The sequence below is a fragment of the Phoca vitulina genome, unplaced genomic scaffold, assembly GCF_004348235.1.
Source record: "Phoca vitulina isolate PV1807 unplaced genomic scaffold, GSC_HSeal_1.0 scaffold22, whole genome shotgun sequence".
NCBI lineage: Eukaryota > Metazoa > Chordata > Mammalia > Carnivora > Phocidae > Phoca > Phoca vitulina.
In genome coordinates, this window is record NW_022589725.1 from 31,135,275 (window position 1) to 31,423,632 (window position 288,358).

The following is a 288,358-nucleotide window of genomic DNA, read 5'->3' on the forward strand; positions in this document are numbered from 1 at the left end:
GCGTGCTCAAGCACAAGTGGGGGGGAGGGGCAGAAGGAAAGGGAGAAGCAGACTCTCCGCTGAGCAGAGAGCTCAACACAGTGCTTGATCCTGGGAACCTGAGATCATAACCTGAGCTGAAGGGAGATGCTTAACCTACTGAGCCACCCAGGCGCCCCTGATGTTTGTTATTTTAATGTTGTTGTTGTTTTCTTAGAGTTTTCTCTGACAACCTGTTTTAAATTGTAGCCTCCCCACCACCCTCTTTCTGTTCTTGGGCTAATTTTTCTCCATGGCAGGTATCATCAACCTTGCTACATATTTTCCTTGCCTGGTTTATTGCCTCTGTCTCAGCATTAGAATGGGAGTTCCATGAGAGCACAGCATTTTGTCTGTTTGGTTTACTCTAGCCCCACTGCCTACAATAGTGCTTGAAACATAGTAGCTACTCAGTAGATAGGTTCTTGTTTTGTTTTAGAGAGACAGAATGCGCCCATGCGCACATGGGCCTGGAGCAGAGGGAGAGAGAATCTTAAGCAGGCTCCAAGTCCAGGGAGGAGGAGCTGGGTACGGGGCTCAGTCTCATGACGCTGAGATCATGACCTGAGCCCCTGAGCCGAGATCAAGAGTTGGACGCTTAACGGACTGAGCCACCCAGGTGCCCCCCAGTAGAGAGTTTCAGGTGAATAATCTCCAAATCCATCTCTACAGTAAAAAGAGAGGTTTTCCTGAGGGAGGACGGAGCCAAATGAGCTCCAAGTTTTAAAACAGATTGAGCCTGTGGCGCCATCCATGGGGCAATGTCCACAAGATGAAGGAAGTTTTCAAGAGGGTGAATGAAAAGAGGAAAAGGGGGAAGGAACGGGAGGAAAGGAGCAGAAGACATACACCTTCAACAGTTACTGCAGGAGCTTTGTATATAAAATGGAATCTTTCTGGGGCAGAAGGGACAGAAGAGCGAAGGATACGGAGCTAGGTCTGCCTCATTCCACCTCTTTGTTTTACCAATGTATTCAACCTCTTAGGAATTCCTGACAGTCCTACCTTCAAAATAAATAAGGATCCAGCTACTTCTCTCTACGTGCACTGCCATGACCCTGCTCTGTGCAACCTCCCTCTCCAGCAGGATCATGTCAGTAGCTCCTAACTTGTTTTAACTTTGCCTGCACAGCCGGCTCTCCCTATGGCATCAGACTAATCTTTCAGCAATAAAGATCAGATCGAGCCACCCCCTGCTCAGACTCTCAGGAGCTTCCACCTACCACCTCAGAGCCTTTGACCTTAATGCTCATCCCAGGTATGTACTCCTACCTCGCCTCGTCCAGGTCCCTGCTCAAATCCTATCTTATTAACCAGGCCTACTCTGACCACCCCACACATTCAGTTCTACCCTCTGCACCAGACACCGGCACTCCTCAGCCTGCTTATTTTCCTTTTCCTTTTTTTCCCTACTGCTGACCTCTTCTAACACTCTAGGGAACTGACTTAGTGATGTTCACAGCTTACCCTGTCTCCAGCTCATGCTTCCCAGAATGTCGGCTCCAACAGGGCAGGGAGATCTGTTTTGTTCCCCAGGGCATCCCAAGCAGTAGAGCAGTGCTCGGCGCATTATCAGATGCTCAGTTAAGTATTGAATTGGTGACTTGGAACATTAAGATAAGTACAGTGGATTATGACTTCCTGGGGACTGAGCTGATTATGAAAGAGAAATCTTGGGGATTTTACAAGGCAGGAATCACAAGAACCAATGCCAATGCGATTCTCCTCTCTGGTGACTGGTCTAAGGCAGAACCAGAATAAAAATAAGGACTTTGTTCCCTTTTTCTGCTTCTGTCCCAAACAGGTGTCTGAGGCTCCTTCTGCGTCTCTGGCTACTTTGGTAACTCTCACACCGTTAGCAATTTCTCCCCAGAGGTGTTCTCCTTGGCAGGGGAGTGGGAAAACACAGCAGCTCACCAGGGACCGGCCTGGCTCCGAAGAAAAGACTGCAGCTCCCAGCTCCCCGCCGGTCCGATGTAGTTGTGGAATGTTGGTGAGGTCTGGAGCTGACGGCCAGGAAAGAATTCCTGAGATGTCTCTGGTGCAAAAAGATGATTTTATTAAAGTACCGGGACAGGATTGGTGCTCAGAAAGAGCCGCTGCACAGGGGTTGTGAGGAGGGGCTGATTATATACTTGGGAGTGGAGGGAGGTGAGGACAAAGGGAGGTGGCCAAAAGGACTTTCATATGCTAAAGAAGACTCCCAGGATGCTGGAGGCCTGGCTATTGTCAAGCTAAAGTCGTTTCTCCTGCTAGTAAGGTGCTAACATTAAGGTGGTTGGGAGCTTCCTGGAGGAATGTTATACTCTGCCTATCTCAGGTCCTTGTTGGTGGGCTGCAGGTCATTAAGAAATTTAATTTTACTTTCCCTTCTGTCTGTTTTCCACATCACTATGGAGGGGAGGGTGATGTTAGGGCTCCAGGAAGTTGAGTTATGGGTCTCTGAAAGTTAGGCTACCGATAAGAATGCTTTTTCCTTGTCTATCACTAAGACACTGGTGCACTGATGGAGACTCAAGTCCTGCAGGACTGTGATCTTTATCAGTTAACCATTTGTTTTTCCCTTTTCTTAGTTATAGGGCAGCCAAGAATGCCTGGGGACTGTCACAAGTATCCCACCTGGGGAGGGGGGGAAATGTTTGCAGGATGTCAGCTTGTGCTTTATCCTCAGCTTGCCTTCTGCTCCCTCATCACCTAGGCCTTAAAAGGGTGGCTCAGAACTGAGCTAAACCACATCCTGCCTCCCAGCTGCTCTGGCTCCCTGGGGTCCGGGTGGGGCTGGGCAGCTCTGCACACTCAGAAACCGACCCCGGCCGCCCGCTTCCCAGCGGGGATGCAGCAAAACATCCCCCAGCGGGAGCCCGGCAATCGCCGGGCCCTGGAGCGCCTCGGAGCCCGGAACAAAGGGCAGAAGCCCACCCAGGCCTCCCCCACAGAGGCTTCCCAGCCCCCTCGGCTGATCCCGGGGTCTGCTGCCAGGCGGCGGGGCTGGCCCGGGGGAGAGGTGCGCGCGCGGTTGCCCGGCTCAGCAGTGAGTGCAAAGAAAGGAGATAGAGAAGAATCTCCAAGAACAAAACTCGGGTCCTCCCCGGGGAGCGCAGAAGAGCCGGGCGGCGGCGCCAAGGCGCGTCAGGAGCTGCTCCAGCCAAGTTTGCTCCGGGTTAGATCAACTTTCTCGGTCCCCGGCTTCGCCTGGTTGCAGCCAGGGTTCCCGGTCACCCACAGGCGCCTCGGCTGCACGTCCCGAGAGGCGGAGGGGGGAGCGCACGAGGGCAGGGGGCGGTGGGACCCCGGGTCGCGCAGGCGCCTTCCTCACCCCCTCGCCTCACCCCCGCCCCGCCCCCTCCCCTCCCCGGGCGTCGGAGGGTGGCTGAAGAAGGGGGATGGCCAGCGCCGGAGCCGAGGGAGGGCCGGAGGCAGACACAAAGCCCGTCCCTCCCCTCCCCTCCCCCTCCCCGCCCCTCGCCAGCTCCTCTTCCTCCTCCTCCCGCTCCGCCCCGGCGGGGAAACCCAGCCCCGCGCTAGTCCGCGGGGCCACCGCTCGCCCCCGCCTCCAAGACCTGCGGGGAGGGCCTGCGCGAGGTAAGGGGCGGCGGCCGCGGAGACCCCACCCCTGGTGTTGGCACCCAGCACCCGGGGAGGCTCCGGGGCGCGGGCGGGGGCTGCGCGGGGTTCGAGGCGCGGGGTGCTGCTGCTCGCACTGTCTTCCCCTTCGGAGGGGACCTGGAGGGAGAGAGCGAGCGAGTGTCTTCGGGGGGCTGTGGGAAAGGGTGGGGGGGCGCCGGGGAGTGCGACGCCTGGACAGGACCAGGGTGCCCTGGGGCGACGGCGGGGCGATCGCTGGTCACGGCCGGGTCATGGAGTATCCTCAGCCGACCTCTGCGGGGGTGGAGTGAGGAGCAGCCGGAGGGTGCGGGCGCGGTGGCTCCAGGTGCCGGGTGTGTGCGTGCACGCGGGAGGAGGGGGAGGGACCTTTGTCGAGTTCTACCTGCGGGGGCCGCCTATGGGGTGTCAAGTGCGCCTCGTGCCTGGGAGCGCGGGCCGGGCCGAGGATCTCACAGCCCGGGTGCCCAGCTCCGCCCGGGTCCGTGCGCCCAGTCAGTGCACCGGGCAGACGCCCGGGTCCGAGGCTTCCTCCTACCCCCCCCCCGCCCCGCCCCGGCAGGGTCCATGAGTCCGACCTGGGGGCGCTGGGCTGTCGCGGGGATTGATGGCTACACAGCAGGAGGAGGAGGAGCCCGGGGTTCCTGCCGGGAAGGGACGGGGCCACTTGCCCATCCTCAGGCCTCCCCGCCCCCTTCTGGGCTCGGCCTCCACCCTTGGCCTCGGCTTCCACCAGCAAGGCGTCCGCCCACCCGTCACTGGGCCCCCTCCACGGTCGGGGGACAGCAGAATTTGCAGAATTCTGCTTTAAAGCCTGTGATTTGTTGCCAAGAAATACAGGGCAAGACCCGGTCCCTTGGGCCCTAAAAGGCGCCTTTCTTCGCAGAGATCTCGAACCCTTTGGGTTTTCCTAATTCAGCAGAGAAGGCTGCACACAAACCGGGCATACAGTGGAATCGTACTTTCTTGCAGGCCTGATGGTTTCCGGAACATTGGGGTTTCTTAGGAACGTGCTGTCATCAATAAGGAAACCTCAGAGCACTCTTCCAGCAACAGGACTTTGTCAATATTGAGCAAAAATAAACACTTGGCAGTACTCGGCAATTAACATGGTATTTTAAGGCAGTATTTTAAAAAATAAAATTTAATGTAAAAAATCCACATGAACAAAATACCAAATTTTAAATAAAGACAGCTTTTGTTATGCCCCTGCATTATTGTGCAATGGAGACAAGTGGTTTCCAATCACCCTGTTTGTCTGGTCCCCACCAGGGGGTTAATGAAGGTTGACAATGGCCTGCCGCAGATTAGGCAATGCTGGCTTTATATATAGTCTTTATTATTATTATTTTTTTGACTGTACAGCTTTTTATTAACTTTTTACGTAGTTCAAGTATGGGATAGTATTTTGATAGGTGTGCAGACATGTATGCATTTTCCTTTTGGCCTCAGGTTCCAGTATGTTTCTAGAACACCCTTCAATTCCCTGTGCTGGGGTACTGGACTAGCTCCATAGAGGGCGTCAGGGATCAGGGATTGGGTGGGGCCTGGAACAGTAAGGAGTCCTTGCATTTGGGACTGGAGAAGGCAGCTGGTGGTTGACAGGAATTGCGGGGTTTAGGGACTGCTCTCAGCAGTTGGAGGCTGAGGGCATGAGAGTAGAGCAACCTGCTACCAGGACCTCCTTTGGTGGCATTCTGCAGACAGGTTAGCTAAGTAGAGAAGGAGACCTAAAATAAACCACACTTGAACCCCTCACAGGGGCAGCAGGGAGGAGCTTGACTCCCTCTAGGGCTCTGGTATGTGCTTGTTTGCTAGAGAGAGCTTCCCAGCAGCCCTTCTATCCCCACATAAGGCCTCTCCTCCCCTTCTCTGAAGTCAAGGGCCACTACCCACTTCAAAGAGGAGTTCATTTCTCCAGAATCAACCTCTTTACTGGGCTGGGTCCTCTTCCTTTGCTTAGAGGAGACAGATAGCTTATTTCTCTTCTGTGTGAGGGCATGCAGCACTGGGAGGTCAGCCTTAATGGGGCCCATTCTTCACATACTCCCCACGTTATGTCATCTGGGTATTATGTCCCACTCCCCGTGTACATCCAGCCCTCGGAATGATCCTTCAAGATTCTGATGGTTTCCGCTGGGAAGGTTTCCTGACGTCCCCCCTCCTTTCCCTGATAAGACACCCCCTCAGCGCCACCACAATTCCTTGGGTAGCACTCAGGAGCGGTATGCAGGAGACCCCACTTGCCCACTGTCAACAAGGTCAAAAGCCAGATCCTAGCTCCTCCTCCCTGCCTCCAACACCAAGGAGCGGGTGTTGAAAATAATGAACAAAAGTATCCCTTGGTAAATGCACAGCAAGAAGTCCATCCTTAGCACATTGATCATATTTTTATAGCACGTTGCGAAATGCTTTTACAGATAGCACCTCAGTTGTTTTTCACCATAGTACTATTAATTCCATTTGTTAGGTGAGAAAACAGAGGCCTGGAGAGGTCAAAGCACCGAAGCTGGGACCAGGGCTCCAGGCCCAGTAGGGCATCTCGCTGAACCACAGCTGACTTGCTAGAGGTGGTTGTGCTCAGAGGTACACCCCAGGCAGTGTCTGTCGAGAGCAGAATTTAATCAAGTTGTGTTTAGGGTACAACTTTACTAAAGAATTACGATAGATAGATAGATAGACAGACAGACAGACAGACAGGCACCTGGGTGGCTCAGTCGGTTAAGTGTATGACTTTTGATTTCAGCTCAGGTCATGATCTCAGGGTCTTGAGATTAAGCCCCTACTGGGGCTCTGCACTGGGCGTGGAGCCTGCTTAAGATTCTCTCTCTCCCTCTCCCCCTCCCTGCTCGTGTGCTCTCACTCGTTCTCTTAAAAAAAAAAAAAAAAAAAAGATTCCTAAAGAGTTACAGTGATAGAATGCTAGAACACATTAGGAAAATGCTAATGTTAAGCAGGGTTTCCTCTGCAGGACTTTTTAGTGCCTGGGTCTGGGGACGAGGGACTAGACCTGGGACTCTTAAGGATGACACCATAATATCGACTGTTTGCCAATTTCATTTGGCCACAGAACATTCTTTCTCATGAAACATGTTTAGGATCCAGTGTTCCAAGGAGTCCACTTTGGAAAATGTTTAGTTGACCCCAAATGCTTTTTTAGTTCACCTTCTGACATCTAGGCAGTTTCCAGGGAGCCTTGGTGCTTCGGATAGCAAAACATCTATATTCTGGACATTAAAAAGGCTCAGTAATCATACCCCCCCCCCCCAGCCCCACCCCTTGTGAGGTATTAGTTTGCAGCTGCTGTGCGCCTGATTGACAGGAGTCCGTTCTCCAGGGTTTGGTCAGATCTGAGGGAGCCGAAGGAGTCAAATAAACAATGCAAACAGGCTCTGGGGAGCGTGTCTTCATGCTGCTTAGAAGCCGGCAGATGTCAACCAGCTTTGCCTGAGCGAGCGTGCCTCCAACGCGGCTTGTGTGTGGAATGGCAGCATAGGGATCTGGAGCCGAGACACATCTTGCTTGATCACCTCCACGGAGTGGGAAGGTGCAGCCAGGGTTTTCAGTTGTCTCACTTCCTCTCTCCCTGGGACCTGGCAGTGTGGCTTCTGTAGGATGTCTACATTTACTCATGAAAAGGTAGCTGCTGATGGGAGCCACCAGCTCGCAAGCACCCATTGTTTGGAATCTGGTGTTTTTAAGAAAGAGTTTGCCAGCAACCAGCAATTCCGCACTTGTCACGAGGGGTAACCCTGGATGTTCAGCCTTGTTTGCACTAAAGGGAGGAGGTGAACAGGGGAAGCCAGGGTTCATATTTCAGGGTTTCAGGGGAGAGTGGCGGGCTAGCAGGGCTCGCTGAGGAACCTCGGGAAAGGTGACACCATCATCAGAGGGGGCGCGGCTGCAAGCAGATATTCAAGGGTCTCCAGTGCTGATTGAACTTATCTCAAGATTTGTTTCACAGATGTTTCCAAAGCATGGAAAGGAAGTAGTCTCTGGGATCTGTACTGATCTGTATTGATTAGGGTGGTATCACAGAAGTCAAGGAAAGGTGTGTTTTGAGAAAAATGGACCTATCAGGGGTGTGTGTGTGTGTGTGTGTGTGTTTGTGTGCATGCCCTCCTGCATTTGGGACCAAGGAAGAAAGTGGGAGGGAAATAGTGAGTGTGTTGTTTTTTGTTTTTTAAATATTGTGAGTTTAAAAGTGTTGTGGAGGAAGAATTTACTCTGCCCTTCAAGATCCCTCTAGCAGGACTAAGAATCAAATAGATGGGGTTCTTGTGAGCCAGATTAACAGGAGAAAATAAAATTTAATTACATATGTACAGGGAATCCACACAGACATGAGATTCCCAAGACAGGCAACATGAGGCTAAGGAGAGGGATAGGAGGGTCTGAGGTTGCCCTATTATGCAGGTAAGTTTCTTAGGTACAGAGGCATCTCTGGTACCTGCAGGCAGTTTTCCCAAATCCGCTGGGTTTTGATTGCTTTGACGTCAAAATAATCTTCATGCCTGGTGGCCCTCCCTTGGCCCCTACAAAAGTCCTGTATGTTACCCAGGTAGAAATTTTCAATAAGCAGCTGGACAAACAGAGTCATTGGGGCATGGTGGGGACTGAAACATGGGAGCTGATGAATTTACCCACAGAGAGACCACAGGCCCAGCAGAAAGGGGTCAAAGCAGAACCTGGAAGCCCACATCCAGGAGCAGGGATGGAGTTTGTGAAGTCAGGGATGGGGATGAAGAGGAAGAACCTGCACCAGAGAGCCAGACAATCCAGAGTTTTTAAGCTGCGAGTTTGTGGCCAGCATCTGTTGTGATTGATCGGGGCCCAGTCTATCCCATGTCGTTAAGTATTTTTAATATCATCCCTGAGAAGTGTGGAGTGGCAGCTGAGACTGCGAATAGAACCACACAAGTTAATGCAGCTGCTAGCAAACCAACTCAAAAGCATTATTATTTTGAATGAATGCCTGATTAAATGACATTGCTTTTTGTGGTAGAAACAGTTTTTGAACTTGTTAATGGTTTGGCAAAAGCCTAAACAGAGTCATTTTGTTTTTTTAATTTTGTGAAAATCAGAAAATAAAGTTGGATATGGCAAGGGGGTTGTGTGGATAAGGCTATAGATACTCCATCCTGTGGGACATGTCTTATTCTGATAAAGAATCTTTGGTGGCAAGGACCCCCCTCTGAGTAACTTTAAATTCTCCCAAAAGTTGTAGGAAAGGTTATAAAGCTACACTGATTTGTATTTTGAAACCATCTATAAGAGTGTTTCAGATGATGTTGCTGTGCTTCATTAGTGTCCAAATGAGAAATAAATTCAGGAGGTATTTTAATTACTGCTGTGAGCTTATTTCTCATTTTTATTTGATCATGACATGTGGTCAAATGATAGTAAATGGAGATATTAACCTATAAGCCCTCACTCCCCTGAAATTCTCAAAAGTGGAGTATTTCATAAATCAAACTTGGTGGAAACATTTTTATTTTAGCATTTTTAATGAATTAACTATTTTAATTGAGTAGGTTAACACAATAAATGACATAAATGGACACTTTGGTTTTCACATATACGATATCGTGTTCTAGGTCAGAAATACAAAGTACCAAAATCCAATTAGCTAGTTTAAATAGGAGGTGAAATGAACTTTATTTGCTTTATAAGACATTTTTTTTTTTAAATTGATGAAATCACCAGAATTTTTAACCCCCTTGCATTTAACTCCAGTTTGATTACAAGAATACTTAAAAATGAATGGAGGCAGGTGTTTCTCCTGTGTGGTAAGCAAAGGACACCTTCATGGGTGGGATTGCCCATGAACCTTTGAGTCCCTGGAAGTGAGCCAAGATGTCCCACCGCCCCGCTGGGTGAAACCAGCTGCTGTGTCTTGGAAGACCAGCCTAGGTTTTGCCACTTCAACATGTGGTGCGAGGGTGACGTGGCATCTAAACAACACCCCTCATCCCACTATCCGGACTTTTCTCGTCTAACTACGGAGTGTTCGTGACTTTTTGTCCTACAAAAAGCTTCAGCATTTTGTAGAGTCAAATGCTTGGACTTTTCCTTTGGGTTCCTTTAACGGCTCTCGTGCCCAGAAATCCTTTCTGCATCCTCAAACAACTCACTGTTTATATTTCCTTCTAACTTCAGTGGTCTCCATTTTACAGATTTCTATAATCCTTTGGCATGTGGTTTATGAAGTAAGAATCAAGTGAACTCTTTTTCCCCCCAATAGTTTACCGAGCATCATTTGGTGACTAGATTCACCTCTCCTCGGCTCTGTAATCTGTGCCGTTTGGCAGGCAAGTCCTACTGCACCTTTATCTTTCTTTCTCTTTTTTCCAAATTCTCTTGGCAATGTCCACCATTAATTCTTCCAGGCAAACTGTATTCCATGGGGTTTGTCTGGAATTATACTAAGCCTGCACACTGATTTGGGAAGACGTGATCGTTTTTGCTCCTCTTCTAGTAAATGGCCAACTGAACGCAACCTGTAGACATTGAGTGTGTATATTCAGGCCACGCTGGCTTCTGGTTTCGGTGCTGCTGGCAGGTGTGGGGTCCTGGCTGACTTCCCGGACTCCATGGTTCCCTTGGGATCTGAGATCTGACCAGTGCAGGTGTCCCTCTGTAATTCCTGCCTCCCAGGCCCTCCCGCCTGTCAGGGATGCTTAGTGATGCTAGCGAGGAGGGGACAGTGTAGTCAGTGCCTGACTCAGGAGACAGACTTGTGCCAAATTTGACCCTGAAAACTGCTAATTAAAGTGCTTTGTTATTTTCCTTTGTGATTGTTTTTGCCCTGGCAGTTTAGGGGTCTGAATGAGAACAAAGACAGATGCTCTGTCTTTTTAAAGAAGGTGTTTTCTTTTTTTATCAAGTCTTTATTAAACAAACACAAGGGTGGTGGGGGGTGTATTTCAGAGGCTCCTCTGGATCAGCACCCTGAAGGAAGAGATTCCACTCCTGTTTTGTGGCTTCTGAGCAATGGAGCAGAAGGTGGGAGGAAGAAAGGGAGGGAGGGAGGAACCAATGAGATGAGCAGACAGGAAGGGCCCCACAAAGTTGATGAAGGTGCTTTCCTCAAAGCTTCTCACCCCTCACTAGAATGAGGTCTGATATATGAAGTTGCAGTCAGACCTGACAGCTCTTTGTCCCTCCCCCAGGGTGGGAGCCCTCCCCTGGCCATCTGTCCTTGGGGCCCCCCACCCACTCTCTCTGTATTCTGGGATTCCCGTCCTGACAGAGACTTAACACGTACTTGGTATTACACACAGTCTTTCTCTGGGCACATCTCATACCCCTTATGCCTAATATTTTCGACTAATGTCTTTCCCTAAACAGTGTACACGGTGACCTTGGGCTGTAAGGTATTGTAAATGATACAGGTAACCTATATTGTAATGTTGGTTTGGTCGATCCCTTTTTCTTAAACTGAATTTTCACTGAATTTCCTACCAGGGTTGGAGTCATATCAAAGAGCAGGGGCCAGGACAGGGCACAGTGACCTCTTTCTATTCAAGCATGCTGCGGTGGCATACAGAAGGGGCACTTTATCCTGTCCTGGGTGTCAGAAAAGGATTCACAGTGGAAGGGATTAGCTCTGACAGATGGGTTATTTGGTGATGGCTAGTAACCAGTGGGTTTCATGTAGAAGAGTGCCACGTGCAAAGAATGAGAATCAAGAGGAGGGAGGTGCATTTGGAGAAAGAACTCTCCTGATCATTATGGCTCCACTTAGAATGTGAGGTTCCTGCTTGGGCTCTGGGGAGTGTGGAGAGAGGGAAGGTGTGGTCTTGACCCTCTCACGGCTTCAGTCCAGGGAGGGAGGTGAGAGGGGGTGTGGTACCTGTGGAGGACAGTTTAGGACAGTCTCATGTCCTAAAGAATCAGACTGGGGACACGGGGAGAGTCGGGGAGGGAAACCTATCATCCGCACAGTCTTGTCACAAAGCCATGCTCAGGCTCTGCGGGGAATTGCGCCCTATTTTTGATTTAAGGAGAATCTCAGCTTTCTTTGTCTCACAGGAAATAAGGGGACGGGAAAGTTCTGGAGACTATGTAGGGCCCACCAGAGTGGCTAGATCAGAGGCCAGCTGCCTGGAGTAGTTCTACCCCTGTATCAGTCAGTCTTTGGCCAAGGGCTGCCCCTTGCACTTCAGCTCTCTCTGCATGAAGGCAGAGCAGGTCCCATCAGCCTGAAGCCATCCTCCCACAGAAATGGGTGCTAGCCTAGGGAGGGAAAATGGTAGAGGGGTCTGAGGGCACATGGGCAGACCACTAGCAGCATCTGTCCCTATGTGGGATGCTTGTTCTCAACCTCCCAGCCAGGGGAGGGCAGACAGTTGGGAAGAATTAGCCCCCCTTCATTTCTTGTGATGGTATGAAGAGCAAGAGTTCCTTATTAACCCTCTGCCATGAGGCTTATGCCTCCATGGCCCATGAGTGGGCACACTGGCCCACCAGAAACCATCTTCGATGCTTCCCAGCTGTGTTTATTTCCCACAGTTTTACTGCAGATGTTTATGTCCTCAGATCATATTAGAAATACTCAGTGTAATCACAGGATGCCTATAACTATGTAAATGTCCTTCTTGGACATAGTTAGCTTATTGTATCTACAATCATTGGCTCCTGGTTCCTTGAAGACTGGGGAAGTGTAGGATGGAGGACATCGAGAACCGTAGGTCTAGGAAACCAGAGAACATTTAGATCTGAAGGAGAATTTCTTAATCATGTCAGGAAATGGCACCCAACACCCTCACTGTCCAGGCCAGTCGTTTGTCAAATTCTTGCTCCATAAATACATGTAATCATCAGAGAGCATATGCACCTCCTGCCTCCATCCTTTCTGCCCCATGGCCACCATCATCCTCTCCTCCCATTTCTGGTGGGTGCAGGGCATAAGACAATGGGATATGTGATTTGTTTCAAACTAGCCAATCACAGACAGCCTCAGAGAAGAAGCACACTGTTACCAGGGAGTTGCAATCTAACATGCAGATCCTCCCGTGATGTCCCACCAGTAGGAGAACTCCATGCATCTGCTCTTCTGAACGTGCAGCACCTGGAATAATGGTTGAGACAGAGAAGTCAGAATAACATGGCAGGACCCTGTGGAATCTGTTGAGATTTTAAGCATCATGGTTCAGGATCTCAAGAGATACATCATGATAAGGTATAATTTGGATGATTGATATAAGGTAGAAATCAATCCCTTTTAGTTTTTTCTAAGGCATTTTTCATTTAGTGTAAGAATCAAGAAACCAGGGTGCCTGGGTGGCCCAGTCAGTTAAGTGTCTGCCTTTGGCTCAGGTCATGATCCCAGGATGCTGGGATCAAGTCCTGCATCGGGCTCCCTGCTCCCTCTTCCTCTGCCCCTCTCCTCTGCTCTTGCTCTCTCTCACTCTCAAAATAAGTAAATAAAATCTTAAAAAAAAGAATCAAGAAACCATTAAAATCATAATTGCAAGAGGAAAAAGTGATCAGCTGTAAGGATGAAAGAAAATGAATAGCACAAAAGTGCAACATTTTAGCTACTATTTTACCATGAATCCATGTAAACTTGTGAGTCTTAGCTGGTCTTTAATATGGAGGAATTCTTTACACATCCCATGAAAGACAGTATATAACAAAGGTGTGAAAGGCTTAAAGCCTTCGGGGAAAGCCGTACTCAGTTGTTCCAGAGGGGAAAAGAGCCTGGTATAAGAACCAAGACTTCATAGTTCTCAAGGATTAATATTGCTTTTATAAAATAAACATCATTTTAGAAATAGTGATAAAAATCGATAAACATAGCAAAATAGTTGTTGAAGGCTGATTGAACTGAAGGTACCTTACAACAGTATGATTTAGTATTACTTACATAACAAAACTGCCTTTGAGGGAAATTTTCTTTTGGTGAATGCTGGGAAGACTGACCAAAATACGATACCATTTGACTTCAAAATTTTTATACACCATACGAAAAGCCTACCACAGAAGCAAGGAGAGTGCCTTCTGACCAATAAAACATTTTCTGATAAAACATTCAACAGAACATCTCTGCAAATGAACGTTGGTGAGGGAGCACAGTTTGCCTTGCCCTTAGTCTTGAGGAGGAATTAGGAAATCTTGTTTCTCTTGCAGAGTTGCTTTGGTTCAGCCACAAACAGGCTCTACAATCCATTTACCCTGCAACCTGGTCACTGTCCCTTATCTGCATCTGCCTCCTTCCTAGCGTGGATTCCATGGTCTGGGATTAGACCTTTGCATATACCTTCTTTGTCTTGCCTGCTCTCTCAGGAGACTCCCCTGCCTGAACCTAACCTTGGTGGAGATACACCTTCCCTAGTCAGTGCCTGTACCAGGCAGGTGGATGTGGATGTGGATGTTCCATTTTTCTTAACCCATCCACTCTCCTGCTCAGATCAGTCTTTGACAAACTTTTTTTTTTTTTTAAATCACATCCATATATATATATATATATATAGGAGTGATACAAAGTTTGGGGAACTAACACTTACTATATTTCCCTTTCCCTCTGATCCTGTCGGTTTCATTTACTTAAAATGTTCCAGTGGCAACCTTCTAAATCGATTTCACAACTCACTAATAGGCTTTCAAAAAAAAATGCCTTCGATTATTATTTCACTTGGATTCCTCCCTTCTCAGACTTCCCAAACCCTCCTCGCTCTCAGTTGATGACCTTACTTCTTATTTCACGGAGAAACTAGAATGAATCCGAAGAACTTCCATCAATCCCCACTTAAAACTACCACCAGACCTGCACCTCTGTCCACATGTGCTGCCCCAGGTCTGCCCCAAAGCATAAAGCATTCGTACTCCTCTAGGGGGTCCACCCCTCGGCTGGTTCGGCAGATTCCGACTTTGCTTGCATACTCAAGGACATTATTCCAGCAGTTGTCCCCTGTCTGTCCTGGATCATCAAGTCTTCCCCCACCACCACCCCCCTTGGGTCATTTCCATCCAGGGCACAATCATCCTGCAGTATTGCCCATCTTTAGAGAACCTACCTTGACCCCACATCCGCTGCCAGCTCCTGCCTTCTCGACTTGGCTTTACAACAGAGCCTTCCATTCTTTCCTATATTCAGTCCCGTGAAGGTGTTGCCTGCTGTACTGATCTTGTCAAGGTCCCCATGACCTCCATGTTGGCAAATCCGGTGGTCAGTGTTTGGTCCCCATCTCTTTCAATTTTCCAGCAGCATCTGAACACAGTACCTGTCCTTCCTTCTTACAAATACTTAGCTGTGGAGACTACACTTTCTCTTGCTTCTCCTACTTCACTGGGGGCTTCTCAGCCTCCTTTGCTAGCTTCTTCTCATTTCCTTGATCCCTAAACATCAGAGTGCCTTGGGGCTTGGTCCCTGGGTCTCTTCTCCTTCCCACTGATATCTGTGCTAGGTGAACTCCTCCAGCCCTGCTGCTTTAAATACCTTGTGTGTGTGGATGGTCTCCAGATGAGGTCCCTCCCCTGAACACAGCCTCTGTAGCATATCCAGTGGTTTTCGTGGTATGTCCACGTAGTCTCATGGGAATCACAGACTGAACGTGTCCCAAACAACCTCCATGTCCTGCTCCTCATCATTTCCCCATCTCAGCAAATGGCTCTATTCCAGGTTTTCAGGCTCAGCACCTTGGGCTCCCTAACCCCCCACCGATACCCCACATGCAGTCCGTCAGCAGTGTTGTCAGCTCTGCCTTCCAAATAGATCCCTTTCTGACTGCTTCTCACCATCCCACTGCTGCCACCTCGAAGCCCGCATCATCTCCCACCTGGAATCTTCCAGTATCCACCTCACTGATCTTGCTTTGTTCTTGCCTCCCAGCCATGTTTTTGTGAACATGTTCACGGCCATCTTTTAAAAACGTAAGTCAGAGCCTTTCATATCCCTCCAGTTTCCATCTCATTCAGAGTAAAATCCACAAGGTCCTCTGCCACCTGCCAGGCCCCTGTCCACTCCTTACCATTCCTGTCCGCTTACCTTGGGCTCTCCTTACCATGCCTGTCCGCTGCTCACTGGTCTAGCCACACCAGCCTCCTTGCCCAAGTCCGGAGGCCTGCGCCCCCCTGTGCCTCCACACTGGCTCTTCCTTGGCTTGGGATTTATCTTTCCACATACCCATGTGACCCGCCCTTCACTTCCTTCTGGTCTCTTCCGAACGTCCCGAGAGAAGGTGGCCCTGAGCACCTCATATAAAATAGTAAACCTTCATCCCACCCTCATGACCCACTCCATCCCTATGCCCTGCCTTATTTTTCATCAAGCATTTATTTTCGCATGATATAGATTAGGAAAGTCAAGGTTTTGGCTGTTTTGTTCCATGTTGCCTCCTCAGCACCTAGAATAGCGCCAGCATAGAAATACTTGTTAATAAATATGTGATGAATGCCACATTGAAGGCAGAAAGGTGCCTGAGGCCTTTGGCTAAAGAGGCCAAAATATCCCTTTGGGCTAAAAAGAAGAGTGTGCCTTGTTCTGAGGAAGCCTTCATCAGTTCCAGCAGGACATATTTCATGCTCAGTTCCACAGTGCAAGGCCTCGTGGGTCACACAGAAGAATCAGGAGGGAGATGGGCTACGAAAGTCCTTCTTCTTTATCCTTTTCCCCAAACCCCAAGAAAAATTTCTGCAAGGGAGAATTTTTTAAAATTACAGGTCGTATTCCAATTAAGTTTGAGATAAAAAATTTAGAAATTTAAATGTAACCCGCCTCTGAGGATGGCACTGGGGGACAGTAATGCGCTGAAGCTAGCAAAGGGGCCAGACTCCTGAGAGTCGCTTAACTTCTGAGGAGAAATTGCTCCTGCAAATGCTGGTTATAGACCGGTTTTCAACCCATGTGCCTGGCTGGTGGAGCTAAGCGGGACCAGTTATGTACGACTTGTGGGCTCAATGCAAATGAAAATGGAGCGCCTTGTCTAAAAATTATGAAAAATTCCAAGGTGGTATCAGCAGAGCATTAAACTAAGAATGGAGCCCTTCTGGGAACATGGGTCACACATCCCAAAGCCAGTCCTGGAGCCCTGCAGAGCATGAGATGTAAACTTCCACTGACAGGAGCTCCGAGGTCCCCATTAATAATTATATCAGCTGAAGGTACGGAGTGCCCAGCATGTGGCCGACCCTGTGCCCAGCTCACACATGCTGACCTCATTTCAGAATCTTAACCAGCCTGTGAGGTGATCACCTCATGTATCATCCCCTTGGTATCCATGAAGTAGTTTTAATTTCCCTCTTTTTTCATATTGTAGAAACTGAGGCACAGAGAGGTTAGGTAACTTGTCTGTGATCACAAAGCACAAAATGGAAGAACCACAATTCAAAACAGGTCTGTCAGATACCAGGACCTAAGTTCTTAGCAACTACCCTGTAATATCTTTACAGATACCTCCATGCAGAAAGAGGAAGCTGTATTAGTTTCCTAAGGCTGCCCTAACAAAGTACCACAAACTGAGTGGCTTAGAACAACAGAAATCACTTGCCTCCTAGTTCTGGAGGCCAGAAGTCTGAAAGCCAGGTGTCAGCCAGCAGGACCACGCTCCCTCTGAAGGAGCAGGGAAGAAACTGTTCCTTCCTTGCCTCTCCCAGCTTCTGGTAGCCTCAGGCATTCCTGGGCCTGCAGACCTGGGGCCTCTGGCCGGCATCCTCACAGGGCCTTCTCCCCTGTGTCTTCAGGTCGCCTTCCCTCCCTGCAGAGTTGCCTGTCCAGTGTCCCCTTTTTATAAGCATACCAGTCATTGGACGAGGGACCGTCCCTCACGACTTCATCTTGACTAAATCGGCATAGACCCTATTTCCAGATATGGGCACATTCTGTGTACTGGGGATTAGGACTCCCATAGATCTTTTCAGTGGGTTGGAGCGGGGGCACACAATGAACCCATCACAGGGGGTAAAGTAGAGACTGATCACATATCCGGGAATGGTGACCAACGCAGCCGATCAGAAGAGACATTCTCAGTAGTAAGTCATTAACTACATGGTCAAAGTGCCTGACAGGAATCACCTCTCTCCTGCCCTGTTCCACCAGGGCAGGGAGCCCTCAGCACCCTCTCAGGAGTGGGTTAATGCCAAGCATGGTCGCTGATGGCTTAAAGAAGTGGGCAAGCAGAGTGGGTGGTTCTTGACCATTGATTTGGAGATGAGCTGTCCATTCCACCTCCGCAGCTGGTTTCAGTCATCTCCTGATTGGCACTGTTGGGTGCCGGGGCCTCCTGAGAGGCGGGTGCTAGATGAGCTACAGCTTCGCCTCCTGCTGGTTTAGGGTGTGCTAGAGGCCAGGTGAGTCTGGGAGATGAGTAACAGAACCTCAAAGTTTCCAATAATACGTTAAAAAATAACATCATTGAGTGTGTAAAAATAAAATAATAGAATGATTTTCTGTAGGCATTTTCAATTCCTTCATGTGCCCCAAAGGCAGAAGACAAGGGGAAATCATAGCTTTTCCTGAATAAATATTCCTCTCCCATCCTCTGTAGTCTCTGGCTCTTGATCTTTTCCCCACTTTTTCTCTACTTGCAAAAATATTGCTTTTATCACTTGCTACTCTAAGAAAAATACAGTGTGCCCAGTTCACATTCCTATCTGACTTCCTTTGGAAATCTAAGTCGGGGTTGGTTGAGTGCTTTGTGTTGCACTCTGGCCCTGTCCTCTCAAGCAATCCCCAGGCTCCCTCTCCTGCTTCAGTGAACTGTGCTTGGTGGCTGGGGTCAGGAAGGGAGAAGTGACACTCGAGTCGGGTTAGATGCACTATGTGAGCTGAGTTCAGGAACTTGAGCTTTGCCTTGACCAGATCTCTGGGAGAAAAAAGAGGGGAACCTGCAAAGGCCTCCAAATCCTGCCTGTGTATGAGAGTAGTTATTCCACAGACAGAACCCCAGGGTTAGAACAAAAGAACCCCCAAGGTCATAGAGACTGGTGCTGGTCAGCGGAAAGCAAGGACATGACCATGAGTTTTATATAAAACTAAATTGATGCCTTTTAAATTATATGTACATAATATGTTATGAATTATATAATATTATAGAATATATTTTACTATTTTATTTTTGCACACTCCATGACGTTATTTTTTTATTTTAATTCAATTAGCCAACATATAGTACACCATTAATTTTTGATGTAGTGTTCAGTGATTCATTAGTTGCATATAACACCCAGTGCTCATCACATCACACGCCCTCCTTAATGCCCATTCCCCAGTCATCCCATCCCCGCCCCCCCCTGTAACCCTCAGTTTGTTTCCCAGAGTCAAGAGTCTCTCATGGTTTGTCTCCCTCTCTGATTTCTTCCCATTCAGTTTTCCCTCCCTTACCCTATTGTCCTCTGCACTGTTCCTTATGTTCCACATATGAGTGAAACCATGTAATTGTCTTTCTCTGCTTGACTTATTTCACTGAGCATAATACCCTCCAGTTCCATACACGTCGGTGTAAATGGTAGGTATTCATCTTTTCTGATGCCTGAGTAATATTCCATTGTATATATGAACCACATCTTCTTTATCCATTCATCTATTGGTGGACATCTGGGCTCTTTCCATAGTTTGGCTGTTGTGGACATTGCTGCTATAAACCTTGGGGTGCAGGTGCCCCTTCGGATCACTACATTTGTATCTTTCGGGTAAATACCCAGTAGTGCGATTGCTGGGTTGTAGGGTAGCTCTGTTTTCAACTTTTTGAGGAATCTTCATACTGTTTTCCAGAGTGGCTGCACCAGCTTGCATTCCCACCAACAGTGTAAGAGGGTTCCCCTTTCTCCACAACCTCACCAACATTTGTTGTTTCCTGTCTTGTTAATTTTAGCCATTCTGACAGATGTGAGGTGGTATCTCATTGTGGTTTTGATTTGTATTTCCCTGATGACAAGTGAGGTGGAGCATTTTTTCATGTGTCAGTTGGCCATTTGTATGTCTTCTTTGGAGATAAATCTGTTCATGTCTTCTGTCCATTTCTTGACTGGATTTTTTATTTTTTGGGTGTTGAGTTTGATAATTTCTTTATGGATTTTGGATACTAGCCCTTTATCTGATAAGACATTTGCAAATATCTTCTCCCACTCTATAGGTTGCATTTTAGTTTTGTTGACTGTTTCCTTTGCAGAAGCTTTTTATCCTGATGAAGTCCCAATAGTTCATTTTTTCTTTTGTTTCCCTTGCCTTTAGGGATGTGTCTTGCAAGAAGTTGCTGCAGCTGAGGTCCATGATGTCATTTTTAACAGTGACGTGATCACAGTCACTGTATTATTAGGAACCTTGAGGTTCTGTTACTCATCTCTCAGAGTCATCCGGCCTCTAGCACACCCTAAACCAGCAGGAGGCGAAGCTGTAGCTCATCTAGCACCCGCCTCTCAGGAGGCCCCGGCACCCAACAGTGCCAATCAGGAGATGACTGAAACCAGCTGCGGAGGTGGAATGGACAGCTCATCTCCAAATCAATGGTCAAGAACCACCCACTCTGCTTGCCCACTTCTTTAAGCCATCAGCGACCATGCTTGGCATTAACCCACTCCTGAGAGGGTGCTGAGGGCTCCCTGCCCTGGTGGAACAGGGCAGGAGAGAGGTGATTCCTGTCAGGCACTTTGACCATGTAGTTAATGACTTACTACTGAGAATGTCTCTTCTGATCGGCTGCGTTGGTCACCATTCCCGGATATGTGATCAGTCTCTACTTTACCCCCTGTGATGGGTTCATTGTGTGCCCCCACTCCAACCCACTGAAAAGATCTATGGGAGTCCTAATCCCCAGTACACAGAATGTGCCCATATCTGGAAATAGGGTCTATGCCGATTTAGTCAAGATGAGGTCATGAGGGGGTCCCTCATCTGGTGACTGGTGTGCTTATAAAAAGGACAGGTGACTCTGCAGGGAGAGAAGGTGACCTGAAGCTGTCCTCTCAAGCAATCCCCAGGCTCCCTTTCCTGCTTCAGTGAAGTGTGCTTGGTAGCTGGAGTCAGGAAGGGAGAGGTCCTATGCGGATGCTGGCAGAGATGGCAGGGACCAGAGGCCCCAGGTCTGCAGGCCCAGGAATGCCTGAGGCTACCAGAAGCTGGGAGAGGCAAGGAAGGAACAGTTTCTTCCCTGCTCCTTCAGAGGGAGCGTGGTCCTGCTGGCTCACACCTGGCTTTCAGACTTCTGGCCTCCAGAACTAGGAGGCAAGTGATTTCTGTTGTTCTAAGCTATTCAGTTTGTGGTACTTTGTTAGGCAAGTCAGCAGTCTAAGGACTATTTGTATCAGGTGACCCACCATTGTTTAGGTGGGTGTGGGGCTCTGCATGCAGGATCCCATCCTCCAAGTGTGGTCCAAGCCTCTGGCTCTGCTCCTGCCCTGGCTGTTGAGAAATGCCTGGATCTGGTTTTACAGTGCGCCTCTGGAATAAGAATGCTAATGCTAACAAGTATTTCTGTGATGCTTATAGTTTATTAAAGACTTTACCAGGCATTCGCAAGCCTCATTCCTTTCTGTGCCCTGAGGTTTACCAGTAATTTCTTTGCAGTTACTTGGTAACATAGGAAAAAGGGTGTGGGAAGGAGGTAGGAGTATGAAGGGGAAGGTCAGGAAGGGAATATCCCCTTCCCCCCCATCTTTTATTTGTAAGGCCCTATTGCTGGTGGACTGCCAAATTCTCATCTTTCTAAAAAATTATTTAAATTCAATTTAGTTAACATATATGTATTATTAGTTTTGGGGGTAGGATTTAGTGATTCATCAGTTGCATATAACTCCCAGTGCTCATCACATCACGTGCCCCGCTTAATGCCCATCATTCAGCTACCTCATCCCTCCACACACCTTCCTTCCAGCAACCTTCAGTTTGTTTCCTAAAGTTAAGAGTCTCTTACGGTTTACCTCCCTCTCTGTTTTCATCTTATTTCATTTTTCCTTCCCTTACCCTATGTTCATATGTTTTGTTTCTTAAATTCCACATATGAGTGAAATTATATGGTATTTGTCTTTCTCTGACTGACTTATTTTGCTCAGTGTAATACCCTCTACTTCCATCCATGTTATTGCGAATGGCAAGATTTCATTCTGTTTGATGGCTGAGTAATATTCCATTTTACACACACACACACACACACACACACACACGCACATTACATCTTCTTTATCTATTCATCTGTCGATGGACATCTGGGCTTTTTCCATAGTTTGGCTATTGTGGATATGGCTGCTATAAACATTGGGGTGCAGGTGCCCCTTCAGATCACTATGTTTGTATCCTTTGGATAAATACCTAGTAGTACAATTGCTGGGTCATAGGGTAGCTCTTATTTTTAACTTCTTGAGGAACCTCCGTACTGTTTTCCAGAGTAGCCGCACCAGTTTGCATTCCCCATCAACAGTGTAAGAGGGTTCCCCTTTCTTCGCATCCTTGCCAACATGTGTTGTTTCCTGAGTTGTTAATTTTAGCGATTCTAACTGGTGTGAGGTGGTATCTCATTGTGGTTTTGCTTTGTATTTCCCTGATGCTGAGTGATGTTGAGTATTTTTTCATGTTCTGTTGGCCATTTGTATGTCTTCTTTGGAGATATATCTGTTCATGTCTTCTGTCCATTTCTTGACTGGATTTTTTATTTTTTGAATATTGAGTTTGATAAGTTCTTTATAGATTTTGGGTACTAGCTCTTTATCTGATAAGACATTTGCAAGTATCTTCTCCCATTCCATAAGTTGCCTTTTAGTTTTGTTGACTGTTTCCTTTGCTATGCAAGAGTTTTTTATCCTGATGAAGTCCCAATAGTTCATTTTTTCTTTTGTTTTCCTTGCCCCTGGAGATGTGTCTAGCAAGAAGTTGCTGCGGCCAAGGTCAAAGAAGTTGCTGCCTGTGTTCTCCTCTAGGATTTTGATGGATTCCTGTCTCATATTTAGGTCTTTCATCCATTTTGAGTTTATTTTTGTGTATGATGTGAGAGAGTGGTCCATTCTGCATGTGGCTGTCCAATTTTCCTAGCACCATTTGTTGAAGAGGCTTTTTTCCATTGGATATTCTTTTCCTGCTTTGTTGAAGATGAGTTGACCGTAGAGTTGAGGGTCCCTTTCTGGAGACCTCTGGGTTCTCTCTTCTGTTCCATTGATCTGTGTGTCTGTTTTTGTGAATACCATACTGTCTTGATGATTACAGCTTTGTAATTCAGCTTGAAGTCCAGAACTGTGATGCCTCCAGCTTTGGTTTTCTTTTTCAACATTACTTTGGCTATTCGGGGTCTTTTGTGGTTCCATACAAATTTTAGGATTGTTTGTTCCAGCTCTGTGAAAAATGCTGATGGTATTTTGATAAGGATTGCATTGAATATGTAGATTGCTTTGGGTAGCATAGACATTTTAACAATATTTGTTCTTCCAGTCCATGAGCATGAATGTTTTACATTCCTTTTTTTTTTTTTTAAAGGTTCTGTTAATTTACTTGAGACAGAGAGAGGTGGGGGAGGCCCAAGTTGCGGGGGAGGGGTAGAGAGAGAGGAAGAAGAAGACTCCCCGCTGAGCAGGGAGATGGATGCAGGGCTCAATCCCAGGACCCTAAGATCATGACCTGAGCTGAAGGCAGATGCTTAATGGACTGAGCCATGTTTTTTCATATCTTTCTGTCTTCCTAAATTTCTTTCATAAGTGTTCTATAGTTTTCAGAGTACAGATCCTTTACCTCTTTGGTTAGGGTTATTCCTAGGTATCTTATGGTTTTTGGTGCAGTTGTAAATGGGACTAATTCCTTGATTTCTGTTTCTTCTGCTTCATTGTTAGTGTATAGAAATGCAAATGACTTCTGTGCATTGATTTTATATCCTGCAACTTTGCTGAATTCCTTTATCAATTCTAGCAATTTGGGAGTTTTCTCCATAGAGTATCATGTCATCTGCCAAGAGTGAAAATTTGACATCTCTTTGCCAATTTGGATGCCTTTTATTTCTTTTTGTTGTGTGATTGCTGAGACTAGGACTTCCAGTACTATGTTGAAGAACAGTGGTGAGAGTGAACATCCTTGTCATGTTCCTGACCTTAAGGGAAAAGCTCTCAGTTTTTCCCCAATGAGGATGATATTCACTGTGTGTCTTTCGTATATGGCTTTTATGATGTTGAGGCATGTTCCCTCTATCCCTACGAAAGTTTTTTTTTTTTTTATCAAGAAAGGATGCTGTATTTTGTCAAATGCTTTTTCTGCGTCTATTGAGAGGATCATATGGTTCTCATCCTTTCGTTTATTAATGTAGAGCATCACATTGATTGATTTGTGGATGTTGAACCACCCCTGCAGCCCAGGAATAAATCCCACTCAGTCGTGGTGAATAATCCTTTTAATCTACTGTTGGGTCCTATTAGCTAGTATCTTGGTGAGAATTTTTGCATCCATATTCATCAGGCATATTGGTCTGTAATTCTCCTCTGTGGTGGGGTCTTTGTCTGGTTTTGGGATTAAGGTAATGTTGGCCTCATAGAATGCATTTGGAAGTTTTCCTTCCATTTCTATTTTTTTTGAACAGTTTCAGAAGAACAGGTATTAATTCTTCTTTAAATGTTTGGTAGAATTCCCCTGGGAAGCCACCTGGCCCTGGAGTCTTGTTTGTTGGGAGATTTTTGATTACTGATTCAATTTCTTTGCTGGTTATGGGTCTGTTCAGGTTTTCCATTTCTTCCTGTTTCAATTTTGGTAGTTTGTTTCTAGGAATTTATCCATTTCTTCCAGACTGCCTAATTTGTTGGCATATAATTGCTCATAATATTCTCTTAGAAGTGTTCATATTTCTTTGGTGTTGGTTGTGATCTCTACTCTTTCATTCATGATTTTATTTATTTGGGTCCTTTTTCTTTTCCTTTTGGTAAGTCTGGCTCAGGGTTTATCAATCTTATTAATTCTTTCAAAGAACCAGTTCCTAGTTTCATTGATCTGTTCTACTGTTGTTTTGTTTTATTTTGTATGTTATTGATTTCTGCTCTAATCTTTATGATTTCCCTTCTTTTGCTGGACTCAGGCTTTATTTGCTGTTCTTTTTCCAGCTCCTTTAAGTGTAAGGTTAGGTTGTATATTTGAGACTTTTCTTGCTTCTTGACAGCCTGTATTGCTATATACTTCCCTCTTAGGACCACCTTTGCTGCATCCCAAAGGTTTTGAACTGTCGTGTTTTCATTTTCATTTGCTTCCATATATTTTTTTAATTCTTCTTTAATTTCCTGTTTGACCCATTCATTCTTTAGTAGGATGCTCTTTAACCTCCATGTATTTGTGGTCCTTCCAAATTTCTTTTTGTGGTTGACTTCAAGTTTCATAACATTGTGGTCTGAAAGTATGCATGGTATGATCTCAATCTTTTGGTACTGGTTGAGAGCTGATTTGTAACCCAGTATGTGATCTATCCTGGAGAATGTTCCATGTGCACTAGAAAAGAATGTGTATTCTGCTGCTTTAGGATGAAATGCTCTGAATATATCTGTTAAGTCCATCTGATCCAGTGTGTCATTCAAAGCCCTTGTTTCCTTGTTGATCTTCTGCTTAGATGATCTGTCCATTGCTGTGAGGGGGGTGTTAAAGTCCCCTAAAGTATTATTATCAATGAGTTTCTTTAATTTTGTTATTAATTGGTTTATATATGTGGCTACTCCTACATTAGGGGCATAAATATTTACAGTTGTTAGATCTTCTTGTTGGATAGACCCATTTATTATGATACAGTGTCCTTCATCTCTTAGTATAGTTTTTGGTTTAAAATCTAGTTTTTCTGATATAAGGATGGCTACTCCAGTTTTCTTCTGATGTCCATTAGAATGAGAAATGGTTCTCCACCCCTTCACTTTCAATCTGGAGGTTTCTTTCAGTCTAAAACGATTCTCTTATAAGCAGCATATTGATGGGTCTTGTTTTTTTATCCAATCTGTGTCTTTTGATTGGAGTATTTAGTCCCCTTACATTCAGAGTAATTATTGAAAGATATGAATTTAGTTCCATGGTATTACCTGTAAAGTCACTGTTCCTGTAGATTGTCTTTGTTCGTTTCTGATCTTTGTTACTTTTGGGGACATTCTCTGCTCAAAGTATCCCCTTTAATATTTCTTGCAGGGCTGGTTTAGTGTTCACAAATTCCTTTAGTTTTTGCTTGTCCTGGAATCTCTTGATCTCCCCTTCTATTCTGAATGACAGCCTTGCTGGATAAAGTGTTCTTGGCTGCATATTTTTCCCACTTAGCTCATTGAATATACCATGCAGTCCTTTCTGGCCTGCCAGGTCTCTGTGTACAGGTCTGCTGCCAGCCTTGTGTGTCTACCCTTGTAGGTTAATGACCTCTTGTCCCAAGCAGCTTTCAGGATTTTCTTTTTATCTTTGCAGTTTGCAAGCTTTGCTGTAATACGTTGAGGTGTTGATCTATTTTTGTTAATTTTGAGGTGGGTTCTCTGTGCCTGCTAAACTTGAATGCCTGTTTTTTTCCCCAGATTAGGGAAGTTCTCAGCTATAATTTGTTCAAATAAACCCCTGCCCCTTTCTCCCTTTCTCCTGCTCCTTATCTTCGGGGACTCCTATCATACAGATATTATTTTGCTTTATGGAATCACTCAGTTCTACTTTTGTGATCTAATAGGTTTCTTTCTCTCTTCTTTTCAGCTTCCTTATTTTCCATCATTTTATCTTCTATATCACTGATTTGCTCTTCTGATTTGTTCATCCTCGTTTTTATGTCCTTCACTTGGGACTGCATCTCGGTAACAGCATTTTTAATTTTGGTCTGACTATATTTTAGTTCTTTTATTTCTACAGTAAGGGATTCTCTAGTGTCTTATATGCTTTTTTCTAGCCCACCTAGTATCTTTATAATCGTTGTTTTACATTCTAGTTCAGACATCTTACTTATATCCATTTTGAGTAAATCCCTGGCAGTGAGTACTACCTCCTGTTCTTTCTTTTGGGGTTAATTTCTCCATCTTGTTATTTTGTCCAGAAAAGAAAAGAAGAAAGAAAGAGAAAACAACAACAAAAAAAGAAAAAAAGCCAACAACAACAAAGAAACACTAGATCATGGGTATGTTTTCATCTGCTTGTTAAAAGAAATTAGATCCCAAAATAAGAAAGAAAGAAAAACATAAATGTGTGTGTGTATGTGTATTTGAAAATAAAATAAAACACAATGAAAGTAAACAAAAAATAAAATATATATAAAGTATATATAAAAATTAAATAAGAATAAAAAAGAATTGAAAAAATAAGAAAATAACTGAGAAAATAATACTAAAAGTCTAAGGAATAAAAATACAAAGAATGCTATATACTGTTTTCCCCAAGAGCTGAAGCTTTGTGGCCCTCTATGATCAGCAAACTTGTTGTGGTGAGCGAGTTGTTTATGCTGGTCTTCTGGGCAAGGGGCCTGTTGCACTGATTCTCAGGTGGACTTGCCCTAGTGGAAGTGCACCTCCAGTGAGCAGAGAGGCAGGACTTTGTGTAAGTGGCTCCAGATTGCACTAGGTGGTGCTGTTTTGCTCCCTGACTGCTTTCAGCACAGATAGGCAAGATGAATATGGCAGTGCCCCACTCTCTAGCCCTGAAGCTGAAAGTTCACATCTCCCCCTCTTTAGTGCGCCCTTAGAGAAGAGCAATTAATCCCTCTTGTCTGTCCAGTTTCCTTCAGAATTCTGTGTTCACCTGGCTTGTGACTGAGTGTTTTTATCTCAGGCACGGGACTATTTTGAGTCTCTAAACTTTACGGACTCCTGTGGTGTGGACTGTGCTGCTCCACCCTGGGGATGGAGGGGGTTTTCGCTGTGGTTCTAGCACTTGCTGGGCCCCTATCCAGAGTGTGGTCACCCGACCGTGCATGGGTTCACAGTTTATGGCAACACTGAGCAGAAACCTGGCTCCTAGACCACTGTTCTCAGCCAGCTTCCCTACTGTTGTGCTTGGGAACTCTGCACTCAGGCCCCCCTCCCCTGTTCTTCTTGTGAGCCCCCAGGGATCCTGAGACCATGCTGTCCCACCTGGGATTCTGCCCCACTTCGCCTCCTGAGTACCTTTAAGCCAGGGATGCCCCCCACTGTAGGGGACTTGTAAAAATTCTGATTTTGCACACCACTGCTTATAATACTTTGTGGTAGTCTCCTTAAGCAGGCTTCACCCTCCACCATATCCTCAGATATATAGCTCTGGATTCAAGTCTCCACAACTACCTTACAAATGATGGTCACTTTTCTACTGGTAGACTTGCAGCATTTGTTTTCTCAGATCTCCGATTGATTTCTCAGGTATTCAGAATGATTTGGTAACTATGTAGCTATAATCCAGGGACCAGAGAAACTTAGGGTTCCCTATTCCTCCACCATCTTAACTGATCCCCCCCAAATTCTCATCTTTTATTAGCAAATAATTTCAAGTAAAAGTTGGGTTATAGTTTTCCTCTTTATTATTGCAATGTGTGGTTTGAACTCACAACCCTGAGATCAAGACCTGACCTGAGATCAAGAGTTGGATGCTTAACCGACAGAGCCACCCAGACACCCCTCTTTTTTATTATTTTTAATAGTAGTAAAATATAACCATTTTACCATCTTAACCATTTCTAAGTGTATGTTTCAGTGACATTAAGAGCATTCATACTGCTTTTCAACCATCATCACCACAGAACTCTCTTCACCTTCTGAAACTGAAACCCTGTACTCCTTAAACACTAGCTCCCCACCTTCTCTCCCCAGCTCCTGGCAACCACCAACCTACTTTCTGTCTCTGTGTATTAGACTATTTTATGTCCCTCACCTAAGTGGAATCATAAGAGTCTTTGTCTTGTTGTGACTGGCTTATTTCACTTAGCATAATGTCCTCAAGATTCAACCATGTTGTAGCGTGTGTTAAAATACCCTCCCTTTTTAAGGATGAATAATATTCCATTGTGTATATGTATACATACCACATTTTATTGATCCATTCATCTGTCCATGGGCACTTGCTTTCACCTGTTGGCTGATGAGTGTTCAGATATCTCTTTGAGACCTTGTTTTCATTCTTTGGAGAGTATACCTGGAATTGGAATTACTGGATCATAATGGTGATTCTGCTTTTAATCTGGGGAATTGCTCTGCTGTTTTCCACAGCAGCTTGCATCATTTTACATTTCCACCAACAGTTCACAAGGGGTCCAGTTTCTAAACATCCTCACTAACACTCGTTATTTTGGTCTTTTGATAGGAGTCATCCTAATGCATGTGACGTGGTGTCTCATTGTGGTTTTGATTTGCATTTCCTTAAAGATTAATGATGCTGAGCCTCTTTTCATCTCTGTGTTAGCTATTTGTATATTTTGTTTGGAGAAATATTTATTCAAGTTCTTTGTCCATTTTTTAATCCAGTCATTTGTTTTTGTTACTGAGTTGTAGGAGTTCTCTGTATATTTTGGATATTAATCCCTTATCCATTATATGATTTGCAAATATTTTCTCCCGTTCTCTGGGTTGCCTTTTCACTCTATGGTTTGTGTTCTTTGAGACACAGATGTTCTTAATTTTGATGTAGTCCAATTATTTTTTTTTTCTTTTGTTGCCTGTGCTTTTGGTGTTATATCCAAGAACTCATTGCCACATCCAATTTGTATTTTCTTCGAAGAGTTTTATGATTTTAGCTCTTATACTTAGGTCTTTAATCCTTTCTGAGTTAATTTTTGTATGTGGCATAAGCTAAGGACCAACCCTTTCTTTTGCATGCGGATATCCAGTTTTCCTAACACCATTTGTTGAAAAGACTGTCCTTTGCTCATTGAATAGTCCTGGCACTCTTGTTGAAAATCATTTTACCATTTATGCATGGGTTTATTTGTGGGCTTTTTATTCTATTTGTCAGTGTATATGTCTGTCCTTATGCCAGTACCACACTGTTTTGGTTACTGTAGTTTTAGAGTAAGTTTTGAAATCCAGGAAGTCCTAAGGGTTTTATAAATTGTTGATTGGATCTGACCCCACATAGCCTAGAGATTCCAGGAAATGACTATTTAAAACCAAACCCTCAAGTAAACTGGAGCAGTCTTCACTCACAGCAGAAACATTCTGCGATATTTTTTCTAACTTTGTGTTAGTTTCCAGCTGAGAACTGACCCTCCTTTCCATAAGGGGGATTTCCTGTTCATGTAAAATCTTTCCTTTCTTTGGTGCAGTTTTCATTCCACATGAATTCACATGGAGCAGAGCCTTACTTTGTGGCTTCCTTGGGCTTTTACTTTGCCTTTTTTTTTTTTTAAGTAAAATTTTACTCTTTTAGAAACAAATAAAAACATAATTGGATGTCGGGAGGCTTGAGACCTTTGATTACAATCAACACATGCTACAATTCAGTCCTACAAGGTGTGATTTTCCTCCAAATCTAATGAAATTCTTAGAAAGGCAAATAATGCTACAGAAGCTGTATTTACAATAGAAAAAAAAGTCATGTCTCTGTTTGGGATCTACCTGAATATATTTTCATTTATTGGGAAAGAAAAATAAAGTCTCCTGATATAGAAGCAATCAACTTTAGAAATGCAAAGGGTATTGCCCCTGGGCATTTACAAATCTACAAATTGTCTACACCAATGTGCTTCCCTGCCAGATGTTATAAAAAACGGGCATCATTCAGTGACCAAACAAGATGGTGAATTAAAGTTGCATGAGCATTTGTGTAGACAAAGACCTTTCCATTAACAGAAATACCCTAAAACTCATTGAATCCTACCACCTAACTTTACAGAAGGGGAAACTGAGTCCTAGAATATTAAATTATGGGTCCAAGCTCTTGTAACCAGCACACTTAATATTTTGGGGCTGCTCGCTATGTGCTGGCACTGTGCTGTGTGGGTCCTTTATTTAACTGTTGCTGAGATGAATAATAGTTACGTTTGATTTTAATCTCAAATCATTAGTTGCCTTTTTATTTTCTTTCTGAGGAGAAAACAGTCTGATCTAGAAGGGAAAGACATTTCGTATTTTTATTTATTTTTCTGAGATATGTGATGTTGTAAATTATACTTGTACTTTTATAACTGAGTTGTTGTTAGGCATTTGGATTATTTTAGTTTGTTGCCCCCAGTGTATTAGCTGCTCTATTTTCAAACTGATGACTTTCTAATTTTTTCAAATTAAACAAGTAAAAATTTAAGTTAAAAAAAAAAAAAACCTACCATCATTTATGCTCTTTTGCCCTTGATGTCACAGAGGATGACGTTAGATGAATAAAACCTGGCCATAAACCACTCTGAGTAGAAGAATGATCCAGAAGAGTTGGATTCTGAATGTGAGGAAGCTTTAAAGACCTCAAGCAATTAATTTGGCTTATCGGTTTCTTTCTATGTGTTTTTGTTGGTATGTTTCTTTCTTTGTCCAAGAGTGACGTGATTTTTTTTAAATGTCTAATTAAGTTGAATAGAGCTCTTCTGATGAGAATAAAATAAAAGTGCTGTGGTGAAAACTGTAATTCCCACTACACTGGGAGCTTTACTTTGTTCCATTTGGGGCCCCCACATAGTTTGTGAACATGAGCTCCGTGTTATAGGTAGGTAAACAAAGGCTCTGAGAAGGTAAGTGAACTTGTCCCAGGTCACAGAGTTAGTGAGTGGTGCCAGGCCAGGATTTGCAAGCAGGAGTAGCAGCTGGTAAAGCCCAGCACGGACTTTCCATGACATGTCCCCAACATGGCCCGAAGCCACATCCCTGATGCTTAGCTCCCTGCAGATGCTCGGCAGGGAGAACCTGAGCCCCAGGAAATACGCAGGCCCAGCAGCCGGTGCTTGGGCCACACCAAGCAGTGGAATATGTGTGCTGTGCACATTTGGAGGAAAGACATCTATTCGGAGAGCTGGGACCTCAGAGGACCCCTGGGGGTGCAAGGGAAACTGAGGCCCAGGGAAGCCACAGGCATTGCCAGCTAGCGTCTGGGATTGTGTCCCAGGCCTCCGGACTTTTCTATGACTCCAGGGCTTTCCCTTCTTCTTCTTCACAGCCGAAGACCAGCAGTGGAGAATTCGGATCTCGGATTAAGGGAAATTACAAAGTCAGAAGGTAGAAACAGCCAAAAGAAAATTATAAGTAACTTAAGAGAGAAAATCAGGCCACACAGCTGATCCAGTGAGGGTGCTAATGGCAATATTTTGGAGGACCCATTCACTTGGATTACCACAAAGCTGTAAAAGGAGATCTGGTGATATTCTTTGCATTTCTGGGTCCAAAGAAGCAGTGTCATGCCCAGGAGGGCCCTGCAGTGAGGATCGGAGAGGGTTTGATTTCTGGCTTAATTCTCACTGAAATCCAGCCGGTCCTCCTTAGCAAATGGCCGCTCCTATGTGTCAGGCACTCAAAGCCCAGATAGAAATAACAATAACAATGACAATAATAATAGAAGTAACAGTAGTTAATCTTAACTGAGTGTTACCACACACACGGAGTGTTACTGGGCACGCAGCTAAGGGCTCTTCTTATATTGTGAAGGGTTGGGATAGATTTGAAGAAAGAAAACAGCAAGATCAGATGTTAATTAAGGAGCAGTGTTCAAGGAAGCTTCCAGGTTGTCTTTTCAGACTTGTTTTTAAGCACAGCTTGGCCCACAGTTCACGGGTCAGTAGGGCTGAACCTCACACTGGTATAATTAACTTGCTCAGGATCCCAGGATTAAAAGACAGGGAAGCCAGGATTTGCATAAGAAATGTAATTCCCCGTTCCAGGACCCGTGTTGCCTGCTAGGATGAAAACTGTTCATTGTGGCTGCCCTTGTCAAACTCTAGCCCAACAGGGAGGCTCAGAGAAGGGTCCTCAGACCCAAACATTAGGAATATGCGTATTTTCACATACCCAAACACTAAGAGATTTTCTAAAATAAATTCTGTGCCGGTGAGACAACCCAGCTCTCAAAAGTATAACAGCTGGGGGAGCCTGGGAGGCTCAGTCGGTTCAGCTTGGGATTCTCGGTTTCGGCTCAGGTCACGATCTCAGGGTCCTGAGATCGAGCCCTGGGTCAGGCTCTGTGCTCAGTGGAGAGTCTGCTTGTCCCTCTCTCCCTTTCCCTCTGCCCTTCCCCCTGCTCATGCTCTCTCTCTCTCAAATAAATAAATCTTTTTTTTTTTTTTAAGATTTTATTTATTTATTTGACAGAGAGAGCAGGAGGGCACAGGTATGGGCAGCAGCAAGGGCAGAGGGAGAGGGAGAAGCAGGCCCCCTGCTGAGCAGGGAGCCCAATGTGGGACTCAATCCCAGGACCTGGGGATAATGACCTGAGCTGAAGGCAGACCCTTAACCATCTGAGCTACCCAGGCGCCCAGCAAAGAAAGAAAGAAATCTTAAAAAAAAAAAAAAAAAAAAGTATCCCAGCCAATGCTGACAGTACTCAAGTTATGCAACTGATCTGGTTTTTTATTGGAATCGGCATATTTTGTGCCTCTAGGGAAGGAATACACCAAATCTGAAGTCTGCGGAAGCAGAGCAAAACCAGCTCAATCCCAGGAGTGGGAATTGTGTTTGTCCTAAGGAGGCAATGTTATGGCTTCTGCGCTGGTAATACTATCATTACTGGATAATGCCTTTTATTCCTGATTATGAAGGTCACACCCACTCATGTATCGTTTCAACAAGTTAGAAAATATGAAGCCCCGAAGCTCACGAGTTGGATTCTCTGGCCTGAGTATCATGTGATTGAAACCATGAACCGTTAATGGGGGCGGTGTTTCTCGAGAAATGTCATCCACCAGGCTGGCGGCTAGATCACTGGAAAGCTGCATATGCCTAGCATTCTGTTAAAAGGAAAGCATTAAAATAGCACGGCCTAGGGCTGTGGGCGGAGAGTGCTTCCCATCAGGGCCATGAATTTGTGGTTTTGGAGAAGAAGTGCCTCTATGAGAAAACACTCACAAGGGGAGCTGGTGCTTCATCCTCTGCTGGGATGTCACATGCCCGGCCGTACTCTGAATTCTGCACGCACTCTCGCTTACAGAACAGCTGACCCAGTGTGAATGAGGGCTGTCACCGTGAGGCCACCATGAATCAGTGTGCTGGTAGGTGAGGTGCGCAGTGCTCCAGGAGATGGTGCTGAAACCAAAGGCCAGGGGGAGAGGCGGTAGGGTGTGGTGACGTAAGTCCATGTTCTAGAGCTGTGGTACCTCCACTTCCTAGCTGTGGTTGTCTAGGCAAATTAATGAACCTCTCTGAGTCTTAGTTTCTTCGTATGTGAAGTGGGGATAAGAACGGCCCCTGCCACGAAGGAGAGTATCCAAAGACTTATGCATGTGTAATACCTCACTTGGATGGACATGGTCTCATGATCGGCCCATGCAGTAAGGTTGATACTAGAGGTCCTGAATGGGGAGGCAGGGCCTTTGTTCAGTTGACTTCACGTCTCCTCCTGCTAGAGAGATGGAAGATGGCTGCAGCTTGGTCAGATGTTTGCATTTGTTAGGAGAGACTAGCCAATAAACCTCCCTCTTTCAGGAGCTTAACCCAAAAGTGAATGTCTAGCCAGTGTGTGGGGGGGTGGCTCTTCTCCAGGTGACGACTCAGGGAACCAGCCTGGTCCCACCTTGTAGAATGTCATCTGGAAGACACAATTTCCGGGGTCATAGCAGAAAGAGAGAGGGGGCTGGAGATGGCGTAGGATGGGTTTTAAATATCATAGCTAGCTGGACAGAACCCAGTCACATAGGCCCTCCCCAAATGCAAGAACCTCAGGAATAAAAGGCACATGGGGAGCCCCTCTACCACAGGAGCTCCCCTGTTGTAAGTAGTGATCTAGAACTTACTTACTGTATTATTGCCAAGAGAGACAACACTGATCATGATTCTGATTAGGTGACTTTCTGGAGTTTGGGGAAAAGGGTGTCCTGACTTTGGGGATCTGTTTAAAGAGCAGCCATGCTGTAGCGCCCTGGACATCTTACCTCCGTCCGCATACCATTCACCATGTTTTAGGAGAGGCAGGGGACTACAGAGGAAGAGGATGTGCTGTTCTCCTTTTTCCCCAGGAAAAGTATTTCCAGGTACTCCCCGGTAGCTAATCTTCCTTAACCCTGTGCTTGCGCTTACGATGCTACTTAGGGCTAAAACACCCTCACCGCAGGTTATTGATGACTCAGCTCATCAAAGAAAGGTCACATTTCACCTATTAGGTTGGTTTCTAAGGTAGGGTGATAGACATTTTAAATAAAGCCCTGTAAAAACAAAAACAACAACAACAAAAACCTGTTTAATTCTTTGAGGTTTTAATGCCTAAATGGTTAGCCATTCTTTATCTTTATTCTGTGACCAGAACCCACAGGCCCACGTAAGACAAAGTAGATATCTACAGGAGGATTATTCGTAAAATATCCTGTGGATTGATCACACTAGACTGGCTTGTCTTTCTCACTAAACATCTTGAGGTAAGGGTCCAGATGGCGCTTGCCTGTTCCTTCCTCACCGTGGGCCCGGCACCTAATCCAATGCCAGGCACGAAATGTATATTTTAAAATGGTGATTATTGTAAAATAACGAAGCTTAAAAATAGCTGTTGATTTGATTCACTGATCTCTCCAAGAATTCAAAAAAGCAGTGATCCTGCTTATAAATATTCATCTTTTTCTCCTGCATTCTAACTGCTTTCCTGGTTTGTATTAGGCATGAGCTTTGCATGGCTTCTTCTAAAACATGACCCCAGTTGGCTGTCCTTGTCTTAATCATTAAAGTAGGCCCCGGCTGGTGCGTGGGTGTATTTATTTCATGGCCACTCAATGAGTATTTCGTAGGCTGGGATGGCAGCTCCCAGCTATACCAGGAGGGGAACCTAAGTGCCAGCTAGCTTTGTGACAGAGTGAGGGAATGATTAGGTTTTAAGTCATTTCCACTTCTCCCCATATGACTACTCCTTCAGTGTGCGACCTCACCAAGAATTCACAGCAAAGAGGCTACTGGTGGTCAGTGTTTAGTTTTCTAGAACCCCCATGGTGGCAGTGGATGGGAATTCTATAGAATTCAGCTCATCCTGCCTTACTTCTCTATCCCATCATAAAACAAGTATCTCCATTATATTAGGAGTGGGAGTTAAACCTTCCATGTTTCACAGGGTTTACATGAATGTGGTTTTCTCAAACCGGATTCCTCCTTGTTCATTCATTTCACAAATATTTACAGAGAAGTTACTATGTACACAGGCCTTGGCCATGGAATGCGGAGGGACCACCTCACCACTGTCCCTTTAAATCCTCAGTCATGGCCACACTAGCGGCCCTGGGGACAGAGAGTATTCCAGGCTGTGTCCTACACACTCCCATTAAGACCTTCTTATGTGCATCCCTGGACCCTTACAGCTAGACTCCTCTCCTTCTCACGCTGTTTGGATCAGTGACCCAGTGTGGGGCTGTCTTCCTGGCTCTGAACTGTCTATATGGAGACTCTGAGAGGCTGGAGAAGAGGAGCCAAGTTAGGGGGCCCTCTCAGTCTGGGTCCCCCCAGAAGCCTGAGCATTTGAATGTAAGTAGTTTATTTGGAGGGTGGCCCTGGGAAGCATGGGTAGGGGAGTAGGGAGGTGAGCTGAGAGGGAGGCAGCTGATCCAGGGTGCATTATCAATCAAATCAGTCCTGTGGATAAGAGCTTACCTTTGCCAGAGCATGAACTCTGACTCAGTTATCCTGCCCATTAGGTGGGGGGCAAAGGGGCCGGATGTTCCTAGCTCCCAGGAGTCATGGATGAGGGCTGCTGGGGGGTGGGGGGATTAATTCCCAGCACTTGAGGCTTGCTGTGCTCCTGGTCCAGGCAGTGTCTACTGTCTACCATGGGGGCGTGGAGTGAAAAACCGTACGTATCTGAGTAAATATGGTACCTGGAACCAGGAGGGCTCTGCTGGAGCCCAGTGAATTACCCGCATTTCAAACTTGAAAATCTCAGGGCAACTTGAAACACAGGTAAGGCTTCTCCAGTGACTTCTACTACCTACAATTTCATTCTGGGTGGCAGATGCTGTCAAAGGCTTGACCCTTTGCTGATATAGTTGGGGCAGGTTTGGCTGTTTTGGTGATGGCTGATGATATATAAGAATAAGAGTTTAAGAGTTAGCTTTGGGTGTGCGTTAGGGAGTCAGAGAGTATTTTAAGCAATTGGTTTTGTGTGCGTGAATGCTTGTTAGTTATTACAGAGTTCCTTGTTTAAAAAGTTATATATACTGCTGTGCTGAGACATTCCTGCATTGTGAAGAGTAAATAGGTCTGGGTAAAATGGATATATATTTAATGCAGTAAATGGCATTACTATTTAAACATACAGAACTCCAAGTTGTAGTAGAATAATGGTGATTGCCTAGATCCAAATTTTTGTATACCCTCTCCCCAAAATCCCTCAAATCAACAAACAGAGCAAATAAAAACATCTTTTACACATGCCCTCAGTATTACTAGGAGACATCATTTTACAAACTTCAAGTTACCTGTATGGAGGGAGATAAACACCCAGGTCCAGCCGGGCGGCTCTGGAGCCCACCCCTGTCAGGAGCACTGGATAGACAGTGGAGAACAAGTGGAGAAAAGGACAGAAATTGAGGAGCCTGGGGTGATGCAGCCCAGCCGACATCACCCCTAGAAAGTCAAGTCCCATCCCTAGTGGAAATGCTTGAATGCCGGTGGGATCCGCAGTGATAGCCCTGGGAATGATGAGGCTTCAAGACAGAAGGGGGAACCTTGGAAGGGCACTTACCGCTTTGAGACTGAGCGTTGTGGAGAGAGAAAAACGAAAGGGATAAAATTAAGAGCCACCCAGAGATAAATAGGAATCACAAAATCAGAAGAGACCCTCTCCCAAAAGCAGCGCCGTTCACGAAGGAAACTGCACTTCACCAAGTCAACAGCAGAGGGCGTGTTTGAACCAACAAACTTAGGTAGCCACCCCAAGCCCTGTTTCCGGTCTGCATGAACTCCTTGCTGGTCCAGGAAGGAAAATATTGTCGGAGGAGCAGAAAACAGCAGACAACATGCAAGCAAAGCTGCAGTCAGAAGGAAACAGTTTGAGAATCAAAACATTTCAGAGGATGAATGTTCTTACCGCCTCTAAATGCGCGCGCGCGCACACACACACAGACACACACACACACAGACACACACACACACACACACCCACCAAAGTAGAAAAAAAAGGTACAGTGTTCCAGCATTAATTATCCTGAGTTAAGCATTTTCACATATATATTCATATATATATATGTATGTGTGTGTGTGTATGTGTATATATATATGTAGGTATATATATACGCATATATACCTACATATTTATATATATTTATATGTGTATATATGTTTATATATATTTATGAGTGTGTGTGTATATATATATAAACTCTGAACCAAAAATTTTAAAAAATCAGCACTAAAATGGACAAAACCCTGGAAGATGTGAAATGAGAGTTGACTGAACTTGAGAGAGGAGATGAAGAATTTGTTTGCAGATGCTAATTGGACAGCAATTGACCAATAACCTGGCACCTTTTGTGAGTTGCCCTTGTCCATCCATGGTTCTTTCTTTCCTGAGCTCCAGGCCAAAACACGTATTTCTTGCCTGTAACTGTACTTTCTTCCAATGGGAAACATTTTGTCAGGCCAATCTTGTTGATAGTTTGAACTTTCCAAATTCTCCATTAAATACAACTCTCGGAAATACCCAAATATTTTCCTACAGCAATTCAAGTGGTACTTGCTATGTAGATGAAACTTTTGAAGGACAGCGTCATCTGTCTTGATAAAATGTCAGATTTTCAGAGATAACAGACTTTTCAGAGATGTTTCCAAGTTGCGATGAATGACCACAGTAAATTATGCCATATTTTACAGTTCACAAAGTAATTTGAATATACTATGTTTATCTTTAAAGTTGCCTGTTTAAACAGATGTGATGGTTTCTTCCCCTCCTCTGTATAACCGGAAACAGATTAGAAATGCTTTCTCTTGGTTTACATATCTGAAAAATGAGAATGGCATGGGTTCCCTCATACATGATATTTGCAGTACATGGCTAACACTAGACTGCAGGACAGATTGAATTTTTCCAAAGGTGGTTACATCATTGCCCAACCCACATGTTCTCTTAGCCAGCTCCCCATCAAGAGGGAAGTCTAATCCCTTCCCCATATATCTGGATACATTTGTGTCTCACTTGTAACAATAGAATGTGGCAGGAATAATACTGCATTACTTCTGAGGATAATTTGGAAGAGATAAAGCAGTTTCCACTTTGCTTGCTGGAGCCCTGAGCTGCCATATAAGTAATTATACCTGTCCAAGGCCACCATGCTGTGAGGAAGCCCAAACTAGCTCCTGGGAAGAGACCACATGGTCTGAAACTTTAGGAAGTTGGTTGACTCTGTGCCTCCCCCCAACCCACCACTGCCCTTTGTTCCAGCTCCAAGTAACATCTGGCTGCAACCACATTCAGAACTCTCAGCCAGAACTGCCCAGCCAAGCCCTTCCTGAATTCCAGACCCTCAGAAACCATAAAGATAATAAAATGATTGTTGTTTTAAGTCACTAAGTCTTGTGGTGATTTATTATGATGTAAGAGATAACTATTATGAATGAAGCCTCGAGGACTAAGGACTCTTTCTATGCCTAGACTCTTTGCAGTGGTTTTGTTTTGGATAATTTTTAAAGAGACAGTTGATAGACCAGAATACTTCTCTTTGGAGAAGAATTATGCACCTCTCTAAATTTTGCATATAAACTAACCTTTCCACTGGGAAACAGTTGAGTTATTTTCAGGTAATTACCTTTTGTAGTTGCAGAGCTTTACCCATTGCTTTTGACAAAAGTAAGTGATAGGACAGAATGCTGGAGAGAACTGTTTACTTTGTTCTGGAATGGGATAAAACTTTAAGAATGCAGGAATTGAGAACATGACTACCATTTTCAAGGGTTTCTGATGAAGCCCAAATTCAGTAGCTTTCCTGTTGGCTACATGGTGAGCAAACATGTCCAATGGTCTAAGCCATAATAAAGAGAAGTGACCTCAAACAGAGGGCTGGGGCAAGAAGATTTGATTCCTAATGGCATAGTGGCAGTGTTATGGAATCAGAGTGCTTGGTTTGGATGCTGGCTCCCTTGCATAATGATGGTGTGGCCATGGATAAGTAAGCCCATTTCACTGTGGCCCTGTTACCTTATCTGTTGTTACAAAGGTTGTCACAAGGATTGAGTGAAATAATACTTGGGAATGGCTTAATACAATGTCAAGCATATAGTGAGTATTCAGTGCTCTCAGGATTTTAAACTCCAGATCCAGAGACCTAGATCTAGGGAAAGGGAGAATAAAACACAGGAACTGAGAACCATCCAGAGATTAAAGTTTGACTCAGATACGTGGTTAGTGGTGACCACAGTACTGCCCCATGCAGTAGATGGGACAGTTCTAGACCTGCTTGATCTGTCCAAGGTGATGGTCTTTCCCAAATAGAAGGGTGCTGTTCTTCAGTCAACAAAAGCACTATACTCCCTTCCTGAAATGTCCAAATAAGTTATCAAGTTCCTTTGTAGAATTTAACATTTAAATTTAAAATACTGAAAGCAAACTAGGATTAAAAGGCAACCACCTTGGGGTGCCTGGGTGGCACAGTCAGTTGAGCATCTGACTCTTGGTTTTGGCTCTGGTGGTGATCTCAGGATCATGGGATTGAGTCCTGTATGGGGCTCTGTGATCTGAGTCTGCTAAGGTTTCTTTCTCCTTCTCCCTCTGCCCCCCGCCCCCCACTCTCTTGCTCTCTCTCAAATAAATAAATAAATCTTAAAAAAAAAATAAAAGTTAGCCGCCTTAACTGTCTATTTTACTGGAGCACTAAGGCAAGGAAAAAGAAATGAAAGTTATTAAAATTAGAAAAGAATAATTAAAAGTGTCATTCAGAGATTAATATACTAGCAACAATTAGGAAAGTTTAAAAAAATACGGTTTACCACATAAAAAGTACCATAAAAAATATCTAGGAAAAAAATTTAACTGCAGATGTGCAAGAATGCCACACCAAAAAGTACAAAACATTGGGAGAAATTAATTAAGAGCTTTAAAAATAGAAGCATATACCATGTTCATGGATTGGAATACTTAATATTTTAAAGATGTCAGTTCTCCTGAGATGACATATAGATTCTTTGAAATTTCAATTAGTGTCCCAGTAGGGGTTTTTCCTGTATAAGTTGACAAGTTGATTACAAAATTTAAATGGAAATGAAAAGTAATTACAGTATACAAGGAAATATTTAAGAATAACAACAAATCTGGAGGTTTCATTTTACCAGTTTTAAGACTTGCTCTAAAACTAAATAACTGAAATTGTGGCATTGAAACAGAGATAGAAGGATCAATGGAACAGAGAGTCCAGAGACAAACCTACAGATATGCAGTCACTTGACTTAAAAGAAAGACTACCCTACAATTAAGCGAGGGAGAGGAGAGTCTTTTCCAAGTTGATGTGAGATCACTTGTAGATTTGTAAGGAAAAAAATTAAACTTGATCCCTATGTCATACACAAAAATTATTTCAAGATGGATCATAGACTTAACACTAAAACTATCAACATTCTAGAAGAAAACATAAGAGAGTATCTTTATGACCTTTGAGAAGGCAAAGCTTTTTAAAAACAGAACCTATAATAAAAGAAAAAGATAGATAAATTTGACTTCATTAAAATTAATTTTGTTCATCTAAAATGTCCTTAAAAGAGTGAAAAAAGCAAGCCACAAACTTTGAAAAGATATTTGCAATACATGCAAGGACTCAAATCCAGAAGTATGTGTATGTGTATCAGACAACCCACTTTAAGAATGGACAAGAGACTTGAGCAGACACTTTATAAAGGAGGGTATCAGAATATCTACTAAATATATGAAAAAATAATGTTTAGCCAGAGATGGTCTCATCTCAACCAAATGCTGTTCTCAAATAAAATAAAATAAAATAGAAATTAAAATAACACACCTACCAAGATGGCTGATATTAAAATGACTGACAACATACGAAGTGTTAATGAAGATGTATAGAATTTTAACTCTCTTACATTGTGGGGGAGAAGATATATTGGTACAAGATTTTTGAAACAATGTTTGGCTATAGTGACTAAAGCTGAATATATATCTACCCTATGACACAGATTATACTGTGAAGGTTACCAACAGCAATGAGTGCTTATGTCCACATGTATTTATTTATGATAGCCAAAACTGGAAACTTCCATTATCTACATAATGATGGGAAGGAATGAACTACTGACACATAACAACATGCAGACAGAATATTGACTTAAAGAAATCACAAGAGTACATATTGCATGGTTCCATTTATATAAAGTTCAAAAACAGGCTAGTCTAATCTATGCCAAAAGTCAGAAAAGTGGTTATCCTTTGGGAGTACTGAATACGGAAGGCTTGGGAGAACCTTCTGGAATGGTGTGAAAAATCATCAAGCTGTACCCTTAACAATTGTGCACTTTACTGTATGAAAGCCAAATATATCTCAATAATATATTTCCCCTTCCTTGTCTTTCGTTATGTGACAGTCTTTGAGTTTTCTTCCTATTCTTTTATGACATTTCTGTCTCCACTAGCTTCTTTTCTCTCATTTTGTACAAAATTCTTTCCACAGTTCCATTATTTTCTTTTGCTACAATCTGTTTCTTGGGCATCTTCCCTGTGGCCTCACCTGTCTGTTTTCTGTAGGGGACCCTTATCCATATGTATTTTGCTCCAATCTGCCTCCTCCCATGGGGTCATAGAACTGACAGGGACTTTAACTATTACCGAGCTCACCACCATATGCTTTGGTCTCCTCGATGGCATCCCCTGGGGTTGTTGTCCAGTGTATGCTTCAGTTTCCTTGATGATGAGGTAATCACCCCTATGCCAAAGTGCTGTCCAGGGAGTCCTTACCTTGACTTGGAATGTGCCTTGCCCTAGTATCTGTCCTTTGGTTCCTAGGTCTACCTCTTACCTGTTACTGGTCAAGTCTGAATCCTCTTTGACAAGATGGAAGGAGCCTTCCCTGCTTTTCCTTTTCGTCAAGTCAAGCATTCAAAGCTCCTTCAAGCTTTTTCCCAAACTACAGTCACACATTTCATTTCTCTCCCCTTCTGAACAGACCCCAATTTTATCATCAAAGTGTGGCACCCAGAATTAAATAGAAGACTTCAAGGTGATCTGACTTCTATAGACCATTGTCCCCTTTGTTGTAGTTGTTCTTTTCTGGATATATAGTTGGGCATTTGTCCGTGTTAGTGCTCCCACTGCCTGGATTTGGATTTCTCAATCTGGATCTCCCTCAGAACATCAGACTCACCTTATCCAAAAATGAAACAATAAGACACCTACTCACAGCAGTGATTCCTCTATCTTATTAAGACCAGCAGGTCAAGTTGCTTGATTCCCACACAGGCAATTTGACCCTTAGCTCTACTAATCATAGGGCACCTGTTATACAACTTCCTTACATTCTCTATTTGCATATGTGGGTTGGGGGAGGGGACCGTTTATCCTGATGCAGATTATGCACTTATTCCTGTTCATTATTCAACTCGTATTGGACTTCTCCACTTAGACTCACCTTATCTAAAAATATAATCATCATCCACCTGCCCACACCAGCCCCTTCTGACTTCCTTATACTCTGGGTGTCTGTAATGGATGCTTCCTCCTTGCATCTGCCATAAGAGCTCTTGTATCTGGCACCTCCTTTCCAAATTCAAGTTTATAGTTCCCTAGCTCGGCTCTTCATTATCTGCCCTAAATTGTCCTTCCACCTCCAGCATCCACCCCTAGACAGAGATTTCAGTGGCTCCCATAGGTTTACCTTATACAATGGAAGCCCTCCCCTGAGTCCAGGCCTTTGCCTGACCTACCTTTCCCTCCGAACCGTCAGTTCCCCCAGGGTTGGCCCAGATTCTCATGCCTTTGACTTGGCACATCTGCTTTTAGCCAGGTGGTTCTGTCTAAACTAAATGCCTTTCCTCGTGCTCCCCCACTTGAACCTGCACCTGTCTTGGCCTCCCCTTCAGATGCCTACATCTAAAACAGGACCCCGTTTGTGTCCCTACAGTGTCCATCTTAGACCTGGAACAAAATCCAGCGAATGTGTGTTAAATTGAATAAATATATGAATTACTTGCCCCTTTCATTAATCGGCAGAATAGAGATAGAAATAGTTGAAAATTACCATGGATAAATACGCTTTCCTAGAAATACTAGTCATTTCTGAAGCCAAGAGGTTTCCAAAATAGTGAACATATTTATGAGAATATTCAAAATAATCTTGTGGATATTACTTAATGTAATCAAATGTATTTGAATAAAAGTCAAAGAATCTAATTTGGAGGTCCAGTGCTAAGGTTTAGATTGTTGAAGTTCAGCAAAATTCTTAGCTTGTCCTTTGAAAGAAGACATTCCAGAGAAAAAAAAATGATCAACCTGGAGAGGAAGTATGCCTTGCACTTGGATGTAAGTACACAGAAGTGAGGAAAATTTCATATAGTCACGGCAACCTGGCTTCTGGGGAAAAAAATCGAGATCATTGGTTAAGGAAAATTAGCCAGGATGTCCATTTTGAAGTGATCTGAATTAATCTAAATTTTCTCCATTACCCAGAAGTCTTTGGGAAGGGAATAAAATTATATCAGATTGAATCCTGGTTTTTCATAGGTACTATAATTTCTATTACCAAAAAATATTTCTCCAAATGTTGATATTCCTGGAACTGTCACCAGGAGATGTTTTATTGGGAAATGTTACTGTTCTCATGCAAGCGTCAGCATTTGGAATGACTGATCAGTACAATTGGGGTCTTTAGTCTGCTTTTCTTGTGCTCTTTTCAGACAACAAATTGGTAAGGGAAGAAGTTTTCTAAACTTACTGGAAATGTGATGTTTTGGAATTACCCATGATTACTATCTTAATTCCTTCCCTCCCTCCCCTATCAGTTTTTCTCAGGCACTATTCTATGGTTGGGGAAGTCGGGGTCAGGATCCCTTTAGGGACAAGGCCAGAGCAGAGGACAGGGTCAACTTGACAGTATGAGCTGAAAGAGAGAGAAACTACTCTTTGTAGGTAGAGGAACTGCCTTGGGAAGATCTTCAGAGGTTTCCTCCACCAGAGGGAAAACTGGACTTCCAGGTGCTCTCTTTTGCTTTGCTTTTAGATTCCACCTGGTCAATAATGGCCATCCGCATCAATTTACCCAATTCTTATTTCAACAACAAGATTTACATTTGTAAAAGGCATGGGAGGAGTATATAATATGTTTAAATATATAATATGCTATATATTAATCAAATACTGACTGAGGTCTCAAAGTATTATTTTCCATGAAGATTTAAATGAGCAGATTCATCTTGGTCTTCAGAGAGAATCATGTGGATCACACAGAATCATAATAGTGATAATACAATGCAGTGATCCTTGCAGTGAAAAAGGTATATAAATTAAGATGCATTAACTAAGTGCAGTGAGGGTTCCAGGGAGTGAGGGATACATGTGTTCAGGAACTCAGAGCAGACATGGGGTGTGATGGCAAGGACCAGCAGATGGGACAGTGGTGATTGATGAAGCAAAGATGAATCTGGGCTTTCCACTGACCAGCTGCTCGTGCAGCCCGTGAGCACCTCTTCCAGGTATAAAATGAGAATCGAATGCTGCCCACTTCATAAAGCTGCTGTGATGTGGCTTAAGGGAGTCGCATGAAATGTACTTAACACAGTACCTTGCCTGTAATCAATTCTTAATAAACACCAGCAGTTGCCTGCTATAGTTTGAGATGGAGCTTAAAGGATGGGCAGGTTTGTAGCAAGAGTTGGCAGTAGAGGGTAAGGTGTTTTACGCTGAGCAGCCACCGTGTGTGTGTGTGTGTGTGTGTGTGTGTGTGTGTGTGTGTGTGTGTGACGTGCACCAGACAAGGGATAGGGGATATCCATGTGGTGTTAGTGACCAGTAAGGTTTTGAGGGCTATTGCATAAGGAAATGCTGCCCAATAGAAATAAAAAGTGATGGGGCGCCTGGATGGCTCAGTCGGTTAAGCATCTGCCTTCAGCTCAGGTCACGATCTCAGGGCCCTGGGATCGATCCCCGCGTCGTGCTCCCTGCTCAGTGGGGAGTCTGCTTCTCCTTTTCCCTCTGCCCCTTCTCTCCACTCATGCTCTGTCTCTCCCTCTCTCTCTCAAATAAATAAATAAAATCTTTTTAAAAAGAAATATAATGTGAACCACATATGTCATTTTAAATTTTCTAGTGGTTAATGTTTTTTTAAAATAGGTAAAATTAAATATTTATTTATTTAATTTTATTTATTTATTTAACAGAGAACGAGAGAGAGAGAGAGAGAGCGCACAAGCAGGGGAGCAGGAGAGGGAGAAGCAGGCTCCCCGCTAAGCAGGGAGCCCGATGCAAGGCTTGATTCTGAGACCCTGGGATCATGACCTGAGCCAAAGGCAGACACTTAACGAACAGAGCCACCCATGTGCCCAAAATTAATTTTAATGATATATTTTCTTTAATCCAGTATATCAGTTTCAACATGTGAGCAATGTAAAAAATTTTTTTTTTTTTAAAGATTTTATTTATTTATTTGACAGAGAGACACAGCGAGAGAGGGAACACAAGCAGGGGGAGTGGGAGAGGGAGAAGCAGGCTTCCCGCGGAGCAGGGAGCCCGATGCGGGGCTCGATCCCAGGACCCTGGGATCCTGACCTGAGCCGAAGGCAGACGCTTAACGACTGAGCCACCCAGGCGCCCCAGCAATGTAAACATTTTTTAATGAAGTGTTGTACATTTTTTTTTACTAAGTCTTCAAAACCTGGTGTGTGTTTTCTACTTACAACACATCTGAATTCAGACGCGCCACATTATAGGGGATCAACAACCATGCGGGCTAGTCACTGCGTTGGACAGCCCAGCCATACGGAGTCTCACTCTGATAATAATAGCACCATTTTCTTTGCGCTCTTTCTCTCCATCGTCCTCCCTAAAGAGATAGATGGCAGTGCCTTTCTCTGATACAGTTAATTTAAGGAAATGGAAAAGAGGGAGAAAACATGCTCTGGGTCACCGTCTTTCACAGCTGGTCTAATCCTGAGATGGTCAGCCATAAAAGCTCTTCGGTTAAAGATTTTTGGGAGACGTTAGAACATAAATTAACCCTTCCAGATTATAGTCACATAGAGGCTCTAGAAATCTTGCAACAAAAAAACTACCCCTGTTTTACTTTGTGTAACTCCACATTTCCCAGTTCATTAGGATTATAAAAAAAATGTTTTCTTTTAACACATACTAACTTTGGTAGCATTGTTTGGCAGCCTGTTTTCTTCAATCTGTTTTACCTTGAGGGTTTCAGTTTTTAAATATTTCATAAGGGCTTTAGAGCTTCTGTTGAGTATTAGGTGTGTGCAGTCACACCTAATAGATGCTTGATCAGTATTTGCTGATCAATGAATACTTGTGATCAAGACACTCCCCCATAAATTTAGCTTTTTTCCATAGAGAAATGAAATTAAAACAAGATAATTTAAAGTTGTGAAGGTGAGAAACACTTTAGTATTCCCTAGAGAAAGTCTGATTTGCTAGGCAACCAGTGTAAGTTTGAAATGAATTTGCATTTCTCTTAGGAACACGACCATGTTAAAGTTCAATGACCAAGTGAGAACAGACGCCCTTTGCTGAGGAAATACCTCTGTGCGCACTCGGTGAGACCAGCACAGCAACCCTTCCAACTCCTTCACTCCGACTGATTGGAAGCCTCCATCAGTCAGCTGCTCTTTTTAATGATCAGTTATATTTTTCTTATATAAAGATGATCTTTATGTGGCTGGTGTTTTACATTTCTGTATGGAAGATTTTATAACATATGTCATATATATCCACCGTTAGCTCAGTTTAATATCTATACTTAAGATTTGTTTGGGTTTGCTGAGATCTTGTATTTTTCTAAGTCAAAACCCCTTTGGAAGTTGGCTAATAGCATTTTGCCTGGCAGGTTTTTTCCCTCAGGAGCTCAGAACGCTTTGTCTTAAGCACTCAAGGATGCTACTGCAGCAACATTAGTGAAAATTGAATATTGGTGGCAACATTTAATTCTCTTTATTTTGCCTGTGTATTGAGAGCACCAGATACCTGAAACTATGGTCTGATGTTACAAGCATGGTAACTAAGATACTGCAATGACAGCAAATGCCCTTCTCCCGATAGCCGGATGTGCTTATTAGCCTACCTAGTGCATTATTTTGTTAAATCAAAATTGGAAATGTATGCCAGGATGCTAGAATTCAGTCAACAGTATTAATGCAAATACCTACTTCAGGCTCCATACTGTGTGATGCACAATGGTGTATGAGCAAAGGAAAAATTAAGACCAGCACCCCTGAACTACACACATTGAAACAACGTCATTGAGTTCGAAGAGTGGTAAGCTTGGGGGTCCACAATGCAGTTGTTTAAAGATTTTTCAAAAAATGAATACACAGGCATATGTGTGTACGAGAGGGAATGTACATATGAGTTTGACCTTTCCTGTTTTGTCACATGAAAGATGTGGATTATACAGATTTTCAAAATGGGCATCTGTAAATATGGACTTATTTTCAGGGCTTCACACATGGTTTTTGGGAATTTTTGAAATATATGTTTATTCTGAGGATAGTGTTTACTAATTAACTATTCTGGGTCATCTAAGGCAGTGTTTTTCAAACTGTGGGTCATGACCCCCTAAGAGATTGTGAAATAGGAAGTTGGGCACATCCAGCCTTGTTTTATTTTTTTAAAAGATTTATTTATTTATTTGAGAGAGAGAGAGAGAGAGAGAGAGTGAGAGTGGGGGAGGGGCAGAGGGAGAAAATCTCAAGCAGACTCCCCGCTGAGTGGGGAGTCCCTTGTGGGGGTTGGATCCCATGCCGCATGAGATCATGACCTGAGCTGAAACCAAGAGTCAGATGCATAACCAAATGTACCACCCAGGCGCCCCCAGCCTTGTTTTAAATAAAAGTGAATGGAACAGAAAACATCCGGATGTAAGAGCTAAGTACTGTTTTATAAAATGTTTGTTTCTGGGGCACCTGAGTGGTGCCTACTTCGACCTACTCTTGGTTTCGGCTCGTGTCGGGCTCCATGCTTAGCGTGGAATCTGCTTGAGATTCTCTCTCTCCTCCCTGTGCCCCTCCCACTTGTGCTCTCTCTCTCTCTCAAATAAATAAAATATTTTTTAAAATATTTGTTTCTGCTTTGAATGTATGTTTATGGTGTGGGTCATGATGTGAAATGTATTTATTACTGTGGACAGAAGTCAAAAGAGTTTGAAAGTCATTAACTGCTAGATCACTGGTTCTTCACCTTCACTGCACACTGGAATCACCCAGTGGGCTTTGAAAAATAGGGCTGCATGGGTCCAGGCCCCAGGGATTCTGCTGTTTTTGCTTTGGGGTGTGACCTAAAACTTCTTAGATATGTAGGTAGGAAGAAGAGCCCTTGAAGAGCTGAGCCTTCGAGACAAGCTCTGCTAGGTAATTTCATTGCCTGCCTCTGGATTCTCATTTATTTAATTTGCCTTGAGACCAAGTTGTCCTACAAATTGGAATTGTGGCAGGGTCTAGGGAAGGAGCAGAGTGGGCTTAGGAGATAGATAATGGCTGCCCCAAATGAAGGACAAATGCAGTCTTGTGGGGTAAAAAATAAAAGCTTCACAGTAGTTCAGATAGAGAAATGTGGAGGGAGAATGTAGAGTGAAAAAGAGACAGGGATAATTAGAATTGTGTGAGCATCCCACCTGCCATTCCACTCTGCGAGTGAATGGCCCAGAGTCAGCGTGACATGGGACCCCCAGAGCTTGCTGTTGCTCTAGGTGGTCGTTTATGGGTGCCTCTCACTACTGCAAGCCACTCCACACACCAAACTGCATTTGAGGGTAATTCCTTTTCTTTTTTCTTTTATTTTTTTATAATTTTATTTTTAAAAATTTTAATTCCAATATAGTTAACATACAGTATTATATTAGTTTCAGGTATACAGTATAGTGATTCAACAGTACTGTTTACTACTAACCTACTTTGTTGAGGGTTTTTATCATGAATGGATGTTGTCCTCTGTCAAAGCTTTTTCTGCATCTTTTGAAATCATCACGGGGCTTTTATCCTTTCTCTTATTGATGTAATGTATCACATTGATTGATTTCTGAATACTGAACCATCTTTGCAACTGGGGATAAATCCCACTTGATTGTGGTGAATGATTTCTTAATTTAGTGTTGGATTTGGTTTGCTAGTATTTTATGAGAATTTTTGCATCCATGTTCATCAGGGATATTGGCCTGTAGTTCTCTTTTTTCAGTGGAGTCTTTATCTGGTTTTGGTTTCAGGGTAATGCTGGCCTCATAGAATGAATTTGGACATTTTCCTTCCTTTTCTATTTTTTGGAATTGTTTGAGAAGAATCAGTATTAATTCTTCGTTATGTGTTTGGTAACATTCCCCTGTGAAGCTATCTATCTGGTCCTGGACTGTCCTTTGTTGGGAGTTTCTTGATGACTGATTCAATGTCATTGCTAGTAATCATTCTGTTCACATTTTCTATTTCTTCCTGATTCACTTTTGGGAGGCTATGTGTTTCTAGGAATTTATCCATTTCTTCCAGGTTTCCAATTTGTTGGCATATACTTTTTCATAAAATTCTCTTATAATCCTTTGCATTTCTGTGGTGTTGGTTGTTCTTTCTCCTTTTTCATTTCTAATTTTATTTATTTAAGTGCTTCCTCTCTCTCTCTCTCCCCCTCCCTTCCTCTTCTCTCCTTCTTTCTCATCCTACCCCCCCCCCCTTTTTATGACTGTAGATAAAAGTTCATCAATTTTGTTGATCTTTTCAAAGAACCAGCTTCTGGTTTCATTGATCTGTTTTATTGTTTTTATAGTTTCCCTGTTTCATGTATCTCTGCTCTAATCTTTATTATGTCCTTCCTTCCACTGGTTTTGGTTTTGTTTGTTCTTCTTTTTCAAACTCTTTTAGGTGTAAGGCTCACTTGTTTATTTGAGATTTTTCTTGCTTCTTAAGGTAAGCCTGTATTATGAACTTCCCGTTTAGAACAGCTTTTGCTGCATCCCAAAGATTTTGGACTGTTTTGTTTTCATTTTCATTTGTCTCCATGTATTTTTAAATTTCATCTTTGATTTTTTTGGTTGCCCCATTCATTGTTTAGTAGCATATTATTATTATTATTTTTTAAGATTTTATTTATTTATTTGACAGAGACACAGCAAGAGAGGGAACACAAGCAGGAGGGAGTGGGAGAGGGAGAAGCAGGCTTCCCGCTGAGCAGGGAGCCCGATGCGGGGCTCGATCCCAGGACCCTGGGATCATGACCTGAGCCGAAGGCAGACATTTAACGACTGAGCCACCCAGGTACCCCTAGTAGCATATTATTTAACCTCCATGTATTTATGCTCTTTCCAGATTTTTTCTTGTGGTTGATTTCTAGTTTCATATTTTTGTGGTCAGAAAAAATGCATGGTATGACTAATCTTTTTGAATTTGTTGAGACTTATTTTATGGCCTAATACGTGATCTATTCTGGAGAACGTTCCTTGTGCACTTGAAAAGAATGTGTATTCTGCTGTTCTAGGATTGAATGTTCTGAATACATTTGTTAAATCCATCTGGTCCCATATGTCATTCAAAGCCACAGTTTGTTGATTTTCTGTTTGGATGATCTATCCATTGATGTGAGTCTGGTACTAACGTTCCCTACTATTATTGCATCACTATTAATTACTTCATTTACGTTTGTTATTAACTGTTTTATATATTTGAGTGCATCCATGTTCGGTGTATAAATATTTACAATTATTTTTTCTTCTTGTTGGATTGTTCCTTTTATGATTATACATTTTCCGTCTTTGTCTCTTGTTACAGTCTTTGTTTTAAAATTTTAAGGGAAATTCTTGGTTTATTCTCTTATGGTAGTCCTTCCCTCACAGAAGATGAAACTGCTATATTCATGTTACAAGGAGTGACTGAGTTTTAGCAAAACATCATCATCTAATACATTAAATTAATCTTGTTACTTCTAATTCTATTGGTTTACATTCTTGTTCTTATATGGCTTCCTTTGCTCAGTGTGACTGTGTGGCTCACTGTGAATATAGTGGGCCAGTAAATTAACTCCCAACTTCTTGTATATCTGTTAGCAAAGATTAGAAGACATTGTGAAATGATGTGAATGGGCCTTAAAGCTTACTTGACTATTTATCAGTAACCTTATCTATGTGTGAAATAGGAGTCAGAGGAAAACCTGTATTAGAAAGGAAAGTGGGGGGGTGCCTGGGTGGCTCAGTTGGTTGAGCCTCTGACTCTTGGTTTCAGCTCAGGTCATGATCTCAGGGTCCTGGGATTGAACCCCGGGTCAGGCTTTGCACTCCGCAGGGAGTCTGCCTGGGGTTTCTCTCCTCCCTCTGCCCTTCCCCTTACTTGAGCACTCACGCGTGCTCTCTCTCTAAAATAAATGAATATATCTTAAAAAAAAAAATAAGGAAAGTGGGATTTAAATTGTTACCTAAAAAAGGTGAGGATGATAATGATGGTGACCACGGATATTGGTGATGGTGGCAGTGAACATTTATTGAGCTATTCACTAAGTAACTTGCAATGGGCCAGTGTTTTCCATGGATTACTTTACCTGATCCCTAGAACACCCCTTTGAGGTAGGTGCTATTACAGCACCCCATTTTACACAGAAGGAACCCAAGTTAAGTGATTTGCCTGAGAGATGCAGCTGGGATTCAAGATCAAATGTGTTGCCCCCAGGCCTGAGAACTGAATCTTCTCTGGAGTGAGGAGAGGGCCAGGGAGGCTGTTCCAGGCCAGAGGCCGAACTTGATTCCAGAGAATGAAGGGACGCATGTGACATGACATGCTGGAGAGGGAGTCAGTCCAGTTACACAGCCTGATGGAAGAGCTGAAACTATGAAATATTACCAAAGAGTAACAAAAATAATATGAGAGAATCTTCTTATACTGATGTAGGGAGTTGATAGGACATCTTGAGCATGGAATAAGCAAGGTGGAGGATGACACACAATGAACATTTATTTGGAAAAGAAACACATGTGTGTATGTGGGAGAGAGAAAGAGAGAGATATTAAATCTTTGAATGCACAGAAGTGATCTGGAAAGATATAATCCCAAATTATAACAGTGTCCTCCTCTGCCAAGGATGTGGGCTCCAGGTGTTAGTGGTGATGGTCAAAAGAACTTGAGCTTTGATCTAATATTTGTGTTTTGTTTCTGTTTGTTTGCAAGCAATTTGACTGCATTTGTGTGCTTAGGTAATTTTGCAAAGGTTAGGGCTTTGATACAAAAAAATGAAATAGGGGGATAATTCAGAATTTCACATTCAGGTTGGTCCCATCTCCAAAGTCCTAGACTGGAAGATTGCACAACTCTTTAAATTTGTAGAAGCTGATATGATGCAAGGGCATAATGGAAAACAATTTGACACTTCATTGATAGAGAAGACAGCTTGGTTGCTAATTAGCTCCATTTTTTTTTTTTTAAAGTGAAAGAATATTTGGGAGTTTTAGAAATCTGAGCATTGGCATAGGGATTTAGAGAACGTTCCGGTAAAGAAAGCCCGTCTTTAATTACCTGGCCCAGAGGTGGGAATGAGGGCCAGACAAGGAAGGGAAGGCCATTGGCTGCACTCCTAGCTATCACTGCATCCTTCCAGAGCCCAGTGAGGCAAGCCCTCTTGTGGTTGTGCATGGTATTTTTAAAATGTTTCCAAAACCCTAAACGGCTAATTCTGTGTGTTGTAGATGGAGACAAGAGATCTGGACTTCTGAACTTCTACTGGAAAAGATAAAATGTGCAAGCCCTTCGGGATGCTGGGGAGGCTGGGGCTGAACTGAAGAGGGAGACAGGGACATGCCGGCGTGAAGGGTATGTAACATTGACATTATAAAACCCAGTGTGTGGCAACCCGGGGACGTTCCTCGATTTCTAGGTTCAGCTGTGCGTCAGAGAGATTGTGCGCTCTAGCTCGGTTATATTGGTGTGAGTGTGACTTCTCTGACAGGGGGCAGCTGTGTACCTGTTTCCAGGTGTCTGAGGGATTCAGTGTAGGATGTATTGGTCGCGGGGCCACACCAACACCAAGGTGGTTGAGGAGAACATAAACTATAGCTCCTGTTGATGGAGCACGGACTACGTGCCAGGTGAGGCTCTAAGCAGTTTAATGGATTAATTCGTTTAACTCCAACAACACCACCGTGAAGCAGGCACGGCTGTTGTCCCCGTTGTAGAAATGGGACCACCAGGGAGCACAAAGAAGCTGGTTGCTCACCAAGAGGGGTTGTGATGGTGGGACCCCATCCCAACATAAAAGCCTTACTATGTCTGCTCTCTCCCTCTCTTGTACATTTCTTCCCGTCCCCGCTTTTCTCTTTCTCTTTTTTTGTAGCATCATAGGTCTCCATATAACAGGGAATTAGCATCAAAGGGATGTCAGTAGACATCACTGGCAGATCTGATCTTCTAAGAATGGCCACAACACTATTGCTTGGAACCTTGCCATGCTCCCTCAGGCAGGGAAGGCTACTTTCCCTCTCCTGGAGTCTGGGTAGAATTCAGTGACAGAGAGAAGGTGGCGGAGGGACACAGAGTGGCTTCAATGCCAGATCATCAAAGACGACATGGCTTGTACCTGGCTATCTTCTTCTCTAGGCACACTTGTCTTTGAGACCAGCCACCATTGGCCCAGTCCCCATAGAAAGGCCACATGTAGGGGTTGCAGCCACCAGCCCCACCTAAGGCCACACTGACATGTGAGCGAGACTTTGGGTGGCTCCAGCCCCCAGCATTGGAGCTGCCCCCGCTGATGCCGAGCAGAGAAGAGACAAACTGTCCCTGATGAACTGTTCCTGCTCAGCCTTGCCCCCACAGCAGATTCGTGAGCAACACTAACATTGTCATCGTTTCGAGGTTTCTCATTCATACTCACTGCAACACCATTTAAGGTAGAAGGCATTACACTCATTTACAAGTAAGGAAATAGGGGCCCATTGAGATGATGTGACTCACCCAGGCCACACGATGAGGTGGGATTTGAGTCCAGGTCTAGTCTACCCAAGCTTATGAGATCCACCACTGCCCAGCTGTCCACTCCTTCTGGATCAAGAGCTGGGGCCTTTGCTGCCACTTAGACACTGCTGCTCTCAGAGAAAGCCAATCCATTTGGCAAAAGAGGACAAGACAGTAAAACAGAAGAACTAGCTTTACACAGTCTGCTGTGACTCTCTTTCCTTAATTTGAACCCCAGGTAAATGTTGCCAGTCCTGGCTCAGACATACAGTTCCCTCAGGAAGCCAGCTACCTTCCCTCCATGAGCTTAGACTCGATGGGATCTGCTCATGTCCTGCGAGATACTTTTCCGTATCATGTGAAGTAACAGTCATTCGTGTGACCAGATACTTCTGTCACCAACATGGCTATTTCTTGTTTGACTTCAGGCTCCCTGAGGCCAGGGATGGTCCTGTCTCTGGTCTCCTCACCTCATGTCTTCTCGCACAGATTCTGACTCCCAGTGGACAGTGAATAAAGGCATGAGAAATAAATAACCACAGAGCATCAACTAAGAATTTTCTCAACAATGATGACAGTAGAGCGAGGAAGTGCAAAATTCCAGATATAAATACCGACGTCTTATCTTGCGGCTGACGATCTGTCTTTTGAGGTCAGAGGTTTCTTTTTCACTTCCTTTGTCTTTCCTGTAAGATAAAACATCTTTGTGTTTGACTTCTATAAAAAAACGACTTCAATGAAATGCAGCGGTCAATTAACAATGGCAGGAACTGGCAGCGCTCTGACACACTCTATTTCACTGCATTGTTATCCAAGTGAAAACCATTTTCAGATGTGCGACATGGGAGATTTGATTTTGGTGCGAATGCTGAAATAGGACATGTAGCTTCTGCATTCGTTATGGGTAGCCTTTACTCATAGGAATGGGGGCCCTTGTGTCTTTGATCTTGTATTTAGCTATGAGCGCGTCATTGGTGGCTGCTCGAGAACTGTGGATAACTCCTATCTCTACCTTGTCCAGAATGTCCGCTTTTTTACCCTACGCTTCGCCGGTGTAGGGCTCCAGTTATAAAGGAGGCGGCAGCAGGACCAGAATCTGAGGATTGTTTTTCTTTGTTGTTGTTATTATGAGGGATGAATAAATGCATGCAAAGTGTGAGGCAAGCTTAAGTCTTTAATCATATTTTTTTATGGCCCAATCCATCAGTTAGCTTTTGCTGCCTTAAAAAAACCACCCCCAGAACATAGTAGCTTAAAATAATAGCCATTTATTTAGTTTAGGATTCTGCAGGTTAAATGGTTTGGGCTGGGCTCCGCTGGTCTGGCTGGCTCAGCTGGGCTGACACATGCATCTTCAGTCAGCTACCAGGTTGGCGATGACAGCCTCGCCTGGGAGGGCTCACCTCTGTTCTGCGTGTCTCTCATCCCCCCGCAGGTTGGGGCTCCAAGAGAGTGAGCACACATGGCTTCTTGAGGCTAGGGCTTGAAATGACACAGGGTCACATCTGCCAGATTCTATTGGCCAGTCCAGACTCAAGAGAAAAGAAATCAACCCCAGCCCTTGATGGGAGGAACTGCAAAGCTGCCTTGCAAAAGCAGGCATGTAGGAAGAGTGGAGAACTGTGGTCATCTTTGCAACCCACAACACCACATGAAATGCCAATATTGTACCGAGGGAATTAACAACATTACGATAGAGAATGAAAGGAGACCACGTGCATGGCTGATAACTTACGAGAAAAATGGCCCTGGGCTGAGAAGAGAGGACAGCAGGAAGAAGCTCAGATGGATACAGGATAGAAGAGCCACCAGCCATTTTCCCCTTTCCCCTCCCGCCTAACTCTGTGGAAGGGAGGGGTGCGGCAGAGCACAGGGGTCGTAGTTGGTAGGAAAGACTCTTTGCTTTTGCTGTTCTCTTTCCTCCCATTGTCAGTGGAGTGGGGGGAGGGAGTAGCAGGTGATGAAAGTGTGGCTCTCTCATGTCTCACTTGAGGGAGCCAGCAGAGAGGGAGGGGAAGGGTCAAATGGTCTGTCTTCCAAATGGCTTTGTTCCCATGGGATCTCAGGAAGGCTTCAGCTACGAACACTTGGCCTCGTGAAACTACCACCACGTTCACGGTCACATTTCATCATCACAACAGCCCTGTAAGGGTGGGATCATTATTATCCTCACTTTACAGATGGGGAAACTGAGTGCTAAGAGGTCAAGTAACTTGCCCTTGCGATCGCAGTTGGGCGTTGGCAAAGATGGGGTTCAAAGCCCAGCTGTGTGATGGCCTCCGTGGTGCACTTGGCTGAACCCCGCCATGCCGGTGTGGCCTGTGGGTTTGACAGAAATGGCGGCCCTCATACAGGTGTGATCAGAGCACTGGGGGTTCACTCCCTCCCCTTTCCCTGGCCTCCATTTGGATCCTGGCCTGAGGAGCATGCTATGGAAGGGTAGCGCTGGTGGGATGTCATCACCAGCGGAGAATCTGGCAAGCAGCAAGGAAGCAGCTACCTTTGGGAAGACCCCCAGCTTCCCCTGGGTAAGCAGGGATGGGTCATTTTCAGTCCCAACTGGGTGATCCATCTCCTCCTCCTGGCTGAGTCCTGAGGCCCCAGAGGCTGGGTTTGAGTGCCCTATTTCACAGTACCCAGAGTGTGCTCTGGTAGGGTCTAGAGCAAGCCTAGGCCTCTGCTCACCAGACCAAAATCCTCAGGCCACTACTGGGCCCATCTGACACAGCTCTGCTGGAAATACCTCCCGTGCCTTAATTAACCACGCACACGGAGGAGCACAGCCTGACTGGTGTCTTTCGCTGGACGCCTCTCCGATGTTCTCTGGTTCTCAGGCTTCTCCTTTTTCCATGCAACAGAATCTCACTAATTAAATATAGCGGAGAATGCTTGTTTTTCCTGTTGCTCTCCTTGCTCACTGTTTAGTTAAAGGCTAGTGCTGCCATCCACTGGCTGAGAGCTTTAAAGTGATTTCATGAAGAATTTCTCTCTTTTCCTGTCATTCTTCTCTTTCCCTCTGTATTTTCCTCAGTTCTACTGGTTCTTTCCAACATGCAGATGCAGCTTCGAAGCCTGATAGTAATAAGGATAAGTGAGTCTTGTTGGAAATAGTAGCATTGCTTTAAGGCTTGCGATGAGTCAGGTCCTGTTCTAGGTATGTCACCCATTCTTTCCTCACATGGCCCTGAGAGGTAGTGAGGCCCTGTCTTTGTCCCCATTTTACAGATGAGAAAGTGGAGAGCACTGAAGTCATCTGTGTGTCATGGTGTCTGGCACATTCGAGGGCTCGATGAGTGTTAGCTTTTATTTGTAAAAATGGGCCGTATCTTAGCTTGGGTCAAGAATTTGTGTGCAGGGGCGCCTGGGTGGCTCAGTTGGTTAAGCGACTGCTTTCGGCTCAGGTCATGATCTCAGGGTCCTGGGATCGAGCCCCACATCGGGCTCCCTGCTCGGCGGGTAGCCTGCTTCTCTCTTTCCCACTCCCCCTGCTTGTGTTCCCTCTCTCGCTGTCTCTCTCTCTGTCAAATAAATAAATAAAATCTTTAAAAAAAAATAGAATTTGTGTGCAGTGACACGTGGACACACAGTGAAGGAGGGGGTGGGGCTGGGAAGGGGGGAGGCCATCAGGATGTGACCATGAGCAGGTGACAGTAGGTAGCTGGGGCTCAATCCCACTGTAGATCTGTGACAGATGGTGTAGGATACATCTTGGAATTATCCCACCAAGGGACGCGGAAGCTGGGGTATTCTTGGAGAAATCATGGGGATCTTTTTAAAGCAGTTGCAGACTTCCTCATTGTAATCCTGTCTGTTGCCACCCATTTGTCCAGGGAAAGAAGCAGGGAAAAGCTCTTGTGCATTATTCCCCTTGGCTTCCTGAACTTCCCCTTTGTTCTCTGCCTCTGCTGTCACTGCACAGCATACCACCCCCAAGCTCAGTGGAAAATTAACAATGAGCATTTATTTAGCTCATGCAACTAAAGGTTGGCTGCTGTTTGGCTGATCTGGGTTGAGCTCAGCTGGGTGGCTCTGCTTCCGGCATACGTCCAGCTAGCCTTGGCTTCTCTTGGCTGAGATATGGGCTCGGGCCAGCTCCATCTGACTGCATTCTGAGTCAGGCTTCTGGGCAGTTGCTACCCAAAGAAGGCTCTTCTCATGACCATGACAGAGGCACAGGGGTGCAAGTGGAAACCCAAGGGGCCTCTTAACGGAGACTTCTGTATTATCTTATTGAGTAAAGGAAGTGACATGGCCAAACCCAAGTTAAGAGGCAGAGAGGTACATTCTGCCTTCACTGGGGAAGTTTCTACTGCTGGCCTTGGCTTAGAATCAATAAGGCACTCTTTGCCGGCTGCTAAACTGTGCAAATACAATGTGAAATTTAAAAGTTTTACCACTGCCAGTCTTTGTTATCACTTTGGGCAAAATCCCAAATCTTTAACGATATTCTAATTTGTTATTAATGGGAGATGGTTATTAAAAGCTGCGCACCCTCGGGTTCCAGAAACCTCTTTGCTATCTCAGACCTCAGCTGGGGATTGTTGCCTTATCTCATACCGTGACTGCTCATCATGGACTCACAAGGTGTCTGGAGTTGTTGAGCTCTTCCATCCCAGTTACAACTGGTTACCACCTAGGCAGCTGCCTCAAATGGTGCGACTTGGCATCTGCCCCTACCCGTTGCTCAAGCTCAGAGTGAAATAAGAGCAGCAAGTGGAATGAATTGTCAGTTATATTGATGTGTGTATTTTCCTACATTTTGGGAGAAGGCTGGAATCCTGTAAAAAATCTCATTTCTCTGCTTTTCTCAGTACCTTGGCTCTCTTATCTGGCATGATGACAATTTGGCTGGAAGGAGAAGAGGCAGAGCTTTTATGTTGGTTGGAATTTGCAGCCATAAATTTACAGGACTTTTTTTCCAAGTTAGCATGGAAAAGACTTGCCGTTTTATGCTTTTTGTGAGTTATAAGTCGTAAAGCATATGCTCAGGGTGGCTTGACTGTTGTGTTGTTGGCCCTATAAAGAAGGTCTGTGGAAAAAACCTAAGCCTTGAACAATTAAACGTCTTTGCAAACACTCGTAAGTTATTTATACTGTGTCCACATACTGGCCAAGCAAGCAAGCAAGTGAACACAGACCTTGATGCTAACGTCTTAACCATGGCACCTTACTTTGTCCCATTGGAGCATTCTAATTAACGCATTAATGAAATCATATGTCCCATTAATACTAAATCGAAATGCCTGTGAGCTTAGTGGTTCACTTCTGTCTTTATAAATGCACAAGGGTGGAGCAGAAAGTACCAGATGTGTGAGCCAATAACCAAGTGTCACTTCTTGGTGGGAAGGATAGTGGGGGGAGTGGGTAAATGAGACAGGGAAAGGAAAGCAGTTGTGTTAATGGGCAGATTACCACCATGGGCAAGCGGGGCTCTGTCCTTCGGGGGAGCTCTGGGAGATGATTCGACCTCAATTCAGAGTTGCTTCACCAAGGAGCGCCGTCGCTGGGGTATTTTATCCACTGATTCCCATCCATCGTTGGTGAGGACCATTTCAAGGAGCAGTAACTCTCTGGTCTTCTGGTCCACCCATGGGTGAGTCAAGTATGCTGCTGTCAGAGTCTTCAGAAAGAGTACCACTGGTACTTGCTGTGGAAACTCTAGACTTGTTAAGAGGATGGTAAGTGCTTGAGGGGACCTGGTGAGGCACCATTAGCATCTGCTACGGGGCATGCCAGAGATTTTCGGGAATGGAAGGAGAGAATTTGTCTTTTGAAATGGAGCACAGCAGAAGCTAAATACCTCGAAGGACTTTGGACTGAATGGGGAAAGGTGAGTATTCCTTTGCTTGGCTATTTAATTTATTTACATCTTGGCACAGCCATACAATGAAACATTATATGACCATGAACAAAAGAGGGAGAGCTAATGAGCTGATATGAGACTCTATTCAAGAGCACAGTGCAGAACAATATGTAGAATATGCTGGATTTTTTTTTTATGCAGGCACTTTTATTGGTTTATAATTTACATATCCTAAAATTCACCCATTTTAAGGATACAAGTATGAGTGTTTGGGTAAATATATAGTTTTCTAGAAATTTCATATAAATGGAATCATACAGTAGGTAGACTTTTGCATCTGACTTTCACTCAGCATGGTGTTATTAAAATTATTCACATCATAGCGTATGTCAACAGTTTGTTCCCTTTTTGCTGTGCAGTAGTATTTCATTGTATGGATATGTCACTTTTTGTTTATCTGTCCTACAGTTGATAGAAATTTGGTTTGTTTTTAGTTTTATTATTCCAAATAATGCTGCTTAGGAACATCCACACGTAGTCTTTATGTGGACATATATTTTAATTTCTCTTGGGTAGGTACTTAACCAGCGAAATTTCTGGGGCATATGGTAAGTATATGTTTAGTTTTTTAAGGAACGCCACACTGTTTTCAAAGAGACTATACCATTTTATTACATTCCCACCAACACTGAATGAAAGGTCCGGTTTCTTCATATCCTCACCAACAACTGGTAACATCAGTCTTTCTGACATTAATCATTCTGATAGAAGCCTAGTGGCATCTTATCTCCGTTTTAGCATTTCCTAATGACTAATGATGTCCAGCATCTTTTCATGTGCTTATATGCTACTCACAAATCTTGGGGGAAATGTCTCTTCAAATCTTTTCTCATTTTTGTTTCTTTTCTTTTTTTTTTTTTTTTAAAAATTTTTTCTTTTTTTTATTTGACAGAGAGAGAGAGAGCGAGAGAGGGAACACAAGCAGGGGGAGTGGGAGAGGGAGAAGCAGGCCTCCCGCGGAGCAGGGAGCCCGATGTGGGGCTCCATCCCAGGACCCTGGGATCATGACCTGAGCCAAAGGCAGACGCTTAACGACTGAGCCACCCAGGCGCCCCTGTTTCTTTTCTTATTGATTAAAAAGGGCTTGGACTATTGTAATTTTTTTCTGTAAGGTCAACATTTTTTCCAAATAGAAAGTTTAAAAAAGAAAAATCCTAGCCCCCATCAGTGTCCCCACGCCCCGTCAGAATGGTACGCTCAGGAATTGTTTCGTGGTGTTTCATCCTCAGTAAAAGAATTAAGAGGAAGGGAGAGATCAGATTTTCAATCTTCTGCCAGAAAGAGTCATTGTCTGGTAAAGACACAATGAATCGTTATTAAATCAAGACATACTTCCTTGACAACTTTTTTTTCTGTAAATGGGAAATTGGTGACTTAAAAATGTCCGGATGTTAGATAAAGGAAAAACATGAAAAGGCTTATTATTATCTTTCTTTCTTCAGTCCCTACAGAAGTTACCCAGCTTCCTCAGCCTTTCCCCCCCACGTTTGGGTAAGAGGCACTTGCTATGTGCCTGCCTGCGGGTGTAGGGCGGGACCCTGGCAGCGGAGGGGTTAGCAGAGTCGGTCCGCGCATGGGCACGGGCACTTGCGTGTTCCCCAGCGGCGCTCCCCTCACACCCGCTCCACACCGACCTTGATTAAGCACAAGCACGTGCGTCTGTGGAGTTGCCTCTCTTTCACTTCCCACCAAACCCGTTACTTCTACAATTTCTCCCATAATGAAAGTGAACCAGATATATGCCCGTAAATTTATTGAGTCCAAACAGAAATTAATGGGCCAGTGACCTAATAGCAGATGGAGTAAAGAACAATGCGATGGAACAGAAAAATGTTCCAGTCCACCTGCCATCTCCTTGACTTTCAGCAGGTTGGCTTGTACTTACTGGCTTTTAATTTTTCAAACAGTTAATGTGTACTGACTGTTCATTCTTTCATTCATCCATTGTATCTTTAGGAAATCCTACTATGCATCAGACACTTTGTGAGGCTGGGATCAGCCTGACAAAGTGCTTCCCCAGGAGCCTCCCACCCTAGTGGGAGAATTACACAATACATAATAAGCAAGTCAATACACACAACATGTCAGGTTATAATCAACATTACAAAATGAAATGAAATACAATAAGGAGGTAGGAGACAGATAGGTTTATAAAAATTCTGGAAGGGTGTACTACAAAGGATTAATAGAGCTAATCATTTAAATTTATTTATTTTAGAATTTATTTTCGAATTTTCCTATAACAAACTCAGATTGCTTTTGTAATAAAAAGGTTATTCTAAATTTACAGAAAAACATTAGATTTGAATGTCTGCATGGTTAATCAGATCACTTGTATCCTCGTTTTATGACCAAAAAATGTTGAAAAAAGTCAACTGGAAAATAACACATAGCCTTTATTATCTGGGGGTGTGGTTTCTGCATGTTAGGAATTTTGATATTTGGAAATACAAGATAAATAAATTACAGAAAACCAGATGTGTTTATAAAATGCCTTCCAGATGGGTAATTGGAAATGATGAATGATCCCTTCAAGTCTTGGTAAATGGTAAATTGTGCCAAGTAGGTCAAAATAGAAAATGGTAACATTAATGAAAGATGCGGGGACCAAAACAGCTGAGCTCAAAATGCTGTTTCTGACATTGTTTTATTTTGTTTTTACTGGCAAATGGGAGTGTAAAAGTGTGTCTAGGAGTTCAGACAACACAATATAAAGTGGAGATGTCAGTCACTTAGTTACCTTGGCCCAAGAAAACTCCCAAAGTTGGCAAATTCAGACAACGATAAAGCATTTGAAGGCTTGACCCAGGCTGTTTGCTGGAGGCCCAGCTCCCTGGAACACATGCCTATGGGTATAGGATGTGGGGGTGATCACATTGCTGGCTCCTCCTTCCTTCCTTTCCGCTCTTCCCAAACCTCAGGGCTCCACAGGCCCAACTCTGCCTTTTGACTGATTGGTGCCACTTCTCAAAGGGGTGACATTTTATTTCATAACATCACCACTTAGATCATAGCAACCGCTCGAGATAATGAAGCGGGAGAATGAGGTTCTTGTCTCATGCAGTCGAAAAATGAATCTCGCCGACAAAGGAAGAGTGAGTAAAGCGATAGAGTTTTATTAAGCAAGGATACAGAAAAAGCTCTCAGGAGTGAGAAGGGTCCCAACAGGGTTGCCACTGAGGGCTTTTAGCATTAGTCATTTATAGAAAGCTAACCAGGGAACTTAAATCTTTTTGACTTCTGTACTGGTGACACCATTGATTAAGGATGAGTGATAACATCTTTAATGGCTTACTTCTTTTTAGGGTCTGGTTATTTTTTGTCGGTCACAGGTGACTGTCATAAAAAAAGACACCTCCCCACCCCCCCGGACACCTAGGGCAGGGTGGTCTGGTGTGTTCCCTTATCTCTGGTTTCTGTACACCTCTGCAGTTTTGGGATTTTTGTGAGCCTGATCACATAGCCCCCTGTCACTCTCCCTACCTAGCCCCTCCTGTCCCTTACTCAATAATAGTGTGGTCACACAACTCCCCATCCAGACACCCACCCAAAACCTTCCTGCCCCACACTGTCAAGTCATTCAGTTTCTGGTCCATGCCGATTTCAAAATCCATTTGGCCATCTCTGGTGCTGGAATAAACTAAATCTTATCCAAATACGAACTTCATTTTATATTTTGTAACCTTGGTCACGTTTTCTTGTAACTAACCAATTCACATTCATATTTATCTAGTTAAGCACCGGCAAAGAAACTCAAAATTTGTGCCCACATGGCTTGTACTTTAAGTCTAAGCTCTATGGCTCTACTCATTGCTTCCAGTAATTTCCATTATTTCAAAGTGATTGATCCCAATATATATAGGCTTGTTTTTTTGTTAGTTGTTGTTGTTTGTTTATTTTTTGCTTGCTTATTGATTAGATTCTTGGGGAGCCCAACTTCCATTCCCTTATTTTGCATTCCTAGGCAACTCATTACTGAAAAGTTAAATAATGCTGCTGCAGAGAATGTTATAGTAATGAGGCAGGAATTTTTTTTTTTAATTTTTTTTATTGTTATGTTAATCCCCATACATTACATCATTAGTTTTAGATATAGTGTTCCATGATTCATTGTTTGTGCATAACACCCAGTGCTCCATGCAGAACATGCCCTCCTCAATACCCATCACCAGGCTAACCCATCCTCCCAACCCCCTCCCCTCTAGAACCCTCAGTTTGTTTTTCAGAGTCCATCGTCTCTCATGGTTCTTCTCCCCCTCCGATTTCCCCCCCTTCATTCTTCCCCTCCTGCTACATTCTTCTTCTTCTTTTATTCTTTCTTAACATATATTGCATTATTTGTTTCAGAGGTACAGATCTGAGATTCAACGGTCTTGCACAATTCACAGCGCTTACCAGAACACATACCCTCCCCAGTGTCCATCACCCAGTCACCCCATCCCTCCCACCCCACCCCCCACTCCAGCAACCCTCAGTTTGTTTCCTGAGATTAAGAATTCCTCATATCAGTGAGGTCATATGATACATGTCTTTCTCTGTTTGACTTATTTCACTCAGCATAATACCCTCCAGTTCCATCCACGTCGTTGCAAATGGCAAGATCTTATTCCTTTTGATGGCTGCATAATATTCCATTGTATATATATACCACATCTTCTTTATCCATTCATCTGTTGATGGACATCTTGGCTCTTTCCATAGTTTGGCTATTGTGGACATTGCTGCTATAAACATCGGGGTGCACGTACCCTTTCGGGTCCCTACTTTTGTATCTTTGGGGTAAATACCCAGTAGTGCAATTGCTGGATCATATGGTAGCTCTATTTTCAACTTTTTGAGGAACCTCCATACTGTTTTCCAGAGTGGCTGCACCAGCTTGCATTCCCACCAACAGTGTAGGAGGGTTCCCCTTTCTCCACATCCCCGCCAACATCTGTCATTTCCTGACTTGTTAATTTTAGCCATTCTGACTGGTGTGAGGTGGTATCTCATTGAGGTTTTGATTTGGATTTCCCTGATGTGAGGCAGGAATTTTATCTACGAAGATAAAGTGTACTTTAAGCAAAAGCTAACATTTTAAAGTTTGATAGTATTTAACAAAAATTAAAGCAGGTGTCTAAAGGACTGTTTGAGATTGAATGAAAAATAATATATTGGCTCCTTTTTTCTTACAACAAATATCAAGTCCACTAAAAATAATTCATTTCTTCAATAAAATACTTTGATTAAAAATGTAGATTTATTAGGCTTTGTTTTGAAAATCTGCCCTCTTTTTCCTTCTTTGGACTTTGAAAAAGCAGAAGTTACGCTGACATACTCAGTGTAGTATTTGCTGATGTTTGAGTGTGTGTGTGTGTGTGGTTTTAATTTTTAGTTGTTTTTTTTCTCCCTCAACCTTTTCTTTTAGTTAATGTGAATCATATTATATTTTTCACTCCTGAGCACTGTGATTCATTGCCATCTATTTCCTCTGGAGCTCACTACCCCACAGAGTCCTCTGGGAAATTGATTAGTCACCCCCGAGCAAGGCACCTTACGTGCCTGTGGTCAGCATCTGCTCCAACAACTGTGTCTTTTGGAGGAAGATGAAAGTTGCTGTAGCATCTTCCTTTGGGGAAGTAATAGGGCATCAATTTGGGAGTTTGTATGGCTTGTTGCACTCCTGGATTCATCTTCACAATTTAACATACAGACAAGTTGGATATCACAAAAGACAAATGTGTCATTTGGTTAAGAAGCTTTTCAGGCAATACTTCCGGCCTCAGGAAACACATATAAGAGTTGGTCACGGCCCCTTGCCTGTGGCATGTGCATAGAGTATTTGTGGATAGGTTGAGTCTTAATATATGAATGCAGTTTTGGAAAAGTTGGAATAGATTCGTTTATCTCAAACATATTTTTATCTAACCTACTTGGGTCTAACTTCAGAAAGTTTTAAGCCAAAGGATTTTTCTTCATAGGCCAGGCTTATGAAGACATTCCTAAGTTCATACCTTAATCATATCAATTAGTTTTTTTTAAAAGATTTTATTTATTTGAGAGAGCAAAAGTGAGAGAGATCACAGAGGGAGAGGGAGAAGCAGAGTCGCCCCTGAGCAGGGAGCCTGATGCAGGGCTCGATCCCAGGAGCCTGAGATCATAGGCAGATGCTCAACCGACTGAGCCACCCAGGTGCCCCAATCATATCAGTAATTGTCTTTTTTTTTTTTTTAAGACTTTATTTATTTATTTGACAGAGAGAGAGCAAGCACAAGCAGGGGGAGCAGCAGGGGCAGAGGGAGAGGGAGAAGCAGGCTTCCCACTGAGCAGGGAGCCCGATGCGGGGCTCGATCCCAGGACCCTGGGATCATGACCTGAGCCGAAGGCAGACGCTTAACGACTGAGCCACCCAGGCGCCCCTCAGTTATTGTCTTGAGGTTTCAGCTTGCATTTAGCATTGCCGATTGACGGTTTGTGACTGCCTATCCGCAGCATACAGTTGTGATCTTACCTCCATTTGATACCACCTGCCCTAAGAGCACTAGGACTGCTATCTCTGCAATCAGAAGAATTCTTTAATTTTGTTAGCGTAAAGCCTCTTCAAGTTTACAGAACCAGAGCAGTCGAAGAGCAGGGACAAATGGTTAAGCAGGTAGATAGGCTAAACAAGGTGTCAGAAAGTCCATTTCTGGGCTGAGCCCTGGGTGGCATTGGGAAAGTACTTTTGCCTCGCTAGGCCTTAGGCTTCTTATGAGTCTGTTAGCATGGAGAATTGGAGGTGGGAATGCAACAGAAAACAGGGCACCCACATAAGGCTTAGACATGGGTGACCTGTTATCAGAACTGGGTCACACAAACAAAAGTCCTGACCATATATTAGATGAACACAGAGAAGTAGAACGCTTTAATCTTTGCTGTAAAAAGTATAGCCAGTTCTATCTCACTGAGACAGCGGAGCTCTTGTCTGGATATTCCACTCTTGCCTGTCCTGTTGATTGTCTGGAAGCTCTGGGGAAATAGAGAACATAGTCACCTTCCAACTTGGAATTCAAATGTGAGAGTTGGCCCGCTGTCAAGACAGTCCCGGAGAGCTGCGTTCCACCCCAGCTCTGACACTGGCCACCAGCGAGACCTTGGGTAGGTCATTTAGCCTCTGAGCCTCACTTTCTTTACTGACAGAATTTGACCGGGGCCAATTCTACCTGAAGGCTTGGGGTGCTGTGTGGAAAAGGGTCCTGAGGTACCCCATTGGGATATATCACCACTACTGATGATCAGCGTCTGTGATGTCAGGGAGAGAGAAAATCTGCTGTCTGTCATCCACGCACTCAGTGAGCCTTCGGCCTCCTCCTCGTGCTAACCGCACTCTGAGATGTTGCGACTTACCACAGGTCTGGACGCCATATTTGTTGCTCACTAGCTAGCCTGAACATTGCCCAGAAACCTTATAGGCACAGAAACTCAGGCAACCACAAGGGGCGGCCTGGGCCTTAGGTTGTTTCTCCTAATTGGATTCAGAGCTTGGTTTCCTGTGTAAACCACAGTGCCAGGATGTTGCTCCACCCTGGGAGCTAGTGCCTGGTGGGAAACTGGAATATTCCCTGATGTTTTGGAATTTGTAGGCCAAGGAAAATACACTCCTTTTTTCCAAAGGTACCTTTGATGAGCTTAGAACTAGAAAGAAAGTGAATGGTCTCAAGTGGTGATTCCCATGGATGATGGGTCTGTAGCTGGGGGTACTGGGTGCCTGACTGGTCCCCTCCACCAACAACCAGCCAATCCCGGGCAACTCTGAAAAACTGATTTTCATAAAGCTTTTTTGTTTCAGTTTCCATTCCCACTGCAGTGTTCTGTTTTAATGATCTTGTCACTTCTGGCTCTTAGAATAAGGAAGAGTTTGTTTCCATGTGAGTCAAATAATGTCTGTTCTCTCCATCCTTTTCTTTATTTCATATTTTAGATATTTCATAGAACTTAGGTTAGGGGACGAATTGGACATGGCGTGAGCTGGTCCCAGAACGTTGCTGCAGGCGGTACTGATAGCGCTCATCTAGAGGAGCCCTCTGGCTTCTACCTCAGATCTCATCCATGTCATTCACTGGCCATGCTGCAGACCCCCAACAGCTCTGTGAATCCACTGCCTGACTGTGTGTCTGAGCTCCAGACTCCTATCTCTAACTCTTTCTTGGTCATCTCTGCTTTGGGGACCCACTCTGCAAACTCAGATGGTCCAAAGTCGAGCTCTTTTTTTTTTAAAGATTTTATTTATTTGTCAGAGAGATAGAGAGAGGGGGAGAGAGCAAGCACAAGTAGGGGGAGCGGCAGGCAGAGAGAGAAGCAGGCTACCTGCTGAGCAAGGAGCCTGATGTGGGACTCGATCCCAGGATCATGTACTGAGCCAAAGGCAGACGCTTAACTCACTGAGCCACCCAGGTGTCCCCAAAGTCGAGCTCTCTTGTTTCTCTCACCACAGCTGCTAGTTTTCTAGAGGCCATATGTTGGTGAATTGTACCACCTCCACTTGTTTTCTACAGCTGAAACCAGAATGTGATCTTGGACACTTTTTCCTCTTCCTACCACCTACATGTATCAAATCCTGTACCCCCGGAATAGATTTCACATATGTATATACCTCACCCTTTATATTTATCTTACATATATACTGCCCCCCCCCCCCCCCCCATTGGCCCTCCACATTGTCACTCTCCTATTCAGAAGTATTCAGTGGTGCCTTGTCATCACCCATAGGGGCAAACCTAAATGTGTTTGCATGGCCTACAAGACGATCTGTTCTGTCCAACCTCAATTCCCCTTCCACTGAATACTTGGGGCTCTTAGCAATAGTGAGCAACACTGGATTTATGGTTTCTCCAAAGCACATCACCCCTCACTTTGTATGGCATTTCTTGTGCTTTACTCTGTGCCTGGAACCCCTTCCACTGCCTACTTATCCTTCCAGGCTCAACTCAAGAGGTTGCCTTCCTTGTAAAGCTCTTCTGGGCTCCCTCAGAGGAACTTAACACTTCTTCTGTTCCTGTTGCACGGGTCATGAATCTCAATTTTAGCAATGGTCTTGTGAGTGTCTCGGTGCAGAGGGCAGCATTTTAATACACATGTTTTCTCATATTGACTGCCTGCTATATCATAGGTGCCCAGTCATGCTGCTTAAATAGAATGGTTGAATAACTTGTGGGCCAAGATACACCCATCCTCAGTGCCTAGACTGGGAAAGCAAGACCTGGAAAGGTGAAAAGCAGCATTAGAGCTGGCTCATTCCTCTCTCACATTTTTGGAGGATGTTTTCATACTACACAGGAACATGGTCTCCAGGACCTTCAGGCCTACAAAGTCCATTCCAGTCTCTGTTCCATCCTTTAAGGTAGACCCAAGTGTATTTTATTTCTAGGTGGCACAGAGGTCTGAGCTTCCTGGGAGCTTTGCAGATGAGAAATGCTGCAGGGCAGGTATGAGACAGGTTGACCAGTTCTCCAAGACTGAGGAGGAGGCCAAGAACTGCCTGGATCTGATCAGTGGAGGTGGCAGCACTCTTTTTTTCTTCCTGTGTTTTCTCAGAGCTTATAGGTGAATGTCCTATGATGAATCCAAAGAATGGAAAGAATTTTCAAGGGCTGGGTCAGTGGAATAAATGGAAGAGCCCATATTTGTATGAAGTAAGGAGCTCTGAAAGCCTAGAATAGATTCTAAGCTGATATCCTGATTTTATCTTCAAAATTCTCTTGCTCAGGGCCTGTCCTTACTCCTATTCTGATCCTCATGAAGTACCAGTATTCTGTTAGGTGTTAGAATTATATTAACTTACTGTGATGAGCAGCAGGTGTTGTATGGAAGTGCTGAATCACTATATTGTACACCCGAAACTAATATCACACTGGATGTTAAGTAACAGGAATTTAAATAAAAACTTAAAAAAATAGTTATATTAACTTAGAGCACTAGTAAAGGCTCAGCTAATGATCCTTATTCTCACAGATTTACACTAATGAGACACACACACACACACACCATTATCAGTCCCAAATGCTGAAGCACTGTATACATTTATTTGGATGAACATAATGAATTTTTAATTATGTATGGTCACTCTTTATTGCTCATGCTAATATATGCATTATTATAGTTACATAATTTTGACAATAATTTAATAATTTAATTCAATTTAATAATTAAAAAGTGCTTCGCATGCATTTAATATATTATTTCTTCATAATGTACTCTGTAAAAGGAGGTGGCTGTTTTCCTAAACACTTATCTTGGCCTAGCAACTTAGTAAACCAAACTTTTAAAAAATCTTTTAAATAATTTTTAGTGACTTATTAGAATCATTACACTAGCTAGCACAGATTAAGGACTTACTATATTCCAGGCATTATGCTAAGAAGTATTTTTCCATAGATTATTGCATTGCATACCCATTTTACACTTGGGGAAACTAAGGCATAGAGGGACCAACTGCTCAAAGTCTCCCTCTTAGTGAATCCCTGAGATGGACCCCTCCCTGTTTGACTGTCCAATACAGTTACAGAGCCATAGCAAGGAGATGTTGCCAGGGGATTTCTTACCTTAAAATCAAAGTTAACTGATAATGAACATGGTAAGGAAGCAGAGGGTAGTTAAAATATTTATGCTCTGAAATCTGAAGATTGAGTTCAGTTCTCTTTCACCCTTTAGTAGCTGTTTGACCTTCTCTGAGCAAAAGTGAGTGAATAGTAATAAAACTTGCTTTGTTCCTTCTACAGCCACCCGAAGACTGGTGTAAGCATCAGGGGAGTTACTAACTGTATAAAAGTGCTTTGAAAGCCGGATCTTAGTTAGGTCCTACTTTGGGAGCCTGAACTAGGCCTCCCTCCAGATGACACTTTCCTTCTCGTGTAAGAGTCCTGGGGCAGAGAAGGAAGCTTCAGGTCTGTTTCTTACCACCACTTATCAAAGTTGGTGGGTGGTATGTCTACCCTTGGTTGAACATGAGATGATTTTAAACAGATCAAAAATAAATCTTTTTTGAGCTTAGGGATTCATTTTAAGATTATTTAAAATATATTACCTAGCACATCAAATTGTGATATCACCATGATTATTGCTTAGGATGAGTCAAATTTATTTGTCTTTAAATGAAATTAATTAAAAAAGTAAATAAATAATAGAACAGTATTCCATGGATGTGGCAAAAATCAATGCAGGCAGACATAGAGTTGTGGTATATCTAGTTACACTCAAGTGTCCTTCAAGGCCCTCTGGTGCCCAGAGCCCTTCCAGGGGCCTGCAGGCATTTTGAATTAGTAATTTTGAATTCTTTCTTAAAAAGGGGGCTTCCAAAATAGAATAAACCTCAGGCTCCCTGACACCTGGATCTACCCCTGTGAGTTGGACTTTGTAACAGTTATAGGAGCTTCTTAGAATCTCAGGAAGATAGTTTTTTATCTTTTAGGTTTTGGTTTCTTCTTCGTCGTCTTCTTCTTTTTTTTTTTTTTTGCAAGTTCTGGCTGTCAGAGACACAATAGGAGCCAAGAAGAAAAACGGTCTTTAGCAGTTTTTAAAAAATGAACTCAAGACAAAAGGTATAAAAGCTCAGGTCTCATCAATCATTTCCAGATAGAAAGGAACACTCAAAGGTCAGCCTCTTAAACCACTGGTTGGAAGCTATACACCAGGATCACCAGGCTGGTACACCCCTCTCCAGGCTGCTGTGGGTGTTGAAGTCTAATGGCATCACAGCAGCCCCCTTCTCCAGAGACCTGCTCTTGGCTGAGGGGAACCTCCTCACCCAGGAGGATATGCCCAGCAGGGCAGCCCAAGTCATTGACTGGCCAATACAAGGATGTAAAAGGCAGGTCCTATGCCTCAAGTGGGATAAGTGTGGTTCAATTCATGCCACACAGCTTCCAGTGGGGTCGGGCTAGTGCTAGACTTTACCTGTGAATACAGACTTGCTTGATCCTTTGTTTCCCCTATTCTGTTTTCCTCCCTCCCTGCCAAGACACCACCAATAAGCCATGTGCATCTGAATCCCCGTTTCAGGTGCTGCTTCTGGGGAATCCGACCTGAGCTGCCCTGGAAAGCAGAGAGCCCCTGTTTGCTGGGGAGAGCCATGCATAGGCTGTTCAAGCATTTGGAGGGGCTGTTGAGGAAGCCTTCTCTGCTTTCCAGGGCATCCATCCCATTTATAGGCAAACTCTGATCCTAGGTCTTCCTTAGGCTGAGCCCAGCAGGTTGAGCCTAGTTTTCGGAAGACAGCTCTCCTGCCCCACTCTACTCCCCTTCCCATTCTTCTCTTTATTCTGAACTTTCCCAGGCCATTCAGCTAATCCTACTGTGGCCAGGTTTCTGTTCTTTTCTCACTTCCTGTCTTCTCTCCTCACCTCAGTCTGGCATGGCAGAGTACCACTGTTGGTGCCCACCCAAACTGAGCCCTATGAATTGAGCTGTCATGTTTACACTGAGAGCTGAGGACTCAGAGCAGGACTTACCTCAATGGAGATACTGCTTTCAATGAGCCCACATAGGATAGGCATCAGAGATTCAGTCAGTGCCGCCATGACATGGTGCTAACATTCAACTTTGATCCAGAGTCTCTTCCTTCCACATGTGTACTTGATAGACTCCACCTTCCCCCAGGATGTGCTGCAGCCATGTGTTTTGTCCCTACTCACAGGATTTCACATTTCTTTCTGCTAAATTTCATTTTGTGAGCTTATTATCTCAGCCACTTGAATTGTATTTTGTGTACCAATCCTGTCATCTGGTCCCATTTTTCTGAAGCATGTTACAAATGCCACTAGGGGTAGCCCAGATGTTTAGGTGGTACCCAGATGAGCATTTTCTACACTTTTATTTCATTGTTTCTTTTAATTCCTATGAAGTTAATTTGTACTATAAGATACACTTAACACATCAAATACATAGCTTCTTTTTTAGATAAATTTAAGTTTAAAAAGAGTCTATTTAAAGAGGGTCCTTCAGCCCATCTGGTACACGGTAATGGGAACTGCGAGGGCAGTACCTGAATGACCAGTGTTCAGGAAACACTGACTTAGAAGATCTGACATTTCTCTGTCCTATAACCCATTTGTCAGCTTAACCTTCACTCAGCCCTTATCCTAGTTCAACTTATTAATAAACATCCTGAACAGGACAGGCCTGGAAAGAAACTAGGGACCTGCTCCCGTGTGGCTGCAATCCATCAAGTAGGGCTCTCTATGTGTGGGCATTTAACTATTGTACTGTCATCCTCTTAGGCACAATTTTCCATCTTGCTCAAAATGTGTCATTATTTGTTGGCTCCTTTCATGAAATTCAGCTCCATGGGTAACAGGTTCTTAGTAATTTCCTAGTCTAATAGCCCTGCCAAAAACAAAGCAAGTATGCCCCAGCTTGACACAGCTTGCCTTTGGACACCCAAGCTGACCCCTGAGGATGAGCACTTTTTGCCAAACCATTTTGCCAATAATCCCAACCATAGTCATGAGTAAGATGGCCCTCCAGCCCACAGCTGCATAGCTGGAAGAGTCCACTGCCTTCTCTGTTTTTGAAACCGGAGGTCCACATTATCCACCAGCCTTGACCCAGCACCTCTTCAATTGCCTATGAATGCTTGAAGGTAACCACAAATCATCTCCCGTGCATTTTATTTTTAACTGTAGCCAGGCATGTGATCCCACCAGATTGGGAAATGGAAATGTCTATGGAATATCCAGATACTTGAGGATTCGGTCCTGCACATTAATGCTGCCTTCCTCTTCCGAGTCTTAAGCCTTACCTCTTTCTTTTTTTTTCTTTTAAATTTTTTTTTAGATTTTTTTATTTATTTGAGAGAGAGAGACAGAGATAGAGAGAGAGCACAAGTGGGGAGGAGAGGGAGAAGCAGGCTCCCCACCGACCGGGGAGCCTGATGCAGGCCTCGATCCCACGACCCTGGGATCATGACCTGAGCCGAAGGCAGACGCTTAACCGACTGAGCCGCCCAGGTGCCCAAGTCTTGCCTCTTTCTTTATTTGTTCATGTTACAGGCATTAAATACTCCAGTGGGCAAAGAATTGAGTCGGTTTGCTTCTCTTTTATTCTGCTGCCATTCAACCTTATCTTGTTCCAAACCTTTTAAAAGTTCCTTTATGGTTTTATTTAGCTTTGTTTTGTTTGCAAGACACTCCTTGCTGACATTATTCATATAGCTCTGCCTCAGTGGGTGGGATTCAGCTATGCCTCTGGAGCCTGTACCCATATTTTGTCCTTTCTGGCTGTGAATTCATTGCAGAGCTGTCTGTGCAAACACATCAGCTTGTTGTGATTCTTTTCCCTCTAGCTATGTACTTACTTGTGTTCAGGGTGTCAGAACCCCATTGCCACAAACTTCCCACCCTACTTGATGAGAAGGAAGACATTTTTTTATAAACTCCAACTCACCTTTAAACTTTTTGAAATCTCTGCTCATAACTACAGAATTCTCGGCCAGGCTAGGTTTCTCATTCTGAGCTGAGTTGAATGTAAGGATGATGTGAGAATTCTCTCTTGGTGCCCATGACTGCCACTTCTCCCATCAGTTCCTCCTTGTGATTGGAAGGAAGACGAGAATAGCACCCCCTCCCACCGCTTGCTCAACCTTCTGAGGGTTGAGTCTGCCAGCAAGTTAGGTCAGGGGTGTGTCATCTGCAGTTATCACAATGATACTATGAGAATGTGGGTGCAAAATTGAATTTCCCATCAGGTTGGTCTTCGGTCTTTCTTCCTGATTTCTGTAACAGGAACGAATCACTCATTTCCTGCGTTTGACAGGGGCTGTGGTGTCCTGCCATTACAATAGCACTGTTTTTCATTCATCTTCATTATTTTCCAACTTGAAAACTCATGCATGGATGCATAGATTCGTTCTTGACTTACAGAGACAGCTTACTGACTCTCCAAAACAAATGAACAAAATCCATTACTTATGAACAAAACATGACAAAGTATGTCCTACCTTTGTCGTATTCTGATTAAGAGTCCCATTCCTTATGGTCTCACTGACTCCTGTGAGGTTCTGTTGAGCTGATCATTTTCTCCTTTCCCCCTAGATCTGGTCTTGCTTCTCCCTGACTCTGCCCTGTGTTGCACCTGGACTGGCCCAGCTATGTTTTCTCTGGCTCCCTTTGTGAACTGGCTTCCTGCTAGGTTTGGCCAATGCAAAACCCTGATGGATATTGTGGGTGGAAGGAAGGGAAAAGCCAGGGCAATTCACCAAACTTGGTGTCTTAGTGACTCAGATTTGTGCCTCAGCAAAATGACAGGTTACCTGGGGTTATCACTGGAGAGTTAGGCCCATGAAATGACCAGTCACAGGATGAGAAGAAGCATTGGTGAGAGGTTCGTGGAGGTTATAATTGATCTTGGTCTTAAAGAGTACATGGATATTTTCCTGGCAGTCATGACTGACATGCTCAGAAGAGGAAGAGTAGATGAACGGTTATGGAGAAAACGGGGATTCATCAGGTAGGACTGTAGAACAGAAGGCATCAGTCATGAGAGATGAAACAGAAGAAAATATGTTGGGTCCGATGTATGAAGGACCTTTGGGAATAACCTTGCTAAGGAATTTGCACTTTCTCCAATAGGCAAGTTCACTGTAACCCTAGAGTTCTAGAATGGGGAGGAGGAAGAAGACCAAGCTATATTAGAACAACTCCATTTATAATCTACTTCATGTACCAGGCTCCTGCAGAATATTGTATTTGATGAAAGTATGTTGTGGCTTGGAAAGTTCCAAGTGCACTGTTGTGGGTGATAGGAATATGGTCAGGGTGTTCTGATGCATACAACTGAATCGCCTGTAGTTGGCTTGTGTAGGAAGGGATATTGAGGAACAGAGGTCTCAGAATCATAAAAGGGGGTCAAGAAGTGGGCTTTAGGCTGAGCTTTACCAGTGACTCACAGAGCAACACAACAGAGTCACCTACCAAGCGTCAGTGAGCTGGTGAATCAGGAGATCCCTCCCCAGCTGCTCTCAGAGCCACACTCGCTCTGCCATCGCCAGTGACCCCGCCTCTCTCCCTGCATCACTCAGTTCCCAGCAAAGCTTTGCATGAGCCCTTCTACTTGGCGGAACCTAAATCACATGATTGTGTCCCAGCAGCAAAGAGGCCAGGAAATGAGGGTTTTGTTTTATTTTCACGTTCTTTCTTAGAAAAAGACCTATCCTGGGGCGCCTGGGTGGCTCAGTCGGTAAGCGTCTGCCTTCGGCTCGGGTCATGATCTCAGGTTCCTGGGATTGAACCCCGTGTCCCACTGCCTGCTCAATGTGGAGTCTGCTTCTCCCTCTGCCCCTCACCCTGCTCGTGCTCGCTCTCTCTCGCTCACTCTCTCTCTCAAATAAATACATAAAATCTTTTAAAAAAAGAAGAGACTTATCCTATAAGACATTATCAAAGTGTGGAGAGTATGGTCAAGAGATTTGGGGCATACACAAATGACAGGTGTCCACTTTAGGAAGGCACTAATTTTTTTTATTTTTAATTAAAAAAATTGTTCTTAAGATTTCTTTATTAGAGAGAGAGAGAGAGAGAACACAAGCAGGGGAAGGGGTAGAGGGAGAGAAACTCAAGCAGACTCCCTGCTGAGTGGGGAGCCCAGTGCGGGGCTTGATCCCACAACCCTGAGATCGTAACCTGAGCCAAAACCAAGAGTTGGCTGCTTAACTGACTGAGCCCCATGCACTAATTTTTTTTAAAGGGAAGGCATATAAGATGATGTCTGTTCAGGCTGCTTTAATAAAATGCCACAGTTATTATAAATAACAGAAATTCATTTCTCACAGTTCTGGAGGCTGGAAGTCTGAGATCCGGTGCCAGCATGGTTGGGTAAGGCCCTCTTCTAGGTATCAGACTTCTGCTGTATCCTCACATCGGGGGAAGCATGAGGGAGCTCTGTGAGGCCTCTTTTATAAGGATGTACTCATGAGGGCTCCGCTCATGATCTAATCACCTCCCACCTAATATCATCACCTTGGGCATTAGGTTTTCAATATATGAATTTGGAGGGACACAACTATTCAGACTATAAGAGATGAAATTTTCATTTAAAAATATCATTTTGATGAATCACTCAGTTTTTCAGCCAAGGCCAATCCTGATGACTGTCTGAGTCTGAGACCACTGATGTCTTTAGCTAGCCTCACATCTTATTTTAACAGGTTCTCTGAACCCAAGATAGCTGTTCATCAACTTTTATGCCAGGTCACAAATAATTTTTTCCTTCTATGGCATAATCCTGGAATCCTTTCTTGGTCCCTCTCTCTCATGTGTCATTCTTGCCCAGTTTGGAGAGGACCACCTGCTACCTGAGATACAGAGCCTCCTCCTGTGTGTACTTGAGGAATACCCTCAGAATGTAACAACCAACCATAAATCCCAGCCCTTTGCAATGTTGTTTCCTGCCGGCTGTAACATACAAGCCAACGTTTATCACAGCATCCTCAGGCCACTAATTCAGTCTCCAGGACCCTAAACGTGATTTGGACAGTATTTCCTGTTGCTGTGGAATAAAGCATGTGCAATTGCCATATGATGTGTCTCTAAAATGAGTGCAGTGTCGTCAGTGTTGTGGACACAGTGATGTGCCACCTTCCCCTTCAGGGAAGGACTTGCTCCCCAGCTGCTGGGAGTGCCGACCACGGGCAGCCTTCAATGTCGGGGGTGCTTCAGCTGCAGAGAGCTGCCTAGTCCAATGTCACGGTCATTCCCAGGGGGACCCACATCCAATGACTGATGGCTGTAGGGGTACAAAAGCCCAGCCATCTCAGCCCAACTCAGGACAACTCTGACCGGGACTCCAGCTCCCTGTGGGGCTGGCTGAACCTGTCCCCCAACTCCATTTCTCCCTCTGCCTCTCCTGCTTCATCCACCTGGATGCCACAGGCCTTGGTCCCATGGACGCTCCTTAATAAATCTGCACACTAACTTCTGGCTCAGAGTCTGCTTCCTGGGGACCCTAACCTACAATAATTAGCATATGCAGGAAGCACATAGACAGATGTCCCAGCGTGGCATGGACCAATCAAATGCTCCATCCGCCAAGGGCATTAAATTCCCCTGAAATGTGCAGCTGCCAACTACTCTCAATCAGATAACATCCTGGTGCTCAGAAGTGGTTTCACTCATTTAAAAACTCAGTGTAAATTTTACATCAAAAGAAAGAAAAACCTTCAAAAAATGTTTTGAACTCTAGTTAATGATCCACATGATGAAATATTTAGGAACAGGCACAGGTGTCTGTAGTTTTCTCTGAAATGCACCAGAAATCAGATGGATTGACAGAGAGATAGACAAATGGATAAAATATGTGATAAAACATGCATTGTAAAATGTTAACAGTAGAATCTAGGTGGTGTGTAAATGTTCACTGAAAAAAAAAACCTTTCTATTTTGCTGTGTTTGAAGTTTTTATTATAAAGTATTGGAAAAACAACTAGGTATGGTGTTCCTAGGAAGGGCAGACTGGGAACTTTATATGAATTTATTTCCAAGATAAGGTTAAGCCCATCTAGTACTGACGATCCAATCAGTGTAATTTCCTTGATAATTGGATCCGTCATTTATTCAGCAAACATTTACTGAGTGTGTTCTATGAGCATGTATATGCAGATGTTCCAGGAAGGAAAAAGGAATATAAGAGCTTTATTCTGCAGTTTTGTTATAGTAGATAAAACAAATATGTATAAAACGTTAAGTAATAATAGTTCGTATCACATCACCCTTGACATAGACTTTTAAAATGTATTTATTGGTTCTACTACAGAGATAATGTTTCAGGCAATTAATAATAATAACAATAATAATAGCGGCCACTTAGTGCTCACCTCATGCCTGGCCATGTTCCAAGGGCTTCACATGTTTTGATACATTTCATCCTTAACACTTGTGGGGCCATGAGAATGTGCCTCACAGGCTTCCAACTAACAGGGGCGTGATTGACCAAAGAGCCAACTGCTGCACTTGGTAATCCATTGCCCTGCAGGGATATTAAGGCCGGTCCATTCCTGAGAGACACAGAACTCCTCTGACAGCCGTCGCTGCCTCCATGATTCTAGCAGCCTTCTCCGACTACACGGTGGTCAAGGATGCTCCTCCACCCTTCCCCATGGCTCTCCCAGCCTCCCCAGGCTCCCTTCCCATCTCTTCCACAGGCATTTCCCCTAATAAAATCTTCACACAATTGATCCTGTCTTGGTGTCTACATCTCAGAGGACCTGGACTAACATGATATTGTCCTATGAGCACTACTATTATCATTTCCATTTTGCAGGTGCAGAAACTGAGACACAGGGAAGTAACTTGCACAGGGTCACACAGCTGAGCTGGAATTCTGACCTGTGTCTCTGATAACCTATTTCTAAGAAGGTGATACTCTAGGGTAGGTCTTGAATGTTCTGAGTTGGACAGGCAGTATCTAGGGTTTATAATTAATAATAATAATAATAATAATAATATTGACAAGTGCGGGCATGGTGCATTGCATACCTCAACCAATTTAATCCACACACCAACCCACCTTGTGAGTAGGGATTCTCTCCACCCACATCACATACCTGCTAAAAGGCAGAACTGGGTCCTCCCCACTGTGATTCTGCCTCAGGGTCTTGCTCTCCACCTGAGGTGCAAGGAAGAGATATTGGAACTGGAAGATATTGGTCACCGTCATGGCTGCCCTGCTGTTATTACTACCATTAATTGCTTGTCATATGCAGATATTTCCCTTAAAGCTTCATTTGTCCCCATTTTACAGATGTGGAAACTGAGCCTCAGAGAGGTTAAGTAATGCTGAACATAAAGCCCACGTGCAGACACACACACAAGCACGCACGCAAACACATGTGCACAAACGATAAATTACAGAGCTGGGGTTTTAAGCAACTGGGGCTTCTGAATGAGTCCAAAGCCTTTACATGCAATAGCAGCAAAAAAGGAAATACTTGAGAATGAATTTAACTCAAAAACCATGAGGAACTGTTCAAAGAAAATTAAAATGCCTCAGGGGAAAATAAAAGCACTGAGAAATCAACAAATTTTAGCATTATCTCTTTCCTAACCTTGGCTGATTTCATAAGTGAGAAACAGCTTTTCATTGTCAGTTCAGTTTGCATCTTTATTACTGGAAAATTTCAACAGTTTCAAATTAACCACATATCTTTTCTACCCTGTGGCTTTTTTGTGGGCTTTTTTTTTTCTGTTCATAACTTGTGCAGATTTTACCTTTGGGTTGTTAGAATTTTTTATTGATTTATCTGAATTAATTATAAGTTAATTATATTATTTTTTGTCAAATTCCTAGCAACTATTAAACCATCCTTTTACTTTGCCTTTCAATTGTGTTTATGATGTGTGTTGATGTATATACTTAATTTTTTAATGTAATTAGGTTTATCAGTCTTTTCCTTTTAAATTCTTTTTCTCCCTCTGGAAGGGAGTGTATGCTGACAATGATCTTCCCTATTCAGAGATGAGAGAGATAAATGCCTGTATTTTCATCTGTTTTTATTATTTATATATTTAATTCTATAATATCTGAAATGTATATCGAGGGGTGGGGAGAAAAAGAAAGACGTTATTCAGCAGGCTGAAGCAGTAACTTTACAAAAAAAATCAAGGTTTTGTTCTGTTTTGCTTTGCCAAAAAACTTTCAGAGATGTTAGAGAAAGACCATTATCATGTGGTTTCACTCATATGTGGAACATAAGGAATAGCATGGAGGACTTTAGGAGAAGGAAGGGAAAACTGAAGGGTGGGAAATTAGAGGGGGAGATGAACCATGAGAGACTATGGACTCCGGGAAACAAACTGAGGGTTTCAGAGGGGAGGGGGGTGGGGGGATGGGTGAGCCTGGTGATGGGTATTAAGGAGGGCACATATTGCAATGAGCACCGGGTGTTATAAGCAAATAATGAATCATGGAACACTACATCAAAAACTAATGAAGTACTGTATGGTGACTAACATAACATAATAAAATAAAGAAAGAAAGAAAAAGAAAAAGAAAAGAAAAAATCACATCTCTCCCATTGAGAGGCTATTTTGTTCTTTTAATATGAAGTAACTTTTGCTCGTTACCTTCTAAGTTACTTTTAAAGTAACATTCTGCATTGTCAGTCTAACATTAGTTTATCACCCTACATGCAGCTGCATTTGCTGTGTGTCTTGAAGAATAGGGGGATGCCCTGGTGGAGTAGATACTGTGGGTACTTAACTAATTTACTCAATCCAGGGTAAGTAATTTCCTCAATCAAGTGACTTTAATAAGGCCATTACTTTTTTTTTTAACTTCCAAAAAAATTGAGATATGATCCACATGGCATAAAATTCGCCCTTTCAAAGCATACAATTTAGTGGTTTTCGGTATATACACAAAGTTTGGCAATCATGACCACTATCTAATTACAGAACATTTCCATCACCCCAGAAAGAAACCCCATAACCGTTAGCAGTCACTCCCCATTCCCCTTTTCTCCCAACCACTGGCAACCATTAATCTACTATCTTTCCCTGTGGATTTACCTATTCTGGACATTTTATATAAATGGAATCATAATATATGGCTTTTTGTATCTGTCTTCTTCTGCTTAGCATAATTTCTGAAGTTTCATCTATGTTGTAGCATATATTAGTACTTCATTCTTCTCTATAGCTAAATAATATTTCATTGTATGGATATACAGTAGTCCCCCCTTATCTATGCTTGATATGTTCCAAGACCCCCAGTGGATTCCTGAAACTGTAGATAGTACTGAACTCTATATATACTATGTACTGAGCTCTATACATACATGATAAAATTTAATTTAAAAAATTAATTTATAAGCTAGACACAGTAAGAGATTAATGACAATAACCAATAATAAAATAAAACAATTATAGAAATATACTGTAATAAAAGTTATGTGAATGTGGTCTCTCTTAAAACATCTTATGGTACTATACTCACTCTTCTTCTTGTGATTATGTGAGATGATAAAAAGCATGCATGATGAGCTGAATGAGGTGAATGACGTAGGCATTATGATGTAGCTTTAGGCTGCTATTGACCCGGCAATAAATCACAAGGAGGATCATCTGCTTCCGGACCATGGTAGACTTCAGGTAATTGACACTGCAGGAAGTTAACCAAGGATAAGGGAGGGGGGTGGCTACTGTACCACATTTTGTTTATCTGCTCATCAACTGATGGACATTCAGATGTCCATTCAGCCTTTTTTTGGCTATTATGAATTATGTTGGTATCAACATTCACGTACAAGGTTCTGTGTGGATATTTGTTTTCACTTCTCTTGGGTATATACCCAGGAGTGGAATTGATGGATCATAGGGGAACTTTAGGTTTAATTTTTTGAGGAATTGCCAAACTGTTTAGCATTTACATCATTTTACAATCCCACCAGCAATGTGTGAGGGTTCTAATTTCTCCAGACCCTCAGCAACACTTATCATCCCTCATTTTGATTGTGGCCATCCTGATGGGTGTGAAGTGATATCTCATTTTGGTATTGATTTGCATTTCCCTAATGACTAGTGATATTGAACATCTTTTCATGTGCTTGTTAACTATTTGTGTATCTTCTTTGGAGAAATGTCTCTTCAGATTCTTTCCCCATTTTTAAATTGGGTTATTTGTCTTTATATTGTTGGTAGACTTGTGAGAATTTTTAAATAAATTCTGGATACATGTCTGTTATTGGATATGTAATTTGTATCATAGCCTTGTAGTAATTTTTGAAGTCAGGAAGTTTCTAATTCAGAGTTGAGTCCTCCAATTTTATTCTTTTTTCAAGATTGTTGTGGCTATTCTGCATCCCTTGCATTTTGGTAATTTCTACAAAAAGTGTTTTGAAAAGGATTGTGTTGAATATGTAGATCAATTTAGAGAGTGTGAGCCATCTTATTATCCAGCTTGTGAACATGGACTGTCTTTCTTTTTGTTTCCATCTTCCTTAATTTCCTTCAAGGATGTTTTGTAGTTTTCACTGTATAAGTCTTACACTTCTTTTGTGCAGTTTATTCCTAAGTATTTTATTCTTTCTGATACTATTGTAAATGGATTTATTTTCTTCATTTCACTTAATTGCTAGTGCACAGAAATACAATTAATATCTGTGTATTGATCCTCTATCCTGCAACCTTGCTAAACTTCTTTTTGGTTCTGATTTGTTTTTGTAGATTCCTTAGGATTTTTTGTATACAAGATGATGTCATCTGTGAATAGAGATAGTTTTACTTCTTCCTTTCCAGTCTACATGTTTTTTGTTTCTTTTCATTGCCCAGTTGTCCTGGCTAGAACCTCTACTACAATGTTGAGTAGAAGTTACAAGAGCAGACATCCTTGTCTTGTTCACTTTACATCGTTATCTTTTTTTCTTTTTTGGGGTAAGAACATTTAAGTTCTGTTCTCTTAGAAAATTTCAGTTATACAATACAGTGTTATCAACTATAGTCATCATGTTATACATTAGATCCTCAGACCTTATTCATCTTACAGCTTCAAGTTTATATTCTCTTACCAACTTTTCCCTAATTTCCCCAACCCCCAGCCCTTGGCAACCACTTTTGTACTCTCTGTTTCTATGAGTTTGACTTTTTTTTTTTTAAGGTATTACATATAAGTGATACGTAGTATTTGTCTGTCTCATTCATTTCTCTTAGTGTAATGCCCTCAAGGTCCATCCATGTTGTTGCAAACAGTAGGATTTCCTGTTGTCCATGACTGAGTAATATTCCATTGCATAAATATAGCACATCTTCTTTATCCATTCATCCACTGATGGAACTTAGGTTGTTTCCCTACCTTGGCTATTGTGAATAATTCTGCAATGAACATGGGAGTACAGATATCTCTTTAATATTCTGTTTTCATTTCCTTTGGATATATACCCAGAAGTTGGATTGCTGAATAATGTGGTAGTTCTGTTTTTTACTTTTTTATTTTTTGAGGAACATCTATAGTGTTTTCCATAGTGACTGCACTAATTTACATTCCCATTAACAGTGCACAAGGGTTCCCTTTTCTCCACATCCTTGTCAACATTTGTACTTTGATTGATTTTTGTATGTTGAACTAACCTTGCATTCTGGAGTTGAACCCCCCTTGGTCATGGTGTTTAAACTTTTATATATGTTGCTGGATTTGTTTTGCTATTATTTTGTTGAGGATTTTTACAGTGATATTCATAAAGGATATTGGTTTGTAGTTTTCTTGTGATAACTTTGTCTGGTATTGCTATCTTTTAATGTAGCCTCATAGAGTGAATTAGTGTTTCTCCTCTTTTTTGGAAGAGTTTGTGAAAGATTGGTCTTAATTCTTCTTTAAACATTTGCTAGGATTCATCAGTGGTCATCAAGTCCTTAGGCTTTTCATTGTGGGAAGTTGTTTTTTTTTTAATTACTAATTCAATCTCTTTATTTGTTATAGGTCTATTCAGATTTTCTATTTCTTCTTGAGTCAGTTCAGTAGTTTGTATCTTCCTAGGAGTTTGTCCTTCCATCTAGGTTATCTGACTTGTTGGTATACTGTTGTTCGTAGTATTCTCTTGTAATTCTTTTTATTTCTGTAAAGTAAATGGTGATGTCTCCTCTTTCATTCATGATGTTAATAATTTGACACTTTTGTTTTTCTAGTTCAGTCTAACTAAAGATTTGTCAATTTTATCTTTTTAAAGAAACAACTTTTGTTTTTGTTGATTTTTCTCTATTTTTCTATTCTCTAGTTCATTTATTTACATTCTGATCTTTCTTTACTTCCTTCCACTTGTTTTGGATTTTGTTCGGTATTTAAAAGAAATTCTCAAAGTGAAAGGTTAGGTTTTGGATTTGAAATCTTCTATCCTTTTTTTTTTTTTTAAAGATTTTATTTACTTATTTGAGATAGAGAGCATGCACACAAGTGGGGGAAGGGGCAGAGGGAGAGGGAGAAGCAGGCTCCCCACTGAGCAGGGAGTCCAACACTGGGCTGGATCCCAGGACCCTGGAGATTACAATGACTATATTAACCTGTAATAGTCTAGTTTGGATTAATATCAATTTAGTTTTCATAATATATAAAAACTGCTTCACCTTTGTGCTAATGTTGTCATACATATTACATCTTTATATGCTATAAGCCCATCAACACAGTTTTACAATTACTGTTTTATGCATTGTCTTTTAAATCAGATAGGAGAAAAAAACTATTTCAAACAAAAACTATATTTGTACGGTCCTTTATATTCTATGTAGTTACCTTTACTGGTGCTCTTTAGTTCTTCATGTGAATTCAAATTACTGTCTACTGTCCTTTCATTTCAGCCTGAAGGACTTCCCTTAGTATTTTTTTGTAGGGCAGTTCTGGTAGCAATGAATTCTCTCAGTTTTTGTCTATCCAAAAGTATTTTAAATTCTCCTTAATTCTTGGAGGACAGTTTTACTGGGTATAGAATTCTTGGATGGCAGGGCTTTTCTTTTGGAACTTTGGATGTGTTATCCCACTCCCTACTGACCTGCATGGCTCCTGATGAGATCATATCTTCAGGTCAGCAGACAATATAGGAGGTAGCAGAGCTGGCAACTTTCTCATTTCAGTTTCCATTTCTTCACCTTTCACAGAGAAGGGCTATGTTCCTTAGTAGCTACAAGAGTCTGGGGCTGCTCTCAAACTTTAGAGGCCTGGAGGAGCCTCGAGTCCTGGAAGAGTTCACAAGTCTACTGGGGGGAAAAATATAAAAGAGAGAGAGAGAGAATTATACATTAAGGATCCTGCAAAGAGAGATAAATTAATATAAAGGGTAATGTCTACTTTTTAAGTGTATTTAAGAAAGTAAAAAGGGAGGAGAAAGAAAGAAAGAAAGAAAGAAAGAAAGAAAGAAAGAAAGAAAGAAAGAAAGAAAGAAAGAAAGAAAGAAAGAAAGAAAGAAAAGAAAGAAAGAAAAAGAAAGAAAGAAAGAAAAAGAAAGAAAGAAAGAGGAAAAAGAGAAGGAAAGAAAGAAAGAGAAGGGAAGGAAAATAAAAGTTGGGCACCAAAGAATACATACCATATGGTTGCATTTATATGAAGTTCAAACAGGCAAAACTAAAAGAGGCTAGAAGTCAGGATAGTGGGTCTCTTTGGTGGTGTTATCTGGGATAGGACAAGATAGAGGCTTCTGGAAGGCAGGTGGTTTTTTAATCTTGGTGTGCAGGTGTAGACTTGTATACAAATTTATAGAGCTGTCCACTTAAGACCTGTGCATATGTGTCACATCAATCCCCCAAATTAAGGGAAAGAACAGTTCTGGAAAGATAATATTCCAAACTATAAATAGTGAGGGGGTAGGAAAAGTAGAATTATGGGTGGAAACAGGTTGGGTAATGTCACTGTCTATCTGTTTGGAAAAAAAAATTTTTTTGCAATGATTGTGTATTAGATCAAAAGGATTTCTGCTTTGGAAAAATATTGTATGAATAAATAATTGCTGGGGGAGGGAATGCATCTAATGATCAATTTAGTGCTGGGAGAAGATGAAGATGGAGTAGGAGGTCTTTGGGGCATGGATGTTGCGAAAGGCAGGGGAATTTCACTGCACTTTGGGGAGGATGTGGTTGTAGGCACTCCCTTCCCCACTGGGCATCATCCTGGGGCCTGGAGCTGGCTGTTTCCATTCAAGTCTCTTTCCCCTATGGCTAGGAGAAATCACACCCCCAAACATAAAAAAATGTAAACTGATGGCCTGGATAAGTCCATTGCAGACAGGTTTGACAGTTTTCTGGCCTCGGAGATTGGATAACCCAGCAGGTCTTGGCATACCCATATTCCGGCGTTTGTGTTTCCAGTGTGGGATGTGGCTCTGGGTTCAGGGCTGATGCTGGAGGTGCCACCCACACCTACCCCACAAACTGGATCCTTGAGGATCTCACGCAAGCCTTCTCCTCTAGTCCCTGTAACTCCAACCAGTGACCTGATAACACAAGCTGGTCAGCTTTGTATTCTTGTGAAACCTCCACCATCATTTTTGATCTGGACATGAGTGGACCATCCTGTTTATTAAGAGCAGGATTTCAGCAGGAACTGTTGGATGAGATTGTTTTCCCAATGGGATGGGCCCAGTTCTGATTGTGTGCATGTGCCTATACTCATCACCTCACAGATGCACCTGACATTTGTTCTTTTATGCCCTTGTCTGCTTTAACCTATGTCTCACCACCACGAGATTTTCATTGGTGGAACAAGATAACAGGTGAGCAAAGCTGCTGGGCACAGAGTCCCTCTGGTTGGTATATAACTGCCTAAATACTTATGAAGGAAATATAATAAAGGCAAAGATGGGGAGGGACCTCCTTTCTCCTGACCATGACAGTAACTGGCCCTATCCATGCTTTAAAGCTTGCCTACAGCTTTCATGAGCTAGATCCCTTCTACTGTCCCAACCCCATTTTGAAATAGGAACTATTGCCTAGGTGTTACAGATGAAGAAATGGAAACTCAGGAAGGTTCAATCACCTGCCCAAAGTCACAAAATCAGTTCAGCGATGGAGCAGGACATGTCTCCTGGCTCCTGGCCTAATGCTCTTCCTCTGGTCGACCTGCTCTGGAGTCTCCTGTGCTATAAGGAATTGTTGGACTAGAGGAGGCCCTGTTCTGTCTTCTCCTTCCAGTCAGCTGCTGGAGGGTCTAAATCAACCCTCACCCCTGGCTTCTCTTCTAGGCCTTTCTTCCTGTGCCTCAGTACCCCCATCCCTCCCACTTCTGCCAGTATGAGGGGGTTAGCAGGGCCCTCCCCTTTGCCACTCATCCTCTGAATGAATCATGTATTGTTACAATGAACACGTATTATTTCTTAACCAAGGGAACAAAAACACGCCACAAGCTAATATTTCAAGACCGTCAGTGTCAACCTCAAATTTCACAAACAAAGGCTCTGAAACTCAGACAACATGCCTGGTCCAAGGTCACATGGTATGTCACCGGTGGAACTGGCTGAGTCTAGATCTCAGGGCTTTTGTTCCCATGGCTCTTCTTTTGGTGCCATGCCTAGGCAAGAGAGTAGTCAGGCTTATCAGTGCTTACCTGGGCAGGAGTTTGGAATTGGCGATTTCTCTGTCCCTCATAAGGTGCCTGAGTTTCCCCTATGTGACAGGGAGCTGGCAATACCTGGGGGGAGACAAACTGAAACCAAGAGCTACTCCCATTTTCTTATGTTTTTAATGTACAAACACATCATCATTCCCTTTCCATAAAGAGCCCTCCCCCACAGTTTCCAGGAATGCTTTTATTTTATTTATTTATTTATTTATTTATTTATTTTTAAAGATTTTATTTATTTATTTGATGGAGAGAGAGAGAGAGAGAACACAAGCAGCAGGAGCAGCAGGCAGAGGGAGAAGCAGACTCCCCACTGAGCAGGGAGCCCGACGCGGGCTCGATCCCAGGACCCTGGGATCATGACCTGAGCTGAAGGCAGATGCTTAACTGACTGAGCCACCCAGGTGTCCCTCCAGGAATGTTTTTAAATTGTTGACACAGCCCACTCATAGGTTCCTTTCGAGGCTAAGTTACCATGCCCCTTAGGCCAACCCAAAAATACTTATGAAAATTAAGGAGATGTTTTTACCTATCCAATCACACCCTGAATAGCTGGGAGAGCATCTCCATCCAAGATGGCCAGAGAGTGGTCAAGTCTCAGATCCATACAGTTGCCTTGGGGCCCAACAGAGCCTCTTCCCTGCAGGTTCCTCAAGGTCCCATTGGGGCCCCCTCACTGTGCTTGGGCTCGTCCAAAGCAATCCATCAACGCATGTCTTTTTTTTTTTCTTCTAGGGACTCACAGATTTAAAATCTTAAAATGTGGTGAAGGAATTTTTTTTGTTGTTGAGAATTGACACATAAGTCAGATTCTAGAGAGTTCCCACCATCTCCAACATGGGACTTTCCTCCCACTTTCTTCTCTGGCTCCTCACATTCCTTATGAGGTCTGTTTTCCACGGGCATTTGGTCATATGGGCCGTTATTCAAGCTTTCATACCTACCAGGCAAGGACTTTTTCAAAAGGACATCATTAGGTTTTTTGGCATTGCCACCTTGAACATGAGTTGGCTTTTGTTCTTTCAGTTCTGTTGATGTGAATTGACTCTGTACCTTCACCTGGAGTTGGGGGTCGCAGATGCAGCCCCATAGGCTTTGCTGACGTATGGAATAAAAATGAAATGATGATTTGAACCATAAAGGTAGAGTTTCTTTTTCTCTACTAGGAAGTGTTCATATTTATTTTAGAAGATGATTGAGGTGTCTTCATTATGAAGGAGCTTATCATGTGATGAAGGTGACCTTTTCAAAGATCAGAACATTTGGGAGCCTCCCGCAGTGGAGAATCAGGGGGAGACTCTGCACCTCATGAGGAAGGCAGGGTTCTTAGAATGATAGACACACATGGAGCTTAGCTGGTGTTTGTCAGGACCTCCTCTGTCTCTCCTCCGAGGCAGGGTCCTGTCAGGGGTGTTCATCGATTCAGTAATAAGTCCCCGTAATGTTAAGTGCTGGTGATGGAGAAGGGAACCAGGGAGAAGCAGGATCGGATGGCACAGTGTTACAGGAAGCTTTCTGAAGGGAGGCAGAGCTGGAGAATGCTCTTGACTGAGTGAGGTTCAGAAAAGCAGAAAGGAGTTTCGGGGGGAGTGGAACACAGCATAGTCCAGGGCTACGGAGGCACCTGGAGAATTTTTGTGAGGAGAGTGAGCCCAGTCTGTATAATTCTGGAAGGTCTGCCAAGGTACCCTAGGCAATTTTAATGATTGCTTCAGAAACTCTGCAACCTGGAAAAGGAATAAAAGTGTGTCACTCGGCCAGTTGTGTTCAGACCAGGCAGGGCTGCCTGTGAATAGACGGAGGGAGTGTCCCCGCCGAGCATCTCACACACACCCCCTTCAGCCAAGGCAGCTTTGCCTGTATCTGGTGAACTTCTACCCGGAATTTCACTTGAAAAAAGAGATATGCTACAAATAAAAATGTTGGAATTCACCAAGCTATCATCATACTTTAAATACAGGGAAACTGAGGCTCAGAGGAGGGAGGCAACTCCTTTCTATTTTTTTTTTTTAAAGATTTTATTTATTTGAGAGAGAGAGTGTGAGAGAGAGAAAGATCACAAGCAGGAGAAAGGGGTAGAGGGAGAAGCAGACTCTCCGCTGAGCAGGGAGCCGGATATGGGGCTTGATCCCAGGTCCCTGGGATCATGACCTGAGCCGAAGGCAGATGCTTAACTGACTGAGCCACCCAAGCACCCCAACTCCTTTCTAGGTTACACAACTAGTCAGACACAGCTTCTAGATCAACAGAGCTTCTACATTGTATAGCTAGTCAAAGATAGCTCCTCTTACCTCTGATCCAGTAATCTCATACAACCACACCCCACCAGCATGTTCAAAAAATAAAATGGCAAGCAACATTAAAGAAGAGAATCACTTCCTTTGAGTTTGTTTTGAGAAGAACGAGTCTTGTCAGAAGTGGAAAATTATTCTGACAAAATCACTTTCAGTCTTCAAAATGTTTTCAAATAAAAGGTGTTGACTTTCTAAAAAATACATTTTTTAGTTCTGTATAACATGGCAATGAAATGTCATGGCTCGTTTGTAACTTTGCATACAACAGGATTCAGGTAAATTAACAAGATTCAGGGTACAAATAGTTTAGATGGGGATGCTGAAAGAATAAACTTAGTTTCCTGTTTGTCAGTCATATTTAAATCCTCAAGTATGTCAAACTCCAATGCCACAATACTTTAAGAGAGAATAACTCCAGAAATGATGTCGATGGAGTATTTTTCCAGTTTGGCTGGTAAGACTGGAAACAGTTTGTAATTGCAATCCTGTGCTCTTGGGAGCTACCCATTAAACACTTCATCGTCTCAGATATTTAAAGGATAAAAAACATCTCTTGCCTCTGAATCTGGGGTCAACGATTCTGCCAAGATAGAAGCTAAAGGATCAAAGCCCCTCAAGATTGAACTGAAACCACTAGAATATAATCTGAAACATAATTGTTCTTATTTCTGCTAAGTTTTTTTCTTTTCTTTTTTTTAAAGACTTTATTTATTTGAGAGAGAGAATGAGAGAGAGAGACAGAGAGTGCTTGAGAGGGGGGAGGGTCAGAGGGAGAAGCAGACTCCCTGCCGAGCAGGGAGCCTGATGTGGGACTTGATCCCAGGACTCCAGGATCATGACCTGAGCCGAAGGCAGTCGCTTAACCAACTGAGCCACCCAGGCGCCCCTGCTAAGTTTTTTTTTCTATTATCAGTAGCTTGCAACTGTTACTCTCAATATTAGCCTGTCAGAATTCCAAAGTTATCTTGGTGTCTCAAAGTTATGTCTACTGCAGGGGGCACAGGGGGCACAGGCTCAGAAACCAGGTAGGCATGGAAAAGGATACACAAACAGTGTGTGATAACTGGGGACCCCCGTTCCTTCTGGGGGGGAGGGGACATCTTTTGTTCCATCCAGCTGACTGATTGTCACATGGGAATGTAGGACCAGTGTTGCCAGCCCTTGTAGTTTTTCAAAAGAGGCCAAAAAATCGTATTTGTTAAGTGTCATGTCTTCATTTTTCAACATTGGCAATGATTCAGTTTTTCTTCTGTGTCTTTGTTTTTGTATCACTGGGCAGCCCAGAATTAGCATTCAGCCCTGCAGCCAACCAACCTTCTTTTATTGCTAAATAGAATAATGACTTTGCTGAATTGCGGAAGGTCTTCTTAAGGGATGCTCATCAAGTCCTCTTTTTTTCTTTCCTTCTTCATCTCAAGCATTGTTTGCAGTTTGTGTTAGCTCCTGTGTTAGCATCATTTCCCCCGCAAACAAAAGTCCAAAGGGTCCTGAGGCTCCTCACCAACTCCTTCTGCTCTTTCTCCTGAAGCTGTGAGTTTAGGCAGTTAGTTCTTCTGTGCTTTGTCCTAGAGATAAGTGACAAGCACAAGTTGCATGATTTCTGAATGCAGTTTTTCATTTCACATGTTAAGGAATCAGGGAAGCTTATGCCGAAAAATGCCCGTGCATTTGAAGGGGGCGAGCCCGGCTGACAGTGGGATCAGCGAAGGGGTAGAGGTGCTGGAGCTCCAGCTTCGGGGAGCGGGAGGGTATTCTAGACCTGTGCTGTCCCACACAGTAGCCCCTGGCCATATGCGGGCCTGTTGAGCACTTGGAATGTGGCTTGCACGAATTGAGATGTGTTGTAAGTATAAAATACCGGATTGGGAAACAGTATGAAAAAAAGAGAACATATCTCATTCTTTATATTGATTACATATTAAAATGATAGTATTTTAGATTCATTAGGTAAATAAAATATTAAAATTAATTTTACCTGTTTATTTTTATGTTTTAATCTGGCTACTAGAAAATGATTATATTCTACTGGGTAGTGGTACCATAGAACAAGGGTCTGCAAACCTTTTCTGCAAAGGTCCAAGTAGTAAATATTTTAGGTTGCTCAGGCCATAAGGTCTTTGTTGTAACTGCTCACTGCTAGTCTCGTGCCAAAGTAGCCATAGACAATATGTAAATGAATAGGTGTGGTTGTGTTGTAATAAATCTTAATTTACAAAAACTGGCGGAGGCAGATTTGCTGACTGCTGCTTGGTGAGAAGAGAAAGACCTGTGGGCAGGAGGAGACGGGGCCGCTTCTGACGGTCTGATGGCATGCTGTTTGTTGCTCTGGGTGCTGGTTAAGTGGGTCTGCTAGCTTTTCGAAAGTTCATCAGGCTGTTTATGTGTCATTTCTGTATTTTTCCATATATACATTATACTTCAATAAAAAGCTGACTTAAGAGCCAGGAATGTGTATCTGCTCTTGTCAATCAGTGACAATCTTCTTTCCACTTTAGGAGTGACACCACTTTTTCCCATGCTCCACTGGTAGTCAACCACTTAGTTGCCCCACACAATCTGGCTTCCCCCCAAGTATCTGTAACTCCTGTCTTACTGTACATTCGTTCTGTATAACGGTCACTACCTTTGGGAGAATTGTACAGGGACAAAAGTCAAGCCCCTGGCCCTGTGGGGAGATGTAAGGGGACAGAATTCCCTGGATTGCAAAAGCTGAAGCTAGCTGTATTGGGGCTGCATATGCTTAAGCCACCAGATTTTGCCACTTAAAAAAAAAAAAAAATTCTGGTTCCCTATGAGCTCATCCTGTCTGCAGAATGAATAAACGGGTTTAATATTTTGTCATTTAAATATAGACAGTCAGCAAAACATGACTTTCCCTTCTGGACCTCGATGCTGACCAATGATCAAGGCACTTGGGTCGGCATGCCTGCTCAGACCTCAGGAGAACAGCGGGAAGACCGGGGCTGGGGCCTGGGCACGAGAACTCGACACACACCCGGGTTCAGTAGTGAGAGAACGTCTTTCTACCCCCAGCTCGTTGCTCCTGCACTGCCTCGAGGTTGCAGAGAGAGGGCTTCCAGAAGTGGAAACATTTTTAAATAAATCTTTTAACTTATCGCCTGTGGATACAGCTGCGTTGACACAAAGCCACGTTTGAGGCATGATGTCTCGGAAGCCTGGCACCACGGAGTGTTTTTCTCCTGGGACCCAGAATGGCTGGCTTTTAAGAGTGGTCCTGTGTTCAGTTTTATCAATGTGGTGCTTGAACTGGGCCTTCAGCTGACCTCCAAAAGGAAATAGTTTTAAAAGGAAGAATTTTAAGTCTGCCAAGAGTCAGATAATGGCACAGCAGAGAAAAAAGCAAGGGTTTTGTGTGTTTTTTATTAAAATACAAGTCTCTTAATGCCTTGAAACAGCAGCCTCTAGAAAATGCGCAGCTTAATATATCAGGCTAGAAATTACAGCTTTAAAGATCAAAATTTTTCCTCTTTGTTGATTTATTGGAAAGAAACAAGTTCTCTCCTCCTGAACCTCCTCCTACCTTTATTTTTGGTTTTATACAAGTGACTGTTCTCCTTAAAGTAAATTTCAGAGCACTCTGAAAAAGTCCCTGCTGTGTTCATAGCCTCGTGCCTGAAGAGCTTTTAGCCTGGACGCCCTGCAAAAATGTGCCTTGAGCACAAAGGCCATTAACATTTGGCTAATTCTGTATGATCAGCTTCTTTCCCACCTGCACATCCTTCTTTTTTCCCAAAGCGTAATCTATTTTTTTTAAAAGATTTTATTTATTTGAGAGAGAGAGAGAGAGCACTAGAGAGAGAGAGAGAGTAAGCACGAGTGGGGGGCAGAGGGAGAGGGAGGAGCAGACTCCCTGCTGAGCAGGGAGCCTGATGCAGGACTCGACCCCAGGACCCTGGGATCATGACCTGAGGCAAAGGCAGACGCTTAACCGACTGAGCCACCCAGGGGCCCCCCAAAGGGTAATCTAGTGAGGACCCTGGAAGATGAGGGGGTGGGTTTGTTCACTGTGTCAGCACATCAGGCATGGCTCAGTGGAGGCTGTCGTTTCTCCTCAGGGTGATCGTTCCTAAGGAGAAATACTGTGTATCTGCCTCATTGGTGTGGACTCTGGCTGGATGCTAGACAGGGGACAAAAGCCAACATTGCAAATCGCTTCAGGAACACGTGATGTAGAGTTCTCACAAACCAGTTGGCCATGATGGTCACCTTACTTTCTGTTTGTAGCAGCCCCATGAATAAGTGGAGCTGCAAGGAACAGCTGAGGCCTGGGGACCCTGAATTCAGGGTCACGTATCACCCAACACGTGCCTCTGGTGCGGTATGTCTGGTTCCAGGAAGGTCTCCGAGGGTGCACACCGGGGTTCGAAATGGCTGGCGGAAGGGGGTCTGCCTGCACTGCAGTCTGACCCTGCGCTCCAGGCCTGCTGGGAACCAGGACAGTGAGAGTTGAGAGTGAAGCAAGGAGGGCAAAGCAAAAGCCCGGAGCAGATGAGATGAAAGTGAGGAAGGGAGCCAGATGGTGTGGGGCTGATACTGGGCCACACAGGGTCCAGCCCCAGAGGGAGGAAGGATTTGCAGTTTCAGTAGTTCTAGACACAGGCGAAGTTGGAGCCAAGTAGAGAGGGAGAGGATTGGGGCAAGTTTCCAGCCCCTGGGGAGGCCTGCTCAGGTGCCAGAGACCCAGAGGGACAATGAACCCCAGGCTCCCGAGAGTTCCGGGGTGGGGTGACTGCGTGTAGTTAGTTGGTGGACACTGGCAGCTGCCATGTGAATGGCTGGGACGGGGGTTAGTGAGCTATCATCTCAATAATGCTGCTTAACAAAGGACCCCTGGACTCGGAGGCGAACAACCACAAGGATTTCTTTCTTGCTCTCATGTCTGCAGGTGGGCTGGAGCTCAGCTGATCTGGGCTGGGCTCAGAGGGGCTTGTCTTCAAGCCATGCTTTGGGTCAGGTCCTCTCCATTTGTCTCTCATCCTCCTGGACTTTCTGGGATGTGTTCTTATAGCCGTGGCAGAGGCACTGGAATGCAAACCCAACTACATGCCTGCTCTCAAAGCCGGGGCTCACATTACTTATTCTGTTGGCCAAGGCAGGTTACACCACCAAGCCCAACATCAAGGGGTCACAGAAATAGACTCTGCCTCTGCTGAAGGGAACTGCAGTCATGTGACAAAGGGTGTGGGTAGAGAGAGGGGTAAAGAATTAGAGGTGGGTTACATGATCAAATCGATTTTTTTTCCTGCTTGTTTACTTTTTTTTTTTAAAGATTTTATTTTTAAGTCATCTCTCCACCCAGCATGGGGCTTGAACTCATGACCCTGAGATCAAGAGTCGCACACTCCATCAACTGAGCCAACCAGGCACCCCCAGCACATGTAGGTTTTGATCATTGCTCAGGATGAATCCCATGAACTAAACTCACGCAGCTTGTAATTAAGTCAGAATGCCAATTTATTGATTTGTGATGAGAAACCTAAATATGTTGCGGACTAGGTAACTCCTGTCGTCCACTCAGTGTATTCTTTTCTTGTAGGAGAGCTACTTAGAGCATCAAATCATCACTTCAGTTTTGCTTATAAACATGGGGACAGAGCAAGGGGCATTGGTTGGGGAGCTTAATGGCTGGAGTTATCCAGGTCTGGTCTCCAGTGGAGACCTCCATCTCCACTACAGGAAAATTCTGCCAAAGGGGTACTTGGGCAGGTCACCCCCCTTTAGGTGGAGATGGTGCCAACTTACTTTTTTGCACTACTTTTTCTAACCTCTTCTCTGACCATTAATAACCTACATTCTTTCTTAGGTACAATGTAACTGACTCAACCATAGCTTTAGAGATGATAATAAAATTATTCCTCAGTGACTATCAGCTGATAACCATATTGAGAATTAACACATTTGCCAAGACTCCCCAGCCACTCAAGTACTGCTTAGGACAAGGTGCTTTACGTATTCATTAATAACTCTGGTTTTGGTTGAGATTTTCCTGATCAAATTGCAGTGGATATCTTAGAATCTTTATTGGCCACGAGGTCATGAGATGGTTCTCATTTCCTGTGCGTGTACAAACTTGTTTGTTATTCTTGAGTGCTTCATTGGATAGTGGTAGCCTCAACATTTCAGTCAACAAAGCATTGAAGGACCACTTGAAGAAATAAGAGTCTAGGTTGTTGTCTGAAAATCTCCCATTGACCCCTCTGCAAGATCAAGAAAATACCAGCATTAGATTTGCACATTTGATGTCAGAAACCAGGGAGAAAATCCGAGACAGTAACAGAGTACTCCTAAGAGATTGTGCACAAAAACGCTCTTGAAAGATTAGGCTCTGGATATGAAGGAGTTTTAGGGTTATATTAATCAACCTATTTGCTTATATTTTCCTTTTAATGTATACAGAAAATGATATATGATAGCACTGTGTGTCTAAATAAAGCTTCTAGCTTTTAAAGGCTCTTTCAATAAGATTAAAATAAATTTGAAATGATCAGAAAGCATCGTGTCATGGTTTAATTGGCAATGTTTGTCCTACTAGATGGTATGTAAAATAATGGTGGTCTTAACTATCAATGGTGATTTGGATGCTGTCAAATTTGGTATTTTTCCACTGGAGCATTCTATTGGCCGGTCATCAAAAATGGAACTAGAACCATGAATGGAGTAACTCCAGACCTGCAGGATGGCTAATAATGAAGAAATAGGAAGAAAAAAAACAGTCTTTGGCTTTTTAAAGCCTTCATGTTTACTGGAGTATTTTAGCACTATCTGTCCTCATTTTTTAAAAAAATTATTGTATTGGGGTATAATTTTCACACAGTAAAAATAAAATCTTAGATGTACAGCTCAGTAAACTTACAGAGGTCTGTAGCATACCACCACTGTTGCTATCACTCAGATCAAAGTGTAGAGCATCTGCATCACCCCAGGTAGTTTGTCAATAACACTCCCAAATGCGATGGCCATTATTCAGATATTTGTCATCATGGATTCATTTTAGCTAATCTATGGCATAAAATACATACACTTTTGTGCCTGGCCCCTCTTGCTCAACATGTTTTTGAGATGCACCCATGTTATGATATATATCAATAATTTGTTCCTTTTAATTCCTGGGTATTTATCCATTATAAAAATGTACCACAATTTATTTATCCATTTTCTATTAATGGATATTTAAGTTGTTACTAGTTTGAGCTACTATGGAGTGAAGTTGCCATGAATATTCCTGTACATATGTCTTTTTGTAGACACACGCACTCATTTATCCTGAAGTAGCATTCCTTGTGACAGGGTAGGCATAGGTATCAGTAGACATTCCAGTTTTCCAAAGTAGTTAGACCAAATTTTACTCCAACTGGCAGTGTGTGAGAGTTCCAGTTGCCCCACATCCTTGCCAAAACTTGATGTGGCAGTCTTTTAAATTTTATCTGTTCAGCTGGTGACATGGGTGCATCTCATTATAGTTTTGGTTGAGATTTTCCTGATGAATAAAAATATTGAACACCTTTTTTTTTTTTTTTGCTTTAGACTTGTATATTCTCTTTAGTGAAGGGCCCGTTCATGTCTTTTGCTCCTTTTAAAAATTTCTTTTCTTTTCCTTATTGGTTTGCAAGTTTTTAAAAAAAATACCTTCTGACCATAAGTTGTTTGTTAGATGTACGTACTTACACTATCTTTTCCCATCCTGTGGCTTGTCCATTCACTTTTTAATGATGTGTTTTGTTGAACAATGTTTCTAATTTTAATGAAATCTAATTTATCTTTTTTGCATTATATATCCTTTTAAAATGTTGTTGTTGTTGTTGTTGTTGTCGTCGTCAAGATAGTTCTTGCTTTTTATGTCCTGGTTAAGAAATCTTTGCCTTACTTCCCTGGTCTGATAACCCGTTTCCCATGCCAGTTCAGTTGCATGCCAAAGTTAATGTATTTTCTTGAGAATAGAAATTAGGTCAGGCTAAATCTGGGTGAAACAGGAAATGCCAGAGGTTAAGTTAGGAAGGTGAAATCAGCAGATGTGCAGAATAGATTGAAGCAGAAAGAGGCCCAACACAGTTAGGTTTTTGGTCCAAGGAAAGATGAATTCTAGAGGCTTTGTGGTTGGGAAAGCAGATAATTAACTGTGTTGCTGTCCAGCCCACATTGTATCTCTTCAAGTATTTTGAGAGTCTTCTCAGACTCCTTCATAAAATTAAACTCTTCAGTGTTCACAGCTTCTGATTTATTGCCTAGAAACATTAAAAAGTTGACCAATTTTATGTTTTAGGGACATGATGTTAATGTCTAGCAGCCATCATTTTTCTTCTAAGTGCTCAAAACCCATTATCTTAATAATCCTTTCTTGACCATATTCAGGAAATAAAACCTCCACTTAGAATAACATTTATCCATCCCAAATCCTCTCACTCTTCCCCCATTTTTTATAAGTTTTCCTAAAAAAGATTCATGTCAATAATTCCATGATCTCATCTATTTTCCTATGGTCCTGGGTAAATGTTTGGGTTTGCTTGTCATAATGAGACCCTGGCAGGTCCTGGACAGAACTGCCCAGGCAGAGGGGACGAGTGCCAGGTGGGAGTCGGCAGGAAACACAGGACATGGTAGGGAGAAGATGGGGCAGCTGTGAAGTCTGTGGGGGACAGAAACCCATGTCTCAAAGTAGGGTTGAGATCAGGTAGCAGCAGGTGAGTTGAGATCCCACCGCTCAGGAGATGAGCTCTGGAGGCCATAGTTCTGTGAGGCTTTCCTGGGAAGGGAGAATAGCTGTGCAGTGAGAACGTATCTCCCTGCCAGCCTATTCCAAGAGTTTTATCATTAGAATGTTGGGTCACCAGAAATGGAGCTGAGTTTCCTAAGTACCTAGTAATTGGCAGGAACAAGATGGGAGTAGCCACTTAACATCTAAGAAGGTGAACTGGATGGGGCTGCAGAGATGTCCTTGGCTGTCCACCCTCAAGACAGGGTAGATGAGCATGGTGTAGTAGAAAGAGAGGACTGGTGGGAGTCAAACATACCTGGTTCTAATACTGGCTCTACTACCTATTAATTGTAGGACACGAGGCAGGATGATACTTCCATCCTAAGACTGACAAGAGGACCAAATAGGGTAGTATGTATAAAATGCTAATTTTCCCATTTTCCTCCTACTTCTTCCCTATGCTCTACCCAATGGATAGCTGTCAGTCCTTATCTTTCTTGCCCACTCTGCAGCACTGGCTCACATGAACAGTCATAATATTTTGAAATAAAACCTTCCCTTGGCTCCCAGATAGAACCCCCTAGTCCATGATGACAGCCACCATGTTGTATAAATCACTCTAAGGCTTGTGTTTGATGCTGTTTGCCAGAGTTTCTCTATGAAATCTGTAGCAGTATAAATCTGCTAGGGCTGTCATAACAAGATACCACAGACTTAGGTGGTTTAAACAACAGAATTCATCTTCTCACATTTCTAGAGGCTGGAAGTCCAAGTTCAAGGTGCTGGCAGGATTGGATTCTTCTGAAGCGTCTCTCCTGAGTTTGCAGATGGCTGTTCTCTTGCTGCCTCCTTTTTTTTTTTTTAAGATTTCATTTATTTATTTGATAGAGAGAGACACAGCGAGAGAGGGAACACAAGCAGGGGGAATGGGAGAGGAAGAAGCTGGCTTCCTGCTGAGCAGGGAGCCCAATGCGGGGCTTGATCCCAGGACCCTGGGATCATGACCTGAGCCGAAGGCAGATGCTTCACGACTGAGCCACCTAGGTGCCCCTCCTCTTGCTGCCTCTTCACATGGTCTTTCCTCTATGTGAGTGCATCCCTGGTGTCTCCCTATATGCCCTAATCTCCTCTTCTTATAAGGTCAGATGCCTTAGGGACCAGCCTAACAGCCTCATTTTAACTCATTTACCTCTTTAAAGGCCCTGTCTCCAAATACAGTCACATTCTGAGGTATGGGCTTTGGGGCTTCAATATACAAATTTTGAGGGACAAAATTCAGTCCATAGCTCATGTGTGTGCTGACAAAACCCACACTTGTTTCTCCAGCATGTACCCCCCCACCTTAAAAGCCAGATCCATTGATGTACCTGCCTCTAGATCTTTCCTCCTAGATGTCCTCCTGTCAACTCAAACCCAACAATTCCAAAATCCAATGCATTATCTTTTCCCTAAATCTTTCCCTTTCTTGCTAACTTATGGATTCATATAGGAGGAGCACTATCTCATATGAGTCTTACCAATTTGTTGAATCTATCTGAATAGGAAAAATCAAGAAGAGCAGCATGGATGTGCAAGGAGAGGGGTAGTATAAAATGTAGCATAGTTTAAGCATGTAGCCTCTGGGGTCCTCACTTATCTCTACCATTTATTCCCTGTTGACTTGGAGAACATTATTTCACATTTTTATGCCCCATTTTAGGCTGATTAGTATGCCAACCTCTCCTGGTTGTTGTGAGCATTAGATGAGTCTGTGTACCCAGTCTGGTACCTTGGATCTTATCTCTCCTGTTCATACCAGCCTGACTTCTGGCCCCTGGCATTTGCATCTCTGCCAAAAGAGAGCAGGAGCAGCTCTCAACCAATGACTGATGAGTGTTGGTGTATAAATACCCCAGCTCCCTCACCCTTTCAGATGGGATCACTCTAAGGCTTGTGTTTGATGCTGTTTGCCAGTTTCTCTATGAAATTAAACTCCAGTGAAATTGGCATAAAAAGCATCCTCTCCTTCTGTGTCTCACTCCCCATTCACCTACCAGTATTTCCTGGGATTATCTGCCCTAGGAATTGCTTGCTCTGGAATCCCTGTCTCAGGGTTTGCTTCTGGGGGAACCCAAACTACGACAGTATGCTCTGGTCTGAATGTGTCCCCTCAAAAATTGTATGTATTGTATTGAAATCCTGATGCCCAAGGTGATGGTATTAGGAGGTGGGGCCTTTGGGAATTGCTGCGGTCATGAGAGTGGAGCCCTCATAAATGAGATTAGTGATCTTATAAAAGAGACTCTGCAGTGCTTGCTTCGGCAGCACATATACTAAAAGAGACTCTGCAGAGCTCCCTAACCCCTTCTTCTATGTGAGGATACAACAAGAAGTCTGCAACCAGGAGAGGGCCCTCACCCAACCATGCTGGCAGCCTGATCTAGCACTTCCAGCCTCCAGAACTGTGAGCAATAAACTTCTATTGTTTGTAATAGCTTGGCTCAGTGCCTAGCATCTAGCAAGTGCTCAGAACCATTGTTTCTGCCATTATCTAGTTGTTGTTCATCAGTAGGAAGCAAAGATGCCCCTGGGTGGGAAAGCAATCTTCTCCATGCTGCAGAGAGAAGCCCTGTGTGGCCATCATGAGGCTGTGAGAGCCCAGTTAATAATGGTCAGTTTATAACCCGTGTGTGTTCTTAGTGGGGGCTCTAATAGCCCCAAAGAGCCAAATGTTGTTGGGGGTGGGGAACAACAACAAATCTTGGTCTTTCTATGTATAAATCACAGATACCTATGACATATAAACAAATATACAGTATATTTGTAATATTAAAATTGAATGGGAGGATCATTAGGAGAAAAATATCAAAAAAAGCTCCCCAGAGAGGAGCAATGACAACAAGGACAAGGGCCCTGCTGGTTTATAATAGGCAAAAAAGTTACTATTGACATTCCCCTGGCTTTCGACCATCCTGGGTGGCACTGTTGTTTAGTTTGCAGGGTTCATGTCCTCTTTTCTGGAGTGGGGAGTTGACAGTTGAACTTGCATAAAGTTGCTTAGTTAGGTTTGCCCAGGGAGGCACCAGGCTTTTGGCAAAACATCCATCTGTGGTTAAGATTGTCCTGGTTCTTATTACAACCAGACTTGGTTACATTTTAAGAACCAGGAGACTTGGCTCTGAGGAATAAGACAACTGGTTCATCCAACATGGTGTGCTTTGAATCTTTCCTTCTGACTTCTCCAAAGCTTCTCCTCTTGGCTGACAGCACTGAATTTGGCAAGAAGAAAAAAGGACTGAATTCCTTAGTTCCAGCCCACATTTCTTTTGCCAAAGTATGATTATTAAAAAGTTTTAAAAATAAAGCTCTCCTACAGACATATAATGAGCCTGGCTTAAGGATTTATTTCACTCATTAGGAAGGCATCAGCAGGATGGTCAGGCTAGTTCAAAGTAGGATATAGAAGATGAATATGTATATATGATTCAGTTCAAAGTAAGACGGCTGAAATATGCTCATCTAACTTAGGTACAGAACTAATTACCATTGTACAGGGCAATCAAACCATAATCTTTGGAGTTGTTCTTTACTGGACAAATGTAATTTGTGAATTATATTTGCATGATTATATCTGGATGTTTTGGGCAGTTTTTCTTCTTAAATTATCATCCAGACTCACCTTGACATTTTCTTACCAGTCTCTATGGCCTACAAAACTTTAACAAGCTTTAGTTCTTCTATTTTCCTTTTCAGTATCTGAAAGGCCACCTGAAAAATTTGAATTAACTTGTCCCTTTTACATCAAAGGCACCTGGGAGCCAAGTGCATTCAATGGTTTCCTGTGTTTACAACACCTTTATATGCCTAGGCATCTGCCTATTTCCATGGTGTAAATACTCCACCCATGGGGAATTTCCATCTACCAATGTGATGTCATTGAAGGCAGAGTTGAGAAGAAATGTATACAATCACTTTTGTGGGCCAGCATTTTCAAGTTCCAGCACATCAATGAGTGTGTGTTCTGACATACATTTCATTGATTGTGGTCATGGTATTCAAATTACTTTCCAACAATGTAGAATTATGGTCACTCAGTAAGTATTTCTGAAGAGCCTGAAAGATCAGCTCATCCGATGGTCCTGAAACTATAATCTCTGGAACCCTAATAATATTCCTTGGGGATGCTTCACAGGTTACACAAACTTTAATTCAAATTTATATTTTTAAAAATACAATGGAAGAATACACATATATACACATGTAGCAAACATATAAAGAAATATGTGGGACTGGTGAACACCAAGGGTAGAATTTTTGTAACTTCCTGAGATAGAAAAGAGGATATGATGGTGAGGAATTCACAGGGGTTGTGAGTACAGAGGTGTGCGATACTATCTTTAAACTTTGTTGTATATCTTTTTAAAAAGATTTACTTATTTTATTTTTTTTTAATTTTTTTATTGTTATGTTAATCCCCATACATTACATCATTAGTTTTAGATATAGTGTTCCATGATTCATTGTTTGTGCATAACACCCAGTGCTCCATGCAGAACGTGCCCTCCCCAGTACCCATCACCAGGCTAACCCATCCTCCCACCTCCCTCCCCTCTAGAACCCTCAGTTTGTTTTTCAGAGTCCATCGTCTCTCATGGTTCTCCTCCCCCTCCGATTTCCCCCCCTTCATTCTTCCCCTCCTGCTACATTCTTCTTCTTCTTTTTTTCTTTCTTAACGTATATTGCATTATTTGTTTCAAAGGTACAGATCTGAGATTTAACAGTCTTGCACAGTTCACAGCGCTTACCAGAGCACATACCCTCCCCAGTGTCCATCACCCAGTCACCCCATCCCTCCCACCCCACCCCCCACTCCAGCAACCCTCAGTTTGTTTCCTGAGATTAAGAATTCCTCATATCAGTGAGGTCATATGATACATGTCTTTCTCTTTTTGGCTTATTTCGCTCAGCATAATACCCTCCAGTTCCATCCACGTCGTTGCAAATGGCAAGATCTCATTCCTTTTGATGGCTGCATAATATTCCATTGTATATATATACCATATCTTCTTTTTTTTTTTTTTTTTTTTTAAAGATTTTATTTATTTATTTGAGAGAGAGAGAATGAGAGAGAGCGAGCACATGAGAGGGGGGAGGGTCAGAGGGAGAAGCAGACTCCCTGCCGAGCAGGGAGCCCGATGTGGGACTCGATCCAGGGACTCCAGGATCATGACCTGAGCCGAAGGCAGTCGCTTAACCAACTGAGCCACCCAGGCGCCCTACCATATCTTCTTTATCCATTCATCTGTTGATGGACATCTTGGCTCTTTCCACAGTTTGGCTATTGTGGACATTGCTGCTATAAACATCGGGGTGCACATACCCTTTCGGGTCCCTACTTTTGTATCTTTGGGGTAAATACCCAGGAGTGCAATTGCTGGATCATATGGTAGCTCTATTTTCAACTTTTTGAGGAACCTCCATACTGTTTTCCAGAGTGGCTGCACCAGCTTGCATTCCCACCAACAGTGTAGGAGGGTTCCCCTTTCTCCGCATCCCCGCCAACATCTGTCCTTTCCTGACTTGTTAATTTTAGCCATTCTGACTGGTGTGAGGTGGTATCTCATTGAGGTTTTGATTTGGATTTCCCTGATGCCGAGCGATATTGAACACTTTTTCATGTGTCTGTTGGCCATTTGTCTGTCTTCTTTGGAAAAATGTCTGTTCATGTCTTCTGCCCATTTCTTGATTGGATTCTTTGTTCTTTTGGTGTTGAGTTTGATAAGTTCTTTATAGAGTTTGGATACTAGCCCTTTATCTGATATGTCATTGGCAAATATCTTCTCCCATTCTGTCAGTTGTCTTTTGGTTTTGTTGACTGTTTCCTTTGCTTTGCAAAAGCTTTTTATCTTGATGAAGTCCCAATAGTTCATTTTTGCCCCTGCTTCCCTTGCCTTTGGCGATGTTTCTAGGAAGAAGTTGCTGCAGCTGAGGTCGAAGAGGTTGCTGCCTGTGTTCTCCTTTAGGATTTGGATGGACTCCTGTCTCACATTGAGGTCTTTCAACCATTTGGAGTCTATTTTTGTGTGTGGTGTAAGGAAATGGTCCAGTTTCATTCTTCTGCATGTGGCTGTCCAATTTTCCCAACACCATTTGTTGAAGAGACTGTCTTTTTTTCATTGGACATTCTTTCCTGCTTTGTCAAAGATGAGTTGACCATAGAGTTGAGGGTCCATTTCTGGGCTCTCTATTCTGTTCCATTGATCTATGTGCCTGTTTTTGTGCCAGTACCATACTGTCTTGATGATGACGGCTTTGTAGTAGAGCTGGAAGTCCGGAATTGTGATGCCGCCAGCTTTGCTTTTCTTTTTCAACATTCCTCTGGCTATACGGGGTCTTTTCTGGTTCCATACAAATTTTAGGATTATTTGTTCCATTTCTTTGAAAAAAGTGGATGGTATTTTGATAGTGATTGCATTGAATGTGTAGATTGCTCTAGGTAGCATTGACATCTTCACAATATTTGTTCTTCCAATCCATGAGCATGGAACGTTTTTCCATTTCTTTGTGTCTTCCTCAATTTCTTTCATGAGTATTTTATAGTTTTCTGAGTACAGATCCTTTGCCTCTTTGGTTAGATTTATTCCTAGGTATCTTATGGTTTTGGGTGCAATTGTAAATGGGATCGACTCCTTAATTTCTCTTTCTTCTGACTTGTTGTTGGTGTATAGGAATGCCACTGACTTCTGTGCATTGATTTTATATCCTGCCACTTGACTGAATTCCTGTATGAGTTCTAGCAGTTTTGGGGTGGAGTCTTTGGGATTTTCCACATAAAGTATCATATCATCTGCAAAGAGTGAGAGTTTGACTTCTTCTTTGCCAATTTGGATGCCTTTGATTTCTTTTTGTTGTCTGATTGCTGTGGCTAGGACTTCCAATACTATGTTGAATAGCAGTGGTGATAGTGGACATCCCTGCCGCGTTCCTGACCTTAGGGGGAAAGCTCTCAGTTTTTCCCCATTGAGAATGATATTCGCTGTAGGTTTTTCATAGATGGCTTTTATGATATTGAGGTATGTACCCTCTATCCCTATACTCTGAAGAGTTTTGATCAAGAAAGGATGCTGTACTTTGTCAAATGCTTTTTCTGCATCTATTGAGAGGATCATATGATTCTTGTTCTTTCTTTTGTTAATGTATTGTATCACGTTGATTGATTTGCGGATGTTGAACCAACCTTGCAGCCCAGGGATAAATCCGACTTGGTCGTGGTGAATAATCCTTTTAATGTACTGTTGGATCCTATTGGCTAGTATTTTGGTGAGAATTTTTGCATCCATGTTCATCAGGGATATTGGTCTGTAATTCTCCTTTTTGATGGGGTCTTTGTCTGGTTTTGGGATCAAGGTAATGCTGGCCTCATAAAATGAGTTTGGAAGTTTTCCTTCCATTTCTATTTTTTGGAACAGTTTCAGAAGGATAGGTATTAATTCTTCTTGAAATGTTTGGTAGAATTCCCCTGGGAAGCCATCTGGCCCTGGGCTTTTGTGTTTTGGGAGATTTTTGATGACTGCTTCTATTTCCTTAGTGGTTATAGGTCTGTTCAGGTTTTCTATTTCTTCCTGGTTCAGTTTTGGTAGTTGATACATCTCTAGGAATGCATCCATTTCTTCCAGGTTATCTAATTTGCTGGCATAGAGTTGCTCATAATATGTTCTTATAATTGTTTGTATTTCTTGGGTGTTGGTTGTGATTTCTCCTCTTTCATTCATGATTTTGTTGATTTGGGTCATTTCTCTTTTCTTTTTGATAAGTCTGGCCAGGGGTTTATCAATCTCATTAATTCTTTCAAAGAACCAGCTCCTAGTTTCGTTGATCTGTTCTACTGTTCTTTTGGTTTCTATTTCATTGATTTCTGCTCTGATCTTTATTATTTCTCTTTTCCTGCTGGGTTTAGGCTTTATTTGCTGTTCTTCCTCCAGCTCCTTTAGGTGTAGGGTTAGGTTGTGTACTTGAGACCTTTCTTGTTTCTTGAGAAAGGCTTGTATTGCTATATACTTTCCTCTTAGGACTGCCTTTGCTGTATCCCAAAGATTTTGAATAGTTGTGTTTTCATTTTCATTGGTTTCCATGACTTTTTTTAAATCTTCTTTAATTTCCTGGTTGACCCATTCATTCTTCAGTAGGATGCTCTTTAGCCTCCATGTGTTTGAGTTCTTTCTGACTTTCCTCTTGTGATTGAGTTCTAGTTTCAAAGCATTGTGGTCTGAAAATAGGCAGGGAATGATCCCAATATTTTGGTACCGGTTGAGACCTGATTTATGACCTAGGATGTGATCTATTCTGGAGAATGTTCCATGGGCACTAGAGAAGAATGTGTATTCCGTTGCTTTGGGATGGAATGTTCTGAATATGTCTGTGAAGTCCATTTGGTCCAGTGTGTCATTTAAAGTCTTTATTTCCTTGTTGATCTTTTGCTTAGACGATCTGTCCATTTCAGTGAGGGGGGTGTTAAAGTCCCCCACTATTATTGTATTGTTGTTGATGTGTTTCTTTGCTTTTGTTATTAATTGCCTTATATAATTGGCCGCTCCCATGTTAGGGGCATAGATATTTACAATTGTTAGATCTTCTTGTTGGATAGACCCTTTAAGTAGGATATAGTGTCCTTCCTCATCTCTTATTACAGTCTTTGGTTTAAAATCTAATTTGTCTGATATAAGGATTGCCACCCCAGCTTTCTTTTGGTGTCCATTAGCATGGTAAATGGTTTTCCACCTCCTCACTTTAAATCTGGGGGTGTCTTTGGGTCTAAAATGAGTCTCTTGCAGACAGCATTTCGATGGGTCTTGTTTTTTAATCCAATCTGATAGCCTGTGTCTTTTGATTGGGGCATTTAGCCCATTTACATTCAGGGTAACTATTGAAAGATAGGAATTTAGTGCCATTGTATTGCCTGTAAAGTGACTGTTACTGTATATTGTCTGTGTTCCTTTCTGGTCTATGTTGCTTTTAGGCTCTCTCTTTGCTTAGAGGACCCCTTTCAAGATTTCTTGTAGTGCTGGTTTTGTGTTTGCAAATTCCTTAATTTTTGTTTGTCCTGGAAGCTTTTTATCTCTCCTTCAATTTTCAATGACAGCCTAGCTGGATATAGTATTCTTGGCTGCATATTTTTCTCATTTAGTGCTCTGAATATGTCCTGCCAGACCTTTCTGGCCTGCCAGGTCTCTGTGGATAAGTCTGTTGCCAATCTAATGTTTCTACCATTGTAGGTTACATATCTCTTCTCCCGAGCTGCTTTCAGGATTTTCTCTTTGTCTCTGAGACTCGTAAGTTTTACTATTAGATGTCGGAGTGTTGACCTATTTTTATTGATTTTGAGAGGGGTTCTCTGTGCTTCCTGGATTTTGATGCCTGTTTCCTTCCCCAAATTAGGGAAGTTCTCTGGTATAATTTGCTCCATTATACCTTCTGCCCCTCTCTCTCTTTCTTCTTCTTCTGGGATCCCAATTATTCTAATGTTGTTTCGTCTTATGGTATTGTTTATCTCTTGAATTCTGCCCTCGTGATCCAGTAGTTGTTTCTCTCTCTTTTTCTCAGCTTCTTTATTTTCCATCATTTGGTCTTCTATCTCACTGATTCTCTCTTCTGCCTCATTTATCCTAGCAGTTAGTGCCCCCATATTTGATTGCACCTCATTAATAGCCTTTTTGATTTTGACTTGGTTAGATTTTAGTTCTTTTACTTCTCCAGAAAGGGTTTCTCTAATAACTTCCATGCTTTTTTCAAGCCCAGCTAGTATCTTTAAAGTGATGATTCTGAACTCTAGATCTGACATCGTACTAATGTCCGTATTGAGTAGGTCCCTGGCAGTCGGTACTACCTCTTGTTCTTTTTGTTGGGGTGATTTTTTCCGTCTTGTCATTTTGTGCAGAGGAGAATAGATTAATGAGAGAACAAAATGCTAGGAGGGTAACAACGTCCCCAGAAAATATACTCTAAACAAATCAGAAAAGACCTGAAGCAGTGGGAAAAGAAAGGGAAAGAGAGAAAAAAGAAAAAGAAAGAAAAAAAGAAAAAAGAAAAAGATAAAGATAAAGATAAAAACAAACAAAAACAGAACAAAACAAAACAAAACAAAAACAGAATGTGATCACGTATGATCAGGCTGGTTTATAGATCAGTGCCACACACTAGATTTTGGGTGTATTTTGGTCTGTTAAAAGAAAGTGCCTCCCAAAATTTTAAAGAAAGAAAAACTTATATATGTACAAAAATAAGGGTTGATATGATGAAGGGATGGAATATGACTGTAAAGATGGAAATTATAAAAAATTTTATAAAAGGAATTGATCAGTTGTTTGAAAAAAGAAAGAAGAGGATTAAAAAAAAAAAAAGAAAGAAAAAAGGGAGAGAATGTGATCAGGCAGGGGAGTAGAAAAAAACCATACACTAGAGATTTAGAGTATATTTTGATCTGTTAGAAGAAACTATCTCAAAATTTTAAAGAGAGAACAACTTATATATATATGCCAAAAATATGGGTAACTACTATGAAGGGATCGAATATGACTCTAAAAATGAAAAATAAAAGTGTTTTTTTAAAAATGGGATTGATAAGATGTTGGTTGAAAAAGGGAAAAAGAAAAATTCAAAAAAAAGAAAAAAGAAAAAAAGACAGTAAAAAAATAATTAACTTTGAAAGACTAAAGAATCATGGTAAAAAAGCCATGAATTCTATGTGCTGTATTCCCCTAGCGCTGGAGTTCTGCCGTTCTCACTGATCGGTAAACCTGGTCTTGGCTGGCTGTTCTCGCTGATCTTCTGGGGGAGGGGCCTGTTGCCGTGGTTCCCAAATGTCTCTGCCGGAGGCAAAATTGCCCCGCCCTTGCCCGGTCCGGGCTAAGTAATCTGCTCGGGTTTGCTCTCGGGAGCTTTTGTTCCCTGCGAGCTTTCCGTACAGCTTTGGAGGCGGAGAGTGAAAATGGCGGCCTCCCAATCTCCGCCCCAGAGGAGCCGAGAACTCGGGGCCCCGCTCCTCAGTGCGCCCCCAGAGAAAAGCCACCAGTCACTCCCGTCTCCCCGGTCTCCGGCCGCACTCCGTGCTCTCCCGGCCTGTGACCGCGCATTTCTATCTCTGGCACCCGACCCCGTGTGGAGTCTCCAAACCCAGCAGATCCTTGCGGTGCGCTCCCGCGCCGCTCCTCCCGGGGTAAGAAGGTGAGTCTCCCCGGATCTGCCGCTTGTTGGGTCCCTGCTGGAGGAGCAGTGGCCCGACTGTGCCGCGGATCACGGTTTATGACAACCCCGAGCTGAGAGCCCGCGCCTGGGCTCCGTCTCTGCAGCCGGCTTCCCCGCTCCGATACCTGGAAGCTCTGCCACACTCAGGCACCCCCGGTCTTTCTGTGACCCCAAGGGTCCTGAGACCACACTGTCCCACAAGGGTTCCACCCCCCACTTAGCCACCAGAGCGACGTCCCTCAGCGGAGCAGACTTCTAAAAGTTCCGATTTTGTGCTCCGCGGCTCTATTACTTGCCAGAAGCTGCCGACGGAGGCCCCTCCCCCGCCGTCTATCCTCCCGAATATCGCCTCGGATTCACTTCTCCGCACGTCCTACCTTCCAGAAAGTGGTCGCTTTTCTGTTCAGAGAGTTGTTGCTATTCTTTTCTTCGATCTCCTGTTGAGTTTGTAGGTGTTCAGAATGGTTTGATCCCTATCCAGCTGAATTCCTGAGAGGAGACGAAATCCAGGTCTCCTACTCCTCTGCCATCTTGCTCCGCCCCTCAAGATTTACTTATTTTAGAGAGAGCGAGTGAGCATGTGCTTGTGCAAGGATGGGGGAAGGGGCAGAGAGAGAGGGAGAGAGAAACTCTGCACTGAGCGTGGAACCCAATGTGGGGCTCAGTCTCACAACCCTGAGATTAGAACCTGATCTGAAACTAAGAGTCGGATGCTTAACCAGCTACATCACCTAGGCACCCTAAACTTTGTTGTATATCTTAAATAGCGTGTAACAAATTAACAAGACATGTACCCACAAATACATTTTATATCAAATTTCAAACCTCTAAAACCACTGTCAAATTTGCTACCAGACGAAACTTATTTTGTACAAGTGGTGGAATAAAGCTTTCTCTTGCCTTCTCTGTTTAATTACACATTTTCCAATGTTGCATGGGGAGCTTTAATGGTCAAAACATTAAATTGTCACTGAGAATCTTGTTTTATTTTATTTCGTATAATGAGAGAGTGGAATGTATTTTTAAATTTTGAAACAATTTCATACTATTTAAAATAGATTTATTTATTTATTTTAGAGAGAGCGAGAGAGAGAGTACATGCATGCCAGTATGATGAGCTGGGCTACTGAAGTGCCAGGGGCAGAGGCAGAGGGAGAGAATCTCAAGCAGACTCTGCGCTGAGCATGGCGCCTGATGCAGGGCTCGATCTCAGGACCCCGAGATCATGACCTGAGCTGAAATCAAGAGTGGGATGCTTAACCAACTGAGCCACTCAGGCGTCTTGAAACAATTTCATACTGAATAAATGTTGCAAATAGTACAAAGAAACAAGTATTCCATTTATTTATCCAGATTAGTAAATTGTCAACATATTACCACATTTATTTTGTCATTCTCTCTCTCTCCCCTACACACACACACACACACACACACACACCTTTTTCTAAATGATTTAAGAGGAAATTGCATGCATCATGTCTCAGTACTACTTCATACTTCAGTGTTTACTTCTTAAGAACAAGGACATATTCTTATGTCACCACAGTACAGTTGTCAAATCCAGGACATTTAACATTGATGTAATCCTCTTATCTAAATTTACGGTCCGGGGTGCCTGGGTGGCTCAGTCAGTTAAGCGACTGCCTTCAGCTCAGGTCATGATCCTAGAGTCCCAGGATCGAGTCCCGCATCGGGCTCCCTGCTCAGCAGGGAGTCTGCTTCTCCCTCTGACCGTCCCTCCTCTCATGCTCTCTCTCTCAAATAAATAAATAAAATCTTTAATCTATGGTCCATATTCCAGTTTCCCCAATTATCTCAATAATGCCATTTATAGCAATTTTACTCTTTAGACTCAGGATCATGCACTGCATTTAGTTGTCATTTCCTTTTAGAGCTTTTCCATCTGAAATGGATCCTCAGCCTTTCTTTGTCTTTTTTGTTTTTTAAAGATTTTATTTAGTTGAGAGAGAGAGTGTGTGTGTGTGTGAGAGCGAGAGAGAGAGCACAAGCATGGGGAGCTGCAGAGGGAGAGGGAGAAGCAGGCTCCCCACTGAGCAGAGAGCTGGACACAGGACTCGATCCCAGGACCTTGGGATCATGACTTGAGCTGAAGGCAGTTGCTCAACTGACTGAGGCACCCAGGCGTCCCAGCCTTTCTTTGTCTTTTGAGACCTTGACATTTTTTGAGTTCAGGCCCATTGTTTTTGTAGAGTGACCCTCGGTCTGGCGCATCTGCTGTTCCTCACAGGTGGATTCAGGCCATGTGCTCTTGGTGGGAATGCTACAAAAGTAATCCGCATCCTCCCCAGCGCCCAATTTCAGGAGGCACATGTGGTGGGAGACTCTGCCGGCCGGTGAAGGTGCTGTCCTCCAGGTTTCTCTTCAGTGGGAGATTTTTGAGAGCCATGATTTGACTACAGATGAGGGATGAGTCCAGGGGGTCTTATTTAGACTTTCCTGGACCGTGGCTCCACAGTTGCTCTGAAAATGTCAGCCAGCTGGGTGAGCCAGCCTGCTTTCTAAGCTGAGCAGCATTTTTGTGGCCCCGGGAAAGGGCAGCATCAGCAGCCTGCTGTGGCGGGGGCTGCAAAAGCCATCATGTCTGCATGTCTGGTTTGTGGCACCCTGGTGCTCAGAGAGCTGAACTCAGTTCCACGACAGGAGCCTGCACCAAGCGGGGCCTCCAGGACGGTTGCTCAGTGTGGTTGTTCCCCTGTTTGGTGATGTCATATGTGTGCAGTGCGGCTTTTCTGAGGTTTCCCTACTTTCCCGTGCACAGTAAAGACAGTCTCTTCTCTGAGCCAGGGCTACCGAAGTGCCAGGCCACAGACTGTGCATGGCTTGACCCAGGCTGGGACAGTGGCCTCTCACAGAAAAACAGGAAATTAGAACTTAGGCACTTTTCACATATTGGCTCATTTACAGCTTTCTCAGTGGTTCCATGTGGCTTGAATAACAGGGTCATTTTCTTTTTTTCAGAGTCAAATACTCTTAACTAATTAAGATATCTTTTATTGAATAACATTTTATTTTAGTGAATTACTTTGTGTCCAGAGCCGTTTTAAGTTCCAGCACAGATTCACTCAGGAACTCATTCCACAGATTTTCACTGGGCCAAGGGAGCATGATGGCGCAGGCAGGGCGATGTTACAAGCTTGTCCATGTTTTATTAGGTATGCCCGGCACCCTCTAAATGTTAGGGACCACACAGGGTCTGTGGGTGGTAAATAGAAACATGGAATTATAATGTCATGAGAGGCTGTTCGAGGGGCTGTGATGCCCAGAGAAGGGAAGGCTTTGTGGTGGGGGCCCCAGGGAAAGTTGCTCAGAGGAGGCGATCCTCGGGCTGAGTCTTGAGAGGTCGAGAGCATTTGCCAGGTGGTGAGGGGGGCATTTTAAACAGAGAGACTTTTACTGATTTGAAGGTGTGGCAGATGAGGGTGGCCTCGTGGAGGGTCAGAAATGGGAATAAAGGTTTGAGTCAGGTTGGGGAAGACCCTGTGGTATACGCTACATCAAAGAGCTTTGACTTCATGTCCTAAAGCTCAGGGTTGGTGTCTCATCTCGATTATTAGATTTTGCATTTCAGAGCAAGCAGGGTTTCTCAAACTTGAGGGAAGGGTTTCTGGGAAAGAAGACCCTCACTCACCCTTCTGAGGGACCTGACCTGTCTCTGGATGTGTAGATGTGGGGCTCTGAAGACTGGAGCTGCTACTGTCTTGTCACCGAGGGCCACACTGGGCATGGCCAGCCCTGACCCCAGGAAGGCTGAACTGGGAGACAGAAGAAAGCCAGGGAAACAGGGCCTCATGGAAATCGTGGAGCCACTGGTCTGGCCCATGCCTCGTGACACGTAGACTTCAGCATGTCCTTTAATCACTCGTATTGCTTGGTGAGTTTAAGTTTTCATTTTGAAATGGTGCCGAACTTCCCAAAAACAGTTGTAAGAAGAGTTCAGAGAACTCCTGCTTACCATTTATGCAGATCTGCTGATCGGTCCCTGTTTGCCCCTTCAGCTGTACCAGTTGAGAGCAAGTTGTAGACTTCACATCCCGTTACCACTTACTACTTCCATATGCTGTTTTTAATAACAGGGGTGTTCTCTTCATTCCCCCAGTCCTATCGTCCAAGACTGAGGCTTAGCCATTGATCGGAACTACAGATACTAATTTTTAAATGTTGTCAATAACATCCTCTGTAGCATGTTTATTTCTCCAGTCAAAGATCATGTGTTTTTCAGAGGTTCGGGCGTTTTTAATCTGGAATGATTTTTCAGTCTTTCTTTGACTTTCATGACTTTGATCTTTGTGTAGAATGTGGGTTTTTATCTAATGTCCCTCAGTTGGGGGTGTATATGCTGTTTCCTTGTGATTGGATTCAGGTTCCACAGCCCCTGTAGGAATGCACTGTAACTGAGGTTGTATTCTTGGGACGTCACATTAGGAGGAAAGGAGCATCTGTCCACCCTCACTGGGGATCTTAACTTTGATCACCTGGTGGAGGTCTAATGTAGTTTCTCCACTGTAGAGTTACTATCATTTCTTATGCAATTAATGAGTGGTCTGGAAGGAGACGTTACTGTTTATTTTTAAGCCAATTTGAATTGGATTTTCTGTTACTTACAACATAAAAGCTCCTCACTGATTCAAGGGCCTATTTATGTTGTGGGATTAATTGCTGATGACCATGGGGAAACAAGCAAGGGATTATGATGAGAAGAATAGGAGTTTCTTAAAAGCTTTAATTGTGGGTCAGGTGGGAGCAGAGCTGGACTAAAGTGCATGAGTATTTTGTGAGGATGAATCGAAGTCTTTGAATTTATTTTGGAAAAAAAAAAGATTTTCTGTTGATACAAATCACATCCTCTGAAACAAGTCTTTCAATTGTGGAAAATTTGCAACAATTTGAAAATAAGTCTTTTATTTCTTTTTTTTCATTACTCTAAACTGGATAATGTTAGTTATACTCACAAAGGATAGTGGTTATTTACAGGGACATACAAACTTTATTCAAAATATGTGTACGTATTTTTTTCTGGGTTTCATATTGGCAAAAACGTTTCCATTAATTGTAAATTCAGTACCAATGGAACAGGATTCCTAAGAGAAGTAGTGAACCAGACTCTGAAATAAGAATTTCAGTATAGGCCATTTCCTGGGAGGCGATCTCAGGGAACACCAGTAGAAAAGAAGGGACAGGAGAGGAGTGAGGGGAAGGGAAGCAGTCATTAAAGTGTGTTAGTAAAGCAAGTGTGTGCGTGTGTGTGCGCATGTGTGTGTGCGTGCACATGTGTGTGTGTTGTGTGCGTGTGTGTTTGCATCCATCCATGATTGTCCATGATTGTCTTGGTGTGGGTGCTCCCCAGGAATAGACCCTGAGATAAGGATTTAAGTGCAAACAGGTTTTTGGGATTTGGAGGGGATGCTGTTGGCAAGTTTGAAAGTGAGAAGAAAGGTAGCCACTAACTGGTTGGTTACCAAGCCGGTGCCCACTGGGGTGCCTGAAGCCCAATCTCATGAGATACCCCTGGGAAACAGTGTAGAGCATGCACATCACAGCTCTCCCACCTGAGAGATGAGGGAGCTGGGTCAAGGTGAGGCAAGTCACTGTCGCTCACGAGCAGCAGTGAGGGCACCATGCATGGTGTGGCTTCAGCATCTTCCCTGCCCGGGGTTGCCAGCTGGTCGAGGTGGGACAGTGTGACCAGGAGTGACAGCATGCAATGTCACCTGGGAAAGTACTCCGCCAGGATTGGCTGATGCTTGTCAGGAATGTTCCCTGTCTCTATCCGTGTGGGATCTCTGAGATCTCTCTTCTGGAGAGGCCAGTGCCAATCTACACACACTCACTGCTGAGATTAGAAAATTGGGCTGGACACAGATCAAAAAGGGACCCTGAATACCTACCCAGGGAATATGGATATTCAATTCTAAAAACTGGCTTGCAAGCAGGGAAGCAGGATGCTGGGAAAGGACCGTCCCTTTGGTGTGGAATGTTCCTGCGGCATGGAAAGGAGCAGACAGACAGCGGGGGCGCACAGACATTGGGGAGCTGCTGAAACCATTAAGGTTGCTGCGGCCCAAGGTCTGAGTGGTTGCGGAGAAGGGGGAGGAAGATGACAGCCGTTTCAATGAGAAGGCTCTGCAGAACTGGGCCCTGATTGATGTGTGGAGTCAAGCGAGGTTTCAAGCCTGGGGCCCTCATTAGCAGAAGGGCGCGGGGACTTGAGAGGAACGGAATGTTAAGTGGAAAGTCAGCATTCAACATGCAGAGCTGCATTTCAGAGAAAGAAACCAAAAATGAGTGCTTCTTTTTGTACTTTTTTGTAGACAGGTATTTCTGAGTTCAGAAAAGCAGGTAGGAAAGCAGGAAGAGGACTAGGCTAAGACTGGGTTTTGTTTCACTTTGCTTTTTTTCTAAATTGGAACCAGACAAAATAGATAGTTGCAATCTAGAAATAATGCACACGTCTGCCAACTGAATGACTTGACTTCTGTCTGCTCTCCTTGTATGCCTCGATGAACTAATAAAGGGGATAGAAAATAATCAGAAACAGGGAGCAGGAAGGAGAAGGAAACACTCAAGCCCTAACTGAGAAAAGAAAGCCTTTGGCTTGTGGAGAAAGCCTTGGTTAAAATAGAAGCTTCCGGCCGGAGGGGAGCCTCACGTTTGTACATAAAAGTGCCATGTAACGTGCGATGTCGTAACAGGCAGGAAATGGAGATATATGGCTACGCCCTTTGTAAATCAAAGTGCCATGTGCCACTGGGTCTCTGTTCCCGTAGTCGTGGGCGTTAGCTCTGTTATATCCCGTCCCCACCATTTGGGTGAGGCCAGTGAAGACTGTGAGTGGGGATAGTTTGGCCCAGCATTGAAGCAGACATAAACTACCTCTCCTGGCTTTCACAAAAACACTTTCAGCCTTATAGAGAAGAGCAAGAGGGTAAGGTCTTCAGGGAGATAAAAGCATTAACCTCTTGTCTTCCTTTTGGCTGGAGACCTATTACAGCCACCCAAAGAGAAGGAGGCCTTGTTTTGCCAAGATAATCAGCTTTGGGGTGATTCTCTGGCTTGTTGTCCAGTTTCCTATCGTCTGCAGTAACTCAAGGTCAGTAGAAGCTGATTGTAGAAGGTCATAATATATCCCCAGGCCCAAAACAAGTGTGCATTTGGGGGCTTGATCTCAGACACAAGGCGGAAGTATTTTTCAATGCTTACTGAGTGTGTATTGACCTCCAAGATGATGATGCTGGCAGGGGAAAGGCAGCTGGTTTAGGACTGAGACAGGATTGGAGAAGGACTCCAAGATGGTAGACCCATAGTGAGGGGCTGTCATGTTCTAGAATAGCCAAAGGAAAGAGAAGGTGGAGGAAGGAGTATCATAGCCAGGATGCTTTTAAGGAGAGAACATGACCTCTTAAAGCGGAATTACGAGCTAGAAAGGAGTTAGGAAGCCTTAGGGCCTTTGAATGCAAGCCTGTCCCTCTTCCGCAAGTGCCACCAGGTATAACTAGGGCCACTTGGGACTGAGCCCTACCCTTCTGCAAACCAAGCTCAGGTGAGCATGGGGGAAGACCCAACCAGTAGTGGAACCTGTGTCTGTTCTCTCGTGGGCCCCAATATGATCCAATCCGCCCTGAGACCTGGGCAAGAGAGGCCTCTGTCCTGAGCTATACACTTTGTTTCACTCTGGCTTCATCACTCCCCGTGGGAGAAGTCCACGGCGTCAAGGCTTATGCCAGCCTGGAGCCTACATTTCCCTGCCCTTCTGGCTCCAGATGCACAGCACTCTGGAATCCCTGCCCACGTGCTCCAAGCCTGGTGGCACAGTCTGCAAGGGCTGGAAGTTTGGGGGAGGGAATTCAAGATGGATGGGAAGGCTGGGGTGTCCACAGAGCTTTCAGAAGAAAAGGGTGACAAACCATGGGGTAGGTTCAGGTTCAGGATGGTCCGCATGTCCCCACATTCAGCATAGAACCCTGAAGAGTCTGAAAATTTTAAATTGAAGCCCGACCTTGCAAGTCCTTATAAAGGTACATCTGTCTTGGTAGGAGAATAGAATGCATTTTATTTAACAGTATGTAGTCTTGATGGATAATTTTTAAAAATTCAGACATGAAGTATGTGAGCCTCCATTTGTCTTCTTGCCCCAGGCCCTGCAAATATTCATGCCCACCTAGCATCCACTTGGGAGGCATGAGAGCCCAGACAAGGTCAATGGCTCAGGGCCTCCACTATCCACTAAGGCTATCCATCCATGGGCTTGTTTGATCCTGCGTCCTTTGCTCTTCTTTTTCCAGAAGTCTAACTCCAAGGTCATCATGATGACCCAAAGCAGTCTTCCTCAGGTGTGAGTTTGTGCTCACCTTCAAATACTCCCAATGGAAAAGGGGTGATCCAGCTGCTTCCCCACCCCTCAGCCTCCGTACTAACCATGCCTGCCCTAATCATGGGTCAGACACCTGCACAAAAGGATAGGATTTGGGTAAACCATAGCGAGGAAAACCCTATGCTTCAAAGAGAATATGCAGAGCCTAGCAGAAACTACTTGGTAGTTTGGTAGTAATATGAAATTGGATTTGTGAAATGCCCCAATCATATGTACTTGCCTCTCTCAGCAAAAGACATGAATGCCAATGGTCAGCCAAGACAGACTAAAACATGCCTGAACTGCCAAGGCACAATTTTAGACACAAAACCACCTCCTTGGTGATGGCAGCAGATATCATCGAGAGCCTTACCATGAGAGCTTATGTGAGTTTCCATGATTCTTTTGTAGATTCATGAAATATTAATTATTTTGGAGAATAGCTGTTTTTTTTTTTTTTAAGATTTTATTTATTTATTTGACAGACTGAGATACAGCAGGAGAGAGAGCACAAGCAGGGGGAGCAGGAGAGGGAGAAGCAGACTCCCCGCTGAGCAGGGAGCCCAATGCGGGGCTCGATCCCAGGACCCTGGGATCATGACCTGAAGTTATAGTTCTTCCTATCATCTTATGCTCTTGACAGAGCCATTCCTTAAAAACCCTTCCTTTCAGCCTCGATGACTTCTTTGTAAAATTTCATGCGCTTACTTATCCAAGAAACATTTACTGACCATATATATGCCAGGCACTGTGTCAAGTATTAGAGATACTACACGGAATAAGGCAGATGGGATCTCCAATATCTGATTGGCTAAAGGAAGATATTTTCTTCTCCTCTTCAACCTGTAAAGAAACAGAACCCACTAAGTCTAAAATAACAGATTAAACATCAGGTTTTCCTGATGGGACCACTCAACTTGGTTGAGATGATAGCCAGACATATTTCATGTCTTACCAGGAACAGATAATGTGGTTTCATTTCAGTCTAGAGATCTAGTTTCTTACTTTGCTCTCTTTCATTACCTCAGTGTACAAGGAATCAAATAAAAGCAACCTCTTCAGAGAACTTGGGGTTTAGAATGGGTGAAGGAGTCATTTCTCCCTGCTCAGTAGAGCTGATTGTTAGACTTTTATCAATTTTGCAAATTTGTTGATGTCCTGTTCATAGCTTAAAATTGGCCTTGTTGAGAGTATTTACCCCACAAAATAGGCAAATGCTAAAATTGGGGGCTTTTATTCCCCAGAAAGCAGTAACAGCATTTTCTAGCACATACCTGATTGAAGAGGCAGGTAGGTACCCTAATGGTGAAGTGGAAAGTTTGGAAAGACATCAACATGTACAGGATCCAAATGAAGGAAAAAGAAGCAGATCAGTACATGAAATTCTAGGCAATATGTGACCCAGGGGCTATTTTAGTCTATAGGGATGATATCCTTCTTTTTGTCCTTTAGAGGTGGTTGTCATGACATTTTAATCTAGGACTATTTTATTTTATTATGGCAAGAACACTTAACATGAGACCTACTTTCTTAAAGAGGATATTTTTATGTAACCCTTTAGACTGTGTGTCTATTCTTTACTCTTCAGTCCACTAATGGCAGAGGCCGTTAGTAAACAAAGCAAATTGGAAGAATAAAGAACTTTGAGTTTGGAACTACAGTAGTCTATTGCTGAGCAACAGAATATTCCACGAGTTCTGAGAATTGCTTCCACTTTTCTCACTGATTATCTAAGAAATACAAAGTATCCAGTACTGTAGCCAATACATAATGAAACAGATGAAGCTGCACTGACCATCATTTGTGATAGATCCAAATCTGACTGATGAATTGCATTTGTTTGGAATTTTTGAAAATGAAATAAACCTTGGTCTGAGAGATATTATACTAGGAGAAAACTTTATAAGAGTTTAAACTATGTAAGTCCTATTTGTTATTTTCTAAAAATGTGCAGACTCATCAAATAATCTTGCAAAATGTATATTCAAAATTTAACCCAGGAAAATTGGAACTTGATAGAAATAATGAAAACAATTACCACCACCTTACGGGGCAGGAACGTTAAGCAATAGATTTTCATGAAGACAAAATTCTGTTTGCTCAATCACATCTTTGGTGTAAAGTTTACAAGGAACAGAATTAATCCCTAAAAACCATTTTCCTTAAAATTAAAATAAAATGGATATCTGTGTGGAAAAGTAAAGACTCCCAACCCCCTACCTCACACCATACACAAAAATTAATTTGAGGTGGATCATAGATCCATGAATAAAAACTAAGACTATAAATCTTTGGAATGAAACAGAATATTTACTAGCTTTCAATTCTTATATCAGAAAAGAAGAAAGGTACAAAATTAAAAAGAACTGAAGAAAGCTTTAAACAGTTTAACTGTACTATGTAAGAAATTGACCGAGGACTTAAGATGGCTGAATGGAGTGTGCTCCAGAAAATATTTTCTCCATGAAAATGATCAATAATGGTATAATTCCAATGGAAATATTTGTGCTTGTTAAGCATTGAGTTAAAATTTCCTTGACGACACAAAGACTAGATTAACATAACAGGATAAAAACATCTTTACAACAACCCACAACTCTGTCTCAAGATTAGAAAAGCTGAATCCATTCCATTTCATTCAACTCAGGAACTTAAATTTTAAAAAAGAGAGAGGTGGAGCGCCTGGGTGGTTCAGTCGGTTAGGCGTCCGACTCTTGATTTCGGCTCAGGTCATGATCTCAGGGTGGTGAGATAGAGCCCCACGCCGGGCTCCACTCTTGGCATGGAGCCTGCTTGCGATTCTCTCTCTCCTTCTGTCCACCCCCTCATAAATAAATAAATAAATAAATAAATAAATAAATAAATAAATAAGGTAAACACACGGCGAAGCTTCCTTTCACCTGTGGGGTTTTGATATAACAAGTAGAAATGTGCCTTCTGTTTGTTCTTTTCAGCCCCAAATTGAAGCATCTTCCCTTAGATGGTTCAAAGGCTTCCCTGTCCTGTGTTCATCTAACTGGCAAGTTCTGCTCTGGTTTGACAGGACTTTTTATTTATCAGTATGTACTTTACTTTATTCCAAGATGTTTGACTTAAATATTTGATAAGATGATGAAAAACATTTTAAAGTTATACCTGCTTCTGAGAACTCATGGTTATCTTTCTGAAGCTATTCTGGTCAAAGCATATTTGATGGAAAGGAATATAAATCCACCCAAACTACTCGAGAAAAGGGAACATTTATTGGCAAGATATAAGATGTGTTGAACCTTGGCACTGCCAGGCCTGGTGGGAACTATAAGGCCAATGGCCTGAGGTCAAGACTCAGTTGCACATGTGCATTCTCCCTTCCTGGCCCACTGTGGACTGGTAGCCCCTCGTATCTGCTCACTCAGGATATATGCTCATCATAAATTGAGCTGGCATATGGCTCCAAATCCAGTGTTTAAGCATAAGCACCTACCCTGTGACGCTCAGCTCAAAATCTTGAATGGAAAATTCTACTTCATCTGAGAACAGCCAATGAAATACCAGCGTGGGTCAGTTGTAACATGACTGGTCCGATCAGCTGAGGGGATGGGGTGGGCAGAATCACTCACATTGCTTATCAGGCAAACATGGGCAGGGCAGGTGCTCTACAAGGGGTGTGGGTGGGTCAGGCAGGGCATGTGAGTGAGGGGAGCAGATCCATGGGCACTGGAGAACCGGAAGAGCTTATATCCCATCTAAAGAGAACACTCAGAGTCGGCCAGTTGTGGCCATGCTGGAATGATAGCTCAGTGTGACCAGAGAAGCTACATATCTACATTTTATGCAAAAAATGTCCTGATTTTTAAAAAGTGGCCATTGTAGCAGCCACTGTCAAGCCCTTCCCATATCCCTTGAGTACTTAACATTTCCATGCAGGCTGGCCTGATTTCCAACGGCCAACTTTGCCTAAGGTCTCTCTTTGGCCACTAGAGCCCATTCTACCCACACTAGGGTCATGGTGGAAATACTGGTGAATTAAGGCTTCCTGAGGGCAGCTTTCAACCAGTGACTGGGGGCAGTTGGACATTTCCTCAGCTCCCTTGTCGCTCAGTTGAGACTACTCTGAGGTATGATCTATACTGGCTTCCAGAGTTCTCCAGAAGAGTTGAAGTCCAGTTGCCCAGTGGCTACGTGCTTGGTCTTGTACTTTGTATTGGCTGCTCTTCTTCCCCAGATCACTTCCCCTCCCCAACTAGTGTTTCTTGAAGGTACCTCCAATAAATTACTTGGACATGAATTGTTGACTTAGGGTCTCTGGAGACCATTCATTCAAACTTTTTTTTTAAAGTGTATTACTTAATCTGTTATATCTTCAGTGTAGACTCAATTCAAGAGCTGCTAGGTTATAAACCTCCAATTAAAATTAACTACCTACACAAAATTAACCACCATACACTTTGTACCATCATGGCCAGATAGCCTTAGAAAAGAAAGTTCTAGGGCGCCTGGGTGGCTCAGTTGGTTAAGCGACTGCCTTCAGCTCAGGTCATGATCCTGGAGTCCCAGGATCGAGTCCTGCATCGGGCTCCCTGCTCGGCGGGGAGTCTGCTTCTCCCTCTGACCCTCCCCCCTCTCATGCTCTCTCTCTCAAATAAATAAATAAAATCTTTAAAAAAAAAAAAAAGAAAGAAAAGAAAGTTCTAAACTCAGGTGCTCACAGGTTGGCACATAAACCCTGAGGAAGACCTAGAGTGTGTGGCTCCCTGTCTATGGCCCCCTTTGGGTTAAGAGCTAATGTGGCTTATGAGGCTTCCTCATTGTGTACGTGAAGTCACTGCACAGATGTGCAGTGTGTGTTACCACTTACCACGTAGAGCTTTTCAAGTGAGGAGGTTGAAAAGACACATACTTTTGAAATGCCGAAAGAGAGCGGGCTGGGAGGTAGGCACCCCCTCTCCCTTCTCAGCCCTGTTCCAGGTGGGCAGAGTGCACCAGCCTTGAGGACTGACCCATGCTCAAGAGAAGCACTCATTCAAGGGAGGAATAGGGATCTCTTCAGGGATATGGAAGAAGGGGAAGCAGGAAGCTAATTCTTGAATGGTCCAAGGGGTAAAATGAGGGTATTGGGTGGAAGGTGAGAGAGGCAGTTTCCCATCCAAGAAAAGCAGGAATTTCTTGCCAGTTGAGCTGCCCACCTGTTGCCCAAGGTGGCATGCATTGCCGTGGTGAAATCCACACTTTGGCCACGTGGGCACCAGCAAAGCTAATGCAGCATGGATATAGCGAGAGTCTCTGTGAGGCACCAGTTTTCCAAGGATGGAAGGGGTAGACCGCCAGTGGAATTAGCCCCATTGTCAGGCCAGTCTTATGAGTGGCAGAAATGCTCCTTGCTGAAAAAAAAGAAAAAATTATTTTATGATCCTTGGTTACTTTGGGGAAAATTGAGGTACTGAACATTGTTCCCAGTTCTATTTAAAAACACAGTTATTAGGGGCACCTGGTTGGCTCAGTCGGTGAAGAGTCCAACTCTTGATTTTGGCTCAGGTCATGATCTCAGGGTCATGAGATTGAGCCCCACATTGGGCTCTGCACTCAGAGGGGAGTCTGCTTGAGATGCTCTCTGTCCCTCTCCCTCTGCCCTACCCCACCCCCCACGCTTGTGCTCTCTCTCTCTCTCAAAAAATAAATAAATCTTTAAAAAATGAAATAAAGAATAAAAACACAGTTATTAGTAAGAGGACTGGGAGTACAGCTTTTTGCTTCTGATTTATTCCCACAATTTGGTTTCTTTTTTCAATGAAATAAATTCATAATCTTAAAACTGTTTTAGAAAAAGTTTGACTATCAACTGAGGGAAAAGCAGTGCTGCACAGTGATACAAAATGCTTAAAGAAAAACATTTTTAAAAATTCACATAATTTGAAAAAAAAAAAATTCATGTAATTTGAATTGTCAACCCAGAGCCTGGAATAGAGCTTTTTCTGTCCAGCTTGTAAAATCCCTGGTAATACAAAGATAATTATGGAAATATTCAGAGACCTTCCCTGGATCCAGACACAGAGCCACCCCACTAGCTTTCACCTCTTAGTAACGGTGAAAAGCATTCAGAAGACAGACCTGCTGTCGTCAGAGTGACATAAGGAACCAGGCAAAAAAGGTGATGTGCATTTCTCGGGATTGGCCTTGACCTGAGAGATTCCCAGGGGTGAGTCACTTTCTCCTTCTTCAGTCAGTTGGGCTGTAAAATAATTATAATAACGAGATCTTGTTTACTAAGAGCTGAAGTCCACTTTGCCTCGTCTCATTCGGCTGCTAGGAGGGAGAAGAAAGGTAGTGATTAGAAGGCTTTTGTGGCCAACTGTCAACGGCAGCTCGGCGTTGAGAACCCATGCCCTGAAGAGGCGAAGTCTCTTGTAAATCGGACTTGTGAGTTGCGGGTGCCAGTGTAAGTGTCCCTCTGCTTCTCCTGTGGGTCTGCACTTGTGACCTGAGGCAAATAAGTAGGAAGGGTAGTTTGACTAAATAAACGGAGGGGGGACGAGGAGGGCAGGGGAGGAAGGAGGCTACACCCTGGACCCTCCTGTCTTGCCAAGATCTGGCCCGTGGCCAAGGAGAGCAAAAGCGGCCAGAGTGCCAGTGGCTCAACCCAGCCCCACTGGTCAGTGACCTGGAAGCTAGGCACTCGGTGTCCCTCTCCCTGTGCTCAGCCTGCAGCCAGGGTCTGGGCGGTGGTGCCTCCGTGCCCGTCCTCAGTGGCTCGCAGTAGAATGCACTGGACAGCCAGCCCGGAGCCCTGCCAGGCCACTCAGCGAGTCCTCTACGCTGAAAATTCAGGATGGACCTTCACCTCAGCAGTGGCTCTTGGGGCCACATGAAAAGCCACAGCTAGGTTTACTCTCAAGTGGCAGAGGCTGGTGTTTCTGAGAGAGGAATATTCACTTCCTGCCTTTGTCCTTTAGCTGACTGGAGCAACCCGCTTCGTTTACATTCCTTCAGTGGTGTTATTGAAAAGGCTTGGCAGCTTCAAAATGTTTGCAGTGTCCCATTAGGGCTTTTTTTTTTCTCCCACTATTTTTTTTTTTTTTTTGCTAGCTTTTAGCTAGCATCTAGAAAGATCCACTGGATGGACGTGATGGGCTTATTTTTCAAGAATCCACTTTACCCTTCAGGGAATCCAGGAAAGGAGCAAGCTCCCAACATATAAATCTGGAGGAATTTTACAGCCTCTCAAACTACTGCATCTTTTTTTGTTTCTCTGTCTAGCCTGTTACTGGGGGGGTTTTAGGACTGAACTGCTGGTGTAACCCCTTGGGGTAAAGAGGGGTGGGAAACCATGAATGGAAAGAAGTTGTCCTTTTAAGTTAGATTAAAATTTCTGTCCATATTGAGTTAAGGTGTTAGAGGTTATGGTTTGGGAAGGGAACTATTGCTACAACAGGAAGGACCTTAGGCCAGAACTTCTCTTGGGCCCTAAGAACTGAATTTTTTAAAATGAAGATAATCAATGATGTGCTGTCCACTTGGATTTCCTTCAGTGGGAAGGACCCGCTGTTGTGCTTGCCCACCTGCTCTTATCACCTGCTGTCATCTCCCTCCTGGAGCAGCCTTTTGAAGAAGGAGGGAGGTGACCTGCATTTGTTGGAGAAATGTGATAGGTCTGTCTGCCCCGCGCGCACGGAATCCAAACTGGCTGTTCACTGAGGACCGCTGGAGTTTGAAGCACATGCAGGCGATTTTCAGGCAGCTAATTAAACTGGTAAACTTCTGGAATCCAAACCGCTCCGTTGCTATAGGCAAAATTCCCTGCCTGTCATGGCTCATCAGAAGGGGTTTGTCTGTGGAAATCTTCTGAACGGAACAGAGAGACTTAGGTCTGGCTGAGGAATGAAGTCTTGGCTCTTACCAGGCAGCTCTTTAACTGCTGTACAATGTCAAATCCCTCACTGAGAAAACGTCTGAAAGGAAAAGAATTTTAGGCTTGGTTTCAAGAAATGTTCTTTTTTTTTTTTTTAATGTGTGTAGTTCTGCATCGAAACAGTTAATCATTTGCTCCCCAAGGTTATGGTGTGGCTCCCATTCCCCTCTTGGTTCTGAACACAGCACTGTGTTTTCATTCTGGAGTTGCTCCAATCTGTCGATTTTGCTAATAAGTGGTGAACTTCAAAGGCCTTGGAGCTGGGGCTCCATTCAGCTGCTGAGTCCGAGAACCTGAAGCTTTGGAGTCAGCAGAATTGCAAAGGAAAGCTCACCAGTCTTCTCAGGAGGTTTTGGAGCATTGGCCTTCATCCCAGCAGGATTGCAAGTGGAAAGAAACACAGGGAAGGCATCTCCAAACCTTTAAAGTGACCGAGCCATGGAGAAAGGACTAAAATAGGTGAAGGTTCCAGAAAGAGGGATGGGTGTGCACTGCATTACTATCTTCCCAGACGGGATTCCACAGATCAATGGAGCCCACTATGAATGTGAACATTGAGGCTAATCTTGGGGCCAAAATGAGCCCCTTTCCAAAGAGCATTACTCGCTAATGCGAATGTAGTTCTCTGCTAAGTAATTATGCCTTTCCACTTGTTGAAAAGTCTCTTTGGAGCTGCTGGCTCTCTTTCCCCCAGCTAATAATGAAACAGCTCTAGCAAACTGGCACCAGCGACTGTGGCTTCCATGTCTCCCCACCCCACCCCCGCAGTTGAACCCCTTTTAATATTCCTTAATGTGGTGTGACATGTTTTCACTTTATTGTCCTTATACCGACCGTGTTGGTCATGGTGAGGACGAGCTTTATCTTGGGCAGGTTATGGTGAGCGGGAGAGCAGTTTTATATTCGCTCCTGGTCCAGCCTCCCTGGGTAAGGAAGGTTTGGGGATGCGCCCCCAGGTCTTCGATGCATGCTGGCTGGGATGAGACCAGCTGCTTGGGTGTGTATGTATTTTACTTAGAAGTGGACACTGCAGGCTTTGTAGCCAGGAGGGAGGCTTATCGGGTTTCGATGCTCAAGTGAGGGAAATTCCAAGCTGAAATGGCCACAGTTATGATTCAGAATCATATCATGCCTTTAAATTTTTCTCTACATTCCAAAGTGCCCCGCCCCCCTCCCCTTGGGTTATCATGGAGCTGTTTCTGGGCTGTTTCTTATACAAACTAATCTCTGTAAACAGGGACACAGGATTTCACCCCCATCTTTGATTTCTAGGGAGAAAATAAAGGGATTTATTCCCAGTGCCCTTGTGTTGACCTTGCCTGGGGGAGAGGGCTAGCAGAGCTGATGATGACCTCATCCCATTCCAGCAGGATTTCCTGGGACATGCAGGGCCTCATTCTTCTGCTGTCCGTCTGTGTTCAGCCACATTAAGTCCATAAGCTTCAGAGCAGATTACCGTGACATCTAATATCGGTCCCTTTAGGACTCGAGCGTGAGGTCAAGCAAACACACAAAGCAATCATTATCCTTTCCGCAGTGCCAGAGACCTTCTGCGTCAGCTGGAGGAGCGGGAGGTGGGGCAGTGAGGTGGGGCACAGACTAGGAACTGTGCTGTCTGGGGCAGGAAATCAGCCTGAAAGAGGATGGAAGGGCTTTGGTGGGAAATAAATGGCACTGTGTTGTTGACGGAAAAAGATCTTGGCAGGACCGTTGTTGTGAGTGTTCTGTGGCTTAGAAAGGAATTTCCTACAGGCTGGACTAACCATTAAAAATGTCTCTACCTTCAGGAGTCCCGGGCGTGCAGTAGAGTGTCGCAGGGGGAGATGTCAGCTTGGACCATGGGCGCCCGCGGTCTGGACAAGCGAGGAAGTTTCTTTAAGGTAAAAGGAAGCCTTGATTGGGATTGCTAATTTTGCCGGGCTGCGTGGGGAGCTGTGGAGGGAAGGCTGCTCTGAGCCCGCTATGGCAGGGGGGGCAGCTCGCCTGAACCCAGCTGCTAGCTGTTACCGGGTTTACTGGTGTTTTGGTGACTTAGGGCTTCCAAGACAGGCCCAGGACCCAGGAGCTGCGAGATGCCACCCTGTGTAAAACAGTTGAGGCAATCTTTGTCAACTGCTCAGCTAGCTGGATGGGTTTTATGATAGAAGCTGGAATTTGCCTTCCAGAGAATTGATGCTGTAGGCAAGTGTGTTTCACACTTTGCTTGATTGTATGAGTCACTTAAGTCCTCATTAAAAAACAGCCACAAAGAACAGATTCCCAGGTCTCACCCTAGACTGATTGAATGTTATTTGTTGCTGTATTTTATCAAATACCTAGAGGCCCGTTGTGATCAGGCAAGAGAGAACCAAAGCAGCATGATTGCAACTGTACCACTTTCCTATTTGGATATTGATGTGAATGGGTTAAAATTACCTTGCTAGCTTAATGAGTGAGACAAGATTCTAAATGGGTGTTTGATATGCTCTGTGTCTGTATGTTGTAAATTAAGACTTGGCAGTCATTTCAAATTTGCAATTGGGAATTCATTTCTTCTTTATGGCTTTTACTTTGTATCCTTTCACTCACCCTCAAAGTAACGCCTAGTCACTGTAGAACATTTGGAAAACCCAGAATCATGTAAATGAGTAGAAAAATGGAGGTCAAATGTGCATTTCAAATCTGTCATAGGCAGGCGTTCAAGCACCAGATCTTTTTCCTCAAAGGAGGAATGATATAGGGGCCTCTTAATTACCAAGGAAAACTGACAATGTTTACTAATTACCCCATCCTGATGGGTTGTAAGTATGTATTAACTTGCATTTATATGCTTCCCACTTGCAAAAGACTAAACCTGATTTATTGTATCAATTTTGGACTCCAAAGAAATCCACCAGAAGAGCCTTTTGATACAGCAAAGCTAAATTCAATCAGCTGACCGCAGTGAGGACAGACATCACCTGGACACAGTTGCATTGGTGTGCAGGTGGGACTGCAGGAGGCATCTTTGATAGGGTTTACAGGTCTGGGCACGCACCCTTGGAGCTGCATTTTTCAAGGCAGAGAATTGATCCGGTTTCAGCAGAGTATGTGACATCATAGTTCAGGATTGGTGGATTCAGCAAGACAATGGTCTTGAATAGAATCTTGGCGAGTTAACTACTGTTTGATAAGCAAGCTTTTCCCAGGTGAGCAAACTGTTTGCCAGGACAAATTGTTTTGTAGGAATTTCCTGCAGCAAACAGTAAAGTGATTTATTGGTTTAAAGTCTTAACATCCTGGGCAAGAATATCCTGGAAGAAATAGTTCTGTTGACACAGATGGTCTCCATTCTCTGTCCTCATAGTTCAGTGATGTGGACTTAGCAGTCTCCGTTCTTTATCCATTCACCCAAGTTTGAATCAAACCTGTACAGTATCTACCCACATGAGCCAGACGAGGGGCTCATCACGTCCCCTGTAGACCAGGCACTAAACCCACCAGGCTCCTGACTCATCTCCAGTTCCTCGATCCTGTCTTATGCAGAGATACTTATTTCATCCTGGTTGAAGGGACGAGCCCACCCCGCTCCTTAACCAAGGCACTGCCTACATCATCTTAAGTACTGGCTAGTCTGCAACTACCACCTTATGCTCAGGATGCACGTGGTAGGGGGGGCAGCGGGGGTTGAATCTGACATAGCAGTTGGATTTTATAGCCGTAACAAAAGGAGAAAATCAAGTATGGTCAAAATTGCCTTTGGAAAATTCCTGAGAGAGGGTCCACAGTGGACTCACTCAATACTACCTATTAAGTCCATGGTAGTCAGTGTGTCCTGCAGTCCTGGGGAAAATCTTTTTTTTTTTTAATTCTTTTTTTTCAGTTGGACAGCAGGTAAAGCAGTTAACTTGTATTTCTGGGCTGTGTCCTATGAAAGAATCAATCAGGCAAGAGGTGAGAGGCCTGCCTGACCCCGTCGAAGACAAGTCCTGCTTCATCTTCCCTGAGTCAGATGCCCTTGAGGAAATTGTTGGCAAAGTGGCTTATACTATTTAACTTGGTATTGTCTTTCTTCTTTATTTTTTTTTTCCGGAGCTTAAATTGTTTAATTTGTTTAAGTTACATACTCCAAGTAAATGATATAGTTACTTTGTGCTTCTTTCCTTTCTCTTCTTTATAGACATTGTTATTTTTCACTATGGCTAGTCCATAATTAATGATGGAATACTATTATTATTAGTTATTATAATAGTAAATAAATATTATTGATGATTTCATGATTTAGGCATGGAGTTATCTGTAAGGATGAAGTCAGCTGCCCTTTGGACATTTAATGCTGACTCTTTGGAGGTTCGTCTTAAAAGTGCTAGGATGGAGTTCAGTTTGCTGGGATGATTTGTTGCTCAGTACCTTCTGGGACCCATTGGTTCTTCTTTTACTTTTCATGCTTTATATCAATTCACATTTATCAAGCACCTGTGATCAGCCAGGCTCTGTACTAGTCACTAGGGAGAGAAAAACCAGAAGTGATCCCTGACTCCATGGAGCTTTCAGTCTGGTAGCAAATAAATGTATTGATCAAATAATCACAATGCTAAACACATAATAATATCAAAAGAGAAAACAGGGGCACCTGGGTGGCTCAGATGGTTAAGCGTCTGCCTTTGACTCGGGTCATGATCCCAGGGTCCTGGGATCGAGCCCCATGTCTAGCTCCTAGCTCAGCGGGGAGCCTGCTTCTCCCTCTGCCTCTGCCTCTCCCCCTGCTCATGCTCTCTCTCTCTCTCTGTATCTCTGTGTCTCGAACGAATAAATAAAATCTTTTATAAAAAAGAAGAGAGAGAGAAAACAATGCTTCATGTGAGACGTAAAAGGGGCTCTGAGAACATATAACTCTGAGAATATTCCAGAGAAATCTTCCCTGAGGAAGTGTCCTTTGATTTGAGAGTTGAGGTTGACTCCCTATTATCTAGGAAGGTGGGGTAAGGCACCCTTGTGTCTTGCAACTTATCTGAGTCATTTCCGTGAGCCAGGACAGATAGGAAACCACAAATCAAAGCTTGCCACCAGTGGTTAGTGACTCTGGTTTAAAAATACAAGTTGGGTAGGGGAAGATAATGATGAAAAAGAGGTCTGGTGATTGTTTTTCAATTATCTACACTTCACACACAATCACATGAGCCCTAATAACGAAGAAATGGATAATATGCATGTGGAATTCAGCTGTGAGCCAAGAATGTCACCAAGTATTCTCATGCTTCCTGAAATTGTCCTATCCAGTTATAAGGCATTGTTGGTGTATGTGAAGAACAGCATGGCAGGAATATAAGAGAGTCATTCCAAAATTTAGCTCTACCCCACCTCCCTACATAATATGGAGTCAACCTCAGCTTGCAAATCAAAGGCCACTTTCTCAGGAAAGATTTCTCTGGAACGCCACATTGGGTTACATATTCTCAGAGCCCCATTTACTTCTCACATGAAGCACTTGTTTGACAATGCCCCATGGTTATTGTTCATGTGGAATCACATCCCAGAAGCCGGGCCCCAAAAGTCCTATACTGGACAAACACATTTTCCACAGTCCTTCCTAGCACCATCGTGAATTTTCCTCACCCACTGGTGAGAAATGCATCTTCCTGCTCTATAAGGTGTCTATGAAAACCTATAGGGGGAGGCAGGTGATGCCCTGGACAAAGCAGCCAAAGGTATCCACACCTCACTATAGAAGTTGACGCCCATTGCTGTCAGATTTCCAGGGTGCGTTGCATGAAAGAGGAAGTCTTCATGTAGGTTGGCAAAGCTCCAGGGGGTCCTGCACTAGCAGAGAAGCTCACAATCAGGTTTGATCCCTCCTTTTCCGAATTCCACAGCTTCCCCTGAGCCACCCCCACCCCCACCCCATCTGGGTGCCCAGTGCTGGCAGATTCCTCTCAAGTCATCAAAATCCACACCCTCCTCCCTCCCCTACCCCCACCTCCCCACTTGCCTTCTCCTTCTTTCATATTGGGGCACTACAGAGGATGCTCATAATCTATCTGCAGGACCACCCAATGTATTTGGTGTATTTGTTTGTTTCCAAACCATTCCATTCATCCACTCCAAGCTGGGCCCAGTACCAGGTCTGCCCTCTTCACCTTGATATTCTAGATCTTCCAGCTATGCTTCCCCCCTCTACCTCCACTGGCCCTGCCACTGTGCCATCCTGGGTCTGCTCCTGTGGTACAGACCTGCCGATGCCCAGACTCCAGTCTTTGTCCATCCTTCCTCCTCCCACCTCTCCCCACTGGGCTCCCAACTGCCCTTCCAGGCTGACATAGACGCACTTTACCCACAGACGAAGGAACTCACATAGTCTGAGCTGGCATCTACCTGTATTTTTGTCTGAAGATAAAATTGTGGTAGAAGGCCTAGCGGTGGCCCCAGCGTAAGACCAGGAAGTAAACTTCCATCCATAACTTGACCTCTGCCATGAGCAATTTGCTCTGTCCTTTTGTTGCTGTGTCCCTGACCCCGAGGGGGAGCCTCTATAGCAGAGAATGATTCCAGAAGCGGGCCAGTGTGTACTGCCCACTTGACAGTCTGATTTCTTCCAGGAATGCCTGGGCGAGCCTGTCCTGCGCCACCTACAAGTTAGTAGAGTTCTCTGTTCCTCAGGTTCCCAGCCTTTCTTTGCCTCTGGGACAGGGGAGCTGTTGGTCTTAACTGACCAGGACGAAATGTGTTTTGATGACAGGGACCCTGCCCTCCTGTGCCTCCTAACTGCCCATTCTGTAGGGAGATGCCCTGAGCCGGGCTCACAAACCAGCTGGCCGGTTGCGAGAGCCCAGCTCAGCAGCAGAGTCTAAGTTTGAGAAATCCTCTTTTGGTCATTTGGAATGGTTTGGATAACAGGTGCATCATGTGTGTCTTTCAGATGGTCCAGAGAAGCCATAGAAGGGAGCTCTCTGGCACCATAAAGAATAGAGTGTGACAAGTTTTGAGGAGACCTGATTGCTAAAATCTGACTCTACAACCAGATAAACCAGGGGTGATGATTCTCTTCACCCCGACTCCCTTCCCTTCACTATCAGTCCCTCCTCAGCATTGGAAAAGTTATCTCTTTTCAGAAATTCTGTCTGCAGGCAGATTTTCAATCATCCAGAACGGGCACAACCTCACACCTTGGGTGTCAGTGATTTCCTCGCATTCACGTTTCCAGACTACTCTCAGTGTGGGGAGTCATTTCTTTGCCCAGGACAGCAATTCACTGTTGTGCGACAGGGGACAGAGATAGCGGGGGCTTGGAGAATAATGGATGGAACCCAAATCACATTTTAGTCAGTAATTTCAGGGAACAAATCCTTTCATGGATTGGTGGACGCTTAAAAGCCAAAGGTACGAGTGCCATGCCCTTGATCTCCTAGCCTGCACCCCGGGCCGTGAATAGACATCACCTCACAGGCCAGGCATCCAGGGAGGGACGGTGCCGCAGTCCGCAATCAGGAAAGGACTAGGCGCTGTGGTGAAAACAAAACAGAGATTAGAGATTCGGTCAGAGCAGATGACGTATTGATAATTATTCATAATAATATTGCAGAGCAGAGCTGACGTCAGTATTTGGTGTATCTTTTGTTTTCCACAAATAAAATTCTTCCTGGACACTTACACTTGGAGTGTATTTCTATACTTCGTAGAAATACAAAGCCAGCTACAGGGGTTGTTCTAAATGTTCTAGTAGCTACATTAAAAAAAAAAGTGAAATTGATTTTAATAATATATTTTCTTTAACTTAGTGTATCTAAAATATTATCATGTAAGTATTTAATCAATATAAGAGTATTAATCAGATATTTTACTTTTTTTTTTTTTTTTTTGGTACCATGCCTTTAAAACCCAGTATATATTTTACACTGAGCACATTTTGATTCAGACTAGCCACAGTTCAAGTGCTCAGTCACCACATGTGGCTGGTGGCTGCCTTAGTGGACAGTGGAGAGTTACATTTTATCTTGTCTGAAGTGCTTCCTGTTACAGATGGGTAAACTGAGGCCTGGGGAGGTTGAAGTGTGGCAGGTTAGTCTATAGGAGGGATGGGAACTGGACCTGGCCTGACTTTCTCCTGAGGCACCCTGCCCTCTGGAGCCCCACCCCCTGAGGGGTCCACTGTAATCCCTTTCCTCCTACTCCAGTGAGATTTCCCAGGAAACTCCTTCCGGAGAGGTCATGGGGACAGGGACCTCTCTCTCTGGAAGAGTGGTTGGCTTTTTTTGGATTCACATGCGCGTCTCTCACCATCTGCTCCGGATCCCTCCAGGACACACATCAGTCCCTCAGGGCGTGACTTTCTAGGAATGTCATGAATTTACTTATTGGACAGCGTTTCCCATTTGTGTTTTCAAAAAGCAATGGATTTCAGGTTTTATGGGGTAGTCTTTCCAGCACATTTTGGCCATTCATTTCTGATACTAAATATTGCCTTTGGGATTGCAATACACTCTCACTTGCTTTAAGGAACTTTGTTTTTTTGTAAAGTCAGGAGTAAAATAGATTTTGCTGGTTCTCCTCAACCATATATTTCTCCAGGCTTACTTGTAACTCTGAGTGTTCATTATTAGGGAGTTGCCAAAGAGGGAGATGTAGATTTAAAGGACTGTTATGTCAATGTATAATTTTCAAAAAGTTAAAACAGGACTCTCATACAATATAGAATGAACATCTGTCAACACTTTATTCACCCCATGCATGAAACCAGGAAACAAGCATCAAGCTGATTCAAAGAACATTTTGACAAGTGATATATCTGTAGTTGACTTAAAAAGTCCTTCTGTAGTAAGTTTACTGAGGTAAAATCAAAACTGGTTAAAGTCCTACAAGCAATAAAACTCTAACCATTGGTATAATCTTTTTTTTTTCCCCCTGAACAGAAATTCCCAGGTTGACATGTAACCACCCAGCGCCCAAGCCCTTCATTAGTAACATGTAGCAAAGTCAAATACAGGTACATCCCCCTAGATCACTAAATAATCTTTAAGTGATTTTGTCAAATAATGCTCAAGCATAATGCTCAAAAACAAAAGGGCTCTTCCACCTGGAAATTTTAAAACTTTCTAATAAAAAACTCTTGGGTATGAGGGGAAACAAAATGGAATTACAGAATTTATTTAAAAAATAGCAGAACACCACCTGTCAGAATCAATGGCATAAACTTAAAGCAGCGGTCAGAGGAAAATTCATAGCATTAAACACTTGATCAAAAAAGATATGCCTTACCCACTTTTTTTTTGGCCTTATTTTCAAGTTTTAAATAGTGTTTCTTATTCACACTGAAATGGCTTATGCCCTGTGTCTTCCACAACCCTCCCCTTCCCCTGTCCCTGGCTTTCTCCAACCAGGAATTGTGCCTCAAAGAGTGAATTTCTTCAGTGAGGTTGTAGAACTATGGGAAAGTTTGTTCTGAGTTGATTGATTTAAATACCTTAGAGGAGAATCTTCCTGTTTGCTGAGGAATCGTGGATGTATTAATAGCACTGATTTCTGGGTTCTTTTTCATAATGTAAAAGCCTCACGATGCTATTTTGGATATTGCTCTGACACCTAAAGTCAGATCCCAGAGGCTGACAAAATCCTTGCACGTGAGCCTGTCACCAGTAAGTTCACCGGACTGAGGTGAAATGTATGGAGTCGAATTTCCCAGGATAATAGTCTTTCAGATGTCTTTACATGGTAAGCAGAAAAACCACTTTCACAACAACATTGGAAGCTGTATTGTCTGTTGCTATGTAACTATTTGTCCCAAACCTTGGTGACTTAAAACAACAAGTATGTATACCTCACTGTTTCTGCAGGTCAGAAATCTAGGTTTAACTGAGTCCCTCTGGTGGTAGGTCGCTAGGAGATTGCAGTCAAGTTGTTGGCTGGGCTGCATTCTCATCAGACTGTTTGAATGGTGGGGAGCCTACTTCAAACCCACTTGGCAGGTCTCCATCCCTTTCCACAGGGCTGGCCTCAGGATGAGGCCACTGGCTTCTTCCAAGGCCAGTGATACAGGAGAAAACAAGAGCGATGAAAGCTAGAGTCTGTTTATCACCTAATCTTGAGAGTGATATACCATCACTTCCGCCATGTTCTGTTCATTGGAAGCCAGTCAGGTAGTCCAGCCATCCCTCAAAGGTGTGAATACCAGGATGCGGGGTTCACCGGCTATCTTAGAGATGAAAACATTGGGAAACAGTCACAAAGCCAAAAAGCTGTAGGACCAGAAAGAATGACAGAAGTGGCATGAATGGGCAGGCCTGCCTGGCTTTGGGCAGGTAATTTTGGTGGGAACACAACTGGCTGGAGCCAGGAGGGGGTGCTGCTGACTCAGTTCCAACCAGATGCTGACACTCGAGTGAATGTGGGTCCTCTGATATTTTTCAAGAGAGGCCAGAAATCCAGATTTTTATGTAAGAGAACCCCAATTTAAAAAGTATACTGAGGATGGAAGAAAATGCTTCGGAGGGCAGGCTTTGGCCTGGGGGCTGTCAGTTTGAACTCCTACTTAGTTAGCTGAGAGAGGGATCAGCCAGGTGGAAAGTTCAGTCTCCTAACACTGCTGACCCCTGGGAGGCTCTGGGGGTGTGCAAGGGAGATAGATGCCACAGCTGCTGTTTCTCTTGGGGGCTTCACATGCAGCAGTGACAGAGCCTATGAGTTCTAGCTGAGCTCTGAGAGACATGATCATCCATGGATGGACTAAGGGATACATAGGGAAAGGAGCAGCAAGTTTCTCCAGGCCTTAAGACAGTGCCTAGGGTCAGCCCAGCCCATGGTCACCAAGTATGTAGGGACCTTAAGTTGTAGAGAGTCCTCCTCCCACTTTTGGGAGCAGCTTCTCACATTTAACTGATAGGGTACTGAGAGCCCACTGTCCCAGATGTTAGAGGTATCAAGAGAGGAACTAATATGGGATACAGAGTCTTCTTTCTCCTTTGTCTTATCTTCTAAAAAGGAGAATGGCTTGCCAAAAATATCCCTCCCTCCTTCCTGTAATTCCAAATGGAAAATCATTTTGAGTTCAGAAGTAGCACTTAACTGGCAGAATATCAGATGATTCATTAGTCATTCACAACCTGGTATAAATTGGGACTTTATGAACCACTAGCTGCAATCAGCCTAGAGAAGAAAGTTGAGTTCATATGTACTGAGAAGGGGATAGAATAACACAAATTGGGATTTCTGAGGGGAAGGGCAGACCTCAGGCACCCGCTGTGGATAGGTCAGTCAGCATGGGCACCAGTCGCCCAGAGTGCAGAGGGTACAGGAAGTAGTAGGTGAAGATATAGATGATCATGTCTTCTGGACAGTCTCCAAACATCGTTGCCCTGAACCTGGAGGCTGAGTGGTTCCACATGGGCCCTTTATTTAGGACATATCTTTTACCACCAAAAGAAAACTCTTTCTCTATTCACAACACTCTGACACCAAATGTGTGGGCTTTTCCCACACCAACCCATTCTCCAATTCTCTGTGGACACCAGCTGGGTATTCAAGTCTGACACTAACTACCCTGGGTTAGCACAAACCTCACAGGTTAAGGGCTCATTCCCACAAGACTGCCCCTACTTCAGACACCAGTCACAAGCAGTGGGTTTCCAGATGATCCAAATTTCTGTCCAGCTTGGCTACAGATCAGTGGTCCCACAAGCCCTCTTCAGGTTCAGTAATTCACTAGATTGGCTCACAGAACTCAGGGAAACACTTTATTTACAGTTACCAATGTATTATAGAATACAGATGAACAACTAGATGAGATACATAGGGCAAGATCTGGAAGGGTCCTGAGCACAGGAGCTTATAACCCTGTGGAGTTTGGGGTGCACCACTCTCAGCTTCACTGATTAGAAGCTCTCTAAACCCCTGCATTTAGAGTTTTTATGGAGACTCATTATGTAGGCATGGTTGATTAAATCATTGGCCATTAGTGATTAGCTCAATCCCCAGCCCCACTTTCTTTCCCAGGGGTGGGGTAGGGGTGGGGCTGAAAATTCCAATGCTCTAATCATAGAGTTGGGTCACCTGGCCCCCACCCTGGAGCTATCCAGGGGCTACCTGCCACCAGTCATCTCATTAACAAGAACTCTGGCAGGATTCAAAGGGGCTTGCAAGTGAATAACAAAAGATACTCCTAACTCTTCTATCACTTAGGAAATTCCAAGGGTTTTCAGGCTGTGTCAGGAGGCCCAAGGAGAATGAAAACCAGCACAAAGACAAACCCTATAGGTGCAAACCATTCCTCTTAAGGTGGTACTGCTAAAGGACGGATAGGAGTTTTTGGTGACAAATCCAGCAGTCTGAAAGGCAGAGTTTAACCCCCTTAACAATGTCCTGGGAGATACAGATGTTGACATCTTTTTAGGCCAGTGTCAGAGTAAAGGAAAGTGAAGAAGAAAGGGTTTTATGTTTAGTTAAAAACATGAAGTCCTGATCTTGGGAGGATGCAGTCTACCTTCATGTCAGCTGTTTCTCTTCCTTGTCAATTTGATTTGGAGGTTTGCATCATCTGTGCAGGACCAGATGTCAGGTGGAACCTTGTTTGGCTATGAGATGCATATCCAAGGTTTAAGTCCCTGATGTTTGGCTGCTGTCTGAGTGGTGAGGAGGACCTGGTTTAGTTCCTTCCAAGGAGATTCAAGGGCAGTCTCTGTTTTTACCGATTCCAAATCAGCAGGCTGGGAGAAAGTTGGAAATATTAGTGTGGAGAGTTGTGACCAGATTTTCAAGGAAATTAGAAGAATTCAGGGTAGGTCCATACCAGAGCCTCGAAGAAAATTAACAAAATTAGAATTGAATATAGATAATGATGTAAACATAATTTCTTTTCTCTCCAATTACCCTCATTTTTTTGGTAGTAAAACCAACTTGTTGTATTCAGTTTTGCCTGATTATTTCTATAAATGTAGCAAGATCAGTGATTGAGAAAGTTTTTTTTAAAGACTGCTTTACTGGAGCCTTGTAATCAAGTTAGCAGGTGGACTTTTACATCTGTCTCAAATGTGACAAGCCAGTCAAAGCCTTGGTAATATATACAGCCAATATTTCCAACTGTGTCCTGTTCCAAGGAGAACAGATTCTTATTGAACTTATGGAAATAACTAATTATTTTGTCATGAAAAGAATACTCAAGAGTTTTTTAATTCTGGAGGCATCAGGTAGGGAGAAAGAGTAAATGTTTCATCTTTGGTCACAAAGGTATATCTTAACAAATTGTTAATAGCTTAAGAGAAGAGAGAAAGGGATCTCCTAAAATCTGGAAAAGCAGAACAATAGAAAACCAGTGATGTTTTAAACAAGAAGTCACAAAAAATTAGAATCATCTCCCTCGGTTTATTTTTTATTCTGCTTGAAGTCAATATTTCCACTAGTTCTGGAAATTCTTACCCAGTTTAATTGTATGACCTGAAAGTTATCAGAAACATATATTCTAGAGTACTTGTCAGATTCCTTTCTGTGAACCTCTCTGAAGATGAAACACAGTTGCAGGAAGTTTTGTAAAAGCCTCTGACTACAGCAATAATTGTAAATGACAACAGATTCCAATATGCCCATTATTACAGATCTGATGAGAATTCATTATAATGGAATTGACAAGGATATTTGATTATTTCTGTGCCATTCCACATCTTGAAATAATAACTAAAATAACAAGTGATAACATACAAGGACTTACCAGATTTTTGGAATGCTTCTATTAATAACATTTACCCATGCAGTGTGATCTAAGAAGGTTTATCATCACTTATTTGACATCCTTCCCATGTAATTTAACGCATCAAATGAACTAATTAGTTTAACATCTCTTTTTGTAAGGAGAGAGAACAAATCCTTTTCAATATTCCAGTGACCCTCTGGAAAATTTCCAAGTTAGTTCAAGGTCAAAAAGACTTTATTTTGAATTTGGTTTTTGAAGAAATTTGTCAAAAATATCAAAAGGTTTGCATACTTGGCCAAATAGGATCATAGGTCACTGTGAAACAATACTTACTTATCTATTTAACCTAAGTGACAATTAAAGACTTCACAGGCAAATATGGAAAGTTAAATAGTCATAAAAAGCCTTAGTTTTTTTTAGGGGCACCTGGGTGGTTCAGTCAGTTGAGTGTCAGACTCTCGGTTTCAGCTCAGGTCATGATCTCAAGGTCTGGAGATGGAGCCCCAGTCAGGCTCCCACTCAGCAGAGAGTCTGTTTTCCCTCTCCCTCTGCCCTGTCTCCCTGTACCCCCACTTGCACGCTCTTTCTCTCTCTCTGAAATAAATAAATAAATCTTAAAAAAAAAAAAAAAGTTTAAAAAAAAAAGCCTTGGGTGCCTGCGTGGCTCAGTTGGTTAAGCGTCTGCCTTCGGCTCCAGTCATGATATCGGAGTCCTGGGATCGAGTTCCATGTCGGTTTCCTGCTCAGCGGGGTGCCTGCTTCTCCCTCTGCTCCTCTCCCTCTGATACCCTCCCCACTCATGCTCTCTCTGTCTCTCTAATAAATAAATAAAATCTTTAAAAGAAAAAAACCTTAGCTTTTTTAATATTGAAAAGACTCATTTTTTCCTAAGTAATCAAAGACCTGATAAAGACAAAACAGAATCTTTGTTTTTCTAACAGATTATTTTAAAGGTAAAGAAAACTTTTGTTTACAATTCCTTATTAGCAGGGCAGGGTTAATTGGCTTAAGCATCTGCCTTCAGCTCAGGTCATGATCTCAGGGTCCTGGGATTGACCCCCGAATCAGTCTCCCTGCTCAGGGGGGAGCCTGCTTCTCCCTCTCCCTCTATCCCTCCCCCCGCTCATGCTCTCTGTCTCTGTCTCTCTCTCTCTCAAATAAATAATTAAAATCTTTTTTTTTTTTAAAAAGCAGGTCAACAATCTAAGAAAACTGTCCTTTTAACACAGAGAAAAACCAAATTCTAATTTGTGTACTTTTGATATTAAAACTCATTCTTAGCTATATTTTAATCTTAGCCAACTTGACCACACATTAAAATTCCTTTTCAGAGATTCCTTTATCACAAAACTTCTATAACTTTTTTCCTATATTCAGATGTTTTCCTAAGTTTTCCCTCTATAAATAAGAAGCCTCACTTTAGGACAAAATTCCTTTTTTTTTTCCCTCAACAAAAATGTATTTCCATTCCTCATACCTCCTTCTTCTTTTTTTAAAAGATAAATTTATTTTAGAGAGTGTGTAAGCAGGGGAGGGGGAGGGAAAGGGAGAGGGAGAGGGAAAGAATCTCAGGCAGACTCCCAACTGAGCACAGAGCCTGTTGTGGGGCTCAATCTCACCACCCTGAGATCATGATCTGAACTGAAATCAAGAGTCAGATGCTTAACCAACTGAGCCACCTAGTTATCCTTTATTTTTTTTTCTTTAATCCTGCTTCCTCTGGCAACCATCAGTTTGTCCTCTGTATTTATGGATCTGTTTCTGCTTTTTGTTTTGTTTTTTAGATTCCACACATAAGTAAAATCATACAGCATTTGTCTTTTCTGGCTGACTTATTTCCTTAGCATAATACCCTCTAGGTCCATCCATGTTGCTGCAAATGGTGAGATCTCATTCTTTTTTATGACTAAGTAATATTACTGTGTGTGTGTGTGTGTGTGTGTGTGTGTGTACCACATTTTCTTTATTCATCTATGGATGAATACTTGGATTACTTCCATATCTTGGCTATTGTAAATAATCCTGCAGTAAACATAGGGGTACATACATCTTTTTAAATTTGTGTTTCCAGTTTTGGGGGGTAAATACCCAATAGTGGAACTACGGGATCATATGGTATTTCTATTTTTCATATTTTGAGGAACCTCCATACTGTTTTCCACAGTGGTTGTACCAATTTGCATTCCCACCAGCAGTGCACAGGGGTCCTCTTTCTTCCACATCCTCACCAACACTTGTTATTTCTAGTCTTTTTTTTTTTTTTAAAGATTTTATTTATTTATTTATTTGAGAGAAAGAGAGAGAGACAGAGAAACAGCATGAGAGGGGAGAGAGTCAGAGGGAGAAGCAGGCTCCCCGCCAAGCCGGGAGCCCGATGTGGGACTCAATCCCAGGACTCCGGGATCATGACCTGAGCCGAAGGCAGTTGCTTAACCAACTGAGCCACCCAGGTGCCCTATTTCTAGTCTTTTTGATTCTAGCTATTCTGACATGTGTGAGGTGGTATCTCACTATAGTTTTGATTTGCATTTCCCTGATGATGAGTGATGCGGAGCATCTTTTCATGTGTCTATTGGCCATCTGTAGGTCTTTTTGGAGAACCATCCTCTGCCCATTTTCAATTGAATTGTCTATTTTTTCCTCATACCTTTTTTTACTGAAAGCACACATCCTACTTCTCTTGCATATGGAGATGTTACCCTTCTTTTTAGTAGCTTTAACCACATATATTAATTAGAATTCTTAACCCTTAGCAGCCTTAACTAAGAAGTAAACGATTGTGAAGTGTCTTTTACATTAGCATTCTACGAATAGGGAATAAATACTTTTTATGATTTTTAGAAATATGTGTTTTTCATAATATAATTTTTTTAAAAAGCATGAAACATATTTACTAACTGACCCAAATTTATCTTTAGTTTCTCTATATTAAGGAAGTCAAAAGTAAATAAACCTCTGTTCAGTAATTAATGTTTCATTATTTTATCTTACTTGGAAATTATCTAGATATTCAGTGAATTTAACTTAACTCATCACTTAATGTAGCAAAACTAAGACTTCAGGTTACCAAAATGATTTGGGGAAACTATTTTTTTTTAAGATTTTATCTGTTTATTTGTCAGAGAGAGCGAGCTCAAGCAGGGGTAGTGGCAGGCAGAGGGAGAAGCAGACTCTTCGCTGAGCAAGGAGCCTGATGCAGGACTTGATCCCAGGACCCTGAGATCATGACCTAAGCTGAAGGCAGACGCTTAACCCACTGAGCCACCCAGGAGTCCCTTGGGGAAACTATTTTAAAGTTTACCTAAAAACTTTATCTTATTTACATCTATTCAGTTTACTTGTTTTTAACAATTATGTTTAGATTACCCACAAAAACTTTTATAAAACATTAGACAAAGTCATTATTTCAAGTTATTGTTTGCTGACAACTTTTATAACAGGGATAACAAGAACTTATTTGGTTAGGAAACCTAGGTAGGATAAAAAGCTGTTTGTCTAATTTACCAAAAATCATCCTAGATCACATGAACCTGAAAAACATTTGTATTAGTTTCTGTTCTATTTCTGAGATTTAGAAATGCTTTATTTATAAGTGCTTATTTTAAAGTCAATTAAATAGAGCCATTTACAAAATAATTTTAACAATGCCATTCAGAGGTAGAAAATGTCACACATCTACAATAGATACACAAAAACATACAAACAGAGACCTTCCAGTGATTGTTTTAAAAATTTTAGACAGGAAACAGGTATGATAATAAAAACTCACTATTTTATAAAAAAACAGTTGGATCCAAACTGTTTTCTGGTCAGTGGAATAAGCTAAGGTTACCTGATCGGAAGGCTAAAATTTTTTTTTGCTAATATTTGTGGAGAAGACACAGGATTTTTCATTCGTCTAAATTTTGAATGACCTTTTCCCCCTTTTGTTTCACTTCTGATAAGAATTACTTCACAGAGATTTGTGCTTTTAATATTTTTATCTCAAAGTCAGGGGGAAAATGCAGGTTCCTCCAAGAAGGAGTTTGGTTTCCTAAGGCTAATAATTTACAAGCCTTTTGAAATAGGTAGGGGAGGTTTTGGAATTGGTAAAAGGAATAGGTAAACTGTGAATGGCTCCAAAGGTGCATTTCTAATTTTGTAAAGATTTGTATGAGAAAGACAGTTGCTTTTTAATTCCTCAGAGAACTGGCTTGTAGCTTAGATGTTAAGGACTGCCATACCCATCCATCTATGTTAGAATGCAGTATTGTTTTTGGTTTTGGTTTTGGTTTTGGTTTTGGTTTTAGTTTTAGTTTTCCCTTGGCTATTAAGGGGAAAATGTAGCACTTTATCTCTGAGTCCATTGGCTCTGGGAGGGGCTCACAGAGGGCCCTCCTGCAAAGGTAGATTTGGAGGTGTCTATAACGTCATTACCTTGGTGGACTTTTGTTAATGATCCTGTAAAAGCAATTCAGACAGAGGGTAACTAGAATGAGTAAATAAAGGAGGATATAAGGAAGCATTAAGAATTAGGTCAGTCTTAGAGTTTTTTGTGTTAGGTACCTCTGGGGTCTTTTTAATTTATCAGCTTTTTGCAACGAAACTTCCGATGAAGCTAGCTTTGAAATTTTGAAGCATTTGCTTTAAGTGCGCTCCTTAAATGATCTTGTCTAACTGGAATGTTTCCCATGATGGCCACTGTAATTCTAGGTTGTAATTCCCCTGAGGGCTGGAAGCAGTTTGGTAGGACCCTAGCCACAAATTCTGTCCAGTCAAATCTAGCCTCAAATGGGGTGCAACTCACATCTCTGTCCAGCCTTATTTTGGGGTTCCCAACCTGACCGTTACCTAGCCAAGTTCAATAAGACACAAAACAAGCTTAGTACGATTTTGCCATTTTTGTAGATATTTATAGCTTCCGGGGCTATAGTTCTTAGATATAAAATAAGCAGGTGTGCTGGAAGGTGGTACATTTCACTCTTTGGGTTTTAAAGGATTGCACTTAAACAAATTTTATTCACCTGAGGCCTTCTGCTGGACCCAGTCCAGCTCAATTTGGACCCGGTTCAAGTCCTGCTGGTAACCACCACCAATTCTCAAAGTGGCAAGGGCTAGGGTTTTCCACTCCAAGACCTGGGAATGGTGGTCTGAAAAGGTAGGGGATGGGCTGGGGCAGAACCTTCTGCCCGGTCAAACTGACCCTCCCTGTAGGGGAAAGCCAATCAGGTCAAGAGGCTCTCAGAAGCAGGAGGAGCTTCCCCAAGGTCTTCGGAAGCCGTGAGACAGACCAGGGACTCAAAGGTCACGGGGTACCACGCCTGTATTTATCATTGTCCCTGAATGCCACAGGGAGGTTCTCTTGGGATCCCATCGCTGCCACCAATCAACATGTTAAGCAACAGAAATTCAGCTGAGTAATCTAAAAGATCAAATTGGCGGTATTGAGTGATGCATGAATCAGGTGGCATCCCATCGAGCAGATAGAAAGGAGCCCTGTAGAGCTGCTGCAAAGGAAAGGTTTTTAAAGGTAGAGGGAACAAAAAGGAAGTTATTAGCAAAGAATCCATTGTTTTAGGCAACGTAGCCCTCCAGAGGGGAACACAAGGGGACTGTTGGTAAATTTCCTAGTGCTGACCAGGAAAAATTCCCTGTTGTCTGGCTGAAGGTTACCTTCCATCAGGGGCAGGGAGGGCGTGGGAAGGTGCTGAAACTAAGTTAAGTTAGGTATCAAGTCTTGGTTTGCTGATGTGGGGCTCTTAACATAAATGACTCCATTTTGGACCTGTGGTTTTCTTTTTAATAGCATGCATATTAGGAAGCAGTTGATCCTTGAAATGTGGTCCCTGGACAGGCAGCATTGGCATGCCCAGAGATTGTTAGCAAGGCAGTCTCGACTACTGGTTCTCAAGGTGTGGTGTAAGCTTCGAGCATCAACTTTGGCTGGAAACTTCTTAGAAATGCAGATTGTTGGATTCCACCCCAGACCTAGTGAATCAGACACTTGGGGGTGGCATCCAGCCGTCTGTGTTTTAACAAGCCTGCCAGGGGATTCAAGGTTGAGAACTGCTATACTCTATATTTGAATAAGTAGCCAGGACGGTACAAAAAGCATGGAAATGTCTGCCTTGCAGAGCTGATTTCATGTTCCTGTCTGGAGAAGGGAGTTCATCGCCTTCCCCACTGGGCTGCAGGCCTCAGTCAGCTCAGACGCAGTGTTTTCATGATGTCAGTCATTCTCCCTTTGTAGGTGGGTGTGACTACCACTGCAGATGGGTGTTCAGGTGTAGGTTTTCTTTTCTGTCTTCTTCCCCATGATATCTCCACATTTCATTTGCTCTTTCAAAAGCAGCTGCAGAGACACTAGTGAAGAACCTCAGAGGCAGGATGACCCAGCCGCCCAGAGCTCTGTTAACAGACAGAAGCAAAATCGCCCCACCAAGCCCCCGGCACCTGATGTTGCTGTTTACCCATAGGTGCTGGAACTTTCTCTGGGCTCAGATTCACAGATGTGGGCTCCTCCCCTCCTCGATGAAAGCTTGGGGGAAATGAACTCAAACTCTCTTGTTGAGTTCCAGTGCCATTTGCCAGAGGAACAGAAGATCACGCAGAGGCAACATGTCCTTTATTAAATGCTTGGCATTTCAGGGAAAACTGCAGTTTGGGGGCCACTTCATAGACACAGCCCAGCCTTCCTCTTTATTCAGTGACATTTTGAAAATAATGTTTAATTTCAGAAATGGTATTCCAGGCATTGTTCTGAGCACTTATAAACCCATTCACTTACTTAACCCTCGTGCCGGCCTTATGCCCATTTTACAGATGAGGAAACTGAGATGTGGATGGGTTATGATACCTGCCCAGGGTCACACAATTTGTGTTTTTTGTTGTGGTTCCATGGTGATGGTGCTTCAACTTGGAAGGAACTTCATAGAGATAGGATCCAGCACCCTTGGGGCTTTAAAATGCTGACTCTGTGCCTCAGCCAGCTCTGAAATGAGAAACGGGTCCCCCTTCTCCCCCCACTTTTCATGTCATGGTCCCTGTGTTAGACGCCTATTCATTGAGATGTGAACCTGACTCTGGTTTCCCTACTGGGCACCTACAGCTGTCCCTTTCAGATAGCTGCCACTCAGAGTTTCCTGTCTCAGAAAGTGGGCATTGTTCTTCTCAAAGACCACCCCGAATACATCTTTCATCAGAATTGGGTTTACTAACTTGCTGCAGCCAGGGAGGACACACCAGAAGAAGCGTGGGGGGGGGGGGGTGGTCTCAGTTAAGAGGGGCTTGGAAGGGGCTTGGTATAGGATTTGAGCTTGTGCTAGCTAATTCGTTATTTATTTTGAGAGATAGAGTGAGAGAGAGCGAGCATGAGCGGGGGCAGAGGCAGAGAGAAAGGGAGAAGCAGACTCCCCGCAGAGCAGGGAGCCTGATGCAGGACTCGATCCCAGGTCCCCAAGATCACAAACTAAGCCGAAGGCAGATGCTTAACCAACTGAGCCACCCAGGTGCCCCATGTGCTGGCTAATTCTAAGGAAGGAAGGGTTACAGATTTAGGGAAAAAAATACAGGATGCCCAGCTGAATTTGAATATTAGATATAGCATATATATAGACAATGCATTCTGTGCAATATTGGGGACATACTTATACTAAAAAAAATTATTGTTTCTCTAAAATTGAAATTTACCTGGACACTGTATTTTATCTGGCAACCCAGAAGGAGGATTTGAGTGTTCTCAGGAAGCTAGGACAATTTGGGTGATTGGGTAGCTTAATCATTTTTCTCTAGAAGGCAGGAGAAATAAAGGGAGCCCGAGGTAGCGGTGGTAAAGCAGCCAACACTCAGTGTCGGAAGAGGGGGCCGTTTAGTCATTTTTGTGGTTTGGGCATTCTGTGTTCTGTCTTGTTTCAGACATGGTGGCTAGTGGCCTTGTTGAAACCATGTGTTGACATTCTGTGTGCATTACTAATGTTCACTTGGGAACAAGCCAGAAACATTGCTTACTTTCGCATTTAACTTCCAGATTCTGGGCTTGTTTCAGAGTCTCCCCAGATGCTAATGTCTCAAGATGCAGGTCACTTGAGGTTCTGGTCCGGGACAGCCAGTTCAGTCTAGGCCACTGGTTCTCCAGAGATAGTTTTTGTTGTTACAGCATGGGTGGAGGTGTAACTGGCTGACTCCCTACAGGCTTCACCCCACAATGAAGAATTATCTGGCCCCAAGTTTCCATCATGCTGAGGCCGAGGAATCCTGGTCTGCAATGTAAATTCGGAAATACCTCATTTCTGAGGTCTCTCTAGCTATCTCTGGGGCATGCCTTCCAGAACTAAAGGAAATGAAAGCAAGAAAAGTGTGCACGTGTATTTAGGACCCACTGTCCTGAATTGGCATCATGTGGGACTAGCTCAGTGCCTCGCCTTTAATAGTAGGTGTTCAGTAAATATGCTGAATGCATGAAAAATGTGTAATGCATATATGTGTATGTTATGTATGCATTGTTCATTTATTCAGCACCTACAGTGGCAGGGCTGGTTCTGGGTACTGAGTGTGCAGTGATGTGGGAAACAGATAACAGAGCAACCTGTAGGGATGATTGGGGAGGGCTGGCATGCTGGCCGGGTGAGGAATTGGCAGTTAGCGCGTAGTTGGACGCCATGAAGGGTTTTGAGGAAGGGAGCACCATGATCCAACATACATGCAACCCTCCGAAAGTTCACTTGGCATTAGTGCCCTGTCTACATTCCATCAACCAAGAAAACAGAAGTGCAGCTCAGATCTTGCCTGGGGTCCCTCAAAGGACCCAGAGTCACCTCTCACCCAACCCACTTGCAGCCAGCTCGCTCGTCATTCCCTGCACCTTGCCCATGTGCCCAGGAGCTCCCTCCCCTCTTCACTCTTTCAGAACTCTTCCCTGAGTCTCCTGGTCCCCTCCAGTTTCCTTTGCCTCACCCCCACCTTCTCATCTTTATCATACACAGCATCTTGGCCTGTCTGCAGTCCTGAGCTTGATGTTTTCCTTCTCTGTCCCTTAGTTTGAAACCGCACAGCAAACACGGGGCCAGAGCTGACTCCCCACTTAGAAGGCGGGAGAGGGAGGAAGATCACAAACTCTTATGTATCTGTTGTTAGGCCTGCCCCATACTTTTGGAAATCACCCCTGTACCTGAAAGATGCAGTGAGGGCTGGAGAGGAGCAGCAGAGGGAAGGCGACAGGTCAGGACAAAGTCAGCAAACTGTGACCCTGCAGACACCTGTTTTTGTAATTGCAACGCAGGCACACCTATCCCTCTGTGTATTGTCTACTGCTGCTTCCATCCACAACTGGGGAGCTGAGTTACTATAGAGACTATCGCCTGCAAATCCTAAAATATTTACATTCTGCCTTTCTATAGAAAAAGTTTGCTGACCAATGACTTGGGAGATAATTGCATTTTTGTCACGGAATTCCCAAAGTCAGTCTTGCGGGTGGGTAGCCATGTCACCACTTTACAAATGAACAGATGCATGCCACTGCCAATGAGAACTTGCTCTCTGAGGGCTGGGCCCCTTCTCTTTCCTGAATCACACTGCCTGCTTCATATGGGTCGTCAGAAACAGCTAGAATGAATACACCAGAGGTCTCAACCTCAAATGCCTACAGGGGCCAGGTGGATCATGTAAACCAGTAAAGCAAAACCAGGTGAAATTTGATAAATGGCAACGATATTTGATTGCAGTACTGAGGACAATAGGGAATGGTGGAAACTGTAGCAAACTGAAGAGCAGATGTCCCACATCAAGAGGGCAACATCACCAGGATAGTACTGTGTTTCTAATTTTCAAGAAGTTAAAGCCTTTGAACTTTTAAACTTGGGCTTTGTGTAAATCTCCTGATTTTTGCATGAAATACATTTCATGTTTCAATGTTGGAACTGTTTTAACCATAAAAGATAGGACAGGCCCATGTGAGGCAAGCTGGACAAAACATAGCTGAGTGTGTCCAGAGGTCACCAGGGACACTGGAATGACCATCAGAGATTCCTTGCTGCTCTAGGAAAGACAGCAGGGAGTTTTCCTGGGCCCTCACCAGGAAAAGTTCCATATCAGGCATTAGCCCTGCGTTCTGATCAAGCCTTCAGCTGGATGCTAAGAACAGCCTCATACTCCACTTATCTGCAGAGGGAAGGAAGTGCCCAGGAGTCAAAGAGGATATGGAAATGCAGGAAGGCTGAGCTCCCTGAGGAGGAGGAAGGTGGGTTCCAGGAGAGCCCCAGGGCCTGAGAGGAAGCTGCTAAATTCATCCTGGGCATGGCCAACAGGGGTGTCCCAGGAGTGCACATGTCAACCTTTTCAAATGTAATAAAGCTCAATTTTACCTTTAGTGCATCAAAGATAGGCGCCCCCTGAATGCAAGTCAAAATTGCAATGAGATATCACGTCACACCTGTCAGAATGGCTAAAATCAAAAATACAGGAAACAGCAGGTGTTGGCAAGGATGCAGAGAAAAAGGAGCCCTCGTGCATTATTGGTGAGAATGCAAACTGGTGCAGCCACTGTGGAAAACAGTATGGAGCCTCCTTAAAAAGTTAAAAATAGAACTACCTTATGATCCAGCAATCACGCTACTGAGTATTTACCCAAAGGAATACAAGAACACTAATTCAAAAGGATACATGCACCCTGATATTTATAGCAGCATTATTTACAATAGTCAAGATATGGGAGCAGTCCAAGTGTCCATCGATTGATGAATGGATAAAGAAGATGTGGTATATATATACAATGGAATATTACTCAGCCACAAAAAAGAATAAGATAAATACCATATGATTTCACTTATATGTGGAATTTAAGAAACCAAACAAATGAACAAGTTGGGGGAAAAAAAGAAAGAGAGAGACAAACCAAGAAACAGACTCTTGGGGCACCTGGCTGGCTCAGTCAGTAGAGAATGCCACTCTTGATCTTGGGGTCGTCAGTTTGAGTCCCTCATTGAGTGTACAGCTTACATTTTTAAAAAAGAAAGAAATAAAGAAACAGACTCTTAACTATAGAGAATAAACTGATGGTTACCAGAGGGGAGGCGGGTGGGGGGATGAGTTAATAGGTGATGGGAATTAAGGAGTACACTTGTCGTGATGAGCACCGAGTGATTAAAATAAGAACTTAAAAAAAAAAAAATGGGGGAAATTCTGTGAAAAGGTCATGGGTTGCAAGTCTGAGAATCCTGGCTACTAATCCCTCTTACAACCATCACCAGCTGCTTGCCATGGGAAAAACTCTCAGAGCCTCAGTTTCCTCATCTGTAAAATGGGACCAAAAGTCCCTATCACACCAGGACAATGTGAGGATCATATGTGATGTATAGTATAGTACCTGACGCAGAGAAGGCCCCTCGTTAAGTGGTAGCTATCATTGGCTAAAGCTAACAAAGTGTATTTCTTTACCTTTCCTGTGACATGTGACAGCGACTTCCTGGGACTTCCCCAAAGTTAGGACAGCTTCAGCTTCTCCACCATCGCATCCATAGTGCGATCTTTTCGAGACCTGACAAGGATCCTCCAAGAAACGTTATGTTAGGTTCTGTATGTAGGAACTTGAGAAAGATTTTGGACATCAAAGGGAGGGCAGAAAACATAACCCACCGGAAACTAGAATAATGCTGTGGAATGAATCTCTCATTCCCAGCATGCAAGAGAATGAGGGCTGGGAACAATTGGAGTAACCCAAAGACATCATTTATGACTAAGTACAAAGCTTTCCAGAATCAGACTGAAGAGGCAGAAATTACTCCCAGGTGAAAGAGGTGCATGCTCTGCCTCTGAAACTAACAATACTTTATATGTTAATTAATTGAATTTACATAAACATTTTTTTTTAAAAAAGAGGTGAATGCTCCACCTTCCCTTCCATTTGGAGAGACTGTAGTCATTTGTCGAGTATCTACTACAGTTGACCCCCGAACAACTCGGGTTTGAACTGTGTGCGTCCACTTACACGTGGATTTTTTTCGATAAATGTCGTACAGGGCTGTAAATGTATTTGCTCTTTCTTATGATTTTCTTAATAACATTTTCTTTTCTCTAGCTTGCTGTATTGTAAGGATACAGTCTGTAATACAAAATGTGTTAATTGACTGATTATGTTAAGGCTTCCGGTCAACAGCAGGCTCTTAATCAAGTTTTGGGGGAGTCCAAAGTTATACTTGGATTTTCAACTGTGTGAGAGGGTCAGTGCGCCAACCCATGTGCTCAAGGGTCAGCTGTATTTGAAGGAGCGGGACTTAGGCTGTGGGTGACAGAAAAAAATACAGGGAACACCATGCTTGCTGTCATGGTTTTGCTGTGAATCTACCAAGGGACATAAAACAAAATACACCTGTTACCAGAGCAGTCCGTTCTGTTATCTCCTCTGGGCTCCCTTCACTGTCTCCTGCACCCCAGCCACTCACCTGCAGTCCTTTCCTGCTCTACCCACAAGACCATATTAAATGCATTTAGAGTTTCCCAGATACTGAAAAAATTTTGATCCACCACCCTTTATATATAATTAAAAATAAATTTTTATTTTTCCCAAGTGACCCAAAAGTTAACTCTGATGAAATTTAAATTGTTTCTTTTCTGGAAATGTGACAGCCAAGTGCTGGGTGAGTCCATCAAAGATGAGCATTTTTTGAAGTTTATTTATTTATTATCCCTACACCAGCGTGGGGCTCAAATCCATTACCCTGAGATCAAGAGTTGCACGCTTGACCGATTGAGCCCGCCAGGTGCAGCAAAGATGAGCATTTTCGTGTATATGTGTGCTGCCAGGTGTCCCATGCTGCTGGCATGGGCTGACTGGGGTTGGGGCTCTTACGCCCACGGATGTGCTGGGCACCTTCCTTATGCTATTTCCCTGCTATCCTCCCACCAAGTTACCCCTGCCCCTTTTCCAGATGAGGATTTCCAGATGGCCCTGTAGGTCCTACAGGTGGGAGGATCCCCAGCTGGCCTTGCCACCAGGCATGTGTGGTTTGAGGGCTCATCAGTAAGCTCAGCAGGCCTGCCTGGTGGCCACTGAGCATTGACTGTACTGGGGGCTCCGCTGGGTATGCCTGGCATGCTCAGGGGCCACGGCTCAGCCAGGTGTCGGGGCTCAGCAGCCTTGGGCAGGAAGAGGTGCGGTCTGCCCTGGCTAACACTTCCTCTGGCTCGTGTTCCGAGGGCACATTGACGCAGATTTTGAGGATAAGGAACATAGCTTACTGAGCTTTCCAAAGGACAGATTTCCCAACAATAAGAATGTGATAGTGAGCTTTGGAGATGTGCTAGCAAAAATTAGGGAAGTGGTTTCTGGCAGCTGGGTTTTCATTCTTATGTGCATCGTTTTAATTTTTTTCCCCCTTGGGGTTGGGGGTAGAGAAGGGAGGTTATTGGTATATTTTACAGAAGAGTTGCAAGAATAGCACAAGGGATTCCTTGTATTACATACTTTCATGTATAATTTCATGTACATATGTACTATATAATTCAAATTTCCATAGAAGTTGCAAGAATAATACCAGGGACTTCTCTATACCCATTACCCCAGTTCCAGATTCCCTAGTTGTTTACATTTTACACCATTTGCCTGATCACTCTCTTTCTCTCTCTCTCTCTTTTTTTTTAAGTAGGCCCCTCGCCCAACGTGGGGCTTGAACTCACAAACCTGAGATCAAGAGTCACGTGCTTCGTTCTGCATGGAGCACTGGGTGTTATGCACAAACAATGAATCATGGAACACTATATCTAAAACTAATGATGTAATGTATGGGGATTAACATAACAATAAAAAATTAAAAAAAAAAAAGAGTCACGTGCTTTACCAACTGAGCCAGCCAGGCACCCTCTCTTTCTCTCTTTCTACATATACACATGCACAAGCAATTGTATAACTACGTAACTATTCCATAAATACGTAAATTTTGCCTCTATAGGTAGTCATATATGTGATATAGTTTCTGAACCATTTGAGAATACAGTGGAGACATCACACCCATTTAAACCCTTCCATGTGTATTTCCTAGGAGCGAGGACATTGCCTTACATATGCACAGTAAATGATCAAACCCAAGAAATTAAACGTGGCAACAACACTACTCTAGCCCACAGTCCATCTTCAATGTTTGGTGATTGCCCCAGTTATGTCCTTATGGAATTTCTTCTCCCCTCATTCTGGATCCAACTCAGGCTCACTTGTGCATTTAGGGGTCATGATTCTTGAATCTTCAAATGACACCGTTTATTCATTTTATTATTATACATTGAACTTGTTAAAGTGTAACATACATACAGAAAGTTTTCACATCAGTATCCAGCTTGATGAATTCTCACAAAGTCAACCTACCTGGTACTGGTTCTAAATGGTGCTTTATATATGATGTCAAAAACATCAGTCCTGGGGCGCCTGGGTGGCTCAGCCGGTTAAGCGTCTGCCTTCCACTCAGGTCATGATCCCAGGGTCCTGGGATAGAGCTCTGCGTCCAGCTCCCTGCTCATCAGGGAACCTGCTTCTCCCTCTCCCTTTGCCCCTGCCGATACCTTCCCCCTCCTCCCGGCTTGTGCTCTCTCTCTCAAATAAATAAATAAAATCTTTAAAAACAAACAAACAAAAAAACACATCAGTCCCTTGGTTATCAGAATAGACGATTCTCAGGACATGAGCCCAGTGCTTGGATGTGCCGCCATTGCTCATAGACACAAAAGAGAGACACAGGGGGTTCCACCCAGCTCCCCAGCTCTGGGACCAGCCTCAGGTCTCCTGCTGTAAGCCGATGCTTCTACTGGTGGCCAGGTCTAATCCCTTGGGGCATCTCAGCCCAGCTGCCTGATTCCAGGGGGCCTGTCCAATATTAGAAAGATTCCCAGCATCGTTTGCTGGGATGATAATTCCTAATCTTTGTGTGTGAACAGCAGGCCTTTCTTCTCCATCCTGAGTGTCTGATGTCATCAGGAAACAGGAGACCCCAAGATGTGCAAGAGGCATGGCAGAGGGGGCTGCATTTTGACCCCCCCCATCGAGGCACCATCTGAGTGTGCCTGCCCAGGGTTGGCCCTCAGTCCATATCTACATGGACTCAGTGAAAGTGCTGTCAAGAGGGTTACTCTTCTTTACATTTCACTCCTCTCTTGGGTATTGCTTTAAGTGATTGTTACCTTCTTAGGGAACCCAGAGTTTAAAGGGTGCTGCTGGGTTATTAGAGATCATTTCCTCCGAAGATGGTCTCTACAGCATACATTTGTAAAAACACAAAACAAAAACTCTGATACCCTGTTTTCTGACTTTTATGGATTCTGAGTTTTTAAAATATGGTAAAACATATACAACATAAAATGTACTACTTTAACTATTTTTTTAAAGATTTTATTTATTTATTTGTCGGGGGCAGTGGGGGGAGAGCACAAACAGGGGGAGTGGTAGCCAGAGAGAGAGGGAGAAGCAGGCTCCCTACTGAGCAGAGAGCCCGAGGCGGGGCTCAATCCCAGGACCCCAGGATTATGACCTGAGCCAAAGGCAGATGCTTAACCAACTGAGCCACCCAGGCATCCCCAATTTTAGCTGTTGTTTTTTTTCAAATTTTTTTATTGTTATGTTAATCCCCATTTTTTTAGCTGTTTTTAAGTGAACAGTTTGTGACATGGAACGACTCACAACATTGCATTCACAACATTGTGCAAACATGACCACCATCCAGATCCAGAACTTTTTCATCTTCCTGAACTGAAACTCTGACCCCATTAAACACGAATTCCACATTCCCCTCCTCCCAGTGCCTGGTAACCACATTCTGCTTTCTGTCTCTGTGCATTTGACTATCCCAGATACCTCATATAAGTGGAATCATACACTATTTGTCTTTTTGTGACTGGGTCATTTCATTTACTGCAATTTTCATCCAGTTGTAGCAAGTGTCAGGGTTTCTTTCCTTTTTGAGGCACAGACATATTCCATTGTCTGTATATATACCATTACACATATATTTTCTTTATCCATTCATCCACTGATGAACGTTCGGGTTGCTGCCCCCTGTTTAGCTCTTGTGAGTAATGCAGCTACGAACATGGGTCAGATTCTGTTTTTAAAGAACATATTCTTAGTTCCCTTGCCCTGAATCAGAATATTAAGACTTCTCTGATTAGGGGTGCACCACCCACAAGGTGCATGTGCGTGTGCGTGTGCGCAAGTGTGCGCGCGTGTGTTGTGATGAGTACAGGCTAGGGCTGAAGTGAAACCCAAGTCTGTCTTGCAAAATGCAGCTCCCTGTGTTTACTGGCTGGAAGGGGCCAAGGGCTTTAGTAACAGTGCAACCTATTTAGTGATCTGAAGGGCTATACTGAGAGTCAGGTGAGTTATGTTGAGTAAATGCAAGTTGTCGGTATTACTAGCGTCTATGAGCATGCACCAGACACTTGTTCCTGTTCCTTATTTCTGTCTTACCTTCCTGATCACATTGTAAGCCTTTTCCAGGACAGGAATATGTCTTACACCTCTTTTGGTGTCCATTTAGCCTATTACCCTAAAGGGAGCAGGTCTCCAGTAAATGAGTTGACAGTGACTCACATTTTTTTAATTTTATTTAAATCCAAGTTAGTTAACATATAGTGTATTAGTTTCATGGACAGAATTTAGTGATTCATGAGTTGTTTATAACACCCAGTGCTCATTACATAATGTGCCCTCCTTAATGCCCATCATCCAGTTACCCCATCCCTCCACCTCCCCTCCAGCAACCCTCAGTTTGTTTCCTAGGGTTAACAGTCTCTTACAGTTTGCCTCCCTCTCTGCTTTTGTCTTGTTTTATTTTTCCTTCCCTTCCCCTATGTTCATCTGTTTTGTTTCTTTTATTCCATGTATGAGTTAGATCATAAGGTATTTGTCTTTCTCTGACTTACTTTGCTTAGCATAATACCCTCTAGTTCCATCCACATCGTTGCAAATGGTAAGATTTCTTCTTTTGATGGCTGAGTATATATATGTAAGGGAATATATATATATGTATACACACACACACACACACACCATATCTTCTTTATCCATTCATCCATCGATGGTCATCTGGGCTCTTTCCATATTTTGGCTATTGTGGACATTGCTGCTATAAACATTGGGGTGCATGTGCCCCTTCGAATCACTATGTTTGTATCTTTTGGATAAATACCTAGTGGTGCAATTGCTCGGTCGTAGGGTAGTTCTATTTTTAACCTTTTGAGGAAGCTCCATACTGTTTTCCAGAGTGGCTACACCAGTTTGCATTTCCACCAGCAAGCAGTGTAAGAGGGTTCCCCTTTCTCCACATTCTCGCCAACATCTTTCGTTTCCTGAGTTGTTAATTGTAGCCATTCTGACCGGTGTGAGGTGGTATGTCATTGTGGTTTTGGTTTGTATTTCCCTGATGCCGAGTGATGTTGAACATTTTTTCATGTGTCTATTAGCCATCTGTATGTCTTCTTTGGAGAAATGTCTGTTCATGGACAGTGACTCATGTTTCAGATTTACCTATCTACCCATGCTGTGCATTGACATCACCAGTGTCCCAGTATGTACTTTCCCATCATCAGAAAGATTTTTCTTTGTGAATTTGCACTAAATAGTTGCTGCTGTCTCGTCTGCAGCTGGACAGCTGAATTAAATTAGTGGACTGAATTCTTAATAAAACAATGGCAAGAATTTATTTCACCAATGTATAATCGGCATCCATTATGTGGCCAGTTGGACAAGATGCTGAATATACTGACATCAAAAGCATTGGTCTTGTCCTCATTAGAACCTTGTTCCTCTTGTGGGTTGTCAATCAGCAAAGGATTTTGTTAGAAGTGTAGAATCTCAGGCCCTACCCCAGACCCAGGAGTCAAAACCTGCATTTTAACGAGCCCCCCAGGTGATGCATGTGCACATTCCAGTTTGAGAAACACTAGTCTGGTGGATATTATTCTGTTAGTTTTATTTGTAGTGATAATAAGAGAGTTACCAACCTCTTTATCATAGTGTGTGTGTGTGTGTGCGCGCTCACACGCGCACGCATGTATAGAAGAGATGAGACCAGGTCAGCACTGAAACACTGTGCCCAATTCTGGTCACATAACCTAAATCAAAGCAGGATTGTAAGAATACTCCAAGGCACCCCCCATGTACTCATTACGTGGGAACACTAGGGAAGAGTAAAGGTCCCCAAGGGCTGGTGAAGGCACCTGGGTGCCCAAGATAGAGGAAATAGCCTAAGATGTCTTGCTCTGAATTTATAGCAAAAAGAAAACCGTTGGTTGGGTTTTCCAGTAGCAGATTCAGAGACAGGATGTGTGCCAGTAGTCTATTTGGGAGGAGATCACAGGGGGCTCTGGCAGGAGAGTAGGGGAGTGCGACAAAGAAGGGAAGGCAGCCTCTGGGTCTTGGTCTTGGGAAACTGTGTAGTGAGTATCACGCTGTCCCTCCAAGGGGGAGGAAGCTGGGGTATTTACGCACTAGGTGACAGTCACCCTGCTCTGAGCTCTTCTGGCCAGAGCATCTGTAAGCCGTGGGAGAGACTTCTAGGTGTTTTCAGTAGAAAGTCATCAGAGCCTACGAGAGCGGTGGCCTCCGAGGGTTGTAGGCAAGGCACTAACCACACCTGCTGGTATATCCGATCTGAAATCATGAGGCCAGGGTGCCTCCGCAGACCTGTGTATCAAAGCTCCAGTTCCTGATGAGGAACAAACCAACCCTTCACATTTTAACAAGTTTCAAAGGCTCAGTGATTCACCACCTCAGAGTTACTAATCATCTTCACAAGACCGAAATGACCGAACCTTCACATTTTCTTAAAGTCCAAATTCCCTTTTCATAATCCCTCTGCTGTCTTCCTTCCCTAAACTAAATATATGCGCTCAGAGGGCCTTATCATACTCAACTTACAGAAAATAAGTTTTTAATGGTCTATTTCAAAATTTTCACTTTAATGTTGCAAGTCGTAGATTCATGCTTCCTCTTCAGTTCCTTTGCCTTTGGATCTTTACTCCATGCCTTCTAGTGGGTTTTCCGTGGTTTTGCTTTTGTTTCAATTAAAACTGAAATTCTGCATACAGCAGTTAGTGCCCCCAGAGGCCATGTCAGCGTCCCCATAAGTCAGCACTTCTTTAAGAGTTTCTGCAGAACACTGCTTCGCTGAAATAGTCATGGGCGAAGAGTCCTAGGGCAGCAGGTCTGTGGAATTCTGCACACCCCGTTGCCTTCCTGGTGACCCACGCTGCACACCAGCATCTTCAAGCTCCTGAGGAGCCCACTGCGACCTTGTTTGAGTGAATGCTTGGCCTGGTTTCATTGGATGCTGCCAGTGTTATCTGGGCAGTCACCCTGTTTGGAAATCCCTCCTGCTCACATCTTACACTGCTGGTGCTGAGCAAAAAACATCTGGGGAAATGCTAATTGGAACACATCCCTGGACTCTGGTGCATTTGAACTTGATAGGCGCTTGGAATGGGTTGAGTTGGAAGCAGCGGCACACAGGAAAATTACAGCTCAGAGCTTACTCCCTTTTTTGTAACTAGGAGAAAAAAAAAAAGAGAACACTTCCCTAAATATAAACTGATGTTTTGGAATGAGGAGGGCCTTCTGTTCCCTGGCAGGCAGCTGAGTAGATTTGTCAAAAAAGGTGCACTGCCTGGGGGAGGCTCCACTCTGCTTGGCAAGGTCCTGGCCTCAGGGAGTGAGGAACATCATTCCATCCTTCGGCCATGGCAGGATGTCTTATTTGCTTTGTTTTATCAAGGCCTGCACCAACCAGCTGATGTATCGCTGGTACTAGGTTCGACAAATATAAGTCCCTATCGGCAGAGTAGTGGATTGCAGGGCCTCCGTGCCCTCAAGAAAACTTGTCTAATTGCTGTGCTGTTAACTCCAGGCTCAATATATGAATCGCACCCATCAAACTGCTCTTTTACTTCTGTTTTTCCCAAAATGAAGATAGCTATTTTTCCTATGGGGGAGAAGTATGCTTATTGCAGAAAAATTGAAAAATATAAAGAAGGAAGAGAAGATTACCTGTATTTTACCACCACTAATTGCTCCATCTGGAAATGAGCCCTGTATCTACGTGCTAAGGCATCCAGAATCTGGCTCTGTCTGCTGTATTACATAAATCCATAGATAAAGATATTATAAAAATGGGCTCAGAGAATACATGCTGTTTTGCATCTTTTCTTCCACTTAATAATTTATCACTATATTGATATATTGACATATATATAAATATATAACAGAGTCACCATTTTAAAATTTATTTTTGAGATAGAGTTGGCATATAATGTTATGTTAGTTTCAGGTGTACAACATAGTGATTTGACAATTCTATACAGTACTCAGTGCTCACCACGATAAGGGTAGCTATCATCTGTCCTTATACCACATTATTATAATATTATAGACTCTATTTCTTATGCAGTGCTTTTATTTTCAGGACCTTTTTATTTTACAACAGGAAGTTTGTACCTCTTAACCCTCTTCATCTGTTCCACCCATCTGCCCACCCACCTCCCCGCTGACCACCATCAGTTTGTTTTCTGTATTTAAGAGCAGCAGAATCACTATTTCAATGACTGTGTAGTATTCTAGTATATTGCTGTACCATATTTTAACCAGTCCCCTGCAGTTAGCCATTTAATCCTGGTGCACTATTATGAATGATGCTGCCAAGAGCATCCTTTGCTATATATCTGATTATTTCTTTGGGTCAATTCCTAGAATTAGAACTGCTGACTTCAACAGTTTTTGTACATAAATTGATGATGTATACATTCAGATTGGTTTCCAGAAAGAGTTAGTCATTATTCTCCTCCAGGGCTTGTAGAAAGCCCAGTGAAGCTCAGTAGGAAGCCGGGGGTGGTAAAAGGGAAGTGAATGTGACAATATTTATGCCACTGCACTCTGAGAGGCAAAGGAGGCCAGCTCGCCATCAATAAGAGAATGAGCCAAAAGAGGCATTAGAAATTCATCGATTTCTTCATTTTTTTTAAGTTTTTTATTTAAATCCCAGTTAGTTAACATACAGTGTAATATTAGTTTCAGGTGTACAATTTAGCGATTCAACACTTCCGTACAACACACTGTGTTCATCACAACAAGTGAGTTCCTTAATCCCCATCGCCCATCTAGCCCATCCCCCCTGCCCACCTCCCCTCTAGTAACCATCCGTTTGTTCTCTATATATAGTTAGGAGTCTGTTTCTTGGTTTGCCTCTCCTTCTCTCTTTTTTTCCCCATGCTCATGTGTTTTGTTTCTTAAATTCCACATATGAGTGAAATCATATGGTATTTGTCTTTCTCTGGCTGACTTATTTCGCCTAACATTATACTCACTAGCTCCATCCATGTTGTTGCAAATGGCAAGATAGCATTCTTTTTGATGGTTGAGTAATATTCCATTGTATATATATATATATACCCACATCTATTTAATGTTTGAGGAAACTGAAGTCCAGAGAGGTTAAGGAACACCCGTCCCCCCATGCACACACAAGGCCTGGGACCCACAGTTAGCGAGTGTCTTAGAATGGATGGCCCTCAAAGATAGAGATAATAAAAACTTCAGAGATGGGTGCCTGGGTGACTCAGTTGGTTAAGCGACTGCCTTTGGCTCAGGTCATGATCCCGGAGTCCTGGGATCGAGTCCCACGTCGGGCTCCCTGCTCAGCAGGGAGTCTGCTTCTCCCTCTGACCCTACCCCCTCTTGGGCTCTCTGTCTCACCCTCTCTCTCTCAAATAAATAAATAAAATCTTAAAAAAAAAAACAAAAACTTCAGAGATAATTTTCAGAAGTGAAAACTATAATTCTCATAAAAATACTTATGGACCGTGTGTCAAAGATCAATTTAACTCATTAAAGAAATAATCAACCGGATGTTAATGCCAATTCCAGATGGCAGAGACTGGTCAGTGGTCACGGGACAAAAGAATCCCATGTTGAACCAGCTCTACCCTCCGCCCACCCTTTGTGTGTCTAACTTTGTCAGGTTAGATGTAAGCTTGAGACGGCTAATATGCAACAATCTTTTGACTTTGAAACAATTGTAATTTCATATGGCTCAACCAAATACAAAAGTGGCTAAAGATGTCCAGGGCAATAAAGTTAAAATCTTTTTTATCTTTTCTGCTGAACAAATATCATTTGCAACTTACCAATCTTCCACATGTTCTGCATCTGACTATACGGAGTCTGGGCTTTCATCAAAAGAAAAGAGTCAAACAAAATGGCATTCCAGGTGACCCGTAGGTAAGTTTATTATCCAGTGTCCAGCTATGACTTTGAAAGGGAACTTTTTTGGCATCAAGTTTTGCACAGTTTTGTTAACTGTAGGAACAAACCCTTTGTGGCTGAACTGATTTATGGATGAGATTAATCGCAGTGGTAAACCACCCAAAGCTCCACTGGCCTTGGAGTTCCTCTGAATGCTTGAAGGCCAAAGGGGCACCACACTCAGGTTTTAGTGCATATTTCCCATGGCAATGAGCTTCAAGCTTCATGTTTCCCAGGGACCTGGGGCAGAAGTACCTGCTCAGGGTGCAGGAGTCTGCTCTTGCCAGGGTTCCAGTCATGGTCAAGGTAGAATGCCTTCCATGAGAGCCCTGTCACACCTGGAGAGAATGCTAGGTGGAACCCAGGAGGCCTGAATACCTGCTGGTCATCTTGCCAGCCCCCATTTTGTAAACTCCAAGATGCTAGTCCCCACACAGCAGGTTTGTCACTGACAAGACAGCAAAACAAGCCACTTACAACCTCAGGCCTCTCCAACTTGAGCTCCAGAAGACACAGTTCAGCACATTTCAGTTTCAAGATTTACTGATTTCCAAAATGTATCCTCTCTGAAATCATTTGTATGCTACAGTCAGTAGTGTGTCATAGTTATAATTGGCAGCTTTTTTCTTTCTTGATGGCATATAAAATAAGAGTGTACCTTATAATTAGTAGTAACTTTAATTTGATGGAGCACACTGTATTTTTGTTTTTCTTCCCTATTGCAGACCCAGAGCCTGATGCTTAAACATTTCATAAAAACATAAAGAAAAAAATGCAAAATCAGATTTAAAACACAAATGCTGAAACTAACCAGGGCTGCAGAAGATATCAGTGCTGACTCTTAGAAAGAACCCTGTCCTTTGTGGCCCTTCAACCATTGAGCTTGTTATTTAACCTTGAAACTCAAAGCCACGAGCAGTAACATGGTGATAATCTGTGACTTCTGAGTCATTGAAGAATCTAACACAATACTGGCCTCAGACAACTGACCAGGTAAATTAGGACTTCGTCAGAATGACTGCTCAAGATGCAGCCATATACGTTGCTTCCATATTTCATATATTGAACTACAGACGCTGTGTGTCTCTTAAAAAACTTCCCCCACCCCAGGATACACTAAATTTAAAGTTATATCAGTGTTTGCAGAATTATTTCAAATATGGTGAAAAACAAAACTCAAAAACTCTGGGCTCAGCCCCTAGGAGTTGAATAGAATGAGCAGCATCTATGCCATGTGGTCCTCCCAGACCCTCACGGCCTGTGTGTACTTGGTGTTGATTGTCTGGCAAGGCAGAGCCAATTTGGGCCTCTCTTATGGGTCAGTAGAAACAGTTTACAAATTAGTCATTAGAGGGACCATGTTTTAAAGCCAATGGCTTCTGCTCTGTGAAAGCTTAACGGTGGATCAGAATAGAGTGTATTCCGATGTGCAGCTACATAGATGTTTGTTGGTGGTAAATAGTTGAAAAATCTTGAGCAGTGCCCTTTAGTGGCTACCACCATGTCAGTGACTTCCCCACCATGTCCAGCTGAGCTTCTCATGGACTGGAGCTCCACCCACTCCGTGTCCTGATTTAGCCCTGGTCTAGGAGGAAAATGAACAGGGAAGTTACCAAGAGGAAGGCAGAGGAGGAAGAGCACTCATTCATTCAACAACTCATGTGTGCCAGGGACTGGCCTGAGCTCCAAAGATATAGCAGGGAGCAAAAAGACATGGTTCCTACTCTGGGATTTACATCCAGGTGGGAGCATTTGAGAGAGCCTCTGGCTCCAGGAATAACCCACAGGCAGGACCATCCACCTCAAATGGTGAAAGAGGAGAGCCAAGAGTGAAGGTTGGGGGCTATCTTAAGTCAGGTTCCCCAGAAATAGGTGCAGAGCTAAAGATTTTTATGAAAGTGGCTCCCAAGAGAAACCCATAGTGGAGTGGGGCAGGGAAGAAGGTCAGACAAGAGTCCAATTTTAAGCAAAGTCCCCTTGAAGATAACTTTGGCTCCATCTTAAAGGGAGCTTAGGGACAGTATAGGTCTTCTCAGCTGTCTCCACCAGAGGAGAGGGAGCTGGGGCATTTATACCTCATCACCCACCTGTCATTGGTCCAGGACTGACTCTGAGGGTCCTTCTTGGTCCCTGTGCACCAGACAAAGCAGGTCTGGCTACCTGAGCTGTGCTTTGACAAGGGCCTTGGGGCTGGCTGTGTAGGGCCAGGTTCCCTTCTCCTGACCACTCTTGGGAAGCATTAGGGGCCCCCTCTGGTGGAAACACTGGTCTTGGGAGAGGCCACTGTGCTGCCTGATGTTTGCAGGGGTTTTCAGATCTGAGGAAGCTCCAAGAGGCTAAAGGCTATGAAAATCTTGTCCGTCAACATCTTGAGGTGTACCCAGAAGGTACCGATGCACACAAAGGACACCAGATCCTGAATTTTCTGGAAATCTAATTTCAAATGTTTCTATCCATTTTACGACTCCTCGTGCTTGTTGGGCCCCAAGAAGCCCCATCTAATTGACATGCCTCTAGGGACATAGGATGTGGAGGTCTTTCTCATGGGCATTGTACAAAGACCTATGTCCCCCAACAGACACAATCAGCCAACACATCCTGCTACCTTAATCCCACTCTGTACTTCTGGTACCCTCTGAACCAGGCCTCTGACTTTTTTGTTATGGGTGGGCAATGTAATTTGTAAGCCCACTCCCCACCAGCAAATACTAAAAATGCACATCTGCTGTGGACTTTGTCTGCATCACCTCAATGCACTCTTAAACAGGCCCAAGAAGCAGCCCTCAGCATGTTCTCAGCTCACAGATGAGGAAATTTAAGGAGTCAAATGATTTATTCAAGGATACAGTGCTTGAAGCTGCAGAGCCAAAGGAATTCCAAGCCAGTCATTTAGTCAAATTCTGCTTTTAGATATTAGATTTGTTCACTTGTGTTTGTTTCCTCTAAATACTGATGTTTAGGAAACACAATTCAACTGAGTAAACTTGAAGGTCTAATTGGCCAACAGTTTCTGAATGGGGCAGCACCTTGTCCAGCAAATAGAAAGGAGCTCCAGGGAGCAGTATAAAATGGAAGACGTGCATAGGCAAAAGGGAGTAGGGACAAGGAAGTCAACAAAAGAAAGGTTTGTTTCAGGCTGGTCACCTTCCTCTGGGGGAAGGGCGGGGACCTGTCCTTTAGTTTACCTGTGTTGATTAGGAAATTGCAGACTGGTTTAAAATACCATTCCTGGGAGAGTCTGGAACTGGAGTTAGGTTAGGCATGACGTCCTGGTTTGCGACATGGGGCTTTGCTCAAGGGACTCCATTTGGGGCCTAGTATTTCTATCTTTAACACTACTCTTTTCTATACTCTGAGCTAAAAACAGAAAGTTATTCACATCAAACCATTCGTTTCACTTTACTCAGAGGAGGGTACAGGGGAGGGTTGCAAATTACCTTTTTCTCTGTGTATGTGGAGGTATTTTTTCTGTCTTAACTCCAAAGTAGAAAATGGAATTAAAAGAGAATGAATGTTGTTTTTAGTAAATAGGAAGGTTCTGGCTGTGATTAGGGGATGTTTTGAATCAGCAGGGCTAAGATGGACTTTTGCAAAAATGCTGTTGAGTTCATTTGCTCTCCATTTGGAATAAAAAAAAAATCGAGGGCAGAGTTCTATCCCCTGCCTCACAGGTCATCCCCAGCCTCTGGGTATGTTTGAAAGTGGCAGCCTTCTGGCACATTCCTTGGCCTGCAGAAGGCACCTTGAGGCAGATATAGCCATCTCAGAGTGCGGAGTTTAGGGATTTGGGGAACCCAGCGTGGGCCATATTTGAGTTATCCCTCCCCTCCTTGTCCTGACTTCATACCACACATAAAATTACACTCCAGATGAATTAAAGGCCTACTTATAAATAAATACATCATATATAAATAGGCAAAACTATATGTAAGTCTCAGCAGAAAAGAAAGGAACCTTTATAACTTCAAGATAAGAAATGTCTTCCTAGGGGCACCTGGGTGGCTTAGTCGGTTAAGCTTCTGACTCTTGATTTCAGCTCAGGTCATGCTCTCGGGGTGCTGGGATTGAGCCCTGAATAAGGCTCCATGCTCAGCGTGAAGTCTGCTTGGGATTCTCTCTCTCTCCCTCTAGCCCCCCCCCCCCCCCCCCCACCCTCTTCCAAAAAAAAAAAAAAAAAAACTAAAAAAAAAAAAAAAAAAAAAGTCTTCCTAGACAAGGGTCAATAAACAGGAGCCATAATGAAAAATTTTTATTCTATCAACATTAAAAGCTTAAGGAAATAAAAAAACAAACAAAAAACAGTATGAGAGAAAATCTTTTAAATATTTGAGACAAGAGATGCATATCCACAACTCGTGCAGTTTAATGAGAGAAACCAAGAAACACCAAGATGGGCAACAGATAAATGAACAGGCAATTCTTCAAAGGAAGAAATACATGTAACAACAAAAATATAATCTGTGCAAAGCACATTAAAGCAGTAAGAAGCCACTTACACTCATCAGATTGGCCAAAGCTTAAAAGTTTCATAAAATCAAACACTGACAAGTGAGGGGGACACTTTCAAAGATGGTGGAGGCAGTGTAGTTTGGCACAGCCACCTGGAGAGCTACGTAGCGCCACCTCATAACCTCTTACGTGAATGAAGCTCAGCACTTTCTGTGAGGTTTCACACAGTACACAAGGGTGTTTAACACAGTGCTGCTTGTGACAGCAAAACACTGGAAATGACTTAAGCGTCTGTCAAAATAGAATGGATACATGGTATATCCTTATGTATATCCCCATGTGCTATATCCCTAGGGTGGAAAACTATTCCCACTTAAAATGAATGAACTAGGCAGAATGGCTAAAATTAACAAGTCAGGAAACGACAGATGCTGGCAGGGATGCAGAGAAAGGGGAACCTCCTACACTGTGGTGGGAATGCAAGCTGGTGCAGCCACTCTGGAAAATAGTATGGAGGTTCCTCAAAAAGTTGAAAATAGAGCTACCCTACAACCCAGCAATTGCACTACTGGGTATTTACCCCAAAGATACAGATGTAGTGATCTGAAGGGGTACATGCAGCCCAATGATTATAGCATCAATGTCCACAATAGCCAAACTATGGAAAGAGCTCAGATGGCCATCGACAGATGAATGGATAAAGATGTGGCCATCAAAAAAATGAAATCTTGCCATTTGCAACTATGTGGATGGAACTAGAGGGTCTTATGCTAAGCGAAATAAGTCAATCAGAGAAAGAATTAGCATATGATTTCACTCATATATGGAATTTAAGAAACAAAACAGAAGAACATAGGACAAGGGGTAGAAAAATAAAACAAGATGAAATCAGAGAGGGAGACAAACCATAAAAGACTTTTTTTTTTATTTGAATTCAATTAGCCAAGGTATAGTACATCATTAGTTTTTGATACAAAGTAAAAGACTCTTAATCATAGAAAACACACTGAGGGTTGCTGGAGGGGAGGTGGGTGGCGGATGGGGTACCTGGATGATGGGCATTAAGGAGGGCACGTGATGTCATGAGCACTGGGTGTTATATGCAACTGATGAATCACCAAACTTTACCTCTGAAACTAATAACACACTATATGTTAATTAATTGAATTTAAATAATTTTTTTAAAAATGTAAAAAAAAAAAAAGAATGAGCTAGGGCTTCATGTATCAATGCGGATAAATCCCACATTTCATTGAGTAAAATAAGGGAACCGCAGGACAATACATCAGTATAATTCCATTGGGTAGAAAAAGCACAGAACAATACCATTCGAAAATGGTGTGCACAAAACTAATAGTGGTTACGTCTGGGTAGGTGAAAGGCTTATGGGTGATGGTTAAGGGACATTAGCTTTAACGACAACAATTTATGTTTTTCAATGAGAATGTATTCATGTTTTTTGTTTGCTGTTATAATTAAATTTCAAAAATATAAATGGAAACACCCCGGAGGATGTGGCACACAAAGTTTAGAAAACAAACAAAAAAAAGGGTTCTGAGGTGCCCCACCATCATTTTCTAGACACTCCTCTGCAAGTGGAAGGAAGAAGCCTTCATTATTTTGTTTCTATGGTGACAGTTCCTGGGGGCAAAGATCATCTCAAGGTTGATAAGGAACCCATTATTTTCCAGACTACTTTAGAAGAGCCCCAAACGTGGGATGTACCCACCAGACCATGAGGCTCCCCAGGCTCAACAGAAATAGACAGGAGAGGGATTGTTTGGGTGATGTGGTTTTTCATGACCTGGAGGTAGGTCTAATCCCACAGGGCTGATGGGGTCTTTAAAGGCACATCACACCCCAAGGCCAAGCTGATGCACGAGGGGAATAGAAATTCCAGAGCTAAGAGCAAAACACTTGACTTTTCCCACACCCTAGGTTTCAAGTCTTCGCCATATCAGCAACACATCCCCTTTTCAAACCACGATAACATTCCTGAGTTTGACTTGCCATTTGAAGAGCGCTGTATCAGAACTTGCTCTGTAAACCCTTTCTCCTTTTAATTCCACTTGGCCTTCAAGAGATTTTTTTTTCCTTTATCTAACGCTAAAAGAAAGAACGCAAGATTTGGAGTGCCTCCCTTTTCCCTCCCTCCAGCCTCCCAGGCGAGCAGGGATGGCATCAAGACTTCTGTCCCCGGTCGGGGAAAATAGGCGTCTAGGGGGCAGATGTTGAGATTAGAGACTTCTGGGCAGCCGTCAAAGGAAGACTGGATGCCACAAACCCTGGTCTTTTGTGATCCAGGTCTGCTCCCAGTAATGAAATGGCCTCTTTCCAGGCTGGGAGGTGTCTGCATCTATTTGAAGCGTCTTCTGGTATCACTCTGCTTCCTGGCAAGGCTCACAATTAATAACAAGGTTCAGGACCCAACCAATGGGGAGGCCGCTCAGGTGGGATTTGAAGGCAGGTCTTTCTGAGCCCAGAGCCGGTGCCCTCACCACTGGTCCACGCTGCCACTGTGGCCCCTCACAGGAGGTTCCCACCTCCGGGGAGATCACCAGAATGATTACAAAGTGGTACAAATTAGTGTAGATCCCGCTCTAGCCTGGGACGCTGCAGGCCCCACCTTGCCCTGGCCGAGCCCTGGGTGTGATCTCAGAGGGAAAGAACCTGGGCCTTTCCTGGATGCCAACTGGCATGAAAATTACCCAGGTGAACAGTTCAGGCTCCTGGCACTTTGTTATGCACAAATGTTCACCTGGGAGGGAGAGGGGTGAACAGAGGTTTCTGAGTAGAATGAGGGAGGGGACCCAGAGACCCCACCCCAGGCTTGCCTGCCTTGTCTGTGTGTTTCCTGGTTTGGGGCCTTCCTCACGACTTGTAGTTTTCTGGAAATGATACAGATGCTGTGTTTTTGGTAGAACCACTGTCTCACTGATTTGGTGGCCCTGCACTCTGGTGTCCTGTCTTGCTCCGATTGCTCTGAATAAGAGCCGCTTGGTCCCGTGACCGTCTTCCCAAGTGTCCACACACATCCTGGGCCAACAGGTAGGGTTGTGAAGAGCAGTGCTTGCATGACAGATGCTTAAGCAGCCCCTTCCCTTTCTTATAGGAATTCTGGACAGCTACGGGGATGTGGTGGGGTCTTGGGTTGTGTAAGTGGATTTGGAGAAATTTCGATTGCGACACCAACTTTGATAAAGCACTTAGGTTGAAACTGCTGTTGTCTTAAACACGAGAAAGCTTAGCTTAAAATTGCTCCCCCTCCCTTTGTGGGTGGCAGGTTATCTGTGTTTAGCCTCAAAAATAAAGAGTATTAAGAGCATAAAAGATGCGATCAAACATCTACAGGTATCAAAAATACAAACAAACACAAATGTATCTGGGAAAATTTGGGAAACACCTCAAATTCAATCATTGACACCGGGGCAGACCTCAGGGAGGAGCAGATGTTTGGGGATGACTTTGGCGGGTGGAGGGGCCTGGTGGGTATAACAACAGATCATTCAGAGAGTCTGTGCCCTCAGGTGGGTGGGCTGGGGCAGAATGGATGGTGACAGGAGAGGTGGAGGGGCGACAAGACCCTCCGCCAGCTGGGAAGGGTCTCATAGTCTTGCAGGCAGGGGGGGCCCTCTGTCCTCGTCCACCTCTGTGTCTTAGGCGTCACTGCACGTCCCTTCTGCATTACAGATCAATGGTGGTGTTCATGATTTGCCATCCGAGTGCGGCTGAGTGAGAACCACAACTTCTAGGTTCTTTGTGTTTGGTTAGGTACACAGAAGGAAGCAAGTGTGGCGTGTGGAGGTCTTGAGACGCTACTGAAGGTGTCAGCAAGGCCAGTATCAGGAGGAACAGCCTGGCCAGAGAAGATCAAGGGCTTCTCCTGGGAAAGGCTACGTTTACGTTCACATTAATATGGTGGCCGTGAGGGTGACTGAGGGTGAACAGGCTGATTGTGCCTAGTGACCTGTCTCCTTGCTGGGGATGGGAACTCTTTGTCCTAGGTTTGCCCGAGGCTGTGGGTGACCCTCCTGTGTGTGGTTCTCCTGCCCAGGACCATAGCCGTGGCCCAGAATGGGAGGGTGACCCAGCCCAGATTGGGGGGTCTTCAGCACAGACACTCAGACTGCCTTTGCTCACCCCACTCGTGCCTACCTTCTCAGTCTTTCCACCTCCTTCCATTTTCATGCACATCCACCCCTTTTTCTTTTCCTAATAATTTTGATTATGAATAAACCTACAGAAAATCACATATACTGCTAAACACATGTCTCTCAGCTCTGTCAAATCTTATGATTTTGCCATTTCATTTTAAGAAATAAAATCTCATTGTGGTTGAGCCCCTTGACCTGTGAACGTCTTCATCCATTCTCCTCCAGAGGTAACCACTATCCTGGACTAAGATTATTATGGGGTAACCCCCATATCACACATTGGAGTTGTCTATCTACGTGTATATTTATAAACACTATAGTATTGTAGTTTTGAATGGTTTTCAATTTTATATACTGGATGTAACCCTTTTCAAGTTTGTTTTTTTATTTTTGTTTTTTTTTTTTTTTTGCTTTTATGAGAAGTTTTTGAGCATTTCTGTTTATATGTGTGTTGATACCTATAGCTCTGGTTCATTAGTTTTAACTGCTACGTAGTATTCTATACCTCAGTTTACCCATTCTCTTACTGATGGACATTTAAGTGCTTATAATTTGGGGTTTTTTTTTTACAAATAATGGAGCAGAAATATTCTTATAAAGGTCTCCTTGCACCCATGTGCCTGGATTTCTCTCGAGTGTGTATCTAGGAGGTCTGTGTGTCTCTGACTCTGTAAGACATTGCCAAATTGCTCTTCAAAGTGAGCTCTACAAATAACACTCCTCTAGCAGCATTTGGGGTTCCTGTTTTCCCATATTCTCAAATATTGTCAGACTTTTAAATTTTTGCCAGTGGGATATATATAAAAGGGATCTCCTGGTCATTTTCTCTTCCAGGTCCCCAGTGCTTCTAGAATGTTTGCCTATAGCTTGCATCCCAGGCACACACAGCAGGGATGGATCAAGCATGGAGGACTTGGCTGGCCTCCCTTCTTCTGACCTCCAAGCATTGGGAGTGTGTAGAGCTATTTGCAGGGACCCCTTCTCCATGTCTACCTTCCCCTCAGATATTCTCTCCCTGTCTCAGGGCTTTGGAATGCCAGCACATAAGCTAGTGACTTCCAAATGTATAAATATCTCCATACTGAATGTCAAAAACCACTTACCAAATTTATTTGATGGCCAATAAGAAAATCAAGATGTAACTGACCTAATATCCAGTTCGATTTCTTCCTCAAACCTAACCCTTCCCCATTTCAGTCAAGGGCACTGCCATCTATTTATTTGATAATCAAGTCAAAAACTTAGGAGTTGTGTTGATTCTTCTCTTCCTACTGCTCCTATATCAAGTCCATCAACTTCTATCAATTTCTGTGTTAAATTGTTCTCAGATTTCCCCCCTTCTTTCTAATTCCCCTGCTACCACCTTGGTCCAAGCCACCTGGACCACTCTTGCCTGCATCCCTTCAGTTGCCTCCAAACTGGTCTTGCTGTTTCTCCTCTTGCCCTTACAAACTGTCTCTAGCCAGCAGCCAAAGTGATCTTTTTAGAACATAAAACAAAGAAAATGTCTTCCCCTCCTAAAGCCCTTTGATGGTTCTTAGTGTAGAAAACTCAAATGTATGGGTACTGTGATCTAGAATGCCAACAAGCTCTGGTCCCTGCTTGCCTCTCCTGCCACGTGCCTCCCCAGCCTCTGGGACTTTCTCTGTATGGAGGGATCTTCCCTTGATCTTTTCATGGCTCCCTTGTTGTTCAGGGCTCCATCACTTCCTCAAAGATCCACCCTCACCATCCCATCCCACCTAGAGTGGTGGCCACTTAGCTACCCCCTATAGCATCACCCTGTTCTGTTTTCATCCTGGCACTTTTCAGCGCTCAGGGCTGTGGTCTGTACTCCACTGGACTATCATCTCTGCGAGAACTGTCCACCTTATTCCGTGCTTGTAGCGCCTGGCATGAAGTGGGTGCCTGTAAAGGTTTGTTGAATTAATGAATGAATAGATGGGGTCAACAGTTTAGAACAGCCTGTAAGCTCAGATGAAGTTTCTGCCAGCGCCTGGGTGGGATAAATCTGCTTGAGGCAAGACAACACTTATCTTTAGCTAGAATAGTGATTTTCAAACTTTATAGCCCTAGGATCCCTTTATCCATTAAAAATTATGGAGGACCCCAAAGAGCTTGTGTTCACGTGGATTATAGCTATGAGATACTTGCTGTATTGGGAATTAAAATGGAGAAATTTTTAAAAAATATTTATTTTGAAACAATAAATCTATTACACGATGACATAAGTAACACTTATGTAAAAAATAACTATGATTTTTTAAAATTAGGGAGCAGTGACACACTTTGAGAACAGCTGCTCTACACATAGAGTGCCTAGTTAGCACCAGGAAGGATTCTGTTGGATGAGTGATTAGGTGGGCTCAGGAGTTTAGACCAGCCTTCAGGGGCAGATGTAGCCTCTTCCCAGCTGTGTGGGTAGAAGATACAAGTGTGCATGAGCCTTCTGCAAGAGGAGGGCACATCTCCCTCTGCGTTCCCCCTGTGGTTCACCCACTCCCCACCCCGGGCAGCCCTCTCTCTTCCCTTTCCCTGCACAGTCTTCTTTATCAAAAAAATAAATAAAAAGCAAAGAATAGTATGAGTAAGCTTAATGTCTGGAAATTGCAAACTATGTATGTCTTTTAAATATTCTTATTTCTGGGGCATCTGGGTGGCTCAATCAGTTAAACATCTGCCTTTGGCTCAGGTCATGATCTTAGGGTCCTGGGATCAAGCCCCGCATCAGGCCCCCTGCTCAGTGGGGAGTCTGCTTCTCCCTCTCCCTTTGCCCCTCTCCCCGCCACCCCGCCCCTACTTGTGCTCTCTCTCTCTCAAATAAAATCTTAAAAAAACAAAAATAAAACAAATACGCTTATTTCTGTAGCCAGAACAATGATTGTATAAATTTTAAATCAGGGAATTCCTCTTGAGTTTTGACTTTGACAAAATGAATGTGGAAGCCTGGTTTTACCAGGATTTGTTTATTCCTCTTTGTATTCATGCTGAGAAACCAAACTGGGTGTCATATCCGTTTTCTTAGGGCAGTACCGAAACCTAAGTTCTTCCTCTTTTTTTTAAATAAAAAGCTGCTCCCACCCTCTTTATTTTTTTCCTCTGGGTGAAGGAAATTCACACAGCTGGGATTTAAAAAAAAAAAAAAAAAAAAGGTGGTCTTCTCTGTCCTCCTATTGAAGCGGCTGAAGCTCCCCAGGCTCTGGGCACGCCTCTTCCACTGCCTGACGTCACACTATTTTTGTCTTTGAATAGCTCATTGACACAATCGTCTCGGAGATCGGAGAACTGAAACAGGAGATGGTGCAGACAGATGTCAGCCTGGAGAATGGACTGGAACCCAACGAAGCCCACAGGTGACAGAGACGATCAGGTGCCGGGCGTCAGATGGGGGCTAAGTGGACCCTAGCAGCTACGAGGACTGCCATCTCGGTGGCTTCTCAGAAGTTTGGGAACTGGGAGTGTGGTGGCCTCTCCCGATGAAGCTCTCTGTAGGAGGTAGGAGTGGCCTAGGAACCAGTTGTCTGTTTATTTTAATCACTTTGAAGGCACTTGAACTTTACACCCTCTCAATGCCTCCTGGCACCAGAACCCGGAAACCTAAAGCTCTATCTGTCGTATCCACCTACTCACAGTGATGGAAACAATAACGCAGCAGGATCCTCCGTGTGCAAAATAGAATTCAGTGTAGCCCGTGTCAGTCTCCAGAAGGTTTAAAGGGACGCCCTAAAGAGGATGGACTCATTTTGCGTTCTCAGGTCAGAAAAAAACCCCAGCGCTTATCATGGGCATTAGCCTAAAATGTGACCCAGTGTGTTGGAGTTTGGATGTGATTGTAAATAACTAAGAAGAGTGGGGGGCAATATACTATGCTTGTTAATCATGACCTTTTGTGTTCGTATTGTACCCGATCTGAGTTAGTTGTAAGGGACTGGCCGTTATTGGGAGAATGGGAGTGCAGAGGTCAGGGTGGGGGTGGTAGGCTGGAGGAGGTCACTCCAACCTCATCTTAGCTCTTGGATGCTACAGTTCATTGCTAGGAAAGGCAATAAAATATAATCACTAAAAAAATGACATGGACACCTGGTGCCTTGGAGGCCAGGCTCACTATTAGCTTTCCCCTCTTTCCCAGGATACGGGTTGAGGCAGCCTGGTGCAGTGTGAGGGTGAGATTCACGGAGTGGGTTTTGCTCATGAGTCATGAGACAGGCAGGAATCCTGCAAGGGCGGGTGAACCAGGTGGTGCTGGTTGCCCAGGCAAGTTTCAAACCAGCCCAACTTGTTCCCTGCCCTAGACTGCACGGAAAGCAGACAATCACAAGGAGGTACTTTGCAGCTGGAAGGTGGTGCTTTAACTCTCCTGTGTCTCTGGAGGAACTGTATTCCCCCTTAGCTGTGGAAATGCCCCATGCCCTCCATTTCTCTCCCTTTTCTACAAAAATGCTGGGGGTAGACCAGATGGTCCCCAAGCTTCTTGCAGCAGCACCCTGGCATTCTCTCTGATTTTCCTGGACCCCAATGGCTAATTTTTGATTTTTGATTAAAGACTCTCCACTTCACGTTCAGAATAGTGCCAAACTCCATGGAAGTGGATTTTCCTTTCCCCTTTGCCTTACTGAGCTAAAATAAATTTTGGAGTTCGGTTGGTGCCAAAGGGCAAAGAAGAGAGCTTTAGTGGCTGATTTCTCTCACATCCAGGGAACACAACACAGCAAGATAGTCCCCAAGCTCTGCAGATGATGGACACCAGTGGCAGTACCCCTCCCCCCATGTGTAAGGCCCAGGGATGTTAGGTTTGCTGGAAGACGTGATGGTACATCAGTGGCCATCACATCACGATCTTGACATCTGACAGCAGTAGGTACTGGGCTGGGTGAGCAGGGCTGCCATCTTGTCATTAACATCTCTATCTTTTTCTTTTCAAATTTAAGAATGACTGTAAGCATTCCATAATAGCTATGTTTTTCAGATTAATGTCACTTATTCTTGAATGCTATGTTGGTTAACAACGAATTTGTGAAATTTCAGATGCATTTTACTTGGTGCTTTTTCTGGTGGGGAAGAAAGAGAAAAGGCAAGATTGTCTTAATTGAACAATGTATACGGTGTTTACCATGTGCCCGCCACTGTTCTGAGTGCGTCACAGCAGCCAGCTCATTGACTCTCCTAACTACCCTAGGAGCTAAAGCTCCAGGATGGCCCTCATTCTACTGTGTGGGACCTGTCTGACTAATGAGGCTGTGGCTTCTGTGCTGGGGTCTCTTGCTCATTTTGCCAAAGCATGGAGTCGTGACTTTGCTGTTAATTCCTCTGTTTTGCCAGACAGTGTCCAGGTGGCCAGATATGGGAAAGGTAGGGTAAAGAGGACCTTCCGTTGTTTCCAAAATAAAAGAAGAGCAGAGCTCTGGCCACAGGGAAGCAGCAGGTCAGCCTGGCACAGAGCAGCCCAAAGGGCAGATGAAAGGAAAGGAGAGGGGGAGTGAGAGTAGCAGAGCCACCTCAAGTGAAACCCCTGTAGAGAGAAGACGGATTGCCCCCCTCCCCCGGGACCTTGGCTGGGCACGTTCCAGTTGCTTCACAGATGCATGGACGTGGCCTTCCTTTGTGGCATCCTCGGCAAGTGTGAGCTGTGATAACAGCCTCACCTACCCCAGCCACAGTCACCACAAAGTGTCTATGGTCCCTTCGATTGAACACTGGGCTAAGTGCCACGCTGGTGCCCTAGGTTAGGAATGCTGTTTCTCTACCTGCATTGGCTTTTGGTTGCTCCTTTGTGGTTAATATTGAGGTAATTTTTAATCTTTTCATGTCTCATGGACCCCCTTCTCAGATTAATATTTTCAGTGCATAAAATAAAATATGCAGGAGGACATAGGGAAAACAATTCTACTGCAGTAGAATGATCAGAATTCTTAAAATGCATGATTTCATAGTATAGGTACTTCTTTATTAACACGTTAAATAGCAAGGTCTAGAAAACACTGTCCTCTGGAAGCAAAGATGGCCAGAAACAGTACTTCTTCACCAACAATGAAAATGTGTGGGGTTTCTGTTGGTGACAGAGTCTCAGCTACTGTGCAGACTACTGGGATTTGTTGCCTGCATTCAAAATGGGAGGAAGTTAATTTCAAAACCAGGTTAGTGAAAGTAAGGATGTCACTTTTCTATCCAGTGGTCAGTTCTGACCTCCTGACCGATCAGTGTCATCCCACACGGTTGATCTACCTTCCCTTTCAGGGACACTCGATTGACTTGGCTTTGGGGACACCATACTCCCTGGTTTCCTCCCTCCTCGCCTTCTGCTGCTTGTAGTCTCCAACTGGTTCCTCCTCATCTCCCGCACCTCCTAATCCCAGAGCACCCAGAGCTCAAGCCTACAGCCTCTCTTCTCCTCTCCACCCGCCCCCCTTCTCTCTCCCACTAACCTTGAGCAAGATACTTAAAAGTCTCTGTGCCTCAGTGTGCACATCAGTGAAATGAGGATAATAATAGAGCTTGACTTGAGGGTGGCGAGAAAGATTAAGTGAGTTAATATCTGTAAAGAACTTTGCACAATGCTGGCAGCAAGTAAATACAATGTGTTGTTTATTAAAAGAGACCTCTAGAGTAATTTCATAGTTAATCCCATCCAGTCTGTGGCTTTGATACCCTGTGTATATTGGGAATTCCCAACTTATATCCCTAGGCTGGTCCTCTTTTGAATCCAGATGTTTGCCTCTAGCTGTCCATTCAGCCCAACGTCTGGCATCTCAAACTTACAAAGACCAAGACTGAGACCTTGGTTTTCTTTCATAACCCTGCTTCCTCCCTGGTCTTCCCCATCCCAGTGACCATGCCTGCAGGTGCTTGGGCCTCACAGAGGGCTTTTGTCTCTCCATCTCTCATACCTGTGCTCCTGTCCATCTCCAGACCCTGGCAGCTCTACCTGTAAGATTCCCCCATCAACACCACTGCAGGAGACACTTGCCCAGTGCCTCTGCTTTCACCCATCCTACCTTCCTGGGCTGTTATTTAAGCAGCATAGAGAAGGATCTGACTTTTGTTAACCCAAATCCAAGTCATGTCACTTCTGTTCAAAGCCCTTCAGTATTTTTCATTCATTAAAACCAAAATCATCGCCATGGCTTTTGAGATGCCCCAGGCTCTGACTCCTCCCATCCCCTTGCCCTCCTCTCTTACAACCTCTCCCCTCTCTGTCCCTCTGCTCCAGCCCCACCGGCTCCTTGCCCAGAAGGCTCCTACCTCCTGGCCTTGGCACTTACTGTTCCCTCTGCCTAGAATTCCCTTCCTCCAGGAAGCATTCACCTTAGGACCCTCATTTCTTCCATCACCTTAGCTGACTTGATTTTTCTTCATAGAACTTGTACAGATCTGACATATATGGTCACTTGCTTAAATTGTGCATTTTCTGCCTCCCAGCACAAGGAGGGAAGCACACTGAGAGCATGGGCTTGGCCTTAGAATAGTGTCTGGCATGTAGCATACACTCAGTAAGTATTTGAATGGACGAATGAAAGATGCCAGCCCTTTGGAGATTCTAAAGGTATTAAAGCATCAGAAGCCGCTTGCAGAAACAAGACATTACCCTGTAAAGCAGTTAGGGGACCCCAGCTGGTGCATAAAAAAATCAAAAGTTGAACATGTGTGATGGGCCTTAAGCTGACTCCCTAGCAAAGAAGAGGGACCAGGGCACTTTCCCATTACGTGCCAGCCGTGCTTCCTCCCTCACTTCTGGGTTCAGGGCTGTTGTAAACATCTTCCAATAGAAGAGCATCTGATTAAATCAATTCCATGCCCTCTGCTAGCGTTTTACCAGAAAGAGGCTAGGAAGCCAGGAGAGAGATCAAGGATTTCTTGTTTCTGCTCTCTCTAAATGCTATTTCTTATTTCCTCCTGCTCTTCACTTCATTGCCCCCAAGACTAGAGTGTGGGGAAATAAAGGCGTTGTGCTTTCCTCTCCCTCCCCCATGATTTTGCAGTCTGCTTTCAGTTGGGGCTAGCACAGTAGGCCCGATGTAGGCAGTGTTCCACCCTCATTGCCATCTGGACCCATCATCTCTAGGCTAAGACAAGTCTCTGAAGTTCCCTTTGTCCACAGGTAGAGTAGAGGGATTGAACAAAGCAACTTCATGAGATGAGGCTCAGGCTGGCTTTGCAGGATGCAGGGAGCCTGGCTGGACCGGGTCATCAAAGGCTATTGTTAACTTTGTTTGCCCTCTTCCTCTCCTTCCCTCACTCCCGTTTTACCTCGCTGGTACACTCCAGTCTGAGTGGACCACTGGGCGGTGGGGGGAATGTCCAGGATCTTAAAACTCTACCCCCAACCAGCTCTCCCCCACCCAGGAATCAGATGCACAGAATTAAAAAATACCTTGGCCTGCTCTGCCCAGTACTATAGTGTAGCAGTTGGTCACCACCACTGACTTCTTCTGGAAGGGTTTGTGTGCCCCAGGAAGTTCTCGGTTTCCCAGCAGCTATGCAATGGCATTGATACCCAAACCACAGGAAGCTCAGATTGCTGGTCCCTGGTACAACCCTTCACTTTTTCCACTTGACTGATGTTAGAACACAAGGTCAGAAGAGAAGATCCATGGCTTACAGTCTGGGGAAGAGATGCCCAGTGTTCTACTCCAGGAAGTCTCCTGAAGTACCACGGTGACCGTAGTAGTTGCTCTGTGGCCTTCTGGAGCAACCCATCCTCACTTAGTGCTGCTTTATTAAAAAAAAAAAAAAAACTTTCCACTGAAGTAAAACATGATTAAGAAGAAGCACACCAATAAGTATGCAGCTAGATTAAATTTCAGTGGTAAACATAGCACATAGCAGCACCCAGATCAAGAAACAGAACATTACTAGCACCACCCCCCAAGTGCTGTGCACCCCAAGGGGAACCACTCTCCTGACTTCTATTGACATAGATTCGTTTTGCCTGTTTTTGAACTTCTTATCACTGGACTCATACAGCATGTGCTCTTTTAACTCTGATTTCTTTCGTTCAATGTTTTGTGTAGTATTCCATTGTGCGAACCCAACACAGTTGGTTTATCCATTCTACTATTAATGGATATTTGAATTGTTTCCACTTTGGGGCTGTTTTGAATAATGCTGCTACATACATTCTTACGCATGTTTTTTGGTGACACACCTTAGTTAGGAATATAGGAGTGGAATTGCTGGGTTGTAGGGTTGTTAAATATTCAACGTCAGTAAATGGTGCCCAAGAATTTTCCAATCATTATAGTCATTCACACATCCACCAACAGCATATGGGAGTTCCAAATGCTCTGTTTTCCAGGTCTACACTTGGTATTGGCTGCTTTTTCGTTTTAGCTATTTGAATGGGTGTGTGGATTTAGAGCTTCTGGAAGCATGATGGATGAAGACAGGTAAGAGTACCTGTATGTTGTGACTCAAGTACTGATCTCAGTGCTGTGGGAGTCAGGAATGGGAACTCTTTAGTTTTAACAGAACATCATTTAATAATTCTGGCATGTTTAAGTTCAAGACTAAAGTCATGAGGCATGTCCACAGTCAGTTCATCGGGTGATATTTATGGAAAGCATGAAGTTATGGAAAGGATTATTTGGGGGGAGGAGATAAAAAGAGAAGACAATCCAGAAATTATGAGTGTAGTGTAAATACATATGTACCTTTTATTGTTTATATTTCTGCTTATGAATCTTAGATCATAAACTCATAACAGAAAAAACTCGCCAATGAAATACTCCCCGTGTCTTGGATTCTTTTGCTTTATGCTTTACTTTGTTCTGTACTTATATGCAGAAATATTCAGCATCTCATGAATTAATTTGGCCAAGGTCATTAGCTGCACCATAACTAAGAAATGTATGTGCGTAAATCCAGTAGAGCTATAGTGGGAGTTTTAATTCTTCTCTGAAACTCAGGATACATCTGCATCCAATGCAATTTCCCATATTTAAAAAATAATATGTTCTTTTTTTAAAATATATGTTCTCAACTGCAGTGACTTCAGACACAGAATTTAATGTCATTCCCTATTACTCCTTTCCATCTTTTCCTCTTGAAAAGTCAGATACAAAGTGATCATTCTTGGTTAATCTATACCTGCTTTCTTCTGAAGATTTTGGAGAGTGTATTCATGAGGTTGTTGAGAAGCAAGTTTAAGTCATCAGATGCAGAAATCAGTTTGCATTTTGTCTTCTCACAGTGTCTGTGTCATGGGTACTATTAGCCAGCAAAACAAATATTTCCCCTTTGTCATCTCTGGAAAGCTGCATGTGCCACAGGTCGTTGGTTCAGAGCTGGGTGCCCGTCCTCAAGTCCCACAGCATCCAAGAGCAGGTGACTGTCCTAGAACCAGTCACACCTGTCATAAAGATTGGTTTTCCTCCTTTCCTGGGAGCTTCCGTCTGGTTCAGCAGAACCTGGGAAGCTCACGATAATCACTGGCTACAGAGTATTGGGTATATCTGCAGTATCTTAGGTCTCTTGAAAAGGGTGTTTGGTGTTATCAAAATATATAGTTTCTTTGTGGCACCTGGCTGGCTCAGTCAGAAGAGCATGTGACTCTAGATCTCGGGGTCATGAATTCGAGCCCCATGTTGGGTGTAGAGATTACTTAAATTTTCCTATCATGCCCATTGGGATATTCTGCTATGACTAGCTTGATTCATCTCCCCCCACCCCCCCAAACCCTTAAACTATTTCTTGATTTGAAGCCACTGCTGGGTGTTTATGATATGGTTTCAAGGAATTCTATGAGGATTGACCAACTCTTTGCTTATACTGTTACCAATGTAGCAACAATTAGGTTCAACTTCAAGAAAATATGTATTAAGTAGGTGCTGTTTGTTAAAATACCAGGACAGTGGAGCCTGCCGGGAGAAAGGATTATAAACAAGTATCATAGAACACAATGAGGATATAATAGTGGATTATACTAGATGTTCTGGGAACCTGACAGGAGGAAGCAGGTAATTCCAGGTAAGAGGTGGTTTTGGGAAAGATGAGCCCCCACATTAACCTTAAGTAAAGAATGAGGTAAGCCTCCAGATCAAAAATGCCCAAACACCTGTTTAGTCTGTTTTGATTGGTGATATCTATTATATTGGGGAAGGTTTTTAAAAAGAACATTTAAGATTTATTTTTTTGATGACCAAGTAGAACATGTACATTGTAGAAAAAGCATAATATAAAAAATAAAAAGACTACCATGAATCCCTGAGACAAAACCACTTTTGATTGTTTTTTGACTGTCGTATTTCTTTTTCTTTGTGTATCCCTCCAGTGTTTTTCTGTGCATTTAGATGGCAGATCATGCATGATTTTCCACAGGTTTAACCAGGGTGTTTCTGATCATCCTGAAAATGCAGTGTGTCCTAGAAATTGATTCCATTTTTGTTGAGGGATAGCGCCTTCCAATTTAGCAGCTGGCTTCCCTGTCCACACTACCCCTGGGCACACAGTTTTAATGATGGCCTACTCTAGATAGTTTTACGCCTTACAGACCTTGCCTTGCTATTATATTGGTAGTTGATTCTACCACGAAATATTTGCTTGGTTAGAAGGCAGTGGTGATTTAGTCCAGCTGTGAAATAATACTGGTGTAACCAAAAGCACGTAAACACTGAGAACTGCAAATCCACGAAATGCTTGCCTTTCTGTGAAGCCTCGTGCATGCCACTGCTCAGGGTCAAAGGTCAGCAGGCCAAGACTTAGAGCCTGCTGGCTCCTTCTCCTGTTTTCAGCTCCAAGGGCAGCCAGGACAACGTGTTCTTTGTTTCTGTTTCTTAAGTTTTACAGGAACCAATGAAGGCCCCTGCCAGCATTGGCTCCATATCTGCCCTTTTCATCTCTAGTGGGAGACTCAATGTCAGGAAGTTCATAAGCCATAAAAGTTACCAAATCTTTCTCCTCTCTGAAAATGGCGGTGTCTCCTCCTGCCTGGAGGCGGATGTGCATTTTTGTTCCCATTTCTGCGTTGTTCTCTCCTCCTAGTCCTCTGCAGATAGAGCTGAAAAATCACCGAAGGCCCTGAAAGTTTTGCACAAAAATCCTCTGTGGTGTGCTTTTAGCAATCCTTTTGAGGAAGCTGAGGCCTCCTCCCTCAGAGAGCAGCAGAGAGAGTCGAGGGCGGGAATAAAACTCGCAACCCAAAATATATTTAGTCTTTTTCCTTTTGGAGTTTTAAAGGATGAAAAAAGGCCTCGAGAAATTAAAATATCAACTTGTATGCTATAGAAGACCTCACGTGTCAGAGAGCTGGACCCTGTTCTGGCAGTTTCTAGCATTTTGACCTTGAGTAGGGAGCTGAGCCATAGAATCTCTAATACCCCTCGGCCTCAGGGGCGCCTGGGTGGCTCAGTCGTTAAGCATCTGCCTTCAGCTCAGCTCATGATCCCAGGGTCCTGGGATCGAGGCCAGCATCGGGCTCCCTGCTCAGCAGGAAGCCTGCTTCTCCCTCTCCCACTCCCCCTGCTTGTGTTCCCTCTCTTGCTGTGTCTCTCTCTGTCAAATAAATAAATAAAATCTTTAAAAAATAATAATAACACCGCTTGGACTCAGATAAACACGCTGTGATCCTTACAGGGATAGCCTTTCCCCCAGGCCTCCCCCATCACTTTTTCCATTTTGAATGTTGGGTAAAAGTTTCCTCAGCTCACCTGGCAATTTTTCTATAGACCAAGAAATTAGCCAGGGCCCCACATATGGCCAGAATGAATTTGAGCCTCCCTTCCTCTCCAGGATTAAATATTTCAGAGTAGGGGTTGAATTCAGCTTCACAAATTCCAAAGAAGTGTTTTCATGATTGAAAGTAAGATATCACTGGACATACGACTAGTAGGTATTTTTTATTTATTTTTATTTATCCATTTGAGACAGAGAGATACAGAGAGAGGCGAGAGCAGGGGCAGTGGGGAGAGGCAGAGGAAGAGGGAGAAGCAGATTCCCTGCTGAGCAGGGAGCCTAACATGGGGCTCAATCCCAGGATCTGGAGATCACGACCTAAGCAGAAGGCAGATGCTTAACCATCTGAGCCACCCAGGCACCCCTAGTAGGTATTTTTTTTAAAGATTTTATTTATTTATTTGAGAGAGAGAGAGAGAGAGAAACAAGCAGGAGGAGAGGCAGAGGAAGAGGGAGAAGCAGGCTTCCCGCAGAGCAGGGAGCCCGATGTGGGGCTCGATCCCAGGACCCTGGGATCATGACCTGAGCCAAAGGCAGACGCTTAATGACTGAGCCACCCAGGTGCCCACTAGTAGGTACTCTTGAAATGGCAGGTTTTCTGGGAATTTGTCATTGGCTCTGTATATATGTGTGTGTAACAGAAATTGGAACTGGTCCTCATACCAGCAACTTTTATCAGATGGCTTGCTCCCATGCGAGCAGTTGTTTTCTTGTCTCTCTACATAAGGGTCCTCTTCTATTCCTATTTTTTTTTTCAGAAACCATTGATGACAGACCCCTCACTTCTCTCCCCCAAAGATCAAGGAAGCCCTTGATTCATCTCCCACCAAGCCTGTCATGTTGGTCACTGCTTGATATTTGGGGTGTATTTACTTTCCTTTTGATACGTAGACAAGGATCTACTGCTCCATGAGCAAGGCCATGGCAGACACAAGACTCCAACTTCTGTCTGGTGCTTAATTCTTAAGAAGACTCTTGCATTGGTCTCTTGTAGCTGGAAGCCTGAGCCCTCGGGCAGTGCCATGCCCCAGGCTGCACCTTTCTTGCCTTTGAGGCCCGTTGAAGTAACATCATGTGAAAAGGCTGAAGTCTTCACATGGGCAGAATGAGGAAGGGAGGCTTCCATTACAGAAATATCAAGAGAGGAAGCTTTTCATCCTTCCTTTTTCCCATCTATAAGTTGAGGATGGCAAGCACTAGGGTCCAGGTTGGGGCTAGACCCTAATGGTGGATGGAGAACGTTTCAGCTGCAAGGACCCGCCAGGGGCCATCCTCAAGAAGGTTCACATTAAGTGCTAACCAAACAAGCTCCGGAATTGTGTTTATAGAATAGTCTTTGTGTATCCTAGAATGGAAATGCGTCACCTTGCATTCTTTTTTTAATTTCTGGAAATTAGGGGACAGTGAAAGAGACATCCTGGAAACTCTGCTGAACAGAATCTTTACTCATAGTTCCCAGGACATTTCAGACTCTTAGAGTCCGTTCTTTTCAGGCTTTGTCTGTTTTAGTAACAGATTCCTTTTTCCAGTAAGACTCCATCTTTAGAGATGGGGAAACTGAGTCTGAGTGACCTGTAATAATAGGCCAAGGCCTCACAGTTAGGAAGAGTCAATGGAGGCTTTGATCGCAGATGACTGTAGGTGCTCTTTCCACCAAACCCCTGGAGATTATGAGGCTGAGGGGAGGCCAGAATCGGGCTTGACCAGATTAAACCATGCAAAACTTAGCACCTCGATGTTGACTCACATGTGCAGGAAATTCTCATGTTGATGCATTCTGACTCCAGGTAAATGAGAACTTTGTTGAGAACCGATGCTAAAGCCCCCCATAGGTGTGTGTGTGGGGTTCCCACTCTGGATTTTTCCATACCTCAACAGAAGGCAGCTTTCCTGCCAATACTCTTTTACTCCTATCTTCTCTGTGTTCAACCAGCTGGTACATGTCAACCTCTTTTGTTGGAATTAAATCTCATTCCCAGTGTTGGGATAAGGCGTTCTGTATTTGGGAACCTTGAATGGAGCATGTATCACTAATGCGCTGTGTTAGTGGATGTCGGCTAAAACTCAGCATTGACTTTTATATCCAAAGCCCACCCCCTGCCAGCTGGTAGGAGGTTGGAGGGGCTGTCCATGAAGGAAATTCATGAACAGTGAAGAAGGAGCTGCGAACACATTGGATGTGTTGTTCTGGAAGGACTTGGGCTGCTTCCTTTTCTCGCCGCAGGCCTTCAGATGGCCAAAGACCAGGGGGATCTTGGTAGCTGTGGTGATTTTTGCCACCCATTTCCTGATAAACACAGAGACAAGAACCTTTTGTCTCCTGAGACTGGAGCTGAGGAACCGGATTCTGTTGTTGGGTCTGGCTGAGGGAAGGCCTGAATCAGAAGTTATGCATGGGGGATCCAAGAAGAAGCTGATGGAGAGACCTTGTGCTCATGATGTTTCCCGTTGCCCACTGAGCTTCTCCCCTTACTCACTTTCAAGGAATAAACCTATTGTTTGCAGATGACCTCCTATCCAGTCCCCCATCATGCATAGAGCGGACATATGATCAATGCCTACCTGGGGGGTGAAGCTAGGCTAGTGAGAGAAATAAGTGTAATGCAGAGCAAAATGGGGTAAGTGCTCCAGAGGTGCATACACAGTGGGTGAAGGAATTAAATGTGCCAAAAGATTACTTGCAGCTGCAGGAGATGGGAAGGGAACAGGATCTGACCTTGGTTTTGACAAGGGGGTTGGAGCCAGTGTCCAATGGGCACTGCAGAATAGCTTGAACCCAGTCAAGGAGGGAGCTGAGCAATGGCAAATAGATGCTTTTTTGGGGATCATCTTCCCCCTTGAGTCCAAGAGCAAGGTTTATAAACATTAATATGGAGGAAATATTCTTATGTTTTAATCCAGATTCTCAGCCCAAATTCTACCCACTGTGCCACAGTTTTTCTCTTACTCTTGCACCATCTTGCCTATTATTAATGTACCTAACATTTTTCTTTAAATTGACTCACCTTTGACATATATTTTAAAAAATAAATCTGGTAAACCAGTCATAAAAAGACAAATAGTGTATGATCCCACTTATATGAGGTACTTAGAGGAGTCAAAATCATAGAGACAGAAAGTAAAGGGTTTGTTTCCCAAAGTGGGGGGAGTTATTTTTTTACTAGGCATAGGTTTCAGTTTTGCAAGAGGAAAAGAGTTCTGGAGATGGATGGTAGTGATGGTTGTACAACAATATGGATATACATAACCCTACTGAACTGTGCATTTAAAAATGGTTAAGATAGAGCACCTGGGTGGCTCAGTCGGTTAAGCGTCTGCCTTCGGCTTGGGTCATGATCCCAGGGTCCTGGCACTGAGTCCCACATTGGGCTCCTTGCTCAGCGGGGAGCCTGCTTCTCCCCCTGCCCCTCCCCCTGCTTGTGCTTTCTCTCTCTCTCTCTCAAATAAATAAATAAAATCTTCAAAAAATAAAAAAATAAAAAATAAAAATGGTTAAGATGGTAAATTTTATGCTGTGTGTATTTTACCACAATAAAAAAATTGGGGAAAAAGAAGTAAATTTAATATCCCTGCCATAATTGGGGACTACACTAAATACAGCAGCTATTTTTTTTAAAGATTTTATTTATTTATTTGAGAGGGAGAGAGTGAGAGAGAGCATGAGAGGGGAGAGGGTCAGAGGGAGAAGCAGACTCCCCACCGAGCGGGGAGCCCGATGTGGGACTCAATCCTGGGACTCCAGGATCATGACCTGAGCTGAAGGCAGACGCTTAACCAACTGAGCCACCCAGGCGTCCTACAGCAGCTATTTAAATAAGTACTGGACATTAAAATAAAAACTGTGCCTCCATGTGTGACTTTGGTATATCCAACGTTCTTTGGGAAATAGTGTCAATTTTAATAAACCATAGAGAATTTATAACATAGCAAAATTTCCCACCAAATATGGTTTTGTTTTGTTTTTGAGCTCTTCACTTTGTCGCAGGACTGGGGCTCTTTGTTAGGGAGGCAAGCAATAATTAAGCCCTGGACAAAGGCACCTTGGAAGCCAAGGCTCTGCTTTTGTTGTTTATTTTTGTTTTGTTGTGTTTCATTGATGGGCTCAGCAATCTATTGATTATAATTAACCCCATCAATTTGTCATGATTCATTCTATGATGTTTATTAGACGCTTAGCATGTAAACAAGGAACAACTATTAGTTTTCTAAAAAGTTGGGAAGGTCCACTGGAGACCTTCAAGGACCCAGCACTCAGGCTGCAGGAAGAGCACTGAGTCTTCCTAAAGGTTGAGTTATCAGGGAGCATTTTGCTGGAAATCCAGGTAAGACCTGGGTGGATCCTGCCACTCACCACTTAAGATACAAAGCTGAGGTGGCCTTTCTGGGTTACTCAGCCCCAAGTGCATCGCCAGGATTGGTCTGGAAGGAACAGGCAAAGCAAGCAGGGAGTCCCCTTCCAAGAGATAATCACCTTCCACACCTTGCTAAAGCCTGATAGAGGAGACCAGGGGTGGAACCAGGGGCCAGGAATTGGATAGTAGAGAAGAAGACGAAAGTCAAAAGCCAAGCTATATTTTAGGAGGGCGTGATAGTCCTTCCTTCAACCTATCCTGCTGACTTGGTCGTCTAAATGTCTCCAGATGTCCCAGTTTACAAGGCCCATTAATTCTGTAAGTGGAAGCAAAACAGAATACCTAAATAAAATATAAGAGTGGCTTTTCCATGAAGGTAGACCGCATTTGGTAGTACCAAATTCCAAGGCAGACAGGATAATGTTTGTGGGGAGGCACACATACTCACACATGCAGACATGCTTCTGCATGAGCCAGAGAACTGTAAGAAGTGGTTTAGTAGAGCATTACTTTGATTAGAGTCACCGCCTGCCTTATTTAATTCCAGAGGACTTGCCACTGATTCTTTTTTTTTTTAAAGATTTTATTTATTTATTTGACAGAGAGAGATATAGCGAGAGCAGGAACACAAGCAGGGGGAGTGGAAGAGGGAGAAGCAGGCTTCCTGCTGAGCAGGGAGCCCGATGCGGGACTCGATCCCAGGACCCTGGGATCATGACCTGAGCCGAAGGCAGATGCTTAACGACTGAGCCACCCAGGCGCCCCTTGCCACTGATTCTATGAAAGGTTTTTAGAAGCTGTTAATTAACTAAATCCATCTCTTTTTAGTTGAACTATGATCTAACAGTCTGCTTTAGAAAGACAAATTCATAGTACATTTTGTCTTTATTTGAGACAGCTTTGGTCTTTAAAAAATAATCAAGAGTATCTTACCATGGTTGTTGATGTAAATTGTCCATTTAAAAAATATAGTTGTTCAGGGTCGCTTGGGTGGCTCAGTCGGTTAAGCGTCTGACTTCAGCTCCGGTCATGATCCCAGGGTCCTGGGATTGAACCCTGAGTGGGGCTTCCTGCTCAGCGGGGAGTCTACCTCCCCCTCTCCCTCTGCCCCTTCCCTCTGGCTTATGTACGCGCATGCACACGCGCGCTCTCAAATTCTCTCTCACACACAAATAAATAAAATCTTAAAGAAAAAATATAATTGTTCAGCTTAATGAAGGTGTGCTTTTAACGCACACAGAGAAGGTTTGGCTTTTTGTTTTTTGTGTATACTTGTTTTGTCCCCATGTCCTGAGCATAGAACCATCCAGAGCACTGCACCTGTGCTGAGACCCTTTAGTCAAATGGAAGGTACCACCTTGTTGATGGTAAAAATTTGGCATTATGCCTTGTATCTAGCCCCCTAAAGCTTTTTTTTTTTTTTTTTTTTTTTTGCTATTCATTGGCTGCAATAAGATTCTGATGTATAGAAGGTTTCTAGCCATATTTACTGCACCTGTATTTTTTCCTACAGAGACAACCTACATCTGAGTTTTATGTACTTTATATATTGCTTGGTTCTCGATGTCATTTGTTTGAAAAAAGACTGGATTGTAAAATCAAAGTATAGTCCTCCTATGTGATGTTTGGGACCCTGGTCATTGGAAGCTGCATTGATAGGTCATGCCATCCTCTGGAGTTGTGGATTAGGACAAGAAAGAGCATCATTTGGAAAGTCTGCTGCAAATTATTTTTCTCTGAGATGAACTTGATTCTGTAAAATTTAATAAAAGTAGACCTAATGTCTTTCTGCCTCTCCTATATTAGAACATGCTTTCTGCAGTTTCTTGCTCCTGTCTAGGCTGCTAACACCTGGGCCTGGAAATGAAGGGAATATAGCCAAGTGGAAAGCCCGCACTCATCCCACACTCAAAAGGGCCTTAAGTTGGGTGTGACCAGAATGTAGCTGTTGCTGGAGAGGCCTGTCCCCCGCTGCTTCAGAGGCGTGAGGCCGTGGTCCATTGGAATGAGGCCAGATACAGTATCTGAGGTGCCCAGAGTTTGTTCTCTGCTCCTAGAGGCACATTGATTGGGCATTCTGTGGTTTGCCCAGTATTTTCACATGTGGGTGTGGGTCTCACTGAATCCATACCTGAGCTTTATCTCCCCATGAAAGCAGGCCTAGATGCTTGGAAATAGTAATAATAGTTCAATAAATAAATGAATTTCATACTCATAAACCCAGAGAGATGGTAGATATTTTCCCCAACATATTATTTTGAGAAATTTCAAACATTATAGGAAAGTTAAGAATAGTACTGTTCACCTAAATTCACCAATCATTGAAGTTTTGTCACATTTCCTTTACCTCTATATTCCTCTCCCCCTTTTTTTGGAGGGGAATGGGAGGCTGACCATTTGACATTTACTTTCCAACATTTTCACGCTTTGACCCTAAATTCTTCAGTTTGCATCTCTTAAGAACAAGAGCATTTTCCTACATAAATAACAGAATCACACTCAGGAAATTATTAAACATTAATACAGTATATCTGTTATACACCCTTATTCAAATATCCCCAATTGTCCTTTATAGCTATTTTTTATTCTGATGCCATATGTTATCAATTCTGTGCACTCAATAGAGTTATCTCTCTTATGTCTCTTTATTCTCCTTTTATGTATAATAATCCCACAGCCTTTTAAAAATTTTTCGTGACATTGATAATTTGAAGAGTTCAGGCCAGTGGTTTTGCAGGAAGTCCCTGAATTTGGATTTGTCTGGTTGTTTTTTCTTGTGTAGATTCAAGTTAAACATGTTTTGGGGCAGGAGGATGAACTAGATGTTATTATAACATTCTTGGAGCATCATATTGGGGGGACATGATGTCAGGTGCCTGATTATTGGAGAAGTTAATGCTGATGGCTTATTCAGATGGTGTCTCACAGGGGCGCCTGGGTGGCTCAGTCAGTTAAGCGTCTGCCTTCGGCTCAGGCCGTGATCCTCAGGGTCCTGGGGTCGAACGCTGCGTCAGGCTCCCTGCTCAGCGGGGCATCTGCTTCTCCCTCTCCTCTGTCTCTAGCTCACTCTCTCTCAAATAAATAAATAAAATCTTTAAAAAAAAGAAAAGTTGGTGTCTCAGGATTTCTGCATTGTCAGGGTACCTTTCCTCTTCATGAAAAGTAATCTGCGGGCAGATATCTGAAGACTGTGAATGTTCTGTTCCCTAACAATCTTTCATGTGCTGATATTAACACCCACCCAGGATTATTGCTTATATCAGTTCTACACTGTGCTGGAGATGTTATTTACCACTTGCTGATTAGAGAGACAAAGCTCAAAAGGGGAGGTGGGTCTCATGTGCCGGATGGCTGACCGTGACCATGTCATCATTAGAATCTCCTGAATTATATCACAGCGATTTATCTTTTATAAACCACTCATTCTTTGCCCCCCCGCCATATGTGCAGGCAGACATCTGTTTTAAGAATCACTGGTTTCTATTAATCTCAGCAGCTTCTGTTTTAGGTTGAATTCCTAGAAGCAGAGCCCAAGGTGCAGATTCTTGTGCCGTGATTTACTGAGATAGGGTCTCAGGAGCAGCCTGTGAAGGAGTGAGCAGGGCCGTCTGGGATGAGTAGGAAACCAGGCAGAGATACGGGGGCAACTGGAGGGTAACCTCAGCCTGATGCCACAGGTAGCTCTGCCACATGAAGAGCACCCCGGGGTTGTCTTGCCTCCAGGCAAAAAGGCCATTCCTCTACGCCCTGTATCAGTATGTCATTAGTGCATCAGATCCCAGGGGAGCACGGATACCTTTCCAGGTATGACCAGGACAAGGGGGCAGCCAGCACCCACCACAGTGGGGGCATAGGTCCCCAGGCTGGTAAAGGGGAACTGGGCAGCGCACCAACAGCGTCCAATACAGATTCATTTCCCTCATTAGTTCTTTCCTGAAGGTTGTCTGATAAAAGCCAATCGGTCTTTTTTCATTCTTTCTTTCAGTCTATCTTATGATAATACACTATAAATCCCAAATGTCGGAGGGTGAAAGAAAGGTGTTAGCTTAGTCATTTGCAAAGACAAGATCTAATTTATGGTTGCTCCTTGATGAAGCCCCATGAATCTTATTCACTGTCTTCCTGTCTGGACCTGGGCTTTTTAGGCTGAGGTTGGTTGTGAGGACAAAGACCTCTTGAACAACTGAGTTGTCACAGGACGTGCCCTTCTAAGGAAGGAAGAAGCATCCACATATTTACTCACCGCACACATGAGTGTTAGGATTGCCATGTTAGAGATGGTAGAATTTGCTCTTGGTAAAATATCACCAGCCTGAGATGGCAGGGATGGCGGGTTTACTTAGGTTTGGAGAATTCTTTCAGGGGCATGTTACCACCATCCTCACCTCCCCCCCAAAAGAAAAAACCACCCCACCTCACTGGTTCTGGGTTCCAGTGCACATTTTGCTCTTAGATCTCAAGCAAATGCTCCTCAGACTGCAGCATCAGCATCTCCTGGAGCTTGTTAGAAATGCAGATCCTCACCCCAGGGCTGTGGAATCAGACCCTCTGGGGCTGAAACCAGGAATCTGTAGCTTAACAAACCCCAGGAGATTTCTCTCTTAGGCTCAAGCGCCAATCCAGTGCAGTGGTTGTAAATTGGCTGCAAGTTGGAATTGCCTGGGGAAATTTTTAAAATTCTGATGCCTGTGTTCCACCCCAAAGTGTCTGATTTATTTGATCTGGGGTGCAGTCTGGCCATCAAAACATGTTTAAGCTCCAGGCAATTTTATAGGCAGCCAGCATTGAGAATCACTGCTCTAAAGTTGCCTCCGTTTACCTCATGTGAAAGGAATTTTAATGCCGCTTCATTTTGAAGAGTGCATTCTTATAGCTGCAAAGATTCACTTCAAAATACCTGGAGGCCCTGGGATGGCATTTGCAGAATGAGAAACTGCTCTTTTTTGGCACAGACTCTCCCATCTGGAAAGTTGTAGCAAAGGTAAAGGAAAACTTTAAGGGGAAACAAAATGTAAATCTTGAATGGAAGCATGAGATTCTTCAGATCTGCAGAAAGTCAAGAATGTGCAGGGAAGACATTAGGATGGGGGTCTGGCCAGCCGGTGCACTATCCTTGTGGGTATTGATACTGAGCCTGCTTACCCAAAAATGATTGCCTTAGGTTGGCTTCTTCTATAGTCAGTCCCACCTCTTAGGAGTGGAGTGGTCCACATGGGAAGAGCACACTTTTCTTTTTTTTTTTTTTTTAACATTTTCCCACTCTTGCCTACCATTTGGCTTTATCATCATAATTCACAATGTTGAAAACTTCATTCAGGCCACACATTTGGGTTTCTTTGGGTTTAGATGTTTGAAGACCATTTGAACCCTAACCTGAACTTGCCCCTTCAAATGTGAATGATCAAGTCTATTATTTTTCACTGGCCAGTCCAGGACCAGTGTTGATGACCAGCTCATTGAGAGTCAGGGCGTGGTAGAGGGAAAGAGACACCAGAGCCAGGCACTCTTGGATTGGAATTCCCACCTACTCACTCTCACCAGAGGCATATCCTTGCTTTGAGCAGTTACTCAAGCAGTCTGGGCTTCTCTGTACCCCCCTCCCCTTTTTTAACGCTGGATTCCTGGTACCTGCCTTCGGGGGCTGTTTTAAAGGAAATGATAGAATGTTTGCAAAGGGCCTGGCACATAGTAGACCCCACATTGTTATAAGCTCTCCTGTGTTCATGATCTTACTTGTTACCTGCAAAGTTGGAGGAACACCAGACCTCTTGAATTTCTAGCTCTTCCATTTCATGGGTGTTTATAATTCTGGACAGCCCAATACCTTCTTGGGCCTCAGTTTTCTCATTTGTAAAATGGGGATTACATACTCAGTCACAGGATTAGCGTTGGTACCCAAAGACAACTATGGAAATCAATATAATATTTTTTTAGCTGAGATTTCATTCACAGATCATACCTTAAAGTGTATAATTCAGTGATTTTCAGCACGTTCACAAAGTCGTACAGCCATCAACACGTCTGGATCCAGAATATGTTCTTTACCTCAAAAAGGAATTCCACACTGATTAGCAACCACTGCCCATCCCGCCCCCGCCCCCAGTCCCAAGCAACCACTAATCTTTCTGTTTTCTCTATTTGTGTCTAGTCCAGATATTTTGTATAAGTGGAATCACAAAATATTTGTCTCTAGCTGCTTCCACGTAGCATGAAGTCTTCACGGTTCATCCCATTTTGGAGCATGCATCAGTACTCCATTCATAAAAAGAATGAATGAATAATATGACTGAATAAAATTCCATTGAATGGATAGACCACATTTTATTTACCCATTCATTAGGTGATGGAAATTTGGGCTGTTTCCACTTTATGGCAATAATGAACTTATGTTAGTATGATTTTATAAATAGCACAGCATTATGCAACTGTAAGATTTCATTACAAATAATATTAGTAATAAAAATGCCTAGATGTGTGAAAAGAGATGAAATCCAGTTCATTCGGGTACAAAAATGAGTGTGCACGAGTGAGTGTGAATGTTTTGTTTTTGCTTTTAGAGCATGCCATGGTTGTGCTTATGATATATGCTTTTGAGCCATAGGACCTCGTGCTGCCATATGGAACGTAGCATTTAGGGTTCTGTGCTCAAATGGTGAAATGGTTTAATGCCAGAAGACAGACTCAACAGCATTCAGGATGTTTAGAACCTTCTGAAAACTGGGTTAGAAATAGAAGGTCTGTTGGGTCTGTCAAATATTCTGTTTAATAGTATAGATATGGAGTGAGAGCTAATATGGTGATTAGCTTTCAGGCTGGAGGGGAAGACAAGTGAGGTGGCGATGAAAGATGGCGTATGGGCTAGGACAGCTCTAGCCTGGAGACTATAGGATGGTCTCCTCGTCAGAGAAATGGGGCTGCAGCCATTTGACCCCTGCCAATTCTCTTTCTCCTAGCATGGTAAGACACAAGGATGATGGCTTTTCCGAAGAAAAGGATGTGAAGACCTATCCGCGGGACTCTGGCTATGACAGCCTCTCCAACAGGCTCAGCATTTTGGACCGGCTTCTCCACACCCACCCGATCTGGCTGCAGCTGAGTCTGAGTGAGGAGGAGGCAGCGGAAGTCCTCCAGTCCCAGCCTCCGGGGGTAAGACTCAGAATCTCACAGAATTCTGCTTTTTTTAAGAGAAAGACTTGGAGTTCCAGAAAATTCTTCCTAGGCTGTAGGGAGCATGGCTTCCAGTGTGCATCAGGGTCACAATGCAAGGGGGATTGTGGGATGTATGGAGGCAGCTCTGAGGAAAAGAGCCCTTCATGGTTTGTCTTTCTGTCTTCATTGACTCAGTTACCAAGGGAGGTCCAGGAGTGGGCAGGATGACAGGGCATCTGGGTAATGAGGAGGGCCCCTGGCTGAAGGCCCTGGCTGACTTCTTGGGCCTCAGCATTGAGGATGAGCCTGGTTGTGGAGTCCTCAGCTGCCACTGCTGTTTTCATTCTAAGCTGGAAACCCTGCCAGTGCCCAGCCATCCAACTTGGGCCTTCAAAAGTTCCAAAGTTCTGTGTCCATAGACTTGTCTGCTCTGGCTGCTGATGTAATCCTGTTTCTCTTGGGTTTCCTCAGTGGTTTCACACAGGGCTCACAGTCCAGCTACCATCTACCCAACAACACCAGTCTCTTAATCAAGACCACTCCATGACTCTATAGAGGTTCCTCAAAAAATGTTATTCAGTTATTGGTGTCCTTTGCTGTTCGATATGGTAGGCACTTGCCCAGTGTGGCTATTTAAATTTGCACTAATTAAATTAAATTAAAAATTCAGTTCCTCAGTTGTACTAGCCACATTTGAGGTGCTCACTAGCCACAGATGGCTGGAGGCTACCATATAGGATGGTGCAGAATATAGAATGTTTCCAACACAGAAGGTTGTGTTGGACAGTGCTTACGTACCATATCTACTTCCCAAAAAAGGATAAATACAATAAAGCACAGATAAAGTAAGACTTGGAACAACTCATGACAAGACATAGAAACTAAGAAATAGATGGAGAAGCAAGGGAAATAAAGGGAAAAAACAAACTCCATCATAGCTGGCTGAGAATGGTTGTAGCAATTGGGCACAAAAATAAACTTTGGGTTTCCTATCAGCCAGAGCCTCTCCGTTATCACTTTTTGACTTATAAGTGGGTCTTTGTTTCTCATCTGACAGAAACAGACGGGACTGAGACTTCTGTTGGAACATGCTCAGGGTGATTAGGTGCAATATTTGATCATCTTTGTGGAAAATTCCTTGGCCAGCATGCCAGGTCGCTGCCTCTAGTCTGGGTCTGTATGATCAGGACCCACGTCTGTGGGGCCCCTTCTTTTTGGAGGTTGAGTTGTCTGTTCCTGCATTTCTGCACAAAAGTTCTGAAGAGGGAGGTTGCCCTGTTGCTAGGCAACAATTCCCTTCCCTGCTCAGCTTCCCTCCCAGCATGGGGCACATCCATTCCTGCTGAGACCTGTGGGGAACAAGTCAGGTGGAATGTTCTGTCTGTCTACCTCCTTGATCCCTGGACAGGACCTGTCTGACGAGATAGGGCAAGCTGAGGGCAGGTGGAGGACAGGAGCAGCATGGATCAGGAGAGGCCAGAGTGCATCAGAAGCAAGAACGCTGAAGAGAAGGAAAAGCAGGTGTGAGAGGAAGGAAGACTTGAAAGTCCAGCCGTGGTATCATGGGTCCTTGGGGCGCCACCATCCTTATTTCATCTACATCTTAGGACAGGAATCGGCTAACTTTCTGTAAAAGGCCAAAGTGTAAATATTTTTGCCTCTGGGGACGCCTGGGGGGCTCAGTCGGTTAAGCGTCTGCCTTCGGCTCAGGTCATGATCCCAGGGTGCTGGGATCGAGTCCCACATTGGGCTCCTTGCTCAGCGGGGAGCCTGCTTCTCCCTCTGCCTGCCGCTCCCCCTGCTTGTGCTCTCTCTCTCTCTCTCTGATAAATTAAAAAATATATATATTTTTTGGCTCTGTAGGCCATTATGTCTGTCAGAACCTCTCAGCACGGGGTGCCTGGGTGGCTCAGATGGTGTAGCGTCTGCCTTCAGCTCAGGTCATGATCCCGGGGTCCTGGGATTGAGCCCCGCATCAGGCTCCCTGCTTGGCAGGGAGCCTGCTTCTCCCTCTCCCTCTACTGTTCCCCCTGCTTGTGCTCTCTCGCTCTCTCTATCAAATAAATAAATAAAATCTTTAAAAAAAAAAAAAGAACCTCTCAGCTCCACCTTGTAGTGAAAATGCAACCATAGACAGCATGTAAATGAATGAGTGTGACTTCGTTTCAATAAAGCTTTATTTATAAAAACAGGCAGCAGGATAGATTTGGTCCACAGGCCCAACTTTACCAAACCCTGTTCTAAAGCTTCAGACATTCAGGAAATAAGGTTATACTCTCCCTGACCCCCAGGGTTCAAGAGATGCCCACCTGCACAAGGGAATAATACTTCTACTCCACCAACCAACAGCTGGCTCCCAGCAGTGCTTTGGGCTTTTGTACCCATTGGGATAGTGTTTAGGAAATATCTGTTTCAGTGTCTCAGAAACACTGACTCCCAGAACTGGCTATTAGATGTATTCTATCCCATGGCTGCCTCCCCGTGGGTGCTGGGAGAGAAGAGAGAACTCAGAGGTCTTCCTAATTCCCTCTCAGCAGACACCCAATCCCCATAGCCACCCTACCACCCTCTACCCAGAAGAAGTTTCTTAGGAGCTATTGACTGGACATATGGAGGGAAGTGAAGATTAGGTGAAATAGTAAGAGTAAGGGAGCAGAGAGCATGGTGTCCGAATGCAGAGAGAAGAGGAGAAGTGGTTAGAGAAATAAGACAGGACAGGATCCTTGGAGAAGGATCATGTACTTAATCCAGAAGGGAACCAGAACTCAGCCAGGCTGTCCCACTGCACACTGTAGGGGGCACCATTTGATTTGTAGCCCAGGTAATTGGTGCCCCCTGGAGTTGTGCAGTGCATAGTGGTATAGGGCATACTTGCCTCTGCAGTGTTAGAGGCCAGAATGGTGGCCCAAGATGGGCAGTGGGAGGTGAGTTGTTTCAACGCACATGTCTGAAGACAGTATTAGAAACTGCAGGGAGATTGTCACAAATTGGGGTGAGTCAGGTGTAAATGGACCTGCAGCCCCAGGATTGGCTTCAGTGAACCTCAGGACATACCTCCCCACCTCCCTAATGGGGCAGCCATTTTTAGCTCCAGCGGTTGTCACCGTACCTGGTCTTGCCATATCATCCTGTTTTCCAGGAGAGGCTAGAACTGAGATTTTAATTTTAAAAACCTGCTTTTTCACTCTTGGTAACAAATTTAATTTTCTTTTTTTTTTTTAAGATTTATCTATTTATTTGAGAGAGAGAGAGGTAGTGTGCAGCGAGGGGCAGAGGGAGAGGGAGAGAAGCAGACTCCACTAAGCGTGGAGGCCAACACAGGGCTTGATCCCACAACCCCGAGATCATGACCAGAGCTGAAATTAAGAATCAGATGCTCAACTGCCTGAACCACCCAGGTGCCCCACAAATTTAATTTTCTCTCATTAATACACCTATGAGCCAAATTAGCCAATGAACTCCCAATTCACCTCCTATGGTTTAGCCATGTTACCCGTATTTAGAATCTGGGTTTCAGCATGATGCCCATATAAGACACGGGCTAGTGAACACGTAACACGAGCTATAAAACAATCACCAAACTGATAATGTGTCTGCAGACTGAGGGAGCATTAGTCTCATGGAGAAGCTTCTGTCAAAGGGAAAGTAGGATTCTTTTGAAGCCAGGTATCAAAGGAGGGCAGCTGTGGCCTGCTTGTTGAGATTCCCAGGTTGAGCCTTGTGGTTTAGTTATGAAGGTCATTCTAGTCGTGGACATCATGTGTGCCGGAAATCCTATGCCGTTTCTCACCTTCTAGATATTTCCTAAGCTTGAATTTTTTTTTTTTTCCCTCCGCCAGATCTTCCTGGTTCGTAAATCCACCAAAATGCAGAAGAAAGTTCTCTCCCTTCGCCTGCCCTGTGAATTTGGAGCCCCACTCAAGGAATTTGCCATAAAGGAAAGCACGTACAGTAAGTGGTCACTGGATGGCGAAGTCCTGGTTGACGGGAGGGCCTGTGGTCGCCCGAGCAAGTGGAAGTGGACAGAGCTTGCCCTTCGAGACAGACAGACATGAATCTGAGTCCTGGCACTGTTACTTCACTCAGTGACTGGGCAGGTAGCCTACCCTAGGAGCCTTGGTTTTCTTATCAGGACAATGGAGTGATCGCAGCATCAGGGAGCTGTTAACGGTTTAATTAAACAACCTGTGTGTGCAAAGCGTGCAGCCCACTGCTTGGCACATGGCAGGTTGGCTTTCTTGTCCCCTTCCCAGTTAAGTAGAGCATGGGTTTGGTTCCTAGATTTGCTGATGACTAACCCACAGGACAAGCCAGAGCGATTGGGCCTTTTTATGGGATGTCATGCGAAAGCATGTGTCTGCACATCTTTGTAAATTACCCTTAAGCGGACGTGTTCCCTCCAGACAATCACTGTTCAGTCGTCTGTGAAATGCAGCTCATCAGAGGCAGAATCCAGCCCTCAAAAAATCAACCGGCGGAAGTTTTGAAGGGAGAGTGGTGGCTTTGGTTTTCTTCTGCTATTCGGCAATCCCTGAAAACGTGAAGTCTCAGGAGGCCACGTTTTAAATATAAAAGGGGACACACAGTGCTGGTGTACTGGCAGCCTCCAGGAAAGGATCTGTAGTGTCTCTGTGCCCCAAAGGGGAAGGCTTCATTGACAGCACACGTTAGCAAGCTGAGGCAGGAGAGGTGAGTTTGGAAGCCCGGCGACTCTCTCAATAGCAAGACTGAGACCAGGACATTTGCTTGCTTCCCGATTTCCACCTAAGCAAGCCTCAGTCCCTGCATTTGAAGAAAACGAAGGTACTGAGGTTAGTTTAAGGGCAAGGAAGAGATTATACTTAGCCCAGAGTTCATAGTCTTCCTGAACCAAATGGCCTTCACAGAGTCTAGAGGAGATGTTTCCAGCAGAAGTAAAACCTGCCAGCCTCTTTGTGGCCAGCCTCAGGTTCAGCTGTCAACCTGGGCCTTGAGATGTGTTTCCTCCAGGCTCCACAAGGTCACTGATGCCCAGAAAACCTCCACGAGTGGTCAGTGACCCTGGCGCATGGCTTATACCAGTGTATTTGCATGAGGAGGTAATCACAAGATAGATTGCAAACCCTCCATTCCAAAGACAGTGGATCAAATTTTAAGTGAGGGAAGGCAATGCTGAGGTGGCTTTTGGAAGTTGGCTAGCCAAGAAGTGATAGATGTAAGTGGTTTTTACATCCCTTCTAATATCCAAAGTGAAGCATGATAAGTTAGCCTGGAAGCCCCCTTTTTGTCCCCCTACAGTAAGCACAGTTAGTGTTTGTACTTTAAAACTTTCTTGGTGTTCATCTCAGATTCCTCCCAGCTAAAGATTTTTCCTCTTGATTGTGTCAAGACTTTTATCAATTCCCTTTTCCCATCCAGGGGACTTACAGTGCTTGAAAAAGCTGGTCTGAGCAAAACATTCCTTTGTAACTAGTTACCACAGATCTTGGTGCAGCCATGATAGCCCCTTCCTGGCCAGGGCCTGGCTTCTTTATGAATGGAGGTGGATTGAGAAAGGAAGGGCTTGCTAGGAAAACAGATATTTTGTCACAACATCTGGACAGTATGATTTAATAATAAAGACCAGCTCATACTTGTATAGACTGCTTTCACATGAATTACTCCATTTTTAATTTAATTGTATTGTATTGTATTGTATTGTATTGTATTGTATTGTATTTTTTTAGGTAATAAACAGATTTTACTTGCATAACTGGCATTATGACAATCAAGCCTGTAAGACTAGAGGCAAAAAGAACTGCACATGAGTACTATACTGTAGTCATAAAAGTGGCTTCCCACAGGGGGACAGGTTAACAGTTCTGACGCCACTATACATGTATACTGGACTTTATGAAGTAAATGGTGGCAGATGGTGGGAGGCATGTTTCTCACTGTTGGAGGGTAAGTTACAGATAAACAAGCGCAGGAGGCTAGAATGATCCACATGGTAAGGATTAGTGTTGGATCATCAGTAAGAACTCAGGTTTCTCTTGATATTGATACAGATGGTTACATACAAGGAATATTTGTAGTTACATGTATTTACACAGGTTACTATACACTCATATATTTGGTCTGTCAGCTGAGAGAATAACACCTAAAAGAAGCAATACCCCAGGAGGAACCAGCACACCTAATGCCCAGATCTTGGTGTTTGCTTATTTGTTTACTTTTATTTATTTATTTTCTTTTTACTTAAATTTGACGTGGTTAACATACACTGCAATATTGGTTTCTGGAGTAGAATTCGGTGACGTATCACCTACCTACAATTACTCCATTTCTTAAAAATTTCAGTTCCCACTCCTACCCTTCTGGAAGAGAGGGAAAGTACTATTCTTGTCCATTGTACAGATGAGAAAACCAAGGCTCAGAGAGGTTAACCTACCCCACATTGGCTTCCTCCTACTCAGCTCGTGAAATCATGGTGCACGTGTATGTTTCTGTTTCTGTCTGTCTGTCATGGTGCACGTATGTTTCTGTTTCTGTCTGTCTGTCATGGTGCACGTGTATGTTTCTGTTTCTGTCTGTCATGGTGCACGTGTATGTTTCTGTTTCTGTCTGTCTGTCATGGTGCATGTGTATGTTTCTGTCTGTCATGGTGCATGTGTATGTTTCTGTCTGTCTGTCTGTCATGGTGCACATGTATGTTTCTGTTTCTGTCTGTCATGGTGCACATGTATGTTTCTGTCTGTCTGTCATGGTGCACGTGTATGTTTCTGTCTGTCATGGTGCACATGTATGTTTCTGTTTCTGTCTGTCATGGTGCATGTGTATGTTTCTGTCTGTCTGTCATGGTGCACGTGTATGTTTCTGTCTGTCTGTCATGGTGCACATGTATGTTTCTGTTTCTGTCTGTCATGGTGCATGTGTATGTTTCTGTCTGTCTGTCATGGTGCACATGTATGTTTCTGTTTCTATCTGTCTGTCATGGTGCACGTGTATGTTTCTGTCTGTCTGTCTGTCATGGTGCACGTGTATGTTTCTGTTTCTGTCTGTCTTGGTGCACGTGTATGTTTCTGTTTCTGTCTGTCATGGTGCACGTGTATGTTTCTGTCTGTCTGTCATGGTGCACATGTATGTTTCTGTCTGTCTGTCATGGTGCACATGTATGTTTCTGTTTCTGTCTATCTGTCTGTCATGGTGCACGTGTATGTTTCTGTCTGTCTGTCATGGTGCACATGTATGTTTCTGTTTCTGTCTGTCTGTCATGGTGCACGTGTATGTTTCTGTTTCTGTCTGTCTGTCATGGCGCACGTGTATGTTTCTGTCTGTCTGTCATGGTGCACGTGTATGTTTCTGTTTCTGTCTGTCTGTCATGGTGCACGTGTATGTTTCTGTCTGTCATGGTGCATCTGTAGAGGCATAAGTGCATTTGCGGGTGCTACAGAGATACTAAATAAGCAGAGACAACATACGCACATAACAGGCAACACGAATGAGGTTATGGAGTGTTATAAGAGGGAGAAAAATGCATCTGATTGAGGAACAGAGGAAATCTTCACAAAGCCGAGGCTATTTGGAATGTTTTTGGAAGGATGACTGCCTGAGTGGCATTTTGGCCGACACGGCGTGAGGAGTGGTTGGCAAATACATAAATATCTGAAGTCAAACCACTCGCTGTCCTGCCATTTGGAAGATGTGCAAGATGGCTCACCGTCTTGCCAGCACATGGTCGCTGGGAAGCTTGTGCACTTGGTGGTGGTGGTGGTTGCGGGTGGGGCCACTTGAAGTAAATGGGGTTTAGAATCTTCCCTACTGAATTTATGCCAAAGCTAATTTCCTGGAACCTTGTGTTTTCCTCCAAGCTTTGTACTCCTTTTGCCTTGTGTCTTAACCAGAGGTGGCCTGTTTTGGAAGAGAGGAATGTGACCCAGTAGGTCCACCCAAGGAGGGTCAAGGGCAGTGGGGGCTTTGGTGTTTCCCCAGCACTGTTGTATGCTCATGGCCTCTCGTGCTGACCTGAATGGCCCCTTGTCGCCTGCCCAGCTTTGTGTTTGAATTTTTTTTTTTTTAAGATTTTATTTATTTATTTGACAGAGAGAGACACAGCGAGAGAGGGAACACAAACAGGGTGAGTGGGAGAGGAAGAAGCAAGCTTCCTGCTGAGCAGGGAGCCCGATGTGGGGCTCGATCCCAGGACCCTGGGACCATGACCTGAGCCAAAGGCAGACGCTTAACCAACTGAGCCACCCAGGCGCCCCATGTGTTTGAATTTTTTAAAAAGATAGTTGTGCAATTTGAGCCCGTGCTGGTCTTGTTTACCAAGCACTGGAGCCTGTGCTCCAAATGAGTCAGGGCCTGAACTTCTAGGCCATGGACTCTCTACTGGCCTGTTTCTGGTGACACACATCCCCCCCACAGCTGGTTCTGATAAGCCGCACAGTAGTTGGTTTGAGAGCACAGTGATGGTCCTACATACACAGCGGACAACACCAGAGGGCCTTTCGTTTCCCAGAACAATGCTCAGGGACACTCAGCTGGTTTCTGAAATCTCTTTTGCAGCCTTTTCCCTGGAAGGCTCAGGAATCAGTTTTGCGGATTTATTCCGGCTCATTGCTTTCTACTGCATCAGCAGGTAAGACTCTTCACCTCTTATGATTTCAAGCACCTGCTTGGTGCATGCAGTATAAACAGCCCCGGGGTTTCTTGATGAAAGCGGGGCAGAGGAGTCTGGGAGGCTTGCTGCCTTTTAGATGTCCCTAGAAGGATTGGCAGATTGGCTACTGAATTAAAACAATCACCAAGTCCCCTCTGCCAGGCTTAAGATCAGAATACTACCCTGGCCCCTCCGAATTAATATGCCCGTGTCTTCAAGCTGTTCCCATGGTTCCTTTCACCTAGACCTGTCAAGCAGGGGAAATACACACACATGTACACATACACGCACACACAGAAAGGGACCCACGATGCAGACCTCTAACATTTAAAGGTCACTGATAATGTTTCTGAAAACTCTCCAGGGGATGCAGTTCATGCTAGAAATACAGGCTCCGTAAACCAGCCCATAAATCTTACATCACTGTCCTGTGCGCCCACTTGGTGCTCATGCCCTTTTTGTAACTAAAGCAACTGTGTTAAACTAGAAGTAGTTCAGCCCCAGATCACCGTGTTAGTAAGTGTGGGGAGGCTGTGAGTTGTTGAAGGCTCTCCCCGTTTCTTTCCTTTCTAGCCATCATAGTTTGTCAAATGGAGGGTTCGTTTGGTGATTCAGAATCCATAGTCTTCATCTGCAGAGGCTGACGTTGCCTCCATGTAGGGCCGCAGGGCTCAGTTGGCCCCCTTGGCTTCTCTGTGTGCCTGGTGCAGCCGATGGAGTGCAGACAGGCATGCGTTCCGGGGTTGTTTCCAAAGGTCATGTCTCCTAGCCATCCCAGTCTGAAATGGAGAAGCTTATGTGGGGTTCCTTTCCTTTATATTAATTTAAGGATCAAGTTAGTTCTCAAAGACGGAGTTAGATGTTTGTTGTACCTGTTGGGCTAGACCCTCCCAGGGGCAGCCACTGAGCTGTTGATCCCTAGATGTCACCAGGCCGGCAAAGCCACACAGTCAATGGCCTGAGGGTGGGGAGGCACTTTCAGTGGGGGCATCCGGTGCTGAGTACCCGGAGGAAGAAACCAAGGGGCTTCATCTAGAGTTGGACCCAGTGGGCAAGAGCCCTTGGCCTATGTGAGGATGAGTATCAGCTGCCCAAAGAGAACAAAAAGCCAGTGCAGAAGCCCCCACTGGCCCCAGGAATCTACACCTGGTCTGGTTTGAGGCCAACCAGTTCCCAAAAGTGAATTTCAACACTAACATGTTGATCAGAGGTGAAGTTGGCCAATGCTTACTCTTCAGAGTTGGCTTGTTGACTGTCCTGTTGTTGCGAAAAATCGTTACGCTTATAAATCAGTATTTGGCAGCAGCACCCAAAAGATACCATCTCTCCCCTCAGTATTCATGACACTGGTATACCTGCTGTCCACGGCTGTTTGATGGCTGAAGGAGGTAAAGCACAAGAAAGCCTTCTCTACACTACAAAGTACGATACCAATATAAGGTGCTGATGGAAAAATCCCCACGTTGACATTTTGTGATCAGAGAGCCCTAAGATTCATTTTCCTATTTTTTTCCCTCAAAAATGCAAAAGTTCTTCATGTTTTTGTTTCTCCTCTAACGCTTTATATTACTCGTTTACCTAAGTCAGGGTTCTTAGGCATCAGTACTTGATTTGACCCAGTCTGACCACAATATTTTTGAAATGTTCTAGTTGGTTACTGGTCCATAAATGTATTCACAGAGAAAAAGTGGTTGGGTTTTCAGCCCCAGTGTCCCCCAGAATGCATATGCACAGGTGCACTAGGCTAGAGAATTCATGAATCAGTCAGCATGTGGCTTGCCACATCAGGAAGGTACATGAAGAGTCAGGCTGAGGACACAAATGAGATGCAAACATTGGCCATGAATTCCTGGTCGCTCCCTGTCACTCGGCATCCTCAGTGTCATGGAGAGCGCTGCCTTGCAAACTTTTCTGCACGCTAGAATCACCTGGAATCTTGTTAGAATGCAGGTTCTGATTCAGGGGGTCTGGGGCAGCGTCTGAGAGTCTGCTTTTCCAACAGTCTCCCAGGTCATGAGGCCAATGCTGCTGGTCCTACAGTTACACTTTGAGTGGCAAAGGGCTAGAGGAAATAATAATTCTTCATTATCACTGACTAAGTATAATGATAATTTCAGGGGCTTTCTTTATAGGTGCCAGGTCCCATATATACACTATTTCTTTATAGGTGCCAGGTCTCATATACACTATTTCTAATCCTCGTGGCAACCGTGGAAGACACCATGGCTCAGAGAGTGGGACACTTGCCCACGATCATTCAGTTAATATGTGGCAGATACTGGATTTAAACCCAGGCCTGCCTTGATGCTAGAGCTCATATCTTGCCACTGTACAGCGCCCCTCCATGGACCTTGGGGTCCAATGTACCTGGGTTCCCGGCCCCACTTAATTCCACATTAGCTCTGTGAGTGGGTGCAGGGACCTCCACATTTATGCTATCCTGCGCTCCTGATCCACGGAATGGGAGACCTCAGAGCTGTGTGGGTCCGACGTGAGGTACAGTGCTTGGTGCAATAGTAGGTGCTCACTAGTTAGTCTCCTCCCCTTTAGAAACATGACATTAGAGCAAAGGTTCAAAAGTAAATTATGTGTGTCCTAAAACTCTTGAGTGAAACATTTATACCTAAGTTGCTTTATTTTGTCTGCTACATAGGTTTTAGAATCCGGGCTCCTTTCCTTAACAGGATAAAGTAAGAGGGAAGCGACTGTGTGTATGTGTGTGTGTGTGTGTGTGTGTGTGTGTGTGTGTGAGGAGATGCTATGTTTTACCCTTAGCTAGTGCAGTGGAAGAGGACTCATGCGCAACATCTAATTTTCCAGGAGATCAAAGCGGAAAACCACCCATTAGTGAAATACAGGCATGGTTTCCTGTCATACGTGCCCTTAAGAAAAACCAAAACCAGCCATGTGATGTTTAGGCTCCGGGTACTGCATTAGGCAAGGTAAAAGCTTAAAATAAACATAGGTTGGTTTTGTCATATGTGGCTTTCCCCCCAATTGTCTAAAGAAAGAAGATTTTAATTAAGTTTGTACAGCCATAGAAACATATATTTATATGATGCTTTGGTGTTACAAAGTTCTGCTTCCCATTAATCTTCCTTTAAGACTATAATCTGAGTCATTGCCTCTCCCGGGTCGGGCAGCAGCTATTACAATTGCTGCCATCCCCTGAGGCTCCGCCTGCTTCATCCAGAACAGATGCAAGTGGACAAGAAGAAGGAGGTGTTCACACCATTTGGAGGCAGACAAAAGGGTTCCTGGAAATGGGGTGACCCAGGCTTGACAACTCAGGAAAGAGCCGCCTCCTGACCGCCAACCCCTAGTATTTATGTGAGCAGTATATTAGAGGCCATGTGACAAATCACATTGTATTCATGTTTTGCTCTTTTCATTGACCTTAGTAATTTGTTATTCATTGTCAACAGCTTCAGGGGTTCCAGAATTCTCTGGTCATCCAGATTTAATCTGATTCAGTTTAGAATGTTGCCTAATCTTACTGTAAACAATGAGTTGTTTGGGATAGTTATTCTCTTCAATGGAAATTTTCACAGCATCTTGTGTAGACAAAATACAGGCAAAAGCTCTACATTTTGTCCCTCACTTACTCCGCCTCAGCCACGATGGCCTCCTTGCTGTTCTTCATATATGCCAGACCCTCTCCCACCCCAGGGCCTTTGCACCTGCTGCTCCCTCTGCCTAGAAAGTTCTTTCTTTCATGGTTTACCCCCTGGCCCCCTTTAGATCTTCAGTCAAATGCTGCCTGCTCATGAGGCCTTCTCTGGCCAACTCTCACTGGCCAACTCTCAGTTGAATACTCTTTGTTATTCCCCTTTTGCACGTTTTTTAAAAATCTGTGGCATACATCCCCTTCTTGTGTATTCTATGAACTGCATATTCGTTCATTGTCTTTTGGTGTCCACTGGAGTGAAACTCCATGCAGGCAGGCAGGGTATTTTGTCTGTTCGTTCTCAGCACCTAGATGATGTTGAATGAAGGAATGAATTCCTTTTTTTTTTAAAGATTTATTTATTTATTTGAGAGAGAGAGAGAAAGAAAGAGCATGAGCAGGGGGAGGGGCAGAAGGAGAGGGAGAGAGGGACCTCAAGCAGACTCCCCACTGAGCGCAGAGCCTGACGCAGGGCTCGATCTCAGGACCCTGAGATTGTGACCTGAGCCAAAACCAAGAGTTGGCTACTTAACTGACTGCACCACCCAGGCACCCCTGAGTTCTTTTTTTGTAAGACCAATACCACCACTGAAAAAGATTTATTTTTGGATAAGTCACCATTGTTATTGCATATTCATTCATTCATTTATTCGAAACATGCTTTCTCCCTGTCAGTATCAGGCAAGGCCTTGTGTGAGCCCTGGGGAGCGGGGAATCACCAATGTTTATCCCTTGTATATGAAAATGAGCAGATGTTTGTTAGGTCTGCTTTTGCCCTTTTGGAGAAAGCAGGAGGTCATGGTCCATGCACTTACTGGTGGTGACACTATTCACTGGCAGTGGAAGGACCCTGGTGGCAGCTCCGCTCAGCTCCTTCCTTTGGGCCTTTTGGTCTGTGATGGTGGGTGCGTGTGTTTGCTGGTGCACACATGATCCCATGCTGCTTGGGGGCAGGGTTGTTGCATGAAGTCATTTCCATTTGCCTCCCTACTCAGCACGGTGCAGGGGCAGCAGCAGCAACATCACCTGGGAGCATGGCAGAAATGTCCAGCCTCACCCAGACCTCCTGAATTAGAGCACGCAGTAAAACAAGACTCCCAGGGATTCGTGTGTACATTATAGATAGAGAAGCATTACCTTAAAACAAGAGGAAGTTTTGTCTCCAGCACACAAAGCACAACGCATGGGCTCTAGCTGGAAGATGTCAAAGTAAAACCAACAGATAGTGGTGGAGAACCTGCCGTGTGTAAGGAAGTGAGATCATAAATCTTGGTTTAGGATTACACAGTCCTGTTCAATGAGTTGGGGCCCAATGTTCGGAACATGCAGCAAATGAGTACATAATGTTTTATGTGTATATATGTAAGATCCACCAACATAAGGATTCTGATATTAACGCTAGATACATTTCAACTACCCCAGGAAGGAAATTTGGTCCTCACTACAGATACCAAAACCAGTCAGCCTGTCATCTCTCAGGTTGTCCCGAGTGTGTTTCTAGAGTCAAGAATAGTAATCCTGCGGTCCCATCCCCAGTAAAGACAAGGCCTGGTTAGGTAGGATGTAGTGTCTCCTTAGGACATTTCAGCTGAAGCTAAAACATCTCCTTAGGACATTTCAGTTGAAGCTAAAACATCTCTAGGATGGATATGCAAACAAGAGATAGAAACAAGACATATAATTACAAATATTCTCTCTTTTGAAAAATCAGGGACGTTCTGCCGTTTACCTTGAAGTTGCCTTATGCCATTTCAACAGCCAAGACTGAGGCTCGGCTTGAAGAACTAGCCCAGCTGGGACTAAGTAAGTGGGTGCCCCTGCCCAGGTCTCTCCTGAAATGAATCTATGGAGCAGAGTCAGTGTTAGGCTGGCTGGTGATACACTGTTCCATCGAAAAATAATCCCCAACTCCGTGGCAAAACGTGGCCTGCAGGTCCATGAGGTCCCTGAATCACACCTGCTGAGAGTCTTTTCCTAAGTCAAATATTGAACTGTCTCTCAGAGGCAAGCCCTCGATTTGCCTGGGTCGCCCGGGTCACCCCCACATCTCCCCAGTGACTCCCGTCAGGTTTAAGCTACCCTAAACATCCAAGTCCTAACGGAACACAAACTTCTGTAATGGGTCGTGTCTTTCTTTCCTTTCTGCAGCATCCTACTGGGAAAGGGGGTGCTTGGCAGAAAGGGAAATAGCGCAGCACATCTCACGTGCACGAGTTTTGTTCTGGAAGAACACACGGGCATTGACAGCACTTCTGTGCTTTGGGGAATTTGACCGTGCAGGCATCTCAAGTAACATCTGTCTCACTTCCTCTCTTGTTGTTCAATTTCAGTCCTGGTGTCCTGGGTCATATCCCCTATGCTGCCACGCATCCTCGCTCTGGCCAGCTGGGCACTGGCTTCCCCCTCCTGCCCCTTTGCCAACGCCCCTAAACGCAACATCATGCTTCTGGACAGTGGTTGACAATGGATCGGGACATACATTTCACCCAATTTCACTTCCTTGTGCCATTGCCATGAAGAATCTTTGTGGGTTTAACTCTGGGGGGGGAGCCTTCCCCCTAGATTGAAAGGGGAGATTCTCTTAAGATTTTCAGGACTTCAGTCTTCCAAAAGAATAACAACCAGGCCATAGTAGTGGAATGGAAATTTGAGATGCTGAAATGCAAATACCAGGGCTCCTAGGACCCATGAGACGCCTGGAGATAGATTCAGACTCCCTTCTCAAACTTAGATTGCTTCAAAAGAATTGCTACATGTGTCTGAGGCCTGTCTGATGGGCAGTTAGGTAGCGGGATTGGGAAACCGATTCCTGGTAAAAATACCAGGGTAGGATAATGTCCCTGCTGAAAAGTTACGCCATCTCTTGCAGTGGAGTTTCAGACACCTTTGGAGAGAGTTTAAGACATTTCTTGAATTTAAGTGAATATAACCAACTAGATCGCAGGCCTCTTGAAGACCTGCTCCAGGTCTGTTTTCGATGCTGATCTCCACCCACAGGAACTCCTGGTTCTGTGGCCAGCGGGCAGTGCCTGCTTCATGCCGGGGCTGAAGGACTGAAGTGTCATCGTCAGCGCTTGTGTCCTGCAAAGATAAATGCAAAATACCTTGTTCTCGTGGCCACTGACCAGAAGCAAATGAGGTCTAATTAATATATACTCAATTTGTAATTGTCAGTGTACACATTATTCATTTTGTGAAGAGACAGCACTTTCTACAACTCTGTTCGTCATTTATTTGTCCTTCCAACAAATGTTTCTGGAGGATCTGCTCTGTGACAGGCTCCACACCAAGAAGTCAAAAGTTAATAGTGTCCATCCCTCTCCTCCCCCCCACCCAGGTCTGTAGTCCATATGGGAGAAACAGGCACATGGGCGATAAATGTACTAAACCTTATAAAGTCTGGGAGTAGTGGCAGTAAAAGCCTAAGATGGACCCAAAGGTGGTGGGAGCCATTCCACCCAGACCTTACACTTGGGCAAGGGAAATGCATACGTGGCAAGCCAGTGTGTAATTTTAAATTTTCTAGTAGCCCCATTAAAGAAAATTAAAGAGACACAGGTGAAATTAATTTTTATAATTTATTTTATTTAATGTAATAGATCTGAAATATTTCAACATAGAAGGAGTATTTTTAAAAGTACAAATACAATAAAAGCAGTATTTTAAAGCCATTAACGAGATATTTTACATTCTTTTTTTCATCCTAAGTGTTGGAATCCAGTATGTATTTTATCCTTACAGCACATCTCGTAAATTTTCATCAGAAACACATGACCTGCATTTAGATTTCATTAAATTTACAGTTGAAAAACTGCATTCACATAACATACCCTAGTTCCAAAACTACTTAAAAGTTTGCCAGTAATCAAATTGCACATCTGTTCTTAAATTTAATTGATCGACATGAAGTGAAATTTAAAATTGAATGCCTCTGTCACAATGGCTGGATTTCAAGTGCTCGATGGCTCTCTCGTTGGACAGCACAGAGCCAGAGGGAAGGAAAGGAAGGGTGAGAGGAAGCAGGTGACACTGTCAGGCATGTCTACGACACAGCGAGGACAGGACAAGGGCTTCTCCCAGTGCCAGCCTCCCTGCTGTCCCCCATGATCAGCCATTCTGGGCCCGTAGGAAAGAAACACATTTTAGGCAAACACAGCAAGACAAAGCTGTAGCAAGAGAATAAACCTAATCCAACTGGAAATCACAACAGATGACGTTCATCACCATCACCGTCTCCCACGACTTGTGTGGAAGTGTGAGCCCCGTATGTGGGTGACATAGGGCCGTAGCTGCATAAGCAATGTGCACTACTCCGAAGACTGTTGAGTGGGTGTTGCCCTAGTAAGGAGGTCTCAGATTTAGGGAGTATGGGCAGCTAACCACTACGATAAACGGTTGAACTTGCACTTAGCGTTTGCATAGGTCTGCCGTCCTTTTTTTCTGCTGATGGGTTCCATGAGTGTATTTTTCCTCCTTTTGGGATTTTAATGCTGAACGTGTAAAACCCCAAGCGGATTGTGTAACATCCCCCAGGCCCAGCTGCTGATCCGGCCCATTAAAGGGGAACTGCCAGGTCCTCTGGAAGGGACCTCCAGGAGAAGTGGCTTGGAAAGGGTGGCTTGCTTTTCAAGTAAGTTCAGTTTTTGTAAAGCAAGTCGGGGAGCCCCATGGCCTTTTCCAGGCTTATTCTGTAACAGTTCCAGTCCTTTCCTCACCTGTGCAAAGCCTGGGCTGGCTTTGTATGTTGGCCAAGCCGCTTCTCAAGGGCTTTGAAGGTGAAAAGACCCTGGAGCCTTTCTGTGAGCCCACAGCTGGGCCTGGCAGCACTTCTACCCTTTCCAGTAAGGGAATGCAGTTAAAGCAAAAAAAAAAAGGAAAAAAAAAAAAACACACACACACACACCCAAGTGTGGCACCTCCCCCTTCAAAGACGTGTGTTGTCATGCAAGTGTGCTTTTTTTTAATTTGTGAAGGAATGGCCCGAGAGTACTGTATTTACATTCTTGTGTTCACTGATAATGACTTTCAGATTTTTGGAGCTCTCCAGCTGACAACAAACCCCCAAACCCTCCACCTCCCCATAGGCCTCTCTCCTCAGACGGTGTTTGTCCTGCCTCTCGTCAGCTCTGCCTTATAAATGGAGTGCATTCTATAAAAACCAGGACGCCTTCGGAGCTGGAGTGCAGCCAGACCAATGGAGCCCTGTGTTTTATTAATCCTCTTTTCTTGAAAGTGCACAGCCAGGACCTCGGTGGAGGCCTGAAACGGCCCTGCACAAGGACTCCCAACACGAATGGCACCGAGAGGCCTCGGTCCCCCCCACCCAGGCCCCCGCCACCCGCTATTAATAGTGTCCACACAAGCCCGCAGCTGTCCAGGACTGAAACCCAGGCGAGCATGCCAGAAACAGTCAACCATAACAAACATGGGAACGTAGCTCAGCTTGGAACGAAACCAACCCCCATCCCTCCACCCCGGCTGAAGAAGCAGGCTTCTTTTCTCGAGGCGGAAGGCAGCGCAAAGACGTTGCCCGGCGGCCGGCCGTGTCCCGGCCGGGAGCCGCAGCCAGAGGAGCCGGGGCCGGGCACAGCTGGCAGGCCAGGTGGGGCCCCGCCTGCCGAGGCCCCGGGGGATTGCACAAGGGCCGCCGGTCCCGAACCCCGGCCCCCGTGGCGTGGAGGCAGGCAGAGGCTGAGCGACATGAGCATTTCCACTTCCTCCTCCGACTCGCTGGAGTTCGACCGCAGCATGCCCCTGTTTGGCTACGAGGCGGACACCAACAGCAGCCTGGAGGACTGCGAGGAAGAGAGCGACCAGGAGACCATGGCCCCCCCCATCAAGTCCAAAAAGAAGAGGAACAGCTCCTTCGTGCTGCCCAAGCTGGTCAAGTCCCAGCTGCGCAAGATGAGCGGGGTGTTCAGCTCCTTCCTGACCCCCGAGAAGCGCATGGTCAGGCGGATCGCGGAGCTGTCCCGGGACAAGTGCACCTACTTCGGCTGCCTGGTGCAGGACTACGTGAGCTTTCTGCAGGAGAACAAGGAGTGCCACGTGTCCAGCACCGACATGCTGCAGACCATACGGCAGTTCATGACCCAGGTGAAAAACTATTTGGCTCAGAGCTCAGAGCTGGATCCCCCCATCGAGTCGCTGATCCCCGAAGACCAAATCGGTAAGTCCCCACGTGGTTGTTGTTGTTGTTTTTTTTTTTATTAAACACAGAGAGTCCCGTCACCTCATAGCACGGTGCATCCCGTGGCAGTTCTCTTGGCTGAAGTTCTCTCTGGGGTTCAAAACAACAACACACTCCATGCCCTCCACCCATCAGCAGGGCACGGTAGCTTCTTAAAGCAGCGCTCACCTTAGATGTGACTCGCCGGCTGCAAGCCAGGCTTGCTGCAAGTGTTTCGGGGAGCTACAGATGGAAACCCCAGAATGGTTCTGTTCAGGGGTAGAGTTTGCCTTCTGAGGGTCGGGTGCCCCCCCTGATTTGGGGCTGTGTGTGTGACACGGCCGTGTCGTGTTTCATGAAAGTGGGTCTGCGGGCAGTGCCTGAATAGAAAAGTATTTGTGCTGTCTTCTGGGAGGGTGTTTTCCTCTGCTTTGTTTGGGAAGGACACTTTCCACTGAGGGATTGTGTACGTTTGTAAGAGTGCAGCCATCACGGGTGTGCCGCTGGATGAGTTTCCATAGTGACCATGACTGTGTGACAAGTGACAGCTCAGTAACCACAACAGACCCACATCTGGAAGTCCCCTGGGACCACCATCCTGTCACCCTTCTACCAAAAGGGTAAACGCCCTGCTGGCTTCTGAAGCCACAGAATTCCTTAAACAACAGGGTTTTGGAGTAAGGGAAAAAAAAAAAGGAAAAAAAAGACAAGTTTATTTTGTGTATCTTTCAAATAAGTAACATATCTGGAGGTCACGTGAAAGGTATTTTCTCCAAAGTCAAGAGGAAATATTTTCTTTATAACCTCATCGAAGGGCTGAATTGTTAATAGTTACTTTGGCCAAGGAAAATTTGAATTTGGCAAGGCATCCTTTTTTCCAGGGCAAAGAGTGTTGCAAGGATTTTTTTTTTAATTTCAGAAGGTTGACTCTAAAAGGCTAATTTCAGAGACCTCATTCACTGGGCAGCCACAGCTGAAAGAGCTAGCAAATATTTCCAGGCAGTTCCTAAAGCTAAACCCAGATTTCTTCTTTCTGATTGGGTCTGTTGAAAGTAGTAAACAGTATGTGGTAGAGCGGTCTCTCTCTCTCTCTCTCTCTCTCTCTCTCTCTCTCTCTCTCTCTCTCCCTCCCTCTCCCTCCCTTCCTCTCTTTTTCTCTTTCTCTCTCTCCCTCTCTGTCTCTGTCTCTTTCTCCTTTAAGTAAGTTTCAGCAGCTCTTTGATTTTCTCACAAAGGAATCAAAGCCTTGTTTGTTTTCTCTAGGTTTGACGGGGCGGGGTTAGAGCTGGGTGTTGCTGAGGAGAGACGCTGGAAGGAATGTGCCCTTGTGGTGTGCTTGGAACTGAGAAAGGTTTCTAGGGGCAGGCGGAACAGCCATCCAGGCCATCCTGTGCCCCGTCCCACCAGAGCCTGCCTCTCAGGGGAGACCAGCTCACATGCCATATTCACAGGGACGCTGAACCGGTGGAAGAAGCTTCCTCTAGGGGAGCCCAGTGCGGGGAGCCAGGCGGGAGCTGATGTCAGCACCGAGCTATGTGGCCACAGCGCCAACCATCCCACAGAGACAAGGCTCCCGAGGGAACAAGGGCCTTCCCTTCCTTCCCTGCTGAGACTGTAAGCACCAACCAGAGTGCTGTTCCCTGGGAGGCTCTTCTGCCAGCTTCTTTGAAGAGCCCAAAGGGCTCATTTTCTCCAAAAACAAACATACACTTTGCTGCTCTGGAAGGATGTGGCTTTTAATTTAAAATCTAAGGTCATGCAGAACGTGCCCTCTTTATACTAAGGTCATGACAAGAAGGGACTTTGACATCTCTGGAGCCTCTCACATGAGCCAGGGTTCTAGCCAGGTGGTGTCAGCAGGGCCTGGCCTCACCCGTGAAGCAGGCACGGCCATCCCCTGTGGGGTGGAGAAGCAGGGCTTTGGCAGGTGGAGCCGTTTGTCCCCAGGCCACACCAGCTAGTCACTAGCAGGTGCGGCGTTTGGAAGAGGAGGCTCACCCCTTGTTGAGGCAGCTCAGACTACAGTTCTGTATGGAGGTGTGGGTGTGGCCAACTAAGCATTGCCCCACTTTTTTTATTGGCTTGTTTGTTTTGGTTTTTTAAACTTTTGCACCTCATCACATGTTGCCTCCCCCATGAAAGCATCGTTCTGTGTTGAAAGTACAATGAATGTGCTGGGCTTTTGAAATTAAGAGGAAGGTGAACCAGAGCAGAGGTCAACCTGAGAAACTCAACACTTGCCCAAATGGAGAGAAAGAGGTGACCCTAATGATCAGAAAACCGATCCCCTTCAATGTGTAAGTCACTCAGTTAGGATGCCGACAAAACACTGGACTTAGTCTAATTGTCTGTGTTTTACATATTCATGAAGTGCTCACTAGTTTACTAGACTGGTTAATACAGTCACTCCTTTGAGCCCCATAACCAACTCAAGGTTGGTACATTTATGTAGATAGAGTTCATGTTTTGCAAATTCAAGAACAGAGGCCAAAATATAAAAAGTGACTTGTAGAGGGTTTCACTGGTGATAAGTAGGGGAGCTTGGATTCAACCCAGATCTTTTCTCAGTTGTTTGCATGGTCCTACCATATCTCACTTCCTGGGAGGAAGTAATTCACTTTTAATGGATTCACTCTGAATGGATTCACTTTGAACGCCATCTCCGGAATACCAAGCCTTAAGTTGGTTCTGGACAGGTGTCTACTAATGCTCCTAAGGCTTTTCAAGAATGCCAATCTAGTCCTGTCCTCCTTTCCCACAACTTCTGAAGGTGATAGCTCTGAACCAAGAGGTGGGAACTTAAATTTAAAGCCTGCATTTACAGAATGTCCATCCTGAAATCAAGGAAGATGGAGGGGGCATTTCACTGGCTTAACCCATGTAGAATTAGAGCTGTCATTCATATGTGAAAAATGACTGTATGAGTGCATACGCGTCTACATTTAGTATCTGGAAATGGTGCTAGTCTGTCTTCTTCAGAGAGTGGTTCTTCAGTTGTCTAGAGAAAAGCCAATGAGAACACCAAGCAGCTCTCACTCACTGCCACCTTATACTCTTGTTGCAGCCCTTTCAGTCAGCACTTTCTAGGTGAGTGTAAAATGATAAATAGCCAGTCTCAAAAATAAAAAAAAAACTACCACTCTAAATGGTTGTGTCCTAGTATGGAGAATTTACATTCTGTTTAGACTACCCTTTAAAGCACTGTCAGAAAGCCCTGCCATTTCGAGGTCTTAAATAAACAAATATTAGTTGATTGACATCAGCTTCACTCTCCTGGTTGGGGAATGAAGCCAGTAGGGATAAGACATGCTGAGTTCCCAGGTGAGTCAAGCCCCCTGTTCCTTCCAGGGCCACATATTGTTTCCCTTCTGGAGAGCTCTCCACTCACTCTCATTCCCCCGTACCCCACAAAGTGGTACAAGAAAGGACAAACAGATGCTTTAACAAAAACTGTACACACTTTTAGGTCCTACGCGAAAGTCCAGGGATCAGTAACTTCATCGACAGTGAGGTATACTCATGACTGGTGTGTCCTACCCTGTAAAGTAGAGACAGGGTGTGACATTGCTCATTATTCTATCATAGATGTGTTTCCTCTTTGGTGAGCTTGCCCATCATACCAGTCTTGCTCCAGTCTTTTGCAACCAATGGGAGAGATTAGTTCAAAACTTCTGATCGTGAAATCTCCACTCTGCAGAACTTGTTGCATTTTTGTGGTCAGTGTTTTGATTTTATTCAAGCAAAACAATTTTTATTTCTGATCTGACGTTAATCTTGGGAAATCCCTCTGTTTTCAAGGTTTGTTTCAAGGAAAACAAAATTTCTCCAACTCCAAAAATTTTAGTCATCCCAAATTTTCTATTTCACTCAAACTGCCCACCATGGACTGTCAGCAACCATTTAAAAAAAGCCAAGTGTTTGTATTCCTAAAAGTCAATAGCAAAAAAAACAAGACAATAGTGTTCTGCTTGATTTAATTGCTATGTACTAAAACTTGTATTTTCTCTGAAGAACATTTTAATTATGTAAAGAAAAGGTATCTTTAAAGTCAATTCATATTCATGCGAGTTTTGTTTTTTTAATAGAGGACAGTACTGAGAAGTGGTTATACACCAGAGAGCATAGCATGAATAAGAAAGGGGGCTTGAAGTGACTCCCTAGGAGTGCAGCAATTACAACTACTTTGCTTCCTCAAGCTTCAATATCTGGTGTGACTTGTTTTTTAATTTTTATTTCACAGTTTGGTTCAAGCCCTTGAGTAATTATCTGCTCCTTTTTAGATTAAGGATCATTCTGAGAGATGTGACCAGAGCGGCATATTGGTGCCAAGATGAGATTAGAACCTTGAATCTGACTTCTGATCTAGACCATGTGACCATAATACCTGCAAGGAGCGAATGGCCTTGTACAGTTAGCAAAGGGTAGAGAGAAAGGAGAAAGATTGACCTCTTACAAGATATAAAAAAAATGCCTACATTAGTTTTGAAAATTAGTTTAAATAGAAGACCCCAGCAGGAAGCACTTCTTTTTTTCCCATGGGGCATCATTTGTTGTACAGTTGTCGCCTTGGGACATCAAAAATTGGTTTAATTATATCAACTAAAAGAAGGGTCACAACCCTGGAGTTAAGGATCTCTGTTAGAAGTCCCCGACTCCATTATGCTCTGTGCAAGGAAATGGGTAGCTCAGTAATTCAGAGAAAGAGAGCCCTTGCTAACAAGGTGGGAACTGGGATGGCATCACAAAATAAGGCACATGGAGATGTCTGTGCTAGAGTGTTTTCTGACTACATCCTGAGAATCTTCCATCTCAAGAGAGAGATCAGCACCTGCTGGGCAAGAAACCTCACCAGGCAAAAGAGGAATCTTACAGCGATTGAGAGCATGAGCAAGGGGCCACTTGAAAGGCTATGTTGATTGAAATGGAGGCATTTGAATCTTTAAGAGTTGGACATGTTTTCCGCTACTCTTCTCCCGCCAACAGAATGGTCCCGATTGGCTCTTACCTGTAGATGGGGCCCTCACCATCCGGGGACCCACCCTCGGGCTTGCCTTGCTTCCCCAGTCTGTCTACAGGCCAGGGCAGGAACACCCCCCACCTTACCTCTCAGGGACAATGTCCACTTTGGAGATCCTCACTTACTGGCCAGGCTCGGGGGCTTCTTTTAGAAACCAGAAGTCATAGCCCGCCCCTCTGTCAAGTCCAAGAGTATGTGTTAAATGCATACTGTGTTTTTAATAGAAGCAAGTGAAAGCCCCCATAATCCCTCACTGGTGTGTGATTCTTGATGGTTTATGGAGCAATTTTATGCATAGAAGCCCCTTAAATCCCCTTAATGCCTTGGGGGGGGGGGTCCCCTTATCCTCATTTTTAGAGCTGAGGAAAGGAAAGCTTAGCAAGGTCAAGCCCGGGTGCAAATGGGACTGAACCAAATCATGTAGCGGGCTTCTCACACCACGTGGGGCGGCTACACTGCCTTTCTGGGCCATTTTATGAGGAGGGAGGAAGACTGTGGTGGCGAAGTCACCATACCAGAGGGGGCCTGCTCTCCACAAGACTTATCATCGATGTTGTTACCCTGACTCACCAAGTTCTGCTCTGTAAAATGCCGGCTCTTCCCTCCGCCCCCTCCGTACTCTTCTGCAGAAGCAGGACACTAAGCGCTGCCCACAGCCAAGGGATGAGGCTAGAATTCAGCTCCGCCTCCAAGGCCAGAGGAGCTACGTGAATTATTCCGAATTTTTCTGTGAGGAAGGTTGGGCTCTTCTCCACTGCTTTGTTTTGTTTTTCATATTTATTTATTTATTTGAGAGAGAGAGAGAGAGCAGGGGTAAAGGGAGACGGAAAGGGAGAAAGACTCTCCAGCACAGTCCCCACTGTACACGGAGACTGACATCGGTCTTGATCCCAGGACCTGACATCATGACCTGAGCCCAAACCAAGAGTTGGAGGCTTAGCCAATTGAGCCACCCAGGTGCCCCCTCCACTGCTTTGGTTTTTACTGGCCTTTTACTAGAAGGTCCTGAAACCAGTCTCACGGATTTTATACATAAACTATGAGGTGAATATAACCTATACTTTCCATAATGCCTTTCCTCGAAGCCCACCAAAATGAACAAAAATATGAGTGAATCACCATGCAGTGCTTGCCATCTTTATTTTGGTGGGGTCTTCCTTTAAATGATAAAGCGCCCTGTGTTATTTATGGGCTGAAGCATGCATTGCTCACAAAATGTAAAGCAAACCAGGTTACAGGACATCCCTGCAGGGTGACAGGAGACTGCAGGGATGGGGTGACTGCCCCACACTTGGGGGATGGCTTCATTGCCAGAGTCACGCTTCCCGTATTCTGCAGGGGTAAGGAGAGGAAACATAATTTTCATGAAGCCACCCAAAGGATGCGTTTTCAGTTCAATTCAGAAGTCACTTCTGGAACCCATGCTAGCTGTGGGCCTCTGGCTAGGGACTGCAGCTGGCTCATGTGAGCACCCCCAGGTCTGGTGTTCAGAGGAGAGAGGTCTAGTTTGCTCTATGCCATGGCAGAGGTCACAGAGAACACCAGGGGCCCAGGGAGTAGGGAGGAGGCGGACAGACAAGGCTGCATGGGAATCCATGTTGGGAAAAGCAAGGAGCCCACCAGCCACAGGGAACAGCATATGGAAAGGTGCAGAGGCACAGAGGGGCCGCAGTACTGTTGCCTTCAGTGAGAACATGGGTTGCTTCTTCACGAGGATAGGGAGCAAAGAAGGGAGGGCAAAGCAGGGGTGTACCCTCAGAAGCTGAGTCTTTAGGGTGGTTGAAAGCATTTTAGAAAAATCACTCCAGGCAGGGTAAGAGTCGAACTCTTTAACAATCTCTGTAGCCCAGGTACCAACCAATCAAATCAGACACTGGCCATAAACACTTGCAGGCCAGTGTGACAAGCCAGGAGGCCAGGGGTATGGAGTAGGCAGACACAGAGCAGGGACAGCAGTGTGACCCCGGCCTTCCCAATTAGTAGACCAAAAACTGTCAGCGATGAACCGAAGCCACCCTTCATCTCTCGTCCCAGATGGGGCTGGGAGCTCTCCACCTGTCAGGTGGAAAGACACACCACTGCCAAAGGCACTCAGCTCGTCTGGGAGTCTGAGCTATTAGACGGGGACAGAATGAGGCTGTGACAAAACACTGGCAAGTTCCGGGCGGAAAACCCAGAGGACCAGACTGCAGATCTGCTGCCTTTGTACCTGTAGGTGGGAGGGGCTGAGGAAGAGTAAGAGGGCACGAGGGAGAAAGATGGACAGGAAGCCAGGCGGCTTTCCAATTAATTTATCAAAGCACTTTCAGTTCCCACTTCCAACCAAGTAAACCACAGGTAACACAGAAGAAAACCAAACAGGCCTGAATCATTAAACCTGGAGTCCCTATCCCAAAGTATGCACCCCGCACTCAAAAGGAACAGAGGGGGCCAGTGATTCTTGCCCATTGACTAGGGGACAGGTGCATAGGAAGTGCTCACCCTGTGGGATCTCACCCGATCCTCTCAGCAATCCCACTGGGAAGCTGTGAGTGATCCCATTTTATAGATGAGGAAGCTGAGGCCTGGAAAAGTCATCTTCTTCCCTCAAGGTCACAAAGTAGAAAACGGCTCATGTGGACTTCACATGTAACCCGAGAGCCACTTGAACACCAGGTGGTCTGCTTTTTAGGAGTAGTTGGTACAGAGGAGTAGCAAAGTTCTGTTGTGACTGCCTGGGTGTCCCATCCCAGCTCTGCTAAGACAGGATGGATAAATTTCTCAGCCTAAAGGCAGGAGCGTCTGGTGGTTCAGAGTATAAGCTCAGGCAGGACCTCTGCTGCTGATGAGCTGTGTGTGCTTGGTCATGTGTCTTAACATCTCTGTGCCTCTGTTTCTTCATACGTAACGTGAACTTGACACCATTGTGCCTGCGCCCCCCCCACCCCGGATACTCACTTACCTGTTTGATTTCCAACTGGCAGTGCCTAAGACATGCTGCCTGACACTTTCTCGTGCCCCTAGAGCTCTTGTCCAGAGCAGATGGAACGGCTGGGAGATGAATGCCCTCTCCACTCTCCCGGAGCCTGAAGGGAACAGGTGTATAAATACCTCAGCTGCCTCCCCTCTGAGTCATGCTCTACACTGTGTCTTGGACTTCCCACGGGGTTGAGCTGGTTGAGCTCCAGCTGCCCCCAGTAATAACTGGCTGCCTTCTCTCCCATCCCACTCCCCTCATCTGCTACCAGTGCTTCCCAGGCTCACCTCCCAAATGAACTACTCACACTTGAGTCCCTGTCTCAAGGTTGGCTTCTGGGAGAACCCAAGCTAAAACAAATAGGGATTATGTACTCATTTCAGCTGAAGAGTGGTTTAAATCCTAAATCTGTGTAAAGTGTGTAACAGTGCTTGCAACACACAGACACCCAGTCAATGTCAGTTCTAATCCTTAATCCAATTAAGCAGTCAAAGGAAGATAGGTTAGCACATAAAAGAAAATACCCAGCTCGTTTCACTGTTCTTATAGAGCCCCTTGCGCTGTCTGACTTGTTGGCCCCAGCAACAGGCTTGCGGGGCGTCTCTACCACCCTGGGAGCATCATTTGACTTCTAAGCTGCGTGTGCACCTGCACAATGAGGATGGCCTTGGGGCCCGCCTCCCACTGCTGACATGAGGGTTAACATACAGGGGGGTCATACGTAGAACCCCCTCGGATGACTCCCCCTTGGAATAAGAACTGTTCAGAGGAAGCTCAACACATTGTAGCGATTACACAAGTGTAACTTCACCATTTGAAATTTCACACAGTAACTTCGATTTCTGTCACTTTCTTTTAAAAAAATAAATAAACAACCAGAATGCCAGAACTCAAATAAACCGAGAGGCCATGTGACCTCATCTTTTATCTTTGTCAACTAACTTTAGGTTGCAGCCTGTACATTTTGGACATTATGTCGCTTAGATTCTGGGTACTGTTAGAATCTCCCGAAGAATGCCATTTATTATTTTGTTTTGTTTGGGCCATCATTCAGGGTGCTAGTTCCTTCTCGCCTTCTGTGGGCAATGAGATGGCAGTTCAGAAGTTCGAGGCAATGACAGAGAGGTGAACCGACTTGGCCAAAGCCGCTTAGGAAGATAGAGCCGGGCTGGCTGCCAGGCCTCCTGTTCCTAGTGTTCTTTCAAAGACACGCGCCTTCTCTGGACTTCACCTTAACCTCCCGGGCTCTCACTTCCCCCTAGGCAGCAGTGGATAAGCAGGAAGTACTCAAGCTGATGCATGAGCCAGTCTTGTGATGGTTCCCTGTCTGAACTCTGACCTTCTCTGGTATCTGTGCTGTCGGTCAGAGTGAAGCAACAGAGACAGGGCTTCTGTCTTCCATTCCTGTTAAGGAGTGACCACCACACCAGAGGCCAACACATCGTACGCTTCCTATACATTATTACATTGCAGCTCATTAAGCCAAGGAGCATCTAAGCCTCTGCCATGGTCTTTACCATTTCCCCCTCACGCATGAGCCTTGGGAATAATTGATAGGATCTATCTAAATATTTTCGGAAAATTCGCTTCATTTTATTTTGGTCATTCAGCTAACATTTGGTTTCGAAAATTCAAAACACTGTATTTCAAGCAGTTCTCTAGTATTTTCTTGTCCTTTGTATGTTTGTTTGTTTGTGGATAAATGCAATTGACAGGACCAGATTTCTTGGGTTCGAATCCTGGCTCTCCTTCTTGTGAGCTGTGTGGTATTGATCTCCCCGGGTTTGTTCCCTCATCTAGAAAATGAAACACAGAATAGTCCTCCCTCCATGGGGTTTGTTTGAGTATTTGAAGAGTCGGTGTATATAAGGTGTCTGGAACAGTATCATTGTTCTCACAGTTTAAAAGATTTTGTTTTCTTGGATTTTAAGCAACCACAGATAGTAGAAAACAACAGGTAGTAGTAACTTACAAGAAATGTGACCGATCTGTTCTTTTTTTTTTTTTTCTTTCCTGGGCTAGTCCACATTCTGAAAGATTTTCTGTTCTTTTTGTTTCTCCAAATCATTTTTCCCTCTTGCTTTTTGAGCAGAATCTGTTTTTCCTATTGGAGAGAACCAGGTGGGTTCCAAATCCCTGTTATTTGAACTTTATTTTTTCTATTCTTTGTGCCTATTAAGGATTTCAGGAGTGCAGGGTTTAGGAGTAAAGTCCTAGAAAAGAATGCAAAGAGACCAGTCTTATTTCTAAATTATGATCTTTAAGAAGTATACTTAAAAAAAAAAATCTAACACTGGTCTTTTGTTTTGTTTTGTTTTTGATTTTAAGAGAATGGGCACTGGGCAATGGATCTCAGGTTTTAACCATCCTAACAAAAGAGTTCCACAGCATCATTCCTGAGAGTGGGAATCTATGGCACAAAGTGTCCTTCCCGGGTGGCAAAGATGAGTTGCATGAGGGTCTCTGGCTCACTGGTAATGGGCTTTGTGCCCTTGTCCCCCAGGAACAGCACAGAACCTTGTGTAGATGATTCATGTCAACACTCTGGCTCAGAGATGACCAGGCTCACCCTGAGGTTAAAAGTTGCCCTTGGGATTCAAGGTAAAAATCTCAAGCTGGTCTCCAGTTGTTTTCCGTTGGTTTGATTTATATGGAATTATTGTAACTTACATTCATAAAATGTACAAATCTTAACTGCTCAGCTTGAAAGATTTTCACATATGAGCACACACAGGTAGCCCCCAGATCCAGACATAGAACCTCTCCATCTCCCCAGAAGGATCCTCCCACAGCCTCATGTATTCCTAGGGGTGACTGCCATCCTGACTTCTGTCATCATAGATTCAATTGTGCCTGCTTTTGAACTTTATATAAATGAAATGCTAAAGGAGATACTCTTTTATGTCTGGCTTTTTTCACACAGCAATGTATCTCTGAGATTCATCCAGTTGCATCAGGAGCAACAGTGTGCTCTTTTCCATGGAATGAATCTTCCATTGTCTGAATTCCATTTTCTGAATTCCATTCTACGAATATATGCTTCTCTCCATTCCACTGGGATGGGCCTTTGGATGGCTTCCAGTTTGGGGCGATTATGAATCACGCTGCTATCCATGTTCATGTACAGTCTTAATTACTGATTGGCATGAATTTTGCCCCCCTTGGTGACCTCATTCTAACAGGGTAGTGGTCACTTATAACCATGAATGGGGCTTGTGTGACCTTTAGATAGAGAGGAATAAACAGGTGAATGTTTTTAAAGCGCCTTGACCTTGAGAATTAAGAGATCATTTACTTTGGAAAGCAATGTGATTGTTTAAAATAGTTGTGCAGCCTCAAGCAAGCCATTAGACGTCTCTAAATCTCTGCCCCCTCATTTGTAAAATAATATTAGTATTTTGCAAAAATAAAAGAGTTGTTGTAAGAATTAGATGAGCTAATAAGTAAAGCACTTACAGCCTAGCCCAACTGAAAGCTCAGTGTCAATTGCTATCATTGGCCTTTCAATGTAATGATCATTTAGGGTAAAGTCAAAGATGCTGTAACGTCATAGGGTTTATTAACACAACAGAACCAATATAAACCAAGTAGTTCGTTTCAGTGCCAGATGTCAAATGAAAATGTTTATTCTGTTTTTCTTCTTACTTTATAACCTCTTTTGCTTCAACCTTGACTTCTATAGCTATATAAAGCTCTAAATTTAAGCAAAGATCGCCTGGATATAGAGGCGGAGGAAAAAATAAATGAAACTTGGGCTGGAGAAGCAGATCATTGTGGGGTCAGCATTAACTTTGGCATGAGTTTTAACTTTCGGTTATGGGAAAATTGTTTTTCCCATGTTTGTGCATCCGGCTTAGATTTCTCTTTGTTTCTGACCTTCTAATAATAGGTGGTAATTTGGATGCATTGTGATCTGAATCAATGTCAGGCATTCCCAAAGCCAGAGAGATAACTATTTCCAGTTTTATAAGGAAGCAGATCCATGAGCTTCCAAAACAGAATCACATTAAAGTCTCATAGTTGAGGTCTGGCTACCCAGGTAGCTTTGATGAGAACAGGCAAACATTTGAGATTGGAAAGCTGATGTTGAAAAAGCAGAGAGATTATGATTATATAAGTCATCATCAGTCTGGATCTCCAGATTTATGGTCACTTTACTGTCAGCCAAGAAAGCTACTTCATTGAGCAACCATTCAAAGAAAGAGGGAAAAATAATGCCTTCCACACCTAAAGGTATTTCCAAACATACAGAAAAGTTGCAATCATGTCTACCCTTTTTCCTTATTCCCTGAACATTAGCTCTTTGTCATGTTTCATTCTCCTCCCTTCTCTTTGCACATGCATGCACACACATGCACATTTACATGCACACACATACACCCTTCTTTTTTCTGAACCATTTCAGAGTTAGTTGCAGACATTGTGTCCCTTTACCCCTAAATGCTCAGTGGGTATTTCCTAAAAACAGATATCTTGTTACAAAACTATAGTAAAATTACCACAGATTGAGTGTTCCCACTAGTACCTAACCTGCAGACTTTATTCAGATTTCATCCAGTGTCCCACTAATGCTCTTTATAGCAAATGAAATAAAAAATTTGGGGTCCAGAATTCAATCTAAGGTAATATGTGTATTTAGGTGAACTTATTTTCTCTCAAAATATTTGAAGAAATCTTAAATCTTCTCTCTTCTCTCCTTTAAAAGAAAATATTTATTTACCTGTCAACCAGATGATCAGTGGAGGGACTGGGTCAAAAGAATGTCTTCTAGAATATTCACCTGTGCTCATGGGGGAGGGGGCATAAAAGTAGTTAAAACAAAATCTATTTCATTGTATTGACTGTGCAAAAACAAAGCAAAACAAAACAAAACACCAAAAAAAACCTGTAAGAATTTATTAGGGAAGATTCACTTTCCCCGGCTTTCCAGAAAATGTGCTGGAGTGTGAGGAGTGGTGGCGCTGCTCAGTTTTGTTGGTTGGGCAGGTGTGAAGTGATAACCTCTCTGCCCAGTAGCCAATGCAGAGTTGCAGATGTCCATTCTGAGAAAGCAGACCTTGCATTTCTTCTTCCTTCAGACAATGGTCACAGTAGCTGCACTTTTTTTGGCAGATGTGGTGCTGGAAAAAGCCATGCACAAGTGCATCTTAAAGCCCCTCAAGGGGCATGTGGAGGCCATGCTGAGGGACTTCCACATGGCCGACGGCTCATGGAAGCAACTCAAGGAGAACCTGCAGCTTGTGCGGCAGAGGAACCCCCAGGAGCTGGGGGTCTTCGCCCCAACTCCTGATATTGTGGACGTGGAGAAAATCAAAGTCAAATTCATGACCATGCAGAAGATGTATTCACCGGAGAAGAAAGTCATGCTGCTGCTGAGGGTCTGCAAGCTTATTTACACTGTCATGGAGAACAACTCAGGTGAGTTGCCCAGGCTCTGGCATTTCCCACCAGGGCCAGGGACGTGGCCGGGGACATGTCAAGCTCTCAGATTCCCAGTTCCTCTTTGTTTAGATCTCTTGATTTCACCAAGCAGCTCACAAAAAATACAAGTGTCACGCTGGTGTCTGGCAAATTGGTCACTTGCAACAGATGGGTATTACCAAGAAAGGTAGCTGTTGAGGCAACAAGATTCTTGTGTGATGCCGATTTGTTAAAGATTTAGTTCAGGGCAGTGGATGCGGCTTCTGTCTTTGGAGACTGACGTCAAATCCTAACTCTGTGAATGAGTTCATTAACTATGGGGCTTTGGCTCCCTTAATCTACTTCTAAACTGAAGTTTCTATACCTGTCATTGAATCTGACCCTGTCCTTCATAAAGCAGGGATTAGATGAGGCAATGCAGGCATAGTCCCAAGCACGATGGAAATATTAGCAATTATCATTACTACATTTTGGCCAGTGAGGTTTTGTGTCAATGATCTACGTCCAGCATGGGTCAAACACGGAGCAGTCAATAATGATAATGACTTCAGTACAACCATTTCATTGGTTCTCCCTTATTTGCTGAAGCAATGTCATTGAATTCACAAAAGAATTACATGGTTCGAAAGTAAGTCCTCGGATTTCCTCAGTTCTGCTTCTTATAGACCCAGGAGTCACCATGATTCATGGCTAGTGATTGGACCCTGCATAGTACTGGGGTTTCGGTGAGCCTGTGATTGACTTTTCCTCTAAGTAAAATTGCTTCATGGAAAAGCAACAGAGAAAAAACACAGGCTGTATTAACCACCACTTGGGTAGATGGGAATGTGTGTGCACTTTGCACATTGTTGGGCAAAGACATTAAAATGTGAGCTCTTGAGCCGGTCGTGATAGTGTATGAACATCACCTCTGAAATTCACAAACATATTTCACGTACAAGAAGGGTATTTTCTGTAGTTCAGACAAGCATTTGTATAAGTTCTAAAATGGTGTCTGCACAGGATTGTGCTCTTCTGATGCACAGTTTCTCAGCCTTAGCACTAATGACATTTAAAATGGATAATTCTTTATTGTGTGGGCTGCTTCCTGTTTGGAGTTTATCGGCATTCTGGATGTCATTTGCACCCTACCCTCTAATCATGACAAAGAAAAATGTCTCCAGACAATGCCAGATTCCCCTGGGGGGGGGGGCACAGTCACCCCAAGTTGAGACTCACTTATATAATGAAAAGTAGCAATAAGGACTAAAAAATTTTTTTGCAATGTATTAATTGTATGTATCTATTTGACATATACTGAATTTGCACATTTAAATAAATTAACTGTGTGCTCACATTGAACAGAGCGCAAAGTTTTTTCCTGGTCAGAGTTTGGTCCTGTCATTATGTTGATGATTAATTTCCACAGAAAGCAGTGAGCAACACAGTAGAATTCACAAAGGATTAACATAGTAAGTAGATATTTAGTAAATGTTTTATAATACTACTTGCTGAAAGTTAAACTATTTGCAAGTACTCTGTTCTGTTGTATAACTTGATGCATGTCATGAAAGCATGGAGAAAATCTTTCATGTGTCCGTTGACTCGCAGACATTTCATTCTGAAATTGTATGTTAGGGCTGGTCTCTGACATGAGCAGCCAGGAGGGTCACAGGCTGCATAGGATTCCAGAAACACCCACCTCTGTTTATGAATAGCACATTTCCCCAGATGACTCCTAGCTATCTAATAAAAGCAGTATGCGTAGGCTATGAAAGAAAGAAGTGTTGGTAAAAATATTCCCATCTTCCCCTTTCTTCCGATCCCAGGGAGGATGTATGGAGCTGACGACTTTTTACCAGTCCTGACCTACGTCATAGCTCAGTGTGACATGTTGGAACTTGACACTGAAATTGAGTATATGATGGAGCTCTTAGACCCGTCGCTGTTACACGGAGAAGGTAACAATCGCTTGAAGCCATGGAAGGAGCTGGGGTGCCTTTTTTTTATTTTGTTTTCATTTTTTTTTCTTGAAGTGAAATTCACATAGCAGCAGATTAGCTATTTTAAAATGAACTATTCAGTGACATTTGGTACCTTCACAGTTTTGTGCAGCCTACCACCTCTCTTTTGCCCCAAATAAAATAATAGATTTTCATCACCCCAAGATAAAACCCCATGCCCATTCAGCAGTCATGGGGGTGCTTTTTTGACATTGTAATGGTTAACTATGGTTTTATTTTTTTTTTTTTAATTTAAAAGAATGTGCTGACTCTTTTCTAATTATAAAAGTAATTCATATTCATTGTAGAAAATATAGGAAAGTCAAAAAACTAAAGAATAGAACCGGGCCATAAATATACTTCACCGAGATTGGTTAATTGCGATAAAAAAAGTACTCAATAGAAAAAAAAATGCCATTTTTAAAAAGAAATGGTTTCCTTAAGGAAGAAGGAAGGTATAAACCTTTATGAGAGAATATGTTCACTACCAGAAGAATATCCTGTTGTTCTATCAGTGAGACGGATGAAGGCTGGCCTTTTGTTTTCATCTGTTTAAAAAATTTTGTTCTCAAGATGAAAACAGCATTGATTTTCTTTTCTATTTAAATAATTGTATCTGCTCACTGCTAAAATACAAATGCAGTGGAGTAAAGTTGCTTTCAACTTACCTTGTCAGTTCGGTCTCCTTCTTGTACCTGCCTGACCCCAGCATGTCTTAGCAGAAGTTCCTTCTCCTTGCACATTGGTTAGGTATTTTATCCTGGAAATAATTGGGATGTTTGTCATTGTGGTGCACAGCCTTGAAAAGCAGAAATAACTGGGGCTCTTATGTGAGCTTGTCTTTTTAAAGGAGAACGAATCAGAGTCTTTGCATTGTGAATTCCGTTAATCCATTTTCATGAGCCCAGATGGCCCCTGAGTGGTGAATTGTTGCATAGAACTGTTTTTGTTTTTTGTTTATTCTTTTCTCTGCTGAGTTTTAGTCTGGCCTTAAGTAAAAAGGTCCATGTGCTGATTGGATTCTGCAGGGTATGTGTCATACCGGGATTTTCCTTCCCTGGAGGGGAGCTGAAGTGCATTGTCACCCCCAGAATGTATCTCTTAACCCCCTAAGTCCTCAGTGCTTGGCCTTTTTTTCCAGAGGGTCTGTCCTCCCAGGAGCCCCCAAGGTACAAGGTATACCCTTCCCACTCCTTGAGGGATAGTGCTGACTCAGGATTAGTGATGAATATCTTTTCATCCTATTCCCCCACCCCAGAGAGATATAAATGAACTTCTTTGATCCCTTTAGCTTCTCCCCCATTTACCCCTCCCCTCACTAATATTCATCACCCTGGAACCAGACATTCCATGATGAACCCCCAAGATCCTGCCTGGAGCTTTCCTCTCCTGTTCTGGGATTTAACAGGAGAGGGGAAAACGTGTGGTTTTGTCCAAGGACCAATAGAAGCATACCTTAGTCTCTATGCTCTGCTTTCCCTTCTTCTACTGCATTATTATTACAATTTCATATGCGTCTGGGTGTTGTTTTAGTTTTAGTTGTTTGGAGCTCTAATCATGCTTAATTCTAGGAATGAGTATGTCAAACTCTTGGGACTTTGGGAAAAGGGCATGTCGGTTTCACTCAGAAAATTACCATTCTGTAGCTGACAATGTATACTTAGGACAAACATATGCTTACATCTTGTGGCCCGAGGACTGAGACAGCGCCTTCCTGCCACCCGTCCCAGCATTTCCGCAGAGCGAGGCACTGCCCTGGGCACCTGTTGGTGACAGATGGGCAGGTGGCTGTCCTCACCTCCAGGAATCACATAAGAGAGAAAGACGAGGACCCAGAGAGTGAACGTTTGGAGCCGCCAGTGAGCTTGCACTTAAACTAGAGCCCGCCTCCACTTACCGTCTTGGGCTTCTTGGCTTCTTTCCTTGGGAAAACAGGCCAGCCCAGTCGGGTTGGCTGCAGTTACAGACCCGGCCTGCACGTCAGGGACCTGAAGCTCTGCAGACCCGGGGGGAAGACATGCATTACCAACCCAGCCCTCTGCGGCCTGCCCAAAGCCCTCTTTGGTTTTGGGGGCAGCAGCCCACGTCTCTTTTCTGCTGTTTAAGCAGGTAGTTTCATTTACGGAAAAGGCGTCACAGAATCCCTCTTAAGTGCACAGCTCTTGTGGCAGGGTTATAGTTTTGCTGAAATGTAACCCTTCCTCTAATTGCATCCACATGTTTCAAAGTGTGGTCAACATTGGGCTTCCAGAATTTTGAGTTTTCTCCTTAGTGCCCTGGACAGATCAGAGCTCTGGAGTCTAAAATTTGACATTCAAAGGGAACACCCTCCCTCCCAAACTTGACTGTAATGGTCCCTCCAAGCCCTACCTCCAAAACTGACACCTCTACACAGCCTTATGTGAACGTTTACGTCCCTGCTGATTGCTCTTGAAATCCTCTGTGTAGCATTTAAATTCTGTACCACCGAGTTTCACACTCAGCCATGTGCTGATTTGTTAACGGGGCAAATATTAGTAAAAATCAGCTACTCAGAACTCTGTACTAAGGTGTGGGAGGTTCCATAGGGAACTTGCACTCAGGTGGTGGGGCCTTTAAGCTGTTCAGGGAACTCGAAACAAGTATCCTGTTGTGTACACGGGACCTGTATTGCCCAGAGTGGGCTAGGTGATGCTACACTAAGATATAACCCCCCATATCCCCGTCAGTGACCTGAAAACCACAAAGGTGTGTTCCTTTCTAAGTTACATGTCCGATGCAGTTTGCGGGGGCTGTGCTCATTTCTCAGATGGTAGACCAGTTGCCACCTCAAACACTGTCATCACTTGGTGACAAGAGAGAGAGTTCTTCAGAGTCTTGCATTAGCAGCTAAACGCTTTGACCATGAACAAAACTCATTTAATCACAACTAACTTGGAATCCTGCATGAATAAACCCGCTATACCTGTTTTCTTTAATAAATTCATAAACTTCTGTAAAGCAGGGACTCAGATTCTGTTTCTTACAAACCTGCCTCCTGCTCTGTACCTGGCTTGGGCTCACAATAGAAATTCAATAGATATTTTGACAAAAGTGTCTCTCAAGTTAAAATATGGGGAGCCCAATTAGGGAATTTTTAATAAACATTCAGGGCGCCCCCTAGTTGTCCACTAGCGTGGAGCTTACAAGTTCACCAAAGGCATCTAATTACAGTTGAGGACCAAGCTATGAACCCACTTACATGCATCTCAAGGTGTTGCGAGGCTTTTAACACTCACTAAACACAAGAAATCATTCATTAAGTGCACCCACTTGCCTTCACTTGTGAATTAGTTTTTCCTAAATGTGTTATATTAGCCCCCAAGTAAGGGTAAAAAAGGGAATCAGGAAGGAAGAAGTTTGAAGAACCCATGTTATTGCGAACACACTTGTACACTGTGCAGTTCTCTTAAAGTGTTTAGTTTACTTAAAATTTAGGAAATATTAATTCCTAAAAGAAAAGCCCAAAGCAAGTATTGCCAAGAGATGTGGGGACTCCTGCTCAAGAAGTAAATGATTCTAGGCCCAGAGTGCTCGACTCCACTACCGTCGTGTGTCTCCCCGCCTCCGTCAGGCCTCAGTGCCCAGACGTTTCCCGATAAAGCACTTTCACAATTGACTGAAATAATCTAGCGATTTTGTATGTCTCACCCATCAGAATGGAAATTCCGGCAGTGAAAACGGGCGCTGTCAGCCTGGCCCGACGGCGCCCCCTAGCGCCGGCACAGGCCGGGGGTCCTCCAGTACATCCACAGGATGGACGGATGGATGGACGGACGGGCAGGCAGAGGAAGGTGGGAAGGGCGCGCGCTCTTGGACGCGAGCTTCTGGTCCCACAAGGAAATGCATATGGAGACAATAGGAAGCATGGCCTCTGATTCTGTTGTCCCCACCTGTTACCACCAGAGTATAAACCCCGGGATAACTCATTCTTTCTGCCCTTCCCAGGAGGTTATTACTTGACAAGCGCCTATGGGGCGCTTTCTCTGATAAAGAATTTCCAAGAAGAACAAGCCGCTCGGCTGCTCAGCTCAGAGACCAGGGACACCCTGAGGCAGTGGCACAAACGGAGAACCACCAACCGGACCATCCCTTCGGTGGACGACTTTCAGGTACGTGGCTGGCAGCGGCAGCTCGGGTCCCGAATGCCATCCTGCCCTCCGGGGAGGCAGCGCCGGCTCCCGCAGCTCACACGGCTCGGGGCGCCTGAGGTCCCCCCTTTGTCAGATCATCAGGCGGAAAAGGGATATTTTCAATCACTCTCTGACCTTGTTGTTTCACTTCTCTGTTTTCTTTGAATTAAAATAATAATAATAATAATACATATGGGTTTGGCCCAGGTTTTGCTGCCCTTCAGAAAACAAAGTCAGATTAAGTCGAGATTTCTCCCAGAATGTTCTGCATGGATGTGGAGCACCTGAGCAGACAGGAAGTCAAAAAGAAGGAAGCCCTTGGCACAGGCAGTGGGTATTCTATTTTATCAGCTCGGCCGAGTGCAAGTAGCACTGTGAGGCACTGCAGTTGACCTGGTCTCCCTGAGAGGAGGGAGAGGTGATGTCTTCCCTATTCTTTCTTTTTCTCTCCCCGCCCCCCTCAAGACGGAAGACTCCAGAATCTCACGGGCAGCATCGGCTCCGGCAGCCAGGTGGGGCCAGAGTTTCAGAGTAAGCATCTGAAACAAATCCTGCTTGGATCCCCATCCAGAGTTTTCCATGGCCACGAGCTGGAAGTGTGGGGTTCCCAAAAAGCTGGGTTCTCAGGGACAAAAGGCAGATTAAGGCGGTAGACTTCTTGCCCAACACAACTCTTGATTTGCTCATAGTCAGTGACATTATGAATAAGTCCGCAAATGTCTTTGAATAGTGTTTTCAAAGTTTCGAACCAGATTATAAAACCTGACTAGGTTCTGTTTCTGTGTGTCACGTGGGGAATTTCCAAGCAGGACAGATTAGTCTCTATGTCCAGAATCACCTTCCTTGCCTTTTTGTCTTCTCAATGCTCTGAAAATACTCAGAGGTTCAAAGTCAGCCCATCGTGGAAAGGCAAGATCAGCAAGTCTTTCTCCAAGATAGCACTGTTCTCAGAAATACGTTCCCAAGAGCATAAGTCTAAAAAGAATGCCTACTGCACTCCCACCCCCACTCCCTTGAAAGGGTTGTTGAAGAACTATGCATGTGTTAAATGGTTTAGCATATGCAGGCTCTTGGGATACTGTGATACTGGCTGAGTGTCAGGAAAATTCCTGAGGTCCTACAGCCTCTGAGGAGAAGAACAGAAGAAACGAGAAAAGCTCAGGTTTCCATCTCCCCGCCTGCATCTGGAGCTTCTAACCCAGGACCCCCAGATTCCACAGAGCTCCTCCCCACTGGCCTTTCTCATCCGGGATATACACACCTTCTTAGAATATAACCCAAGAGAGGAATTGTTCAGCTCAGTTGTAAAAGCAAAAACGCAGAAGCAAAGCTCTGCTTGGAACTCCTAAATCAGGGTCACAGACACGCATGATGGTCTCCTCACATTGGAGAGACGGCACACCACAGTGGTGAAGACTCTAGAACACTGGCTTTCCCACTCATGAGCTGTGTGGCCTGAAGCAAGTTACTTGTCTCTTCTGTGCCTCAGTTTCTTCTCTGGTCAACTGGGGATGGTGCAGACTTCCTTACCAAGTTCTCTTCAGGCGTCAGTGGGTTAATGCAGACTGAGAGTGTGAGCCAAGTGTTGGGGGCATTGGGATAGGAGAGGAGGGGGTTGGTAAAATGGAACATGCGTATACTCCAGGGTGTTCAAATTCAAGATTGTCAGAGCCCTCTTACACGTGCAGAGCTCGGTGTCCTTCCCAAGGGCCTTTCCTTCCACCCACCCAGTAAACCCTCAAGGTAACCACGTGGGACTCTGGGCCGAGAGCACCATTTCCCTTCACTCTGGGGCACCAGATTTAGGAAAGGGAAACGTATTTGTTTTCTGTCTGGGCGTTCTCAATGTTATCTGGTCACCTCATTCCTGGCGAAGTGGAAAATGAGAAGGATCCTGGAGAGCCTGGGATGAGCATAGGGTTCTTGATAGCAAACCCGGGCTTGGCGCGTGTGAGGTCGCAGGTTGATGGTCCGTCTGGATGGCAGGTGCTGGCGCTGTTCACAGAGCCCCGCCTGCAAGAATTCCCTTTCATTTCCCTGCAACAACCCCTGCCCTCAGTCAGCTCCATCTCCAGAGCCTTGTGGCCGACTTTTTCCACATTGCCGTCCCCCTGGAGCCTCAGATGAGGTTGAACCACCTGGAATTGCCACTCGGGGAGGTGAAAAATGGTCAAACATCAGCAGTCTCTTGTGGTCCCGGGGAACATTCTTGCCTTTATTTAGGCGTCATTAGAAGTAGTCCAAAGTGAGCCCAGTACGTGCTCTTGTATCCTCGTGTTTTAAACGTGACTTCCGGTGCGGGCTCTTTTGCTGGTTGGTTTACTTTTCAGGCTGGGGATAAACCCAGCATCAGATCCGGTTCCCACCCTTAACCGGAGCTTTCTTAGCCTGGCTTTCTGGGGGACACTAAAAGATCAGAACAGGCCTGCTGGACTTCCTGCTCCTTGTATTTATTTGCAGCACATCAGAATACAGCCACTCAGTCCGTGTAGTTCTTGCCTCCATTGTCCAAATTCCGATCAGCCTCCTTCCTCCCACCCGAGGCCTTGCATCCTGCCGGGGCCATCCTGCAGGGCCCTACTGCAGAGCCAGAGCCGGGCGCGGCTCACGAGTTAACCTTGCCCTTGCACCGTCGTGCTGGCTTATTGCTCTGACTCGTTTTCTCTTCTGATTGGTCTCCCACATCTCTCTACCTGCAGAATTACCTCCGAGTTGCGTTCCAGGAGGTCAACAGTGGCTGCACGGGAAAGACCCTCCTCGTGAGACCTTACGTGACCACCGAGGACGTGTGCCAGCTCTGTGCTGAGAAGTTCAAGGTGGGGGACCCTGAGGAATATAGCCTCTTTCTCTTTGTTGACGAAACATGGCAGCAGCTGGCTGAGGACACTTACCCTCAGAAAATCAAGGCTGAGCTGCACAGCCGGCCACAACCCCACATCTTCCACTTTGTCTACAAGCGCGTCAAGAACGATCCTTACGGCGTCATTTTCCAGAATGGGGAAGATCTCACCACCTCATAGAAGAGACGAGACTCCCCCATGGCGCATCCAAAGGGGGGTTAGGAACCTTGCCTTCTGGCTTCCACGTGCTTGTGCTTGAAAAGCAGTCAGTCACCTCCTTGGGGACCCCTCGGTTCAGTGACTAAGCCATCCACAGGCTGACTGGGCCAAGGGCGTCCTTAGCCACATTGCCCAGGCAAGGTAGCTGAGGTTCATGAAAGGGTAGGATTCTCCTTCAGAGATGGAAGAACTGCATTCGATAGTTTAGGTGTCCCGAGATTGTTTGCTACCGACCCCCCCAGCCAGGTTCTAGGTTGGCTCACACGTACGTATATGTCCTGAATAAACATTTAGGGTGCAAGCTCTTCTCTTCAATTCAATAGCAGGTGTTTGCGAAGCCTGTCCGATGCAGTGCATCAGGTATATCTCAGTTCTGTGGATGGCTCTATCTTTCCTTCCTTCCTTCCTTCCTTCCTTCCATCCTTCCTTTTTCTTTCTTTTCTTTGTCTTCTTCTTCTTTTTTTTTTTTACAAAGAGCCTTTGTGTTTTTATATATTTCATAGAAATTTTTATAGCAGTTGCAGGTAAACTGTCAGGATTGGTTTTTAAAATATTTTTGTAACTTTAAAATATTCTATAATTATGCATGTGATTTTAACATTTAATATTTGAAAAGAAATCTCTTGCTGGATTTGAGAGTATCACATTTTTAAAATGTCTCTCTTCTGTAACTGGATTTTTGGCAACTTTGTGGGGAAAGACTGCTGGATTTCTTAAAGCAATGTATTACTGACACTGGCCACAGAATGCCTTTGGAAATCTGATGTACTGTTACCTTGTTCACGCTCAGTGGTATTGTGCTCTTTTGTGTGTTAACCAAGTGATGCTGAGGATCAGGAGAGAAATGAATGTAGAGAGAGGTCGAGAGAGAAAAACAGACTAACAAAGGACTAATGGGTGAAGTCTGCGGGTTCAGACTCCTGGAAGGAAGTGGTAAAAGGAAATGGAAGGATCCACTTACGCTGAAATACTGTAAATATGCAGTGAGATTTGGCAAAATCTGTCCAACGTTATTTGCTTTTGGAAACAATTTTGGAAACCCCGGAGGAGGGAAAAAAAAATAAGGATAACACTCCCCCCACCTTTTCCACATAAATCAAAACTAACAGCATCAAATTATTTGGGGGCAGAAACCACATGTGTATAATGTGACTTCCATTGAGTGAAATAAGATGCTGTTTGGAAAAGAGGTCGCAATGCCCCCAAAAAGCCCATCTGTGTTATAAGAATGTATGGTGAAGTTAACTTTATGTTTTATGAGACCTGTTTGGGGGTGCACCAAGTATGAGGGTCCTGTATCAACGTGACCCAGGTAGTCACAAGAACATGTTATTGTACTGTGTAAAGATGCATCGTCATCTAATTTGGTTGGCTTTGTACCTTGTACCTTTTTTAGCTTTTGCTGTACATCTAGAACCCTCAGCACATACTGTGTTGTACTTCCTTTTGTAAATGATTTTTTTAAAATGGAATTTTGCACATAATACATTGTAATACTGTATGATAATCATGTGTGAAGATTTTTGAAATACTGAGTTGTCTTTTTCTTTCTTCAAGAAGCAGAAGATAATTATGCGCCACCTGGTGTTATGCAAATCTGAAATGCACACCAGGGTTTGTGGTGAGACCATCCATAGAGAGGAAATGGAAAAGTTTGCATTTTTGCAGGAGCCCATATACTGATAATGAGGCAAAAATCCAGGAGCAGAAGGAAAAGATAGTGTTCCAGTCTGAAAGGATTTCCAGTGTTATCTAGGACAGTAGGTGGCTTCATTGGACCTAGAGAAAAATCACTGTTAATCAGGAGGGCCCCAGGGACAACCCCCCACCATTCTTACGTGACCTCTGAAGTGCCCTGTCCGAGAGTTAAGTGCTCTTTCAAAATTCAACAGGGCAGGTGCTCTTTTTTGCCACCATTTTCCTGTGCTTGGAGTTATCCTGGCAGCTAACAAGTGCTTGATAGGTCCTTCTTGACTGAACGAACTTTTCTAACCCATCAGTAGGATGGATTCTTAAAGATCAGAACAACAGCTGAATGAACTGCCTGCTTTTTATATTTACAATGAATTAAAAATGGGGACAGTTCAACCCACATAGCTGTCCTCCCCACCCTCCAAATTCAGGTCATTGTTCTGGTCCTTAGAAATCAGTGCACAGCGATTTAAAGCAAACCTCAACATCTGAATGGGAGGCAGCCTTCAGTGAGATGAGCGAGAGATCAAAATAGGACAGATTCGTGTGAGCAGAAGAAAACATCACAAGACAGCCCCTGGTTTTGTCATTGGGCAATGCTTCCCTGCTAAAATTACAACATAACATGTGTCTTGACTTTTTTCCCCCCACGCAGACATTTCTCACTTCTCAAATTGCCAGGAAACAGATTTTGGTGCAGTTTGGAAGGAATAAGAGGAGGGTAAAAATACACATGATGGGTGGAGGGAGAGGAGAATGTATTTCCAAATCTGAAATTGCTATAAAAGTTGAATGCTAGCCAGAAGGAAAGATTTTTTTTTTTTTTAATGTTGTGGGCACTGCCAAAGATTCCCCCCCCCCAGGGACACAGGATAGAAATAGAAACTTAATAAAGTAGTTCAGTATTATGTGGAAGTTACAACTTTAGATCTATAAGAAAACAAAAGGCAGAAAACACAACCATGAATGCATTCATTCATAAATGTGACTTTGCTTCCATCGGGCAGCTCCTGCCTTCATTTTGAAGAGACTAGAAAGGAGAGCTTTCTGGTTATTGGCAGCACTATCTGGTTACTCCCCGAAAGTCAGAGAGAAATGGCTCAGTACATGGGACACAGGTTTTTTTAATCGCCTGGCCGTATCTGATAGGAAAATCCTAAAAATCATCATTTTTCAGACCATGTTCATGATGATGAATTTGAAACCAAAGGTGTTCCTGGTTATTTAGTTCACCCAAACCAAGTTGGAAATGTGAAAAATGTATACGACGTTGCGGATTCATGAGCGGACGGTAAGAACAAAAGGAAGAGGTGGAGGGAGGAGGAGACTATCTGGTATTTGTGTCAGAGAACAGGTTTTTATTTGAAAAAGATCTATTTTTCTCCAATATCAAAGGATGGGTGGTAGATGGCACAAATTTTTCCCACGTGAACACCAACTTTGCCAGGAGAATGGGCATGGGAAGGTTTAAAAGTATTCAGAATGATCTGGTGGAGGTTTAATAGAGTGGTACCCACTGTCTGCCCTCAAACCCCCAACCCAGTGGGAAAAGCTCCATTTTTGATTGAACCTAGGCAGTTGGGGGAATGGGGGCAGCTTCTTGTCTCGATTGTAAGATACTCTCCTACCGTGGAAGATGCCTGAATTCTGAGACACGCCACACAACAGACATTTATAATTGCATTACAGAAATGAATCATTATTTCCCTTGACCAAACACGGCCCTCCCGTCTCTCGCTCCCAGTCTGGAGGGGAAGGGGGCCCAGAGCCCACGGACCAGGGTGGTCCAGCCTGTGGCTGACCTCTGATTGCGGTTTTCCTCTGGGATGTGTGGTGGAGATGAGGAAGCCCTGCCCCTCTGTAACCAGCCCTCGGGCTCCCCGGGGAAGTGTCACCTCCCACAAGTGAAGGCGGTTCCCCTCATTTAGCTCTATTCCTCTCCTTTCCTCCCATTTCTCCCCCCTGGCTCCAGAGGGCACCTTTCCCTCCTGAATAAACTTCAGTGAGGGCCATTACAAGGCTCTTTGCCAACAGGGGGCTCTGGCTGGGCACCTCTTTTCCCCACTTCCTGCCAGAGCCTCAGAGTGTGACCCAGGCCCCCACTGCAAACGTCCGCCCCCCCCGTCTGGCACCAGGACTCGGGGTTCATGGGTCCCATTGGGATCAGGTTCTCAGCCTCGGCTGCTTCTTCAAATCACCTGATGGCCTTTAATATTCCTGATGCCTTGGCTTCCAGACCATCAGATTCTCTGCAGGTGGGGCCCAGGCAGCCGTTCTTACTAAAACTTCCAAGGTGACTGTACCGTGAAGTCAGGCCTGAGAAACACCAGTTTAGATGAAGATGCAGGTCTGAAGATACAAACACACCTGGGAGAGGTAAGCCCTTTTCTACGGCCACGAACCCCTAACCAAGTGGAGGCTCTCAATCTCATTTGGTTGGCAGTAGACCATAGAATAGGTACTTCTAGTATTGTGTCGTTCTAGAGAAATATGAAGCAAATCACATAGGTAATTAAATTTTCTAGTAACCACATTAAAAAAAAGGAAAAAGGGGGCACCTGAGTGGCTCAGTCAGTTAAGCGTCTGCTTTCAGCTCAGGTCATCATCCCGGAGTCCTGGGATCAAGTTCCGCATTGGGCTCTCTGCTCACAGGGAGCCTGCTTCTCCCTCTCCCTATGTCTGCCACTTTGCCTACTTACGATCTCTCTCTCTGTCAAATAAATAAAATCTTTAAAAAAAGAAAAAGGAAAAAGAAATAGGCAAAATCAATAGTAATATATTACCAGGCTCCTAATAATTTAACTCATGATATCCCAAAGATCATACTTCAACAATTAATTTAAATATTAAAGATGCATTTTCTTTTTACGCTGTCTTCAAAATCTTGCGTATGTCTGGCACTCATTCCACAGCTCATTTCACACCAACCAGCCACTTGTCAAATGCTCAAAAGCCACATGTGGCTGAGCAGCTACATGTTGGGTAGTGCAGTTCTAGCATAATACCTAGGAAGAGTTTGAAAAGCTAAAAAATAATGAGTGTATGTATATATAAAATTTAAAAAGCATCCACCACTTACCTCCATTAGAAAACACACGTGCCCCCTATCAAACACACACTTCTTACGGCTGAGGTCATCACAGCATCTTTGGCTGCTCCGAGTGTCCCCGGCCAGCAAGAATTCATCCGTGCCGAGCCAGAGCAGTGCTGGGCACCCCGCGTGCATATTAAATATTAGTTGCTATTATCGCGATGTGAGCAATGTCTTCGAAATTTTTCCACTACTGTTTTTTGTACTTACCCGCTTCGGGTATTACCTGCTGGCAAGTTTCTGGTGCGATAGAAGAAGGGCAGGAAGCAGGTCTCAGAAGTTAAGCAAGATATATTGGGGTGAGCTGCCTAGCATGGGAGGAAAAAAATGAAGCGAACGGCATCCTCTAACTCTGTTGGTGCTGATGAGGGCGGCGGGGGTGGTGGCGGCGGCAGGGTGTGTGCATGTGTGTGTGTGCGTGCTCGTGTGTGAGAACTGGGAATATTTTCTCAGCGTTCCCTACTGGCCTAGAGAATCCACAGGGCCCATAGCCAGTGGGGGTTTGTGCCAAGAAGGGCGAAGGGGAGGAAGGGAGGTTGCAAAGACAAGGTGTGTCCGCTTCCCAGTCTGAGTGAGATGCTGAGAGGACCCGTCTCTGCCCCCACAGAGCCTACGGCAGCCCTTCCCAAAAAGGAATTATTACCTCCGTAGAAGAGTAGCTCTGGTCAGGGATTATTTGGACAGCTTTTCCACTTTCTGTTGTATTTATTATAATCACTTGTTTATTTCGATATTTACATAAGCATGTATATCATTTACCAGGATTACTCCTAATAGCATTGTGCTCTACCCAAAAGAATAAGGTATTTGATGTGAAGCTCTTTATCTCTGATGAGCATGCTTCGCATCTCCTGCCCATTCTACAGATCATGAGAAAATGGACTCGCTTTCTCAGATTGGGCTTGCAGTTCGTTTTCTCTTCCTCCCTGGCTTTCACCTTCGCAGTGAACAGACATGCGTCCACTCTGAACGGAAAGAAGGAAAACTGGCAAAGAACAATAAGCTGACAAAGACTCTTTAGCCAATCAAAAATGAATATAGGTGAACTAGCTAGGACGTTGGAAAGCTTGGGTTTTTACCAGCATGATACTTGGCAAACTGCAAAATCTCATTACACAGATAGCTTAACATTTTGCTGCAAAATATAGTCCATGGGCCAAGCATCGCATCTCCCTGGCGCTGGTGTGAGTCCTGGGCCCCTCCCAGACCTGCGGAAGCAGAGCCCGAATTTTAGCAAAATCTGCAGATGATGCGTGTGCACACTGTACTTCGATGGGGAAGCGTTAGTTCCAGGCGGGTCTGGGGCGATGGCATCTGTGCAGCTAATACAATGAGACAATTTGTAGCTGTGCTGCTCTTACCACACAGGAGGGAAGAAGGAAATAGCTGTGAGGCTTACTTTATTATTTCTTTTTACAGATTTATGTATTTATTTGAGAGAGAGCGAGCGCGCGCGCACGTGAGTGGGGGGAGGGGCAGAGGGAGGGAGAGAGAGAATCTCAGGCAGACACCGTGCTGAGTGCGAAGCCCAGCGCTGGGCTCCATCTCACCACCCTGAGATCACGGCCTGAGCCGAAACCAAGAGTCAGATGCTCAACCGACTGAGCCACCCAGGCACCCCCGTGAGGCTCACTCTATAAAAAGACATAACCTCACTCAAATCCCCTGCATTATCACAAAAGGTTTAAAATGCCGCTCTCAGGAAATAAATATTTACCTTAAGGTTGGTTACTCATTACGTTCTTGCTTTTGTGGGGAAGAGACCTGAAGGGTCTGGGGAAAAACCAAAAACGAGATGGGTTGATGAAGTCAGATTTACTAGTTTTGCTGGTTTTGTTGGATGTTGTCTTCTTTTACCTCTGACTGTGCGAAGGCCGACAGAAACTGGGAAAGTTCTTTCTGTCTGGGCCAGCTGCTCGCACATGTGTGTGGACACACATGTGTGTGCAGGGACATCTTCATGTAGTCCGGAGAATTTAGTCGCACTGTCTGCACATGATGTAGGAAGTTCATGAGCTTTTTTTAATGAACACTGAGGACGTGTTCATTAAGAGGGCCATTTTACTCACCAAGTTTGAAAAACATGGAAGATATGTTTAATTAAATGTATTTGGTGACCAAGGAGTGAGTTGTTCAAAATGTCTTTGGAAGAGTGAGTTCCTTTGGCCTCACCAGCCAGCGATTGCAAAGGGAAAGGGTCAGAAGACTTGGAGGTTAAATGTTTGAGGCCTTCCATATCCTTCTGATTCTTCTGATCTTCATTTCTCTAGGGCCATCCTTCCCAACAATACTGAGCCCTCCTGTGCTTTTCTCCATGACGTTGGTTCATTCACATGATTTTGCCCTGGCTTTTCTGGGGGAAAGGGAGGGTTTGTTTTTAAAAATATAAACACAGTGCACAGTTTACAATGTCAAATATTCACTGGTACATAATGAAGCAGCTCCCCACAACTTGTTTCTGGTGCCTCCTCCCCTAAGCAGCTTCTACAGCTGTGTCTTCCATTCTTTGGCTCCATATTTCTAAAAGCATGGGTATTCAGATGTGTATTGATTTCTTTTCCAATATTAGACATTAATTACTCAGTCCCTATTATGGAAGGTGAGGATTTAATCTCTTATATCTCTTACCACGTATTTATACACGTGCATGTTTTCTTCTCTATCCTCCCCAAATAATTACGCGACACTTTGGATAAATTCATGTTTTTTATTATCATGACAGTGTAAACATTGTTAAGAGCTAACCTACAATGCAGTAGGATTGGAGATCCTTGGATCTTAGAGTTGTTTCCTTTTTATCCCTCTGGCTTGCTTACTTTTCATGTACCTACCACTAATTCCTCCTCAACTTCTACTCCACGGCTGAGAAATCCCTTGCTAAAAATTTGGAATAATCCATTATTTCCTGTTTTATTTTTGTTTATTTTTTCATGGAGATATCTTCCTAGAGCTGAGCTCCTGTTGTGATATGGACCAGTTGGTCTCCAGGACTCGATAAAACTGTCATCCTGGGAATTCTCCTTACCATACTATGGAGTTAAACATCTTATTTCCTATATCCAGATCCCTTATTTTGTCTTTTCTCTTTCTTCACTCACTTTTTTGTTTTCTTGAAGCACCCTATTCAGAAAAATTGGAGGTGAAATATTTGAGGCTTTACATATTCCTCTCTTTTATCCTTACTAGTGCTTGATCATTTGGCCAGGAAGAGAATTCTACATTAGAAATTGTCTCTCAGAATTTTGAAGGTTAGAAATCATTTTCCTTCATTTGACTTCTGGCTTTCAGAGGTGCCGTTGACAAGTCAATACCATTTGATTTCTAATCCTTGCTTCTATCAAGATATACCTTGTGTGTACCTTACACAGTTGTCATAATGACCTCCAAAGAATCATATCTCACTTTACCTATAACATTGGATGACCTCCTTCCACTTTTGACTATGGGCCCAGCCATATCACCTACTTTGGTCGGAGGGACAATAGCAAATATGAGGCAAGTAAATGTTTGAAAAGCAGGCCCTCTCTTGCTGCTGAGAACCCTCTCATCACCCTTGTGAACAAATCCAGACTAGTTTCCTAGAAAACAAGAGACTGTGGGGAGAGTGGTCCCCCCATTCCAGGAAGTCCCAGACATGTGAGTAAGGCAGTGTTAAGCCATGCATCCAGTTCAGACCAGAAGAATTACCCAACCAACCCACAAATTTTTAAGTCACAAGTTTGGGTGGTATGATAAGTAGCAAAAGTGAACTAATACACCTCCCTTCCTTTCTTTAAATTTAAATTCAAGTTAGTTAACCTATAGTGTAGTATTGGTTTCAGGAGCACAATTTAGTGTTTCATCACTTACATATAACACCCAGCGCTCATCTCAACAAGTGCCCTCCTTAATACCCATCACCCATTTAGCCCATCTCCCCACCCACCTCCCCTCTGGCAAGCCTCAGTCTGTTCTCTATATTTAAGAGTTTCTCATGGTTTGCCTCCCTCTCTATTTTTATCTTATTTTATTTTTCCTTCCCTTCTCCTATGTTCATCTGTTTCATTTCTTGAATTCCATGTATGAGTGAAATCATATGATATTTGTCTTTGACTGACTTACTTCGCTTAGCATAATACCCCTAGTTCCATCCACATTGTTGCAAATGGCAAGATTTCATTCTTTTTTTATGGCTGGGTAATACTCCACTGTATATACATATACCACATCCTCTTTATCCATTCATCAGCCGACGGACAGTTGGGCTCTTTCCATAATTTAGCTATTGTTGCTGCTATCAACATTGGAGTGCATTTGCCCCTTTTATTTTATTTTATATTTTTAAAGATTTTATTTATTTCTTTGACAGAGAGACAGAGATAGTGAGAGCAGGAACACAAACAGGGGGAGCGGGAGAGGGAAAAGCAGGCTTCCCACCAAGCAGGGAGCCCAATGCAGGGCTCGATCCCAGGATCCTGGGATCATGACCTGAGCCGAAGGTAGATGCTTAACTGACTGAGCCACACAGGCGCCCCTCATTTGCCCCTTTTATTTATTTATTTTTTTTAAAAAAGATTTTATTTATCTATTTGACAGAGAGAGACACAACGAGAGAGGGAACACAAGTAGGGGGAGTGGGAGAGGGAGAAGCAGGCTTCCCGCAGAGCAGGGAGCCCGATGTGGGGCTTGATCCCAGGACCCTGGGATCATGACCTGAGCCACCCAGGCGCCCCTCATTTGCCCCTTTTAATCAACATTTTTGTATCCTTTGTATAAATACCTGTTAGTGCAATTGCTGGGTTGAAGGGTAGTTCTATTTTTAACTTTTTGAGGAAACTCCATACTGTTTTCCAGAGTGGCTGCACCACTTTTCATTCCCATTAGCAGTGTAAGAGGGTTCCCCTTTTTCTGCATCCTCACCAATATCTGTTGTTTCCTGAGTTGTTCATTTTTAACCATCCTGACAAGTATGAGGTGATATCTCATTGTGGTTTTGATTTGTATTTCCCTGATGCTGAGTGATGCTGAGCATCTCTTCATTTGTCTGTTAGCCATCTGGATGTCTCTGGAAAAGTGTCTATTCATGTCTTCTGCTCATTTCTTAACTGGATTATTTTTTGAGTGTTGAGTTTGATAAGTCCTTTATAGGTTTTGGATACCTATCTGATATGTCATTTGCAAATATCTTCTCCCATTCCATCAGTTGCCTTTGAGTTTTGTTGATTGTTTCCTTCACTGTGCAAAAGCTTTTTATCTTGGGGCACCTGAGTGCCTCAGTTGGTTGGGCGTGCTCTTGATTTCAGCTCAGGTCATGATCTCGGTGTCATAGAATCAAGCCCCACATTGGGCTCCATGCTGGGCGTGGAGCCTACTTGGGATTCTCTCTCTCCCTCTTCTCCTCCCTCTCACCCCCCCCCAATTTGCATGCATGCTCTCTCTTTCTCTTAAAAAAAAAAAAAAGAAGAAGAAGCTTTTTATCCTGATGAGGTCCCAATAGTTCATTTTTGCTTTTGTTTCCCTTACCCCTGGAGATGTGTCTAGCAAGGAGTTGTTGCCGCCACGGTCAAAGAGGCTGTTGCCTACTTTCTCTTCTAGGATTTTGATGAATTCCTGTCTTAAATTTAGGTCCCTCATGCATTTTGAATTTATTTTTATGTATGGTGTTAGAAAGTGGTCCAGTTTCATTCTACTGCATGTGGCTGTCCAGTTTTCCTAACACCATTTGTTGAAGGGGCTGTCTTTTTTCCATCGGGTCTTCTTTCTTGCTTTGTTGAAGATTAGTTGACCATAGAGTTGAGGGTCCATTTCTGGGCTCTCTATTCTGTTCCATTGATCTATGTCTGTTTTTGTCCCAGTACCATACTGTCTTGATGATTTTAGCTTTGTAATATAGTTTGAAATCCAGAATTGTGATGCCTCCTGCTTTGCTTTTCTCTTTCAACATTACTTTGGCTATTCAGGGTCTTTCCTGGTTCCATAAAAATTTTAGAATTGTTTGTTCCAGCTCTGTGAAAAATGCTGGTGTCATTTTGATAGGGATTGCATTGACTGTGTAGATTGCTTTGGGTAGTATAGACATTTTAATTATATTTGTTCTTCCAACCAAGAGCATGGAATGTTTTTCCATTTCTTTGTATCTTCAATTTTTTTCATAAGTGTTTTATAGTTTTCAGAGTACAGATCTTTTAACTTTTTGGTTAGGTTTATTCCTAGGTATCTTATGGTTTTTGGTGCAATTGTAAATGGGATTGATTCCTTGATTTCTCTTTCTTCTGCTTCATTATTGGTAATATACCTCATTTCCATTTTCCAGAATCTTTTTAGAAACTTTTAGAATCTTCTCTTTATCCCTGCTGTTTGGAAATGTCAGTGATGTGCCTTGATGTGTATTTTTTTCATTAACTGTATTGGAGACTCTGTGGTCTCTTTCACTCTGGAGACTCATATTTTTAAATTCTGAGGACATTTCTTATACTATTACAATTATCATTTCTTCCTCTCCATTTTCTTTTTCTTCTGGAAATCCTATTATTTGAATATTGGACCTACTAGATTGAGCTTTTTTTTTTAGCTTTAATCCCTATTTTCTGTCTCTGTCTTTATTTCTTATACTCTCGGGGGCATTGCTTTAATTATTAATCTTTTTAAACACAATAACATATTTGCAATTTCCAATTATTTTTTTGTTTCTGAATGTAATTTTTATAACAGTTTGTTCTTTCTTTCCATGGATACAGTATCTTCTTACCTCTCTGTGGATATTATAGTAAGATCTCTTTTAGTGTTTTTCTGTTTATGCAGTTCTATTTTTGTTGGATTGTTTTGATCTCTGTCTTTTGGGTTAGAGGCTCTACTCAAATGCTCAGTGACTTTTAACTATTCATAACTAAATGTAAAGCACCACAAAACTTGTTGGAAATCATGTATACTGGGCAGAGTTTGTGAATGTGTGTCCCTTCTCTTGGAATGACTATGTAGCAGTCTGCTCATTTTGTCTGAAAAAAATGTGAATATCTGTGGGGCTTTTCTCTTGGGTCAGGCAGCTTAGTCACAAAAAAATTCTCTAATATCCTACTGGGGGTGGCAGGGTGGGGTTCAGTTTAGCTGCCAGCATTCTGGGAGCAGAGCAGGTAAAGGGTTTGCAGGGGTTCATCATTCAGGATGCCAGCTTTTACTTAAAATCTCCATCGTCCGTAGGGTATCTTAACCTCACCCTTCATGCTCATGCTGTGAACTCAAGCACACAGCTTCTTGTGCCTCTCCAGGGAGTGAGAGTCTTATCTTCTCCCATTCTGGTACCTGGCTTGTCTAATTCCCGAGCCTCCACGGATTCTGCCCCTGGAAGTAATTGCCTTATTTCTTGGCTTTCCCTCTTGCAGTCACTGACCTTTTGGCTTTATTCTATCTGCTAAATGAGTTTATTAGCATCCATAATTTTGTTGCAACTTCTCACTGTTATTGTCTCTTCCTTCATTCTCTTTGTTCTTATGGATTTATATGTTGAAAAAAATTTTTTCTAAATTCTCATTTTAGTGAGGTATTGGTAGAGAGTGGATGTATGGAGTCTGTCTTGTTTCATGCAAACCTGTAGTCAGCTCTTGATATGAGTGGTGAGCACAATTGAAAACCTGGTTAGCAGAACTGAACATAGATTATTACGCTGATGGTCAGTCAATGCATCTACCCTGCTCAGTTATTATATGTAAAAAATAAATTTGCTATCTGAAGGCAGCCACCCACCCAAGCTGTTTTATTGTCAAGCACATTGCCTAGGATTTGTCAAAATATATATATTTACTGTGCTCTTTGTCCTTTCCACATGATCTGAAAGAAAAGAAACGGAGCAACAACAGATGAGACACCAAGCTGTTTGCTTGTTTAAATGTGGAATTCTGCCATGGTGGATGAGAACCTGGGTCAGCACTATTTACAGAAGAGCACATGGTGTTTTGTCTCAATGAGCAGGAAAATGTTTTGTGATAAAATGTGGTAAAAGCTTGTAGTTTTTTCCAACTAAGCAGTAAAAGGAATTACACAATGTAAAATGATAAATAAAAAGTTCTATGAGTCATCTTTAACGTGGGGAAAATTTGCAGCCAGGACTGAAACAGTGCTTCTCCTGCATGTTAAAAATAAAATTGAAGGCACTGAAACCGAAATCAATAACAGCATGTCCCAGGAGCTCAAAAAACCGTGAGATTTTATGGGGTTCAATGCAGTTCATGCTTTTTATCGAAATGGTGGGGACAATAACGTAAAAACTGTTGACTTTATTCTTTTAAAGTCATGTTTATTGAGGTATAACTTACAGTAAAATTCACTCTATTTAGTGTATGTTCTATGAATTTTGACAGAAACACTCAGTAATGATCAGTTCTATAAAACTCTCCCATAATTCCCTTCTGCTCCCCCCCACCCCAGTCTCTGGCAACCACTGATCTGTTTTCTGTTCTTATAATTCTGCCTTTTTCAGAATGTCACATAAATGGAATCATACCACACACAGAATTTTGACTCTGGCTTCAACATTTGTATATAGGTTTTTTATATGAACATAAGTTTTCATTTCTCTGGGATAAATGCCTGGGAGTGCAATTGCTGGGTTAAATGGTAAGTTGCATATTTAGGTTTTAAAGAAACCACCAAACTGTTTTCCAGAGAGGCCGCACTATTTCACATTCTCACTGGCTATGTGGGAGCGATCCAGCTTTGATTTTTTTTTAATTTCAGTGTTTAAACTGCTGAAATGCACTAGGAGATACACTCCAGAGATTCACTAGGTTTAAAATGTATGCACTGTTAAGAATGTTTTACTTCTGGAAGTGTTATGACGAATGACACTCCAAAGTAAACTAAGTCACCCACAAAAGGGAAAACAAAAATCATCTGGCCTACTCTTTTCCCCCAGAAACTTTAAACACCAGAAAACAATGGAGTAATGATGTTTACAAAGTCTTCAGCTTTAAAGGAAACCTTTAAGTACCCATGTTTCTATGGTGCTCAGCAATCTCTTTGGTTTTAATTCAATGTGAAAGGACCAAAAAAGAAAAAAAAAAGATGACTAGATGTTCTGTCAGGGACACCCTTCCAGGTTAGCTCTGTAAGCTGCAGAAAACTGATGGTAAAGAAACTGTTTCTTGTACACAGAAATAGAAATGCATCATACATGTCCAGATGATGCACTAGATTACTGCTCTGCGGATATCAACCAGTTTCACATTTATTTGTACATACATTTCAGCATTCCTAATTGCCTTGTGCACTTCAGTTTTTTTTTAAAAATATTTATTTATTAGAGAGAGCTCCAGTGTGCAAGTGGGAGGAGGGGCAGAGGGAGAGAGAATCCTCTAGCAGACTCCTCACTGCACATGGAGCCCAATCCCAGGACCCTGATATGATGACCTGAGCCAAAACCAAGAGTCAGTCGCTTAACCAAATGAGCCACCCAGACGCCCTGCCTTGTGCACTTCAAATTCTCCCTTGAAGTGGTTGTAACAACTTACTGGTTCTTTCATTAATTAATGAATTACGATCTTTGTCATGTGCTCATTTTATATTTGTATGAAAATCACAAATTATCCTTTAATTCACTCAAAGTGGCACCTTAGATTTGCTGATAGGAAAATGCTTCTAAAATGTCTCCCTGTTTAAACACCTGGCAGGCAGTAGCTGAGCTCATGAGGTCATATTCTGCCCTCTGGGTGCATTTGTAGGATGAGTTTGCATGCTCCAGGGACTATTACCTGTGTGTTTACACTCACTTATATTATTGAGGTTTTTGGAAACAATACCTGGAGATGAGCTTGGACCTTGGGAGATCCTTCTTATAGGCCTACCTATTTCTTCAGCCATCTGCCCTCTCCTTCCATGCCTGGCCCACATATCTGGTCAGAGGGCCATTGAAGATCCCTGTGGAGCAACTAGGGTCCCAGGGCAGTTAGATGTGAGGGCCTTGGAATTCAGACCTCTTCTTGAAGAGTTAAGTGGGTTGGTTTGACCTCTGCAATGTGTCCCTCAAGACCTCAGTAATTGCTTAGAAAAGGAGTGAGGTGAAAGAACCTCCAAAAGCAGGCAGCACATTTCTTAGCCGCTGCACCTGTGCTGTCCAATATGGTGGGGCAGCCACTACCTATAGGGCTATTGAGTGCTAGAAATGTGGCTTATGCTACTGAAGAATGGAATTTTTAACTTCATTTAACTTTAATTAATTTAAGTTTAAATGCGAAAACTGATGTTCCTTTCAGTTATTTGAAAGCTCAGTATGATTGGAACCATTTGAGTATGCAAATCTACTTTTTAACTATACATTTTATGTATGCATTTGATGAAATCTAAATACAGAACAAGTATTTCTGATGACAAATCACCTCCCAGATTGAAATATGCTGCAAATGTAAAATACACACCAGATTTCAAAGACTTAGTCCAAAAAAAAGTAAAACATTCCATATTTTTTTAATTGATTACATGTAAAATGAGAATATTTTTTATATACGAGGTAAAATAACATATACTGTCACAATTCATTTCACCTTTCTCTTTATGTTTGTAAATGTGGTAGTAGAAGATTTGAGATCACATACGGGGCGGGCATCACTGGGACAGGCAGCTCTGGATCATGAATTCTCCCATTCTGGTCCATTTATTACGGGCCACCCAAGTGTTCCTGAACCCCGCTTTTCTGCTGTGATTTCCTAACCCCTGGCAGCTTTCTGTCTCCTTCCTAGGAGATCACACTATTTCCTCCAGGGAGTCCCACGGAGGAGTTTTGAGGTTCTGAAGGGTAAGACCCCCGTGACTTTACAAGAATGATCCTGCAATTCCAGACGCCGCCGCCAGAGAGAGCCGTATCGCTGCCGTGGTTGCCGAGCAACTCGTGGCCCGGAAGCAGTTCTCCCGCCCGCCCCCGCCGCCACCGCGCGCAGGACAACTTCCGGCGGGGCGGGCGCGGGATCCCCCTGAGCCGGCTTCTGCGGCGGCGGCGCAATGACGACGCTCCGGGCCTTCACTTGCGATGACCTGTTCCGCTTCAACAACATGTGAGTGAGGCGCCCTGGGCCGGCGTTGGTGGCCGCGTCCCCTCTCCCGGGCTGGGGCCCGCGGGGCTACCCCCGCCGCCCGCCACTGGCTCCTCCCTGGAGCCGCCGGGTCGGAGCCGGGGCCGGGGAGGACGTGCGGACCTCCTTGCTGACCTTGGCCGAGGCGCTGCGGCTTCATCCCGCATCCTTGTGTGCTCGTCGGAGCCGGGGCAGCGCGCGGGCGGCCTGTCGCGGTGGCTGTCCCGATGCGCCGGGGCGAGTGGTAGGTGGGGGAGCGGCCCGAGTCCAGCAGTGGACTGCCGCCTGCGGCCAGTGGCCGGGCGGGTGATGCGGCTTCGTCTTCTGCGCAGCGGTGGGCATGGAAGCGCTGGCCGCGGGGTCGTTGGGAGGTCAACAGCCAGGTGTTTGTTGAGAATACGGACGTGGTGCAGCCCACCCGCTGATGGTTCATTTGTATCCGAGTGAAACCTTGTGAGGGTGGCAGCGACCGCCGCCGTTTCTTTCTTGGCCCGGGTTTGTTTTTGTTCATTTCGTTGCTGAAGCGGCGCATCCAGGCTGGACAGCCACTTTCAGGTGTGAAGAGTCGGGGCGGGGACACATGCTGGTGGAGGCCCACTGTGTGTACTTTCTTTTAATCCGAGTTGAGGCAGGACTTGTGACTTGCAGGTACCTTTTTTTAAAAAAACAAAACATTTTATTACATAAGTTTCTGAACATTTAAAAAGTTGACAGAATTTTACCCTGAACACCTATAGACACATCGGCTAGATTCTACAGTTAACCTTTTGTTGACTTCCTCACATATCTGTCCATCCATCCATCCACCCACCAGTCCAAAATCCACTTTAAAGACAGCTGGGCAGTGTGTGAAAACTGAGGATCAAGTGGTTCGGATTCAAGTGTTAGGAGGATGGGAAGAACTTGAGAGGAGTTGGCTAGAAACCTTTCAAAGAGGGGATGAGCCTTGAAGGGTGGATAAAATGTTGACAGTGATGAGGAAGTTCTGGAGAAGGAAGCAGGTGTGACGGTGGGAGACAGGTGTGACTGGAGGAGTGGGTTTCTCTAACTGCGCCATCAGAGCAGCTGGTGAAACTGGACTTTTGCTCTGTCGTCGGAGGTTTCAGGCTTCATTGTTGGGAAGAATTTTCTCATGGGCCTCTTTCAATCAGAGCAGTGTAACTCCAGTGACTTGTGTTGAGCTCCCCCTGTGCTTGCTGGGCGCTGGCACTGTAATAATCATTTAATTCTCACAGGTCTTTGAAGTAGGTGCTCTCGTTATCCCCATTTTTTGTATGAATAAACTAAGGTACTGAGAGTGTAAGAGAATTGTCCCAGGTGATAGACCCTGTGGTGGGAGTGGGTGAAGCAAGGAATTTAATCCAAGGAGATTGGCTCTAGAACAGTGGTTCTCTAAGAGTGGTCCCAGACCACCAAGAACACTTCGCAAATGCGTATTCTCGGCTGTTTAAGGACCAGTGCCCCGGAGCCCAAGCTCTTCACCACAGGGTTATATGGAATGTGAGGAAATTAGAGGCGGTATATCAGGCAGGTAAGTCATTTAGGACGTCTTGGCAACAGCCCAGAGATGATGACTTGACAAAGGTTTGGGTTTGGGAGGTGCAGGCCTGGGAAGGGATAGTATGCCTCGAAGTTTTAAGAATAGGGCAAAACCATATATATATATATATATATATTTTTTTTTTTTTTTTTAAGAGAGACCGTGCACGTGCGCGCACACACACATGCAGGGGGCTGGGGGAGGGGTGGAGAGAGAGGGAGAGCGAGAATCCTAAACAGGCTCCACGCTCAGCTCAGAGCCTGATGCGGGGCTCGATCTCACAACCCAGAAATCAGGACCTGAGCTGAAATCAAGAGTCAGACACTTAACCGACTGAGCCATCCAGGCGCCTGCAAAACCTTGTTTTATTTATTTATTTATTTATTTATTTTTTAAAATGTCTTTTTTTTTTTAAGATTTTATTTATTTGCGAGAGAGAGAATGAGAGACAGAGAGCATGAGAGGGAGGAGGGTCAGAGGGAGAAGCAGACTCCCTGCCAAGCAGGGAGCCCGATGCGGGACTCGATCCCGGGACTCCAGGATCATGACCTGAGCCGAAGGCAGTCGCCTAACCAACTGAGCCACCCAGGCGCCCCAAAACCTTGTTTTAACTGAAGGGGAGGTGAGGAGTTGAGTCCTGTGGATATTGGGAGCCGGAGAACTTCCAGGCAGCGAGGGTACAGGTACCTGTTTCTGACTGGAGGAGGCAGCCAGTGTGGATAGAGCAGAGTGAGAGGGTGAAAACAGGGCTAGGTCTTGGAGAGACCCTCCTAGGAGTTGGGCTTCTCTGCTAAGTGCATTGAGATACCCAGGTGCAGAAATCAGGTAGGTAACTGGACTAAAGATAGTAATTTGGGGGGCCCCCACTATGTAGATGGTATTAAAACCAGGACACTAGGTGACATCAGTGGTGGAGTGAATGTGGATAGGGAAGAAGAGGCTCCAGGTGTTGAAGGAGACCTTAGTGGCCCACTGAGGTGGGAGGAAAAGCTGATGGTGAGTCTTGGAAGCTGAGTGAGGAGAGCATTTCAGGTGGAGGGAGTGGGGAGCCTTGTCAAGAGCTGCTGATGGTTAAGTGTGCAGTATGTCTGCACATTTATCCCAGGAGAGAAGAGAATTGTGGGAGCGGGGGCCTGGGCAGTGAGAGGGTGTGGATCTGCCCACCAGCATTCCAGGCATGGTTACAGGAGAGCAAGTAGAGGGGGGTGCAGATGCTTGTAGGTGTGTGGTTCCATGGTGGGACCCTGGTGAAGGTTTCTTCCTACTGTTGTTATATTTTCTGTGTGAAATAGGAAGCAGCTGAGATTGAGAAGGGGTGGCCTGTTGTGGAGAGTTGAGGCAAGATGAGAGGCTATAAAGTAGTCCTTGAGAAGTGTGGAAGACTGTATCCCCACACGGTGGAGCAGTGATTGCCCAAGGCTCTTCAAGCTTCTTTTTGCAAGGTCAGAGTGATTTTCAGGGTATCACCAAAATGGGTTTTTATGCCTTTTTCATTCTCTCACAAGTGTACAGTGGCGTTTTCAGTTGTGTGACTTGCAATACCAAGCATAACAGACACAGATGTGAGAATCCAGCTGTCTTCTCTTCAGACAGACGTTACAAAGATCTGTAAAATTGTTAAAACAATGCCTTTCTTGTCGATAAATTGTGTTTTTGAAAGTAGAGTGACGGGGCGCGTGAGTGGCTCAGTCATTGAGCGTCTGCCTTCGGCTCAGGTCATGATCCCAGGGTTCTGGGATCGAGCCCCGCGTCGGGCTCTCTGCTCAGCAGGAAGCCTGCTTCTCCCTCTCCCCCTCCCCCTGCTTGTGTTCCCTTTTTCGCTGTGTCAAATAAATAAAATCTTAAAAAAAAAAAAAAGTAGAATGACTTCTGGTTTAAAAAGAAAGGTTATTCATATTAACATGTAATTTATTATTTTAAAATGAATGAATATTTTAGAAAGTTTAAATATCAGTAGATATAACTTACATAAACAGAAGTTCTTTGGGGTCCTCAGTAATTTTTGAGTGTAAATGGGTTCTGAAACCAAAAAATTTGAGAACTACTGGCCTAGAGAAGTGCTTTGGTGTAAGGGTCCCAAGGAAGAATCTGACTGGATATACAAGAGGAAGAGTTGTGGGTGGCTGGTTTTGAGCCTGGCAAAATAGCGGTTCTGTTAGTTGAATAGGAAAGTGAGGGGCAGAGCTCTTTGCAGCCAGCCGTAAAGGTGCATTTTAAGAACTGCTGATTCAGGAGTATTGTGATCAGATATGCTGGTGAGACAGGTGCTGGGCAGCACCAAAGCCAGATGCGGGAGTCTTCCCCAAAAGTTAAGGGATGGGGTGGTGGGGGAGAGGAAGTGAGAATGTAGAAGAGTGGGGAGCAAACACCAAGTGGTGAGAGGGCCCAGACTGAGCAGGTGAAGGCGCAGACACAGGAGGGAGGGACTGCTGTCGGATGCTGCGGGAGCTAGTCTTACTTTCTGTCTGTGATTTACATGCCTTGTTGGGCCCCCGTTCCATTAATGACTTACTGCCAATTAGAAAATGGAAGGTTTTGATGCAGACATATTAACTATAAAGTAACTTGTAAGGAAGAAACAGTTAAATAAAAATTTATAGGTATCTTTATAGAGGCTGTGATGGCTCAGTTTGGCCATTCGGTAGCTTACACTATCCTCCTTAGCCCTAAAGTTGGTTTTAAAGTTGTGGATTTGGCATGTTTTGTTTTCCTGGTGCATGTTTTTAGTTTCAGTGGCTTATTTAAACTGGTTTGTCAACACTGCTTACTATTGACATTTCTTTTCTTTCTTTTAGTAACTTGGATCCACTTACAGAAACTGTATCCTTTAAAAAAAAAAAAAGTTAAATGAAGGCTAAGAGTAAGGAACATGAAGAAACAAAAGAAAAAATAGACTTGAGTACCAAAAAACTTTAAAACTTATAGGCCAGGAAACATAAGCAACATTGAAAGTAATTTAAAAAACCAAACGAACTGGGGGTAAGAGTTGTCTTAAATCTGCCTGACAAGCTGCTAACAGAATGACCTCATAAATCTACAGCAGTGCAGCTCCCCTGCCTACCTTGCCCCTGGGCAGTAAGTATGGCTCCATACAACCAAAAGCAGTGACTTCAAGATGGGTTATTACTCTCTGTGAGTGAAGCCTGAAGGTGACGAGCAGTCTGTGGTGGTTTCATGAAGTCATCGGCGACCAGGCTGTGCACTTTAACCACTAGCTCACTCCCAGGGTGGCCTTGGCTTTCCTGTCCCAGATAGCTGCCCGAGCAAACAGCATCACATCCATGTTCCTGGCAGGAGGATCGACAGAGGGGAAGGTGAGAGTGACCTTCCCTTTCAGGGGTACCTTTAGGAAGTACCACACAGGCCTTCTGTATCCCATTGACCAGCAGCTGCCCCTGCCCCACTCATCAGCTGTAACAGTCAGGGGAGGAGCCCAGCTTTAAATTGGGCTTGTTACTAAGAAAGGATTTGGGGTAATAATTAGCTGTATCTATCATGTTCCCCATTGAAAAATGGGCAAAGATGTGTAAAGTTAGGGTGCTCTGGGTTATGTTGCACTAATAGACAATCCCACATTCTCAGTCACTTTCTAGCTTTTACTCCATGTCCATTGCAGGGTAGGAGGGTAAATATTAACTGATAATTTAACAAAAGAGGGCATATAAGAAGGCAATGACATTATTATTTATTTATTTTTTTTTAAAGATTTTATTTATTTGACAGAGAGAGCACAAGCAGACGGAGAGAGAGGGAGAAGCAGGTTCCCTGCTGAGCAAGGAGCCTGATGTGGGACTCGATCCCAGGACCCTGGGATCATGACCTGGGCCGAAGGCAGCCGCTTAACTGACTGAGCCACCCAGGTGTCCCGCCAATGACATTATTAAGAGTTCAGTCTCACCAGTCAAAAGATATGTGGATTAAAACCAAAATGAGATGCCATGCTTTACCTATCAAATTATCAAGGATTAAAAAAATGATAAAACTCATGCTGATGAGGGTAAGAGGAGCATTCTCATAAATTGCTAGTGACAGTATAAATTGCTGCAGTCTTTCTGGAAGGCACGTTGGCAGTGTAATACATAGTACTAATTCCATTTCCCAGAAGCTAAAAACAATAGAGTCAGTCAGGGGAGGAATTGTCAAACTAAGGTGCATGGGTCAAATTTGGTCCACTGCCTATTTTTATTTTTGTAAATACAGTTTTATTGGACACAGCTACGCTGAATAATTTACATATTGTCTGTAGCTTTGTCCATGGCTTTCACAGAGTAGTTGCATCAGAGCTGGTCCACCCAGCGACGAATATTTACTGTCTGTCCCATTATAGGAAATGTTTGTTAACCCGAGTTATGTCATTACAAAAAATTTTATTACGGAATTCTAATATTAAAAATTTAGAATAGCATTCACACACAAGGAAATGGTTAAATTACACTGTATTCATGAGGAACTTAAAAAGATTTTTGAGAAACAAAATAACCCACATGTCCCTTGTCAAGAGATAGGAAATTTAAATTGTTTACCCAACGGAGTGTACTGTACATTATTAAAGATTAATTATAGGTGTAGGTAACGACAGGGGTACATATCAGAAATAAAGCTGAGTGAAAAAGCAAAAAAATCACCAAAAGGTTTCATTTTATATTTCAAATATAATGACTTTTTAAAGAGATCTCCATGTTTAAAAAAAGACTTCTGAATGACACAAAAATTTTCACTGTATAATAAGGTAAAGTATTAGGATGCGAATCAAGTTATAGCGTGTGTGTCTACTGACACTTCAAATTTACAGTAAAAGTCCCATAATCCAGGTGAGGCCATGTTTGAAAGTAACCTGCCAGGGCTTGGTAGTTGCTGAGCCGACATCTGGCCTCCTCCTTGAGCTGGAGGAGAGGTGGTAATGGTGTGTGTCGGTGGCTGAATGGCAAGAAGACTGGCCGGCCTGCCCTGTTACTGGTTATGTTTGAAGAGTGCTCAAAACAGTGGCTGTTGTTCAGAGGAGAGTCTGAAGAGTTTACAACTGAGCAGATTTTACAGAACCTTAAAAAAAATTGTGTGATTGGTGGTGGCCCCTCATAGAATTGCATCAGCAAGCTTACACTAAGAAGAAATAGAAGAATAAGCACATGTCAGTAAGGACGCCAGGATTGAAGAGTTTCGTATTGAGCAAATTATTCAGGCTTTCACTCTTAAGTCAGCTTTTATTTGTAGTACCAGAGAGAGAGAATTTGAATCAGTACAGGGGAAACACTAGGTAATTGTTGACTCTGGGAGTGCTTAACTTTTAAAGTTACTTTCACAGCCACACAGCTGAAGCTAAAGTAGGAACTAGTCATTAATTTTCTAGTGCAATTATGGAAAAACAAATGTACTGAGCATCTACTTTGTGCCAAGCACCAGGGATAGAGTGAACATGACATTCATATCCAAAAGGGAGATAGTAAACAATATCCAGTGATAGTAAGTGCTGTGCCGAGATTTAGATACAGTGCGATCAGTATGGACACAGATGATAGAACTTCAGACTTCTGGCTCTCTGCTGTTAGATGGTGTTGTTGCCACTCATATTTTTGAAGTTCTATATTCACGCAATTTTGTTATAAATTATTAGTGCTGACCTAAATATTTAATGTACTGACATGAATATAGAAATCACACATATATAGAGCTGGGGATAAAGTAACAATGTACTTTTCAAAGGAACTTTCTTCACAATATTTCTTTTATGAAGAACTTTGTACTGTCCGTTACTTTCCACACTCCTTAACGAGACTCTAGTATGGGATTCCTTTTTACTTACAGTACCTTGCCCACTGGCCAGAGTACTTCATTGTTGCGGAGGCACCTGGTGGAGAGTTGATGGGTTATAGTAAGTATAATACCACTAGAACTTTTTTGGGTAGGCAGTTGAGATTTTAATACAAATTTCAACTGATTGTTTTAGATTGATTGCAGAGGTGGAAATATAATCATGATGCCTGTAATTTTACTTCCTTTAACCACTGACAGCTCGACGATGCTTTCTACATTTTAGGCATTGTGCTCTAGGCCTCAGGGGTAGATACAGACAGGACCTCAGGCTTCATGGATCTTTCATTCTGTGCTTATGTTACATTTCTACATGGTTTATTTGGTACATAACACAGGAATTGTAGCATCTCCATTGAATTAGTAGCATTACTAATGAAAATTTGAGCTGTGGGTTATCAGTTTTGGGTACACATACATAACTACATGAAATGTAGATATTTAAAGAAATAGATATTCTGGTTCTGTGTTCAAAATTAGTTGTGTTTTTAGTTCATTCCTTTTTTTGAAAAGAAACCTTTCTCTAAGTGAAAGTCAAATTAAGAGCACTATTAACATTAGCTAGATGACTTTACATGTTACTTAAAATTAAAACTTTGTCATTAGTTTCCTTTATCATAAAAATGTGCCAACAGTCATTCTGTATTCATGTATAAATCCGTGTGTTTAATTACTGAGTGCAATCTTTTGTTGGCAGTCATGGGTAAAGCGGAAGGCTCAGTAGCTAGGGAAGAATGGCATGGGCACGTCACAGCTCTCTCTGTCGCTCCGGAATTTCGACGCCTTGGTTTGGCTGCTAAACTTATGGAGTTATTAGAGGAGATTTCAGAAAGGTGAGATCCTGCTTTTCAAGTGATCATTTATAAACCCTAACTATTTGATTTTTCTTATGGTGAAAATGTATAAGATTTTTTTTTTTTCTGTTCAGCCTGAATGTTGTGCTTCACAGTTTGCAGGGTATTCACATATTCAGAGTAGTAGTGTTGTCCCTATTGAGCCATTGAAGAAAAATCAGGCGAAGTGAGTGACCTGCCATGGGCTTATGTGCTGGTAACAGGTGCAATCAAAGACTAGCCCTTAAGGTTTTTTTTTTAGTGTTCTTGCCACTATGGCAGATATTCCCAAATTCTTTGTTAACGTTGCCCTTGGCATCTCAGTGATCTTTTTCATAGTGCCCCTATGGCCAAAAAAAAAAAAAATCCCTCAGTTCAGACTTAAGCAGTTATGTCCTAACTGCTTAGTAAGTATTTATGGCCTAACAAACTAGTAGCTGTTTGGAAAAAAAAAACAAATTGAAAGAAATAGTATTTTTATTTCATTGTTAAGTAATTGTGGTTACCAACTAATGAGACGTGTGTGCCTTTTGGGAATTGCATGACTTCTCAACCTTGGAAACAGATTCAACACAACCACCTGCATTCTTGTTTCATACTGATTTTCTTGTGGTACTGGGGGTTTTTTTTAGTCACAGGAACTGCCAAAACCTGGCTTCATAAAACCTTTGATGACCTACTCTGTCATCAAAAGAAATGTAACACCATGTAATGCTGCATTTGTGATTATATCAAACTAGTAGTTTGCCAGTATCTGACATGTAAGGTTTGTCTGTGTTTTCCCCAAACATTTGAAATATCCTACAGGGCCACCTTGGAGCACTCTGGAGCACAGTTTGGGAACTGCCAGCATTAGGGCTTTTTAAAAAAAGACCTATTGTGTATGTCAATCTCACACCCTCATTATGTGAGATAAAAGTAATTTAATTAAAAGACTCCTGCCAGCTCCCATTCTAAAAGAGATAAGAGATGTGTGTATAAGTTTAATCAGTTGTCAAGCTACCATTTATTTTTTTCTCTACTTTTAAATGCCTAGCAGTATATAGGAAAGGGAATATTTGCTGAGAAGGGCTCTTGAGGTTTTCCACTTAATGGATTTTAAAAAGGCAAGTTTTAAATAAGTAACCATGGCCTGAAAATGTTCTGGACCAAGTTAGGGCAAGAGGAACTTGAGCTTATTCAGAGAAGAGAGAAAATAGTATTAGCTGAAAAAGAAATAAGTTCTAGTACTTGAAAATTTTTAGTTTTTACATATTTGTTAATGGCATTATCTTATTGAAAAAAAGTATTTGGCATTATTATATAGTGGACAGGGAGTTAAGAAATGGGTTCTAATTAGTTATTACCGTACACATATGATTTTATGTACTTATGGGATAAATTCTCTCTCAGAGTAGAAAACCACTAAGTTCCCTTCTTTACCAGTTTCTAAATCTTCATTACTTTGGAATAGTTCCTATAAGATTTTTGTGTGTGTGTATATGTACCTATCTACATACATACATACATGTATTTTTAACTGTATACATTAAAAACAAGAAAGAAAAAGGAAATTAAAGTGGTAAAACAAAAAGCCTGAAATGAGATGTTACTATGAATCCAAATATAATCCGTAAATACAACACTAAATGTTAATGGACTAATTACTCCAGTTAAAAGACAAAGACCTGATGACATTATGTTAAGTGAAGCCAGCCACAGAAAGACAAATAATGTGTGATTCCACTCTTATGAGATATCTAAAACAGGTAAATTTGGAGATCAAAGAGTAGAATGGTGGTAGCCAGAGACCAGGGGGAGAGGGGAATGGGAAGTTACAGGCATAAGTTTCAGTTAAACAGAATGAATAAGCTCTATAGTCTGCTGTACATTTACCTGTAGTAAACAATAATGTACATTTAAAATTTATTAAGAGGGAAAAACCTCATACTGAAGTGTTCTTACAACAGTAAAATAAAGACAAAGACTGTCAGAACTGTATTCTATTTACAGGACATATATGTAAAGATTAAAGACTGAAAGAAATTTTTAAAATCATCATGCAGATTCTAACCAAAAGACAGTTGGTATACTTAACAAGAGTCACATAATAGTTCAATAATTATCAGAGTAAAAAAGGGTCATTGCTTATAGGTGAAAAGATTTAATGCATCAGGAAGATGTAATAATTACAAGTTTTATGTACACAGTGACATAAATTCAAAGTAAAAATGCAAAAATTGATAAAAATACAAGGAGAAATAAGCAGACATTATCATAATGGGAGATTTGAACATGCTTCTTTCTAATTGATAGAACAATTAGACAGATTGATTAAGGGCGTAGAATAGGGGTGAGTACTTTTCCTGGGCCAGATAAATATTTAGGCTTTACAGGCCAGTTAATATCTCTATTGTGTGTGTGCATATGTATGTATGTGTGTATGTGTATATTAAAACACCCCTTCAAAATTTTAATAACTGTTCTTAGCCGGAGAGCAGTACAAAAATAGGTTGCAGGCAGACCCCCTTCCTCAACAGATTACAATCAGTAGCTAAAAATCTTTCCAGAAAGCTATGGATTCTCTGGCAAATTTTACCAACTATTTTAAGAAGTAACGACAATAAGTTCACTTTTACACAAACTAAAAAAAACATTTTTCAACTTTTTCTTAAGGCTAAAATAACTAATGTAAGAAAACCCAACAAGAAATAAGAGGAATGAAAATTTGAAGAAAATATCAGTCTTTATAGATGCAAAAGTCCCAGAAAAATCTTAGCAAAATGGATTCAGCAATTCATAAAAAGGATGATCTATCAGGGGAAGGAAGGTTGTTTTAACATGAGAAAATCTGTAAATGTATTCCACCATATTAACAGATGAAAGGAGAACATTTGTTAGTAAGTGCAGAAAATGCTTTGATAAAATCCTATTGATTAAAAACTGTTAGCAATGAAGGAAATAGAAGAGAACTTCCTTAACCTAAAAAAAGAATATCTACCAAAAACCTGTAGTAAATAATTTCAGTGATGCACTGAATGCTTTCCCTTTGAAGAGAGGGATGAGACAAGAAGGATGCCTACAGTCGGCCCATCTTCAGTAATTTACTGGAAATCCTAGACAGCACGGTACAGCAAGAAAAATAAAAGATACAAGGACTGAGAAGAAACAAAACTCTTACTTTGTACACATAAGATTGTACAAACAAAACCACAAGAAGCTATAAATAAATGTTTAGAATAAAAGTTAAGCAGAGTTGGACAGTCAGTATAAAATTTAATTTCAATTTCTATACAAACAGTAAAATTTAGGAAAAGATGCCAATTACAGTGGCATCAAAATACCTTAGCCCTTTGAGAAAAATCTAACAAAAGCTGTGTGAGACTTCACTGAAGTTTCTAACACTTCCCTGAGAGACAGAAAAGATGATCTATCTTAGTGGAGAGAGAACTAGGTCAGTGGCATGGAGGGCTAAACTGGTGTTTGATCCATGGAGCCAATGTAATTGCAATCAACATCTCCAGGCTTTTTTTTTTTTAAATATTTTTTTATTTATTTGACAGAGACACAGTGAGAGAGGAAACACAAGCAGGGGGAGTGGGAGAGGGAGAAGCAGGCTTCCCCACGGAGAGGGAGCCCGATGTGGGGCTCGATCCCAGGACCCTGGGATCATGACCTGAGCCGAAGGCAGACGCTTAACGACTGAGCCACCCAGGCGCCCCTCAACATCTCCAGTCTTTTTTGTGAGACTTGTTAAATTGATTCTGACGCTTACAGGGGAATGGAAGGAGATAAGATCATTTGAACAACAACAAAATGGGCAGGTTTGCCCCTCCAGATATCAAGCAGTAATGAGCGAGCTCTGTGTCACTGCTGGCGTACTTGTCCAGACCAGTGGAACAGAATCGAGGAACAGATGCAGGGATACGTGGATTTTGACACACTCCAGAGGAGGCAGCTGCAGAGCAGCAGTGAAGGGACACTCTCTTCAGTAGGGATGGTGGCACAATTGGATATCCACATGGGAAAAAAACTTCCCAGATTACTACCTTACCATACACAGATCAATTCCAGATTTATTAAAAACCTAGATGTGAAAAGCAAAACTCAAAAGCCCTTTTAAGTAACCCATGACCTCAGGGTAGAAAAGAACTTCTTAAATAAGCTATAAAAAGTCTGACTGTAAAGGAGAGGCTCATATGCAACTTCACTGAAGTAACTTTGTTTATCAAAAGTTACATGAGGATAATCAAGCCACAAACTGGGAAAAGATTTGCAACAATCCTTTACATAATGTCAACTATCCAGAATACATAGAGAACCACAGTTGGGAAGAGAAAAAAAAAAAATGTGTAAAAGACCAATAAGGACTAAAAAATGAGAAATCTAAATGGCCTACAAAAATATATTTAGCCTCATTAGTAATAAGAAATGCCAATTAAAATTACCCGGAGATACTTTTATGAGATTTTCAAAAATAAAAATGTCTGATGCACCAGGCCTTTGTCACTGTGGGAATGGAGTCTTACCCTCCTCTGGGAGTGTGAGCAGACTGGGAAATGGGTATTACCTAAAAAAGCTGAAGATGCCCCTATGAGCCAGTGATCACACTCCTAGTTGTAGACCTTAGATATTGTACCATGAGACATACAATAAAAATATTCATAGCAGCATAGTTTATAATAGTAAAAACCCGACATGTTTATCTGTGGAACCATGGACAACTTGTAGTATATCCATCCATACAATGGAATGCTAAACAAAGGGAAGATGAACAAGATCCAGCTACACCAGGCTGACTTGCACATTATTGAGGGGGGCAAATCACCAAATGATATACAAAGTACGATAGTATTTATATAAAGTTCATAAATAGGAAAAACTGTACTGGGTGGTGAATCTACAGCAAAAACCAAGGAGCAAATGAGAGTAAGAGTCAAGACTTGGAGACCTCTGGGTAAAGGGGATGGCTGTCAATGCTCAGAGAGACCTGAGGGCTTCAGGGCTGCCAGTGTCAGGCAGCCCGTGTCCTGTCATTACGCGTGGGCCATGGCCACACAGGTGCTTGTTATTGCACGTATGGGTGAAAATATTGTATCACTAGTTGATAAAATGAGCATGTCATTTACAGTGATATAAAATACACAAGACAATTATGGTTTTAAAAAATGTTTTAAAAGTTTATCTTTTAAAGAAAATACAGGTTTTAAAATGTTAGTATGCTAAGAGAAAATCATCTCTTTGTACCTCAAAGTAATTGTCATAAATCCTCAGTAATAAAAATGGATATGAGGTAATCAGCTGCAAAGTCCTATTATTACCATTCTTTGAAGAGTAGTCAAAGCCAACTAAAAACAAGTGTTTTTAAAAATATGTAACTGACATTTTCCATTTTTTTTTCTTAAAGAAAGGGTGGATTTTTTGTCGATCTCTTTGTAAGAGTATCTAACCAAGTTGCAGTCAACATGTACAAGCAGTTGGGCTACAGCGTGTACAGGACGGTCATAGAGTACTACTCGGCCAGCAACGGGGAGCCCGACGAGGACGCCTATGGTGAGCCCCCTTCTGTGGCAGTCTCCCCCAAGAGAAGCGAAAACACTTACATTCATTCTGCACACTAGTCATTTTAACAAATGGAAAAGAATCATAGTATTTGTTGGACTTAATATTTTAAATTTGAGCTATAATATTTTTTTTTTTTTTTTTTTTTTTTTAAAGATTTTTATTTATTTATTTAACAGAGATAGAGAGCACAAGTAGGCAGAGCGACAGACAGAGGGAGAGGGAGAAGCAGGCTCTCCGCCGAGCAAGGAGCCCGATGCGGGGCTCGACCCCAGGACCCTGGGATCATGACCCGAGCTGAAGGCAGCCGCTTAACCGACTGAGCCACTCAGGCGCCCCTGAGCTATAATATTTAAATCTCCTTTAACCTGCCTTTATGAACCTATCAATGGTTAAATTACATTAACCAATGGTTAATTGCTATCAGTCGTTATATTATGTTACCGACATGTTAATTTTACTAAGATTTTGTCAAAAGAACATTGGTATGAAGAGCTGAGTACTGTTGACTGGGAGTCTCACTTAAAAACATTTGTCTCAGGCGCCTGGGTGGCTCAGTTGGTTGGGCGACTGCCTTCAGCTCGGGTCATGATCCTGGAGTCCCGGGATCGAGTCCCACATCGGGCTCCCTGCTCGGCGGGGAGTCTGTTTCTCCCTCTGACCCTCCTCCCTCTCATGCTCTCTGTCTCTCATTCTCTCTCTCGCAAATAAATAAAATCTTAAAAAAAAAAAAAAAAAAAAAAAAAAATTGTCTCTGAGGACCTAGGAAATGGGGTAGGGGACAAACCTCTTATGAGAACTTTACATACACACTTTGACATAAGGTATTTTGGTATTTGGGTACTTACATTAAATTTTGCTTCCTAACAGATATGAGGAAAGCACTTTCCAGAGACACTGAGAAGAAATCCATCATACCATTACCTCATCCTGTGAGGCCTGAAGACATTGAATAACCATGGGCAGTGGTTCTTAGGCTGATGCTCCAGATATTTTATGAACAATATTATTTTCATTGGATGATCTTGGAGCTCTATTAGGAGAAAAGTAATCATTTAGGTCTCACAGACTTCAAGAAAATACAGGTTATAGACTTGAGTCTCATTGTTTCCAGTTAGCAATATCCTACCTACTAAAGCTGTTCACTGTAATAAAATTCAATCAAAAAGGCAGCTGGGTCAGATGGAAACATTCCACTATTTTGTTTCATAATATTTACTATATGCTAGGGAAAAAACTTGCTCCAGTCTCCTCCTAAATTCTGTGCCTGAGAACCACTGCTACATATATATTTTTTATTTTGTATCGAACTGTTAATTGAAGCTTTAAAAGCATATATGAAATGTATAAATCTAAGATGTATAATAAAATGCACTGTAGACTCTATGAATGTGTTCTGGAAGCTTGTTGGTCATTTATAAAATTAGATCAGGATTGAGAAGAGCCATCATTTAGGATATGATGTTTCTCTTGTTTGGCTTACGTAGAAAGCATTTTTAAAATACATGCTTGAAACAGCCCCTGCCCAGCAATATTTAGGCATCCTTCTTATTGCATAGTAAATTCTTCCCAGGTACTTGTTTACATACTGTTAAGTCCCAGATCTTTTCCTTGTCTAATCTCACACCACTTTGCTTAAATCCTGCCTTTGAAAATATAAAAAGACACTGAGGATTCTTTAAAGGGGAAAAAACCTAATTCCAAAAGAAAGGCCATAAAACTAGGTTGTGGGCGACCCATGTAGTTTCATGTTTAGTTTTCTTTACTTGTAATACCTGAAAATATCCAATGAGTAAGAGAAGTGGCTAAAGAAAACCCCACAGAAACGATTACTAAAAAGCTTTTGCCTCTTAAAGGACTTACTCTGGTGGAGTTGAAGGTGAGAGACATCTTTCATGTTCTCCCATGAGAAGGTAAACTTTTTCCTTCACGCATTTCATGCTGGCACCAGCCAGAAAGTGGCGGTAGGAGTTTACATTGGGAACCTATTAATTTTTGTTCTTATGCAGCATAAACAGGACAGAATTATAGAAGACTCTGATAAGTCACTTAAATAGCATTTTGACCTGCTTTCATCTCACTCCTTGACTCTGCACTTAGCTAAAGGGTATTAAAATCAGAAATGTTCCTCCTGGCTAACCAGACCTCAGTACTCCATAGTCAGGACCCACGTGACACCCAGCAGCTGGGTGACACTGGTCCAGAGCTGGAAGCACTGAGGCTGAACACAGGTGTGCCTTTGATCCTGGCCGTCTTGGCCGCCTCTGCCCTCAAACACTAGCTTACTTTCAAGATACAACTCAGTACCATACTGACTAGCTTTTTTTATTCTTTAACATTTTTGTACATTTAGTAAGCCTTACCCAATTAAATCTGCAAATAATAAAGTTGCTAGTTGCCCTCCCAGGTGAAAAAATACTCCTGAAGATGACAGTTCGAGTCAAATAGCTTGGGCAGTGAACAAAACAAGAAAAAAATAGGCCTGAGAAATCAGGCCAGATTAAAGAAAATAATCAGATCAGTTAATTAAGGCAAATATTTTTTGCTTGAGGATATGAGCAATGCTTCAACAAATGTGTTAATATCTCTGTGCTACTTTAAGTTTTCTTTTTTGGCATTATAGTTGGTTACCTTTGGTGTTTTTCACGTATTCTAAACCAAGCCTAAGTTAAATGTATCCTGGATTACAGTAGCTACCTTCTGCTGTAACACACTAGGGGATGTTTATTGGTACTACAGGTAGAAATGATTCCCTCGTCCAGTAAGGTTGGGAAACACGCCAGCACTGCTACTGGGGTTCATCATGTACAGTAACGTATCCAAGGCTCTGAGAAGCTGAACTGTAAAGAGAGTTGATTAACAAGGCTCAACCTTAACCTGGGGTTTCCTAAATTTACTGGAGCAGGGGGCACTGTTTTTCACAGCACATGTGTTACTATTCCTTAAGCCATTACAGAGCTCAACCAGTGGGGGAAACTGATTACAGCATGAAATTTGACTAAAACATCTTGGTAACAAAAAGACCTTGTTCGGAAATACAGTAACTATAAATTATTTCCCAACTGGTGTGTTCAAAAGCATGTAGTACCAATGGCCACTGTTAAGAAAGTACAGATATTTAGAAGTTAAATTAATCCAAGCACATTCAATTCTACAAGGATGAACATGTTTAGGAAAGTGGCTGGGAATGAACATTTTATTGAGCAGTCACGATGTGCCAGGTATATTCTTTTTCTAATCTTCAAAATGAGTTGGCAGACGGCCATTTTATGAGAGAAGAAACTAAAAGATTAAGTTATAGATTACTAAGTGGCAGCTGGGAATGGAACTCGAGTCTGTGTGACTGAAGATGTGAAGAAGTTAAGAGATTTCAGGTGAGTGCACTAAATATCTTTATGAAGAAGACAAGCATAAAAAAAAACTTTAAAAGTTACTGTAGAATGTAACTTGAACACTTCTAGAAAAACACTTTCAAAAGTGCAGGTCCATCTAAAATAGTTGAAAGCATTACCTCAATTAGATTTCCTAATGCGTGATATGGACAAAAAAAAAATGTTTGGACTCTGATAAAGAAAACTAACGGTTCAAAAAATATTCTTGCAACGCCCCACCCCTCACTAACCCAAGAACATTTTAAAAATAATTCAAAAAATAGCTATCAAAGACTCCCAATTCCTTACTGGTGAAATATACAAAAACTTACGGAGTCACAAGAGTTCCGAACGGTTAATTTATAAAAATAATAAAACACTTATCAATATGAACAAGAACATCAGGATTCACTTCCATCAATGTCCTTATCTGGGTCTTGCTCTGCAGCCTCCTTTTCCTGTTGCTGTTTCTTCCAAAGTTTGGCCATGGCCAGAAGCTTGAGGTTGGGTTGGTTGGCAGCATCTTCTGGAAAGATGTAATCATAGTACTCTTCCCAGCCTGCATCAGACTATGGAAAAAAAGTAAAACAAAAGATAAGCCAACATGTGGCTGAAATACACTGCAGTTACTTTAAAGTGGAGAATTTTCACTGCAAAACCCTGGAGTGTTCAAATTCAACTTATGTTCATTTACAAAACAACACCAAAGCCCATTACAGAAAGAACAAGGGCTGGGCCTACAAGATTGGGGTGAACAAGTAGCTGTGGGGTAACCAGGTGATGCACATTAACAAGGGCACAGGGTGTAATGAGCACTGGGTGTTATATAAGACTGATAAATCACTGAACTCTACCTCTGAAATTAACAATACACTTACGTTAACGTTATGTTGATTAATTGAATTAAAAAAAAGAAGTAGCTGTTGGGGTTGGTGTTGCTGCAAGTGGACCAGCTCACGGAGAGCTAAAAACCAGTGGAAAAAGATCCTAAAAATTAAAAGCACAGCTCCTCTATACTCAACCAAGATATTCTTTTTTTTTTTTTTTTTTTCATCTTGTAGTTTTCTAAGATTTTACATTTTTAAAGACTGGGATGGGTTGGGTGGGTTGGCTGGTTAAGCGGCTGCCCTCAGCTCAGGTCATGATCCTAGGGTCCCAGGATCGAGTCCCGAGTCAGGCTCCTTGCTCAGCAGGGAGCCTGCTTCACCCTCTGCCTGCCACTCCCTCTTCTTGTGCTCATTCTCTCTCTCTGATAAATTTAAATAAATTAATTTTAAAGACTTACATCATACTCAGTCTGAAAGCCGTCAATCTGTGCACTACTATTCTGACTCCCTGCCCTTACAGCCCCACCTCGGACTGGTCACTGATGTGGCTTCCTACACACTGCTATAGTTCCAGCTTCCACCATCACTTGCTGTGCTTATAACAGCTTCCCAACAGATCTTCCTCCAATCTAAGCCAACCCCTGGGTCATGTCGTTTTGTGCATAAGAACCTTCCTATAGCTGTGTTTCCATGGTAGCCAGGCTGCAATGGTCTCCTACTCCAGGCTGTCTGCTCCCATGCTCAGATTGTACATACGGCACTTAGAAGTACAAATTTCAAAGTCAGATGCATTTCTGCTCATCCGACATGAGATGATCAGCTCCATAGGCTCAGTTCTTACCCCGTCATCAGCCTGGACCTTTCTTCTCTTCTTGACTTTCTCTGGCATGAGTTTGTCTACTCTCTCCTTATCCGATACTGTTCCAAATTCATCTTCAAAGCTTCGCCAGGATTCCAGCAACATAAGTCTCTCTTCCTTTTCTTCACAGTTCCTCATGGTTTTGTTAGCCTCTTCATAAATTTGTCTGCATTTAGCCAAACTTCCTTCTTTCCCTGAAGACAGCTCAAACTGTGCAAAGCTGATCCATACCTTATGAAAAATTATTATAGAAGCAAATTAACCACGTCATCCAGAAAACGATCATGTAATAATGCTAATTTCTAGTTAATGACATCTGAACATACTAATGTATTCATCTGTAGTATTCCAAAGAACATATTGATTATATGCTTCAATAATGTTGAAGCAGTCTGCTTCTATATCCAATTAGGTGTTTGAAATGGTCTTAAAATCCTGAAAAGAGTTTTAACTTTTTATTCAATCCTGTGATATTCAAGTTAGTCCCATGCAGTATAAATATTGACCTGGTGTAAGCTTTATATTCCAAAGTCCTCTGAGACTCATGGGCTCTTTCTAAAAGCAAGAAAAGCACTAAAAAAAAAAAAAAAAAACACCTGATACACTTAAAATACAGAAATACGGTATTTCCTTCGGAACTGCTGATTTAGGCAAAATCAAAGATAATCAACAGAATGCAGGATACCTTGACATGCTGTGTCCGCTGAAGCAATCTTCGGTAAAGATTTCGTGTTTTCTCAGTTTCTTCCTGCTCAATTTCAAAATCAATATATGACTTCCAAAGCACCTAAGAAAGAACTTAATAAGTCAGCCTTGACATTTAAAGAGCAACATGTCCCTATCAGCTTAACGACCATTCCAACCTAGGACATCCAGGAACCTAGGACTTCTATGAACAATTAAAGAAGAGGTAGCATCTGGACACAATAAAAACAGTGGCATTTACAAGCTGGCCAAAACTTGGCTACCATTCTATATTATTAGATAAAAGGCTTTGGATTCATTTTTGGATTCTCTTTCAGAGTTTTTCAAATGCTGGACTTATCAAGAAAAGCTCAGAGACTTGCCAAGTCTCCCAGACACTGCCATGATCCTGTCACATACAACTGACATTGCTGGGAGAAGACATGGCTCAATTAGCCAGGATTTACTCTTCTTACCTCCACTGTAAATTCCTTGATAGGTTTGAGTTCACCTCAACAACTATTCAGTAAACAGCAGTGCACCTGCTAGGTACTGCCTGTCAGGGGACAAGGATGGAGTAACATGTGGCCTGGACGCCTGGGAGCTGAGGCCAACTGACAGAACCATTATACATAAAGACCTGCCCTAATTCAGCCGGTGGGACCCAAGCCATAAAATGCAGAGTCACATTAGGGCAAGACTCACAAAAAGGCTGGGTGAGTTCAGTGGCTCTCAAACAGGTCCTAGTTGTGGCTTGGCGCCACCTTGTGGCTTAAGTTTAAATAGGGAAGGGACAGGCGAGGACGGTGGCAGTAGTTTAATTTCAGGAATATCCTGGTTTAGATAGAGCTTCTTTTGCTGACCCCATCTGGGAAAAACTGTGCCAGGAGAATCTGAGGATATGCAGTCTCAACCTTCATCTGCCCTGTTCTCCAGAGCTGCCTGCTGCATATTTCCTTGCCTGGCCGTCCCTGTCCCATCCCCTTTAGTTAGCCTTCTATTTGAAGAAGGGAGAGAGCCAGTCACCTGCCCCATTATATCCCAACTCATTCTGGTGTCATCATGGGGCTTTGCCGGACTCTGGTATCCTACTAGAGGGCTGCTTCTCCCACTCCCATCCTTCTTCTATCCCCTCAACAGTAAAGTACTAATCTGGAGTAGACAAGACTGCAAGTGAGTTTATCTTTATACTCTAAAGTGCACAACATGTAGACGGTCATCTAAAGCAGTACTAGGGCAATATCTAAAACAAAATCATATTCATCTCGAGATTCTCACCTCTGGCATGTCTAAGCGTGGCTGACTGATGGCTAACTCGTAGATTGCCCGGGCTCTCTCAATATCACCAAGGATTGTTTCTAATTCTGCAAATTTAATCCAGGAGGTACAATTTTCAGGTCCAAATTCCAAGAACTTTTCATAAAGCTTCCGGCATCTGTCAAATTCTCGAAGCTGCAGCTCCAATTCTATGTAACCTTTAAATAACTTGTTCTTTGGACATTTGCCTATGGAAGTTCCCTGGAAAATAAAATGACCAAACCACTGTGATATGTGGGTTCAACCTGTGTACAGACGTCGCTGACCTATCCCAGCAGCTCTTCTCTGCTGAGGAAGAACCCTCTGTGGTATCACATTGTCCACACTGGTTCTTGACAGAAGGCCAATGGAAACCCTCTACTTCACCTAGGGGTCAAGAGGCCCTATGCCCACTGGTGCCTGTTCAGCAAGAGAGGGCTGCCGAACTGTCTGCGCAAGTATTCTGGATTTTACTTAAGTTTCTCAGGAGCGCCTAGGGAATACGGATGTCAGATGGATGAAACCTCCTTTAAGTAAAGTAACCACAGAATGAAAGCTGCCTCGCTGCCCACAGCCAGGGCAAGAGTGGCTTACAGAAGGACACCTCCATTTAAACAGCATTTGATCTTATTAAGAGACTTTAGAACAGCTGTTAAGAGGAAGGTGCATGTAATACCCCCCGGTTTTGCACAAGATGAGTCTACTCAAGAGCTGATTTAAGATCTAATGTGATCTAACGTCAGATCTTTCCAGTCTGAGAAAAGATCTGGTAACTGGCAGCTACAGATAAAGCTTCCAATGTTAAAAAAGAGTAATTTAAACATTATCACCTGATCTTTTTTTTTTTTAAGATTTTATTTATTTATTTGACGGAGAGAGAGAGAGAGCGAGAGAGGGAACACAAGCAGGGGGAGTGGTAGAGGGAGAAGCAGGCTCTCCGCCGAGCAGGGAGCCCAATGCAGGGCTCGATCCCAGGACCCTGGGATCATGACCTGAGCTGAAGGCAGACGCCCAACGACTGAGCCACCCAGGCGCCCCTCACCCAATCTTTCTTCAAAAGGCCATGCATCTTCTGACACATCTCAGGTTATAAAGGCAGAATACTTCTGTTGCATTCTTAGTAGGAACTGTCCAACTTGTAAGCACTAAGATTTAATTTCCTTCTCAAAGAAGTCAAGTGATGCATCTTGATCCTTCCCCTTTTTTTCAAGATTTTATTTGAGAGAGACAGAGCGCGCGCGCACGCACAAGCATGCATGCGAGCACAGGGAGGGAGGCAGAGGCAGAGAATCCCAAGCCGACTCTGCGCTGAGCACAGAGCCCAGCGCAGGGCTGGATCTCAGAACCCTGAGATCATGACCTGAGCCAAAATAAGAGTCAGATGCTCAACTGATTGAGCCACCCAGGTGCCCCTTGATCCTTTCTTTACTTACCAAAGCTCTTCTGGCGAATGGTAAATTTTTCTGTCTTATTTCAAATTGTGCGTATAGTAACCACATCTTGGCAAATGTGAACTAGAAAACAAAAGCACAAAAAACATCTAAAAGAGTTGTTTCAATTACAATGAAGTTAAAAATTTAATAAGAGGCCACATGCAATTAGATTTCCCTAAATATTCAGAGCTAGGACAGATGTATTTTCTTGTTTTTAAGCAAATATGATGTTGTTTATTTCACAAAAGTTACAGTAATTCAAATACTTTATCGTAGTGCATGGCCCTGCCGCCCCTACTGAGAACTGGCTTTGTTTTCTGGGTATGCTTGTGAGCAGGCAGAACATGCCATCTCTATTCTAGAAGGTAGTTCGGTCAACATCTCTACTTGTTTCTCATGGTGGGAAATAGGGCATAGATAATGTCTCAACCATTTCTAGAACTCGCACACCAGTGTTCACCCATGCACACTTATGTCTGCTCTGATGCCAACAAACACCTGTTCGTTGTTTCCTGCACATGCTGTGTGCTCTCTGGATGTGTGTCTTCCTCCTTCCACTCAGTCATTCCAGTTACCCACCCTCTTCTGAATTTCTACATTATCTGTATTATTCATTTGTCAATGCAGGCTGTCCTCTCAACCAGACTGTAAAGTGTTTTCAGAGACAAAGAGCATACTTTTGAAACCTAAGTTTTCAGGGTGCCCCGCACAGCAAACTATTCAAACAGTAAGTATTATTTCACAAGTAACAGAAGCAGGATTTTGACACTTTGGAACAGAACATTTAGAGCAAACATACCTTTTTATGAGGAATTAATTCCAAAGAAGCTTGATACACCTGTCTTGTCCTCTCAGGATCCTATATTAGGATAAGAAATTTTCACTGACTATTGGAAGTCTGTTACTAATCTTATTTGCTAGCACTAGTAAAAACGTACACCCCCTCCCAGAGTGTTTTCACAGGGTGCTATTCTCAAACCCTGATTTCATCATTTATGATCAAATGTGAACTACCTGTGGCCCTCAAACTTTGGTTAAAGAATCACCGAGATAACCATCAATCTCTGAGAGCTTGTCTGTGGAAAGGCTTTTCGCCTGATAGCAGAAAGAGATGTTTTATAGTCTCAGATCAACAGCACAAAGCTAGTCTCTCCCAATTAATACACACCTGATTTCTGAAAATCCCACTTGATCTTTTACTAGAAGCAAAGATGTGTCATCTAGCTGTGATCCCTATTTAGGAGGCAGCCCAGAAAATGATACAAAATAAGCTAAAGACTGCTTCATTGTTCCCTTCCAAGTTCCAAGTGATAATGTGGTGCCTCAGGTTTGAAACACAAAATGCAACAAAACCAAAACACCTCACCTGGGCCCACGGACAGGTATACAGAGTTTAAAAGGCTGCAGAGAGACTATGTAACTGTACGGCTGAGAATTTACAACAAGATTCCTGTTTCCGGGATTGTACATGTCAGTACCCACCGCTACCCACGATGGCCAAGGTGTATGCATAGGGGTGAGGCAGCCAGGGAGGGGGCAGCCATCAACAGCCAAGGCATAATTCCATTTTTTACCTTGGCCTCCAATTCTTCATAGAGTGCATAGTTGACCCACAGATAGATGTAGCGCTTCCAGTGCCGCTTCTCTTGAATGGGTGGCACATTGGCAATGGCTCTTTCATAGACTTCTCGAACAGTTTCTGCTTCTGCATCACTTTCCACCAAGCGCAAGTAATCAAACCACGCATCGTAATTGTGTGGATTAGCCTAGAAAGACCACAAGTTTAATGAATAAAAACCAAACCAAGAGCTATACTTGCTGGACTCTGTGAGGTTAAAAAAAGACACTAGATTGACTTCCTGTATTTTAGCAACTGTTTAGCACCTATCTCATTTAAAAATACCATTCCTGGGGCACCTGGGTGGCTCAGTCGGTTAAGCATCTGCCTTCAGCTCAGGTCATGATCTCAGGGTCCTGGGATGAGTCCTGCATCGGACTCCCTGCTCAGCAGGGAGTCTGCTTCTCCCTCTGCCCCCACTCATGTTCACACTCTCTCTCAAATAAATAAAATCTTAAAAAAATACTATTCCTGAGATTTCATAAATAGGAAAGAAAAAGGAACATAGGGGACAGATTATTTGCCAGGTGTCCCACAGCAAGGCTGCTTTCATATACAACCACCACCCCTAAGATAATTACTCAATAATTAGACGCCTACTTTTATAAATGTATTTGTTTATATACCTGACTGCGTATCATTATGTCTAGATTTAAAATTACAGTGGATGATGGGCATTGAGGGCACATGATGTGACATCGCAACTAATGCATCACTGAACATTACATCAAAAACTAATGATGTATTACATGAAAAACTAATGATGTATTACATGTTACCTAATTGAATTTAAATTAAAAAAAAAGAAAAAATTTAAAAAATAATAAAATAAAATTACAGTGCAATCAGAACCATGGTCACAAATGTGAAACCTGCCTTCTCAATTAATAGTCATTTACCTTGAATATATCTTGCTGACTTCATTTAACACCAGACTCAGTCCTTTAGTGATATCCTAATTCATCTGACTCAGCAAAAGTTTTTAGACGCACAGCAGACCAGTAAAGGAAAATGTTACTATCTTTGAACTCAAATCAAAACAGTACATTACAAATAAAGAGATGAGAATGAAAACATATCTACAATACATGTTTTGTTCAAGCAGTTAAGCTAAACGGTAGTGTAGAAAAACTGTTTGGCTCCATCTCTGCCTCTTCCATCTTCAGAAAGGAGCTCACATGGATTCCCGGTTTTTGCTCAAGTTCTACAGCGCACCAGCAGCAACCAACACGGTGACTTTCAACATGTGGGTGGCAGAGCAAACCCAAGTGCTTCTTGCTGCCCTCTCCTCTGACCCCTGCAGATTGCTGCTGGAATGGCTGCCAATCACTGCAGACGCGTCAGCAAGAGCGTGATCCCTGGAAGCTCCCGCCTGCCATTCTTCGCTTCACCTGAGCTGCTGCTGGTCGGCACATCTCTGTCACCTGCAGGGTTCGGCGTCCACACCAGCACTCACCTTCACCTCTTCCTCATACTGGAATCTTCGTTTGCTCACAATGATGTCTTCAATACCCCGTCGATCACCGAACTTCTTCTCAAAGATGGTATAGTTTTTAAAGAGTTCTTGGGCCTCCTGCTTTGAAATTCTATCCAGGGCATACTTGTAGATCACTCGTACCCTTTCAAACTAAAAGCAGACAGGAGGATTACTTCTACAACACAATACTCTCATGTGAGCCACAACGTGGAAGGTAATTATGACATCATATACTACTCCAAAGTAAGACTTTTCTTCTCCCCCTTGTTGAGGTATTTATTTGTCAGGGTGTACCGACACTCTCCTTTGAGCTCCATACTTAAGAGTGTCTACCTGACTCTGCCAGTTGGGTGTCATCTGTGCATCTCAGACTAAACAGGCCCAGAACTGACCTCCTGTTCCTCACCATCAAACCTGGGTCTGTCTTCCCGGTCTTGGTAAGCAACACCTACCACCATGCCCTTGCTCAAGCCCCAAACTCCAGTTCTCCTTGATTCCTCTCCTGTCCTCATCCCCCACCTTCACTACTTCAAAGAGCCCTGCCACTTTTGTTTTCCAAGTTTATTACCCATAAAACCCTTTAATGAGGAGACCAAATGACGAACTCTCAGTTTACACCCAATATTCTATATATATATCTATAAAGGCTTAATTTTCAAGCAAAGCACAACACAATTAGGACACTTTAGTACAATCTATAATCACTCAGTTCCCAGTCTGCAGCTAAGCCACAAATGTATGCTGTTTTCTTTGAGAGATTTTGGAAACGTTTTTTCCAAGGATAAGTAAATAGAAAATGGAATGAACTCAACATGCACAACAAGTAATCTTTCCTAAGCTGTTATGCAATGTAAATGAGTTCAAGTGTACTTACTTCTTTTTGATTTTCTTCAAATTTGGCAAAGGCAACATAAAGGTGTTCATCCATATGCTCGTCTCCAAAGAATTCAACAGCTCTCTCGTACACTTTCCGTGCGTGGGCAAAATAACCATGTTTTTCTTCAAAGCGGGCATACTTGATCCAGTTCTTAACATCAGGGTGCACGAGGACAAGTTCACAGGAATTAAGGAAATATCCCACAAGACAACAAGGCTTAAAAAAAAACAAACAAAAAACAAACCCAACCCCTCAACAACACAAACTATGACTATAGGGTTGATAAAACACGTGCAAAGGCGAAGAACCACTAAACTGTGACCTCTGAAGGGGGCCTCTTCTTGTTCATCTGTCTTTCTCCAGGGCTTACTCAGTACTTCCATAGTGGGTACAAATGGGAGTTTGGAGAAATGAAGAAGCTGAAGCCTGTTATTAACCATGCTATCCTGGACAAGTCATTTAACTTGTCTAGTACTCAGTTTTGTCATCTGTAAATACAGAAAAAGAACCCGAACCCAACCACAGTGGCTTGAAAGGAGGAAATGTGTGTAAAGCTCTTAGCAGTTTGGGGCCAAAGGAATGTGCTCAATAAATGGCACCTACGTATTATATGCTCAATAACATTAGTATTGGAATTAACGATTAAGAAAAAAAATGTTACAAAAACAAAACTGCTAACTAGAGGCAGAAGAAAAAGGTTTTTTTAGGGTTTTTCTCTTTTTATTGAAATATAGTTGACATTGAAAAAAGTTTTGAATTACCATTTTATTTCTTAACAGATGAAATCTATTTTTCATCTACCTCACTTGAGGAACTCATTAATTCCAAAGTAGTAATACGTTCAAAAATGGCAATGAAATTAAGGGCATAGGCTCTGAAGCTGCAGCTGGGTTCAAGGCCCATCTCCGTCACTCCTGGAGAGAACCCAGCCACGCTGCCTGTCAGCTGTGCCTGCATCTCACACCCCACAGACTGGAGTAGTTCTCACACTGCAGGGCTGTCCAAGGATTAAGTGTTGATATTTGTAAAGTGCTTACAATAATGCCTGACATGAAATAAGCGCTATAAAAGCTTCTGTTAAACTAATCATATTAAAACAGGGCAGAGGTCATAGAGACCTTAAAATTGTATAATAAAGTTGATGCTTGGGCACCTGGGTGGCTCAGTTGGTTAAGCAACTGCCTTCGGCTCAGGTCATGTCCTGGAGTCCCAGGATCGAGTCCCACATCGGGCTCCCTGCTCAGTGGGGAGTCTGCTTCTCCCTCTGACCCTCTCTCCTCTCATGCTCTCTCACTCTCTCAAATAAATAAATAAAATCTTTAAAAAAATAAATAAAGTTGATGCTTGTTTTTCTGGGTAGTTATGTTCTATGAAGTCACTTAATTAGCAAATACCAAATAATTCTCCCTAAGGGAAATAGGTGTATACACACACACACAGAGCCCTCATATAGATTATAATCTTAAATCCTGAAAACTCCTCTTGGTAGATTCGATTTTGTTTTATAAAGGAATAAACAAGGTTCAGAAGCGTGAAGTGACCTGAGGCCACCCCCCTAACACGTGCCAGAGAAGGGACTCACACCCATCCAACTGGCCGTGGAGCCAGAGCTTGTTGGGCTACACTATGCTGTCCTCCTGTCTCCATCCTTTGGATGGACTCCAGTAGTGGTGCTAATGACCAACACCCTAGAAAAACCTAGGAAAAAAACCCCGGACAAACAGGATTGGCTACAGCAACCAAAGCCCTGGTATGTCACTTCCCACAAGGAACACCAAAATATATACAAACTCAAAGTTTTGCCAAAAAAAGCTCAATTACCCAGACCACAAACTCCTATTTTGACTACACTGTGTCTCTAGAAAATAGTTATGTAGCTCATGAAGCAGATGAAACTTGTATCTTTGACTTCCGGGCCTATGTTGATGAGGATCCATATGTCCAGACCATGACTCTACTGCCCCTGGCGGAGTAGCACCCTGGACAGTAACAGCACCACTCAGACTCACTCAAAGGATACAGCGTTCAGGGGGAGCATGGAAGATGGCGGAGGAGTAGGGGACCCTCTTTCAACTGGTCCCCTGAATTTAGCTGGGTATCTACCGAACCATTCTGAACACCAACGAAATCAGCCTGAGATGTAAGAATATATATCTGGATCTCTACACGCAGAAAATCTCTGGCGGTCTTGAGGTATGAAGGGCAGAGCCGTGATTCTGCAGGCAGATATCGAAAGATAAACAGAAGGGGGAAGGAGCCGCCATAAGCTGGCGCCGAGAAGGTGATATAACACCAGAGCGCAAAAGCATCCCGCGCTGGGGACCAGACAGAGACTCACAGATCCGTAGCAGCAGGGAAGGACTTTAGTCCAGCCCCCAGACAGGATCTAGGAGCTGCGGGTGCGCAGGGCAGCTCACAGTTTTAGTAGCACAAAGGGCAGAGACATGCCTGGCCTTGGGATCAACCTCTGGGAGAGTTGCTGTGGGGTGCACAACTAGGGAAGCTGAGGTTTTTAGCGGCGCAGATAGAAACAGAGACTGTGTGTCCTGGAGAGCTCAGTGAAGAGCAGACTACGATTTCTCTGCTCTGGGACAGAGGTCTGGGTGCAGTCATTTCTGCTCTCTCGGAAGAGACGCCAAGAGATGTGGAAAGCTGCCAGAGAACAAAAGCTTGAAAAACTGGTTTTCGCTGGGCCCACTGCCCCTTCCCCCCACACCAACAGGGGGGCCAAGCAGGGTTGCCTGAGTAACAGTGCGGCAGGACCCTCCCCCAGAAGACAGGCTGGAAGAACAAGAGGACGACAACCCTGGGGTTCCCTATAAAATAGGTACAACTTACTTGGGTCGTGGTTAATACTTTGGACTCTGTACATTCCCTCAAACATCCCTCAACAGAATGACTAAGAGGAGGAACCCCCAACAAAGAAAAGAATCAGAGACTGTGGCCTCTGCCACAGATCTAATGGATATGGATATAAGCGAGATGTCAGAAATAGACTTCAGAGTAACAATTATGAAGTCGATACCCAGGCTTGAGAAAAATATTAGCGACAATATAGAATCTCTAAAGGCAGAAATGAGATCTAATCAGGCCGAACTTAAAAATGCTATGAATGAGATGCAGTTTAAACTGGATACTCTGACTGCCAGGGTAAACGAGGCAGAAGAACGAATTAGTGAGCCAGAAGACAAGATGACAGAAAAGAAGGAAACCGAGGAGGCCTGGGAAAAACAGCATAAAGCCCAAGAGATCAGACTGAGAGAGATTAATGATGCCATGAAATGTTCCAATGTTAAAATTATTGGGATCCCTGAGGGGGTGGAGAGAGAGGTCTAGAAGATATATTTGAGGAAATCGTAGCTGAGAACTTCCTTAATCTGGGGAAAGAAACAAGCATTCATGTCCAAGAGGCAGAGAGGACCCCTCCCAAGATCAAGGTGAACAGATCAATGCTCCGACATATAATAGCACAATTCGCAAATCTTAGAACAAAGGAAGCAATCCTGAAAGCAGCTAGATGGAAGAGATTTCTTACTTACGGAGGGAGGAACATCAGAATTAACGTCAGACTAGTCCAGAGGGACCTGGCAAGCCAGAAAAGGCTGGCAAACATATTCAGGGTACTAAATGAGAAGAAGATGCAGCCAAGGATACTTTATCCAGCAAGGCTGTCATTCAGAATGGATGGAGAGACAAAGAGCTTCCAGGACAGGCAGAAACTGAAAGAATATGTGACCACCAAGCCGGCCCTGCAAGAAATATTAAGGGGGGGGCTCTATAAAAGAAGAAAGACCCCAAGAGTAATATAGACCAGAAATTTACAGAGACAATCTATAGAAACAGGGACTTTACAGGCAACATAATGGCACTAAAATCATATCTTTCAATAGTCACTCTCAACGTGTACAGCCTAAATGCTCCCATGAAACAGCACAGGGTCGCAGATAGGATAAAAAGACAGGACCCATCCATATACTGTCTAAAAGAGACTCATTCTGAACCTAAAGATATATCCAGACTGAAAGTGAGGGGATGGAGAACCATTTTTTCATGCCAATGGACCTCAAAAGAAAGCTGGGGTGGCAATTCTCTTATCAGACAAATTAGATTTCAAGCTAAAGACTGTAGTAAGAGATTCAGAGGGGCACTATATTGTTCTTAAAGGGTCTATCCAACAAGAAGATCTAACAATTATAAATATCTATGCCCTCAACATGGGAGCAGCCAACTACATAAGCCAACCGTTAACCAAAATAAGAATCATATTGATAATAATACTTTAATAGTAGGAGACCTCAACACTCCACTCTCAGCAATAGACAGATCTAAGCAGAAGATCAACAAAGAAACAAGATCTTTGAATGACACATTGGACCAGATGGACTTCATAGATATATACAGAACATTCCACCCTAAAACAACAGAATACTCATTCTTCTCGAATGCACACAGAACTTTCTCCAGAATAGACCACACACTGGGTCACAAATCAGGTCTCAACCAATACCAAAAGACTGAGATTATTCCCTGCATACTTTCAGACCACAGTGCTTTGAAACTGGACCTCAATCACAAGAAAAAATTTGGAAGGAATTCAAACACTTGGAAGCCTATCAAGACCATCCTGCTAAAGAATGTTTGGGTCAACCAGGAAATTAAGAGGAACTTAAACAATTCATGGAAACCAATGAGAACGAAAACACATCAGTCTAAAACCTATGGGATACTATAAAGGCAGTCCTAAGGGGGAAATACATATCCATCCAAGCCTCACTCAAAAAAGTAGAAAAATCCCGAATGCACAAGCTAACCTTACACCTAAAGGAAGTGGAGAAAGAAGAGTAAATAAAACCTAAACCAAGCAGGAGAAGAGAAATAATAAAGATTAGAGCAGAGATCAATGAAGTAGAAACCAGAAATAGAGTAGAGCAGATCAATGAAACTAGAAGCTGGTTCTTTGAAAGAATTAATAAGATCGATAAACCTCTGAACAGACTTATCCAAAAGAAAAGAGAAAGGACCCAAATTAATAAAATTATGAATGAAAGGGGAGAGATCACTACTAACACCAAGGAAATAGAAACAATTATTAGAAATTATCATAACTATATGCCAATAAATTAAGTAACCTGGAAGAAATGGATGCCTTCCTGGAAACCTATAAACTACAAAGACTGAAACAGGAAGAAATTGACAATCTGAATACACCGATAACCAGTATTGAAGCAGTAATCAAAAACCTCCCAAAAAACAAGAGTCCAGGGCCAAATGGATTCCCAGGGGAATTCTACCAAACATTTAAAGAAGAAATAATACCTATTCTCCTGAAGCTGTTTAAAAAAATAGAAACAGGAGGAAAACTTCTAAACTCGTTCTATGAGGCCAGCATTGATGCTAAAACCAGGCAAAGACCCCGTCAAAAAGGAGAATTACAGACCGATATCCCTGATGAATATGGATGCCAAAATTATCAACAAGATCCTAGCCAACAGGATCCAACAGTACATTAAAAGGATTATCCATCACAATCAGGTGGGATTTATTCCTGGGATGCAAGGGTTGTTCAACATTCGCAAATCAACCAATGTGATAATAAAATAATGTAAATATATAATATAAATAATATATATAATACAACCCATATATAATATATAATATAAATAATATAATATCAATAATATAATGTGATAACATTAATAAAAGACAAGAAACATGATCCTCTCAATTGATGCAGAAAAAGCATTTGACAAAATACAGCATCCTTTCCTGATTAAAACTCTTCAGAGTGTAGGGATAGTGAGAACATTCCTCAATATCATAAAAACCATCTATGAAAAGCCCACAGCGAATATAATTCTCAATGGGGAAAAGCTGAGAGCTTTTCCCTTAAGATCAGGAACATGACAAGGATGCCCACTCTTGCCACTATTGTTCAACATAGTACTAGAAGTCCTAGCAACAGCAATCAGACAACAAAAAGAAATAAAAGGTACTCAAAGTGGCAAAGAAGTCAAACTCTCTTCGCAGATGACATGATACATTATGTGGAAAACCCAAAAGACTCCACCTCCAAATTACTAGAACTCATACAGCAATTCAGTAATGTGGCAGGATACAAAATCAATGCACAGAAATCAGTTGCTTTTCTATACACTAACAATGTAACTGTAGAAAGAGAAATTAGGGAATCAATTCCATTTACAATAGCACCAAAATCCATAAGATACCTAGGAATAAACCTAACCAAAGAGGTTAAGGATCTATACTCTAGAAACTACAGAACACTTATGAAAGAAATTGAAGACGACAAAAAAGATGGAAAAACATTCCATGCTCATGGATTGGAAGAATAAACATTGCTAAAATGTCTATGCTGCCCAGAGCAATCCATACTTTCAATGCCAACCCTATCAAAATACCACTGGCATTTTCCAAAGAGCTGGAACAAACAATCCTAAAATTTGTATGGAACCAGAAAAGACCCCAAACCGCCAAGGAAATGTTCAGAAAGAAAAACAAAGCTGGGGGCATCATGTTGCCTGATTTCATGCTATATTACAAAGCTGTGATTACCAAGACAGCATGGTATTGGCACAAAAACAGACACGTAGGTCACTGGAACAGAACAGCCTCCAGAAATGGACCCTCAACTCTATGGTCAACTATGATAAATCAGGAAAAAATATCCAATGGAATAAATGGTGCTGGGAAAATTGGACAGCCACATGCAGAAGAATGAAACTCAACCATTCTCTTACACCATACACAAAAATAAACTCTAAATGGATGAAAGATCTCAATGTGAGAAAGGAATCCATCAAAATCCTAGAGGAGAACATAGGCAGTAACCTCTTCAACATCGGCCACAGCAACTTCTTTCAGGACACATCTCCAAAGGCAAGGGAAACAAAAGCAAAAATGAACTTTTGGGACTTCATCAAGATAAAAAGCTTCTGCACAGCAAAGGAAACAGTTAACAAAATTAAGAGGCAACCCATGGAATGGGAGAAAATATTTGCAAATGACATTACAGATAAATGGCTGGTATCCAAGATCCATAAAGAACTTCTGAAACTCAACACCCAAAAAACAAATAATCAAGTCAAAAATGGGCAGAAGACATGAACAGACACTTCTCCAAAGAAGACATACGAATGGCTAACAGACAGGAAAAGTGTTCAACATCATTAGCCATCAGGGAAATTCAAATCAAAACCACACTGAGATACCACCTTATACCAGTTAGAATGGCAAAAAGTAACAAGGCAGGAAACAACAAATGTTGGTGAGGATGTGGAGAAAGGGGAACCCTCTTATACTGTTGGTGGGAATGCAAGCTGGTACAGCCACTTTGGAAAACAGTATGGAGGTTCCTCAAGAAGCTAAAAATAGAGCTACACTATGACCCAGCAATTGCACTGCTAGGTATTTACCCCAAAGATACAGATGTAGTGAAAAGAAGGGGCACATGCACCCAAATGTTCATAGCAGCAATGTCCACAATAGCCAAACTGAGGAACGAGCCAAGGTGCCCTTCAACAGATGAACGGATAAAGAAGATGTGGTTCATATATACAATGGAATATTACTCAGCCATCAGAAAGGATGAATACCCATCATTTGCATCAACATGGATGGAACTGAAGGGGATTATGCTAAGTGAAATAAGTCAAGCAGAGAAAGACAATTATATGGTTTCACTCATATGTGGAATATAAGGAACAGCATGGAGGACATTAGGGGAAGGAAGGGAAAACTGAAGGGGGAGAAATCAGAGGGGGGAGATGAACCATGAGAGACTATGGACTCCGGGAAACAATCTGAGGGTTTCAGAGGGGAGGGGGGCGGGGGGATGAGTTAGCCCGGTGATGGGTATTAAGGAGTGCACATGTTGTAATGAGCACTGGGTGTTATACGCAAATAATGAATCATGGAACACTACATCAAAAACTAATGATGTACTGTATGGTGACTATCATAACATAATAATAATAAAAAAAGAGAACAAACTGAGGGTTGATGGAGGGAGGGGGTGAAGGTAGGCTAAATGAGTGGGTGTTAAGGAAGGCACTTGTTTTGCTGAGCACTGGGTGTTGTATATAAGTGATGAATCACTGAATTCTACTGAAACCAATATTGCACTGTATTTTAACTAACTAGAGTTTAAATAAAAATTTGAAGAAAAAAAAAAAGGATATAGCGTTCATAAATGGTGCGGGCCCGGTCCACCTCTTTGTATCGCAGCTCAAAGTTGATATAGGAGTGCCAGGCTTGCTCCTCAGGCTGCCATTCCATCCAGCGCTCAAACACCTGCCGGGCGCCAGCAATGTTTCCCAACATCTCCTCCATGTATGTGTACTTGTACCTTTAACAAAATCATCCCCAAATATCTGTCATGGTCAAAATTACTTAGGGGAAAAAAATGATCTTTTGCACTTTGTAATTCTAACTTTGTTAAATATGAAGACTTAGAGCTTTATATTCCCTAAAGCTTAAATCGAACATGTTTTCTTATCAAATATAGATCTGGAAAGGATGAACCACAGCAAATAAAAATACATTTTTCTTAAAAATTGCTTAGTTCAACAGTAAGTTTCTTATGCATAAAAGATTGCAACCCACATTTTAGTTTTGATTACACAGCTATTACATGCAGTGATTGACTTAATATACTACAGGATATTAAAAACTACTTACAGTACGTTTAAAGAAAAAGTAGAACGTAAATTAAATACATGTGATTGCAACGATGTGAATAAAATAAATACACAAGACTGCAGAACTTTTCTAGCCTACAAAAAGCTGCTTTTGGTAGATCAGAAACTTACCAGAACTGGTTGACTCGAGGAAGAGTTGTTATGGCCCGGTCCCAGATATTTCGGGCATGGTTGACCTGGCGATTCTTCATTTCCATTTCTGCATATTTCAGCCAGAGTGTAATATTTCGGTAGTCTACATCTAAAGCACGCTCGTATATGGATCGAGCCCTTAAGAAGCCAGATATGGAGAACATCAAAAGTAGTATATACAACACATGGGGCAACTATCTCAAACCATCTGCAGTGCCCTGCTATTTTATCATGTGTCCACCATGAGCCAGGTTTTGGGCGTAAGAAAGTGAAAAGACATGTTTTCAGGAACCTTACAAACTCTTACAGAAAAATAGACATGCATGTAATTTCACCACAATATGGTAAACATTATAATCAAGGTTTACACAAGGAAACAAAAGGGAACAAATAATAATGTCTGATGCGAATGGCTAAGTAGGAGGTAACTGCAGAGTTAAGAAGTTGAGGAAAACTCCAGAGGCCAAGGTGGGTAGGGAAGAGTGTTCACTGCAGGCAGAGAGAACAGCCTAGCGTAGAGCAAGGAGACACAATGTGTTCGGGGAGTGGCTGGCACATGGGCACAGCTGGGGCAGCGGGTATGCTGGGAAAATGTGGAAAGCCTGGGCAACAGGAAGGGCCAGGTTGTGACTTTTATCTTGTCGGTCACTGGTTTCCAGTGAACAATTTTTATCTAAAAAAAATCCCAATACAGAGAAAGCAGATGAAAGTGCGCTTCTCTGACTATAGCGTGTGCTGGAGACGAGACCCACCTGTAGCGTCTCCCCTGCTGCTCCCCCAGGACTCGCCTACCGCAGTGCCCGAGGCCCCTCAAGGGAACCCTA

At 43.5% G+C, this 288,358-nt stretch overlaps 3 protein-coding genes across 11 annotated transcripts in view; 2 read left to right on the forward strand and 1 right to left on the reverse strand.

Moving 5' to 3' along the window:
• The first annotated feature begins 3,520 nt into the window (after positions 1-3,520).
• On the forward strand, positions 3,521-239,057 carry RIN2 (Ras and Rab interactor 2). Of its 8 annotated transcripts, XM_032420091.1 has the most exons (13): positions 3,521-3,600; positions 53,370-53,493; positions 128,802-128,894; positions 174,746-174,846; positions 195,465-195,657; positions 199,500-199,611; positions 204,187-204,259; positions 209,659-209,750; positions 212,977-214,116; positions 227,202-227,507; positions 229,319-229,450; positions 233,459-233,622; positions 236,343-239,057. In XM_032420091.1, exons 3-13 carry the CDS (start codon positions 128,838-128,840, stop codon positions 236,661-236,663), a joined length of 2,691 nt encoding a protein of 896 aa, XP_032275982.1. In that variant the 5' UTR covers positions 3,521-3,600; positions 53,370-53,493; positions 128,802-128,837; the 3' UTR covers positions 236,664-239,057. The 8 variants fall into 8 exon arrangements, with proteins under 8 accessions (XP_032275982.1, XP_032275985.1, XP_032275984.1 ...); XM_032420094.1 differs by lacking the exons at positions 3,521-3,600; positions 53,370-53,493 and adding an exon at positions 128,392-128,511; XM_032420093.1 differs by lacking the exons at positions 3,521-3,600; positions 53,370-53,493 and adding an exon at positions 128,543-128,588.
• Positions 239,058-252,377: 13,320 nt separating this feature from the next.
• On the forward strand, positions 252,378-267,629 carry NAA20 (N-alpha-acetyltransferase 20, NatB catalytic subunit). 2 transcript variants are annotated; one of them, XM_032420165.1, is made up of 6 exons: positions 252,378-252,503; positions 256,857-256,881; positions 259,840-259,930; positions 260,567-260,702; positions 266,089-266,234; positions 267,114-267,629. In XM_032420165.1, the coding sequence occupies exons 1-6, from the start codon at positions 252,451-252,453 to the stop codon at positions 267,197-267,199; spliced, it is 537 nt and encodes a 178-aa protein (XP_032276056.1). In that variant the 5' UTR covers positions 252,378-252,450; the 3' UTR covers positions 267,200-267,629. The 2 variants fall into 2 exon arrangements, with proteins under 2 accessions (XP_032276056.1, XP_032276057.1); XM_032420166.1 differs by lacking the exons at positions 252,378-252,503; positions 256,857-256,881 and adding an exon at positions 256,924-257,375 and having other exon boundaries at positions 259,864-259,930.
• A 135-nt stretch (positions 267,630-267,764) lies between these two features.
• The window catches only part of CRNKL1 (crooked neck pre-mRNA splicing factor 1), a 24,186-nt gene continuing 3,592 nt past the window's right edge, over positions 267,765-288,358 (reverse strand). Inside the window, exons 4-14 of the mRNA XM_032420164.1 lie at positions 287,514-287,672; positions 286,884-287,050; positions 278,683-278,861; positions 277,788-277,958; positions 276,288-276,479; positions 275,513-275,572; positions 274,714-274,794; positions 273,263-273,502; positions 271,986-272,087; positions 271,283-271,531; positions 267,765-270,183 (exon numbers count right to left, since the gene is read on the reverse strand). Of these exons, the coding sequence (XP_032276055.1) occupies positions 270,016-270,183; positions 271,283-271,531; positions 271,986-272,087; positions 273,263-273,502; positions 274,714-274,794; positions 275,513-275,572; positions 276,288-276,479; positions 277,788-277,958; positions 278,683-278,861; positions 286,884-287,050; positions 287,514-287,672 (1,768 nt within the window). The 3' untranslated portion in view covers positions 267,765-270,015. The remainder of the gene's footprint in view (positions 270,184-271,282; positions 271,532-271,985; positions 272,088-273,262; positions 273,503-274,713; positions 274,795-275,512; positions 275,573-276,287; positions 276,480-277,787; positions 277,959-278,682; positions 278,862-286,883; positions 287,051-287,513; positions 287,673-288,358) is intronic.

Coding starts and splice junctions, on each gene's coding strand:
- NAA20 (XM_032420165.1), top strand. CDS start 252,451: ATGACGACGCTCCGGGCCTTCACTTGCGATGACCTGTTCCGCTTCAAC. Junction 252,504..256,856: donor CTGTTCCGCTTCAACAACAT/GTGAGTGAGGCG, acceptor TCTTTCTTTTAG/TAACTTGGATCCACTTACAG. Junction 256,882..259,839: donor TGGATCCACTTACAGAAACT/GTATCCTTTAAA, acceptor ACGAGACTCTAG/TATGGGATTCCTTTTTACTT.
- RIN2 (XM_032420090.1), top strand. CDS start 128,658: ATGGAAGGGCTTTGGTGGGAAATAAATGGCACTGTGTTGTTGACGGAA. Junction 174,847..195,464: donor GAACCCAACGAAGCCCACAG/GTGACAGAGACG, acceptor TCTTTCTCCTAG/CATGGTAAGACACAAGGATG. Junction 209,751..212,976: donor ACTAGCCCAGCTGGGACTAA/GTAAGTGGGTGC, acceptor AATGACTTTCAG/ATTTTTGGAGCTCTCCAGCT.